The sequence below is a fragment of the Lepisosteus oculatus genome, chromosome 8 (assembly GCF_040954835.1).
Source record: "Lepisosteus oculatus isolate fLepOcu1 chromosome 8, fLepOcu1.hap2, whole genome shotgun sequence".
Lineage (NCBI taxonomy): Eukaryota > Metazoa > Chordata > Actinopteri > Semionotiformes > Lepisosteidae > Lepisosteus > Lepisosteus oculatus.
The window spans coordinates 34,677,717-34,966,074 of NC_090703.1; the positions used below are offsets into that span (position 1 = coordinate 34,677,717).

Sequence of the window (288,358 nt, forward strand, 5' to 3'; positions counted from 1 at the left end):
CAGAGAATTCCCAGGCCAATTTACAGTTCATGAGGAATAATGACTTCCTAGAATTAATAATGTTTTAGAATGTTTACTGAGTATTTATGAATAGTGAGATTTAGCTGATGTCAAACACCGTAGCCATATCACAAGGAAATTAATAGTCAGAGTGAGAAGTTAACCAAGAAGAAACTGCAAAGGTGGAGATGGACTGTAAAAGGGATAGATGAGACAAAAAGCAGAAAAAAGGGATTTGCATATATACAGCCTTCCAGAAATGAGGTTGGGAAAGATGATTTAGATTAATAAATGTCTGAATGGTCTGAGACCTGAAGCTCAGTGGGCTGGGATTTTAACAGTGTCTGAGTATTATGAGCAGAAAATGCATTATGAGTCGAGTAGCTACTTTATATGGAGGAGATGGACAACTGAGTTGAGGGTAGGAAGCCTGATGGACCTGATGTTGAGGAGGTGGAATCGGGAGCAGCAGGGACAGAAAGGGAAGAGACCAAGGCCAAAGACACCAAAGGTGCTACACTAGGGCTGTGGGGTGGGGTTAGAGTTTGAAAGATAGAAATTAAATTAGAGAAAGAAGGTCATAGGAAGTTTGATGACTGTGACAAAGTTAGGATGCATCGAGACAGAAGCGGCCTCAGGAGCAGGAGGGTCTGAAAGTGTGAAAATCCGAAATGAAGACACAACAGGTGTTTTTCTGGCTATGTTGGATGCCAAGGATAGAGGCAGAAGAGCAGAAGAGGTAGAAATTAAAGTGAGTAACATGGAGGAAAGGGAGTGCTTGGGGTCTTTTGAGGACTGGTCTGCTTGAAAGGGGATTGAGAAAAATAAAAAGCATGAAATTAAGAGAGAGCAGGCAAGAGAGCAGGCAAATGAACAGATTCTAAAAACCGTGAGATTCTAAGGAAGAAAAGAGGTCGTTCGCAATAGAAACAATATAGGATAGAAGACCCAGGATGTGGTTACACAGACAGCCTAAGGGTCCTTTCAGCAGATGGAAATCAAATGTCTGTTGTGAAACTGCAGCAGAGAAACAGGTAAGAATTTCTTTTTTAACTCTTTTATTAAGTCTTTGTTTTGAGCATGGATCACATGCAGACAAATCACACATGAGACCAAATACAAAAAAGAGCTGTTTCTGTATGATAAATACATAGCATTTGAAAAATAACATCCAGAGTGATCATGATTTATAACAACTAGAATGAAACCGGCTGGATACCATCATCTTTCCTGAACTTCAGTTAAGAACTTGCATGTTATGATCAATATTATAGAGATATGATTAAATCACACAATTATTTTAAAGCAAATTAAGCCACACAATTAGCTTTAACACCAATGGTTCACTTGCAGTTATATAATCAAGCATAGAAACAAACAAATTCCTAGATGTCAGCTTTAATGAATGTGGCAGGCAGTCAAGTAGGAGTGGAACACACATTCTTCTACCCTGTTGCTTTTATATATCTTGGCCACAATTATTATCATTAATTCAGTCAGTCATCAATGCTGTTGATTGAACATTGGAATAATGATTAGGTTCCAAACAGAAAAAATATATTTTTCTACTGTGGAGTATGATTTGCTTAAGGAGAAAAAAACAAGCATCTCTAACAAACTTTAGTTCAATAACGAAAGAACTCAATAAGACACAGCTTACTTCTGTCTGTGAGTATTTTCCCATTATTTGACCCTTGCCCCAATATCCACCACTTTTTGACATGTAATGTTCCAAATCGTAGTTGCAAGCAATAAAAATCCATATGTCAACAGGCAGTTCCAGCTCCTGACAGCTCCACAATGCAAGCTGCAAAAAATAGAATGACAGTTCCACTTCACAGCTGAAAGTAATTGTCATTTCTATGCAGTTTTCAGAGAGAGGAGGACATTTGGACACATAAATATTTATTTTCCATTTATTATGTAACATTTTAATATATTTTCCACATATGGCAGCTTGAGAAATGACAGAGCCATAAAGTTATTAATCTTTCTAAATATTTTCCAACAACATTTTTTTAGGATGGTATGTTTGTCACTGCACTGAAATTGATAGTTTCTCCTTTCAATGGAGCCCCCACTTTATTAGTTGAAAAATTAAATATTAAATACATACTGTAGTACAAATAGTTAAATTTTACCAAAACATTTTGCTTTTCCTTACTTTGAGACCACATAAAATTGCTATGTTAAAATGGATAAAGATGATGGCTGGAATCTGTTATTATGCAGTATAGCATAGAAATGAGAAAATAAGGAACTATGTTAAACTCCTGTGTTTGTTATAAAACTAATTTTACTAGCTGTATTTTGCTACAGGATAAAGTTAAGCAGACAGTGGGTACACAAATAACTACTCACAAAACTTTCTGATTTATTAGTGTAGCATGATAACTTTTAATATTGTGAAAATGTTAAAATATTGCTGAGTTAAAATAGGTAATCAGAATGACTGAATCTGAAATCATGTTGTTTATTATAAGAAATAATATGAATAAGAGAGACTTAATCATGTTAAACCCATGTATTTTTTATAAAACTAATTTTGTCAGCTGTATTTTGCTATAAAACTGAGTGGACAGTGGGTAAACAAATAGTTCATCAATAAAAATATATTCTGATATATTGGTGCAGAATGGTTACTTTTATTTTAAAAGTTTTTTTTTTACCACACGTTTAGACAGAATTTTGACCTAAGCAGTCACAAAAAGATCCTCAGAATCAAAAAAACATTACTTTTCACTCTCCTGTACAATTTAAAAAACATAAGGAGAAATGGTGTCAACCCACAAAAGCATGCTTCAGGAATCTTTACACAGGTCAAATGATTTTGGTCTAATTGAAGCCAATTAACTTTCATTTCAATTGGATGAGAAAGGCAAAGGTATTCAACACTAGTGAAACAGAAAATATATAGCTATAACATCACTATTAATCCAAATGTGCTGTTTTCAAAGTGTTTTGGGAAGTGTAGACAAAGACAATATCTTGGTTTTATGCTTCATGATATAAATTGTATCCAGCATTAATACTGGGTTACCTGCTAAAAGCGCAGAGCATAATAATTCCATGTATTGATAGTCTGAGAAAACAGTGCTGTTGTTTTGCAGTATCCTTTCGGCTTTTTATTGGTTACAAATTTATTTGCCATCCAAATATAAAACAAATTCAAGTATCGAGGGTTTCTGCCTGCATTAATTGAAGAAGGCATATTTTGTAGATGAAGATAGAGTTTGTAGATGTAAAAATTCATTTTTTTTGCATTCTTCTTAAAAGTTCCATTTTGTATTTATCTGTCCCATTAAAATGGGACATTGGAAATAATATTTGCTATAATGTTTACCTGTGGAAACTGTAATGTAATTTCTAAACATTCATAAATAAAAGAAACACTTTTCTTATGCTGAAAAGTCATCATTTGTGTTAATTATGAGGTGAGAATGAACCTTTATTGTGTTTCCATTTTGAGGTGAAATCCTATTGCAAAAAGAAAGATTAAAAGGTCTTGAAAAAGTAAAACATTAAAACAACCACAAGCATCATGCAAGACTGCAAGACTGCACATGAGCAAGCCTGCAAAAATCTAACCTTACTTTCTTTTCTGTTAGCTAAAACTGGCAGACATTGCGTTGAGCTGGACGCTTCTTTAAAGCCACTTTAAAATCAATCACTTTGCCTTAACATCAAAGAAGCTTGGTTCTGACAAAAAAATCTATTCAGCACAGGCCCCAGTATAAGTTTCTTTAAACTGCAATGAACAAAGTAAAAAATTAAGGGTCCTTACAGGGAAAGCCACTAAATATTTAATTGACCTTCTGCTTGTGAAGGCTGTTCTCGCTACACAGCATGTTTTTGTGACATTACTTGCGCAATTTGTATGCAAGCCACAGCATACAGGCAGTAGCTCTTCTGCTTAGTCAGCTTCTACCAACATGTCACCTGTAATGACATGTCACAATTATCAATGCCGGGTGGGCGGTATGTACAGAAATGATTTTCATTTCTAGATGTGAAAAAATAAGGAGATTTCAGTCTCAGCCAGGATAATAGAATTTGAATCAATTAAGCTAGGGGAAGACTTTTGTTTTAGGGGGAAGGGGAAAATTATGACAATTCCAAAGCAAGGATCTGAACTTTACTTGTATTGGAAGGCAATGTTTAATTAAAATCTCTCCATGAAATACGAAGTGAAGAAATTAAATGCAGTAAATAAATCAATACCAACTTTTCAAGCCCTACTAAAGTTACAGTAAGTCTAAAGATAAACACACATGTGAAACTGGTTTTTAAAAAATAATTACTGAAATGAAATGAACCAATGAAGTGCTCAACCTCAAGACTGTGGTTATGCTTGCTGATTTGAGTGTTGTTGTTAAAATTGCAAAAATCAAAAAAAGAGAAAATAGAGACTTTGATGTTACGTTCTAACTTGTGTTAGAATTTGAAGTGTGTAGTAGACATATTGTAATCTTACTCTATTTCCATCTGCACATTTCTCAATTAAGACCGTTGATGTCTAATGTGTTTCTAAGATATTGATATATGGCTTTATTTAATTAAGACTAGGCTACTGCAACACCTTACTTACTTGGGTATCTTCTGTTGTATTAAATAAGGTTATTATGTCTAGACTAGCTCATGGGCTAGCTAAATGTCTTCTTTATTAGCATGCAAAGTAACTCAACTGCTGTCTTTTTCCAAAACTCCCTTAAGAACATTTTCAATAATGTTCATGATTTATAATTGAGTTTTATTGAAAGCCCTGGTTTCAATATCTCAATCTACTGATTTTTCTCCCATCACTCTTATTACTTCTATTAAAAATTATATCTCTGGTATAGTATAGTAAGTTTTTTTAAATGTGTTCATACAGTAAATTGTTTTATGATTATTACTAAGCTGCCAGGGTAAGATGTTCAAAACACATGCAAGATAGTGTTTTATTACAGAGAAATACAGTACATTATAAATTCAGATAAAATATATATTAAACATGAAAAGCTTATCAGATTAATCTTGTTTAATAATATTAAAAGCCAATACACTGTAGGTTCTCCATATGTATATATTTCTTTTACCATGTTTGGAAGATGTACTAGAAGAAGCTTGTTTTCAAGAAAGCCACACATTGTGTAAAACTAATGCTGACTCTGTGGGGAAAGGGATTACCAAAATATCCTGTTTAAGTGCACAGTGTAACATTTCTCATCCAAAAAACTTTCAAACTTGCTGGCCTGTGCAAGATTTAAACACACCGCCAACTCTTGACAAAATGTGCTCTAAGAGTCGAATTTCCTTCAAAACAATTTTTATGAGACCATTCAAATTGGAAATGACTTTTTGAAGTAACTGTTGTTTTAATCTTTCCTTCACATGACATTGCTGTGCCTTTCATTGGCAATCATACTGGTTATTAATCACAACAACTACACTAAAGACAATAGTTTCATATTTGTATGAAGTAAAATTGTTTTAAAAATATTAATGAAGTCTTATGAAAATTCATTTATTTTCCTAAATATATTGTTTTCAAATGAAGGATATTGTCATAGCAGGTTTTTACAAGCAGAGGTCATTCAAACTGAATGTTTCCATAAACACTTAACTGTTTGAAAATTGTAGATATGTAAATTTGTCTTTAAAAAGATCTGTAATCATTATACTCTTTAAGTGTTTTGTAGTATAATTATAAAAAACTGTATGTTTATATTTTCTTTAGAACTTCCTTACGTCTTCCTCTTTTGGCTTATCAACATAGTCAGCTCATACGGATAGCTGGTTCATTACACAAAAAAAAACAAAAATGCTTTTGAACTGAATTGAGATTGTTAACCATTTATCAGTGTAAATCTAAAGTGGAGGACTGTGAGTGTAAAGTTATATTCAGGGTTCTGTAAACATTAACATAGTTTCTTGATACAATGCATTATTGTTTCTTTAAATTGCTACATGTTCAGGTGCATGTTCAGGTATTTGAAATTCAATTTAACCTTGTCCTCTTTTGAGAGGATGTTTCATCCAGTAACCAGAACAGACATTTCTTCGCTTCTTTATTTTATTTTTGCTTTGAGAAAACTAACAATGAGATTTTAAAATTGAATTTTACCACAGAAAATTATCAAAGAAAGATGTATTAATATTTAATAGTTAAAAAGAGGCTGATAAATGCCACTAAAAGGCAAGGCACTCATAATGGAATACAAAACAAATATCAAATAAGAACTATTTATTTTTCTTTTAAATATAATGTTTCAATTTAGAATTTGATTTTTTAAGAACTTTAATTTTACTCTCAGTTGTCAAATGTAATTGTCTCATTAATGTAAGTTCATGCTCCTTAGGTATTGCAATTGGTGGTTTCTTTCTATCTATCAAATATTTGGGTTTCACCATCTAACTTGTTAATGAAGAGATATCTCTCAAATTCAGGGTTGAGTTTCCCGAAAGCATCGTAGCGCTAAGAACATCGTAAACTCCCTCTTAAGATCGATCGTTAATTTACGAGCGTTTCCCAAAACCTATCGTAACTAAAGTAGAACATTAAATCCTTCGTAATCTACGTGCTCCCCGACCCACTTGTTAATCACTAAGTGCTTCATAAACTGGCTACCTCTTGCGCCAACCTTAGCGACAGAGATCGCCAGACAGAGCACATTCAATTCATGTCATGGGAATTCTCTGGAAATAAAGAATACTAAGATTTTATATTAAGGATTTTGATATTTTGTTGTACTATGTAAGAGGAAATTTGAAAAAAGAACATTTATTTATACAGTAATGAATTTATTAGTCATCTTGGGTAAATTTCATATTCATAAGTCAAATTTTTTAATAATACTCCCTCTTTTAGTACTTTTGGGGTGGGGTTTCAATTGTATTTAAATTCCATAAAGAACGTGAAACATGTAACATGTACAATGTAGCGCCACGCAGGGCGGGCTGAGAACAGGACCTGGGGACTACTGGACTGTATATAGTGGGACGGAGGCTGAGATACAGTCTCTTCCCTTCGTGTGTGTGTGTGTTAGTGTAGGTGCAGCACTGTAACCCCTGTCCCTGTGTGTGTACCTTTCCTGATTCGAGTTAATAAATGTGTTGTTCAACCCCATTCCCTGAGTCCCACACCTGCTCCATTCCGTATCGAAACCCGCGGTCAATACGATACAAGTTCGAATGCCGTTTTATGTTCTGTCGTGATTGTTGACGGTAAAGCCTAGACCTACTTGTTTTTAAATGTCCTGTATTTGTTGAGTGACACATGCCAAGCTTAGTATTTAATTTTTCCATTGAGTTCCAATACACCCAATATCTATAAATAACAACAGTTTTTTTCTCATGAAATAATGTGATTCTTAACGATGGCAGCACACCAAAAATATTGCTTTAAATCAAAGACGCCATGCAGTATGCATACACTGTCCACACAGTTAAACTTACAGCATGTCAGTCATTTATTTTCTTTTCTCTTAGAAACAATAAGGGTCCCATTTTGTACCTGTCTATACACTTTCGCTTAAATGGTTGTAAAATTATGAAGTCATGTTTGCTTCATATTCCTTTTCACAACTTTTTTTCATCCCACTGAAGGACCAAAACCGACACCATATAATGAAAGTATTGTCAATCGATTGTTTTTCAATCTACTTGTGATGCTTTTTGCTAAGCGACTTCAAGGGAGGGGTTAACAAAGAAGTACTTTATACTCGCTCGTTAAATGACTGATTAAGAGGAGTTTTGGGAAACGCACGAAAAAGTAGCTCGTACGTTATGTACGTACATCGTAAAGTTGCTTGTTAGTCTCTAAGATTAATCGTTTTCGAGAAACTCACCCCAGATCTGGATTTTAACATTGTAGGATGGATTTTAGACTTTTTGACCAACAGAGACTGAGGTTAATTGAGCGGTGCTGTTCCATCTGGTCACTCGGGACTGTGTGCTAACCCCCACCCTGTACATTCTCTTCCAAGATGTAGACATTGATCATGATGCTATACTGTGGGTTCTGTACCCATTATACAACACTCTATCATATTTATCATATCTATCACATTTATGAGGCTTTATTTTAAAGCTCTTAGCTCTGTCGTGATGATTTCACAATTTACACAATTTACAATTTACATAATTGTAAGAATGAACTAACTGTTTACTAATTAACCTACATTTAAATTATCTTATCTCTATTTTTCTTCCCTCAGACTATGGGTTTAATATGCTGGAGAAGAGTATTTATTAGTTTTGTTTTTACCTGTAGTGACCATAAAAAAAGAGAAGGCAGCAGCTGGAGGATGCTTTAAAAACATTATATGATGTTTTGTAAATATAATAATAATTACTTAAGGCAGTGCACGTAATCCTTTGTAAAGCAACCAACTCCATGCACCAAAGTAATTAGTTTAAAAGAACAAATTGCACAAACAATTAAAACAAAACTAACAAACATAAGATTAAAAAAACTCAAGGACACACATATAACCATTAACAGGCAGGCAGACAATGCAGGGAAGGAAAATAATAAATGAGCAACTCAGAAGACTACTTCAGACTTAATTAACTCACCAGGGTATCCACAGCATTTCCTTTGCATGGTAAAAATTAAAATCTAAGAGAAACATGACAGCCATCCAGAGAATTGTGCCTAGTGTGGTCAATTTTATGTGATATACATTATGTTATATATACTAGGGAAAGACATCTTTCAGTGGCAATGTTCATCTATCACTTCAAAGTGCTCACTTCAAGGATTGTCACTTCAAAACCTTCAAAATGTACAAATGTTTGAAGAAAGCCATGTATGTGAAGGTAGTTTAAGGCATGCAGTGAGCTCTGCCTGGTAGAAAAAACTGAGGGATATTATTTACAGGAGTTGTGACCAAGTTGATGAACACATGTTGACTCCAAAGTGGGTGAGTATAAATTAGAAAATAACTGATACTACGAGGGCACAAGTCTGTCAGTGGCTGTAAGGTGTTTAATCAATGTCATCCAACTTCAGTTTACTAGAATGCAATCATAGATTGCCTTTTATAGATTACAGGAAGATTACATTAAAGGGTTTCACACCTAAATGTCTCAAGCGGCACTAATGATAACAAGACAGATGGTAAAGTCAGGACAACCGGAGCTGTGACAGACTGCGTGTAAGGAATAGAAAATGGTGACAGCTTTGTATAAACATATAATAGGGGGACACATCTTTTGTTTGCAAAACTCTAAACTGAACGGGCTTTCAATATACTGTGCAATAATACTGCTAATAATTGTATATAGTTATCCAGATTGCTTTCTTAACTAGCCATGTGCTCCGTAAAGGCATTGTCAGTAGTAATAGCTGTGATGGTGGTGTTATCACAATACTAGTTTAACATTTTGATCAAGACAATAAAACAGTTTTAAATAAAATTTATTCCATGTCCCTAACTGCATGTGTGCTCAAGGGGAATCATTTATTAAGGATCAAAATCAATCTAAATGGTCTGAATTTAACGGGTATAATCTTATGAAGTGTACAGCGTGGCTAGCCAAAGACATCTTATTTTTACAGTATATCTTTTGTCATGTCACATTAATACTATGATAGAAATTTCATTCAATCAATAGATTATTCAGCTGTGAAAGGAAAGATTGCTTCTATTTCCTAGCAAGGTTGATTTGCATTTCCAAGGGAGTGCTTTATCCAGAGTATGTAATGTACACTGCAAAGGTCAATTACAGTACCTTACCAAATGTAATTGCATTATAACACTCTGGGCACATTGCACAGTGACATAATTGATAAGCCAAGTGTTATTCTGCACTGGGCTTTTATTCCTGAAGGTAGGCTTTCCAGACAGTTCCTGCTGCTTCTGCAATATTGATGTGCAGCTGACCATCCACCTAAAGGCTTCGTGTTTGAAAAGCCTTAAACCTTTCTTGTCACTGCCAAGTACTATTAGGAATCGGCATGCCTCAAAGTTGCATCACTTCACCCTTCCTATCAATCAAAATGATAAGGTGGCTGGGGTATTCAGTCTCTTTTGTCGGTAATGGCGTTTATTCCTGAAAGATGGAACTTCATCATTAGCTATCCCCTGTAGCAGCTTGTGTACCTTTGTCAAGCTGTCATGAAAAAAAAATGGAACAGTGACCGACACCTTACAGTTGTTAAACAACTGCTGTTGTGGCAGTGGTAATTAGGTAGCAGTGCAGACAAAAGTTGGTTGGTGTAAACCCAACTGAGAAACAAAAGGGCTCATTACTGTGACTTATGAAAGACCTTACAAACCATGTTCTTGTCAAGCTTTGAAATGTGAACTACCAAACCTACCGTAACTTAACAAATTGAGTTTCTTTGTTTTAGTCACTTTTGTGTTGGTAGATGCAAGAATTGTAACATTATCAGTGTTAAAAGCCACAAATTAAAAAGAACAGCTGCCTTTTTTCTATTCTAATTGCTGTGCATACTACTTATTAACTACAATTTTTTCCCTCATTTTTCAATGTAAGCATGAAATATATACTGATGGAAAAAAGAAGCACAACATTTCTGGAATGAAAATACTATAGCTATAACTAATGTACTTTCACAAAAAGTTGTCAATTTGTTTTAAGCCCTCTGACCAGCAATACAGCTTGTGCAGTGAGGCATTGCAACTTGCCAATCACACGAAAGCTCTTTAGGTGCACTTTTGCCCAAAAAGGTCCAAGTGGAACAATGTCTGATCAGGTCACCTTTAAAAAGGACTTAATTCAAAGCTTAGGTTAATGCAAGAAAAGGCCACACTTAGTTTTCTGTGCATTCCATAATACCTCGAATGTCACCAGAACCAAGGGAATGTCCTGCAGCATGGCATGCTGCAGGACCTCATTTGTGATGTACTTCATATCACTGTACTTTAATCACCTTTGGCATTAGATTAATTGGAACCTTTTGGTTACTCATTCTGTATGTATTCTATATGTAACTTAAATATCGCAATGTTACAATTTATTCTGCACAATATGTCCATATATTGCTTTAAAATAATCAGAAAGATTTTAACAATTTTCTGACCTGCAGAATGGCTGCTACAGAATAATGTCTATTCAAAGCCTGATTAAGAAAGAAAGCCCCTTTAGGCTTATAATTAAAGATTTTATTGGATCAGAATGTTAGGATTGTCTAACATTGCTTAACTGGGAAATTAAATGTCATGAGAAAATCACAGACAAACTTTAATATATTATTATTATTATTATTATTATTATTAGTAGTAGTAGTAGTAGTAGTAGTATTAGTATTAGTATTAGTATTATTATTATTATATACAGTATATAGCAGTGTGGTACTGTATCTAATTTATCATTTTTGTTCTGGAACTATAGTAAGTTGTTTGGAAGACTGCTTTTAGGGATGTCCATTCAGGAAACATTGGATCTGATTTTCCTTCTTAGCATGTTGTGGGCAACTTTCCCACCTAAATAGTTTACTATTGAATAGGCAATATGCCCACAGCTAGCCCAAAGGGAAATCAATAATTCAATTTTACCTGCTAAAAAGGCCAAAACTCCATTTAATAAAGTTTAGCTCTTTTGTGGGCCAGGGAATCCATGTAATGGAATATAATTTGAGATAATGATTCAGTAATGGTATAATAGAAATTGACAATCCAAAATAGTTTAATTAACCAAAACCACATCATTGGGTTAAAACTTACTAATTATTGCTGGTCAATACTGTGGTTCAACAAGAGAACAGCACATTTAATTTAATCTCAAAAAACATGTTCTGGATTATGTTGCAGAAATAAACCCTAGCATAGTCACTATTAATGACTCCTTAGAACAATTTCTGACTTGGTACAGACATTTCTGACTACATATCTAAAAGCAAATAGCCACCAGATATGAAGTCACAAGATCCACTTAGTCCTTGACCTAAATAAATAAGATGTATAAATGTTTTTTTTTATTCTGCAATGCCAAAGTCAAAATATGGATAGCAATGATATTTAAAAGGCATAAACAGAACTGAGGTATTTAAGTGAATCTTGTCTCCCCGAAGAGAAAGCAATAAAGTATATTAGATATCATCAGAATGCAGGTTTACTCCCTATCAGTGAGACCAGGCATTTCTGACAGAAAATTTGACTATTAAGCACTGAGCTGAGCCCACACATACTGTATATCTTCTTAGCCTCAAAATGACAACAGCATAGGATGGACAGAGTTATGCAAAAGTTTGTCAGGAACTTCATTTCTTTCAGATAAGAGAGCTCCATGAAGTATAGAAAGTCTGAATAAATATACTTAGTCAGTCAACTACATAAATACATTTTTGGATTAATCTATCACCTAAGACAGTTCTACACTGCAGAAGCATTTATTTAAGAAAAAGATGCACTAAGTTGCATGAGTATTACATCAGTGGAACACACTGAGAAGTAACTGTGCTACAATTTGCATAATTTGCAGCACTGTTTACTTTATAATCGTAATTTGTTATTTAGTCATATTCAGGTCAAGTTGTTGTTTTGTAACATCACCTGAAAGTCTACATGTCACTGAAAGAATAATTAATATTTTAGTGTAAGAGATCTATTACAGTCTCCTTTGAGCTTTGAGACAAGAATTTTACAGTTCAAGTATCTTCTAATATCTTTTGTTGCTTTCTGATTTGACAACTGCTCTTAGGATTAATCCTGAAATGTATTCATTTTTCAGTGGTAAAAAATGAATAAAAAGAATGTTTTTTTTTAATGATGAAAAGGGAAATTAAGGGTGAATTCAGGACATTGAGTAACAGCTTTATTCACTAATAATCTCATTTAAGACTAACTTCACCAAGTAGCGTTAACTATTTGTTCAGTTCTATAGCCTGAAATATTTAGCATATGAAATTTCAAATGGATCTCATAACCATGATACACAGGCTACACCTTTGATGAAATATTTCCAACAAACTTGTCTCCTGCAGCAAACGTTAATGTTTAAACATCACACCGGACACTAATAATGAATGCTGCCATTTCAGCAAAATTCTCATTTGATTCAGAACAGAGACTATACACACCAAAGTACTAAAAGCATACCTTTTTTAGTTAAATGGCTTCACGATTAGTCTTATAATCATGAGCAAAAAATAATTTGATAATTGAATGATTCTAATGTTGCAATGGACTGGCATCCCATCCATGGCGTGTCCTTGCAACTGTTGCTTTCCATGATCGGCTTTGGCTTCCCTGCAACTTCAAATTGGATAAAGCAGTTAGAAAATTGATGGATGGATTATTCTAATGCATTATTATTCACCACAAAATACCTTCTTAAGAGGTATCTCTTTGATACAAATGCACTAATTTACATGAATTGCATTACTGTCTGCAAAGGATAGGTGCCCCATTCATGGTGGGAGTCATGGGCTTTCTAGTCCACTTAAAGCTACAGGAACCAGCAGGGGCTCTGACCTGAATAGCCACTGTGGCTCTGGTATGGACTTAGGTGTCCATAGACATAGGAGACATGGAGCTTAGTGTGACTGCCTCCTAGTTAAATTAACTACTGTATGTCATTCGAGACTTGTTTGCCCTTCATGGTGAAATGTTCACCTAGTGTTTGCATGAGTTTTGCTTGGGTATTCCTGTGTTCTGCTTAAGAAATCCAGAGTAGTTTTCATTGGCTACACTTCATCAGAAAGAGAAAGGGAGCAACAATATACCCAGAATCATGCAAGGATTTTATCACCAGCAGCCAGTTTTGAGGAATGGATCTGAGAGCTAGAGTACAGAACAATGGTAGGAATTAATAATACCATTTGCAAAAATAAATTATCATATTAACTTGATGTATGACATATAGGATGAATGTTCAGAGGCTGAATCCTATCTCTTTCTAGATATGTTTACATTATCTATTTCTAAACACCTAGACAAGTCACTAGAAAATAAATTAATTTCAGATCTTCTATCGAGCAGGCTAACAGAAGGGTCTATAATAATAAACTAATAATAAAAACTTTATTTTTTTTATATAGCACCTTAAAAAATGACCTCTCAAAGTGCTCTACAGAACAACAACAACATGAAGAAAGAAAAAAAACACCCGATGCTTTTCAAGAACAACAATGCAACACTTGTTTTGTTTTAGGAGCAAAAATAGAACCTTGTTTAAATAAATGCTCAATGGAAAGTTCACATACTGTGCTTGAAAAACTAACTTTTACAAGACTTCTAGTTATAAATTGAGTATGTTCTATCTAAGTCACATAGGAGTTTTGAGTTTAAACCCCTCCCCTGAGGAGGGAGAACAATTGAGCAATAGGTACCTACATTGTAAACAAATGTTACAAAATACAGAGTATTTTTCTTTACTGGTGTTCATATTAAGAAAGTAAACTACAGCATCTATACACACAGTACGTTGGTCTATAATACACAAAATTGCAAGACCAATTCAAAGTACATAGAGTATATGGGCTTCAATATAATTAACTCTTGTGCATATTTTTGTCATTATGACTCACACAAATGTCATTAATTACATAAGCAACATATGCATTTTGTTTCTTTATGCAGGATATATTTGTGGAATGTTAATCAACTGTTAAGTAAACAATACTTCTGTAGACGTTCAAGGGCATTCAAATGGACAATTCCAAATGGATGGTATTGTCAACATTTAAACCACCTCAATGTTTGATGACTTGGAATACATGTGCCAGTCCTCCAGGCCCAGGATTGCCAACCCTTGAACTGAAGTTGACAGTGTGTGAAGCAATATTTTTTTAATCAAATATTGCTAACAGAGTAGAATTAAAAAAACAAACAAACATAGAAGTGAAGTGAAAATTGCTCAATGCATTTGCATCACTTGGAATATTGTATTCAGTGTTGGTCTCTAAGCCACAAGATATTGTTGCTTTAGAACAGCTACCAATGAGAAAAATCAAATTAATTACCAATCTGTAATAAGAGAATATCATGCTCAGTCAGACTAAGGGAACTTAATCCAGACACTCAAAATCCTAAACCTAAAAGTCATTGACCAAGTCAACTCAGGTGACTTCTTCAAAATCAGCAGCAATACAAGCACCTGGGAATTTAATGTAGGATCATTATGAAAGACTAAGGAGAACCATATCCCCAGTAATGTCATTGACTCTGGTCCATTACATCAAAAGAGAAAGAAAGAACTCTTAGATCATTAAATATTTTGTAAATTAAGATATCCTATGGGCTGAATGGGCTGCTCTCATTTGTAACTTTATTTATGGTCTCTTGAAAATGTTACAATGTCACTCACAAAAATTCAAATTCTCATATCCACAGCAAGACACTGATGCAACGTAGCAAATGTTTTCAGATGCCAGATAGGAACTGCTCTTTCACGGACAATTTATAGCACCCAATCTGCTTATTCTATATTGATCCAGTCCTTTACCAAGAGAGTTTGAAAGCTCTAGAGAGTCTCCATCATTATTTACTGTGGAACTATACACTATGGATAATAAGTCTGGATTTGAAAACATGTTTAGACCTTTTGACCCAGTATAGAGTATCCCCTCTGACTGCCAGCATGAAGTCTTAAAATAATACCTTAATTCAGTGTCCTCTTTTCTAGACAAAATGCTTCAATGAACTATCATTACCTCTGCTATTACAGTTTATCTAACATATGAAACGTTTTCTCAGCTGTCACAGTCACTTAATGAAGTCTGACACCTTTTGCTATTAAATACTTTGATTCCAGCATCTTATTGGAAATCACAAATACCCTTGAAGCATACAATTCTTGGATTTTTAAACTGTGACTTTAAATTTCATCCCCATGTTCAGTAAAGTTAGTCTCGTTATCATATTTTTAAATAATAATGCTCACAGATAAAGCATCACCTGTAGATATTACAAGATATTAAGATAATTTCAAAGGGTCTTACTAAGTAATGTTTTGTTTCTCATGTTTAAATGACTTTAAATGACTTTTTGTTGTTTTTTAAAAAAACATTATTTGACACAAAACATAGTACTCCAAAAAGATCACCCTAATGCCAATTTTATTACTTGTTATTGGTATTTTTCTGAATCATTTTAACCTCTCTGGTACTTAGATACATTTTGTTCTTCCAGTTGTAATGAATTGTAAAGATCAAATATTCAGCTATTATTTCCAACTGAAACTTTACAATTTATCACATCACCATGAGATACTGAGAGTGCAACCTATACTCTCCTGGGGTTTAGATTTTTAAATTCTAAGAAATTGTTCCCTAAATTTACAGACACTGTATTAAAAATGTACATATTGAAGAAACTACAGACTGCACACCACTAATACCTGCTTTCACGAGGAATGACGGTAGACGAAAGCTTGGGAGAAATTAGGATCGTTTATTGAGATGTGAAGATTTGGCGTAACCCGCTTGGCTGAGGGCCAACCTCCATGCCGTTGGACGGGAAGGATAGGACCCCCATGCAACCAATTGGGTAGCTGCAAAAATGGAGAGGGGGTGGAGGAGGAATGCAGAAAAAGAACGAGGAAGAGGAGAGGGTGACGTTTGATATATACGGTTGCTTCGTCAGGATTAGTGAGAATTGCAGCAGCTGTGTCGAATGTGCTCGGCTTCTTTCATTCCTCCCGAACTTTCATCAAAAACTCAATTTATATGCATTCACATTACAATCTACAAAATGTGTATATTTATGTACGTATAGAATGTTTTTTCCTAGGCCAGTCCCCATTTGACTTTTATTAGGCAAGATACAGTACATCTTTAGCAAAACAATTATGAATTGAATTTTAATAATGAAAATGAACATGACACAGCTCTTATCTTTGCTATTATTCTAAAGAAATTAAACTTAGTAATGACGCACTTCATTGAGTGTCTGGACGACAGATCAATGTTCAATATAAACCAAAAAATACATGTAATTTTCTGCAAGACACAAAATGTAAAAAAAAATTAAACAAGCAAAATAAATTCAAGTTCAATAATTATATTAGGATCTTTGCTCTATATTAGTGTTCAGGGAAAATGTGAGTTGTTTTCACACGTACAATAATTTTTACTTGATATGCAGTCATGTAGTAGTTTTAATGTCATGGTATTTTCAGAAAAATTCTCCAACTGGTAAACCAAATATTTTTCATTTTGTTCTCTTTGACATATCACATACTCATGGTACATAGCATTACAAAAGATTTAAGCTTTACATAAAATCATAAATGTTTTAAAAAACTGCAAAATAATTCAATTTTAGTATTTAACTCTGTAACATACTTTTCAACAACTAACTTTTATTTATTTCTTTCATACTGTCACATATAGTTTGGAGACTTAGCATTCTAAATTAGCATCAGATGACATTAGATGAAAATGCTTTCATAACAGAGTGATGTATCACATTTGTCAAGAGTCTACTTTTCCTTTTGTTCACAATATTGTAGATTGACGATAGATTGGCTAAATGAATAGTATCACAATTGTATGAAGGTGGATCACAGTGCCAAATCTGGATATCTAGCACTGGGGGTATTTAGCTCTAATCTGAAACAAGGAAATAATGAGAAAAACAATAATTGTCAGCCTCCAAGCAATTTATGACTCAATATATTCAAAGTGGAAATATTGTGATAATTAGAATTGTGCTTGAAAAACTACTACAGTGACACCTGGATTGAATGAGACAGCTGCAATTAGTGCTCAATTAAGCTGGGACGCTGTAACAGACAAAGTTGCCAAAAACACACAAAAAGTGGAGAGTGGGAAAATGTAGGAAAACATAGAACAGCACTGAAAGAAATGCGTGCTGTACAAAGTTGTAAGAGATTAAAGTACTTCACAGGACAGCAGCAGTTCCATACAATAAACGTCTTTGCAATACAAAAACTCTACATGTGAGGGAAGTGAATTCAGTGTTAAAACTGCAGAGTGGGGAAACAAGAGACTGGAGTTTGGATTAAATCAAGATTTTCACTGTGAACAGAAATTCAAACCTCTCACTTGATTGTGGTGTTTTTGCTTACTGCACGTTTCCTTACAAAATCATATCTTTTAAAATGTTCTTTCATTTAAAGCGCTTTACAAGGAGTAGTAAGATTAACAGATATAAAAAATATTATATCAAGCTAATAATTCTTAAAGGCTCAGAAATAAAAAAAACATGCATATCGTCAAAACATTAAACATTTCTGAGCAATATTAAAATTCTAAACCATGGGAAAAAAATAGTTTAACATTGGAGAGATTGCACCAGATTTTTCAAAAGAGTTTGCAAAACAGCAGTCCTTAAAATAGTGCAGTACGTTAGACAATTCTCTTTTGATGGAAAACATTCCTTGTTACAGTTCCCCAAAGGAAAAAGAATGTCTATCAACATGCTTATGTCTATCAACCCTGACAAATTAGATCAATAGCCATGTTAAATATGGTTTTCAGCTGTGAAGCATCCGAAGGGAGTCTGTTTTTAATCTTGATTGATACCAGTATAACATTAAAAACTGAAAGGACAATGGAGTATATTAGGTATTAGGGTGACATAAACAAACTAACAGCAAAATATTTTTTTACTGCAGCAGAAGCATTCATGTCAAAAAGAATGAAGGAACAAGAATTGCTAATGCTGTGCTCAGTAAACTAATCCTGTCAGTTGATACATTTTCAAGAAAGAATGATAAAATGTGTTTACTTAGTTCCATGCATTTCTAGAGATATATGCATGAGCTATGACTGCGGGAGTTAAAATAGAACTCCAAGCACAGGATGACATCTTGTCAGCTAAGTATGAATGGAAAATTGCGTGACACTAAAGAACTCCCACAATTTTCATGCACAGTGTTAGCAATCATTTTCTAAAGAATTCAGTTGGATGCTAGCACCTAAAATAAAGTTTTAAAATTTTAACACAGATTTACCTTAAAGTACCTTAAATTTACCTACATATTTAAACATCAGATGAAGACAAACTTTGGTTTACTTTTTTTTACAATTTCATGATTAATTACATGGATGTATTTAATTTCATGATCTTCTGGTAAAAGTATCACTGCCTATTTGTGACCTGCCAGTTTTGCCTGCTTAATTGTTTGGTCAACCTTTTCCACTGCCTCCAATTGCATCTTGCTCCAGTTACGGACAAAGGGCAGACAGGACAATTAAGGAATGGGTTTGTGATCCACAGCTGTCCTTTATGATGGGAAGCACAATGAATTTTAATGGGTTAAATGGCATTCATATCACTACCCTTTAAATTGTAAAGTTCCTTTACAAACAGTCTACTTAATATCTACAAAGGTTAACTGTACTTAGGCAATACTATCATCAGCCCTATATATGTTCATGGTTTGCTTTGGGTATATGGGTGTAGACTTCACTTATTAACTTTAACCTGCTTATACTGCTATAGAACAAACAAATTGATTCTCTAGCCTTTTTGTATAAATGTGTGTGAAGGAAGGGCAGCAAAGTGGTGCAGCAGTTATCATTGCTCCCTTGCAGCGCTGGGACCCTGGATTTAATTCCAGACCTGGGGTGCTAGCAGCATGGGATTTGTAATTTCTCACCTTGTTCATGTGGGTTTCCTCCAGGTGCTCTAGTTTCCTCCCAAAGACCAAAAACATACTGGTAGATGAATTGGCTTCTGGGAGTGAGTGTGTGCATGTTTGTGCTTATGTCTGTCAGCCATGCAATGGACTGGCGTTTCACCCAGGGTGGACCTTCATTGCACCCATTGCTTGCTGATTTGGAAGAAGTGATTAGAAAATGGATGGATGCATGTTTGAAGGATCAGCACTAATTTACATGGAATCCTTGTCTGTAATCCGGAATAACATCAGAAACATTCAAATAGAAAGTTTTTTCTTTTGGCAAGCCTGTCACACATTTTGTATTTTCATTTATTCACCCATAGAATTTGTCAGCCTGTTCTCAGATCATATACAGTACTGATCATATCAAGGGAAACAAATGAGACGCTAAACAATGGTTCTGACTGTTTGGAAGATTTTCTGGACTTGTACTAACTGAACCACCTTTAGTTACACCTTAATTCAATTTGATAAGAAACTTCTCTCTCTTTTCTACCTGACCAGATATGTGGTGCATAATGGCTGTCGCATCACCTAAGTGAAGGGTGCACTTCAGTGGTGCATGAAGTTTGTCCATTTCTATATGGAAAGCTCTCTGTGAGTCTTTGTGATAAAAAGCACAATATAAATGTGAGGAACTGTTATTCCTTAAATAATGCTCTGTTGATACATTATATTACAAAAATTACATATTAAGGCTGTAAATCTGGTTGATTTGCACTCAATTTTTTAAAAGTTAAGCAATCCTATTCAAGCTATTTATGAAATGCAGGTGAAACATGACTATGCAGACAACATACAATCACACATTGTTTCAAAAGTGTTTCGCACCCAAGATTTTTTTTTCATTTTCCATCTGTTCTCTTTACATTTCATGTGTTAATCCTAATTACTTATCATTCGAATGAGTGCCCCTTTTACTATAACATTTATTATTCATAATAAGTAAAAATTGTATTCTGCTTTTCAATTCACAAATTGACAAAATGGTTCTTGAAGGATACTGTTTACTATCACAGGTGTAAAACATGAGTTAATGTTCTGTTTTTTTAAGATATTTAGTGATTCTATTTTTTATTGATGCTTAAATAAACCTGCAGTTCTGATAATGGAATATAATTGAAGTTATATATTAAAGCAGTTTAATATATAAGTACCTCTTCCCTTCATCTACCAAGGTAAAAAATGTCAAGACTTTGAATAAAAGCCAATAATCCAGTTCCAGCTGAAAAAGATTCTTAACAAGAGCATGTGCACAATAACAAAGAACCACTTTTGAACAGATTATCTTTTTTAATGTCACCAATCTGCAAAATTACAGTAATATAGCACTATATAGGGAAAAATTGAGTAGACAGAATAATCAATTAAGTGAATAAACATCAGTCAAATATGACTGAGTAAATGATTTTACATGGCACAGTGCAGTAAATATCGCTGAAGGCTTAATAAGATTAAATTAACTTTACAACTGTCATAGAATTTTATAAATGTGAATCAATAAATAGTTTTTAAATGTCTTTTACAGTTAACATTTGAATATAATCTTAATTTTAAAGTTAGAATTCCAATCTTGATAATGAGAAACACTGTACCTTTTTTACATAAATAACCATTACGTTATCAAGTCCATTACCATAATTACTAAGCTATGATAGTTAACTGAGAAGATGAAGAACAACTAACATCTAGGGAAGATATGAAGTGTAGGAAAAGAGGCCAAGCATTAAAGTGCCCTCAGCACCCTGGGATTCTAAGTTGTCTAGATTGCTGTTCATGCAAGAAACATCATCAATGATGGCATGGGAAGAGCTAAAGTTTATCTAGTTATATGTTGACAAGAGTCAAATAAAACGCATCCAACAACTGGGGCATAAAATTGCTACTGGTTCCATAATCGAAAACTACTTGAGGCAAAGTCTGTCAAAGATTTATTTCTTCCTCTGGCATCCGAAAGAGTTTGCTAAATTTCATCTTTCTTCAAGATCAGTCTTTTTTTACATTTACTGAGTCTGTCATGCTTACATTTGTCTTCCTGAGACATTGCTTAAAGAATGAGAAAATTCTTGGTCTCAGCCCATTTCTCAATTTTTGATTTTCGATAGGAATTTAATTAGAAATACATATTGCACCCCTACATTCTAACACTGCATGCAAAGCATACAGTATTAGATTCATAGTAAGCACATCATCATACAAAAACAGACATCATAATATCCCGAAGCTTACCTAGTAATATCACAACACATGCTTTGACCAAAAATAACACAAATTTCTCTATTGGTATTTAGGTGTACATGCATTGACCCTTTCAATTAACCTAATAGACAGTGTTAATGTAGGTTTTCTAACCACAGTATTAGATCCAGGAATATATGTGAATTTCTAACCATTTTAACATTGTACAATTTCTGCCATTTTGCATTATATCTAATCTCATCCATCCACCCATTCTCTGACCACTTCTTCCAATTCAGGGTCTAAAGGAAGCCGGAGCCTGTCCTGGCACGCAAGATGTGCACAGCAGGATACACCCTGGATAGAATGCCAGTCCATTACAAGGCACACACAGACACGCACACAAACACATACATACTTACAGCAGGACCAGTTTTTCCAGAAGTCCGTTAACCTACTGTACCTGTATGTCTGGATTGTGGAAGGAAACTGAAGCACCTGGAGGAAACCCATGCAAACATAGGATGAACATATAAAATTCACACAGATAATACCCCAGGTTCATTAGGGCCCCAGCACCCTCCACCTACCCCAAACTAGTCCTATATACTATATAGTAAATGTATCTACACTACTGAGCAAAACCCATAGACATCTTAGACACAATCAGAAGATGCAATGTACATACAGCATCTTATGAGCCTCAACAAACTCCAAAGCTACCCTAGTGTTTTTTACTGTTATAACAACATTGACAGTTATTAATACAGCTTATTAATTACAGTTTACAATTAACCCAGTAATGCTCACTGACACTGTGCTCTACTTCATGTATACAAAAGACAGTACACGTGGTACATGGGTTTTAGCCTACTCTTTAAACATTGAATGGAACACATGATGACTTGACTGTATATATACAGTATAATATAATAGCCAAGATTGTTCACAAATTAACTATTGTGTTTAAACGCAATAATTTCCTCTTATAAACAAGATACCTTTCTCATATAAAAGGACTAATTTTCTTGTATAAACGAGATACTATCTCGTATAAACGAGTTAATTTTTTTCCCTGTGGTGCTAATAAGCTTCAGTACTGCACAGTCAAAAACTTTGATAAAAAAAATTCTTGTTAACGCTAAAAAAATGAGACAATTTCAAAGCATTTGCAGAAACCTTTCCTTGTTTCACTTTAGCAAGAGGTCAGCCTTGATGCAAACTGTAAACTGATGCTTTCTATGACACCTCATTAAACAGTTTTTCAATTGACCTAGCAGTAGCTTGCTACTGACCTGCTTCAGTCACAACGTGCTAAAAATCCAAAGGATGTTAATGCCGCAACACACACTGTGACAAAATTCTTTCTGATCCGTTAAATTGTGTTGATGCGAAAAAAGAACACACTGTATGCAGCAGATTTTATGAGTAATGCAAGATGATTATGTAGATCATTAAGGTTTAGGTGAAGATAAATGTCAGGTATTTTGAACAAAGCTACCCCAGGTCATTATTTCTACTTTGTCATCTGCAACCTGAAGAGCATTAATACATTCAATGGCTAGACTAAGGTTTTTATATATTCTGTGTCAGAAGTGTATTTATGTTTTACAGCACAGCCAGCAGGTATATACTGACAAGATTAAACAATGTTTATCAAGATTAAAGATGATAATATGTAACCTTATACTGTTAATCTATTAATTTGATATCATTTGGTGACTTAAAACAAAACCCATAGCGCTTCTGTTCAATGTGCAGACCCAAATCTATACCAAGCAACCTATGTTCATTGTTATGTTACTCTATATTTACATTCTACATTCCATTTCATATATTCCAGTTCCACACAGAAAAGAAAGTCTGAACATACCATGTCATTCATAGAGTGAAAACGATTTTGTATGTTGGTTGCTTTCTAGGCTAGTCTAGGCTGTCAGTACAATTATTGTTTGACAGTGTTATTATAATGGAAACAATAAAGTGTCAGAGGGAGCACTCGAATATGAGCCACTCATATGATGATAAATAAGGCGGGGAGGGTGTATAGTTAGGCTGGCTTCTGCAGGGAAGAAGCAGGTGGTGAAATAGGAAAAAACATGAAATATCATCATACAGAAATATCTCTCTTCATAAGGGGCATCTTGCAGCCCCGGAGAACAAAGTTGACTGCCTGTACCTCCTTGTGCTACTGTATAGGAAGCTCATAGGAGAAAACAATAAACCTTAAACACTGCCTCTGATTAAATGTATTGCAACCCTAAAAAGCTAAAGTAAAAACAATTTTGTTTAGATCTTGGATAAGTAGGTTGTTTCTTCATTATAATAAAGAAATAATGATTTAGAAGATGCATTTTTCCAAATACTATTAGGAATGTTAAAGCGTACATTTTATGTCATGAACTGCTTCCAAAGCGACCACTCTATCATGACTTCAGAAAGGCTGAATACAAAATAATGAGAAAGAAAATAAATAATTCTTAATTTAATTATTTCTTAGTCACATGAACATTTAATTAAATTTATGTAACAAAATATGTTACACTTTATGATGCTTTAAAAAAATCTAATCCAATATTTTATATTTGGCATATTATTTAATAACAAATTTGATTTTTCATTAAACATAACATTCTTATGTTAAACAGTTTTTGTGTTTTAGAAATTCGTTACATGGTTAAATTCAGTATAAAATGTACAGTAGCTAGAAAGCTACAATGTTCCAGGAGATACATTTTGAAAAGTGGAAGTCTGAACTACAAATACAGTTCTATAAATGACAAGGATAAAAATAAATTCCCAAATTCTCAATACATGTCTGAAGAAAAGGAAAGCAAAATTCCATAGCTGCTCTCACAGAAGGTCAGTAGTCGAAGATGAGAAAGGTTCAGAGATTCAACATTTCAGAAGTTTCATTTTGAGTATTTATTTTATAATCCCTCCTCTGTAGCTGCCAACACTGACATTTACTGTAGCCTTTTGTCACCTCTACAGATGGTGAATTCACTAAACAAAATTAGTCAGCTGTGTGCACTATAGTGTGTCCTTGCTCTTACTCTTAGTGATATTCTTTCTTTTTTCTGTTATTGTGTTTCATCAAGATTCTGCACAACTTTTATAATCAAATACTGCATTACAAATGGAGCTAAATCATGATGTTTAAAAAAATATTTATTACCTATAAGAAGTAAATACTCAGTTCACTACAATATTCTTCCATTGTAGTGGAAACTTTGAGAGAACAGTGTTGTACATAACGCATATTTAGATGACAAAATTGTAGATATCTGTAAAGCTGTGAAAGAATTATATAATGCTAGATATTTAATTTAACTCACTATGAACGTACTTTTGTAAGATATCTTCAAATGATATCTAAATTGTCCCATTCTACTTCTCTTAAAGTCTGTCTCATTCTTTCAAAGGCTGATTTCTGGAAATTGTAAACTTTTGTTTTAGACTCAGTTTCAAAATATACAGTACTTCAATGCATAGCTTACTATAATCACAGGTCCTTAGTAGTTCTCTCGCTGCACTATGTCTTCTTTGTTTGAAAAGACAAGATCTCTGCTAACATTTCCCGTTTTAGATATTCTAACAAACAGGATAACTAATCATTTACCACGTCTATCATTTCATTGTCTGCTACTGACATAACTATTGGTTTTTCACACTCTATGAAGGAAAAGTTGAAGTCTCCCATAAAAACTTCTTCTTTCAGCACATAAAATCTTAACTTCATTATGCAGTGTTGAATTATAATAAACATCTGCAACTGGAGATCTATAAAATACTCCTAACACTGTAAAATTTGATTTTTTATGAAAAGAGTATAACTCTTATTATATAGTTATATATTCTGTGAGACTTGATTTGTCTAGTTTTTTGTTTTAGAGCTTAAATTCTCATTATGTTTATTACTCTTGTTCTCCCTTATTTGTATTCCTGGCTCACTTGTGTTTTAATGTGAACTTTTGTGTATAAGGTTACTTTAGGTTGTTGGGTACACTTTACACACTTAGTTGATTTTGTATTAGTAACACTAGTTTAGTACGGGTGAGTGCCATTTGTCTTGTATGGTTTTGGGTAGTCAGGGGAGGATAGTTAGACTATTGAAGACGCCAAAGACCGTGTGTTTCAGGTTTTCTTTTGCAGTCAGGTTAGCTTTCCATCACGTTCCTAGCCAGCTCCATTTTGTTTGTTATTTTCTTTTCTTTGGCACCACTCTAGTTCCTTACCCTTGTTATCACGCTTCCTAGTCCCTCACCAAAACCCACCTGCTTCCAAAAGAATTATCCTAAATGTTACACCCTTTTACCCCTAGACACTTGGGGCCGTAACAATACATAACACCTCTCCTCTACTGTCTTTCCTAGCTCTCCAGAACAGTGAGTATATGCTATTATTTCATTCATTTCCATCGTTTTGTTTGACATTTTTATGTCATGTTATGTCATTCCATAACATCATAATTGCCTGCTAATGCAGTAGCTTCTACATCCTGTAATTTGTTTCTAATACACCTAGCATTTAAGTATGAGAATTTGTTCTCCCTTTGTCTCCTTTTAACCATTTAACCTCCTTTTTGATTTCCTTTGGGTTCTCCCACCTGCTAGTTTAAGCAGTACAAGCTGCATATCTATGATTCTGTCCCATTTCTCTTATAAACTGACAAAGACTTGCATGTCATCTCAGTTTATATAACAAATTTTCAATAGGGTTAATGTCTAGAGATTATGGCACCACAGCATTCTCAGCTTTCAAGATCTCATCTCACAAATACAATAAGCCACTGTTACAGCATGTAAGAGCAGCATGTCATGACATTATCATACCAGAATTTTTACCAAAACTATAACACTTAGGCATCAAGATCGATCTTGGGCTATAATTAATGGAATTTGGCTATATGGTCTTGTCAGGTTGAATATCTCAGAAAGCATCAGTAACTATGACACATACATTACAGTATACATATATAGCCTCGTCTTCAAAGTGAGGCTGCCAATCTTCCTCATCCAGGCAAGCTACCCTAAACATATGCTGCATTTTTCATCTCTATTGCATTTATTAGGATCTAACCAAACTACTAAAATGGAATTATAACAAGGTTCCATCCTATCCTATTTTCTAACCGTTCACTGCTGATGAGGGTTGCAGTGGTAACAAGCAAAGCAGAGCAGACCAAGCTTGCCTTTTCCCAGCAACAATCTCCAGCTCCTCCCAAGGAACTCCAAGGTGTTACCAGGCTAACAAGCTAGAGGTGTTATACCAGATATAATTAGTCTGTCTTGTCCTGAGTCTTCCCCATGCCTGGAACACAACCAGCGAGATGTGCCCAATTCTCAACAGATGCCCTAGTCACCTCACCTGGTTCCTCTCAATCCAGAGGAGCAGCGACTATACTCCATGCTCCTTCTAGATTTCCAAGACCCTCTACCTGTTGCAGAGAGTAAGCCCAGCAAACCTACAGAGATACCTCTTTTCCAGATCTTATACCCACAATCTCATTCTTTCGGTCACTATCCAAAGTTCATGACCATGGATTCATAGATTGACTGGTGAACCGAGAGCTTCATCTGAAAATTGATGATCCCCTCTAGCCTCACTCATGAACAAGACCCTGAGTACTTAAACTCCAGCACTTGGAACAGCTGTTCCCCCCTTGCCTGCAGAGAGCAAAACACAGGAATGAAGGTAGATCCTAGTCTCACACACATCTACTCTCCTGCACATATAAATCTCACATCAGGAGCTACCCACAGCACATTTCTCTTATACCCCTCCCACCACCCTACCTAGACCTCTACTGCAACTTCCTGGCTCAATCTTGGCTATACAGAGGAATTGGTCTAGGTAACCTCATTCTTAACGTGTTTCCCTGAACCTGGCAAGCAACACCAAACATACTCTGCATATTTAGTTTTTTATTGCATTTATTAGGATCTAACCAAACTCCTGAGATTAATTAAGGGGCACAAAATTACCTTACCCAGCCGCACAATTAGTTAAATGGCCTCTCTCTGTGTACAATAATAGTGCCTCACTTGATTTCAGAATAAATACACCTGTCTTTATAAAATCCTTCAGTCTGGTAGTGTATTTCAAGCAAAGATTCAACTATGAAAACCAAAGAAAGTTTCAAAGCAACTAAGACATAAAGTTGTAGCATGGCACAGATCAGAGAAGGGTAGTCACAGAATTCAATGACTGAAATGAGAGAAAATATCCTTAAGTCAAAGTTGGCCAGCAGAGTGAAAAAAAAGCTGTTACTAAAAAAAATCTAAAACCTCAAAATGTCAATTTTGTAGCGGCAATCCTTGTTAATAAGACAGAATTAAGTGTTCTGAGCTATCCTAAAGGAGGCCCCATCTCACCCTCTATCTCTGTGGTGCAGCCACAGAGAAAGAATTCATGCAGGCTGATTTAAGATGTTTTCTTTAGATAAGGAACAAGCTCCCAGACGGGGATGCTATTAACTAAGCCTGACTATCATGATCAATCGTCATCCATTGGCGCCTATCAGTCTAGGGAGTGCCGAATGGACATCTGGACTGCATTCCTAAGTGTCAAGAGTAAGTGACTTACATCTCACCTTGACCAACCAATCAGGGACTGGCAGGGTGTGGTAATACCACGTGGGTCTCCAATGCCCGCCAAACTCTCAACCAATCAGCACACATCTGGGCCTTGATCAAAAAGGGAGCGCAAGCTCAGATCGGGGCTCTCCTTGGCCATTTTCGTGCATCCTCAGAGACAATCACGTGACAACTGCTGTTGTCTGCGAAAGGACTTGGACTTTGTTCTAAGCGCGAGGCCGAGGATCCTGTACGTACTCAGAATTCTACCAGCCGCTTGATCAATGGCAGCCTACAGTTGGACCCTTGTCGACAACCTGAATAGCTTATTCAGAAGCAGCACTGGACCGGGAACGAACCAGCTTCTTCCCAGGCAAAAGAGTGACTTGTGAGGACTCGCGGTCACACTCTGTGCATAGAGACTTTCTATTAGCCAACCGGACTGCTGGTAGATCCCCTCGGAGCAACGACTGCCCTGCGCGCCACAGTCAGATTCCTCCGCCCGTCCTACTCCGAGCTGCACCTCGACTGGTTGGCCGTAAGCCAGAGGACGCCGGGACAACGCCCATTGGACAACCGCTGGAACAGAGGCTGCAACAGAGCCTGTCAGCTGGTTTGGTGTTTGTGCCGGGAAATTCCAAATCCATACACAGTGGATAAGTAAACCCCATGTTCTACATTGCGTCTCGAGAATTCAATTGTACCTCAACCCAAGTTGTTATCAATTTAATTCATGAGTAATGTATTTACTTCTGAGTTTAGAGTAACAGTGGGTAATAACACTGATTAGCGATTTGGTAACCGAACGATATATATTGACATATATTCTCTGTTGTGTATCTCTTTGTGTTTGCATCTCTTCGAGATTATATACCTTGTGTATTGATAACCCTCACAGTAAGGTCTGCCGCTCGTATCCAGGCAGACTAGTATATGTTTGGAGCACAGTTTATATTAATAAATGTATCTCGTGTATTGAAATCGTGTGTGTGCGTTGTTAGTTGTTCTGACGATTGATTTTCTAAAAGCCCCAATGAACAACCTCGTGATTACTGCTACAATTAATAATTGTCTCAGTAAATCCATCAAACCACTACAATTGCAACAGACAGAAAGTTAAAGTGATATTGTAAACGTGGCAACATTTGTTTTGTGGTCAGACAAGTGACTGCAAAATGTTACATCTAGTGCAAACAACAAAGAGCATCATGGAGTCAACACCATCCTTAATGTCAAGGATAATGGTGGCAGTTTTATGCTGTGGGGCTGCTTCTCATCAGCAAAGACTGCTATATGGAGCAAAGTACAGTATTAGAGTAACACCTGCTTCAGTTTGCTCAAGACCTAAAACTGGACTTAACAAAAGTTTACCTTTCAGTAGAAAAATGACCCAAAGCTTCACTGAAGTAGCTAATGAATAAGAAAGTAAATGTCCTTTGGTGTCTGTTAGACTTGAATCATATTGAGATTCTGTGGAAATACTTATAAATACTGTTGTTCATAAGTAATTCTTAAGCACTCTGAAAGAGTTTGAATAAATAAAATAAAATCAATAGGAAAAACTGAACTAATATGGTGTGCAAAGTTGGGAGACGTACTCAAAGGGTTGTGACTGTAATTGCAGCAAAATGAGTTTTCATTAGTTTTTACTTGAGTTCACAGGTCTGAATACTTAGGCAATCAACATATTTCATTTTTTCGTCTTTAGTTTTAGCATTTACTGTAACTTATTTTGCCCCTAGAAGTCTTTGATTTGAGCATTCAGGTTTTGCGTAAAATATTAAGTTAAAAAAATGTTTATGCATAATTTTATAATTTGACAAAATAAGACAACATAGGAATTCGTCTGATTACTTTTCCAAGGCATTATAAGTCTACTATGATTTATATATTTAGTACAGTGGTTCTCAAACTGTGGTACGCGTACCAGCAGTGGTACCCTGGAACTTTGTTGTGTGCGCTGAAAAATCAGGACGGGTTTTCATAGTTTCTATTTTAATACATGTCGAATACACAGCCCACATACTACGATACAGCATGTACTAATACTTGAGTGGACACAGAGAAACAACGTAATTCTATACCACTCTATAGGAGTGTATGCTATGAATGTAAGTGACCAATTGTATTTAAAAAAACTTATCTCCAGCAAATAGAGAAGTAGGAGAATGTGCATGATTTTGGAACAATGCTAATGTTGTAAACACAGGAATGCGTAGAAATGCATGCTAGGAACGCTGGTAATCTTGTGAGCACAGAAAACTGTGATAGATAACAGAAAAATATTTAAGAACTGTTCTAGGTTAATTTGAGAAAAATACCCCGAACGTCTCTGTGTTTCGCTCCTATGCACATGAAATAAAAACATATTTTAACTTCTGAGACGGACTCCTCAAACGGTAACGGGGAAAAATACAAGCTTGCGGATTGCTAAAAGGTAAGCCCCACACTATTTTTGAAGAACCTTATTTACCGTTGGCAAAAGAGCTGACACGTATTATGTGTGGAGAAAAAGCTGCTAAACAGCTCGACCTGCTGCCCCCTCTGAAAGACACAGTCACTCATAGAATTAGTGAAATGGCGGATGACATCAAAAGTATGCTGGTAGAGCGCATTAAGATGAGCAGATGCTTTTCACTGCAATTAGATGAGTCTGTAGTCGATTTGGCCATTTCGCTCGTTTACGTTAGATACGAGTTTGAGGGTATGTCCCATGAGGACTTTCTGTTCCCTAAACCTCTACCAACAGAAACTACAGGACAGCACATATTTCAGCTTCTGAATGAATTTATCGAAGAGAATGGCATTGACTGGATAAAATGCGTCGGAGTTTGTACAGACTGTGCTAGAGCGATGACAAGCCAACACAGCGGTGTAGTTGCACGAATTAGAGAGGTTGCTGCAGAAATTAACGTATGCATTGTAACATCCACCGCGAGACCTTTGCCGTCAAGAAAATGCCTGAAAATTTAAAGACTCTGTTAGACTGTTGTGAATTGTATCAAGGCTCAAAAAATGAATTCACATCTGCTTTGCTCGACTAAACAGGCTCACCCCTCTCACTGAAATGGTGCTTTTTTATTGTTTATTTTTATTTGTTGTTGTTCCTGTTTTTTTTTCTGTTAAGGGCTTTGAGAAGCCACCTTTAAAGGCGCTATATCAAATAAAGTTTATTATAATACTTATTATACATGTATGTGAGCGTGTGCACATGCGCGCTCATGTTGTTCATTAATTTCTGGGGTTCCTATGAGAAGATGACTTGTAGGTGGTACTTGGATGCTTTGGTTTGATCAAGGGTTGTACTTGGTCCAAAAAGTTTGAGAACCACTGATTTAGTACACTAAAGTCCAATAAATACAAAGACAGCAAAACAAAAACAGCAACCATCTGTATATCAGTCCTAAGAACTAAAAAAATAATTTCAGGATTTCAAGCTGTATCTAGTATCTCTTTATTATTAAAGCATTTTAATTTATTAATTATCTTAAACATGTCAAACATAACCAAAACTATATAAAAGCAATCAGAGTAGCATGACTTACATATACAGTATATTTTGATTTTGTGTTCTAAGTGTCATGGCTTCTTAACAGAGTTAATTAATGAATTGTATAAGCTTTCCACAAACATTGTATTTAACTCATCATGTCCCTTCAAGTTTATGAAACTTAATTAAGTCTACACTACATGTGAATTCAATACTTCCAATAAGCACTTTACATGGCATAATAATGATGAATGGATTCAGTTTAGGGGAACTGCTGTGTCTGCATGAGTATTTCAGTAAATGTAATGCATGAGGTTTACCTTATCCTGATACAGAGAAGAGTCTAATTACAGTATTAATTATACTAATTATACAGTATGCCACAATGTGGAAACGGAAGGTAATTTAACTATTCACAGACTTAACAGCTGACAGTAAAAAAATGTAAGACATAAAAGACATAGTATACAACACAACCAAAAAAATAGAGATTACCCACAACAATTGGCCACCTCCAATGGCAATAACAACTGCACAATACTGCAACTGACTTGTTCAGTTGTCTTTGGGACAACAAGAGCTCTATGTGATATATAAGTAGTACTGCAGCAGGGCTTATTGATAAGCCAAGTAATTAGGGGTTGTTATGGATCTCCAATGAGCCCAGTCTCTGTGATTTCAGTCACAGAATGGCCTAGTGGTCTTTGCATGTGGGAAAGTATGGAAGATGAGTTTATATTCTGGACAAATCACCAACCATGTTTTTCCCAGTTAAAAAGCGGTGCAAATCACTTATAACAGTTCTGTTGAACAAACTTGGCTGACTAACAACAGAACGATATGACCAGCTCAACTGTTGTCTAAACTATGGGACTTAAAATATTTAGTGAAATGCCAAGTCCCAAGTCAGATCAAGACAGAATTCTGCCTAAGGCCCAGCCTGCAGCCAGGACCATGTGAGCAGCTAGCTGCCACCATTTACCCACTTGATCACCAGAGCAATATAGTTTGAGTTTCTTTCACACACTTAAATATTAATATTCAGCAGTAGTCTCTCCCTTTTTGTGTGACTCACCTTGACCAAGCTGTCACCACCTTGTGCACAGGCTTTTGTGAGCTCACTCCTAACCCAGACATCTCCCTGGACAGAACTGACTGCCAGAACAAGGTTACAGCAGGATCCATGTCTCTCTCTGCCTGATACCTCAAGCTGACTCAAGAATGTCTTTCTGCGCTGTGGGTGTCACGAAGTCACTGCTGAGGATGAATATAATACAGTTTTCAACGTTATTAATCTTGAGAATTCAAAGGAACAAGTAATAGGTTTATTCCATGCTGAAAAAAAGAAGAAAGAGAACACAACGTTTCGGCCGTGGAGCCTTCTTCAGGTGTGAGAGAGACAGGGCAGTAGGCAAAGGTAAAGTAGCGGGAGAACAAAGGTTGGGAGAGAGGAGGAGTGAGAGGCGGGAGCAGGGGACAGAAAGAGAGGCCAATCAAGAGGTGTGAAGTCAGAATGGGTGCAGAGAGGTGTGAAATGAAACTTCCAATGAATGGAGAAAATTTAAAAGAACAGTAATCTGTCGTTAAGGGAAGGGAGAATGTGTGATCCTAACTGCAGAATAATTTTAGTTTCGGTGGTCTTTCTGATGTATGAGTTCGGAAAACCGTCTTTGAGAACACAGACGGAGAGATTAGTGTGGTCGTGGCCGTGAGAGGTGAAATGAGAAACAATGGGCTTGGAGAGATCTTTAATCTTCACAGCCCTGACGTGTTCTCTGAAGCGGTCTCCGAGTCTCCTTCCTGTTTCTCCAATGTAGATGGCTGGGCATTTACTGCAAGAGATACAGTAAATAAGGTTGCTGGAGGTACAAGATGCTGTCTGGGTGATCCGGAATTGTCCTGAGGGGCCTTGAATGAGTGTGGTGGTGGCTGTGTACTTGCAGGTGATTGTGACATTGAGAATTCAATGTCACAATTGTAGTCCCTCCCCCTTAAGGGTGCTCTGGCTCTTTCACTTTGGACTTGATTTTGTGCACCTGTCCCCTGTTTCAGCCTCCTCCCATCCCACCTTAAAAGCCAGACGCCCACTCAGTTCAGGGCTCTGCATTGATTCCCGTATCGTGCAAGCCCGGGACTTGGATGTGCCTGGCTCCGTAATGGTTTTATTTTCCATTCCTGTTCCCGCCGGTTCCGATCCGGTTCATGTTTTTATCCTGTCTAGTAACAGATGGACCACCAGGCTTTGGACTTTGCCCATTTTGGATTCCCCGTTTGGACTACTTCTGGATTGTTTGCCCCGGACTCACCCCCCGGACACATGCGCACTTTGGACACGCCCCCCGTTTTCATTCCCGACTCCTGCATGCCTTTTTCCCCTGCATTTTCCTCACTCCATCCCAGATCATGCCGTCTGCATGGGGCCCTAAAAGAACTCCTCTGTTACATTCAACTGTTATCCTAACACATGTTGATATCAATTTAATTAATCTAAGTACTAGTATTTACTTATGGTTAACTGAATCTTGATTACATTCGCGAGTTAGTGTAACCCATGGTATACTAAAAACATAATTCTTGTTTTTACGTAACTTTCTTAATATCTGCTATAAATTGATAATCCTCACTTAACGAACAGCTGTTTGTATCGAGACAGGCTCTCACATATTTACCCTGAATGCTAAACGTATTCATGTGTTATGAATTCTTGTGAGGACTCCTTATTGTTCTGTTGATTGATTCCTAATAGTCAAGGTAAATGTACACAATTTACTGTTACAACTAAATATTATGCCAGTAAATGTATACAATCCCCTACAGTTGCGACATTCCAGCCAAAACATCCTAAATGCACTAGGGTAGGGTGGAGATCTTTCAACTGCAAACTGGGTTTCACTGTTGCTTTATGCAATGCATTTGACTAACTTTCTCCACCCATCCTATACCTCTGGTCAAGTTACATATTTTATCTGTTTTCTTATCTACAGTATTTTATTTCTTATAAAATGTAGTCCACTATCATTTTACTATCCTCTGGAAACATGAATTGTACCATATGAAGGTCCATTCCCACTGCTTTGAACATGACAGGTCATTTATTTTTATCTATTATTTTATTAGTGCACATATATGTTGTAACACTCAAAACATTGTACAGTAAGATGTCCAGTGAGATACTATAAAGAGATAGTGATTTTGGTGAGTTTTATGCTGCAGCTATACAGCATTTATTAGAGAAAGAAGCATGGATGGCATTTAGCATGCTGCAGATCATATGTAGTCATGTCACTGCCAGACATTTCAGTGTGTCACAGTCTATCTGATTTACCTAGTAGTGGGAATACCCTTGTCTATCACCAGGACTGACTAGCAAAACCCTGAGAAACTGGTCCTTGAAATTCTGCAAATTGTACCAATACCTCTAGCAGTATACAGGAGTACATGTCTCCACCATGACAGTGAAAAAGCATCAGTGTAGTGGTCAGATTGTGTCTCAGTGATCTTAGATGGAGTATAAAACAGCTACTACTAATAATAATAATTGCTTACACTTATATAAAACTTTTCTGGACACTCCACTCAAAATGCTTTACAGGTAATGAGGATCCCCTCCACCACCACCAATGTGCAGCATCCACCTGGATGATGTGACGCCAGCCATAGTGTGCCAGAATGCTAACCACACATCAGCTATTATTGGGGAGGAGAACAGAGTAATAAAGCCACTTCATTGATGGGGATTATTAGGAGGCCATGATTTGCAAGGGCTAATGGGAAATGTAGCCAGGATGCCAGGGTTACACCCCTACTCTTTCTGAGAAACGCCATGGAAATTTTAATGACCACAGAGAGTCAGGACCTTGGTTGTACGTCTCAACCGAAGAACGTCACATTTTGTACAGTAAAGTGTCCCCGTCACTATACTGGGGCTTTAGGACCCACATGGGCCGCAGGGTGAGCACCCCCTGCTGGCCCCACTAACACCTCTTCCAGCAGCTAACACTACGAAAGAGCAACCAACTGCTTTGGAAAACTTCCAGAGATGTCACACCCAGACCTTACCATGAGTATTGGCAGTATTGTATTTCTGCAAGAGGAATGGAACCATAATCCCCATCAGGTGATGACTCAACAGAAGCATGAGACATTGCTGTCAGAGAGGAGTCAACACCATACTGATTCAGAATGATTTGGATGTGTCTACTTATTCAGAATGAAATATAGCCTTGAATTTTAACTCCATGGTAAACTAAAAGCATTGTCCTTATTTTTATGTATCTCTTCCAGTCACAGATAGGCTGCCATTCCCTCAGCTATGCAAGCATCCCTAAATTCTTTTTACATTTCAACTGTTTTGTCACATTCGGTATCACCTAACAAAACTATTGGATTTTATGTTAAATATCTATGGTATCATATATTTTAATTAATCATGTTTTGTGTCTTTTTGTCCTCACAAAAGTTTTCAAACAACTGTAACATATAGGCTGGCATGCTTTCTTTGTTATGAAATATACAGTAGCAAAGTACAGAACAAAGATGTATTGCATGAAATGTTAACATTTTGTTTTATATTCCACTTGTATTTTATGTACTAACTGGGACTTCAAATGGCAAATTGAAAAGTTTCAAATTATGCATGGAAAGTTTCTGCTCTTAAAAAGGAGATTTATTTTTTAGCGATGAAAATAGAAGGCACAGTAGGCTAGAATGCATTTTGCCCTTGATCTTCTGTCTTACAAACAAATGTTATATAAATGTTGTGAACAAAACTTTTCTCAGTACAATGAACACTGAATGTTCTCAAAGGAAATTCTACCATATCCTTTTTTTTTCTTTTTTCTTTGTCAGAGACCTTTATTGTTCTTTCCTAGAAGACCCTGTTTTTTCAGGAGCTCAGGATGTGCCAAGTAAAACTGCTTCCACTGCCTGGACATCAGTCAGTAAAGCGCTGCTGGCAAAATCTTGCAGTAATCAGTTCAAAGAGTTTTTCTGAAATCGCTACTAATGCTTTTCACTTCTTTTTATATCTTCATATAAACACCAGAGTTAATGTATCTTATAGCTACAGGATTTACTCATGTTGCATAAACACACAATCAAATTATCTATAAATAAATTCAAGATCTTACTTTAAATTTCCATAAACCCAGGAACATTGGTCTTGTATTTAAGACTAATCTTTCACGAAATTACCACTTTCTCATTATTCATCACTTTAGTTTGTCCATTTAAGATAGTTTTATTTAAATATATTTTGAAAAAATATTCAGATTAATCTTTGCAAAGCTACTTGATTCTTTCTTCAGCAAAAATATTATTATTGATATATTGCATTGCGTTTCTCCACTTGATTTTGTACTGCCTTACCCTAATGTTGAAAAAAATAAAATTCTGGGCCTGTTTTAAATGTAAATTTTGATATATTTTTTCTTAACAATTGAGCATTTTTTTTCCTTTCTTTAGTGTACCCTCCCCATGACATCCAAAGCGTTGTGCTTTTATGATTTCACTGTGTTCCGGATAATTAATTCAACTCATAACATGAACATGATAACACAAACCCTCATGCAGTGCAGCACAGCCTGTGAAAGATTATAACATATACTGGGCAAGAGCATTAGTAAAAGCTGAATGACATTAGCTGTAAAATGTATTCATACACTACATGATCTGCAAGTTCAACAATAAAGGAATCCACAATAAAGGAATAAAGGAATACAATATAGAGGATACAATCTTCCTTCTTTTTTCCTTTGTATCAAAAACAAGATAATGTGGTAGCTGGAAGTTGTTAAGAAATTATTTTTTTAGAGCCATTTAAACTAACCCACCATTTTCCCCTTCAACAGCTTCCTAGCAGCTTCAAAATACAAAATAACATATTACAGTCAAACAGATCTGGATTTTGTAAAATGGAAAAAAAATTAAATGAAGAGCTTCTGTTAAGTTTTGATTAAGATTAGACTTTTGTTCCACATATTCACAGCAGTACACTAATGTAATAATGAGATATGTCATGTTTGTTTAAATCCAACGCATTTTTGCAAGGCATTTAAAACCAAAATTAAGCATATCTTCCCCATAAAATTAACTATTAATTAAAAAATGAAGACCTTCTAAGTACAGGAGCACAGACTAATGAATTTACTAATTCTACTATTAATTTACTGTTTTAAAAGGGTATCTCTCTGAATCCAAATCATTCTCATGTTGTGTCTCTAAACAGCAGAAACAAAATTTTAATGTTTTCTTGTTTATGTGCCCAACAGGTGCGAGGCTAAAAATCACTTTTATTTGGCAATATTGCTGTGTTGATTAACCTGTACTCAACAGAAAACTGCATTATTCTCTTTCTTATAGCAGCTCTTATAGAAATCTCACAAGGCAACATTGTGATTCACAATAAACATGGGGAAGTCAATGCAATTTCAAAAGACAAACATGAAGATTTCTTTATATCTAAATTTAGACTTTGATTATAAATTTATGTTTCTTTATTATCTCAATATTGATTAAATGTTGAGAGTGTTACCTGCAAAATTTTCAAAAGGTTTTTTTTTTTCCACTAGAGGTAAAGTGTGAATTTTGTGATATTCTTTATCCACTTAATTTTTATAGAGCTATTTGCATAAACACAATAATTCTTACCAAACATTCTTTGCTTCTTTAGGCACCAGCAGTAACTAAGACAGCAGGGTGTTTGCTATTTTTATTCAACCAGTTTGAAATTGCATAAAAAGCCAATAAAATAGAGGTCTGCAACTGGCATTAAGTGAATTCAAAACATTTCTGAGAGAAAGCACTCTCTAGAGCTTGGGCTTTCATACTTTTCTGGTTAGGAGACTATTTTTCAAGAGGTCATGCTCAATAATAATTATGCAAAAACACTCAGCTGAAACATTTGATCATTTTAAATAAAGGTATTTCAAAGCCAAACTTAAATTAAAACCAACCATAAATATTGTCACAGAAAATACATTTTGTATGAGTGTACTGTAGGCATACTAATACTATTACTCTTCATACTATTAGACTGTTTCTGGGGACCAGATCCCCAGTTTCAAACCACTCCCCTAGAGATCTGTGATAATCTCCATTATACATATAAATCCTATTCATACTATAGTTTCAAACAAGTCTTTCACAAGTGATGTAAAGGAAATTAGCATGTGATGATATACAGTAGCATGTGATGCTGGAAATAGAGCTTTTCAGATTGTGTTACTCTCAGCAAGACGTTTATTCAAGGGTGAAGTACTTGTCATACGTGTCTTGAAGATCTAATAGAAGGGGATTGTAAAATAATCATCCATTACAATCAAAGTATCTCATAAGCCATTCTGAATTCTGTTTTAAGATTGAAGGAATGCCACAGTGATTTAAAATGTATAATATAATTGCAAGAAGAATGGGAATGCACTAATTCATTTCTGGACACCATTAACATTTAAAATATATATTTTGTAGTAAATGCCAAGTGACACTAAAGTTCATTTTTTGAAAATACAAAATAACAATTAACAACATGCAGATTCAAAATGTTTTATATAAGAGTGAAGAAAAATAAGTGAGCCTTAATGAAATTGCTCACAGCAGGCACTCCCTTGTAAATTCCCTTGTTTATTTAAAAGGATTCCATATGCATAAAACACAACATCTATAACAATACAGAAAAGTAAAATGATGTCAAGGTCACGCAATAATAAGCCATTCTTCAAAATATGTCTGATTGTGAGTTACCATCAAATATGCCCATAAAGAGATGTCATTTTTGAAATAAAGAACATGTAAAATTGAAGTAAAATCCAGAACTGTCTGGCTCAAACGTGTTCAAAAATAATGTCGGCAGACACTGGATTAGAACAATGTAAAGGCATACCAAAAAAGAGATGAGATAAAAAAGACCATCTTTCACAAAAAACCTAGAGCATTCCCTGTAATCAAGTTTGACATTTGCATAGTAGTTACAGTATGTTTGGCACTGAACATTTTTTTAATTGCCTTATACTATATCAGTCTTACAAAGCTTTTTTTCATCCACAGGATATTAACTTAACTTGCATTATGCATGCAGTTGAGAAATATATAACATATTGAAGCAAAAGCTAAGCATGTCTGCAGGAAGATCCTACTATCCTATTATTCTATCCTATAAATGATGTTTTATCTTTATTCTACACAACACGTTTTTAAGTAACGCCCCTTTAACACCCTTTCAATATGTGTTATATCTGTACAATCCACACCACAAGCCTTTAACATTCACCTACTGGATTTTGCTTTCACAAATAAGTAATCCAAACTGCTTTGAAGATGTATTTTCCAAAACCACAATACAAACCAGTTAAATATTTTTTCTATTTTTTCAATGGGTGTATGCATTCAGATTTATGAATGTAGACCAAGAGGAAATAAATCCCACTGAGCTGCAAATACAACTTTAAACTGAAAATGACTAAAGATTTCTGTAATATCTAAATGAATCCTTAAGTGAATTGAAGCACACCATAAATTTAGTTAATACTGTCCTCAAACAGAAGCAGAACTTGACTCTTACCTGGCTAGTTGTTATAACAGGACGTTCTCATACAGTGGTTTGCATTCCTTACTGTGAATGATTTGTGTGAACAAAACTATGATGATAAACATGTGTTTTTGTGATGTTAATTACAGATTATTTTAGAGGACTCTAACCTGTTTCCTTTTCCCCATTGCCCTTGGTCTGCTGACAAATATTTCCATGGTCCCTTAAAAAAATACTTTCCTCTCTGAAAGGAAATTCCTGATAAGTGCTTTCCGTTGTACTCCCTTTAACATTTACATTACACAGCTAGGACCCCAGAGATCACTTCCTGTGTTTCCACCTTTTAAAAAAAAAACATTATGAAAAGACACAGCCAGCTTCCTTCTCTTATACTCTGCATTATCAACACCTCAAATAAGATTCAGTAAAAAGCCTTTAAATATTCAAAGGTCTTTTAGCTGACACCTAAACATGGGAAGCCAAGAACAGCGAAGAATTTTAAAAAATGATATTTTTGAAAATATCAAATCTTTTCAAAAAATATAAAAAACATATTTTTTACTATTTTATCATTTATGTGATGCCTACGTCATTCTAATAAAAGCTAACCATCACGGCTCCAGATTGTATGATAGATAAACTAAGCCTCAGTGGATTACCCTGTAGCACATACTGAGGAGTGACTGAAGTTAAAAATTGATCTCACGTCAGGGCTCAAGTCCCTTTCCAGTCTGCAGGCTAAACCAGGGAGTAAGAAACAAAGAGAAGAAACATCATTAAACATCACAATTCTCTGCTTTTGGTTGTGCCACAGGTTCATGTCAAAGACCATCTGTAGACTTTAACAGTTTTTGCCAGCCTGCCGTGTCAAAATACATTAGTGATGCCACCACTGTTCAATTGAAGGGTGTTTGTAATTGCATGTGTGTTGCCTTTCCACCCCCTTGGACCATCAGCTGCAAATTAAAGCCATGAAGTTAGGCAATTCTTTTTCTCACACCACCATGTACATAGACTATAAGCTTGTAGACATGAGTCTTGCAGAAAAACACCAACAAATTGATATAAAACTACCAATCTTTCTGTGCCATTTTGAGAATGCAAATAATTTATTTCTCTCCATCTTTGCTAATTCATGAGCATCAAGATATTAATTTCTTTCATGTCACAAATAGCATGCTAACATTTTAGCCCTTAGGTTCATTATTTCAATTATAGACTTGGCATTTGGAAGTGCAAATCTGGAGGTGCAGTGGATAACACTTGATGATTTCCTTATATTATTTTACTTGTATTTCTATTTATTCGATTAATGTACTTCTAAAGAAATTTGAAACAATTTGAAACAAACAGCTCTAACTACTACCCCTACTGATATTTAAATTGGAAAAAAAACACATTTTCCTCACTATGTGCTCTACAATTGATATCTTTTAAGACAGATACAATTCTTTTACCACTACTGAGGCACTTTGCTGACACTGTGTTATGCTATCACAATAGTTGCTGAACAATAATTCTGTTATACAGACTTTGATTTGGTTTTCATATAGCAAAATAGAAGATGACTTGCTCAGCTGAATATACTAAGAACATAAGAAAAGTTGGAAATGAGGGGAAAGTATTCACTAGTATACAGTAGGTGATGTAGTCCTTGTAGCAAATTGAACTGAGGGACTCAGTCAAGTGCCTGTTGAAAGAAGCTAGAGTTGAGTTTGAGTTCTTACAATATTGGTAGATATTAAATCTTTTCTTTGAATGCACATCCTGTTTAAAGGAACAGGAACCACATACTGCTGTTCTTAAAAGTTATTCCTACAGGAACTAAATTGTAACTGACCACAGGAAATGTTAGACAGGAACAAAAGGAAATGAGGGGGTTGTGCAAGTCAAGCAGCAACACCTTTTTTTCTTATGTGATAGGTGAATTTTATGGAGGTCATGTTTGCTTTAAGACCTTTAGCCTACATGAATTGTAAAATAAATAAAAAGTATTAAATACACTACATTGCCAGGAACATCCTGTGCCCCTCAATGGTCTGCTTTTATTGTTGTTTTATCACTTTGGTTTGCAGAGAAAGACACATAAAAAATGCATTACAAAGTGCTGTTTGAGCAAGTGAAAGACACTGACAGACATCATGTTACGTTTTTTTTTTCAAAGCTTTGTGTGATTCAGACCGCTTAAGTATGTGTTTTGGCATTGTATTTTTCTCATTTGTTACACACTTCTATCATTTAGGTGATTTTTTTCCATTTTTCTGCACATATTTCCATTCACTGTACACCACCATTAGACCAGTTCGGTTAAAGAAAGTTATGGTTAAAGAAAAGTAAATTATCCAGATATTTAGCACCTTAAGAAAAGGTGCATACTTGTGGATACACTTTTGTGTAGGACCTTGACATGCCTCTCCATGCCCTGATTAAGATCTCCTGCACATTGTCCTACAATTGCAAAATGGCAGTTTTACAAATAGATTTAGAATTCACATTTTTGCACTGATAAATTGTTGCATTACTACATGTATTTGATAATGTTTGGAAGCAATTTATGCTGTATTGATCGGTTTCTTTTTGTGAACAACTTGAAATTATTTTGTACATAAATCAAATACAGATAAAAGCAACATTTCCTTCCGCTTTCCTCATCAGTGGTACCTACATCATATATCCAAGCTTCCTAACAAAAATGTCAGAAGTAAAATCCTACAGAACTGGTATACTGTATATACAGTGTAATAAAGCAATTATAACTTACACTGTTCCTCATCTGATGAACCTTTCAACTGTTTTTGACAAATTACATGTCTTTTGCCTAAGACATAAACAAACTTATAGAGTATTTCAATTCAGTTTATTTTTTATATAGCATCTTTCACAAGAAGGTTGCCCCAAGGAGCTTAAATTCAGTTTATTTTTATATAGCATCTTTCACAACAAGGTTGCCCCAAGGCACTTAAATTCAGTTCAGTTTATTTTTATATAAGCTATCCATGGATTTGTTTTAAAAACCCCTTCCTGTTCTGTGGGCATTGAATGTGCTTGGTTCTGTTATTGCTAGTCTCCTAAGTGCCATGGTGTTAATTTTATTTCTATGCAGCATTCAAAAACCTTGTTCATTAAAATCCAGTTTTAAGTTATTGATTTATTGGGCTTTATTTAATTTGCAGTCTCTTACAAATATTTTGATTCTCAATGATCAAATATCTGACAAACATTATGATTGTTTCTGTAACAACTGGAGCATGACATTACCTTATATGGAATTAGGTAATTCTTCTATGGCTGTTTGGTGAAGTTTTAGGTCTGGGTAGTGCTTTTAAACTTTTTTTATCACAAATACTTTGAACCGATCTTACTATGTATTCCTAATTTGAACTTCATTCATTTTAAACAGTTCCTGATTGCTAACGTTTTTGACATTGTTACATATTTGCATTAAACTTTATTTTTTATTTTTTATCATTTTTGTGGATTCCATAACTGTTCATTTGCTGCTGTTTTTTAATATTTTGGATTGTTTTGAACTTTCAACATGTACAATATATGCTCCTGCTCATAGATATCATCACATATTAGATCATATTAACACTTAAGACCTCTAGGGACCTCTATTTCTGATCAAATGGCAGTGTTTTTAAATAACTCCCTTACTCCCTCCCTTTAAACTCCCTTAACTTTGTCTAACAGAAACCATCTAATGAATTTGGCTATTTAAAATCAGAATTCACAGAAACATGTTCAGCTGTGGTTCCCCTTGCCTTTTCTTTTCAAAATTCAAACACTAAACTCTGGATGATGTGGATGAGTTTTATAATTATACTCTGAAGGATAATTTGGCTTGTTTTTCCCCTGAAAATAATCACTTTGAGTCATTGTCACGATCATAAGCCCCTCCTCTTAAGGACACTGCAGCTCTTTCTCGTTTGTCTTGATTTTTTGCACCTGCCTCCTGTTCCAGCCCCTCCCTACAAAAGCCAGACGCTCCCACCATTCCAGGCTCAGCTTTGGAAGATGAACGACCGGAAGCCCACCTACCGGTGAGTCCAGGAGTGACCCGACGGCATAGGCTTCGCAATGGCGTCCTGACCATCTGGGTCTGGGGCTTGGAGTGCCTGGCCCCGTTACTCCTTTTTTATTCCCCGACCGTTCGCTGGATCCAGCTCCGCCTTTTAACTTCTGTCATGTCTCTGTCTTGGATGAATTACCTGGCTCTGGACTCTTGCCTACTCTGGATTTCCCTAGACTCCCTTTGGACTTGTTTGCCCCCTGTTCTTCTTCCAGCCCTGATCCTAGTCTTCATTTCCCGTGTTTGTTTCACTCCCCTCCGGATTCTGCCGTCTGCACAGGGTCCTGAAAACCACATCGCGACAGTCATGCTCTCAATCTTCTACTTTAAATAAAGTATACATCTATGCACAATGAAAGCAAAAGGGTGGCCTGAGAGTCTGTGAAGGAAAACAGGTCTTACAGTCCACATCAAACCATTTAACCAACATCACTCAACCTTTGGGTCTGCCTTGAGGTCAGCTAGATGATCATTTATTTTGGCCTTACAGAAGGAAGCCATGGTCATTCCATATAGCTTTTTAAAAGAATTCATTGCCTGTTGGAGCCAGGGTTACCTTCTCACTTCCCATTTCAATTAGACTGTGCAATAGCTTTTAATAAATTAGAGTCTATTAGTCTATTACAAAGGTTGTCTTCTTCCACTGATGCTGGCCTCAATATTTATCCAACTGTTTATATTGGATTTGTTTTGTGGATTTTACTTCTTCAGCTCTGATTAAATTAGAAACCAAAACAAATTAATCAAATGTATTTCCTCAATAGTTTGATTAATGCACGTCCAAGAATTTTAGATGTTCCCACATCATTTAAAATGCCTGCTATTATTCTTTTATTGAAAAAATGAAATCGAGTTCCATAGGTCCTACATAATTATAATCCAATTTCTATATATTTTTTTGGCAAAATTATTCGAACAAATGGTAACATGCTCTACTTTTATTTAATGTATAATCAGCTGTTTAGCTTTTAGTCTGGTTTTAAATATGATTTGTGCTTAGACCTTTTATTAAGTATCTTAATATTACCCTTGAGCTAAATACAGCTAAGTACAATTGTAATTTATATATATTAGTCTGTTGATTGATGGAAGTCAGTTCAGTTACACACTTACAACTGAAGTTACAAACTTAGGTATTAGGCTTGTTCTGCATTGGTTCAAAGGTGAAGCTGTGTCAGCATGTGAGCTACAAAAGTACAAGTAAAGGTCAATTCCACACTGGAAAGTTAAATGAAAGAAGAATAAATACTTAATTGGAAATGAGTGGAAGAATGAAGGGGAGGCATATTGTCTGTTGAAGCTCATTTTAAACATTGTATAACTCCAATCATTTCAACATTTAGAAACTGGCTGATTTTAATGTGCTGCTGAAATTCTATAGTCTTTTAACTTTCTAAGGCTTTGATATGTATTCTGTTTAATTGCATTTGATTTCTTTTAAATGGAAATAACTGAAATGTATCACTATTATCATTAATATTCAATAGTATACAAGTAAAGCCTATAATCAATATATACAAAAGTCAGGATCTAAAGATGCCAGGAAAAGAAAGAGGAGGAATATTTATTAGGTCCCAAATAGCCCCTTGGTCTTGGCTGGTGTAGGTTTTATTGTACACAAAGAAGCATGTTTTTGAGCTGTTCTCTAAATTAGTGGGCAGTGAACAGGTTTTTCTTATTTCTCTATCTAGGTATTTTCTTTACCCTGCCTGCTCAGTAGGATTCATATCATGGCTCTGTGAAACCGAAAACAATTCATCTATTTTTTCCTCTTCCATATTTTTGTTGCTTCTGTTGAATGACAAGCAGCACTATCTTCCTGCAGTGTATAGAATGCTTTGATAAAAGAGTTGCAGGAAGTGGTTTTGTAGAAATAGAAATGCTGCTAGTGGCATGTAAATAAATGTCAAAGAAAACAAGATACACTTTTCCACCATACCAAATGACAACCCACACCTTGACCTGAGCATCTGCAAACACTGACCTACAGTATCTGCAAACCAGGATGTTTGGAATATGGCTCTTGTCTTTCTGCACACCCATTCATATACATCTTCTGGAACTAAACTTATTTAATGTGAAGATCTGAGCCGCTGGAAAAATTGTTGCCTTACATGTTCTGTAGTCAACAAAAGCTTTCTTATACAGTACCTACTTGTCTTTGGTATCCAAGCCTATGTAAGATATGAGTAACTGTATCTTCAGTTTTGTCTACTATTTCCAGAAAATCTGAAACACTCTGACAGAGATCTTTTCAAACTTGTCTTAGTAGTGCCTTTTTTTCATGTGCTGTGATGTGTGACAGGTGTCCAAAGATATGCTTTGCAGCTGCAATGTCATTGTCATGAAACTGGGAATGATGTTGTGCACACATCTATTAGACAGGTCAGGAGCTCATGCAATGACTCTCTCACTCTGACCACATTGAAAACAATCTACTACATAGCCTCTGGTAAAAGGTGAAATAACTAAGGCACCAATTGTGTATGCCATTCTAATCTCAGATACGTAAGATGTTTCTGCAACTCATGGGCTCCATCTATTGCCTTTACACGCAAAGCAGTAAAGGTAATGGGTATTTTGTTTACTTTCATGGGTGCTTACTTTATTCTCCAAGCCACTATAAATAAAAATATTGATCTGTGATTAAATTTAATGAATTAATAATTCTGTGGAGCATTTTAAATGTGTGAAGGAATTACACCTCTTCTTTGACATCTGCCTCAGTGCCATGTCCTTCTCTCAGTCTACCCTGTCACGAGAATGCTTTCACAAGCACATCAACAAAAATTAACCTAATTAAAAGTGCAATATTTATTCAATTTATAAACAATAAAGATGACACGGGAAATGGGAAGGGTGTTTTCAGAATTGTTTGCAAGCAAGCAAATTACAGGTTCCTGTTTTAAAAAGTAACTTCATAGCATTTACATAGGTTAGTAGTTTTCCAAAGAAACCACAAATTTATTAGTCTTCCATCAAACAAATCGATGTTCCCACTAGAATAAACTTCTATTGGATTTAATTGATTTACAGCAGCAGGGAATTCCATGAAGCATGTATTTTTGGTGTAAACCCTGGATAATCTCACAGTTGAGCAATGTTTGATGCCCTCAGTGGACGTTCTCTAATCCAGTAAGAAATCAGAAAAAATCTTAAGGGATCTTTTTTTCTGCAGAGATATTGCCTTATCAAATCTTTTTTCATGCCTGCAATTTCAATTATTCAATACTAGTCTGGTGGCTTTTCTGTACAAGCTGTAATGTTTAATTAATTGTGTATGTAAATTAAACATTTGAAAGCTTTCCGAACTGAACAGGAAAACTGCATAAGATTAAGAAGAATTTTCATTTGTTGGATTATTTTAAAGAATTTTCTAATGTAAATACTGGTCACACTGATAACATATCTGGAGATGCATTAGTTTGCATCTCATACTATTAAAATAAATGGCTTTATGTTTGTACACTTGCATTTCTATCACCATATATGACTATGCAACATAATTGTGTAATATTATAGAAATATTATTTTGTAAATAGATGACAAGACCTACCACAGATAACACTACAGTAACAAAGTTCATATTAGATTTAAAACTATAAAACCTACATGCAGTGGCCTGGTTTCTTTAAATGAACATTGTTAACAATTGTTTTTGTTTTTGTCTTTAATCAATGTACTATTTTGCGGGCCTGAAGGCATGCAAGAGAATGAATCACCAGTTCCAAAGGATATACTGTAAATTGAAACAAAAAAATTGGCCAGCTTAAATGCAATATACTGTGAGAAACATTTTCAAAACAAGGAGTGACAGGGAAGGAACTCCAAGGCTAACAACATGTTCTTGATTCATATGGCTGCAACATGAATGCCTGTTCTTTGACAAACTGGGAAATGACTCATACAAAAGCCCTTATTAAACATCCGCTTTCATTAAGAATAAGGATTGTATTTATTTACTTTTGTTTTCCATAATAACAATGATGATTTCGAAGCAGAAAAGAGCAACTTAATCACAAAATACACAGGGGTCTACTTCAAAATAGAAGCACCTAAAAAAGCACTTCTTCACATGTATTGATATTTTGACATTTTTTTACAATTTGGTGTTCGGATATATGTAAAACACGGAGTCAAGAGAATGAAAGGCAAATCCCTTCAGAATGTGGTTGGAATTAATAAAAGGAACTATAAAACCTATACAACTGTGAGGTTACTTGAAACTTTGCACAAACACACTGTAATATATGAATTTTTCTTTTAAAGTATTTTTATTATTTATTTTTTTCACTTTTTTTTGAGAAATGTAGTAATATGGGGTTTGTTTGGCTTCCTAAGTAGAACAGAACATACTGTTTGATTAACAAATGATCTAATTTGTATTGTATTGTAGTAGTGAAACAGAAAAGAAAAAGAACAGAAAGTGAAAATCAGGTTTCTGATCCTGTTACAGTAGTAAGACACATACTGTAGGAGAGAGTAGTTGCTGAGATGTGTCTTTGTAAAGAAGAAGGATTTTGATTAGCGCTACTGCCTTACAGATGCAGGATCCTGGGTTTGATTCCTGTCTTGGCTATTTGCTTATTTTCAGGTTGAATGTTTTTTATGTGTTCTTATTGGTTTTTGCTGAATACTCCTAACTTCTCCCACAGACCAGATATCAAGGCTAGATTGTTGATTCTGAATTGTCTCATTCGTCTTGGCCCTGTGATGGACTGATGTCACTTTCAGAGTGACATCATTTGCTCACTCTCTTTTCTCCTTTGCAGCTGTGTTTCCAAGATAGGCTTAGGTTGGCACAATGCTCACCAGGATAAGTGGCTTACTGATAATGGATGGATGGATAAAATCATTTTGCTAGGTTTGTACTGCCCATTGAGCTGCTTCATTGTTTGCTTATGAATGTACAATTTCTTTGAAATGAAAACCGACTTACATTGTTCTATTACACATTTATACTAGTAACTGTGACAGAATGTTAATAATTATATTGGGAACTACCCATTCTAATTGCATTATTATAGTGCCAAGTGTTTTAATGCAGAAGGTAGAGAATTAGTAAATAACAAAGACTGTGTTTATCTCAATACTCAGCAATTCACAAGCATCAGAGCTTTTGGAAAAGGACGTTTTCTCAATTAACAGTACACATGCATTGCATACATGGGGTTTCAACAGATTAAAAGGGAAATTACATTAATTTCAAAATCTGAAAATCAATTTTTTACATCGTTCAAATATCAAAAATGCTTTTATTAACGCACTTTGGGGAAGAAAAACATTCACTTACTCCTGAAGATGTCATTACCTTATTACTGAACTATTTAAAGGCATATAAAGGTTAGCATGTTTAGTGACATGCAAGCCGAGGTGAAGGCTCTTTACATAAAATTAATTTGTTCAAAGAATCCAGCATACTGGGTTGGCAAGCACATAAAGCTGATTTGGTAAACAACACTTACTCTTCTTAGTTGTAAAATTCCCATTGAAAGTCCATGTTACTTGCTAGTATGCTTCTCCACTTATATGACATTAATGTCTTTAGTATTTTCTTAATGCTTTTATGATGCTCTCTTCAGGTATCTAAGCAATGGAGGAAGAAGATTGTAACCAAATCAGTCCCTCTGGAAAACAAATTGTTCCAAACTATTCAACTGAATGTATGTACAGGTTCCTATCAACATACTTCTTTGGTTCATTAAATTTTTGTTGTTCTGCACAGTGGACAAAGAACTTGGATAGCAGACATTGAACAGTGTCATTCAATTATGTATCACATTCTTCTATTATTCTAGTATTATTCTATTATTAATACATATTCCTGCGTGGATACGACTGGTAGTGTACTGAGCCATTATACTGTACCTCCCTTTCATAAGAACATAACAATATAATAAAGGTAACAAACAAAGGGAGACCATGCAGCCTATTTATTTTATTGGGTAGTTAGTAGCTACATAATTGATTCAAGGATCTCATCGAGCTATTTCTTGAATGAAGCCAATGTATCAGCTCCCATAACATACTGTAGTTGGATTGCTTTTTGCTTACTCCCACAACCCTTTGGGTAAAGAAATGCCTGCTGTTTTTGGTTTTAAATGATTTTCCACCTGTCTCCTCTGGTTAGTGTTAAATTATCAACTCTAAATAAATCAACGGGTTTGCCGTATGTCCATGGATTTGACTACTTGTACTCTACTCTGCTCAAGACTAAAAAGTTTGTGAATGTAATAAAAGTCTTTCTGAATTTCTTTTGCTTTTTCTACGGTGTTGGCTAATCTTCAAAATTTGGTAATCTTCAACTCGACTAGTTTACTAACTATTCTGAAATTTTTATAGTCAATTTGACTACCATGTTGTTCAGCACTTATATTTGTTCTCATTTGTTCTCATTTGTTCAGCAGTGACCAGAGCTCAAGAGTACAAAACCAGTTCCTCACCCAGGATTAAATTCCACAACCTTCCAGTAACAGGTCTCAAGCCCTAGCCACACTAATAATAATACAATATACCTTACTTTATTAGCGCCTTCTCAAAGCAAAGGTGGCTTCTCAAAGCACTTATAGAATGACAACAACAATAAATAAAAAATACACAAGATAAAACACATATATAATACACAGAGAAGACTGGATGGTGGTACTTAGTATAGTAGGAGCAGAGGGGTAAAGAATGGAACCAGTTAAGTAAAGGCTCTTCTAAAGAAGAATGTTTTGAGTCTGGATTTGAAGGAGTTTATAGAACGTGACTCTCTGATATCCTTGGGGAGAGAGTTCCAGAGCTTGGGGGCATAACAGGAGAAGGCCCTGTCAACCATAGAATGTAGACGGGCTTGGGGGACAGTTAGGAGACCAGAATTAGAAGAGCAAAGGTTGTGAGGAGGGGAGTAGGGTGATAATAGTTCAGACAGGTACTGAGGTGCCAAGCCATACAGAGCCTTATAGGTGAGCATGAAGATTTTAAAGTCCAAACGAATTTGACAGGAAGCCTGTGCAAGGACTTCAGGATAGGAGTAATGTGTCACTTGCACTAATAATAATAATACTAATAATAATTGCTTACACTTATATAGCGCTTTTCTGGACACTCCACTCAAAGCACTTTACAGGTAATGGGGTCTCCCCTCCACCACCACCAATGTGCAGCATCCACCTGGATCCGCCAGAACACTCACCACACATCAGCTATCAGTGGGGAGGAGAGCAGAGTAATGTAGCCAATTCATAGAGGGGGATTATTAGGAGGCCATGATTGGTAAGGGCCAATTGGAAATTTGGCCAGGACACCGGGGTTACACCCCTACTCTTTTCGAGAAGCGCCCTGGGATTTTTAATGACCACAGAAAGTCAGGACCTCGGTTTTATGTCTCATCCAAAGGACGGCGCCTGTTTACAGTATAGTGTCCCCATCACTATACTGGGGCATTAGGACCCACATGGACCACAGGGTAAGCGCCCCCTGCTGGCCCCACTAACACCTCTTCCAGCAGCAACCTTAGTTTTTTTTTCCCAGGAGGTCTCCCATCCAGGTACTGACCAGGCTCAGACCTGCTTAGCTTCAGTGGGTTGCCAGTTGTGAGTTGCAGGGTGATATGGCTGCTGGCTATTCATAGAGGGGGATTATTAGGAGGCCTGGTCTGCCAAATTTTTGATATATTGCAGTTTGTTCAATGTAGATTTAGATACCCCAGCAAGTAGAGCATTACAGTAGTCACTTCGGGAGAACACAAATGTGTTGATCAGCTATTCAGCCACAGTTAATTATAACATAGGGTATAGTCTAGTGATATTTCTGAGGTGAAAAAAAGATGTTTTGACAATATGCTGCACATGTGGGTCGAATATTAAGCCAGAATCGAATATCACCCCAAGGTTTTCCAATTTAGACTGAAGCTCAAGTACAGAGCCATCTACAGATAGGGTTACAGATTGGCTTTACACAGTTGATGGGGGGTGCCAATAAGCATGACTTCAGTCTTGTCACGGTTAAGATGAAGGAAATTTTTAGTCATTTAAGTTTTTATGTCAGGATGCAATTAGAATAGAGATAGCCATATCAGTGGCAGGTTTGGTATGAATGTATATTTGAGTATCACCAGCATAGAAATGATAGTTGAGGCCATGTGATCTTAAAATTCAAGTGGAAACATGTAAATGCTGAAGAGCAAGGGGCCCAGTATTGAGCCCTGAGGAACACCAGACTTAACAAGACCAATTTCAGTCCTATACCCATTAAGAGAGACAAAGTGACAATGATCAGTGAGATAAGACTTGAACCATTTGAGAGCAGTGTCAGAAACTCCAAACATTTCCTAAGAAATGTCATGGTCAACAGTGTCAAAAGCAGCACTGAGATCAAAGAGGATGAGTATAGAAAGAGAACCAGAATCAGAAACTATTAGAAGATCGTTATTTACTTTGACCAGGGCAGTTTCTGTGCTGTGAAGTTAATAGAAGCCAGACTGGAGGGGTTCAAAAAGGTTATTTGCCATGAGGTGGTTATGTAACTGAAATGTGACAGCACGTTCTAGAATTTTTGCAAGAAAGGGTAAGTTGGAGATGGGTCGAAAATTATTTAGATTGTCCAGAGCCATGTTAGGCTTTTTTGGCACGGGGGCTTTTTATGCCCCCAGCAGTTTTGAGGACCACTGGTACAACGCCAGTGCTCAAGGATTCATTTGTAACATTGATGACAATGGGACAGAGAGAAGAGAAGCAGGACTGAAATAAAGTGGTGAGAATGGGATTTAAACAGATGTGGTGGGTTTCATGTGTGTAACTAGCTTATTGAGGGATGCTAAGTCAAGAAGAGAGAAGTTGGAGAGAAGGGAACAATGTTGATCAAGTTAGTATAATTGTTTTACATGGAAGCATCTTCCTCATGAATCTTTTTGAACTTGTACAGGATTACCCCTTTGAATATTATAAAACAATTTAATAGAGCACAGTTTGATACTCAATACAGTTGTTTGTTAGGGCAACAAACTTTATAAGTGTTTAGAGTAGGGTGCTGCATCAGCATGCCAGATGCAAAGAAACAAATATAAGTTAATTCCTCACTTAAGAGTAAAAAGAAAGGGAAAATAAACAATGTTTCAGCTCTGGAGCCTTATTCAGGTGTGAGGCTCAAATACTAAAGTGTTGCATTTTTCTTCATTTTTTTTTATTTAGAAACACCTTATATGTGTTTGTGTACAAACATGAATCTACTAAATAATATAACTGCATAATTCCTATGAAGTTGAATTAATTTAGGTTGTAGCTATACTTTTTAAAGACTGATATATAGGCAGAGAAATTTAAAAATATCTTCATGGTCTTTCACACAAGACTATCTCACTCAAGGACATAGTTTTGAAATTCTAGGTTAGGCTCTTGTAGCGTTAAGAAACCTTTGTCTGGAATACAGTACAAAACACAGGCTGTGATGAGCAGACATTTAAAGGGGAACTGATATTGTCTGGCAATCTGGAACATGAGAAAAAGTAATTACTAAAAAATCTTCACGCTATAACATTGATTTTCCACATTCTGCACAGTTGGGCTTGATTGCCAATAAAAGAAGAGACAGAATCACGGGCAGGTTTGTCAATAGATGTGCCAGTTCTTCATGAAGAGCTGAACTGAGGTCCCAGAGGGAACAGCCTTTGGCAAAAAAAAACGATGATGTTACACATTTCAAACATTTAACACTCACTCTGTGCTCCACTTCGCTGCCGCCTGCAGCCAAGGTCACTGTCATAATGTTTTTGCTTAGAAAATAACTAGAATGTCACCAATATGAAGTCACTTTTTAAATCCCATTTTTTCACACTACTGTTTTATAAAACTTTCACTTTAAATACAGGCTCATTCTCTGATTTAAATGAATCATTTGCCGTTTATTTCCATGTGATTTTAAACCTTATTTAATTTTGCTGGTACCCATCACTTTTTTACATATCATTACATAGTAAGAGACTTTTACTTCTCTGTTGTGTTATTACAACCATGCATTTGGTGATCAAAAATTGAGTTCTTTATATCAAGCAACCTAAAATTGACTTTAAGAATCCTGACAGTTGGAGTCAATCTATGTATAACCTGATAGAAAAGCCATTTCTATATGTGTGTATTTCCACTCAATTGTGCTGGCATCTTATTAATGAATTAAACATGACAACAGAAACTAAAAAAAAAGAAACCAGCAAAGATATTTTAGAATTTAAGTCAGTTCTATTACTGATGTAATTACATTAATATTAAGCCAATATTGCTTCTATATTACCCTACTATACATACTGTACATACCTATTTATACAGATTTGCTGTGCTAATCATATTTGAATTTCTTTCTGTCAGATTTTCTTTTACTACTTCATGGAATCTGATTTAATGTCTGTTCAACAACAGAAAGCATTTCTTACAATTACTGTCATTTTCTTACAATCATAGAAGTATATGTTAATTTCCCTCTGAAAACTAGGAAGAAGAAAAATACTTTCAGTGTTTTCACTTTCAATAACATTTTTACTGAAAAATGCTATACAGCCAAAAGTTTGTTTTCCCTTCTTTTATTTTAATTTCTCATCATGAAATTAATCTCTACGTGTTCCTTTGCAGCTCAGGAATACAGATCCCCATTCATACAGTACGTATTTACCTAAAAAGTAAATACGTACTGTTAAGGTATTTATGTTAAGGACAATGTATGTTTTAATACAAATATTGTTAAAAATATTTCATTTTGTTAACAATTTGGGGGAAGTCTGTCCTTTAAACCTAAGAAATCTTATTTATGCCAACTGACAGGACTTTATATTTTAAAAATAGAAAAAGTTCACAGGAGTTGCATCAACTGACAAGGAGAATTGTCATAAGTTATTATATTTATACAGCACACTTTTCTTGTTTTAATCCCTTTTTGCTTCATTTCTGTTTAATGTGTTTCTTGTGGTCAATTAATAGGTTCTTTGAAGGCTGAAAAGGCTACTTTTAAATGGCGCTACATTTTTAGATATTGGTTTTTGTGGTAATAAAAAACACATCCCACAATATTATGGGAGTTATAAAATGAGTTTTGATAGCCAAAAAATACATTCTAGGAACTTGTTAGTTTCACAGGAGCTATTAAGAGAGTTGTTTTATAAATATAATAGATGCATCTTCTAAGCAGTAAAAACATTGTTATGGTTATTAGAAGTGGCAATTGGGGAGTCTTAAGAATCTAAAGACAATGGTCAACAAGTGGCTGGTGTTAACATTTGCAGTCTTCCAGAGCTTCAAAGAAAGGAACTGAAATGTTTGCCAAGTTGTAGGGGGTCTGAGACAAAGACATCAAAGGAATCGTCTGGTTTACCTTGGTTAATTAAGCTCTGGGTAAATTATTCCAAGTCATCGACAGTCCAGGAACACAGGATGGAAAGACAGACAGTGAGAGTAAAGAGAAAGGAGTGCCAGGCAAGAACCGAACCGTAAAGACCAGGTTTTAGTTAATTATTTGAATGTTATTTAGAGAACTTTGTAGTGCTTTTCTAAATGAATGAATGTAACTTAACTAAAGAAAGAAATTACACAAAACTACTTAAAAAAATAATTTCTGATAGAGTACTAAATGAATAAATAAGGATCGTATGCATTATATAAGGTAGGTTAAATTCCATGTATTAAACATGAAAGTCAGGGTATATTTGGAAGATTTCCTTCATACTTTCTAGGCCTTGTTCATGTCTGCCACCTAGTGTTACACTTGCGAATAAACTTTAAAATTATTTTCTGCTGTAGGATTTTTGGTATATAGTCAGTACAATTCAAGCTTTATTATCCCCTAGGGAAAATTTGAATTGCAGTGGTGTCCAAAATATAGGAGGCTGCATTTTTCAAAAAATCAATGATTAGGTCCATTGTTTTCAAAGCATTAAACTACAAAGAGAACTCATTGAACCACTGAGTAAAATCATTTAAATTACGCCCATGATGATTTTCGGGGTCCTTTTTATAAGCTAATTAAGGTTGAGTCATCAGCAAATTTCAAAAGATGTCAGTCTGTGTTTGCTCTTAGAGTCATTAGTGTATATAATGTACAATAAGGGAGACAAGACACAGTCCTGTGGCGATTCAAGTGCAACATAAATCAGATTTTCCCACTGTGACCTGGTGAGACCTATTTATTAAGAAATCTAGAACCCATCTATTTGAGTTACCATTTAGTTTGACCTTTGAGAGTTTCCACACTAATTGGATTGTATTAAATCAGAAGAAACATCAACAAATAAGATTCAAACTGTAGCGCCCACGTGGGGCGCTGTAGCCTTGCGCACACAAGGCAGGCTGGGAACGTTGACTGAGGAGCGGGACTACGAGGGCCGGAGAGCCCTCTTCCCTCTTGTGTCTGTATAGGTGTAGTGCAGTACTGTAACTCCCCTGTCCCTATGTGTGTAACCCCCCTCAGCGTCTTTAATAAATGTCCTGCCAACCCACGCAAGAGCTCTGGCCTGTTTTTTTCCATTATCGAAACCCTGGGAATGTTACAATACTTTGCTTGGCTAAGATGTGATAATTTAACAATATGAGTATTGTATCGTCTCTTTTCTCATTATACAAACTTCAGTATCAGTAAGGTCCTATGAATCCTTTGTAAACTATTGCTTCACTGTTCAATCCAACTTTTCATTGGGTGAGATGTGAGAGCTACTGGCCTTTAGTTGTTAAGTCCACTTGGCCTGGTAGTTTTCCCCACAGAAAGGGGATGCTGTAAGTAAATGTAAGAAAACCTGAAAAACAAACAAAAACTTTTGCAAGATTGAAGATCATTTCCACACACATCATCTGGGCTCACACTCTTCCTTAAATGAATCCTCCTTAACTGCATACACATCTCTGTTGTGTTAATTTTAATAAATTCCTTGAAACAATAATAAATTAATTGAAACTGTTATAGGTTATGAAACATTTAAGTCATTTGCCAGCTATTGGCCATTCATGCCATTTATCATTCGTCAAGTATTTGCCTTTCCATTCTGAGAAATATTGGCCTAGGATTTAAACCCCTGCTATGTCAACTGAGTGTCACTGTTACCTATAGTGTAATCTCTTTCTTTCTTCTCTGTAATAATCTTTAGCTTTCCTGATAGTCCTTTTTAACTCTTTCTGCACTACCCTCACGATCTCTGTGTCCACTTGAGAAAAAGCAAGTTTTAATAAGGAATTTGAGTTTGAGACTCCTGAAGTCAGTTGCAATGAACTGAAAGTGCAGTAACTGGGGATGATCCCGATGTTGGATAGATAAGACTTTATTGATCCCGTAGGGAAATTGATGTGTTACAGCAGTCCAGCCCAAGACAAGCAAAAACAGACATCAGAATAGACAAAATAAATATAAAATAAATAAATACATAGATGTGTGCAAAAAATGCTGATCATAGTCACTGTAAAAACAATAAAATATGTGCAAAATGTGCATAGGTTTATACAGATTGATTGTCCAAAAAGTACAATGGAGCAACATGCTGTTCATAGACGAGTAAATGAAGGGCTAACAGTCCTAGCCTAGGGCAGCGTTATACACCCTGACAGCCGCTGGGAGGAAAGACCTGCGGAAACGTTCCCTTGAACACCGTAGCTGGAGCAGTCTGTTGCTAAAAGTGCTCCACTGCCTAATAACAGTCCCATGAAGCGGATGAGAGGCGTTGTTCATGATGGCTGTGAGCTTGGTCAGCATTCTCCTCTCAGCCACCACCTCCAGGGGGTCAAGGTTCAGCCCCAACACAGAGCCAGCCTTCTTGATAAGTTTATTGAGCCTATTTGGATCTCTTGTCATGATGCTGCTGCCCCAGCATACAACAGCATAGAACATGGCTGCTGCCATTACTGATTCATAAAAAATGTGTAGCAGTGTTCCACACACACCAAAGGACCTGAGCCTCCTAAGAAAATAGAGTCGGCTCTGACCTTTCTTGTACAGGGCATCAGTGTAACCAGACCACTCCAGCTTATCATCCAGGTGTACCCCTTAGTACTTGTAGGACTGCACCCCCTCTATGTCCTCACCCTGGATGGAAACAGGGTTCAGCGGAGACTTATTCCTTCAGAAGTCCAAGACCATTTCTTTGGTCTTTGCATGCAGCTCTGTAATAAACTAATATGCTAGGTAAATACTTATTGCAATTATCTTAACTGCTGAAATTACTTCTCAGACCTATACTAAAAACTTTCGCAATTGCAACAGACCCAGAGCAACAGCTGCTCTCCTTTAGGATACTTACTGTATGTACAGGACTAAGTACAAATCTTGCTATAGACATAGCACTTTAGTACCATACTAAGAAGAGTGCTGGATCGCAAAAGTACAGTATATAATAGCAGTGAATAACTGAAATAATTTCATTATAGTGTACTGTTTTTAAACATTCATTGGTAGAATATTTATTGTATATATTATATATACTGTATATATCCCACCACAATACAATGTCTCATGTATTAATCAAGGAAGAAGGTGTCTTCTGTATTACAGATCCTAAAACACATAGAGCATATAGCATCCAATAATTAGTTTTAAGATCTTAGATTATGAGCTATTTTGTGTGAAGGAATCAAACTGAAATTCAGTTTCAGTAAGTAAACAAAATGTGTTCAGTCACATCTAGACGTCACTTGAGTATATTACACAGTATATTATTTAGGACTCCACGTGGTGGTATTTAGGGAAAAGCAACAATATGAATGGTACAATGAATAAATGTGTTGTATTAAGAAAACCATCTTATCTGAGTCTTTCCAGAAGTGATTATTTTTTACTGTTCTCCAGAACACACACCCCTTCTCTATCCTGTGGTCCAGTAATAATGGTGTTAAATGTGCTGGAGATGGAACAGGTGGCTGATCCCATTCAATACAAACATTATGGAGGGCTACACATGACACAGTTTTGCTGCTGGCTCTTACTGGACTGGTACCCAGACCAAGTGAAAGACAAGAAAAAAATATTTTAAAATTCCAAAAACTCTCTCAATGTGGGTTCTTGTTCTTTAATGACTTATTAAAAATATTTAATTCTCACGAGCGTTCATACTATATACACATGACAAAGTAATACATATTAATTTTGACCTACTGCTCTGAAAAAATGTTCTGATTCAGAGATCCCTTCAGTTTCTGTTAGGTAGAACAACAACAATGCTTAATTCTTTCAGTTGGTCTCCAACTTAGTTTCTGGTTTTTTTTTCATTGCAGTTGAGCACACAGCTGGGAGTGATCCAGAAAACGTACCATATTAGCTAGAACTCAACTTAGTATACAGCTGTGTACGAGAAAAAACAGCTGTACATCTGCGTATGCATTGTAATTGACTTTTGGTTTCCCAGGATTGTTTTGGGGAAAAAAAACTGAAAGTGTATGGTAAGAATAATTAACATTACACAAAAGAAATGTAATCAGACATAACATCAACAAGGTTTTGAAAATGCTCAATTGTGTTTTGAAACACACCCTGTTAAAACACCCCTGCAGCTTTTCAGTACTTTCTTTGTCACAGAACTTTACTGTTTTCATCTCCGATTTGTTTTCTAGAACAGAGGCTGATAAATTGACCTGAGCAGCACTGTACTGTGATCAGAGTTCACCAGTGGAGGTCTTTCCAAGAGCTGAGTCTGAGATTCTCGACATGGGTAATAAACCTATGACATCCAACTTTACAAAAGATTTTGGGCAAAAAACCCCACAGACACTTTTTGAAATGTCCATCACTTTTCCTTTTTATATGCTTGATTCAGGATTTTACAAGTTATTTCATCCAAACAGATTCTCATTCTGCTTCTAGTCTTTACGTTTTTGTTTTTTTAACAAACATCTAGTAAGTCTTAACACCTGAGTCGTGAGGAAGAGGTGGATGCTGCACATTGGTGGTGGTGGAGGGGAGACCCCATTACCTGTAAAGCGCTTTGAGTGGAGTGTCCAGAAAAGCACTATATAAGTGTAAGCAATTATTATTATTATTATTATTATTATTATTATTATTATTATTATTATTATTATTATTATTATATGCAGACCTTTGGTACGGTAATGATTCAAGGTACTGTGCCAGGGACCTGGGGTTTGGTAGCACACTCTCAAGCTGCTTCTCTGAATCTCCTGTGCCCATGTCTGGCTCTTCTGTCTCCACCATTTATGTCATGGAGAGCCCCAGTCTAGCTCGTCTTATTGATCACCTGGTTAGGCTGTCAATACCTGTTTGGTATTTGTTACGTCCCAGTGTGTGTTCTGTGTGTGTTTTTTCTGTTATGTCCACACTGTTGACCCTTGATTGTTTTCCCTTCCCCATTGGCCCACCATTACACCACACTTTCAGTATGACGTCATCATCAATTAGTTCTCAGCAAATTAGAACACATCTTATTCAGTATATAACCTGGAGGTTTTCAGCAAGGAGAGGCCTTTTGTTTGACTTTGGTCCTGTTCGGTTTTGGTTATCGCTTCGCTTCGCTCCTGGTTATTGCTTCGACTTCTTTTGTTGGTTTGTTTTGCTTTGTGTGTGTGTATTTTCGTATAGCTTCGGCTTTGTTGTTTTGTTGGATTTACGTTAGTTTCTTTGCACTTTCGTTTGTTTGTGTGTTCATCCTTGTTTTGTCATTACCTTGCCCCAGTGTTACATGTTCAACTTTTGTGTTCTTTTTGTACCCTGCTCCTATTTATTACTCTTGTTTTCCCTTATTTGTCTTCCTGGTTCACTTGTGTTTTTGTGTGAACTTTTGTATATAAGGTTAGTTTAGGTTGTTGGGTACACTTACACACTTAGTTGATTTTGTATTAGTACACTAGTTTAGTACAGGTGAGTGCCGTTTGTCTTGTATGGTTTTGGGTAGTCAGTGCAGATTAGCTAGGGTGTTGAAGACGTGTGTTTCGGGGTTTCTTTTGTTGTCAGATTAGCTTTCCCTCACTGTCCTAGCCAGCTCCATTTTGTTTGTTATTTTCTTTCCTTTGGCACCACTCTAGTTCCTTACCCTTGTTATCATACTTCGTAGTCCCTCACCAAACCCCCCCCTGCTTCCAAAAGAATTATCCTAAATGTTACACCCCTTTTCCCCTAGACACTTGGGGTCGTAACATTATTGGGGGCTCGTCCGGGATCTCAAATTCCCGTCCTAAGGATTTTTTTTTGTGTTGCAGAATTTTGGTGTTGGTGCAGGATTTTGATTTGTGGATTGTGTTTTGGCAAGGTACTGTAATTATGGCTACTTTTGATTTGCGAAAGTTTGTGGAGGAACCTTCCTTTGAGCAGCTGGATAAGTGTAGGAAGGATGAATTGCTGATCACTTCCGGATTCAGGTTTCGATCTAAGCTCTTAAAAGGGACATCAAGAAAGCTGTGGTGGATAGGTTGGTGGCGTTAGAGGTCATTGCATCAGCGAGCAAGGACGCCGGTTCTCCTGGGGCTGGTGCTAAACCTGCTATGATGGTGGAAGAACAGGACGAGGTGCAGGGGGTGGCTGAAGACTTAGCGGAGGCTGAGGTCAAGGCCACCTTGCCTCCCTTGAACCGTTCTCTCCGGTCTCCACCGGGTCAAAAAGCGTTACTCGCCTGAAAGTTCGTTTGGCCCGCTTGCACATGGAGGCGCAGGAAAAAGCCCAAGTACGCCAGGCAGAATTTGACTTGCTCCTTGCAATTCGTAAGATGGAAATCGAGGCGGAGAAAGAGGTTAAGCTCCGACAGCTTGAGCTAGAAGCACAAAAGAATCCTCCTGCTGTGCAGCCGACCCAGTCCGAGGCCTCTAGTGTGTCTCCTTTGCAAGATCCACTCTCTACCACCTTTGATGTAAGTAAGCACATTGCTTTAGTTCCTCTGTTTAGGGAGACGGAAGTTGATTCATACTTTGGTGCATTCGAGCGAATTGCCACATCACTCCATTGGCCTAAGGTGTCACGATATTAGTTCCCCCTCCTTAAGGGTGCTCCAGCCCTTTTACTTAAGACTTTATTCTCTGCACCTGTTCCCTATTCCCAGCCCACCTTAAAAGCCAGGCGCTGACGCTCATCCGGGCTCTGCATCTGATTTCCATATCGTGCGAGTCCGGGACCTGGAAGCGCCTGGTCCCGTTAAGGTTTTAACCCTTGTTCCTGTTCCTTGTCTGCCGGTTCCGACCCGGCCTTCGTGGTTTTTAATTCCCTTGTTTTGATGGATCTCCTGGTTTTGGAATTACTCATGTGTTTTTGGATACTCTAAGGATTACTCTTTGGGATTGTTCGCCTCGGCCACGCCTCCCCCGTGCACCAGCGCACCTTGGACACGCCCCCCTGTCTAATGCCCCGTATTCCTGCATGACGTTTCCCCAGTGTTTCCCCACTCCGTCGGACTGTGTCGTCCGCATAGGGTCCGGAAAGAACTGTTCGTTACATAAGGAGGTTTGGTCACTGCTTTTGCAGTGTAGATTAGTGGGCAAAGCTCAGGAAGTTTGTTCTACACTTTCTTTAGAAGAAAGTTTGAATTACAATACTGTGAAACCTGCTATCTTACGGGCTTATGAATTAGTTCCTGAGGCTTATAGACAATGCTTCCGAAATCATCGTAAAGTGTCAGACCAGACATTTGTTGAATTTGCTAGAGAGAAGGGCACTCTCTTTGATAAATGGGTTGTAGCCAGTAAAGTGAGTGACTTTAACTCATTGCGTGAGTTAATGCTCTTAGAGGAATTTAAGAACTGTTTGCCTGAACGCATTGTTGTGTATTTGAATGAGCAAAAAGTAACTACTTTAGCGCAAGCCGCTGTTTTGGCAGCTGAGTTCGTGCTCACGCACAAGAACGTTTTCACATCTGCACATGTGGAGAAGACTTTGTCTACTCCAAGTTCCCAGTCTCAGTCTCCCCCAGTAAAAAGTAGTTCCTCACGTCCTAAAGAGGAGTTTGAATGTTTTTATTGTCACAAGAGAGGTCATATAATTGCAGATTGTTTGGCCCTAAAACATAAGCAGCAGCAACAGAGTGCTGGGTTTGTTAAGACTGTTTCCCGTTCTGCTATTCCTTTGTCTAGTGAAAACAGTCTCCCTGACCCTAGTTATGAACCATTTATTATGGAAGGATTCGTTTCGCTAACAGGTAAACCAGAAGACCAGAAAACAATTCAAATATTAAGAGATACTGGAGCAGCCCAGTCATTTATTGTTGTGGATGCACTGCCCTTGTCTGATAAGTCTTTCTGTGATTCAAGTGTATTAGTTCAAGGCATCGAAATGGGTTTTATGAAAGTGCCTTTACACTGTGTACATCTACAATGTGGTTTAGTTACTGGATTTGTTAGAGTTGGGGTACGTCCTTCGCTACCCGTTAAAGGGGTAAGCTTTATACTGGGAAATGACCTGGCTGGGGGTAGAGTATAGCATATTGTTTGATTGGTTTTGTCTTCATTGTCCAAACATTAGACGTTTGTTTTTATGGGTGGGGGTGTTACGTCCCAGTGTGTGTTCTGTGTGTGTTTTTTCTGTTATGTCCACACTGTTGACCCTTGATTGTTCTCCCTTCCCCATTGGCCCACCATTACACCACACTTTCAGTATGACGTCATCATCAATTAGCTCTCAGCCAATCAGAACACCTCTTATTCAGTATATAACTTGGAGGTTTTCAGCAAGGAGAGGCCTTTCGTTTGACTTCGGTCCCATTTGGTTTTGGTTATCGCTTCGCTTCGTTTCTTGTTATTGCTTCGGCTTCGTTTGTTGGTTTGTTTTGCTTTGTGTGTGTTTGTATTTTCGTATAGCGTCGGCTTTGTTGTTTTGTTGGTTTCTTTGTTTGTTTCTTTGTACTTTCGTTTGTTTGTGTATTCATCCTTGTTTTGTCATTACCTTGTCCCAGTGTTACATGTTCAACTTTTGTGTTCTTTTTGTACCCTGCTCCTATTTATTACTCTTGTTTTCCCTTATTTGTCTTCCTGGTTCACTTGTGTTTTTGTGTGAACTTTTGTATATAAGGTTAGTTTAGGTTGTTGGGTACACTTACACACTTAGTTGATTTTGTATTAGTACACTAGTTTAGTACAGGTGAGTGCCGTTTGTCTTGTATGGTTTTGGGTAGTCAGTGCAGGTTAGCTAGGGTGTTGAAGACGTGTGTTTCGGGGTTTCTTTTGTAGTCAGATTAGCTTTCCCTCACTGTCCTAGCCAGCTCCATTTTGTTTGTTATTTTCTTTCCTTTGGCACCACTCTAGTTCCTTACCCTTGTTATCATACTTCGTAGTCCCTCACCAAAACCCCCCCTGCTTCCAAAAGAATTATCCTAAATGTTACACCCCTTTTCCCCTAGACACTTGGGGTCGTAACAGTATTGATAAATCAAGCATATTATCTTTTCAATTAAGAGACCTCTTACACTTGAGGGCTGAATAATATCCAGCTTTTAGCCCAAAATGATCTTGGAATTACTTAATTAATTTATCACCTGTCTAATATAATATAATTAATATCCCCTGTCTAATTGATCACAATGGTAATTTGGTGCTGTATTACTGCAAAACCTACAATAATCATTATCATTATTATTATTAAATATTAATAATAGTAATATCGCTTTTATTTCTAAGTGCCTTTCCAAACACAAAGCTGCTGTACTGTACATCATGAATAAGGAAATAAACAAGAAAGGTAGAATTAGAGTAAATGAAAAAAAACATACAGGTTTTTACAGATTAACTGTAGGCAGTCAGACGTAGACTTGGTACAAAGGTAGGTTTTAAGTTTAGAGTTGAAGAGAGTTACAGAAGTTGTCTCTCATAAAATCAGAGTAAGGTCATTCCACAACACTGTCTGTGATTTAGTGCTAGGGAGAGTGAGTAGGGGTCCAGGGGGGAGTTCAGAGATTTTTGATGGAGGCAGATTGTTTAGAGCAGGGGTGCCCAATCTTTTTTAATGTAAGATCTACTTTTTCATTTGCCAGTCCAGCGCGATCTACCAGTGTGAATTTGAAGATCTGATATAGGAAAAACAGAGACTATGGGCACATCAGTACAATAACGATAACGATGTTCCCCATTTTAGAAAAAAGAATATCCTACTTTAGAGTGAGCACTGGTACTGAGAAGCTTACTTGAGAACATTTGTAATTTTTTTAATGTGTTGACACTGCTGATCATGTCGATTACATTTTTATTTTGTGTCTGCAACTCGTCATTCAGCTAATTCAGCAGTTCAGTGAGGAATGCTAAATCCAGAAGCCACTGGTCAGCCTCTAATTGGGCATATTCACCATGTTTAGACGACTTGGGAACCTCTTTGATTTCAGGCAACAGCTGTCTGAACCTAAGTTTAAATGTTAGTTTTTGAAATCTCCAAACAGCAAGTCAGCAGCCTCAACAAACACTTTTTTTTATTACTTCTTGATCCCTGAATTAGTTTTTGTGTGTAGGCAGGACGTGGCTCACACAGAAGGATGCGATGATTGCCGCTTTCCCTCTTGTATTAGACCTCAAGATGAAAAGTCGGTGAAAAACGACTGCTGCTAGTTGAGATTTTAAATTTTCCACTTTTCTTTTCCGTAACTCACTATTAGTGGGAAAAGCGATCGATCGACTGGCAAGCACTCTGGGATCGACTGGTTGATCGCGATCAACTGGTTGGGCACCCCTGGTTTAGAGCCTTGAAAGATAATAACAAGATCTTATATTGAATTTGTAACTTTACAGCCAACCAGTGTAGAGACTTAAATGTAAGAGTAATATGCTGTCAGGGTCTGGTGTGAGGAAGTAGTGTAGCTGCAGAGTTTTTAACATATTGTGAAAAAGAAAGTTAAGGAGCTGGAGAAATCAAGCCTTGATGTTATGAATGCATGGATCAGGCCCTCAGCATATTTCTAAGGTGAAAGAAAGATTCAAATGTATTAATGAATTTTTTCATATGTGACTCAAAAGACAGGAGAGGACCAAGTGTGATTCCCAGATTCCTGACTATGGTTGACGTCTGAATGTGGAAGTCATTCACCATTATTGTGAATCCCTTGAGTTTTTCCATCTGGGATTTGCTGCCCACAAGTAAAATTTCTGTTTTGTCCCTATTTAGCTTAAGGGAATTTGATGTCGATCAGAGTTTGATGTCTTGCAAACAAGAGATAAGTGATGGAGGGGGGAGACCAGAGGGGGAAGACATTTTAACATAAATCTGAGTATCATCTGTGTGGGAGTGAAACTGAAGACCATGTTTGTGTATAATTTGGTTGAGAGGTAGCATATAAATAATAAAAAGCAAAGGGCCCAAGACTGAACCCTGAGGCACACTATGATTGACTGGGGCCATGGGGTATTTATGAGATCCAAGGGAGACAGGGAGACAAAATGCTGCCTGACAGTCATATAAGAGCAAAACCAGATAAAAACAGTACCGCTGGTAGAAAAGAATGTCTGCAAGCGACTGAGCAACAATGAACGATTCACTGTATCAAAAAGGATAAAAGGATACTTAAAGCCCCCTAGTTAGAGGCAATAAGTAAATAATTCACAACCCTGACACAATCACACCTAAAACCTTTGGTAGAAATGGTAAATTAGAGATTGTTCTGCAGTTCATCATTATCAGAGTCCATGCCAGGTTTCTTCAGTATAGGGGAGATAGACGTAGTCTTCAAGGTAGCAGGGGCCACACCTAGGGAAAGGGAAATGTTGATGATGTTGACAATTAACATGAATTAGGCAGATGTCTGGGAAGCAAGCTTTCAATAAAGAGGTAGGGTTGGGATCTAGGCAGCAGGAAGTTTTTTTACAGGTGGTAATTTTTGTAAGTTGAAGGAGTTAACTAAGGTACCCTGACCAAGGTCAGGGAAGGCAGAGAGTTGTCAGGGGGTTTATTGAAGTGAATCATTAGCCTTGTCTACTACTTTATTATGTTAAACAAATTTTGATAAGCAAATATTTGAGTGACATTATGCTCTTTTCTGAACTATGGTGAGGAAGAATTTAAATTTCCCATGATAACCAATTCTTTCTTTTCACAAATGTTCCTGGTTTTATAAAACTGTAATATAAATATTATCTATAGTTAATATACTTTTAACACCATGCCTTTTGAATCTTGTTTCATAAGGCTGGCCCATATATTTCATGTTAACCTTTATTTATGTTATTTTTCTTTTTTTATTTTACACCTCCACCTCTTTCATCATTCTTATTTCTCTGGAACATTGTGTATCTGCTAAAATCGGATTTGTCACCATCACTCTCTGTAAGCCATGTTTCTCTGATTCCATTTACTTCATAATCATTTGTTAATACAATAGTTTCTCTTTCTTGCATTTCCTTCATAATGTTTCTGGCACTACGGTTAAGCATTGAATTAATTAGCCTGGAGTCTCTGAAACACCTTGTCTGTAAAATTGTAAATACAGTGTGTGTTGCATGCTTATGTTGTGTGTAGTGTAGGGCGTGTCACTATCATTGGTATTAAATATTTGTTTAACCACGTGTACCTGAATTATTAATCTTTTAAGCTGTGCCAGAGGACAAAGAATTCATGTGCATCTAACCTTACAAACACCTTGGGTATATTCTTGGAGAAATCCTTACAGGTTGGGGGCATTATTTACTTTATAAATGACTAATCTGTCAGTTCCAGATCTTATCCATATCTGCAACCCCTCATTTTTTTTAAATATTACTTTATTAACCCTTTACAATTTCTTGCATTAGGAATTATCTTCTCACTTACCCCACCTTGCTCTCCATGAGACACACAGATAGGGAGAGCGCCTGGGGTCAGAACACAGGGTCTGCCATTGTACAGCACCCCTGGAGCAGTTGGGGTTAAGGCCCAATGGAGTAGGATTCCTCTGCCAGCTGCGGGATTTGAACCGGCAACCTTCTGGCCACAGGCACAGATCCTTAGCCACTGCTCTGCCCCAGCAATTTATAACAATAGTAAATGCACTGTAGTGGTGCATGCAAATATATGAGATCCATAGAGATATGAACTATAGTTAGGAACTAACCATATAGATGGAAACTATAGCACAGGCGATCCACCTGAGGATCATGTTACTTAAACTGGTAGCAAACTCTAACAGCTGGAAAACTCAGCTAAACGCACAATGGAAGCTAGACATAGCACCTCCCGCGGTTGAAAGAAACGAACCAGCACCTGCTCGAACCGATCTAAAATATATATTTTTTAACCCGAGTCCTCCCGACCCTCGGGTAAATCCGCACCTGCCCGCGGGTGTGACTCAACCCGCGCATCACTAATGGTGACAGTCCTGCTCTGTTATGGGCTTGTGATGTAATGTGATAAGCTTGGGCTGCACAGTGATATCTCAAGATAATATTGTTATACGAACACCACACAAACACAACATCTAGGCAAACAGTTCCCAGAATACATTCTTAACTCCTGGTTCTCCGTGTCCTACTTCTGTGTGCATGAATGCACATGTCCATTACTATATACCCATCCATCCATTCATTTTCTAGCTGTTTCTTCCAATTCAGGGTCAATGGGGAGCAAGAGCTAGATAGGGTATACCCTAGACGGAGCACGGCCCAGCTCAGGGCAGACAGAATCAAATACACATTCACACCTAGGGCCAATTATTTCAGGAGGCAATTAATTTACTAGTATGTTTTTGGACTGTGGGAGAAAACTGCAGCACCAGGAGGAAACCCGCATGAAAAAGGGGAGAACATACAGACTCCAGGCAGATAGCAGCCCGGGTCTGGAATTAAATCCAGGGCTCCGGCACTGCAAACCAACAATGCTAACCTCTGCATCACCGTGCCGTCTCCGCCCCAATACTATACATAATAGAATTAAACTATTAAAGTTTAGTGATTTATCAGGAGGTGTGTAAACAACTAAGGCAAACAGTTCTCCGTAGCCATAGACGCAGCGAGTAATAGAAATACAGAATCTTAAACACAAATATGTGTGTGTGATGAGCAATAATGCAAGTTTTGATTGAAGGTTAGTAATAACGGGAAATTAAAAACCTCGTTTCCACGCATTTAAATAAGGTTAAAAAAACTACATCACCCACAATCAGTTACTGTTTAAAGGCCAATCACACTGTTCACTGCTATTAAAGGCCGTTGATTGGGCTAAGAGTCCTCAATAGATTGTGTTGCCTCCTGTGATTGGTCTGTTGGTGATAACTGGTTAATGTTTGTTTCCCTCATGTTTTTTTACAGAAGTAAAATGGTTGAAGAAGAAGCGTTAACTTCTACGAGTATTTTGCAAGAAATTTATACATCTCCGCTCAATCTGAGCCTCTTATGTTTGTGCCTATTTCTTCTGTACAAAATCTTTCGTGGAGACAAACCTCCGGATATGGGCGAAGTCGAGAAGCCATTGCCCAAGCTAAAGAAGAGAGATTTCACTTTGGAAGACCTAAAAGAATACGATGGAGTGACAAACCCACGAATTCTCATGGCTGTAAACGGGAAAGTGTTTGATGTGACCAGAGGAAAGAAATTCTATGGTCCAGGTAAGACTAAGCAAAGAAAGTGGTTTAAGTGCATGACTTTAAATGTCTGTTGGAATATTTGTTTTCGCTGTGCAGTTTACTGTAGCCACAATTGCACGACTCATTGGTTTTGATCTAGATTCATATTCATTAAAAGATTCATAATATCATAATTCGGCCTTTGAGCATCATCTTATTATGACTGTACAATTTTGGATTACTTGGCATTGAATTTGAAGAGGAGCAAATCGTATCAATGGAACCAGAGGATTTAGCTTAATAAAGGCATAAAAACTTCTGCAGAAATTCTTATCTATACCTGTAGGCGAGTGTAAAAGAAGTGATGACTAAGGTTAGTTTAAAGATTAGCAGTTAATTTTGATAGAAAACGGAGATCACGTAGCATTAAAAAGTACGGTTTGCTGCTGTGAAATGATCAAATTTCACAATAGCTACCTTTTACCCAGTTAAAGGGTAACTACCCACACGCCTCTGTGCTATCTGTCCCTGCGTTGCATGCAACAAGGTCTGGAGAAAAAAAACTGTAGGAATTCCTCAGTCTGCTGCTTGCTTGCCAATTATTTTGTTTTCCCTCGGGTGTTAAACTGTACAAAGATAATTCTACACCTGCGCCTTGTATAACTGAAGTGTGACGAATGACGGATTAGATGGTTACGTTGTGCTAGTTAAGGCCCTGACCTACTTTGACAGTTTGCTCATTTTCATGAGGGATGAAGTTCGAGCAGTAATGATTTTAAATGGTAACTATTCCGAATAGTGGCTGTTTGAGGATTTTTAACAATGTAGTTGCCCCTGAAGACATTCTGGTTTTAATGGCGGGTGGTACCACACCTAATGTTCTGTTTGCTTCCCCATAGTTATCTTCATGTCATATCAATTTAAAAATTAAAGCCCATCCTAAATATGCCTGTTTCATGAAAGCCCAAATTTTACTCTTCCATATGTGAAATTCTGGAGGTTTCTCTAATACAACATGCTCATTTTTTTAAAAAGATTATAATAGATTATAATAGATTAAGATTATAGTATTTAAGTATAAACTCATCATACATCTGATTGGCACTAATAAGCAGTTGCTTACTTGCATGTTCTTTTTTTACAGCTTTATGTTTTGATTTATTTGATTCTAGTTGTATTTCCTAGCAGAGAACTGCTAAATGACTAGTATGTGGGAATGGGGTTATCATTCTGACTTTTTACCCAAGTAGTAAAATAAAAACCTATTATTTATTTGCTTACAGATGGTCCCTATGGGGTTTTTGCTGGTAGGGATGCCTCCCGAGGCCTTGCCACATTCTGCTTGGAAAAAGAGGCCTTAAAGGACACCCATGATGACTTGTCTGACCTCAATGCTATGCAGCAGGAAAGCCTGGGGGAATGGGAAACGCAGTTCACTCGTGAGTACAAGATTCAGGGGTTTGGCTTCTTGGCACAGGTTAAGTCTGTTTGATGTGCATAGTATACCCCATTTTGCATAATTATGTACTAGTTAATGGTAACCTCTAATTTAGTTATTATACCCTCAATGAAAGGTTGAGGGTAAAACATTCCATGCTATTCCATCCTTTTGAGTCTGGTGGCGATAAACTCTCTACACTGTGTTAAGTGTAATTTCACCCTGAGTTTAAACTTCCCATCAAGGTCCAAGGCAGTCTGCTCAGGACAGCTTTAGAAGGTTTCATACAGTAGCTAAGGCCTACAAAGGGGGGTTAGTTTTGTTTTTATCTGCCACTGTTTCACAAGTCCCAGTGCATGAGAGTCATGGTTTTCTTATTGTTTGAATTTTTACAGAGAAGTATGATTATGTAGGAAGACTCCTGAAGCCTGGAGAGGAGCCAATGGAGTACACCGATGACGATGAAGGCAAGGAGGCCAGGGAGAAAAAGAAGGACTAGACCTGGCTTCCTGTAACCAACACGAACAGCAAGAAATGTCAAAGCCTTAATTCTTGGTTAAGTGAGATGCAAGTATAGCACATTGCATTCTAATTGATTCATACTTTATCAAGTATTATATTTTCTTCTTTAATTTCTCCTGAGAAGCTGTCATGTTTGTCATACTTGCAAATCAGCTTCTGCGTAGCATGTAGTGACATAATGTTGTATAAGATTTCCATTCAAAGACGGTTATAATTTTAATTACATTATGTAATGTAATCTTACATGCTGTATGTTAGTGAGAATAAAGGCCAAGTACACTGCAGATAGCTCCACAATCATATTTACATGCTGTAATCAATATACACACTTATCTTGTGAGTTTTCTCCATGTTTAAGACAGCAACTGAATTTGGACCCCCCATTGTATACTAGCAGATAGGTTTGTGGGGTAACATCATTAATACTTTGTAACTTTTTATTCTTTTTTTAAGAGTAAAGTACATTGCATATTTGGTGTCGATCAAGAGCACATCCAAAGCCAGTAGGAATAATATTTTGCTTGTAGTGCACTGTCATGTTCTGTACCACCATTACAGTAGAGAGAGCCACGGGGGTGGGAGTCCAACAAGAAAGCAGGTGAGAAAGACTTGAGTAGTGTCCATGTGACTGGTTAGGATGAAAGCCGACGTCGTTACTTGTGCCACAGTCCACAGAGAACCTTCCGCAGTTGTTTCATTGCAGCTCTAATACACATAGATTACTCTGACTGAGGAACTGAATTTCTAACCAGACTCAATAGCTGCTGGGAACAGTATGTGAACTATTATTTCATCATTGCCCTTTATAACTGAACCGTTCATGTATATGAACTTTATCAAGAGCAGAAGTTGAACTTGCAGAAGCTTTTAGACTGGACTGTGAGGTCTATTGATGATTACACAGGGTTTTGAAAGTTCAATCGCCAGTTCGTCATGTTGAACATATTTAGCTTACCACAATAAATATGGATTATGTCTGCAAAGTTATAATTCCATTTGTATAATGTCATTACATTCCAGTTGGTAAGTTCACACTACATTTTTGTTTTGTGACATCTCTGACTTAAGATCAAATCAGCAGATGAAAAGTCTTTTTCATTTCTGTCAGTGCTGCCTCTGGTAAATTGTATCTACAGAAAGTGATAAAAACACAGGGCATTTGGAGTTCTTCAGGGTGAGAACCCTGAACAAATGGGATGGTTCAGTCATGTGCTTAAGCCTTGGATGTAGGGCTGGGTAATATGATCTGCAGGTTACTTTAAATTATTCTGGAGTGTATTCTCATACTTCTGTGCATTAAACCAATTGAAAGACTGATGCTCTCCTTATTCTTCCGTGGAGTGATTTGCTAATTGCTCTTCTGTACTGGTTGCAGCTGCAATTTTTCAGATAAGAGAGAAGATCTTTATAGTATTATTCAGCGCTTCTGTTAAAACTCCTGGAGAGGGTACATTTAAATCTTTACAGTTGCTGTGTTCCTTTTTCATTAACATATTTAGAAATTCTGTAGAAGTATTATTTTTACTCACTAAAATTCAAACTCTGGGTTTTGTGACTGGTCTGCAATTACAATGTGCAATTTCAAAGATGAAACTATTGTAAGACATTGTTTTAGAATATGAAGTAATAAATATACTTTTAATGAGGACAAGACAAAGCAATACCAATAGCCACTATTGATTTAGTGATATAAAGGGGAATGCATAGCAGAAAGTCCAAGATCTAGGTTATTTTAGGAACAAAGTACAAAGTAGAGGAGATGGTAAACTTTATAGGTGTTCTTCAATCACATTCACTGTTTCCATTGTTCTTGGGTCTGACCAAAATACAGAATGGAGAAATTAAGACGGGGGATATACAATAGTTAAAATAACAGAAAGGCTATATTACTTATTGTCATTCACTTTTTAAAATTAGGCAAAACTAGTTTTAATATGCAATGGATAAATGGTCATACTTGCTTTTATTCTTGGTGTTAGGTGCTTAAAGGTTTGGTAGAGGTTTAAGTTCTTATTCTTTTGTCACCGCTCCTACCTAAGTCATTCTTTGTTGATGTGAAGAATTTTGCATTCATTTGGCTCATACATAGATTAGGTTCAAGACGTACAGCTCTTGGTTTTAACAAAATATTGTGCTCCAAATGGTAATCTCCCACTAATGCTCTTTCCCCAATCTAGCACCAACACAGCATTAGGAATATTACAGGCAAATTAATTATCCTTCTTTCTATGAGAATTTCTAGGCTTTCCACAAGCATGATCACATTAAATTTAACTCTGCTGTACTCCAGAGGTGCCTCACAAACTGCATTTAAAGAAAAGGTGACAACCATTTTCATTGTGCATTCATGTATAGTAAAATGGGTTTGTTAAACACATTGGCTGTACAGAATGGTGCCCCGAGGTTCCAAAATGTGAAGATGGAATTAAACTGAATTTTATTCAATGAATATTTTTGCATTTTTAAAAAATTACAAGTCTACAACATGTTTAAAGGGCAAAGTTAGAACACATATTCCTAAAACCTTGATCAACATTTCTGGTTTGCAGTTGATATTGGGTATTTTTAGTTATAGAGTTAGTATATTCAAAACTTTCATTAACTTAAATTCATGCATTAAGAATTGCATTTTGTTTTTGATTCTGTTTGTATCTTAACTTGGAAATAAATGTACCTTAATAAATCTCTTTTCAGTTTTATCTATGCTGTTTTGTTTTCTGTCTGCAATTTCCCAGACTGGTGGCGCAATGGTCAGAGTTGCTGACTCATAGCACTGGAGCCACAGGTTCAATCCAGACCTGGGGCAGTGGCTACAGTACATTTGCATGGATTTTCACCAGGTGCTCTGGTTTCCTTTCAGTCAAAAGACATGCTGGTGGGTTAAATGGCTTCTTGTAAAATTACCCCTGGTATGAATGTGTATGTTTGTGTCTATGCGTGCCCTGTGATGGTCTGGTGTCCCATTCAGCGTGTATCCTGCCTTGTGCCCACTGCTTTCAGGATAGGCTTTAGCTCCCCTGTGACCCTGTATTGGATAAAATGGTTAGGAGATGAATGAAGTATTTAATGTTACCAGCATTTCCATGGAACAGTAAGATCTTATTGGTACCCCCCATCAACTTCGTAAAGCCAGTCCTGTAACCCTATCTGTAGATGGCTCTGTACTTGAGCTTCAATCAAAATTGAAAAACCTTGGGGTTATATTCGATTCTGGTTTAACATTTGACCCACATGTACAGCATACTGTCAAAACATCTTTTTTTCACCTTAGAAATATCGCAAGACTACGCCCTATGCTATCATTAACTGTGGCTGAAAAGCTGATCAACATATTTGTGTTCTCTCAAATTGACTACTGCAATGCTCTACTCCCTGGGGTATCTAAATCTACTCTGAACAAACTGCAGTAAGTCCAAAATTCAGCAGCCAGAATCCTGACCAGGTCTAGTGCAAGTGTTCACATTACTCCTATCCTGGAGTCCTTGCACTGGCTTCCGGTCAAATTCCACGTAGACTTAAAAATCCTCATGCTCACCTATAAGGCTTTACATGGCTTGGCACCTCAATAGCTGTCTGAACTTTTATCGCCCTACTCCCCACCTTGCAACCTCCGATCTACAATTTCTGTCCTCCTTACTGTCCCCCAAGCCCGTCTACATTGTATGGGCGACAGGGCCTTCTCCTGCTATGCCCCCAAGCTCTGGAACTCTTTGCCCAAGGATATCCGAGAGTCACCTTCTCTAAACTCCTTCAAATCCAGACTCAAAACCTTCTTCTTCAGAAAAGCCTTTACTTAACTGGTTCCATTCTTCACCCCTCTGCTCTTCTTAGTACCACTTCCACGGTCTCCTTTATTGTTATTGTTGTAATTGTAATTGTGTCTTATCTTGTGAAATCTTAGTTATTGTTGCAGTCTTCTTTTTTATTGTTATTGTCATCCTGTAAAGCGCTGTGAGAAGCCACCTGTAAAGGCGCTATATAAAATAGTTTATTATTATTATATCTTCATGTTTTGCATTCAGAACCGCTGTTTTTATTCTTAAATGTAAACAGAAAAGTCAATACTAAATAACACAGTAGTTTTTATGATATATACGATGGTCATATAGGTCGAGTATATCATTCATTTATAAAGACCTGAAACATACATTTTGGTAAATATTGTATGGTAATTGGTTGAGAATGGGGAGCTTTAATTCTTAAGAGATCCAGCCTCCTGGGTATTTTTGCAAATTGGCTTCTGAACTACTTAAATGATCAAGTCACCTGCTTAAGTAGTCAAATTGAAATTAGCTTCAACTATACAAACACAATATAATGAATTTATGAGGAAAATCAAAAAGATGAAAGGTTTCGTGAGATTAACCTAAATATTATGTTAAACATAATGTGCAACAACAGAAATGTGGATTTAGACATGAGAGATGTCCAAAGCAAATATGTCAATTTATCAAATATTGTTCAAATCAGCCAAGTTCTTAATAATTGAACAACTTGGGTATCTTGGACTGCAGTGAACTGCTTTTATTTTCAAACTCTTAGCATTAAAGAAAGAGCAATATCTATAATATATAGTGTAAGAGCTAGACATTAGCAGAATGAAATGTGGTAGGCATAATTTTTTTATCGCTGGTATTGCCGACAGTAGTCTGATCCACAGCCTTGGTGACCAGTATTATTTTGAAAGCATTTGTGTATTTCAGAAAGACAGTCTTAATTGCACTTTACCCCTGCATCCATGCATGTTATTACAATTTACCAGTCAGTGGTGTGAAACACTGTATCCATTTAATTTGTTAGCACATTTAGATTTTACTAGATACATTCTTATTTAACCCAAAAGGTACCTGAATTTATAAACCAGCCTGTATTTAAAAGAAGTATGCATTTGGCAAGAATTCAATAAAATAATACCAATGATTTCCCTGTAAAATATATATTTAATTATAGAAATTGAAAACAAAATGAGCAATAGGTACCAAGAGCTTGAAAAACACCAGAAAGAATTAACTTAGTTTTCAAGTCAGACAAAAACATTGAAAATATATTTATGAACTTTTTGCATCAAAGTGGCAGTTATCCAAACTCATTAGGACATCAAGATTCAAAACTGTTTCTATTTTCTTTTTTCTTCTTCTTTGGAACAATATCTAAATTCTGATTAATGTCAGCATATCTGCCACCAGCATACCAGCTAGATGGCTTTGCTCCAGGATTGTCAGTCTCATTTGCAAATCCCCTGCTGCTATCAAATGTTTTATGAGGTTTAACATAGTAATAATTCCAGCCTCCAAACTCATTACCATAATTGTATCTGTTACCAAAGCCATTCCAAGGTTTAGGGTAAGAAATGGTCTTTGCTTTCATGTGTTGTTTGTCCCACAAAGAATATCTATGCTCACTAGTTCCTTGCTTTTGTTTATGATGTAGCTGGTCCCACTCGGAAAGTCTGCCTTTCTTCCGTTTTTCTAATTCCTCCACACGTTTCTCACCTTTGGAATTTTTGTGCTTGTTCTTCTTCTTCTTTTTCCGTTTCTTGTTCGCTTGAGATGTTTCTGCATCACTGCCACTGACACACCCTTTGGATTTTTTTCTCTTTTTTTTGGTCTTCTTTCGTCCTGCTTTGGCTACACCAGGAGCATCACCTTCCTTAGACAAAGGGCACACCTCTCTTTCATCTTCACATATTTTTTCCTTCGCCTGTCCGTCTTCAGGGATACTTACTTTGCTAACTTCCTCTTCATATCCTTTAGATAAACTGTCAGTTTTTTCTATATTGATCTGAGTCTTCCTCTGGCCTTCAAGATGGGCCTTCTCAGGGACTACCTCTAAAAGTTTTGATTCTCCAAAGATTTGGACTTGTGCATCAGTGGAGAAAGTTCTCTGATGGAAGGAAGTAAGTGACGTAGGCTTCCTTTTCTTTGCAAATTCTCTGTGGCTAACTGAATCATAATCTTTCACAGTGAAATTCTGCAGTGGAGACAGGTCTTCCAGGGTATGTACATATTCAGGATCTTCTGTGGCACAATGCATGCTGGACTCATTCCAGCACACCTCAAACTCTCTGCCATAGCCCTGCGATGGGCTCCTCTGGATCCCAGTCATTCTCCGGCTTGGTTCTCTCTCCTTAATGGTGATTTTCCACTTGTATCTGTCCTCATCACTGCGATTGATTTTTCTTGCATTCTGACTGATGCTGACCTCAGTACAGAATCCACCATCCATGTTCATCAAGCTAATCTGGTAGCCTTTCCCATTGTCAGAAACCACTCTCTGCCAACTGGATGCTGGTGAGGACTGAGGGCTCTGGCACAACCTGGCATAAGTTGGGTGAGAATAATGGTTCAGTAAAAAATTCATGAACTCCTCTGACTCGTAAATCTTTTCTTTTTTCTTGTGTCTTGTAGAAAAATACTCTTTGCTTGAAGCAATTCTTCTAAATGGAGATGAAGAGTTTTGTGTTCTCTGACTGGAAGTTGTTTGCGAGTGTTGGCTTAAGTCCCTGTTTGAGTGGCTCTGACATATTGTTACCTGCAGTGGTCCATAGTTAAAGCATTGACTTGGGTGCTCATGGGATAAAATGGCATGACTTGAAGATAAGTCATCCGTAATAGAATCTGGAATTGTTGTATCTGGAGGACACACCACAGGCTCTGTCAGACTTGTAATAGGTTTGTTCATAATAGAATTTATACCCCATACCCTTTTTGAGGCAACAATTTCTTCAGTGATTTCATCTGGAGAATCCGGATCATCACAAGAAGATTTCTCAGTCTTCAGACTTTTTTTCTCTGTCTTTTGTTTTGTAAGGTCCTATTTATAAACAATAAAGAAGATAAGGTTAAAAGTAATGCAATATGTCTTTTTTTTAATTTATGCAGTGCCATTCCACTACTACCAACATAAGTCACCCTTATTACCTGTGGGACTTAGGTAACCTAGGTGATTTGATTACAGATACTACCAGAGTCTGAGGTTCAGTCCCTGGTTGGTCCCAATGAAAAAGGTAATTGGGCAACATACCTCATTTTCTTCACATTCAAACACTGAGTCAGAATCCTTTCTGCTCTACAACCTAAACTGTTTATAGGGCTGCTCATGAGTACACTCTTATTTGATCTGAAACCACACAATATTATATTCACATAGTAACATTTTCCTTATACAAACTGTTCTGTTTCACTTCCTTCCTTTGAAATCATTACGAGATCTAAGTCTAATAAAACCATTAACCTAACTGAAGCCCAGTGGCACACACAATATCCCATAAGATCATCTTTTTTAAGTCTGTGGAGATACTCTTCAATCAAACACACTGTGTACCTGAACTTTCTGAAGCAAACTGGTGAGGAGTCGAATGGATTGCAGCCTCCGCTGAGCCAGAACCAACTTCCTCTCCTCCCAAACCTCTTCTTCCATCCAATCATCATCTTCCTCCATATCCTGGACTACATCTCTTGTGGCGAACAGTCTCTTTTCTGAAGCCTCCCTCTGCCTCTCGGCTCGTCTCCTCAGCTTCTCTTGGCGCTTCTTCTCCCGTTGACTCTCCTTCCTTATTCTTTTTACAAAAAAACATCTTTATAAATGTAGTGTTAACATATTCACCCAAAAAGCAAGTGATGTTTGTGTGCATGGGTAAGAGGAGGTTTGTGTAGGAGGATGGAGGTTTAAACACATATGTGTCCAAATCTACCCAACATCCCCACTTTACATTTGCTCTTCAAAGCAATCAGCCACTTTGCTCTTCAGTAGATAATAGTAGATAGTAGAGAAGTTTATTGCCATATGTACGTTGGAATTCTTATTTGTGCAGCAAATGACACAGCACAACAGACAACACTACACAATTTGGACATTACAAACATAATAAATAAAAATAAATGTTGTGAAGAACGATAAATATATAGTAGTTAAAACAAAACTGGTAGACCACAGAAAAATGCATATTAAAGATGTGCAGTTAGTCTGAGGCATTGAGGTTAGCTGTTGAGAATGTGAACTGCAGTTGGATAGAAGCTGTTCTTAAGTCTAGTGGTCCATGATTTAATAGAGCGGTACCGCTTGCTAAAAAACAGGGGGAGAACAGTTTGTGACCGGGATAGCTGGGATCCTGAATGATGGATTGGGCGTTATTGCGACAGCGGATGGTGTGAATCTCACTGATTCATGGTAAACCCCATCCTAAAATCCTCTGTGCCGCAGCCACAACCCTTTGTAGTGCATCTTTGTCTTGGGGATATCTATATGTGTTTTTGTGCTCTCTTCTTACGAGTCTTTCCCTGTTGTACCATTTGTGAGTGGCTGTCCACACATCCCCCTCCCTAGATGACCGTACTATACCTGTCAGCCTCCTCTTCCTCCCTCTCACGCCGCTTCTCTCGCTGTCTCTGCTCTTCCAGCTCCTCCAGCTGCCTCCTCTCATGCTGCCGCCTGGCCACTGCTGCCTCACTCAGGTGATTTGTCATATCAAAGGTCACCTGCACGCACACACAAGTCACTGCACTATTCTCCAAAAGGGCCCCAAATCTTTATATACTGTTTTTAGTTCTCTTGTGATTAATTTTCATAATACATTGCTTTACAAAATATAAAGTAACTTCTACAGACTCAGTTATGTTGTATGTTAACCATGTTACATTACACTTTATCTGGGAATTCACTTTTCTAAGATATAACTTGACTCTTCAAATTAAAGGGGAACTGCAGTCATAAGTTCTCAGACCGGTTATTAAATCTCACTAACAAAATAAATTCACTGATGATAGAAAAAAATTACAATTTTGAATAAAGATCAAAATTGTGAACTTTGTGAAAGTACTGTATAAAGCTATTGTTGTTGCAAACTCCTGGCCTTGCCACGTTGTGACCCCTTCCTGCTCACTAGTCACCGTAATGACTAATGTAATGTACAGTACGAGTGAATAAATACAGGTTGTACAGCAGACATTTTACCTCTGCATGCACAGTTAACTAAGTAGTATTTGTCAGCAAGACCCTTCTCAAAGTTTACAGCAATATTTCTATTGAATTAAAATACAGTGGTGTGAAAAAGTGTTTGCCCCCTTCCTGATTTCTTATTTTTTTGCATGTTTGTCACACTGAAATGTGTCAGATCATCAAACAAATTGAAATATTAGACAAAGATAACACAAGTTAACAAAAAATGCAGTTTTTAAATGAAGGTTTTTATTATTAAGGGGAAAAAAATCAAAACCTACATGGCCCTGTGTGAAAAAGTGATTGCCCCCCCTGTTAAAACATAAATCAACTGTGGTTTATCACATCTTTGGAAAGCTGAGTTCAATTTCTCTAGCCACACCCAGCCCTGATTACTGCCACACCTGTTCTCAATCAAGAAATCACTTAAATAGGACCTGCCTGACAAATTGAAGTAGACCAAAAGATCCTCAAAAGCTAGACGTCATACTGCGATTTGAAGAAATTCAGGAACAAATGAGAAACAGAGTAATTGAGATTTATCAGTCTGGAAAAGGTTGTAAAGCCATTTCTAAAGCTTTGGGACTCCAGCGAACCACAGTGAGAGCCATTATCCACAAATGGTGAAAACATGGAACAGTGGGGAACCTTTCCAGGAGTGGCCAGCCGACCAAAATTACCCCAAGAGTGCAGCGACAACTCATCCAAGAGGTCACAAAAAAAACCACAACAACATCCAAAAAACTGCAGGCTTCACTTGCCTCAGTTAAGGTCTGTGTTCATGACTCCACCATAAGAAAGAGACTGGGAAAAAATGGCCTGCATGGCAGAGTTCCAAGACGGAACAAAAACCACTGCTGAGCAAAAAGAACATAAAGGCTCATCTCAGTTTTGCCAGAACACAGCTTGATGATCCCCAAGACTTTTGGGAAAATACTCTGTGAACTGACAAGACAAAAGTTGAACTTTTTGGAAGGTGTGTGTCCCATTACATCTGGTGTAAAAGTAACACAGCATTTCAGAAAAGGAACATCATACAAACAGTAAAATATGGTGGTGGTAGTGTGATGGTCTGGGGCTGTTTTGCTGCTTCAGGACCTGGAAGACTTGCTGTGGTAAATGGAACCATGAATTCTGCTGTCTACCAAAAAATCCTGAAGGAGAATATCCAGCCATCTGTTCGTGACCTCAAGCTGAAGCGCACTTGGGTTCTGCAGCAGGACAATGATCCAAAACACACCAGCAAGTCCACCTCTGAATGGCTTAAGAAAAACAAAATGAAGACTTTGGAGTGGCCTAGTCAAAGTCCTGACCTGAATCCGATTGAGATGTTGTGGCATGACCTTAAAAAAGCGGTTAAGGCTCGAAAACCCTCCAATGTGGCTGAATTACAACAATTCTGCAAAGATAAGTGGGCCAAAATTCCTCCACAGCGCTGTAAAAGACTCATTGCCAGTTATCGCAAATGCTTGATTGCAGTTGTTGCTGCTAAGGGTGGCCCAACCAGTTATTAGGTTTAGGGGGCAATCACTTTTTCACACAGGGCCATGTAGGTTTGGATTTTTTTCCACCTTAATAATAAAAACCTTAATTTAAAAACTGCATTTTGTGTTTACTTGTGTTATCTTTGTCTAATATTTCAATTTGTTTGATGATCTGAAACATTTCAGTGTGACAAACATGCAAAAAAATAAGAAATCAGGAAGGGGGCAAACACTTTTTCACACCACTGTAGATGTATTCACAAACCTGCTTGTTTACAATGTCAGCACACGTTATTGGATGTTTTGTTGCCTTATCCTGAATTGCAGAATATGGCACTGCACATACCTGGAAATCTTGTCTATTTTGTGATACAAATTGGAGGTTTTACGTGTTACTGTGTACATTTTACTTTCATTATGGTTATCAATGGTGATTCTTTTTAACCCTGAAATATAAAAATAGCATTTTAGTTCCCCTTTAAAAACAAACTAGAAATACAAAACAGAAAATGCTAACTAGAAGAGGCAACTTATAAAAAAAGAGAGGTATTTAAGTTTACATGTCTTTTACATTTTCTACACAATGTACTGCTTTGGTCACCACTTTACAGAAAAGATATTGCTGCTCTGAATCCACCTAGAATAGAATCCCCATTAAAAAGTGTCAATATTGTGCTTTCGACATTAAAACTCCTTAACTTCCTTTAAAAAAATCCCACTTTTGTTGCATCTTTAAATAGCTTGCCTCTGTACTAGCAGTCAAAGTCAATTGACAATTGATAACAGTGTCGAGACATATTTTCATTTACCGTTTCAATATTAGTTCCATTAACAGTTGCAGGATTATACTACAGAATTAGAACATTTCTTTCTAAAATAAAAAAATCACTTATTTCTTTTGTTTGTGTTTAAAAACAGTCAAGTATCCTAAAACTCATTCTAAAATGATAGGATTTTCACATTCTAAAACATTATCCAATGCATCTTAGAAAAACAATTAACCTACATTCCAAGTATAGGATTGTAACACAGGTTGCAGCTGAGATACAAAACCTTTCAGCCTTACCTTAATGGTACATGCTAGAGCCTTTCCATCCCCTTCTTTCAGCATCAGCTTCATGCCTCTAAAGGACTCCATTGCCTTTAGAAAGTCCTCGTACTCCTGGAACTGGAGGTAGGCGTCGAAGGTCTGCAGTCCGGTGAAGCTGAAGGCAGTGGAGACCCTACCTCCGGTCTCCTCCCGGTAAAAATCCAGAGCAGGGATATCCATGTTTCGGATTGGACCGAAGCACCCAAATACTTCCCTCACAATCTTTTCCATGGGCTTCTGGCTGCGGGAATCTGGGGAGCTGAACCACTTGCAAGGGAGACCCTCTAAGTGAACCGTGTCTGGTCTACCCTCTCTGTCCTGGAAATAGGACTCCCAGTCCTGACGGGTGGGAAAATCTGGACAGGACTCCACAGCAAGGATCTTCAGGGCTCTGCTACAGCCTTGCACTTCCAGGGTCTGGCCATTCAGTTTCAGACACAGTACTTGCACCAGAGCCCTGGTCTCCAGCTCAGCTTCAAAGCGCACAAACTCCTGAGTACTCTTGGACACGCGGATGGAGATGAACTGGTGTGGGTGAGCCATCTGCTTCAGCCTGGCCATCACCTCCCAGTTTGACACGGCCTTGATAGGCTCCCTCTGGTCAGGCCAGAACACAGTGATGGCCAGCTTGGCTATGGGTTTCAGGTACAGGCCGCGGTGAGAGCAAAGCTCTACCGCCTCTGACGAGTCATGGACGATAGTTGTTGCCATGTTTATATTACTGACCTATTTAAAAAAATATGTGGAGGGTCAAGAAGTTTTAAAGTAAATTAAAGAATTTTTAAGTCAGCAACGAGTAGCTTATTCCCCTAAACAAACATGTTATTGCAAAACAGGCTCAGAAAAACAATACGTCGCGAAACAACGTTTCGCTATCTAATCCTGTAATAAATCATCTGGCCCCTACCAACAGTTTCGCGATATTATAGCGATATACTGTAGTATCAGGAAAGTAAGTATTCACGGAGGAAGCGCACTGATTAATTAGGCAAAAAAACAGGTATGTTCTCTAAGCTTTCTAGTTTTAAAGAACTTTGGGTCAGTAACACGTAGCTTTTTTAAGGTCTGCTCGACAGTTGTGAAACGTAAAGTTCCCCCACAATGGAAACTGATTTCGCCAAAGTGAAACTAAACCGCCCACAGCTGTCATTAAAACTCAAATAAAACACATCCGTTTTTAATAACAGATGGTTGAAGTGATGCATATTATGATATTATCTTAATATGTAGTAAACCGTAACCGCGGACAAATACAAAACCAAATGCAAGCGCGGCCGAAAATCCTTTTAATATTTTGCATTTTTTTTTGCAAAATGTGCATCTTTGCCAACTTTTCGAGCAATACAAGGATGTAAAAAGCCTACATACCTCTTAAGTACGTTTGTAGATGTACGTTCTTCTTAAATAAATTCCCACCCCTCGCTCGTTTTCCAACAGGATATATCATTTCTGTGCATCGTAGCTGTTTGCACACTACCGGGTTTAGGGTTACTTCTGCACATGCGCGAAACTGGTTGGTGTCGGGATACTGAGACAGTAGTACAGGTGCAAATATTTTCAAATAACAGGAATGCATTTCTTTAGAAAAACATGTATTTAAAATATCTGTGTACATTTGATTTCAGTTCCCCTTGCTCTGTCGGTAACATTGTGTGAATTACACTGGTGTAGGACAGCATTTGTTTAATTATGGATGTAAAATAGATTACTTAACATTCCAAGAGTTTTATAAAACATTTTGTTTCGTACAGTATAATGAAAACACGGGATACACATGTAATGCCTTCTTTGAACAAATAAACTTTTCGCTTAAATATAGATGATACAAAAAATTATATTAGCTGCCATAATTAACAAATGATGCGAGCTAAACACACACCCTTATTAATCAACCTATGAATTGCTGTTTATTGTTTCAAATACGTAGGGTAATAGATGAGTATTTACAGTAAACATTGCAGAGAATACCAACTGCATTTTTAAGAAGGGTAGTCGGCGTATATTTTTTTGTCAGAAAGCTGAAAAGGGTTTAGAGTCGAAACGTTTTAGAAAGGTTCTATAGAATGTTGGTAGAAAGCAAACCTCCTTACTTTTGGTATCACGGTATGGTATGGTAGCCTGAGCATTAAGAGTAAGGGGAAATTGTCTGGAATTGTTAATACTGTTAGTGAAATAATTGGTCAATCACAGAAACAGTTTAAAGTTCTGTATTATTGCAGCTCAAAGGAAATTTCAGTTTATCGTTGATGTCGCCCCCACCCTCTTCGTTCCTATTTTCAACTGCTACCTTTTTTACAATGCCTATGGCCAACAACAATGTGTACAAGAAATCTTTTCCCCCCGTATGCAATCGATGTATTAAACACAGCTAAGAGTTTCTTGTATGAAGATATCGGATTAATGTAGTAATCGTGTAATATGGGCATAGCGGCATGTATGTGTATATTGTTGCATGGCATGACTGTTGCAAGCTATTGTTCTTAACGCGTATTTATTTTTGTGTCGATGTTTTTCATGGTAATGCCAAAGACACATTTCCACTCTTTCGGATGGACTCTAAAATTGTATGAAGAAAAGGCATTCATTATGCACTTTAATCTAAGTGTTGTCTTTTTGCATTTTCCGCTCATGAAAAGAAACGTAATTTTTACTTAAGAGTAAAAAGTAAATGTCAGAAGTGGGATTCGAACCCACGCCTCCATTCGGAGACCAGAATCCCCAATCGGGAAGGAACTAATCCTTGAGTCTGGCGCCTTAGACCACTCGGCCATCCTGACACTGTTCGTCTTCTCTACAATTTATAAGATATATCTACATTGTTCGTGTTTATTTTTGGTATTTATGCCTAAGATTTCACATTGGATTCATCAACTTGTTTTATTATTTTCTCTATGTTGTTAGATTTATCATTAAATCTTTATTTAATGAAAAATAAAGACATTTTTACAGAATCGTTCATTTTATAACTTAATTGCAATTATTTTTCTTAAACACGCGTAAATTTTAAATGTCTTTTATATGTAAAATTACTTTTTATTTATGTACCTTGCTTTGCGTCCTTCTGCAGTAGTGTGAAGCTAGCGACATTAAGCGGCGCTAAATTGGCTGCACCTTTCAAAATAAAAGTCTCCTAAAACCTGCCTCAGGAAAAAATCCTGGAGAAGGTAAAGTCACATTTACAGTATAGCTCAACAATTTTTACATCCTCAAAACTGGGTGGAATGTGATAAAGAGACCCACAGATTGTAGGAAATTGCCATTCTTCATTCATTTTTTGCTTTCTTGCAATCTTTTTGGTGTTTTTATATCACTTCCTCTTTGTAAATCGACACGGTGATGTGTACTGCTAGACAAGAAAAAGTCTAATTCCTGATAAAACAAAAATTTGTGCCCAGTCTTTCTGGGGAAATGCCTGCATTCGTGGTCATGTTGTATACGGAAATTGATTTAGTTTTTTTTTATTATGAAGCGCTATATACTGAACCATTAAATACCTGTGTATACATTTAATTGATTTGTCTAAATGGTGGCCGATACTTGAAACCAAATCCATGATCCCAATATTAACTACATTTTTGGATACTTTGTACATTTCTCCGTGTTTGCTTTTTTCATTTCTAGAACTACACACATCCAGTGTGAAGAATTTACATACACAGGAATCAGTATTTTCTCAAACTTCCACCAGTTTTTTGGGGGTTTAGGAAGATGTAGTAACAAATCACATTCTGGAAAGATATAATTTCTTAAACACTGACTAGCAAAAACAGAGTGCAGTACTAAAATCCTTTGGTTCTCCATTTTCTTCTACATCAATGCCAGGTAGGCATCAATGATTCTGTCACTGAGCCAAATGTCTGGACCCTTAAGCATATATATCACCCAAACTTATCCCAGCTATAGGCTGTGCAATTGTAACTGCTCCTTCTAAATCCCTATATTTTTCCACATCACTACAGTCTCGACTACGTGAGTGTTTTTGCACAGAAGTGTTACAATCATGCAGATTTTCAAATGAAATTAAATCATATGTAGTGACAACTGTCTGACAAGTCAGTCTTTCATTTTCATTGTAAAGCTGTAGATCATGTTATGATTTTCATCGGAGAACCAAATGCCATTCCCATTTCTCCTAAACAGTAAAAGAAAAGGGACGTTTTTCAAATGCAGTAGCATACCTGAAATTTTGTATGTTTGCTTATTGTCAATGGAGGAGATGGTGAGACGGAGGGGATTGTAACCTATGATAATCAAAGTGGTAGGTAAATGGTTAATGTTTGGGCGGTTTTCAAAACTAGACGTTTTGCATGTAAAACAGTGTAATAATTTTATTTTATATTGGAAAGATATTCTTAGTGATTCCTTGATGCTAGGTGTTCAACTGTTAGGTTAGTGTAGATATGTTTTAGTATTTGGTTTGTGAAATCGGAATTCCCTGAAAGCTGAATTTATTCAAGGTCTGAACAGAGAGATAGTGATGTTCCAAAATTTTGGATGAAAATTGTTTTGCAAGAAATTCTCTCATGGTAGTCTCTATGTCAATTTTACCTGGTTCAACATCCACAAGTATTTTGGAAATCTGAATAGCTTTAGATTCCATAAGGGCCTTGAAAGTCTTGTGTATTGTTGCAGATAATGCTGTCTGTTTCTTTTTCACTGATTGCAAGCTATTCAAAGACTCTTTCAGTGCCTCTTAACTCCACAGTAGAGTTGATATGTAATTGTTCAGTGGCTCCAGGTGTTTCTTGAGTATTGGCATTCTGAACTGTGAGTACATGGTTTGACCAACAGATGTCTCTGTCTGATGCCTCCTTTTTTTCTAGGAAAAAAACACAATATTTGTTTAGTCTATGGTATTTGTTGGCTTTGTTATGATGTGTTGGTCATTAGCTTTAATTGTACATTTCTGTCAAATGCACAAAAGTACCGCCCAGTAATGTCCACCTCTGCTTATAGACTTTCCTTCATGACATATAGTGGATTTGATTGTATATTGCACTTTACCAACACCTTCCAATTCCAATTGCAGTTTGCTACCAGTGGAAATCTGAGTGCATATCATACCTGTGAAATGTGCTCTGGGAATCTGAATCACAATAGTTTCTAGACAAGAGCTAAATTGTTGCCTCCTGACCACTGTTTAAGACACTGTTTGAATCTTAGACCACTATCTAAGACTTATGTATGAGGGTTGATAAACTAATCAGAAACTCACCTATTTGTGCAACCAAAAAACAACTGACTTCACGTGTTTCGGTATGCAAGAAACCACAGTTCTGGCAAATGTCTACATGCAAAGTAATAAAGTTACTGTTTAATTGTCTGCAAACAAACCAGGACATAAGGGGAATTATTAAATCAGATGGGTCATTTTCTTTCTTGAAAACTAGAGAAGGTATCACTTTGCATATCTCATTTAACACCAGTTCTATCTGGGCTATTGAAAAGTAGCTGCCAGGATTATTGATGGCAGTTTTAACCTAATTTAATAAACAGCCAGGCATCATGTTAAGACCATCAAAATAGAATTCCAGATTTATTTTGGTCTGTATTGCATTTATATTAATGACACACTGCATGACAGAATTAAACCGGCAGTTGTTTATGATGTTCCCAAATCTAAATGTTTTATTGACCCAATCAAGATTGCCAATTTGACCCATTTTTGAGAATTTAAGTGGCATGTTGTGATCATTTGTTTGACCATCGATTTTGCATATATCATTTAGACTTAAAATTATTGAGTGTCCTGATGAGGGTTTTACTTACTTATTCTAGACAGATTCTGTCTTATCTTATCACAAAATTCCCTTTCATGTGCTTTTTAAAGAGTTCCTACATTTTCCACATTCATTTATTCTATTTTTGTCATTATTAAGAAACAGTTGTTTAGTATTTTTTAAATTCACCTCAGAAATTGATACAGTCCTGTCAATATACTTTCCGTCCATTCTTTGGTAGCTGTGACACTCGACTTTTGAGATTAGAAATAGACTGTGCGAGAAGCATGTTATTGTATCTACTACCCAAGATAATGAGGTGTCATAAATATGAGCAGACAGGCCTTCCTCTGTGTATTGTAATTGTGTTTTATCTTGTGTATTCTTTTTATTTATAGCTGTTGTCATTCTGTAAAGTGCTTTGAGAAGCCACCATTAAAGGCGCTATATAAAATAAAGTTTATTATTATTATTCTAATCCCCTGGAATTAACTATGACAATGAAGATATACAGTACATGTCGACATTGTATCTTTGACACTTTCCACTATACTGCTTTTTACAGAGTTCACAAGCTTGCCTCATTCCACTTTTACAGGCCCTGATTATGATAAACCTTAAGTCATGGTACTGTGCAGTCCTATTGACAATTTTCCAACACCTTTTGAGATAGCTCTCGATAGTGTCCCCATTAAAAATATTTAATGAGGTTTGGAGCAACACTAATGAGCGATCACTATTAATTTGAAAAGGCAGTGTATTATGCCTGAAAATTCTCCTTTCTTGGTCTCCAATGGCTGTTAAACATTGCTTGACAGCACTTTGAGTGTGTTCCTTGCTTATCATAAAAACTGTGGACACAGCCGTATGTGGTGGGACAGGACTGCATATAATCACCTCAAAGTAAAAAAACATTCTTCCTGAAGTACCTTCCCTTGCGATGCTGCACTAAGGCCAGCCACCGTTCCTGAGAATGTGAAAAGTGTGATTTTGTTTGTATTGTAGTTCTGAAAACCTTCACATCAGCTTTTCTTTTGATAAAATACTCTGCAAAGTTTGCTGGGTTATTATAGCTGGTTTTGGAAACATATTTGCATGCATGCATCTTGTTTTAATACTTATGGCATCCAAGGTTTTCACTGGCCTGCTGTGACTGAACCTTCCATTTTCTTGTTTTACATGTGACCCTGATCCTTCCAGATTCTCACTCCGAGATTCCCCTATATCAAAGTCACCTTCCAGAATGAAGGCTATACTCTGACCCTGGAAATGGAATTATTGTGATATTTCAGTTTGTCTTTGAAAATACAAACATGCAAACAAACACACTTCTTCAGATAAAAGTACGTAAGACAGATAGTGATGTATTTTGGAGACCGCCTATATATTGTTATTATGGTATAGTATTTCAGATTGAAAATTTCACTTATGGATGTGAACTGCCTGTACAGGTCATCGGCATCCTCCCTCTTCAGGGCCTTACGAACCACTGACCAAGCAGAGGTAGCTGGTTTGGGTGGTGGCATAGTGGTTGTCCTTGTCACAACCACCTGAAGGGTAACCACTTCATGCTCTTCTTTTGGTGCTGGAGTCACCACAGGCATACATCCAGGACCACATAGCTGCATGTATGATGCGCACCAGAGTAGCTGGGCAAAGATAGGCATGCCGTAGTTGTCACTGAGGTGCACACCATCCCTACACCACAGGTTAGAGATCTTCTGTGGGAAGTATTCGGCTGTAGACAAATACCTCACCCCACGATGCTCAGCTGTTCGGTGGTATTCTTTCTGCAGCATCTTGCTATGAAAAATCTACCATCAGGCGTGGGGGGAAATCAATGACAACCACCTGTTTCAAAAAACATTGAAAATTGTTCATACAGATCCACCCTATTAAGGCATTGTCACCAAACTTCACGATTTGTTTTTAAAAAGTATGATTGTTGGGGCTCACCAGTAGCCATTTAGTTATAATGCTTTGAACAAGCCTGCAAAAGTCCCTTCTGGACTGTTCGATTGTGCAGCTCTTGTTAAGGTTGTTTCCTGGAGCCACAAGACAGACCAGATCCGGGGTTCGACGTATGCAAACTCCCAGGACTTCCTAGCACTAGTACCTAGAGTGCAGCTGTAGCCAAAAGACAGGCATACTTGTGGCATGGGGACATGCCCATCTACAAGGCTCCGCAGATGAGAATCCCCTACAACAAGCACAAACTAAAAAAACACCCATAAGTAGTCATCTAAGTTTATAGAAAACCTTTACCAATAATAACCATTTTAGAGGGATTTGGAGTGTTTACCTTTGTGCCTTCTGTATCATCAGGAAGACTGTCTTGTGGTATCGACCAGTCCTTTCGGAGGAAGGCCATCAGCTGGCTAGGCTACGATATCCAGTGCCATAACAGTACTCTGCCATAACCTGTTCAACTTCAAATGCAAGTGGACATGACACAAAGAAACCTTATGACATATTCTGACATTTTCTGGGCATTTGTGAGCAAAACAGTGTCCTTTCAACCTGGACTAGGCTTTGGAGAAGGCATATGTCTAAAAAAGGCTACAAAGAGTTTTGCAAGGAGATAAAATCTTTCGGGCATAACAGATTGAAATGCAGGTTATATAATCAGAGAAAAATAACATCTAAAAAAAATGTATTGCACAATATGAACAACAAATTGAGTCAACATGCTCACAGAAACAAGTCTAGAATGAACAATACTAAAATAAAAAGAACTTACAGTTGTCGTGGAGCTCTACGCTAAGTGGATAGCAAGCACAACCCAATCTATTACTCCAATCCGGTCAACGTATTGGAGATCAAAGTGCAAACTCCAACCGAACCCCGTTAATACAAAGGTGGTTAGTCCAGAGAGGGAAAATAACGTAGAAATCCAAAAAGAAAAAATATACTAGCCTTGTGGTCAGTGTCTTCTCTGAGTGACTGACTCCCTTTTAAAAGGCACCTTTACCTCTCAATTCAATTAGACCAGTAGGTGACATTCACCATTGATGGTGTCAGACATTGTTTTCCTATTTGATTGTTAACTGGTATTTGGTCAATAGCTGTGATTTAGACAATCCTGGATCAAATCTAAAGCTCCACACCCAATCAGAGGCACAGCCCCCTTCCTGGGAAAAACACTTCACAGTTGAAGGTCTATTCATTCATTTGTCTGTCTCAGTACATTATAACAAATTGAATTAGGCAGAATACTCCCTGTGAAGATGTGAGTCCTACCTTAACATCCATAATTGTTCTACAGCCAGCCAGGTGAAAATAGGGCAAAGGACACCCTAATTTGAAAACCTGCATGATTAGAGTGTCAATGTGCAAAAACACCACGGTATTCGAGAATGAAATGAATTGAACACTTTGGATAAGTTTAAATGTCATAAACATACTAAAGGGTCCAGACGTTTGACTCAATGACAGAATTGTTGGTGCCTACTTGTGTTTGATGCAGAACCAAATACATTTTCTAATTCACCCTATCTTTGCTATTTAATGTTTTCCAAATTAAATCCTGGTCAAATTTCCCATTGGCTCTTACCAATCATGGCCTCTAATAATCCCCATCTCTGAATTTGCTTCATTACTCTGTTCTCCTCCCCACTGATAGCTGATGTGTGGTGAGTGTTCTGGTGCACTATGGCTTCCGTCGCATCATCCGGGTGGATGCTGCACATTGGTGGTGGTGGAGGGGAGTCCCCATTACCTGTAAAGCACTTTGAGTGGAGTGTCCATAAAAGTGCTATATAAGTGTAAGCAATTATTATTATAATAATTATTATTATTATTATTATTATTATTACTTGTCTTACAAAAACAAGGTGATTTTCTATTAGCTGTGGATCTGTGCAATAGATTTCATCCACCTTTGGAGAGCTACAATTTTTCCCCATTCAATTCTGCACTGCAGTTTTTTTAGAGGTGATCTACACAGACCAACAATATTAATAAAGATTTGAGACTGAAGGAAGAAGGGTGATTTGCTATTGGCTGGGTGTCTTAACATTGTATGTTTCACCACTTTTGATGGTGCAAAAAATATGTTTTTGTCCTTGGTTATAGTTTAAAAATCACTTGTATTAAAATGTAATAAAGGATTTGACTTAATTACAAGTATGTGATACAGCTCCTTTAAAAGCTTGCATCTCAAAACCTTTTTCATTCAACAGAAAAAAACATTTCTAAGGAATAAAATAGGAATTACATTATTTTTACATGTGTATAAATGGAAGAAACGTGTTGCAAAATAAATAAAAACTTATAATAATTTTAGATCCGTCAAACTTGGTGATAAGTTTTAAAAAAGTACCCTAAAAAATTCGACAGAATGTTTAAGGAATTACAAGTAACCACGAAAAAATAACAAAGCAGGTTCTCATACAGTACAGTGGTAGCTGGATGACTTTTATTTTGATTGAAATTCGGCTATTTATAGACACTTCCGGATCAATCGCGCCGCTTAATGTTGCTTGCTAGCTACACTCTACTGCCTGCGTCACGATTTTTAAACTGATCAAAAACTCATATTCCCATAATGCCTTTTAAATATTTATTTTTGTATTTTGAAAAAAATAAACACGTTAATATCATTATATACATTCATATTTTAGATTTTATATCTATACTCATAATAAAAATCTAAATGTCATATATTTTCCACACTGTTTTTTTTAATTCTTCCGGCGAAAGCTGCCATTTTGTTTTTTTTGCTCTTTCAAGGGTATTTTGCACTGTAAAGAACCTGTCAGGAAGAATCGGAAGCAAGCATGTTTCGTTTTGCAAAGACAGCACTGAACCTTTCTGGTGAGAATAAATGTTTGACATGCGATTTCTTTAAACTTTAGTTTTAAATTAATTGGGTTGGAGTTGTTATTCGCCCTTTAAGGCAGTACCCTCAAGTCTTGTGTGGTGTCGGCGCCGGTAGCCACATCTTCCGAGTTTCGTTTTAGCTCCAGTATAATTGATCCGGTTTATTGTTTTAAACAGCTACAGACTTAAGTATTTCTCTTGATCGTTTGGTTGAAAGTTAAATATGGGCTAGAGTAATTAAAATGTTTCGAAAACTGTTTTAAGAACAGTTAGTCTCCTGTTAAAATGTAATCTCACTTTAAAACAAATTGCTTTGAAAATTAATCTCTCATAATACAGTCCTGTTTTAACGAGGCTTGTGTGTTTTAGTTCTTTTATTTAAGTTATTTGAAAGGTATTCGACTGGTTTGTACTGAAGTGGAAAATACCACCTGTGTAAAAAAGTAGTTAAATAAATGCTGCCCTCTATTTTAAATGTGTATTTATTATAAAATCTTTAAAGCTCGCTTGGGAATCAAGGTTAGACTAATTGGCAAGTAGCCACAGCTAAATCCACTACTTCTTTGTGTGCCCTGTGCCACCTTGGATTATATTTAAATAATTGGCTTGGCGTCATGAAGTGGAGCGCTTCGTAAGAAAAGGGTCTCAAAACCAGTTATTATAGTTTCTTCTTTTTTATACAGCTAAAACATCTTCATTGGCTGCCAAACCATAGGTTCATATACCATACGTCCAAGAACTGTAGTACACATTCTGTATACATTTTTCTAATCCAACTGTAACTTCAAAATATTTCCAAATGCTAATATTATGCAGAACAATTATTTGTCGTGTAGATTGTATTTAAAGTGATGTCCTGCACAGAAACCAGTGATTTTTGTAATATTCACTTATTCAGATCAGACTCTCTAGTCCATCCATTTATAGTAAGACCTTAGGATTGTTAAAGCTCCAGTTCCTGTTGGCCTTAGACTTGAGATTTTGTCATACATATCAAGCAGCTAACTATTGAAACCTTCCTGCACCATCTTGTATAGTGTTAAGAAGGAATTATTTACTATTAAACGGATAACCTACACAACATTATACATGACCTTGTAAGCAATGCTATCAGTCTGCACTTTGTTGATTTATTAAATGCAAACTTTGAGTGCTATTTTCTTGTTACCGATTGTAGTTTTTTTTCCAAACTTGTCATTGTTCCTCTGAGCGAGTTACAGTACTTTTTATTTGCAAACATGGCACAAGAGACATTAATTAGGCTACTTCCTTCAAATGTATGCTTAGTATAAAAAATGTTTTGTTAAGCTTTAATATTCACACAAGGTAGCTTGTTCACCCCTGAACAGTTCAGACTTTTCATTGTATTGTACCAATTACTTTGGTTTTTTTTTCTCTGAACGTTCCAGCACAAGGTGCCCGCCAGGCAGCGTGGAGACAGTGCCATCACAAAGCTGGTCCTGACTTCCATGACAAATATGGGAACATCCTGCTGGTCTCTGGAACACTGTTCTGTGTTGCAGTTTGGTCCTATGTAAGTTTTCAATGCAGTTATTCCACTCGCAACATTTCATGGCCTTCCTTGAAAGAAAAGATCTAGTCGCTACACAAATAAAGTACTTATTTCTGCTATGAGTACATGGGAGGTGACATTGAGTTGAGATATGTTTACACCGCTGTGAAGAAAATGGCTTGGCTACTACGAGGACTGTTTTCTGAGCTACATAATTGAACTATATTTCAATTATCATTAAAGAACTATATTTGTAATGGTGCATATTAGTATCACATCATAAAATGTGAAATATTTTGGCTTTGTCTGTAGCACTGGTAATAAGTAACTCAAACAATTTGACTCTAAAATGTGTAATACCTTTTTTCAACAGTATTAAATAAGGTTGGGCAGTATAACCGGTATGGATGGTAGAAATATGTGCCACGATATGGATTTGGCTATACTGTTTATACTGGTAGAGAATGGATTTTGATGTTTACATTGATTGCGTCTACAGCATTGTCGCAAAACGGGGTTTGGAACTTTTTACTATTGACCCATAATAGTTCAAAATTCTGCCGTACTTTAGCTCCAATTATATAATTAAAAACAAATGTTCATCTTGCTGATATTTGGAAATCCAGTAGGTTCAGAAGTCCGGTTTATGACACATCTGAGGTCATTGCGGCCAATTAAAACGCTCGGGTGTCCTCTTGCCTTTCCCATGAAAACAAGCGCGGGTGTTCGTTGTGCAAACACATGGAGAAAGGCAGCGTTAGCGAGATAAATTGTTGAAAAGAAAGGTTCTTCATCGGTTGTTTGGAAATAGTTCGGATTTAAAAAGATGGCCTACCAGCAGAAAATGGTGAACTGCAAACTATGTTGGGTGATGGTTTAAGCCAGAGGCGGTAATTACAAGGAAGCTCTTCTATCGCCTAAAGACAAAACATTTATGTGAGTACGAGGATGGGCAGTTCTAGTGTTGGTGTGAAAAGAAAAGCCACAATGCAGACATTGCTGCCTGAGTTATTTACTAGTCGTTGTTCCTATGACAGGAAAAGCCAGTGGTGGAAGGAGATAACACATTCCATAACTGTACCTGTGTGGAATGACATGGTGCCCATAGAGAAAATTATATATCGCGATGTATATCGTTACCGTCTAAAATAAAAATTATAACGTGATATAAATTTTAGGCCATATCGCCCAGCCCTAGTATTAAAGTATTGGAACTTTACATAAGGTTTAGCATAGTTATTTGCACAAAATTAATGGTATCTGAACCATTCTAATTGTTCATGCCCTTAATGTTTTTTCCAGTTTTCTATTATGATACTTTATCCAAGACTCACAGTTACAGATGTGTTATTATAAAAGTGCAGGCCAGCCTAATTTTGTACAAAGCACAGTGCTCACTAGAGTGGTTTAGCATGAATGTTCACGCAACAATAGCAAACATAACCTGTTGACTACAGCAAAGATAAAGCAGTGCCTGAACAGAGTGAATGTAATAGAACATTCGCTTGTGATGTTGTGCTTCTACAGAAGTACCGCAGTGCTAATGATAATGATTTGTAAGTTGCAAGGCCAGACTGAACGGTCTGCAGGAATGAACTGAGCACTCATGATCATTGGGATAAATATGTAGTGAGGATTTCTGTTTTAGCTGCCTGAATATTTCTGAATGTCCTAATTAAGCAAAACAATTGGGACAGAAAACATTTACGCCAACAACTTTACTTGAAATGTTCCACTTCACTTATTTAACTTTTGCTCTTACAGGTAGCAACGCAGACTGGTATTACCTGGAATTTGTCACCAGTTGGTAAAGTTACTCCCAAGGAATGGAGAGAAGAGTGAAGAATGCATTGGTTTTCACATTGAATTATTAAAGCAACATGTGATATGAAACCTGTACAAACTGTTCCATGTATGCAGCACAGTTGCTGGCTGGATACAGTCCACAATAACAGTCTTCTTCTGCTTTAAATGTTTGCTGCACTTGTAGCAATGTCATAACTGTTGTAATAAATTCAGTTTAACCCTCAAAAACACAATGTGTGCTTTGTGATCTTGTATATTATGGCAAAAGATACCACAGGCAGGTTGTGAATATCTACTGTAGAAGGTCCTCAGAACAGAAATGTATAACTAAAATCTCACGTCTTTTTAAGTACTGTACTAGAACATTGTTTATATTATAGACTTCCTTTAATAAGACTTAAAGGGGGAATGCATAAACATTTTGTTTATCTTAAATGTTAGTTACCTCTTCTTTCCTCTTTTTCTTATTAGTGTAATTACCATATTAGAGTAATTGGATGGTAAGAGTTTTTTTTATACATGGCTTTGCACCTCAGTACCTGTCTGATCTATTATTGTCCTACACCCCATCTCGCAACCTTCGTTCCTCTAATTCTGGTCTCCTAACTGTCCCCCAAGCCCGTCTACACTCTGGGTGACAGGGCCATCTCCTGTTACGCCCCTAAGATCTGGAACTCTCTCCCCAAGGATATCGGGGAGTCACCTTCTCTAAACTCCTTCAGATCCAGACTCAAAACCTTCTTTAGAAGAGCCTTACATAACTGGTTCCATTCTTTACCCCTCTGTATTTAGTACCACCATCTACTGTCTCCTCTGCATATTCTCATTGTGTTCATCTTGAGTATTTTTTATTATTTTTAATTGTTGCTATTGTCATTCTGTAAAGCGTTTTGAAAAGTCACCTTTAAAGGTGCTATATAAAATAATGTTTATAGATATTATCTAAAAAGTTAGGATTATTTATGTTGGTGTCGGGACATGAACATACTGTGGATTTGAAAATTTTTTTTTGTACAAATTCAGTAAAATATTTAGTTTTCATTCCTAAATGTGATGCTTAGGACCTAACTTCAATAATTTTGTTCCCTACAGAACCAAGCTGAAATCATAACGTAAAATATGGCAGGTTCTCAAAGTACTGTGTTTATGTACTGATTTTCTGTCATGTCCTTCTCTCTGGTAGACTAAAATCCCAAATCGGAACAAATATGGGTAAAAATTTGATGTGCTTTTCTGTGCTCCAAAATGGAATTGCCGAAAACATAAAATAACTGCAGTCAATACAAAATGTATATAGGTGAATAGCAAAGATATGTTTTTTTGCAAAGGAATAAGTGATAGGTTTATTCCATGCTGAAAACAGAAGAGAGAAAACGCAACGTTTCGGCTGTGAAGACTTCTTCCGGTGCGAGAAAGACAGGGCAGACAGGAAAGATTAAATAGCAGACTGCGCATGCTGATGCAGCTACCCACCTGATATATATATATATTACCACTAGATGGGAGCACTGACATGAGGAAGCTTAAGTAGTCTTAAACAAAAGTGGCCAGCCTGGTCCTGCAGAGTAATGATATAGCAGGTTTATGGGCCACACGTAAATCCGTAAATCCGTTTTCTAACCGCGTTATCCAATACATGGTCACTGGGAAGCCAGAGCCTATTCAGGCAAGAAACAGGCACAATGCAGGATAAACCCTGGACTGGATTCTCGTTAATTGTAGGGCAAACAGACATAAACACACATACTCACAAATTTCCCAACCTACCAGCATGCCTTTGTACTGTGGGAGGACATACACACTCTATGCGGTTAGCACCCCAGGACCAGAATTGAACTTGGGGCCACAGCGGTGTGAAGCTACAATGTTTACCACTGCATCATCATATCACTCTGTCTTAATACAATACAGAGTCATTATTCTTGCTATATTTTTGCATAACTTAATTCATTCACTCTCATAATGATTTTGGGAAAGAGTGTTCGTAAACTATTTTTCTGCATTTGGTATTCAAAGTATAAAAAGTTGTAGGCAATGCAGCCTGTTGAGGTTCTATAAAAGGAGAAATACATCTATTTTGTGAGGAATTTTCCTTTATTTTCTGTGGGCACATGCCTATCATACAGTAAATGAGATATGCAATTTATTTGAAGACAAAATTGGTTAAAAGTTGCTTTAATTGCCGTGAATTAAAATGCTGCAAAAATCGACGAGAAACATCCACCAATACCAATTCACTTCCCTCCTCTTCTGGGCGTTTCCTGTCACATATCGGAAATGACGTTAAAAATGAAAATCTTCAGTGAGACGCTTGGTGGAAATGCAATTGCGGAGAGCAAGGGGGCATTGCTGTAGTGCGTTATGGTTTTATGGATTATTTCTTTCAACAAATAATTGCCAAAGTGGCATAAGCCCAAAAGATTCAGTGTAATAAACACCGTCGGAGACTTGGAGTTGATTGTCAGGCGGTGAGATGCTCACACTCCTGTGGGACAGGTAGTGGATCACCGGGTTAGCGCACTATCTCGCTGTCACGAAAAAGCAGTACAAGTTATTTTTTATTCTCTTTATGCTGGTAAATGATAGAAACTGCCTGTGCGAGAGATGGCTTCGATAGAAAGGAGAGTCAAAAGGCATTTGTGTTGAATTATAACTTTGGAGGTGAAACACTTGGAGTCGGGGGAATCGTACTTTGGGGTAAGTTTCTCTTTGAAATGTGCCACCTAATGTACTAATTAAATCTGGAGTCGCGTGTACGAAAGACAGTTCAGCAAGACTGGGGTGTTGTGTGATACTGTACAGTGTTTTGTGTCAAGGTAAAATGCAGTTTGATTGTGAATGTAAAATTAATATAAATTATCCAGGTTTTTCTGTTTAGATTTCTTTGGTTTCTTTAAATGACATTTACTTTGTGAATACGTGAAGACGATGTTAAAATCATGTAATTATTTACATATTCAGTTATTATACAGTATTATACACGTTAGATATTATTGCAAGAGTTTACTAATTATATTTTCTGTAAATTGCTTTAGATTTTTTTTTTGCTGTGTAATAGATCCAAACTCGTCCTTAATGAAAATGACCCTACTTAGCACGTGGAGTGCGTCAACAGGCTTCATTTTTTAAGTTATTAGGTGTTGCCCAGGATAATTATTTAAGTATTTGCATTTTTTCCTAAATACTTATAACGTCAGCCTTCTACTGTGTCATAGTGCGTGCAGTAGTTTTAAATCTGAATGTACATAGTATAAAATCATGTGAATATTTATGCGTGGCAAATTAAAATATTTTTCATTTTTGTAGGTATATTTTGAATTGAATAATTAGGCAGCTAACTTGGGTTTTTATGTAAAAATGTATATGTATGTTATGAATTTTAATATATTAATTCGCTTGTCAGGAACAGACGGATCTATTACGAATGAGTAGTCGTTGGCAGGCTATACTGTATTTTGTTTTTTACACTAAGGAGTTGCTTCTTAGCTACTGAAAGTTTTGTTTCCAGACAAACAGATAATCTTAAGTGTCCTTTCCTATAACATGAGATTTTTCTTATTTTTGTAATATTTTCATCACAGTGATGATAGGTGTTTAAAGAGGCTAATGGAGATTAAACATTTTATGTTGTCTGCTTTTAAAGAAAAGCCATTTGATTTAATCTTATCTCTTAGCATTTATGTGAAATTGCAAGAGTTACTGTAACTTCCCTATTCGAATATATAAAGGTTATAGACGAGGGGAGATTATTTAGCCCATTTTTGATTGTTAGCAAATTTCCCAAGGATCTCATCCAACCATTTGTTAAAGAAGCCAGGGTATTGGCATCAACAGCATGACTAGGTAGCTTGTTCCATACTCCTACAACCCTTTGGGTAAAGAAATGCTTTAAATTCTCAATTTTAAATGCCTATCCACTTAGTTTCCACGTATGCCCTCTGGTTCATCTTTTACTGTTTCTTCTGAGAAGTCTGCTGAGTTGACCTTGTCAGTGCCTAGAGGATTTTGAAATCTTTTTGCTGTGTATATTTTTCTTGTTTGGTTTAGCACAAAAGAGGATAGTTCACATTGAAGAAGTCTGAGTGCTGGCAACTCAGTCTTCATTGTGAAATACAGTAAGATTTATTTTCTGGAAAAAGGATATTTAGGGACTGCAAGAAATGTCTGCTTTTTGTTTTTATTGGATTGTGTAATCAGAAATGTGACTTGTAAGTCATCTTAAAGAAGTATTATTATTTTCCTGTTGCAATACTTGAACTTTTTCATTGTTTGATATTATAATAGATGTTTTATGTGGTTATTTTTGCATTTTATTTACAGAGGACATGGTCTGTTGCTTAGCCAGTATCTAGAAGGAGGATTTAAAAGCCTGACTGGAACACTTTGTAGAAGTAAAAAAATAGATAATGCCCAATAGCATTCCATGGTGTTACATATTCTCTTTGCTTATAGTGTCTCCAAAAAGTACTTTGTTTTGCTATAAATTTCCCTTTCAAGGATTCCATTACATTGTTTTTTTTCTTTTTATGTTTTACAGCTGGTCGAGAGTAATTGTATTAAATAAGAATAATTACTCCAAGTGGTTGAGTAATTATTACTCAATTATGAATAGTTATGAATTATGAACTAATTTTCTAATTATGAACTAATTATGAATAGTTACTAAAAGATAGCATCATTATCAAGCCACTACATCACCATCTTCACTGTCCTAATTAAGTAACCAATTAATCCAGTTAAGTCATTCAGAGCTATCCCGGACCAGTGTTGCTGACCTTTCTTGTAGCATGATCTTCGGCCTGGTAGGTACATGGTTAGCAGACCTCTAAGGAAACCCAGTTTGCTGGTAGGCGTATAGGTGTACCTGCTGTACCTATATAGGGTCGCTGGGGATAAAGAATTGGATAAAGATATTTAAAAAAAATGGATGATGACCAGGTTTGCAATGCCATAGGAAGTACCATCCTTCAGATAAGGCATCATACCGAGGTCCTGAGTCCACTTCATCCTCAGTTTACAGACAAGTAATGTTCCACAGCCCTGTCCGTAACTGGACCCATTCTTAAGTCAAAACAATTTAACTGAAAGTGATTTCCACTTTTATTTAAATGGTTACCACACTTTTTTTAGAACTTGATATGTCTTTGTAACACTTTTCCTTTTCTCTTCTTTAAGGGCTATTAACACTCAAAATCATAAAATCACAGAGCCAACATAAACAGAACCAAATTAAACTGAGTGAGCTATTCACCCTACCCAGTACAGTTCTGCCATGTGATATTCTTGTTATTTTGCTGCGCTGTTCATATGTACACAGTATTCATATCTTGATTGTTCTTATATCAAAGACAAAGTATACTTGGTCATGAAAGAGCTTTGGCACTGTTCATAAGAATAGGGATTTTAACACCAGTGTCCTGGCTAAATGCTGCTCTGTGCTTTCACAGGCTGGCCTATCAATTAATTCATTTAATTGGTGAAGCAGTTTCTCTCTTCTTTGCACAATCCATGGTATAATAGCTCTTTTGGCATTTAATGGCTGCCACACATCACCCAGGTTGATGTTGCATGTCATAATTATTTTTATAGCTACTTTCATGAATCATCTCAGGGTCCTTTACAATACTTTCCTGTAAGCCTTACAGTGAACACAATACTTTACATTAAAAGCCATTTCAGATAAGTTCTCACCAGTATCTAAAATACTTTCAGATCCTTTGGAATGAAAAGCAGTATACGAATGCAAGGACTTACTTATTTTTATCATTTTGAACTATTTCTGTTATCTTATTTTCCCATACAGGGCTTAAGATTGTTGTTCAACTGAACCTTTGAATTCATAACCAATCAACTGCATGACATGTATTTTGTAGATAGATTCTTTGCATTTCTGACAGGTTTTCCAGTTATTATACAATGTAACATGATAGAAAACATCTCGTACTTAAGTTCCCATCTAAATTACATATTCTCTAACATTACACACTAGCAATGTCTTTTACAAAATGTCATAAAGTCATAATTTGTATATTAAGCAGCAAGTGGGAATGGACTCATGTCTTATGCTTTTCTTATGAAGCTTAGTGGATGTCTGACCAGTAATTTTACAAATAATAAGCATGTTATAATGCCATGAAATTCACAAATGTCTCAGATGAGAAGGAACGACATCTCCCATGATTCTCTTTTGCCCTCTGTCACTACAGCCAGGATGGATGGTCATGTGATATAAAAAAAGAGAACCAACATAAAGCCCTTTGGTCATTCATGGGTGGGAGAGTCCCACCACGTTGGCTGATTGCGAAAGCGAAGAGGAAAAAGGTTAGAAAAACATTAAGAAACTAAGAGATAAGACAAAAGAGGGACCTTTATTTTGTGTAAACACACAATCTGTGCGTAAATAAAGGCTTCTTTGTGTTGAAACTCCTTCTTTCATACTGGAGAACAGGTGAAAAGATCTCACCTATTTTAACCATTCTCTGACACTGACACAATATTTGTACTACCTATATGGGATAATTACACAAGCATGATCTACTGTTGTAATATTTCCACTGGTATATTCTGCATAAAATAATAAGAAAGGTTACAAACAAAAAGAAGCCACCTGGCCCATCTAACTTGTTTTGTTGCGTGATTGCCCTTAATCGTCTGGTGAAACAGGTTGGATTCATTTTAGGGAATTAAATTCAACTGTCCATGTACCTCATTGAATATCTAATCCATGAACTTTCCTTGAGAATTGTGCTGCCTTTTAAGTTACCTCTGTTTCTCTTATTGAGGAAAAGGGAAACATTTGCAGGGCCACTTTAAGATGTTGCTACTTCGATTTACTGAGAAAAATAATTCACCCACCGCTCCTTGTAAGTCTGAAGGCAGATTGTCCTTTCTAAGAGCTACTTGTTACACTGGTCCTAGTTTCTTATTCTTCAGGACTTGAAATTGACAGGCAACTTCTTGGAATTCCAAGAGAACATTTCAGAAACATCTTTGAGTCCCAAGTGGCACAACAGTGCAGTGGTTAGCATTGCTGCCTTGCAGCACTGGGGCCCTGGGTTTAATTTCAGACCTGGGGGGCTGTCTACATACAGGTTATATGTTCACCCAGTTTTTGTGTGTGTTTTTTCTGGGTGTTCTAGTTTCCTCCCACAATTCAAAATCATACCGGTAGGTTAATTTACTTCTGGGAAAGTTGGCATGGGTGTGATTGTGTCTTTTTGTGCCTGCTTGTTTGTGCCATGAGCCTGCTGCTTGCCCCATGACCCTGAATTGGACAAAACTGAAAATTAATGAATGGCTTGGAGTTCCTCTTGTGACTTCAGGAGGAATTGCAGCTCTCCTTTGCAGCCACCTTGTGGCATATTTCCCCCCCCAGCTTGAACAACAAGGTGGAGTGATCACCTCTGAGAGGCAGTGGACACGGGAAAGATCGCATTGGCATTCCCATGGGAGATTCCCGAATAATACCTGGATTAAAAATGATTGTTCACTTTATATCTTTTTCTATTTCATTGTGGAGCACTTTTCTCCCCACTTGACTTCTTCCACATTAGAGGTGTGTGGTTATTTCAATTGGAGTTAATTCTTATTTATTCTTGGACCAGAAGGTAGAATCTTAAGGTTTCTATTTTTCCCCATTTAATTGCCAGGCATACCATCTCCACCACTTACATTCTCTGGGGAATGAATTCCTACTGAGCTAGAGAACCAGATGTTCTTGCCTTATCTCATCTGTGACAAACTACATTCAGTCCTCTTTTGTATGCAAAAACTAGCACTCATTACATTTGGGCTCCACTAGAAAAGGTTATCAATAGAGAAGATCAAATCCTTTACTGTGGACTCTGCCTCAGATTCCATCAAATTGGGTACCGAAATGGCAATAATGCCCAACAAGCCCTAGAGAGGCGTGGACTTGGTTCAATCCTGTATGTCCTGGACCTTCTTAGTCTGCAGTTGGACCAGACTGTACCCAGTTACACAGGGTCTGTCTTTACTGAGAAGCACCATGTCATCAAGACACTGTATGCATTAGCCTATGTCAAATGGGGCCACAGCAGCTAGCATATTATCCTCAGATAGATTGCTGGATTGCCATGAAAGACAGCTGGTAAGACTTACTGGTACAGCTGTTTTAATCTTAGTTTTTGCTGGAGAGGCATTTACCATTTACCCTTTTGTGAGATCCAGATTGGTGAGATAGTCTTCTCTCACTCTTCTTTCTTCTGATGTTTTCCAGGAGCTTGTCTGTTATGGGCATAGGCTTGGCATTAATGGTACAGTGTGGTCATGTTCACTCCATATTGCAGCATTTAATTCCTACCAGAATGACATCCTACCATGTCTTCCAGGATGACAGCTTTCTCCTGCAAAAATGATGCCATATTTCTCCAGCAGAATTCTAGATGCCGATAGATTGTATGCCTGACACATAGAAGTCATATTAACTACACGTGCTGGCCCAACACCCTATTACATGGCTTTATGTTGGTGCTTTCTTTTCTTTGTCCACTTACTGTTTATTTTTATGCCTTCTTTTATGCCTGTCTGGTTGGTAGATTTTATAGATTTTACAGCTACACTTTGGAGTTGAATGGAGAGGCTTCGCTCGGTCACTGGAATAAAACTGTAGAATCTGAGACTGCAGATGATAGCATTTTGCCTTTGCTGAGTCGTCTTCAAGTGTTACCAAATGGGTGAGGTTTGATTATTTGTTTCTGGCAGTAGTTCACGTAATCAAGGAGATTCCTATCAGTCAGGTCTTGGTCTTCCCATATTTTTTAGGTGATGTCAAGAATACTTTCTGAGCATTCTCCCATATTATATTTCAAAGAGGGGGAAATCTATAGAGGCCTACTGTACCTAACAAATGCTAAACAGAAGCAGGTTCTTAGTCTTTTGTTTAATTTTGTACCGTTTACTATAACATCTGTTTAAGCATGTGGTTGAATCCTTCTATGAGACCATCAGTTTGGGCATGATAGACTGAGGATTTGAGGAAGACAATCCATGGGACATCTGATACCTCCTTCATTAGAAGAGACATACTAGACTTACATACCAGGGAATTCCCCTGGTGAAAACACAGGTCCATTGGCCAGCATTATAGTGTTCCAGACTGCTCACTGAATAGTGACTGCTTCCAGAATGCTGATAGTGGCAGGCATCTTCCAAAATCCCGAGAATGTATTGATGTGGTTTTCAGAAGTGGGCTTGCAGTGTACATCTCAATCTGCCAAAAAGATACTTCAATAATCAGAGCGGCTTTAGGTGAGCTCATAGTTTGTGTTTTGAGAAGGTTAGTTAACAAGTCAGTAACGTTTAACCTCTTCATATGCCTTGGGCCTATAGAATTGCTGTAACACCTTTTCCTGTGTCCTTTTGATGCATAGGTTATGCCCAAGTAAATGAGAATGCACTAGAAGCATTGTGTAGCATGCAGAATATTTCTCAGACTGGAGCTATATTAATGAAATTAATGAAATTTAAAATAATTGAAATCATCTAAATTAATAAAATCATCTGGTTGTAATGGTTGAGAAATAGCTCCAACCAAAAAAGCATGATATTTCTTGGTTCATACACATAATTTGACTCTTTGCCAAAAATAAATTGGTTATAATTAGAAGCTTTGTAATTGTCTAAATCATAATTTTTATTATGGGGAACAATGCTTGCCCAATACTGGGGATCCCAAGATAGCCATTCAGCTTTTTTCCAAAAAGTTTTTTATAGTCTCCACATTATCTTTGGAAATCATTTTCACAATTGTTCCGCAGAATCCCAGCAAAGGCCTTGCATGGTTCAAGTTTGTTTTTTGAGGTGTCCAATATTTTGAATTCACATTGACACCAAAATATCCTAACCTGGCGCACTTTGTATGCGCGTTCTCACTCAAGTCTGCAAAGGCTTAGGGTGTCTCATGTCTAAATTTGTGTTTCACAGGGGTGCTTATCACAGACTTTGCTGAAGGGAATTACCCCCACTTCTTTGCAGAATGTTAAAGTTTCATGTTCTAGCCTATTAAAGGGGAGAGAATTGCTATGGAGGGTAAAATAAAGTTTTAAAACTTATTTTATGTAAAAACAAAATTTAATTAAACTATTTTAGATTCATACTTTATGTATTCTAGGTATGAAGTTTTTGACATTAAGCTCTTATTTTGTCACTCCATTTCTACTAATGAATATTCGTTTACCTGCAATGTATTTTGTATATGGAGTATTTAATAGTACAAAACTTTGAGGTATTCTCAAGTTTACCCCATTTCATTTGCTTTAAATAAAGTAAATGAACATGTTATGTTCCTCTTACTGTCATTTGTGTACTGAGATGAAATGTATTTAGTAGTACAAAGCTTTGAATAAAGAGAGAGCGATATTGCTTAGTTTCCTTAGTTTACTTCACCCGTTTTGCGTTGATCCTGCTAAACATGAATGAACACTCTACTTATGTGTAGGGATAGACGAGATGACATTCAATTTCATCAAAGTGTGAATGGAGAATGAAAAAAATGTTTTTTTAAATTATCAGCCCACATGCTCTTAGGCACTGGAAAGGTGCATCAGCAATCGACAGCAGTTTCACCCCGAGCCATGTAACCAGGGAATGCTGTCATGCAAGGGTGTCTCATTACCCTTTTTATCATGATGCACCCTCTAATACTCTCACACTGTAAGTCCGCAATTGCACTACGTCACAGAAGTGTGGACTTGGAGGAAGGGCCTAGATTTAGGGATGAAGCCTGACCATTCTGGTACCCTATTGGATGTATGATCTGTTTAATTCTCCTGAGGAAAAAAATAGTATTTAAACTTCATGCTATTTCTTTTAAATGTCACTGCTGTCTGTTTTTCATGTTGAGGAAAAAGAAAATTGTTTCACTGTGAAAAAGAATTCACCCACCACACTTTATGAATCAAAGTGTAGACTAACTCTCCTTCCTCAGACCTGTTTTACTGGTGCTTTTTATGACCCCTATGTTTATTGTTTGGAAGTCAACTGTTTCCTAGTCCTGCAAGGGTTTTTTTAAGGAGACTGATATTATGGTTAACGCTTTTGGGGAGGACATTGAGGCTGTTGGACGTTAGGCTTCTTTCACAACTGCCTCATCACAGTGGCTAGCAGTGTAATTGATCCAAAGATCTCTGTCATCCATCTTAGAAGAAAACCAGGGTACCATGGTAAAACCAGACTACCTGAGTAGCTAAGTGAAAAATTGTCTGTATTAGTTCTTTTTAATTAATAGATGCCTTCCATTGTTTAGTTTTGGGAGTTTACTAGACAGGTCTAACACAAGCCACAGTCATATGTCTTCAGAACCTTTGAAAGAAAATGTTTATGGAGAGTTTATATAGTGAAAAACCATATGGCAAACGCTATAGCTGGCCAGGCTTGCTGATAGTTAGCCTATAAATAGATCTGCTTGCATTCCAAATTTTAATATGTTAGTTACAGCTGAAGCAGTAAGTATTAGTTAAAGGTCACGTGATAAAGGAAATGTATCTGAATTAAAGGTGTATCTGAACAGGTAAACTATAGGAAAAATTACCTTGGGAACAGGGCAGTATTCTAGAGTGATTCCACAGCCGAGTAAAACGTAGTTGCTATACAGTAATGTAAAACTAAGCCTGGTACCATTACACATAATCTTATCCACAATAGACAGTTAGTTTCTATGGTTATCAGATTTCATAGTGTACTTAATTCTGACAGGCTCTCATGATGAAGTTGAAATTAATATGGACTTTGGGGAAACATCTAATAACGTTTCTAAACTTAGGGGAACTGTAATCATTTTCATTGTTCTGTAGTAGATAAAACATCTCCCTTCAATATGAATTCCTCTTAGGATTTCCAGTAATTTTAAACAGTGCTCCATTGTTCTGTGAGGAACCCTAGAGCACATCTTTCACTAACCAGTGATTTCTTAATTGATTAAAATAAACTCAATTATAGCACGTAGTCCACCATGTGGAATATAGCAGACATGAACTGTGATCCACAAACTAAAGTAATTGGTTTAAGAGGGAAATCTTTTGGATCTTTGATCCAGTTTTTTTGTATGATTGAGAATGATTGTTTAGCCTGACAGTATATTATTTTTAAGCCTAATGAAAGCATTTAGCTTCAAATCAATTACTGTAGATAACTACGTCTGAAATCTGATTTTATTAGTTTTTCTTAAAATAAGTTGATATTCTGTTATTTTTTGTTCTTGTAGTCAGTTTTCAGAACTACATGATTAATTATTTGAATCAGAGTGATAAGTTACTATAGAAAAATAGAAAGCTATGTCCCAGCAGTACTTACTGTACATACAGTAAGTTGGCATTAAGCATAGCTGTGGTGAATTAGAATGATGGTATTTATGTGCAAGTAAAGGAATTTGTGCAACAAATGTATGGTACAGGTCTTTAGGCATTCAATACCATTGTAGATAATGAAAACAGGATTTGCCTCTCTTAAAGAAATGCAGTGGTTATTGGTTTATTTTGTTACTTGGAAGAGTAATCAATTGCATAATTTTCATCTTTTTAAGATGAGGGAATTGCCCTTTTTCTGTTCCAGTTACACTGGAAGTTGCGAGATTTTTGTAGGGGTGTGCCTTTTTGGAAAATTTCCTTTAATTATTTTTGTTTTCCTTCCTTCGAGTGACCACTTAAGGATATTGAGTGATCAGTCCATTTCTGCATCTGCAGGTCTTTTTAATTCAGTGAAGGAACTGAATTTACTTTTAGTAGAAATACAGTAACTTTGTCATTACATTGTATAGGAGAATAGAATACAAAATGTCCTTTGTTTTGATAGAGCTGCTTGCTCTGTAGGCAATAGAACGATACATTGGCAATGATTTAACAGAACATGATTTCCTGCACCTAGCCTGGTTTACATAACTGCATTATTGGACATAATTTTGAATATTCATACTGACATGGATTGTAGTGCTTGGGCTGAAAAACTGGAAGGCTTAACTTCTGTGTGGTACATGAAGATTCTCATAGGAATTTTACCTCTCTGTACAAACCTTCAGTGAGGGTCAGAGAGATTGTCTGTTTGTCTCATGATTAATGCTGTTAAACAAAAGCTCTTTTAGAATCGGTATTCTTTTTAGTGCAGCTATTTCTATATTAAGTAAACATTTGATTGTACGATGTAAAAATTTACTGACTAGGATTGTTTTTGCTATGTAAATTCTGACCTGTTTGAGGAATAACTAAACTTGAGGCAAAGTACGTAGAGAGTTCCAGTAGACATCACAAAAGTGATTCTAGTACCATAAAAATTACTGTTTTACCCTCCTTTGCATACTTGGTGTAGGGTTATGCTAATTTTGTATTTATTAGTTTATTCATGCTATCAATTGTGGATATTGTTTTTTATGGGAGGCTTTCAGGGTGCTAGTGACAAATTTAGGTTGTTTTTTTTACATTGCAGTATGTTTCCTTCACAGTGTTTATAGCATTGCAAAACCATTCTTGATGATACACAGTGATAGGTTTTAAAAAAAAAATACTTTCTGTCTTTGATTATGCTAATTTCCTTTTCTGCAGAACTGTGAGGATGTCATTGAAGGGTGCTGTGAACTCCATCAGGGTTGGTGTGGAGGGAATGACATGCAACTCCTGCGTGCAGAGCATTGAACAGAAGATTGGGAGTCTGCAGGGTGTGCACAATATACAGGTAACTGCTACTGTGTTGTTGGCACAAGCAAGGATATGGACTAAAATTGTAAGCGTTGTGGGTTTTTGGATTCAGATCACGATGCACAACATTTTGCCTGAAGTGAGTTATGTCAGTATTTTTTTTAACTGTTGTAAAATTAATTTTGAACAATTAATGACATTTGACAATTAATATGACAATTAATTCATAAACAATGACAGTGCTGGATTTGACATACTTCTACAGGAGCAAGAACTTATCGGATAATTTCCTTTTAAGAAAGCCTCTTTCAAACGTAATCTGAAAATACACTTAAGTTTGTTTTTTAATTATGATTTCTTCCTCTCTTGCATGATCATTTTAGACAAGTTACAGATCACAAGTTGCTAAAGTTTTAACATATTTTTGATTCTGATAGAACCAGTCTGTAGTTGCCATTGTGGTGGATCACTGATGAATCCTTTACCTCTGACCCCTGCCATTGAACCATTTGGGTGATGACTCACAGACATCACCTCCAGGCTACTGGAAAGTCACAAGGGTCTTTGTTTCCTGGGAATGACTAATCCGAATCCTGTCCCTGTCTGTGTTGAGCTAATTGTTTGCCACCACTCACCTCTTGGTGAATCCTAATCAGAGATGCTATTAACACAACCCAGGCTTGAACCTGATAGTTCTGTGATCTGGACCACAAAGCTCAGTCTGATTTTCATCTAGGGGCCTTAACTTGTTGAGCCTACCAGTTGCCCTACTTGATGTTTGGGTTGATTTTTTTTACATATTACTAGTATTTTTATTCAATTTCTTATTTTTTGAAGTTCTTACTTTAGTATTCATTTTAAAACTGCAAATCATAATAGTAAAAATGCTACAAAACATTTTGAATTATATTCTAGGCCATCATGCCCTCCAAATGTATTTATAGGAACAATAAAGAACGAATCAAATAAATATTTACATATTAGATCATCAGTGAACATTTTACAGATCAACAGGATAACATTTTATTATTTAGAATATTATTTTTAGAATTTTTAATGTCTTTGTTCCCTGCAATGCAATTTATCATAAACAACTCAAGACCAGGAAGCGCTAAGGTCATTCCTCCTCTAGTGTATTATGAGGCTCTCCACTTCAGATGAGAAAAAGTTCCTCCATGTAGAATTCTTGTAAACGCTGCATTTTTTAAATCTGCCTGGCATTAACCATTATAGTGCTGTAACTACTGAATGATTTCTATGTATTATGTTCTTTTATACCTCAGAATACAGGAAACCAGTATAGCCCCAGTATAGATTTGTAAACCTACCCTTCAACTCCCAAAGAGTATAATATACTGTAACTATAGATTTGTTTTTTTTATAATTTAAAGAAGTACATAGAGTGTGAATAAATGTGACCCTATTTTGTGGAATTCAATTGTTTCTGACAAATGTAACTTTGCTATATGTAAGGCTGTTATGATTACAGTATAACATTAGAATTTAATAAGTGAGATACATAATCCAATTTGTGATTTGCTCTGCTATTCATTCTTATTTCATTGGAGGTATGAATAGATCTGGAGGGCTCTGTAAATGTTTCTTAGCAGATTGGCTATTACTCTAATTTCAATTATTTGTCTTAACTTTGATATGCCTATTACTACAAATATCAGAAACACAATACTGTACATACTTGATTGATAAATTTACTGTAAAAGACTGTTATCTCCTATCTCATCCTTAATAATCTTAAAATGTGTAGAAAGCCTTAATGTTTAAATAAGCTGAAAACCTGTGTGTATGTTTAAGTCTGATTGTAAGCTTTGCTGTTTTTGTAGAGGGTAATTTTGATGTATAATTGACTTTAATGGTCACAGAGATATTGTCGAGTTTTGATGTTCCTTTTTAGCTTTTGCAAAGAGATTAGATAGAATTCACTTGCAGACCTGCAAGGCACTCTCCGAATTTGTAGTGGATATGCATATTGCTTTTCACTTGCCTGCGGGAGTTTATGAAAGAGGAGATAATGCAATAATCTGTACTAAATGGAAGACTGCCCTTTGCAAACTTGAAACCAAAAGGCTGATTGGTGGCTAATAGTCTAGAGAGATTTATTACATGTGATTTGTTTCCTAGAGAGGCCTTGGAGACCTGTTTTCTCGTGAGCCTGAGGGGGGAAACTCATCCATTTTCATGAGTAAACCTGATTACCCAGACAATAGTAAAACAACAAAAAGCAAAAGGAAGCCATTCAAACACGTGTACACAAAAGAATAAAGGCAATGTTTCAGAACAAGACATTGTTAGTTGTTCTTTCTGGGGTATTGAAGTTCATGGTGAGATGCTGCCTTAAGACCAAGTCTTTTTTAGGGTCTGTTGTAGTGTTTTTTGTCAAAATTTCTACAAAATAAAACAAGCATACATTTTTGCTGTAAGTCTGGGGAATATCTGAAGACTGACATGGTTCTTCTCTGAGAAAGAGCTTGTTTTCCATAAGTACTGTTTTTTTATGGAAAATTTGTTGAAAGCCCTGGTTCCACTATGTCAAGCTGCTGCCTAGTAACATAATTAGTGTATTTTAAAACATGTTTTGTTACTTTTTGATGATAATCTGTACAGAAGCGAACCAGAAACCTACATCAATAACACCAGGAGTGTTTTGCTTCGGGATGTTTATTAAAAAAAGACCTGACATCCCATAAGTATCCTTATACTCTTTCAGAGTTTCCAATCTGTTGCCTTCTTCTGAAAATTACAGTGGGTCAACACTACACCTTCTGGAAGGGTTACGGTCATGTTAAGAGGTGGAATGTACAAGAGAAAAAAAGTTTCCCATATTGAACATCTAAGCTTGTGCTAGATAATTAAAAACATGGCTTTAGTGTGGTGTACACAAAGTGCTGTCTTAGTTGATTAGCAGCTTACTGTCAAGTAGAAACAACAACACTTGATTTGTTATACTTATTTAAAGTATTGAGGATGCTATAATGTAGAAACATTCATTACTACATTCATGTTCTAATGTTGTAGTATTTTTTAATAATTTAATTAACTAGTTCATACATTTTCTGGGGAACACTTTTCAGGATTCAATATTAACATTAGCAAATTTAGTTTTAAATTGGTGGCTGTTATTGTAAAAAAAATAATACTTTTGCTGGCGTGTGTGGACAGACTCCTACATTTATCCTTAAGAAGATTTATTGCACATTGACAACTATATAGAATTTGTAACAAAGATGGTTAAAAATTGAATAAAGTCTAAAGCTTATTTTTCTAGGTTTCTGGTATCATCCTTGATTTCTTGTTCAAAATTCTAGATAATTATCGGCACAACCTACTTATAGCAACGTTACTCCTCCCACTATCATTTTTTTTCTAAAAGCAAAAACTGTTCGATATAAGCTTTTATAAGAGTCATTGTTCTAGACTCTTTTTGCAAAGAGTACTGTGTGTCCTTTGCTATCTGTTGTCTTGATGATACAGTACAGAAAATATCATTTTGATATTAATTCACAAGATGGAGAATGGGGGAAAAATCAAATCACAGGACTCCAATCTGAAACCAGCATAACAAACCCGAGGGTTGTTTTACTAAAGATTTGTAAGTTGAAACATTATCTTCTTAAAGTCTGTAAAATATCACTGCATTGACATCCTAAGGACATCAGTAGAAGAAACAGAAAACCTCAGCCTTTAAAGAGGACAGAATTTTTTTTTTTAAGTTTCACACTGGCAGTTTATGTAAATTCAAATCACAAAGCAGTTCATGATAAAATAGTGGAAGTATCATGTGCAGCAAATATCAATGCAAATCGTTTCGTCAGCACTCGAGATCTCTTTAATCTTTCTCTCTTAAAATATTGCTCACCATGTTCTACAGTTCCCTTTTTGCTTTTTGCATTTCTCACACTTTTTCTTTCCCCTTTGACACCATTCTTAGCTGTGGGATCAGGTGATAATGTGCTGCTAAGTCACAAGATCCAACAGATAGGCTTTGATGAAAGTTGAAACTTTAGCTTGACTATAGTGCCATCTTCTGACAGCCACCTCACTTGTGCTCTTTTTTATGAGATCATAAAAAGTAGCAGAAATGGAAGAGTGTTTAAAACGGGGGAGAAGATATTCCTAATACAACAGCATTGTGGCTTACGTGATGTCCAGTATTCTAATTTTTGGTGGTAATATAGCAAAGGTATACCCCCCTTTTAAAATGCTAAATCATTCCCTCTTCACTAAATTACAATTAAGAAGAAATGCTTAGTTAACCATAAGTATTGCAGATATCATGGTTGTGATTCTTGTGAACTGCACACACCTCTGTTCTGTCAGAAAAAATATTGTTAGGAAATGTCACTCAAGAGTAGGCAAAAATAATTGTACAACCACATCAAAATATCATTTGGGAAGCTGCTTGAATGAAAGGAGATTGGTGTCAGCTGTAAGCTTTGATTAAGAGACTGATGAGACAAAACATTCAGCAACTGTGATGTGAAAGGAAAAGAAACTTGCCTTGTGTTCTAATTATTTTTAGTATTTTTACACTGGAAAATGAAAGCAGCCAAAAACGCATTTAAACTTTTAAAGGGATTTCACAGGACAATATGTGAACTCTGAAAACATGATCACTGCAGTCAGTGTGATTATTCTAGTAACAGTTGAGAGGAGAACATTCAGCCCATCAAGCCAGTTTTGTTGTTAGTAACTAATTGATCCAAAAATCTCATCCAGTCATTTCCTGAAAGTATCAGCTTTTGCAACATGGTTGAGTTGTTTGCAACACAGGTCTCCTGTTCTCAATTTCATTACTCAGATTCATTAAGAATTTACAGAATTTAGTTCATGGAGTTTTTAAATGCTAGGATAGTTGAAAACATATTTCAGGGACAAAAACATTTTAACATTAAATATGTATTTAATGTTAAAATAAATAAACAAATTTATTATTTGTTGAAGCTACAGTTTTTTTTAACATTTCATTTTCGGTAATCTAAATAGCTACGTTGTGAAGCCCATGTCATCATTCTGTTCTCTCTACAGGTTGTTAGGAAAAATGTGAAAGCATGAAAAGACGTATAAAAAATAAATCCCTTACATTGTGAAGTTAAAATATTCATATGTATAAAGATACATGAACAAAAGTTCAGAAAAAGGTCATTTTTCAGTTAGCTGTTGTTTTACAGGTGTCTTTGGAGCTCAAGGAGGCCACTGTGATATTTGACCCCGGCCTGCAGAGTCCAGATTCTCTGAGAGAGGCCATAGATGACATGGGGTTTGAGGGCAGCATCTCAGAAAAGGACACGGCCATCTCCACGGAAACCAAGTTTCTCTCCCTTCCAGGGTTGCCACCTGAGGTTCTAAAGCAGGCCCAGAAGAAACTGTCGCAGTTAAAAGGTGTTCTTGAAGCCCGGGAAACTCCAGGGCAGAAGGGATTCTCTGTGACACTAATCCCGGCGCTTGTAAATTCAGGTCAGATTGATGAGGTAATTCAGAAACTGACTTTGGACAGAACACCTGAGCCTCTGGAAGAGCCCATGAAAAGCCAGGCTTGCGATGTTATGGTGAAACTGCGGATTGATGGCATGGTTTGTGTGTCATGCACAACCACCATTGAGGGGAAGATTGGAAAACTCAATGGGATACAGAAAATTAAAGGTGATTTTTTTTCATTCTTAATTTACAATTAAACACTTTAGTGATTATAAATGTTTTAAAATAGACATTATAGTATATGTTATGCTTTTTGTTTGAGGACACTTCAGAAAATTTAAAAACTAAAAAATTGTCGAATTTGGTTTGTTATTGTTGTGCAGTATGTCATTGCGCTTATTGTTGAGAAAATTTTCAATTTGAAGTGTCAGCTCCAAACACTAATTCAACTTCAGCTTCTTTGTCCTGAAATGCGACTCATTTTCCTTTGATATACGAAATGCGGTACTAAAAATAGTTAGGCAAGCAACCAGTTCTTTTTGCATTTAAGTACTAAACAAGAGATTGAATATAAGATTCCTACTAGTTTCCCATAAGGTTTTTATTTAGGTTTGTTTCCTAAAGAGCATGTGATTGTTTTTGATTATGATTGTCATGCAATTTCCTCAAGAAACAGTTTTGCTTGCCGTGCTTTACATATTTTCAGCATATCATGTTCAAATTATTTATATCATCATTATTAAATTTGGATATGGGGATTGAAGGTAAGCTGAGGAATCATTACAAAATCAGTCGTTTCTTTAGACAGTTAAAAAATAATGAGAACTACATCCTAGTTTTGTTAAAAGTGTAGCCTGAAGCAAAAACTTTCAGTTCAGTAGTTCATAGAAATATTTTGTGCAAAACTGTTCCATTGACTGCTGTGGTTGCTAAGAAGCAAAAAAACAAGTCATTTTTGTTTTTCTTCTTAGTTTCCTTGGATTCTCAGGAAGCAGCTGTGCTTTATCAACCCCACCTCATCACGGTAGATGAAATCGTGAACCAGATAGGCTTGGCTGGTTTCAAAGCCTTTGTCAGGAGCAAGCCCCGTCCACTTAAGCTGTCGCTCAGTGAAGTGGAGCGTCTTGTCAGCACTCCTTCCTCGGACCATGCACCCTTCGAATCCAAAGCAGAGAGCGCAATGGTCCTGTTCGGTGTCCGCGGGATGCACTGCAATTCTTGTGTCATCAACATCCAGAGCAACATAGCCAAACTTCCAGGAGTGCTGAGCGTGGAGGTGTGTTTGGAAAAGGAGAGTGCTTTAATTCACTATAACCCTGGACTCATCTCTGTGAATCAGCTCAGAAGTGCCATCGAGTCCCTCCCACCAGGAAACTTTAAGGTGGAAACTGACTGTGATGGCTCCCCTGCATCCACATCCCTGCCCCAGGCCACTACCCCTAACAGCAAGCCCCTCATGCCAGTGTGTGTGATCCACATTGAGGGGATGACCTGTGGCTCTTGCGTGCAGTCCATCGAAGCCATGCTGTCTCAGCGAGAGGGAGTGAAGTCTGCGCAGGTGTCACTGGCCAACCACAGTGGGACATTTGAATATGACCCTCTGCTGACAAACCCAGAGGAGTTAAGGAAAGCCGTAGAGGATATGGGCTTTGATGCTTTTCTCCCTGGTAAAGACTTTTCTTTGACTTTTTGTGCAGTGGGATAGAATGAAAAAATATGACTAGTAACAGTGAGGATTAAAGGATTACTACTTGCAGGATGGAGTGTCTAGGAATGAATAGATCTAACTCTGCTTTGAAGTTGAACTGAAAGCTATATATAGTTCTAGATTATGTTAGTGTTCATGATAAAATTTTAAATTACCATTACCTTAGATGTTTTAAAACTCTAGGAAATGTTAAGTAGGTGTAATCAGTTCAAATGATTGGAATGTATGGTGGACAGACTTCATGTAATACCTATATTATTGCAAAACTATCTCTTTTTCTGCTGTTGAAATTCAGAATCCTTAAGGGTTAAAATCCAGAAGCCTCTGTTTGAAGTTTATGTAATGTGTTTCTGTATTTTTGATTAAAACCATGCTTAACCCTTTGAACTTTAGAGACAAATTCATTAGTGGAGCCCTTTGAACCGATAACCCCCAGCAGAGCATTGCTCAGAGACGGGGATGAGGAGAAGGACTCCAGGGCCACACAAGGCGCCAAAGGAGGGTCACAAACTCCAATGAAGTGCTTCATCCAGATCGGCGGAATGACTTGTGCCTCCTGCGTAGCCAACATTGAGAGGAATCTAAAAAATGAGCACGGTAAGGCCAGGATTCGCAGTTTCCCACTAGTTAGGTACCTGTTTTCATAGTTAGTCGATGTCAATTTAACGTTCTTGGAAAACATCTTGTAACACGAGTTTAGAATACAAAACTCTAATAATGTTATTTGTTACATGTATTACCAGTCTTTGACATGGAATATTTGGTTGGTTTGCAGAAATGATGGATGAAATGCACTTATTACTTTTGTGAAGTATAATACACTAGTGGAAGCAAATAAAACAGTTAAAAATAAATATAGGAATTGTAATTTTGCAGGCTGAGGTAGGTGACAATGGAGACGCTTCTAAGAATCTAGACCAATTGGGTAGCTCCCCAAATACTCCTCTAAATAATTCACCTAAATAATTGAGTTCTGGGTAAATGATTACGAGTGCCAAAAGTGTAGGATAAAAGACAGAACAGAGATAGAAGGGAGGAGAACTTTAACATGTTTAAATACCAGATAGGAAATAAGTATTTGAATCTTGCTAAGAGAGCATGCTATTCTGTGTTTTTTAAGGAAGCTCTGATTTCCTGAGTGAAGAATCTCTCAGTTAAAAACAGCCTCTCCTGATTATCGGTTGCATTTTAGAATAGGGAGACAGATTCCTCTTCATTTTATGGCATCTGGGTCTACAGATAGAGAGATTTAACCACAGGTTGTTTGATTATTAGTTTAGAAGGCAGCTTATTTCTTCTTTAGGGCTTTGTAGGCATTATGAGTTTGAATACCTGGTAGCAATGTGGGTTTTTTCTTTGTGGTCCCTGGGGCACTTTGTTTTTTAAAGTTGTAAATAGTGTAACTTGTGTGTTGTATTTTTTGTTATATTTAGTTTAGTTTGTAAATTACCTGAATTCTTAGTCTTTTCACAAAAGCTGTGCCAGAGAACAAATAATTCACATGCCTCTAACTACACCAACTGCTCAGATATATTCTGGGCAACATATTTATAAGCTGAGGGTTATGATAATTTATTTTACCTATTGATTGATCTGCACAGTCATTTCCTGATTTTCTCCATTTTTGTGACCCCTCATTTGTAACAATATATACTTCGGAAAACTGAAGCTCTGGTTTTAAAATTTACATAATGGCAAATCTCTTGAGTTCTTGTTGTTAAAAAGTGTTATTGGATGTGAAAGAAATTGTGGTCTTTTAGCTAGTCTGAACAATGTTTTTTTTTTACAGCTAGTAGTAACTACTTTCTCTGCTTTGTTTTTTCAAAAGGAATTTATTCTGTTCTGGTGGCGTTAATGGCTGGAAAAGCGGAAGTGCGGTTTAATCCTGAAGTCATCGACCCTCCAGAGATTGCCGAGCTAATCAAAGATATGGGCTTCACAGCATCTGTTATCGAGAACTATGATGAATCAGATGGCAGCGTGGAGCTTGTTGTGAGAGTCTTTTATTCATCTAATTTATAATGTTTGGCCTTTCTTGACTTTATTTGATTTACTTTAATTCGGTCTTTTTAACAGATTAAAGGAATGACCTGTGCCTCCTGTGTCCACAAAATAGAATCCACTTTAATGAAAACCAAAGGAATAGATTATGCCTCAGTTGCACTTGCAACAAACAAAGCACACGTGAAATATGACCCAGAAGTGACTGGACCACGTGACATTATTAAGTTAATAGGGGTGAGTGCTTCTCCTGTCCTTTCTTGGTTTGCTAATGCTGTCATGATCCCCTTGACTAGCACAGTATGATTTGCTTTACATGTTTTAGACATTTCAGGCAGTTGTGGCTTCTTGCAGATCATGCATTGTAGCGCAGAATTTTGTGAACATCCAATTATGTTATTACAGAGTAAAATGTTGCAAAGTAAAATATGAACCTTTTGTAATATTATGTAAGACATTTGGATATAGATGTTCTATTTTCAATTTACAGGATTTGGGATTTGAGGCTTCATTAGTGAGGAAAGATCAATCAGCAAGTCATCTAGACCACAGTCAAGAAATAAGACAGTAAGTTAGATGAATCCACGGTAAAGCTCATCTGTTATTTTTAAGTTGTCTTGCTTTGGTATTTAACTCTATTATTGTTGTTTTATACATGTCTTTAATTTTCTTTAAGATTATTCAAAAGCAGTAAAATTGGGTGTGGTTTATCACTATTGTTGCCTTACTCTATTTAAATAATCAAGAATTTTGATCAAACAGGATAGGTGTTTTTTTGTAGAGTGAGATGTTGAATATAATCAGAAATGCCCCCTATTGATTCATTATTATTGACTATAGACTTTCATGTACTAGATGTTAAACCGATGGATGTTTGATTCCTGAGTCACTATGTTTGGAATGTTACTGTGTGATTTGATATGATTTGATATGGTTTTTATTTGTCTTAGATGGAGGAGGTCCTTCTTCATAAGCCTAATATTCTGTGTTCCTGTGATGGGGATGATGATCTATATGATAATCATGGACCATCAGGTCCTTAGTGACAGTCACCACAATGTCAGTGACATTGAGAAGTACCACTCCACTATGTTTCTGGAGAAGCAGGTCCTGCCTGGTCTCTCAATCATGAATTTAATCTCTTTCCTCTTCTGTGTTCCTGTACAGGTAAGAGAATCAGTCTTAAAGAACTGGAATTAATTGTTAAAACATCCATCACAGACAAAATGCAGGTGGGCAAGCTTTCACCATTAAAGGTCCTAAACCGTGGAATGCAATGCCATCATTTGTACGGGATTGTCCCATTGTTGCCATTATTAAGTAAGACTGAAAACATCTCCTTACAACTTGGCTTTTTAAATTGTTGCATTTTTCATATTTATATACATGTTTTCAGAATGGATTTTTTTTATCCTTTACAATTTTTTATGATATGTTTTTGTACTCTGTATGTTCTGCTGTGTGGCAACCAATATGCTTTACATCTGTGCTCATTAAAAAGCATCATAATCTGAAAAACACTCCTTAAAACATTTAATGATTATTGTATGCCAAAACATTTCTGCCAAACCTGAAATTGGTAGGTACACATTTGAATGTTAAAGGGGAACTGCAATGGTATTTTTATATTATGGGGTTAGAAAGAATCAAGATTGATGAGTGCATTCCAAACTACAATAAAAGGTAAATTTGAGGTTTTACAACTTGCTGTGTACATTTAAATCACAGAATAGACTAACCAGGTATTCGCAGCATCATCGTTTCAGAGCGAGGCAACAACATTTCTGGTGGGAAATGTAATAGGTGGCCTTATTACATTGTAAAGAAGCAGGCGTGTGAATACATCTATTTTAATCCAATTGAAATATTGCTTTTCAACTTTGAGATGCTTTTGACAACAAATACTACTTACTTGTTAACTCTGCATGAAGATCACTTTGGAACGTTTCTATGGTGAGATGTCTGCTCCACAACCTGTACTTATTTGGTCGTACATCACATTACATTAGTCATTACAGTGATTAGTGAGCAAGAAGGGTTGCATCACGTCACAAAACTCAAATGCAACAACATGGCAGCTTACAGAGTTCATTTTTTTGTAATTTGTATTTATAAATTGAATTCGAAATTTGTAATTTTTTTCTTTAACATCAATTAATTTATTTTGTTACTGAGATTTCATAACCAGTCCAAGAAATTAGGACTGCAGTTCCCCTTTAAATCAGTGCCTTTAGTACACCTTTAAAAGAGTGCAGTTTTCCTTTCAAAGTATGGGGAAAGGCAGAAAGACATTTGATAAGCCCCTTCTGTAACCACTTAAACACCTACAATGTTTGCTTACTGGGCTGAAGAACAAACATGCTTTCTTAGCAAAGAAGTGTAAAAATGTATAAGTTTCCTATGGTGTATTGTAAATATTTTCTTCATTTAGGTCTTTCCTTTCGTGTGTAGTTCCATTTTATGCAAATATATCTGCTTTGTTTTATATTTTTAATTGAACATTTTACAGTAGCCAGTCTAGTATACGATAAGATTTTTTTTTAAAAAAACAAGATTTTAAAATGTTTGAAGCAAACTTTACATGGCTTATCACCTATGCTAAAAAGATGCTTATGTTATTTTTAAAGTTATTATATCAACAAGGACTTGTAACATTACTTCAGAAAATACATTTTTAAAGCAGTTTGTTTGCATATGCAGTTTGTTTTCTTAGTCGAAAATTATTATATGAAATGTTCTTCTATTTTTCTACAGTTTGTGGGAGGCAGATATTTCTACATTCAAGCATATAAAGCAGTAAAGCACAAGACAGCCAACATGGACGTGCTGATCGTCCTCGCTACCTCCATTGCCTTTGCATACTCCCTGGTGATACTCCTTGTTGCCATGATTGAAAAGGCCAAAGTGAACCCCATAACCTTTTTTGACACTCCTCCAATGCTTTTTGTATTCATTTCACTGGGGAGGTGGATGGAGCAAATAGCAAAGGTATTACTGTTTGTTTTTATTGAGAAGTATGAGTTGGGCCAACAGAGGTCCACTTGTCTGCTACATTGTCTACCAACAGAAAGCTAGCAGTTCAGAATTATAGGTGTTAAACTCTTCTACAGGTTGCATTAAAAGAAACACCTGTTATTCCAGTTGACAGACTATAATACTTCTTTGTGATGGTGTACAGAGAGAAGTTTTTCAAATACTCTCACTTGGAGCTAATCAACTGTGATGAATAACACAGAATTTGAACTAAATTAAATATCAACTGTGGCCTATGCTTTAATTGCAAACAAAGGAACCATTACAAGACACATAGCTCATTAAGTTAGGAGTTAATTTATATTTTTAATTTTAGAACTTGGGTTACTAACAAGAATAGGCCATTTAGTTTGCTAGTAGTTTAAGAATATATTACCTCTCTTAAAATGGTTGATTTACATTTTGACTTAACACAAACCTCTTACCAGATGAGCTTTGTGGAATTAGAGAACTAAGAAATAAGAACTGAAAACATGGGAGTGTGGCTGCAGCAGAATAGATATAACCTCTTTTCTCTGCTTTCATTTTTTCAGAGTAAAACTTCAGAGGCCTTATCAAAGTTGATGTCCCTGCAGGCTACAGAAGCTACTGTTGTCACGTTGAATGAAGACATGTCTGTGTTGAGGTATCATTCTTTATATTGTCATTGGAAGATTAATATTTTGAATTTCACAGTTCAGTCTGTGTGCAATAAACAAAGAAAATATTGCAATGTAACAAAATCTGATAAGTACTTGGCATTGTAACTGGGTATTAAACACATACATACTAAAAACTTTGCTCCCTTTATGCGGTGGTGTACACGCTTAAATAGACATCAACTGTTAGGATTAGTTAATAATTAATGAATAGTTTAACAATTTTAGCAGTAATCTTGAGTCCATCTTGTGGGAGTAATCATGTGCAAATCTTGAGCATCACTTATTTAGAGTTCTGATCATCAAGGCCAAGTTCAAATGTATTTTGTTAGTCATAGTATAATATGCAAATTAGAATATAGTTGAAAGTACTACTGTATAGCATTATGGTGTTCACATCAAAAGGCAAAAGAAGCTATTAAGTCAATAATGGAACAATTATTGTGGCACCGAATTATAAGAAAAAAATCACTAGTGACTTGAATTCTCTTTTGTAAAACCAACCCTTGAAGTTGGAATGCATTACTTGTGCTAACAATTATTTTTTATATCACAATGTTGCACACAGTGTCAATATTTTCTGATACATGTAGGCGACAAGTTTCTAATCAGTGATTCTCTTAAACAGTTCCAAATTACTGAGCCCCTTTAATAATTTTTTATGCCAGGACCTTGTTCTTAACTAGAATTCGCTCATTGGATATGACCCTTGTTTGTTGTCTGGTTTGTGTCCTGTCGTCAGTGAGGAACAGATTGATGTTGAGCTGGTGCATCGTGGGGACATTGTCAAAGTGGTTCCTGGGGGCAAATTCCCAGTGGATGGACGGGTTATTGAAGGCCATTCCATGGCAGACGAGTCTCTTATTACAGGTATGGATTATAGGATTATAGGATGACCTTTTGGTTATGGTTTGCTGCAGTGTTTGAATGCATGCAAATTTTAACAATGCATGTTTAAATTGTACTGATTTTAAATGTTAAAATTATAGTGATGTGAAGAGCTAATAGCTGTTTTCAATTTCTAATACATGCTTAATTCATGTTTCTAATACATGTCTTATGGCATGCTACAACCAGATGCACTCATCAGCCATTATATTGCCTCAAAGTTATTAATTGTATGAATAATCTAGGATATTTTATAAAAGGCTAAATGTCTAAAAACGTTGCTTTTAAAGACATTAAGAAAAATAATACTGTATAGTGATCCTTTAGATTTTCATAAAAAGATATACATGTTTTATTGTGGCTAAATTGCAAGATTTGCATTTCTTCATTTTATTATAATTGTGGAAATATAATACAAGTTTTGTTTTCAGCTTTTGTATTGCTGTGATCAGTGTTAAGTGTTCTGTAGCTGTTGTTAATAATCTTGTTTTTTTCTTATTAGTGACTGTCCAGCATTAGATTCACTTATTTTTGAAGTTTTTGTATTGTTTTATGTTTGTTTTCCTTTGTGTTGATGATCTGCTGCCTTTTTTCATTACCAGGGGAAGCCATGCCTGTGACAAAGAAACCAGGCAGCTCTGTAATTGCTGGCTCCATCAACCAGAATGGCTCCCTGCTCATCCAGGCCACACACGTGGGAGCAGACACTACCCTGTCCCAGATTGTCAAGCTTGTGGAGGAAGCACAGACCTCCAAGGTTCTCTTTGTTTTTTGTTGAGTGTTTTTTTTAACTCAAGCAACAACTCCTATGTCCAACTTCCTGTCTAAAGTTAGAGCAGGAATTGACAAGAAAACAAATCATTATTGGAAACACTATGAGTGCCCAAGTAGAAATAATTTGCTTAGCAGATGCCCTTATCAAGGGAAATTTACAATTCACATGACATTAAGTAATGTGACGTACTTTCTTGGTGGGTATCCTTTTATATGCGTTTCTGTGTAAAAATACTCAAAGTCAGATGAAGACACGGTACTCTTTTTTTACAGTGGGTAGAAAAAGAAATCAAAACCAAATACAAGTTCTCTCTAAGCTTCTTCCTCACTCCCACTCTATAAGCACAGGCGAGCAGCTAAGCCGATTAGCAGTGTTTCTCTCAGACCAAGATCTCTTCAAAATGTACTCAAAAAAAACATCAAGCTTCATGGGATCATCAATTAATAACTTGCTCACTCCCTTGTTCTGCTGGTGCACTGCTAAACGGAGACTTTTTGTACTGATAACTGGTCTTCGCAAGCTATAAAATAGAATAATACACAAAGGTAGTAATATAATGACAACATTTTTACTGAAAAATTAAACAAACTCTAATTCTACTATCAGAAAAGATTTTTTTTTAAATATGAAGTAAAAACACAGTGAGAGGCAATAAAATGCAGTTGATCTATAAGGAAATTGTCTCAAGTCACTTTTTTCACCAGTTTGAACCAAAATAAAGGATTAGGGAATGTTTAGATGTGTAGTAAAAAGGTTTTCCTCATGCTTGTTTTTGAATTGGTGACAACTGTGCAACTAACGCAACAGTGCAAAAATGGTGTAGAATGTAATTCAAGCCAAAGATGTCAAGATATATGTGCATTGTGCATCCCTGTCGATCGGTGAATTTGTCATGAGTTCTATCATCCTTCTGCAAGATGCCGTGACTGACAAATGTTTAAGTTGGTATTTGATTTGGTAAATGCTGGAATGATTCAAAAGTTTTAACATATCATTTTAATGTCCATCAAGCAACAATATATTCACTCTAAACTGTTGATGACTAGTAGTATTATTAATATAAGAGCATTTGTACAAAACTATAAACACTATCATTTTGGTAGAGGAGGAGTGATGGTGCGAATGTTGTTAATGTTGAGATGCAATCAGAATTATTGGGTAGTCTCATTACTCAGTTCAATATGGACAGCATCATGCAACCAATCTTCCATTCAGCACTGTAAACAGCTTATTTTTTCAGTACTACCTTCAAGCACATTACAGGTATTTTATCTGCACAAGAAACTTTTTTTAAAGTAAGGGGTCGAATAAATAATACTGATGTAGTGTGACGATTTGATCTTTCTCTTGCACAGGCACCTATTCAGCAGTATGCAGACAAAATCAGTGGATATTTTGTTCCCTTCATCGTTGCGGTGTCGGTCCTAACCTTGTTTGCCTGGATTGTGATTGGATTTGTAAAGTTTGAGCTGGTAGAAAAATATTTTCCAGTAAGTGAAATTTATTTTTTTTCTGAATTCTATATTCCTATATATATGCTATGTGTATGCTATATATATATATGCTATACTCCTCTATATATTTTTATTTAGAGCCATTGTTGTTCATTTAAAATTATTAACCAAACGTCACTATTTCCTGTGTTTTTGTTATATAACAAAAGTAGTTTCTAACCCAGTTAAAATGTAGCATTACAAAAACAGAAAATTATATACAATTGCTATGTACTAAAAAAAGATCTAGTGTAACTTGCCTTAGCTCATAAAAACCATAAATATCTTGTGACATAATGAAAAGTATTTGCTTAAAGGCAGGCAATATAATAATTGTTAGACCGTTTTCTCAGTAAATCATACGACTCTGGTAAATCAAGCTGGAGATTTCTTTTGTGCAATAAACAAAGGAGGACAGACTAAGTTAACAGGTTAACCTCGTCTCTCACTCACTTTCCTAAGGACAGCAACAGGCTTTTATTCTTGAAGATGAGCAACATTTTCATACAAAAACATAGATTTATGATTGGTCAGTAGCAGTTTCTTACCATGTAAGAAAGGTCAGAAAGTTACAGTTACAGTGGGTATAGAAAGTCACCACCCCCTTTCAAAATATGTCCGTTTTGTTGTATGACTCTCTGAAATTAAATACGGATTAGTTTTTTTCCATTTTTATCTATACACAGTAACCCACAAGTGAAAATAAAATTCTGAAACATCCTGAAAATGTATGAATATTACAACAGTAAAATACGTTATTTGGATAAGTGAACACCCCCCTTACAATTACATTTGTAGACTTGCTCAGGTATAACCAATCACATTACAGATCACACAACAAACTAATTAGCTCCCACCTGTGATCAATTGTGGTGGTTGTGATTAGTTCACAATAAAAGCAGCTGTTTCTAGAGGATTCCACTGCTTGGAAATGCATTTCAAAACAATGAATCCAGTGTGGGCGGAAAGGTGCTTTCAAAAGAACTTCAAAATAAGTTGTGGAAAGGCACAAGATTTCAAAGGCTTTAAGTATACCATGGAGCACAGTCAAGACCATCATTACGAAGTGGAAGACGTATAGCACCACCCAGATCTTGCCTAGATCAGGCTGTCCCTCCAAACTGTATGACCAAGCAAGAAGGAGACTGATCAGAAAGGCTACTAAGAGGCCTATGGCAACTTTGAATGCGTTACAGGCCTTGATGGAAAAGACTGGTCATTGTGTGCATGTGACAATATCACAAGTGCATCACAAATCTGGCCTTTATGGGAGGATGGCAAGAAAAAAGCAACTCCTTAAAAAAAGCCACATCAAGTCTCGTTTATGTTTTGCTAAAAAGCACCTTAAAGATTCTGTGGCCAAGTGACAAAAGCTGTTGTGGTCAGTTAATACCAAGATCGAACTTTTTGGCCTGAATGCAAAACGGTACGGCTGGCAAAAACCCAATATATCCTACCAACCAAAGAACACCATTCCTACAGTAAAGCATGGTGGTGGCAGCATCCTGTTGTGGGGTTTCTCTTCAGCTGGAACTGGGACACTTGTCAGGATAGAAGAGAAGATGGATGGTGCAAAATACAGGCAAATTCTTGAAGAAAACCTGCAGCCCTCAGCCAGTAAGTTGAAAATGGGAAGATGGCTCACCTTATAACATGACAATGACCCAAAGCAACTGTACAATGGCTGAAGGACAGGAAGGTGAATGTCCTTGAGTGGCCTAGTCAGAGCCCCAACCTAAATCCAACCAAAAATCTTTGGAATGAGATGAAGAGGGCAGTCCATCAACAGTCACCACACAGTTTGCCTGAACTTGAGACAGCTCTGTAAGGAAGAAATATATGGGCAAATATTCCTCCCTCTAGGTATCCAAACAGATTCAAGGCTGTAATTCAAGCAAAAGGTGTTTCCACCAAGTATTAACTCAGGGGAGTGTTCTCTTATCCAAACCAGTTATTCTATTTTTTATTTTTATTTTGCTTTCTTTTTTCACTTGGATGTTGCAAGGTACAATTTGTAAATAAAGCTGGAAAAAATCTGATTTTATTTGTCTTCTTTTTGGGCTTTAGTGCAAAAAAAGGCGAACATTTTGAAAGGGGGAGGTGACTTTTTATACTGTAGGTCATCCTTGGACAAATAACAAAGACTCTAATTAGCTAAGACTCTATTCCCTTTCATGTCACCAATCATAGCAGTAGCATATAGCAGTAGTTCTCAAACTTTATGGACCAAGTACCACCCCTGATCAAACCAAAGCATCCAAGTACCACCTACAAGTCATCTTCTCATAGGAACCCCAGAAGATCTCAATGACTAACATGAGCGTGCGTGTGCGCACACACTCACATACACATATAATAAATATTATTGTAAAACTTTATTTGATATAGCGCCTTTAAAGGTGGCTTCTCAAAGCACGTTACAGAATGACAAAAGGAACAACAACAACAATTAAAAATAATAAAAAAGCCCCATTTCATTGAGAGGGGTGAGCCTGTTTAGTCGAGCAAAGCAGATGTGAATTCATTGGTCGAGCCTTGATACAATTCACAACAGAGTCTAACGGATTTTAAATCGTCAGGCATTTTTTTGATGACCAAGGCCTTGCGGTGGATGCTGCAGTTCATATCTGGAGCAATCTCTCTAATTCTTGCAACTACACCGCTGTTTCAGCTTGTCATCTCTCTAGCACCATCTGTACAAACTCCGATGCATTTTATCCAGTCGATGCCATTCTATTCGATAAATTCTTTCAGAAGCTGAAATATGTGCTCTCCTGTAGTTCCTGTTGGTAGCGGCATACAGAACAGAAAGTCCTCATGGGACATGCCCTCAAACTCGTATCGAACGTAAACGCACAAATTGGCCAAATCAACGATATTTATAGACTCATCTAATTGCAGTGAAAAGCATTTGCTCATCTTAACGCACTCTATCAGCGTACTTTTACATCATCCGCCACATCAATAATTCTATGAGTGACTGTGCCTTTCGGAGGGGGCAGCAGGTTGAGCTGTTCAGCAGCTTTTTCTCCACACATAATATGTGTCAGCTCTTTGGCAACAGTAAAGTTCTTCATAAGTAGTGTGGGGCTTACCTACTTTAGCAATCCGCAAGCTTGCATTTGTCCCCATTTTCATTTCAGGAGTTTGTCTCAGAAGTTAAAAGAAGTTTTTATTTCATGCGCATGGGAGCGAAACACAGTGAGGCTTGGTGTATTTTTCTCAAATTAACCTAGAACAGTTCTTAAATATTTTTCTGTTATCTATCATGCTTTCCTGTACTCACAAGATTGCCAGCGTTCATAATACGCATTTCTATGCTTTCCTGTGCTTACAACATTGGCATTGGTCCAAAATCACACACATTCTCCTACCTCCCTATTTGCTGGAGATAACTTTTTTTTTAAATACAATTGGTCACTAACGTTCATAGCACACATTCCTATACAATGGTATAGAATTACATTGTAGCTCTTGTGTCCACTCAAGTAGTAGCGCGCGCTGTATCATCGTACGTAGGCTGCGTATTTGAAACAAACTAATTTTATTAAAATAGAAAATATGAACACAACAAAGTTTCGGGGTCATATGGCGTACCGTCTGGCGGCCCTCCGCGTACCACAACTGGTAACACGTACCACAGTTTGAGAACCACTGACATATAGGATATCTGCGTTACACTTCCACTCAAGAGACCTTGAAGAAACCTGGTCAGCTAGGAGTGTACAAAACTGTAAAACCGTTCTTGAGGACCTCATTCTTAACATCTAATAGGCATGGGTTCTGTCATATTGAATATTTTTAATATTTCTAAAAGATATTTAACTTTGTACAAATATCACCCTGCAACTCACAACTGGCAACCCACTGAAGCTCAGCAGGTGTGAGCCTGGTCAGTACCTGGATGGGAGACCTCCTGGGAAAAACTAAGGTTGCTGCTGGAAGAGGTGTTAGCGGGGCCAGCAGGGGGTGCTCACCCTGCGGTCTATGTGGGTCCTAATGCCCCAGTATAGTGACAGGGACACTATACTGTAAAACAGGCGCCGTCCTTTGGATGAGACGTAAAACCGAGGTCCTGACTCTCTGTGGTCATTAAAAATCCCAGGGCGTTTCTCGAAAAGAGTAGGGGTGTAACCCCGGCGTCCTGGCCAAATTTCCCATTGGCCCTTCCCAATCATAGCCTCCTAATAATACCCCTCTATGAATTGGCTACATTACTCTGCTCTCCTCCCCACTGATAGCTGATGTGTGGTGAGCGTTCTGGCGCACTATGGCTGCCGTCGCATCATCCAGGTGGATGCTGCACATCGGTGGTGGTGGAGGGGATCCCCATTACCTGTGAAGCGCTTTGAGTGGAGTGTCCAGAAAAGAGCTATATAAATGTAAGCTATTATTATTATTATTTATACTTTAAAGCAGCAAGGCCAGTTGTTGGAATCGCAAGCAAAACTTTCAAAAGAAATTAAAGACCAAGGAAAATTATTTCACAGGCTTGTCTTCTGAAGATATCCAGCAAGCAAAAAGGCAAATCATCTGGAAATGGTTATTCAGACATTTTTGGTAATTGTCATCTTTTTTTCTAATATGATAGATATTCATATTTCAGCTAAAATCTCACTCTAAGATTATCCATTTAAGAAGTCTGCACTTACATCTGTATTCTTACAACTCAACTGTTTTAGCTACAAGCCATTCTCATTGTTGAATGTTGAATTAAATACAGTGCCCTCCAGAATTATTGGCGCCCTTGGTAAAGATGAGCAAAAAAGGCTATGAAAAATGTCTTTGTTGTTTATCAGCTTGATCTTACACTGAAAGTATGAGAGAAATCTAACCTTTCAGTGAGGTAAAATTATTCAAAGAAAAAATAAATCCTTATAAAAAACATTTTTCTCAAAAACACGTGTGACACGTTAAAATTATTGGCATCCCTAGAAATTCCTATTAAAATCTAGTTGACATTCTCATTCATATTTTACCTTTTTTAAGCACACCTGAGTCTTTAGGAACTCTTAAGTGGCCATCCATGACTTCCTGTTTCACTTGGGTATAAGTATGAGATGGCACAAGCCAAACACCTTTAGTCATCCATCAACATGGGGAAGATCAGAGAATACAGAAATGAAATGAGACAAAAGGTTGTTGACCTTCATAAATCAGGCAATGGCTATAAAATAAAATAGCTTAATACCTGAAAATACGCATCTCCATTATTAGAGCAATAATTAAGAAGTTTCAAACAAATCCTGGGGTCACCAAGTCTCCAAAACTACAGTTAGACGCCACCTCCATGCCAACAAACTATTTGGAAGGTTTGCCAGAAGAAAGCCTCTACTGTCGTCAAACCACAAACGTAAGCACCTGCAGTTCGCTAAACATCACTGGAACTTTGATTGGAACCGGGTTCTATGGTCAGATGAGACAAAAATAGAGCTTTCTGGCAACAAACACCAGAGGTAGGTTTGGTATCAAATGAATCAGGGTCATGCAGAAAAGAACCTCGTCCCCACTGTGAAAAATGGTGGTGGATCTGCGATGTTGTGGGGCTGTTTTTGTTCCAAAGGCCTTGGGAATCTTTTTAGGGTACATGGCATCATGCACTCAAATACCAGGAGATTTTAGATCAAAATCTGGCTGCCTCTGTTGTGCTTGGATCTTCCGACAGGACAATGATTTAAAGAATACCTCCAAATCCACACAGAAATTGTTCACTGACCACAGAATCAAGCTTTTGCAGTGGCCATCCCAGTCCCCTGACCCATTGAAAACCTGTGGGGTGAGCTAAAGAGGAGAGTCCACAAGCGAGGACCAAGGACTCTGAATGATGTGGAGAGATTTTGTATGGAGGAATGTTCTCAGATCCCTTTATATGTGTTCTCCCACCTCATCCAGCATTATAAGAGAAGACTCAGTGCAGTCATTTTGGCGAAAGGAGGGTGCACAAAGTACTAAATGCAGGGATGCCAATAATTGTGACACGTGTTTTTGAGAAAAATGTTTTATTTTTTAAGAATTTTTTAAAAATCATTTTACCTTACTGAAAGGTTAGATTTCTCTCATATTTTCAGTGTAAGATCAAGCTGATAAACAACAAAGACATTTCTTCATAGCCTTTTTTGCTCATCTTTACCAGGGGTGCCAATGATTCTGGAGGGCACTGTATATGTAAAGCCTTAACTTTGTGATTTGAATCTGCACTAGCTCAATTCATTGTGTTCAAAAAGATGTTCCTAAAAGCAGACATTTTGCAAGATGCAAATTTAAACTTAATATAAACTAAAAGCTTTAGTACTTCCAAAGTATAGTATTTCTAGAAACAAAAAGATTTTTAAGATCAATATATATCTTAGATAAATTATACAGTGCTCTATCAGCCTCTGTAACAACTGTCATAATATGACAACCTTTTAGTCTACACAGTGTAGTGGTGTTAGGATTTTAATTTACTGTAACAATTAAAAATTGGAAGACTAAATAATGAGTGTACTTTGATGACTGTTGGGAATCAGTCAAACAGTAATTTACTGTCTCCCACAGTTTTTAAATAAACAGTATACAATTTATTTATAAAACACCCTAACATGCATGACAAAACAACAAATGCAATAAAATATATTTTCTGAAACAATCTGCTGTTACGGAAGGTTGATTGTTCGCTCAGGGATTACAGAAATTTAGAGTTAACTTCAGATGTTAAAATACATTCACTGTGACATGTTATAGCCTACCATGTAGGTTTTATCATTCTCGTACACAAGTAGATGTACATTTACTGTCATGAACTAAACAAGACTCTTGAGTTTTATACCCAATAAATATCCATTGGTCAAACTTTCTCGATGAGTTCAAACTTACCACATCTCTCATTCAGGATTCAACTTATATTGCCCGGGGAAGGCGGCACACCTGTGCCTTGTATGGAGTGCATTGTCTTCTGGGCGTTTTACATCACAGATCTCCGATTCTCCCATCTTAGTGTGGTCCAAAAGATCTTTGAACTCTAGGACACCCTTTTCTATAGTACCATCCCTCACAATAGGTTCAATGTTATAATGCCTTTAGAAGCTATCAAATGCTAGAATTATAGTAATAGGCATCAAGACTGTATTAATGTTCCACAAAATGGGATAACATCCTGTTTTATCTCATACATCCTTATACACAGCATCCTTGTGGTCCATAAAAACATAACTAGCTTTGAAAAAAATCGCTGGATAGAAAATTAATTCGGCCAGATCTGTAAACCGATTCCTGAAATGGCTTCAATTTTGGAAAGTTTATATTTATATTTCACATATTTGCAGTATACTCTCTCCGAATACTGCTCCAGCGTTGTGATGTTCCCAGCATCCCAGTGTGTATGCCTCACTTGTACTTCACACTGTTTTCACCATGAAAAAAAAAGATATTGAATCTAACACTGCTTTACCTCTTTCAAACAGGGACGTTGGATGTTGGTTGACTTTGTTAAAGAAATAAATGTCACAAGCACCAAATTTTTATGTTATTTGTTCGCTCAGGCTCCCTTTATATACACTAGGAACCACATGAAAATCTGATATAAGTAGCAGATAATCTGAAAAAGGGTGAATACTTTCCATGTTTAATCGTGTTAGAACATTAATGTTTTTTGTTCAATCCCACCTTTTTTGTGTTTCAGGTCAGCATAACTACTGGGACAAATTAACTTAAAGTAAAATAACCTAGTCTAAAGTTTGTGTGTGGTCATACAAACCTTACACCTACTGTAGCAATGATTGCTTCAAGTCATCACATGACATCAACTGACATTTGGCATGTTCTTTTCAGATGTTTTGACCAGCCTTAACTGAGCCACTTTGTTGTTGCTTAGTGTATTTTATGACTTCAATTTCTTCTTCAACAGCTAAAATGCTTGCTCAAATTCAGTTCTAAAGTGTCTTCTTCCTGATGAACTTCTTTGTTAAGTGTTGTGTATGTGTTGAGTCATTGTCTACCTGTTAGGTGAATTGCCACCAAATGCATTTGGAGGCATTGGTTTTGACATGGGCAAGCATTTCTGTACACTTCAAAATTCATGCCCAAGCCATGTTGCTACCTCCACCACGCTTCATGGATGAGGTGGTATACTGAGGATCATTAGTTATTCCTCTCTTTCTCTTTATTGCCTTTCCTTCTCTTTAATAAAGGTTTATCTTCATCTCCTCTGTCAATACAACTTGGTTCCAGAACTGTTGTGGCTCATTTGCACTTCCATGCAAATTATAGCCTGGCCTTTGTTTTGAGTGCTGATGAGAGGTTTACAGTATAGCCTTTGTAATTCTCCTATTGACATCTTCAGTGCACATTGAATTGAGATACTTTCACACCTGCACTCTGGTGATTGTCTGTAATCTCTTTCTTATGGATGTTATTTTAGGTGTTTTGTTCACAGCTCTAATGATGTTTCTGTCAACAACTACTGTCATTTTCCTTGGATAACCTGGTCTTTTTACTTTTGCCAATTACTTACTCTTCCAGTAGTTTCATTTTCAAGACATTCAAGACATTCCGTTACCAATTTTGCTAAGTTAAGTGGATTTCTTTTGCTGTCAGCTCAGTCTTCATTTTGGTTGGTCTTCTAACTTGAGATGCAGGCCCTAAATATATACTCAAAAGACTAGAACCAAGGCTGTACGTTCACAACTCTTTTACGTTTCCACAAGTAGTGTTACATGGAACACATGAGCAATTAGAAAGGTCTGTCAGCCAATTGTCATTTATGTTCACCTGAAATGGAAAGATCAAACACAACAAATTACATTATTCTAACATGGTTAAACATGTATGCAAAATTATACCCAGAAACAAAAGTTAAATTCTATGTTTTTGCCTTATATTAAATGTTTGATCCATAATATAAATTTAATTTGCACACAGCAACAATGACAGATTTTAATTCAATGTCCCAATACTTATGGTTTTTACTGTATTTACTCTTTCCAATAATCTGAAAATGCAACTTAGACAGATACTGTGCAAGTTACATTACATGGGAAGTAATATTTATAATACTATTTTATAAAATAATAGTATTTTATGGGCTTATCCGGAAATCAGAATCTTCCAGAATTACAAAAAAAGGCAGAAAAGGCAGTTGATAACTACATGCTTGTATTCTGTCATGTACCAACTCAGCAGTTCTGGCCCACGGTATTCAATCCATTATCTAGTATTCTTTTCCACAAAAGCCCTGTCTCCCCATCCCTTTGTTTAATTTGTGACTTTTTGGCTCTGGATCCACCATTCAAATGTGCATGGTTGCTGCTGTTCTCCCTCACTGTAGCAAAGAAATTGAAGTTAATGAACTGGAAAAATGAGACAAATTTGGCACTAACTAGCTATATCTTTAGACAGAACATGCATGCATCCTTTGAAAGATTCACAGTTTTCTTACCACACCTTTACGTAAATTAAGATCTATGTGAGGGAAAAAAAAGTACTGAACATTTCATACGTGTGGGGGTGCAAATTAAAAAGAACTTTGAGATAAAGTCGTGTAAAGGCACAGTTGTGTATAAAAACATTTCAAAGACTCCAAAGATCTCTTTGTGCATGACGAAGGTGATCCTTTAGGAAGTGGAAGAAACCTAGACACTGCCTAGGCCATGCTACCCATTCAAGCTTGCAATTGGCCATGGAAGAAACTGGTTAGAGATACAACAGTGAGGTCAAGTGCCATTTTAAAAGAGTTACAGAGTTCAGTGGTTGAGATAGGAGAAGATGTGCAACATTTCTCTCTTTTGTTTACATTGGCTTTTGCTGTAGATTTTCTTATTCTCCGAAGACTTCACTTTGATTGAATTCAGATTTTGAATAAAATATTATTTAAAGCCTGAAAATTATGTGTGCATAATTTTAAAATTCACAGATTGGGACTGAATGCATTTTCCAGGCAATGCATGTGGTAACAGAGTAGTTAATAGAAAATAGAATAGTTTGTGAATAAATCAATCTTTTTCTGAACACTGTAAAAGTATGTTTTTTAGCTAAATGTATGCAACACGGTATGTCTGCACAGTATGGGTTTTGTCTTGGCTGCTGTGCTGTTTGTGGCTGTGATGATGATGATGATTTTTGACCAACCTAGATAAAGTACTTGATGGCTTCACTTTTTCAGTAACTTTACCTGTTACTGTTGTTTGCCCAGGGATACAACAAGAGCATCTCACAGTCAGAGGTGGTGATCAGGTTCGCCTTCCAGGCCTCCATCACCGTGCTATGCATCGCCTGCCCTTGCTCCCTGGGCTTAGCAACGCCAACTGCTGTGATGGTTGGCACTGGTGTTGGGGCACAGAATGGAATCCTCATCAAGGGTGGGGGACCCCTCGAAATGGCACATAAGGTATGTAGCGATGAAGTCATCCTTAAATCAATGGGGAAGGATGTGTAGGTTAAAGTATCTGTTGTGATAGAATTAGCCAAGAGTCTAATGACAGAACCCAAAATTCTAATGGCCTCAAGAAGGATAATAAACACTAAGGAAAACAGGATGGAGAGAGAAGCGAAGAGTTACAATAATAATAGTTGAGTTAGAGATGTTTGTATTTGTATGGTACTTTTCATCCTGAAGGATCACAAAGTGCATCACATATATAGTATGAACTCCATTTAATCTATCACTTAATTATAGCTCTGTATGACACATGGCAGGAATCCTGTGTCAACAACCATTCTATATAGTAGGTCATGGAAAAGAAGTAAAAAAAACTTAATTCCTTTGGTGTCAATGTTATCCTGCTGTTATGGGATCTTTAGTGACCATGTAGTCAAGACTTCAGTTTAAGGTCTCAACCAAAGGAGAGCATCTCCGACAGCACAGTATCCCCTGTCACCATACTGGGGTATCAGTTTAGAAATTCGTCTCCAAAGGGATGTTCACCATGTTGTAGCAGCAACATGGCTTTCCTAGCAGTAGTTATCAGGACCAGCCTGGTTAAACTTCTGATTTGTTAGCATATGCAAACGTCACATTTTTCATGGGTAAGGGTTAAGCTCTGAAGCTGTCGGGTCAGAGTGCACTACTAGTGAGATCTTGATGTTGCTTCACTTGGGTTAGCAACCTGCCATGCATGAACACACTTATACATAACAGAAGTTATCGATGTCTGTGATACAGGATACACATGCAGAAGTGAAATTTTTGTTTCTAAAACTAGTGGCGAGAAAAAAAAACGTAAAAGAAGGTGTCTCTTCTTATCTGAAAAAAATACAGCTATTGCTTACGAATGCTGCCAGTCTGTCGGTAAATTACCCATTAACCTCATTGTCTGTCTTCAACACAGATCAACACCGTGGTGTTCGATAAAACTGGCACTCTCACATATGGCACTCCGAAGGTGGTTCAAGCCAAGATTCTGGTGGAGGGGAACCGGATGCCCTGTTCCAAGCTGCTGGCCATTGTGGGGACTGCTGAAAACCACAGTGAGCATCCGCTGGGAGCAGCCATCACTCAGTACTGCAAACAGGTGCGGTGCATACATACGCTTAATTTCACTGACTAAAGTTGTATTTGTCTCAAGAACCTTCTTGGCTTTTCCTGCTCATTTATTTTGCATTCTGTTAATACGGAAGTAACATAAATCAAGGCTTCTTCCAGCAGACAGTAGAGAAAGGTATCAAATGATATCACTCTGTGCCTTTAGTATTTTAAAATATTTTCAAGTGCTAAGTTACCTGACATTATTAATAGAGCAGATTCGGAGACAAAAAATAGTCCATTTAACGCTTGTGACAGTTTCTTGAAAACTGCTGGTCAAGGCTGTATTTGTTTTATATAATTGTGTTTTATAATTCCCAGCCTTGTGGTTGAGTGGCTCCAACTTATAAGACCTTCCTGGCCTTCATCTGAAACTAAAATGGTTTTGTCATTACAACACAAAAAAAAAAAGACTTTGCAAGGAAACAGGATTAACTTCAAAATAATAACCCACGAATTATTAGAAACTGTTAGCTGTTACAAATACGAACATGTTTTCAGTTGGTGTACAGTTTTTTAATGTTGTTTTATCTCTGAATGAAGGAGTTGGGGACAGAGTCTCTGGGAACTTGCACAGACTTCCAAACTGTGCCTGGCTGTGGAATCCGATGCCAGGTCAGTAATACGGAGAAGCTGCTGAACCGCTTGGATAGCGGTGAGGAAGAGAAGAATTGCCAGAATGCACCTCTGGTGCAGATTGATGGCAGGAGCAGCACTGTCAAGCACCCTCTCAATCTGGACTCTGAGCCTTCATGTAAGTGGATACTGCACTGAGAAAACATTAAACAGTTGTATTTTTCTAACAGTTTGTATGAGACCCAAGCCAAATTTTATTAGCTCTTAATTGAATCTCAAAGTGAACTTTAAATTTCACTAAATTGAATCTTGTCTGTTGAGGACATAAGTCATAATGCAAAAAACAGTGAAACAGAGAATGTCATGTTCAAGCAAAAAGGCAGGTATTTATACATCATCCTCCTTAATGTAGCCATGGGACAGTCCAAGCCCTACACAGTCCTGATCGGAAACAGAGAGTGGATGAGGAGGAATGGTCTCCAAGTCAGAAGAGAGGTTGATGAAACCATGATTGAACACGAATGTAAAGGGCGCACTGCTGTCCTCGTGGCAGTTGATGGTAAGTCCCGGCTGTGTTTCAAATCAATGCTTTGACGTCTGTTAGAGAAAACCTTTAGCCAAGGGGTTTAACTAGTTTTCCTGTGCAGGCTTGCTTTGTGCAATGATAGTCATCGCAGACACTGTGAAGCCTGAAGCAGAGCTGGCCATCTGCTCTTTGATGTCAATGGGTCTGGAAGTGGTTTTGATGACTGGGGACAACAGTAAAACTGCAAAGGCCATAGCAGCTCAGGTAGGTCATTTCACTATTTTGATTTTTTGTTTTACTAATTTTATAGGTGCCGCTAATGTTTCATTTATGTTCATATTCCCAAATACCTCGTCTGCCATTGTGCGGTAAAAATCACTAGAAATCAAGAATAAAGGTCACAAACCAAAATGACAGTAGCATTGTGTGCACAAATGTGCACAAAAGACTAAACCAAAAGCTTGATTTAATTAGATTTTTTTAAATGTATTATAATGACTTTAAATTCAACTTGTAAAGAATCAGAAGGAAATATTGTCTTCCTTGTTGCAATTGAAGGCAGAGCATGGTTCCAAGCATGGCAGATTTTAAGTGGTCTCATCTTGTTACAGGTGGGCATCAGGAGGGTGTTTGCAGAGGTGCTCCCCTCTCACAAGGTGGCGAAGGTGGAACAACTGCAGAAGATGGGCAAGCGAGTGGCCATGGTTGGGGATGGAGTGAATGACTCCCCTGCTCTGGCCATGGCAGATGTGGGCATTGCCATCGGCACGGGCACCGATGTGGCCATTGAAGCAGCAGACGTTGTACTAATTAGGGTAAGGAAGTGAGGGCGAAGGGGACCGATACTCTGTAATACTCCTCACTGTTAAGTGTTTATGAGACTTGATTAGCACATTAGTTTCTTCTTTGTCCTAAATATATTCCCAGTTTGTTGTATCAAAACCTGTTATGAGTGCATTGTCTTTTGTGTGGAATGTTTCTGCCATGTGGAGATCTACACAGAGTTTATCTTGGACTAAGTGCATTTTTAAATTAAAACAACTGCATACTGTAAGGTCTTGACATTTGTAAGGCTCCAATACAGCGAATAGTTGCAAATAGCCAGATTCGCAAAAAATCTAATTCTACCCTACACCATTGCATAATGTACTAAAGTATATGGCATGGATGGTAAACAAACATGATAATTAAAGTATTAATGCATTGAATTAAGTTAATTGTAATAACATTGATCAAGTAAAAGAAGAAATAGTAATCCCAAACTTACTAACGGGCTAAAATAAACATGAATCTCTCCTCTGAATCCAGCCTGCACTTTCTCCTCTGCCTCTGTGATTATCATGCCAAACAACAATTCTCAACAACAATGCTCTTCCATACCAGACCCCATCGTCCAGAACGAATCAATAATAAGCAAATTAGTGAATGTTAAAGTCACAGATATTGAGATGCTACTGTATTGGGAGAGTTTTACATTCAAAATTTAAAATTCAAGAAAACCATTTGCAGTCTCTTTCCCCTTTTTTATTTTCCACAGATAATGAAAATGCATCTTTTTTTTTTTTTAAATGTAATATTAAGGTAGTAACCTTCTGCCTTCTCAGTACTATTTACCCTTTTACATCCACAGAATGATCTTCTGGATGTGGTTGGAAGTATTGATTTATCTAAGAAAACCGTCAAAAGGATTCGGATCAATTTTGTTTTTGCCTTAATTTATAATCTTGTTGGAATTCCCATTGCTGCTGGTATGTATGCATGTATGTGGAATGTCTTTTGAGTGATGCTGCTGTTCTTTTATTTTTATTTTTTTATTAATTAGTATTATAAAATGATATCAGGATACTTGCAGGGATCATTTATATTGGTCGTCATTTACATTATTTTGTACATAGATTTCCCTTGCAAGAATAGAGTTAAAGATCAGCTACTGGGAGCAGTAGTTCATATATTTGTATCAATATTTTTCTTTTCATGAACATTTTCTTTGTAACAACAATATATAGAATCATTTACATGTAACTCCAATAAATAAACCATCACATCACAAAAATCAAAACTATACAGTATATTATTCTCTATCGCAATTCTCAGTTCTGCAAGAAATGGCATTTATCCACCGACAGGCATATTTTACACACAGTAAGGATATCTGCTTAAACAGCACTTTATCATCAATATTATCAGTACCTCAACAAAATGTTTACAGTTAATTTGTTCATGGCATGCAAGGATGCAAGGATCATTAAGAAGCCCACTTTTTTAATTAAAAAATCTACTGTATCCTAGCCCACCTTCCAAAGCGTGTATGTAATATCTCGGAGTAATATCATGGAGTATCTCCACAGGTGTGTTCCTCCCCATTGGACTAGTTCTTCAACCCTGGATGGGCTCAGCTGCTATGGCTGCTTCATCTGTGTCTGTGGTGCTGTCTTCACTCTTACTCAGATGGTGAGTATTACCTGCTAGTAGTGCTTCAGTTCTATCATGGACGACTGGTCTGGTCTTTACCGAGGCCATTAAAGTATTAGCAGCTAAATGAGGTAAGCTTGGGAAATATCCAGGTAGTGGAATTAATAGTAATTGTGTGAGATGAGGGCCTGTAAAGTATTATAAGCACTTGAATTTTATTCACATTATTGAAAACACCTAGAGAAACTCGCTGTTCATTTATTTAATATGTATCCATGATTTTGTTAGCAGAAGAAGGGCACTTAATTTAAACATTCACTTTAGTGTGTCCAAGCAATACCTAAGTCTTTGTATATTACAAAAGGACTTTCTGTGCAAATCACACAAGCATATTTGAAGAATTAAGAAATCTTGTGCTTCAGTATACCACAATACATGAAAATAATCTCTGAGGTAATGCATGCCATTTAAGTTATTCACTGTGTAAACTATTATCACTATTTTTACGTATTATAGAGTGGACAGGATGGTAGCATAAACAATAACAATATTAGGGTAATCAAAACTTTAAAAAATGTCAAAACAATTAAATTCTAAACTGAAGGCTGGGTATTTTTAGTACGGTTTTAATTGCACTTGTAAGCACAGCTGATTAAAAAAAGTTTTTTATGTCTTGCTTTATCAAGTTACACCAAGCCAACAGCCGAGAAGCTGGAGTCACGGCTTCGAGGCAGAATGCAACACAGCCCCTCTGACATCAGCGTCCACATTGGCATCGATGAGTGGCGGCACAATTCTCCCAAGCTCAGCCTCTTTGATCGCATCGTGAACTACAGCCGAGCCTCCATCAGCTCCCTGAGGTCAGACAAGCGCTCCCTCAACAGCATGGCCATGCACGAGCCCGACAAACACTCTCTGCTGGTGGCTGATGGCCGCTGCGATGAAGAGACTGCGTGACAGCGCCAGGGGGACTCTGGTGCCCCAGAGCTCCACTTCTCCACATCCTGCACATCTTGCTTCAGGGAATCGGACATCCAAGCAAGGGGCGCAGACAGTCATTCCATGGCTTTCACTCCATATTGGGAATAGTGCTTTGATTATTTTTCAGAGGCACTTCAGTGTCAGGTGTTTTATGTTATATTGCTGTGTACAAATTTGAATTTTTAAGCATAATTTTTATATTTTTTTCTAAACTTATGTTGAGTGATTATTAGCCTTAAAGTACTGCTGTACTACATCAAAATATAAATGCACCCAGTATGTCCTTCGTGAAAAAGCACATGCTGGGTTCATATACAGGCAGCAGGTGCACGTATGGAGAGAGCACAGACACAGGCTTAGATGGAAAAAGTGAACACCCGCTTAGTGGCAATTTCTAACAATGATTTTAAGATTTTATAAAATAAAATATTACAGGATGCCTTTTTAATTACTTGATTAAGGAAAAAAATGTGAAAACCCCAATAACTAAGATCTAAAAAATGGTGTTACAAAGTTCAGTAATATTAAATATCATATTCAGTTTATCTCGTACAAAATATTGTTAAATATAAAAAAAAACACATTTTAACATGTTTGGTTTGTAATGTGCACCACGTCACTGGCCTTGCAGACTTGGAATTTATTTTCAAATGTAAAGTGAATGTGTTCACCTTGGTGATCCTCATGTAGTAATACTCCATGGCCATATAGCCACCATACAGTTAAGTAGTATACTTCTTAGTGCAGGGGTTGTACAGGTCACATAAGAGTAGCATTTACAGTGTCTGAGTGTTACACTTGTAACTTACTGTACTTTGTGCCTACTGTTTTCTTGCTTTTCACAAGCACCAAAAAAATTAAAATGCCTATTCTGTAACTATTGCAATTATAGTCATTCCAAAGTTGCAGACATCAATCAAAGTGTATATAATCGTTTTGTAGGTAGATTCAATGATAAATTATTCTATAAGTCCCTTTGTAATCTATAATTATTCTATAAGTCCCTTTGTAATATTTTTTTCTTATATTATGATTTATAAATGCCAAAACGTCATCTACAAATAGCTATTTATTCATCTGAATTACTAGTTATAATGAAATTGTTAAAAAAAAGTTTCTATATGCACTGCTTAGTTATTGAAGGACATTGCAAATAAACATTGCATTTGAAAACAAGTAACAAGTAGTTTGCTTGTGTTGTCTGAAATACCACTGTTTGTGATTAATAAGTAAAATTTTGACTATCATTATGCGTTGCTGACATTTTATGTTTACTTCATTAAAAAGTTATTGTACAGGTTGTTCCTTAAAAATACAATCTAAGGAAAAAAATATTTTTTTCTATGAAATGATGTGATTCTTGCACTGTGTAGCATTGCTAGAACACCACAAACACTGGACTTCACATGGAGAAGGAGAGGAAAAATGTTCTAACAGCAACCATGAATAAACATTTATACCAAGATAAGTCTTCTGTAGTCAACTATTCCAACTCATGTTAGAATAAAAAATAAAAGGTGATTCTAAATTTATTAGAAAAAGAACAAGGAGAACTCCAGCCCTCATCAAGAGTTGCATTGTCCTCAGGATTTCCATCCACCAGTGATGTTCACTCCTTATATTTACATAAGTCAAATCATAAGGTTGCCTTTCAATTGCAAACTGCTACGATTGTCCTCTGTTCCCCCATGATACAGAAGGCTTCTATACCAAAGACCTGTCAATCTAGGACCCACTATCAGCTGCAACACAAAGCATACAATGAAAAACTGAGCCATTTATTCTTGTGTAGAGGTTTAATGGCATGACAGGTGAATTATAGCGTGCTCATAGCAGGTACAATTAACATAACATTGACACAGTACAAACATTATTTGAAATTTCCATAATTCACATAAAACATTGAGTCAGACTCAAGTCTGTTCCCCAAGGCTGTGACAGAAGATCACAAACAAGGCTGCGTCTTTATTTTAGTTTCATCCCCCAGCAGGATTGGAAGATGTTCTGACTCCTGCAGGTGTGGGAATTCAAGGTTTAGATTAATTTTAGGAAAGAGTGTGAAAGAGTGTGTAGGGGAAATAGTTTAGTTATGTTTGAGTAAACAATGTGTTCTTCAATTTTTGTTAGATGTTATCTGCCCACACTACATTTAAAGGCTTTGATCTGGGGGAAGGAAACAAGACAGACCGGAGAAATGTATGGTTGTCTGCCCTGACAAAAGCACTCTCTAGTATCTAGCTGCAGTTGTTATTTTGCTCATATACTGTGGGATCAGTAAAACTTGCCTGGCTTTTATGCCCGTATAAGGAGCAGGCTTTCTCTCTGTTATAGTTTCCTATGCTGACAATTAATATAATTGTAATAAATTGTAGTGGTGAGGTCCGTGTGCCAGTTTTGTCTTGGTTCTGTTTGGTCTCACTCTGTTCACCTTCCAGTCCTGTTCAGTTCAGTTTCCCTCCTGCCAGTCCATTTCACTCAGTATTATATTTCAATCAGTGTGGACTATGTTGTAATACATTTGGGTTATGCATATTTGAATAAAGGGAGGTTACAATCTCTTCACATTTGAAAAAAATCAGGTCCAAAGTTATAAAAGCTAACTATGCAGCTCTCTAATCAGGGAACACTGAGCAGCACACAGCACTTTTTTATACTTCTCATAATGAGAGACTACGTTCAGCCTGATGGATACCACAAATAGGAAGTCAGTATTTCAGCAATTATAAGACACCAGTCCCTTACTTAGGATCTAGCCTCAGCCTTTAATGCTAAAATTACCTGAACAGGAAGTGGACATGATGATCCATCCATGCATTGTTTCAGCTTTATCTGATATAGGGTTGTGGGCAGACGGAATCCATCACAGCAAGCAATGGGCAAGACTTGATACAGCCTGGATGGGACACCAGTCCATCGCAGTGCACACAGAGACAGACATGCACACACTCACCCCAGAGCCAATTTTCCCAGGAGCTACTTAACCTACTAGTATGTCTTTGGACTGCAGGAGGAAGCCAGAACACCTGGAGAAACTCTAGTACAATACAGGGAGAACATTCAAACTGCACATGGATAGTACCCCAGGAACTGAACCCAGAACCCCAGCTCCAGGGTTCTAAATGTGGCAACCGAAGTTCTCTTCCCAGAAGCTAATTAACCTTTTACAGTATGTTTATGTGCTGTGGAAGGAAACCCATACAACATAAGGAGAACATACAAACTCTATGCAGATAGCACCCCAGGTCCAGAATTGAACCTAGGGCCCCAGTGTTGTGAGGCATGATTAGCTGTCCTGCCTGAACTTGAATCGCAATGATTAATTATATAGTTAAAGCATCAAATGTTACTTTCTTTACTGAGGTAAAGAATTGCATAAATACTTATTTATGTATGTTTTTAGAAAAAGCTTTTGAATTTTATACATTGATCAAATATTTGATTAATTAAATAATCAGTGTGTTGGAAGCTGGACTCTCTTGTGCATTTATTCGCTCCCTCAGAGTTCAGAGTCAGCAATCCGTAACATGACAGGATTTTACGATGTTACATGCAAAGAGAGTTCATTAATGACCCACTTGTATCTCCAGGACCACAAGTCACAACACCTTGCAAAGATTGATACAGAGGTCCAGGTCTGATGGTCTCAGCAGCAATATCTGGTTCGGTGGTTCTCCCTCTTGGTGTTGGTAGATCACTGTGTCTTCTGGGTTTTGCTACAGCAGAGTTATTAATCACAGGCTAATTAAATAATTAAATTCTGTTATACTGTGTTTAAGATTTGTAAAGGTGATGAACGCTTTAATTATTAATTTCAAAGTTACATTGTTAGCATTACATTGTTAGCATTGTTAGCAGAAATATGTTCAGTTGGGCTTAAACATAGTTAGCATTGCTGCCTCACAATGCTGGGGCCCTGGACCTGGTTTATATGTTTATTCCAATTAGCCCTGGCTGTGAGTGTGTGCATGTTCTTTCTGTGTGCCTGCTCTGCAATGGACTGGTGATCTGTCCAGGGCGTACGCTGCCTTGCTCCTGTTGCTTGCAGAGCCCTGAATTGGAAGAAGTATGACGGGATGTAAACAAGCAAGAAAAACACTCACTCACTGTGGGGGTATCTGATATATTGTTAGTCTCACCTTTGGCTGTTCATCATTAACTGGCCATATACACTGATGGAAAAAAGAAACACAACACCCCCTCCTCCACACTCTAGCCCTCCCATCTGCCAGGAACAGGCAGAAGAGTAACCATCTGTGAAGAGGACCCGATGCCACTGCTGATGAGTCCATCGCAGCCTCTGTCTGGCCCAAGCCAGTTGGGTGCAACGCCTAGGAGGTGTGAGCAGAGGGCTTCTGACAGGTCGCCTTGCTGTAAGGCCAGCAGCATGGATCTTTACTGTCCTGTCACTGATGCGGGCATTGTATCTGCCGGCAGTTTCAGCAGCAGTAGGGGTGGCAGATGTGAAACGATCTCTCAGATGGACCAGTCTGATGTGTCGATCCTGCTCTGGTGTGGTCTGGCGACCGGATCTTGGACAGTCATCTGTCCTGCTGGTCTGCTGAAACCTTCTCTGCAGTTGGGACACAGTGGAGTGATTTACTCCATAGTGTTTGGCAATGCTGGCACATGACATGCCCGCAGCATGCCAATGGCCTTCTACCTTGCTTCTGGTGACATTCGAGGCACAAAAATCTGACTAAACTCTATGCCTTTGAATTAAGTCCTTTTTAAAAGTGACCTGATCAGGAATTGTTCCACCTGGACCTCATTGAGTAAAAGTGCACCTAACAAGCTTTTGTGTGATTGGCAAGCTGCAATACCTCACTCCACAAGCTGTATTGCTGGTCAGAGGGCTTAAAACAAATTGACAATTCTTTATGAAAGTACATAAGCTATAACTATAGTATTCTCATTCCAGAAAATGTTGCATTTCTTTTTTCCATCAGTATATAAAAAGCTTTTTAGTCAAAAATAATTAGGAAGCTGAGGAGAAACTGTATAATGTCCTGTATGTTGAAGTTGCTGGAAATTATGTACTTTAACTAGAGTCTTTGTATACCAAGGCTAACGTTCAGAAAAAAGTCTAAATGAGCCAGCAGATCAGCACCAGCTGGCATCACTTATTAAGGTCCCAGTTAGAATGAAAAAAGCAGACACCAGAGTCCATCTTGAACAGGAGTGAGAAACCTGGTTTGAGGTGGTTATGAGGTGGTTCAGAACACTATTTGTAGTGATTGATGGTAAACATACTGCAAAAAAATACAAGAATTATGTTCTTGGTTCTCACTTTCTCTAATGAAAGTATGCCATTATTGACATAACAACATCCCAGAAGGACAATACATGTCCTCATACTGCTTGTATAACAACAGCTTTCTTGTGAAATAAGAATGTGACAGTTATTTTATGGATGTCCAACTCACCAGACATTCCTGTTGAACATCTGTGCTATGTGTTTGGGTGTAACACCTAGGGTTCAGAGACCAACAGGCTCTCGGAGAAAGGCTCCCGTCTGTGAGGGGAAAGGGTATGTGATGGAGGAAGCAGAGGCTTAGTGAAAGGCTCTGGAGAAGAGAGGAGGCGTTAGTGGTATCCTGAATTGTAGTGAGTTTAGAGACACAGTCTTTAACATCAGCAGCCACCTGGCAGTCTCAAGTGCTTAAAGCTTCAAAAGTTAGAAAGAGACAACAAAGACTTGCAAGAATTTGGTATGGGAAGATTTAGTAAAGAAAGATGGATCCACAGAGAATTTAACATCAGTTTCTGTAGTGTATTATATTCCTGGATTAGTTTGAATTCTATGTAGCCTTTATAGCATAGTATATTAGTGTTTATAGTTGGAAACTGGGTGTCAGGGGGTAAGGTGCACCAGTAAATCTGGGAAGAGACAGGGAACAGGTATCTTTCAGTGCAGGGAACACTGGTCATGGAAGGTTGAGCCCAACTGAGTGTGTCCGGGTGTCCCAGAGTAGTTGTATCATCCCATCCTGCACCAGCTTTAACTGGTTTCTGCTGGAAGCCAGTTTGTCTAAAACCAGCTGGAGCTTGTATCAGCCATGGCTGCCCATCTTACATCAAATGCAGCTGGTTTTGCTACAGTATATTATATGAAAATAAATCACCGAAAGTGCTAAAACAGACCATATACAACCATTCATTGTGCATGATTGCATGGTCTTACTCATTGGATGATGCTGTCAGTTGGTCATTGCAAACTAACTGCATTTCAATGTGAAGCACATGGGTTTATTTGAGCCTGCAATAAAAGGAACAAATCAGAAAAACTTAAATACCTAATATACAATGAGTGAATCAAATAAGATCATTTTAATTTTTTAACACAAATGTTAACAATGGTAGATGTAAGTACTGTACAGTATGAATAGATACAATTGTATGCCAGCAGCCATATCGCTCTGCAACTCACAACTGGCAACCCACTGAAGCTAAGCAGGTGTGAGCCTGGTCAGTACCTGGATGGAAGACCTCCTGGGAAAAACTAAGGTTGCTGCTGGAAGAGGTGTTAGCGGGGCCAGCAGGGGGCGCTCACCCTGCTGTCTATGTGGCTCCTAATGGGGATAAACAGGTGCCGTCATTTGGAGACGTAAAACCAAGGTCCTGACTCTCTGTGGTCATTAAAAATCCCAGGGCTTTTCTTGAAAAGAGTAGGGGTTTAAAATTTCCCACTGGCCTTTGCCAATCATGGCTTCCTAATAATCCCAATCTATGAATTGGCTTCATTACTCTGCTCTCCTCCCCACTGATAGCTGATGTGTGGTAAGCGTTCTGGCACACAAAGGCTGCCATCGCATTGCCTATAAAGCTCTTTGTGTGGAGTGTCCAGCAAAGCACTATATACAGTAAGTGTAAGCAATTATTATTATTATTATTATTATTATTATTATTATTATTATGCACAGGTTTGGGCATCCCTGGCCAAATTACATGTTTTGATGATTTTCTAAGTGAGAAGAAGTTAACACAAACTTAAACTTGACATATTGCTGCAAATTCTAATGCACAGTTACTATTTATTTGCTGAATTTAACAGATTCTCAGTGACTCTCAGTGGTCATTAAAGATCCCAGGTCATTTCTGGATAACAGCAGGGAGTAATCCCAGTGTCCAGGCCACATTTCCCCCTTCGGCCCTTACCGTGATCTCCACATTGTCCCCATGTGCTTGCACTTGCCCTGCGATGGACTGGCTCCCCATCCAGGGTGTATCCTTCCTTGTACTCGTTGCTTGCCGGGTAGACTCCAGCTTCCCACCACACTATATGGTATAAAGCAGTTTGGTAAATGACATGAATGTTATCCCTCCCTTGATAAATATTAAAAACATATCTAGCGATTACTTGATAACATGTTATTTATGTTATGTTATTACGTTACTGTTATTGCTATTGTGTAACTGTCTATTGTCTTATCTTCTGTCTTATTTATATACTGCACCTGAGTGACTAATGAGAAACACTTTTCATTATACTATGCACCTGTGTATGTTTAATGACAATAAAGTTGAATTGAATTGAATTGAATAAATAAATTAATATATGTAATGCAGGGGTCTCAAACACGCGGCCCGCAACGACTCACTTGGACTAACAAAAAATTTGGTCGTTTTGGTCAATTGATACATTTTTTGTTCTATAGATTCATTTTCTGTTTCAATTATCGCCAATGGAAATATTACTTTTTTATGTATTTTTCTATGCCTCTGTTATTTTTATTTCCGGTGACGTCACCATTTGTTACGTAAACAACAGTTCTAGTTAGTACATGCTAGTTAGTTGGGATACTAAAATATTTTACTGTTTAACGGTAGGCGGGATATTTTTTCTTTTATTAACTATCAATAATGTCACCATCATCATTGAGAAAAAGTATGATTGCAGAAGAAAAACGAATTTTCCAAGATAAGTGGAAAAATATTTTTTTTTTCACGGAGATGTAGGATAAAATCCAGTGTCTCATTTGTCTGTAACCTATTTTGGTGCTAAAGGAGTATAATGTGCGCAGACATTACGACACAATGCATCGAGAACAATATTAAGCGTTAACTGGCAAAATACAAGATGAAAAATTTCAGCAACTCAAAGCAGCTCTTGCAGAACAACAAAACTTTTTCACAAATATTAACAAATCAAGCGAAGATTCCATAAGAGCAAGCTTCGTCATCAGTGAAATGGTAGCAAAATCATCCTGACTGTTCACAGAAGGCCAATTCATAAAAGATTGCTTTATAACAGCAAGCAAAATTTTTTGCCCCAATAGAAAGTAAGTGTTTGAAGGCATAAATTTGGCTGCAAATACAGTTGCCAGCAGGATTACTGAATCAGGCAATAATGTACACAAGGAGAATTTTCAATTGTACTTAACGAGAGTACAGGTGTAACATATACTGCTTACTGTGCGGTATTCATTCAAGGGGTTGACAGAAATCTGAATGTGTCCGAAGAATTGTTAGATGTACTATCTCTGAAAGGCATTATACTGTATGTTTCAAGAACTGAAAGTATGCATCAAAAACTCAGGATAACCTTGTGTCAGTGGTAACGGTGCACCTGCAATGTCTTCTGAAAATGTTGGTATTGTGGGATTACTGAAAGCAAAACTAAACAATCTTGGTGTGTCAGGCACATTCACTGCTATACATTGTATTTTGCACCAGGAAGTGCTGTGTGGTAAAAGTCTAAAAATGAAAGAAGTTATAGACGTTGTTGTTAAGACGGTTAATTTTATATATTCAAGGAGTCTCAATCACAGGCAGTTTAGTTCTTTTCTATCCAGCACAGATAGCAAATATGGAGAGTTGCTGTACCAAAGTTAGATGGCTGAGTCAGGGAAATGTGCTTAAGAGGTTTTTTGCTCTAAGAGAGGAGATAGCATTGTTCATGTCAATGAAAAACAAAGATGTTCCTCGTCTTGCTGATCCAACTTTTATATCTCATTTGGCTTTTCTGACAGATATCACAGAGCACCTGAATGCACTAAGCTTGAAGCTCCAGGGTACAAAGCAGGTGATTACACAGATGTATAACAGTGTCAAGTCATTCAAATGTAAGCTTTTTTTGTGGGCAAAACAGCATACAGATGGCAACTTGGCTCATTTTTCATCCCTGCAGTCAATGAAGATCAACAAATCAGTTTTATGGTCAAGACTCACCAACTAACATTTGCGATTAATATTGCGATTGGCTACTTCACGTTATATCAGGCCTAGTGTTGACATTCTGGTCTCTGCAAAACACTGTCAAGGAAGCAGCCAGAATGAAGAACTTCAGAAATAACCTCACATTATGTTGAAGTTAACTAACATGTTTCAAATAAAAATTTCAGTTTTATTTAATTTTTTTACTCGCAGTGGCGGGTTTTTTTGTTTTTCATGGACAAAACACTCAGCACCGTTTGGACATTCCATTTGGATGATTCGCTGTTCGCAAAGGGACTGCACCGTGAGTTTACTAGATTGCTTTGGCATTTTATGTATTCAGTAGGATGAGCTTCATTATCCAGCGGATTATTTTTATAACTTTAGGATATATATTTTTTCACAATATTACCTTGAAATGAAATGTTCTGCAATTCGTTACTTGTTCATCCCTTTCAGGATTGGTAAAACACAAATTCCCAAAATTCTTCCAGCCAGATTGGCAGGTGCTGCATTAAGTTATTGGGACAGTCTCCCAGATACAGTGAAATGTGACTATGATAACATTTGCAAGGACATGCAATCAGTTTTTGGACAAAAACAGGAACTCAGGACATTTCAAACACATCTGAATGCAAGACCGCATCAGCCTAAGGAACCTTTGGAGGTGTATGCAGCAGAGTTGCTTCTCTTTGTTTTGCAAGCTTTCCCGGATTATGGGCAAACTGCCATTACAGGAGAAATCCTGAGGCGTTTCATTGCTGGACTTGACCTTGAGTCACAAGCAAAATTGTATGAGTTTGGTCACCACTCTTTTTGTTTTAGAGTCACCACTCTTGACGGTAGTTGTCCAGTATGAGATAGCGCATTCCACATTCCATAGCATCTTCCCAGCTACAGTGCCAATGACTACTCCACCGCCAGCTCTCTCCACCCCAGTGCATAGTTTGTCTAACACCAGTGATGACAAGCTAGCAGCCCAGCAAGATAAACTTACACTTCAAGTGGACAGATTGCAGTCAGCTGTAACGTCACTGACTCACACCCAGGCATGTACCTATTTTCATTCCCCAGAGTTCCAGTCTTCATCTGCACCACGTAGGAGACCACAGTCCCCAGAGGGGCCCTGGGATAGCCACAGCAGTTCTTGCTGTGACTGTCGACATCAGATTCTAATGCTCATCAGTTCTCCTTCACGCAGCTGCATCAGTCATAGATGACCTTTTCACAGCCCCAGTACTGGTGCCAGGTCATACCAGCAACACCATGGCTAAGATGAGCCTATATGCTTGGACCAGCATGTGTCAGGCCATGCAGAGCGCAGCCCTCGTCAGCAGGGGTGGTGTGACAGCTATGAAAAGGACTCTGCATTGTCTCAGCAGAGGTACAGGGAATGTTCAGATGACCCAACCAGCTCAAATTCCGGATGTGAGAGACACAGCTACAGAGGCACTTCTTTTATTATTGTCACAGACCATTGTCCCTTATTGGGCTTGAAGAAATTGCCTATTGAGCGTGACCCGACAGGACAGAGAACATGCTGACCTTTAGAGCTTGATGTGTATGATTAGGTCATCAAACACCGAGATGTTAAGAGGCATGGAAATGCTGATGCTCTGTCAAGACATCCACCTGACACCATCACTAGTAGGGCCTGTAGTGAACAAACTGTAGTGAAATCTCCAAACCAAAGTTCACCGAACCAGCTACATATCCTGTTGTAAATGTCAACTCGGTTCTTGACTTGTCACATGCACTGTCATTTGACTTGCTCCAGTATCAAAAGGATGATGTTACACTGCGCACAGTATGAGCGTGGTTTGTTCAAGGAAAGAGACCTCCGGTTTGGGCAATGTTTGAGTTTGAGGCAGATTTAGTAAAAGAACAATGCTTTATGTTAGCTGTGACAAAGACCAGAACTTCCTCCTACCATCCAGGAGGTAATGGGTTAATCAAAAGATTTAACCGGTTCCTAAAGGACCAGCTGGCCAAATGTCTATATCAAACACATGAAGCATGGGAAACGTTGCTGAGAATTGTAGCTTGCCTACAATACAAGTGTACATGCTAGCACTGGGTATATACCATTCTATCTGGTGCATGGTTGTGAGGCTTTGTTGCCAGTTCATTTACTATTTTCTCCTAAGGCTGAACGATCATCTGCATCCCCAGGAACACCAGCCGAATATGCTGCATCTGCTTGTCGTAAACTCCAGCACGCTTATCAGTCAAGCCAGGATCATTGTAAAGCTGCACATCTACAACAAAAGGCCCAGTATGACAAAAAAGTAAAGTACTGTACTAACCTTACCACGTGGAAGACTTAGTTTGGTTGAACAATCCAGCTCATTCTTGGTGTAAACAAGGGCCATACTGTATCATACAGTCAATACATCCTGCTGATGGAGATGGGGTTCTGTATGTCATTAGACAGAAAGACTCCCCTAATGGACATACCCAAGTTGTTCATCACAATCATCTAAAAGCTTATTTGACACCTGCTTATCCACAGACAGGATGTCTCTCTCCAACTGCACCTGCCGAGCTTCAGCAGACTCAAAGGGTGCTACTATAGGACAACCCAGATGTGCAGGTACCTAGTGCTACCCCTGACTTGCCTTCCATCATTTTCTCTGGTGTGAAGCAGCGCCACCTTCCTGCCGGACATACAATTAATGAACAGTCCATTGCACAACGCGTCCAACAGTCTGACCTTCCAAGGGAATCAGATGACAGTGCAGCTCAGGTAGCATCTCAAATGGACAGTACCTCCTGCTCCCTTGATAACCATGAGCAGTCATCACGACAGCCAGGTCGCAGGCTTGTTAAGTTGCCTGCCCGTTTTAGGGATTATGTTGGGGCAAAAAATTGTGAAAAAAAATGTACACAAAGTGTTTCAGTGGTTTCATAAGATAAGATCACTTTATTAGCCCTATACAATTTCTTGCCTTAGGAATTTGTCTTTTCGCATACCCCAGCTTGCTCTCCATGAGACACACAGACAGATAGAGAGAAGCTGGGAGTCAGAGCGCAGGGTCAGAGATGTGAGACTATCTATTGGTATATTTAAACAAAATGACTGAATGACATTCGGGGTTCATTTGAGTTGATACTTTGCTTGTATCACATAAACATGTTCAACTAAACATTTTAAATGAAAACTCAAAAGTACATGATTTACCGATTTTTTATTAGAACTGGGCATATGTCAAAGTTGCAGATTGTCAACACGTTACTGATCTTGTGCTGATATGTCAAACATACATAAACATTTCTTTAGAGAGAGAGATGGAGAAAGAAAGAAATGGAGGCAAAGCAAACAGGAATAGAATCAGCAAGTTAATTCATTCTGCTGTAATGTAAGTGGAATTGTCACTACAACTCATTTAATTGATTATGTGTTATTGATGTAAACAATAATAAATACATTTTAAATGTATTTGTTAACATTTATTTCTGCTCAATAGTAGTTTCAAATAACTGAAGTAATTATTTACATTTACTTAGGACAACATTAGGACAACATCATTTTACCAAACCTTGGTGTATGTTCAGCTCTTATGTGGCTACATAACTCAGTAATAGTATCAGGCGATTGCATCTAATGCATCTAATGAAGCACATAACATTAAGATATCAAAGATATGATTAATTTTTACTTGCCATCAATTTCAGTTTTTCAGCCTCATAAAGAATATGCAGCCAGAAATCCATCTCAGCTATCAGCTTGCTTAGAAATTGACCAGCTGATTTCCAGCCTGTCAGCCTGGTTGGAAAATGACCAGCTTGACCAGTTGATTCCAAACAGCAGCTAGCATTCATCTTGGGTTCCAGCTTGACCATCTATATAACCAGCTAGACCAGCAAAAAAAAAAACAAACAGCTTTGACCACCTCAAAATCCAAGCTGGTCAAAAGCTGGATTTTCCTTTAGGGAACTTGTATTGCTTCAAGTGGTGTCCACACACACCACTACTACTCAATTTCATTGTAAACCCCTGTTGATCATGCCTGTTAATATCAAATGTTGCTAATTATCATGAAAATATCTGTCGTGGCTGTTCAATAAAATTACATTGCACTTGCAAATAAAAATTGTCACTTTCCTCATAACTTTGAAATTGCAGTTGAAAAAACATCGATTTGGCTATTTTTGTCCATTTTTTCTTTTTTTCATTGTTGAGTGGTGTCCTTGAAACAGGAGACAGAGAAGCTTGCACTCCCTTGTTTTTCCGTGAGAGGGTGCTGTTTCCTGCGTCACGTCTTTCTTTGTTAGGCCATGGGAAACGTGCGTTCTTGCCTGCACGCAGTGGCTCAACCACAATGCATCACTGTGCAATTTGAGTGACAGCCGCCTTAGCCAATGCACGTCGAAATGCTCCTCTACCAAACCAATGGGTTTTAGCTTATATTCATTTCTTAACAATAATTTTCTGGCTTGTCGTGTTTTTCTTACTAGCTTCACCAATTTGAACAACGCTAGTATTAGGGTCGCCTCACATCTCCCAATCTCATTAGAGCTCATTTTATATTAATTAGTACTACTGGTAAAAATAAAAAGCAAAGCATCGAAATTGTATACAGTACATCAAGCAATGGTAATGTGACATCTTTTCATACCTTTATGATAGTTTAATCCCGAAATGTATCTAATGCGCGTCAGGTTCTTTTCTTTTTAAACAATAATGCATTATATATTAAAGCTTGTGAATTTTACATGAGCATTTTCTCCAAATGGAGCACAGCTATGCAATGCTAAGATAATTCATACAATATTAAAATTAAGGCAAGGAATCGTAACAGAATCAGTACTAAAAAAATGGCAAATTATTAATTTTATTTTTTAGAAGTGCGCATATTTCTTTATATCCTAATCCTTACTTTTAGTACAGAACACAAACATACAGTATATACTACTACTTTTCATGATGTGTGTAAATTCGTTTATCTATTTAAACCCGGAATTGTGTTCGTTATTCAGTGATCTCTGTCATATGGGTAAGAATGAATAAAGGTCATGCATTATATATTTGTCACCTATTTCATCTGCTGTTACGGTATGTTGTAACTCATACAGTTTTGACAGCTGTCCCTATAATCCTACTAGTTTCCCTATCACTTGTTACAAAACACGACATAATCTCAACAAACTCTTTCCATGCCTGATGAGGCCTACAGCTCGCAATAAGGAAACTGATCAGCACAGGTATTGTATTTAATTAAAAATTTGCTAAACGACTATTTACCCCTCCAGCCGTCACGTTTTCGGAACATGTTGAGTAAAGCATCACAAGATGCAGCATGCTTCATATTAAACGGTTAAGTTTTTTTTCTCGCCACAAGCCTCCGTGCTGAACGTGAAATGACAAGTTTTGCGTCACAGGCTGCAGACGCAATTTTTCCTTCTTTCGTTTTAGGGGGACGGCTTAACATAATTGACACCTCCTGCGGCCACTAGCTGAGTGAAATCTCACTCTGCTGACGACTTTGCAGGTACTGCACAGACAGAGGGGCGTGGACAGACCAGCCCCCAGGGTCTGCTTCTTTGCGGCTCTAAGGTCGAGCACATTCGGGAACGACTCAGTACTCCAGAGTGGAAGCGTTTTTGTGAGAGCTGAAGCAAGTGTCTGACCTCATCAAAATGTCTCTTTCTACCAAACTCACCTTGGACAAAGTAGATGTGAAGGGGAAAAGGGTGATTATGAGGTGAGAAACTCTAAAGTTTATACATGGCGTCAGTTTAATAGAAAGTACCATTCATTGCGGGGGCTGGGTTATAAACGTGACTGCCAACATGAAACCGTTGCTAATTATTTTAATTCCACATCTGGGTTATGTATTCCGTTGCCTAAATGTTTTAATTACTGAATACCGTTAGCTCGCCTTCAGATACACGCTGGTCGTTTTTGACAATTAATTTGGATACCCAAGATGCAGGAAGTAATGGCTTTCTGAAGTTCAACTGATCACGTTTCTATTCAAATGTATGTTAGTATCTAGGTATTCAAAGGTAGCAGTTGTTGCATATGAAATCTTAATGACATTGTTATGTCGTTTGTGTTATGGATTACAGTGTACGTGAGCAATGCAGTCTGGTAGATTAGAGTATTAACTACAAGTACAATAGATGCCCAAAGCTTTCTCTGTTAACGGAGCTGAGTGATGTTCGCAGTGGAGTTACTCATAATGAATTTGGATTGGCTAACGATTCCTGAACACCACGAGCTTTAGCTATGCTTTACAGTCCTACTTCATTTAAGCTGTTATAGTCTTTCAGTGAAGTAAACCGTCTTTAAGTATCAGGCTAAGGACAAAAGCTACGTTATCGGATAGCTACAGCAGGTTTTACGTTTGAGTAATTGTTGTAATAGTGGTTTGCTTTCCAACATAACGTGGCATGCTTAATTTCCTCCGCAATCTATGTACGTGAGTCATCGTCACATTGCTTGAATTGAAATTTAAAAACTCACAACTACCGCTTTAAAAATTAGCTGCTATAAAAATAGTTTCTTACCAGATACTCATGCTTTGTGGATTGTGTGGAATTCAGTGATTTAGAAATGTTCTTAATAAGATCAGAAAACACTAGAAAAAGCAGGACCTGGAAAAATAACCACTTGAACAAACCATAAATAAACAAGTTCTTGAACCTCTGTATCTGAAAATAAACACTGGTGCTGTGGGAGGCTTAGAAAAATGAAGGACAGGGATGGCTGTAACAGACATTTTTGTTTGCCCTTTTCCTGAATTAGATGCTCAGCTGAGGCCTGTATGGATTGATCTAGTCATGGACTGCCTTACGCTATGACACTGTGAAGTCAGGCCTTGTCTGAATGATGGGAAATCACCCTGCACATGTGCAGCTCATTAATAATGTTGAATTTTAGCTTTCACCTTTTGTTTTCAGTCCCCCAACTCTTTTCATCTCCTTTTCTAACCTCATACTAGTCTTTCCTGTCTGTTCAATAGTTAACATAAGTATCGATTCAGATGTGGAGTGGTGCATGTTCAGACAACTGTCTGAATGCTGCTGCTTACAGTGCAGTTTTTTTCTGTCAGAGGGAATTCTGAATGGCTGCCAGGAGAGGGACATCTGTGGCGTTACGTAAGAAGGGCAAGCGTGTGTATACAGTACGTGCTGCTGTGCGACACTAGGTATTCTGACAGACTCTGAACTGCAGCCTGACATAGGCCTAGTTCCCTACATTGTACCTTTTCTGGAATCTTCTCTGAGGCTAACCTATTTCCTAAGCAGGTCAGTTAATCAATAGCAACGTGCAAGCACACAAAAATAGGAGGGCCCTATTGGATTCTGTTGGTTTGCTCCTGAACAGCTGAAGGAAAAACATGTTTTTATTCTCAATATGTAAGGGACTGTACTTATATCATTCATGTTTTTCATGCCATTTTTGGCCAAACATTTGCCCCCACTTGTCTGTCTTATCTTCTAATGTGTAGTATTTGTTGGCATCAAAGGCAACAATTTGGATACTGGCTGGTCATTTTCTTTTAACATTTTGTTTCCACACTAGGCCATTCATCTCTAGACCTATGACCCATATGTTTTGTATTTGACAGTTTTTTTAAGCTGAATCCACTCAAAAGTTGTATTTGTGTGCTGTATTTTTCATTTGACTAAGATTTCTCTTACACGCCTAATGAAAATGATTGGTTAGTGAATGTAAAGGAAATCAAAAGCCCTAGAGTGAGGAGAAGCAATGAGGTTTTCCTGTTGTCTAATTTCCTTTTTCTTTTCACTGCCAGTGTCTTGGAGTGTGAGTAATGTAGCTTGTTATAATTACCAAAAACCGTTACTGTGACCCCTGAAATACTTCTGATACTTAACTGACATGAGTCGCTTTCCCTCTTTACATAGGGTTTATTCAGAAAATTAGAAATTAAAGTGGTCTGAAAATAATGTCAGAAATAGAGCTATTAACAAATCTTGATATTTCCACAGACAATTTTCAAATATAAGCAATGTGTGCTTTTGGACATTTTTCATTAGATTAATTAGGCCAATGGATTTGAGAGCTACAATATATAAGTGTAACAAGTTAACTCACTCACTCATTGAAACAAATGTTACTTAAAGTTTTTCCTCTTTTTTTTTAAAGGGTTGACTTCAATGTGCCCATGAAGAACAATCAAATCACGAACAACCAAAGGTAAAACATTCTGAGAGCCTTGATATGTAAAATTAATTCTATTCTGAACACTTTTGTGTAGACCTCTTCCCTGTTGTAGATAAATCTTAGTGAAGATTTGTAATTGTAAGGATTTAGCTTGCTGTTTAAACTTAAAATTTAAGACGTTAACATTATGAAACCATCTGGAGTATTGATTGTTTTTGTATAATAAGTCAATTGAGAACAAAGTGTTGTTGTTTTTTTTACAGCAAGGTAAAACCTGAGTGATGTACTTTGCCCAGGGTTACAGCAGTCATATCCTATTTGAGATTTAAACCCAATTTAAATTCTCTGATCTGGATTCCAGAGTCTAACCATTCTTAACATTGCTCCCTGCTGCTGTTTCAAGCCTGGGCTGTCAGGAAGCCTGAATGAAAATACCGTTCTAGTTGTAAAGGAAATGGTGTATATTTGGTAATGCCTGCTTAGTCATCCAGGAGATAGAAGTCATCTTACAAAATGGCCACATAATTCAGTATTCAGTTATCTTATTTCCAACTTCATGTTTTGCTAGGAATTCAATATGTCATTTAGAGTTTGTAGTGAATGTGTTCTACTATAAATATCCAGAAATGGGTAAAGGTAATTGGATATTTTAAGCTGATGGCTGTGGTTATATAATGCCTGGTTACTGTTCTGTCTTGTAAATTATGCAACGAGGATCCATGTAGGCCTACAATTTTACAATTTATTTTTTGCTAGGGTGAGTGTATAAACACAGAAAATGTACTTCATTATCTTTGAACAATCAAATAGAGTGCTACCTGTTATAATGTGAGACCTGGGGTCACATTTTGTGTTTCACATTCTAAGAAGTATTGGTATTTTGGATCTTTAAATTATTTCATATGCCCGTAGATCAGATTAATATCCTGAAGCTCAACAAGGTCAGCGTACTGTTATGCACTTAACAGCAGGTGACACTACTGAGATTTGGCTGTGTGACACTGTATCATGAATGTTCCAGTTAAATTGTATTTGCAAAACTGCAAGTTGGGGAAAAGGGAGCTTTGCTTTGATAAAACGTATTCTACATTGTAACAGATCACCTTTAAATTACATTTAAGTGGTCTTGCTGGGTAGATATTCTAAATTTAGAATATATTTTAAATTCATTATGAATAATTCAAGTCATTGATTAAATGTTTTTTTTCTGATGGTATAGCTTCATGAAATGCATAAAGAGAGCAAGACTTTGTTTAAGGTTCTGTTGGTAGTTGTTTTTTTAAATTCCCCCTTCCTCAACATCTTATACCATTTATGTTTATGTATACCATTTATTTGGAACACCTTTTGCTCCAAACATGCAAGTAGGCCAAAGACCACAACTTCCATTCTAAATAGTTCTTAAAAATAATTGCTACTAAGAAAACGAATTTGAGTGAACTAAGACAGAGTGGCACATTGTTTGGCTGCTGTGTTGTCTGTTCACAGATAAATCTAGTATTTCATCTGTGGAGGCCTTTTCCAGTTTCCTGTCCTCTTGCTCAGGAGTCTTTGAATCCTTGTGAAGGGAAGAAGCAGAAAGATCAATGTAATCATGCTACAAGGAATTTAATAGGTGGATTAATTGAATGAAAATATTGTTTTTTTTAATTCATTTTCTAATTAAGCTTTACTTGTTCCTTTGGAACTTGCACACCGACGCAGTCCTCCACCCAACCTATTTACCTGTCTCTGTTTCATAGGATTAAGGCTGCAGTCCCCTCTATCAAGCACTGCCTAGATAATGGAGCTAAGTCAGTGGTGCTCATGAGTCACTTGGGTCGCCCTGATGGGATTCCCATGCCTGACAAGTATTCCCTGGAACCCGTGGCTGCTGAACTGAAGACACTTCTAGGGGGGTAAGGCCATCATAGATGAGGACACACTACGTAAAATATTTTGCCCTTGAGTCATTAATGCCTATGGAGATTTACCAGCTTTTAAAGTTATTTACAGTTTACAATTGCCCTGCCGCACGACTGACCAAGTATTAAAAAATGTCCATCTGTATTTCAGTAAATAATGGTATCATAATAACATGTATCTTGTGTCTGGATAGGCTGGCTGCAAGAAAGGCAGGCAGGCTGTGTTATAAAAAGCACAGAATCACTTTTATCAACCACTACATGGAAAAAGCATATGTAGAAATGCTGGAGCTAGGAATTTAAATAAAAACATGTTCATAAGAAGACCGTTATCTTTACTGTAGTATCTCTTTACCCGTTTTTGGAAACCTGCTTCTGGACGGCTGTCATGTGTATGGTGTGTGTACAGGGAAGTGGTGTTCATGAAGGACTGTGTGGGGGCAGAAGTGGAAAAGGTCTGTGCTGATCCTGCTCCGGGGACCATCATCCTGCTGGAGAACCTGCGCTTCCATGTGGAGGAGGAGGGCAAGGGCAAGGATGCAGCAGGAAACAAGGTGAGGTGTCTTTCACAGAATAAGCTGTGTCTAAGGGAGGAGGAAGAGCAGCATTCGCATATGTAATTCATCTGGTGAGCTGAAAGGTTTCAATATTTTCATTGACAAATAAAGAAATGTCTTTATTCATGTATAATTCTGATGCTCCTGTTCAGGAGATATTGAAGCCTTTAATAAACCATTAAGATTCTATGGAAAATGTTAGTAATATATGGCTTATAGAACATGCGTACATGTTTTGTAAACGCTCAACCATAATTGTTGTTTTGGTTTCCAGAAAGAAGACTTGTCTTCCTAAGACAAATATTTGGAAGTAATTTGCAGACATTCTGCTTTTCCAGTTTAACAGTATAGTCTTTTAACAATTTAAACCTTTCCTTGGAAAGATTTAGTTATAATAGTTTAATAATAAAGTTTTAGTAGTTTGACTCACCCACCTACAAATTATTTGTTTAATTTAGATGAAACCACATTTAACAGATGTCGTTTAGTAAGGTAGAAGCCAGAAAATGGGTCTAAATGCTAGTCTCTGCCTGCTATTCTAGGCAGCATTGGTCTCTGCTCTTAACCACAGTACGAACCTTGTGACATTTGCACGAAGGTCACTGGGTCAGACGATCTGGATGGTGTTGCTTTTCTTGTCCTCTGAGCCCCAAGTGGAATGCAGCACTTGAGTACTGGAGATACAGTGAGGGCAGCTGCAGTCAAGTGTACAGTACCCTGACCTTTCTGAGTGTTTAAAGTAGGTCCATATGCATTTCAGGAAGGGTGCAGCAGTGCCATTCAAGTCCTTTCTCAGGGCTGCCTTTTAGATTGGCAAATGACTCCTGATCATGACCTTTTCTTCCTAGTGAATGCACAGTGATCATCATTTACAGTCTGTTTCTCAAGAGCAAATGCAATCTCAATCTGAGGACCTACAGTGCCTTGCAAAAGTATTCGGCCCCCTTGAACTTTTCAACCTTTTGCCACATTTCAGGCTTCAAACATAAAGATATAAATTTTTTATTTTCTGTGAAGAATCACCAACAAGTGGGACACAATTGTGAAGTGGAACGAAATTTATTGGATTTTTGAAACTTTTTTAACTAATAAAAAAATGAAAAGTGGGGCGTGCAAAATTATTCGGCCCCTTTACTTTCAGTGCAGCAAACTCACTCCAGAAGTTCAGCGAGGATCTCTGAATGATCCAATGTTGTCCTAAATGACTGATGGTGATAAATAGAATCCACCTGTGTGTAATCAAGTCTCTGTATAAATGCACCTGCTCTGTGATAGTCTCAAGGTTCTGTTGAAAGCGCAGAGAGCATCATGAAGACCAAGGAACACACCAGGCAGGTCCGTAATACTGTTGTGGAGAAGTTTAAAGCCGGATTTGGATACAAAAAGATTTCCCAAGCTTCAAACATCCCAAGGAGCACTGTGCAAGCGATCATCTTGAAATGGAAGGAGTATCAGACCACTGCAAATCTACCAAGACCTGGCCGTCCCTCTAAACTTTCAGCTCAGACAAGGAGAAGACTGATCAGAGATGCAGCCAAGAGGCCCATGATCACTCTGGATGAACTGCAGAGAACTACAGCTGAGGTGGGAGAGTCTGTCCATAGGACAACAATCAGTCTTACACTGCACAAATCTGGCCTTTATGGAAGAGTGGCAAAAAGAAAGCCATTTCTCAAAGATATCCATAAAAAGTCTCGTCTAAAGTTTGCCACAAGCCACCTGGGAGACACCCCAAACATGTGGAAGAAGGTGCTCTGGTCAGATGAAACCAAAATCGAACTTTTTGGCCACAATGCAAAACGATATGTTTGGCGTAAAAGCAACACAGCTCATCACCCTCAACACACCATCCCCACTGTCAAACATGGTGGTGGCAGCATCATGGTTTGGGCCTGCTTTTCTTCAGCAGGGACAGGGAAGATGGTTAAAATTGAGGGGAAGATGGATGCAGCCAAATACAGGACCATTCTGGATGAAAACCTGTTGGAGTCTGCAAAAGACCTGAAACTGGGACGGAGATTTATCTTCCAACAAGACAATGATCCCAAACATACAGCAAAATCTACAAAGGAATGGTTCACAAATAAACGTATCCAGGTGTTTGAATGGCCAAGTCAAAGTCCAGACCTGAATCCAATCGAGAATCTGTGGAAAGAGCTGAAAACTGCTGTTCACAAACGCTCTCCATCCAACCTCACTGAGCTCGAGCTGTTTTGCAAGGAAGAATGGGCAAGAATTTCAGTCTCTCGATGTGCAAAACTAATAGAGACATACCCCAAGCGACTTGCAGCTGTAATCGCAGCAAAAGGTGGCTCTACAAAGTATTAACGCAAGGGGGCCGAATAATTTTGCACGCCCCACTTTTCATTTTTTTATTAGTTAAAAAAGTTTCAAAAATCCAATAGATTTCGTTCCACTTCACAATTGTGTCCCACTTGTTGGTGATTCTTCACATAAAATAAAAAATTTATATCTTTATGTTTGAAGCCTGAAATGTGGCAAAAGGTTGAAAAGTTCAAGGGGGCCGAATACTTTCGCAAGGCACTGTATTTCCTGCCATACGTTTCTGGGGTATTCTTTCCCTAGTTTGTAAGTAGTAATTGCAGTAAAATTACAAAGATCTGCAAAATTGGCAATTTATAAAAACTAAAAGGAAGATGTTGGGTGAGATCAGGAGTTGGCAACCTTTTAGAAGCTGTGTGCCAAAGTTTTTTTATTTCTGTTTTTGATTCTGTGTACCACTCATACTTTTTAACATCAGTAATACTATTTGCATTTTAGCAGCTTCACTAAAAAAGATGCAGATCTTACTGTTTAGTGTGTTTCTTGTCCTTGTTAAGTTCCCAAATCTTAGTTGTCATTAAACTATCATTTGATACATTAAACAGCACACAAGCCACAGATACAGTTGATAACCAGCTCCAGGAGCAAAGAGCAGGTTATGATGGAGACCTTGTTATTTCTCTAGGTCGCCTCAAATGTGCACCACAAATCCCTCAACTTTGAAGTCTATAAGTCTGAGCATTGTAATTCAGTGAGCTGTATTTTGTCAAAATTGTCTGATTTGATTAAAAAAGCAAAGATCAAGCCAAAACCATATAAATCCTGAAATCTACCAAAACAAAATTCAAATGCAAGTTCTTAAATGTACATTTCAATCTCTGCAGCACAAATGAAATAATGTTTCTTTGAGATGTTGAAAATAACGGACAGTCAAGAATGATGGTGACCCAAGAAAAAATGGCAGGTTTCACAATAACGTAACAGTTTAGTCTGCACCCTACAGACAGAGCTTGAGTTCAGTTCCACTGTGATGTCCATTAGAAACATGTGTGACAGATTTATCATTCAGTTAGGGATAGTTTTGACCTTTTGCGACAGGATCTATCCTCAAAGCATGCCAAAACCTTTCCAGGCCGAGCTAATGAACACTGCTGTGAAGTGGACAGTGCTGCGTGTACCCACTGTCCACTTCCTCAAACTGAGCTTGACACTTTGTACATTGAGCATCAAGAAGATTTACTGTCTTCACCACTGTAGTCATCACATTATTAAGCTCACAATTAGAAATCCTGACACAAAGATTTTCTTGATGGATAACATTGTGAAAATGTCCTTGTCACACATCAAGAGCAACATTAAACATCACTGCCCTTTTCTATTGTCTGCCATTTCATGTATTTCTCTCTTGCCATCCTGGCAGACAAGTCCCTTAGTCTGGAGATGGTTGTATCTTTATTGGATAAATCTAATCCTAATTAAACATCCAAGCAAATGAGTAAACCCTCTTTATAAATTCCTGTCTGTAAAATAGCTTTCCATGTTTTGCAATGCATGGTAAGATTTTGTAACTTCCTTCTGAGGCTTGAATCTTACTGGCAAAAAAGTTGGTAAAGACAGCTTTGTTTTCTGTACTTTGCTGTGGCCGTTTGCCCTTAAAGTGTTTCCTGTGCTTTGTCTGAAAATGTTGTTTGACACTTAATGTGTGGCAAACAATGTATTTGTTGCTCCAAAAGTGTTAAAAGTGAGCAATAGAAGTTTAATTTCATAGGTGGTGTCATTTTGTCCCTCGATTTAGGTGTGCCACCTTAATGCGTGTTTTACATCATTTTTTAAATATAGAGAGCTTTCCTGTGAATCTGCTGAAACTTGTTAAAACACCAATTGAATCATTTTTCTTTCTGAGTCAGACTTTTCACTGGTTAAGTCATTTTAGAGATTGAGAGTGCAGTCAGGCATAGACTACTTGACTGTTCTAAGCCTTTTCTTCAACTTTGAATGTGGGTTGATTGAGGAAAAAGGTGAGAAAGGAGTGTCATTATTCCTGCATGCTAGTAGTCTGTTCTGATGACAAGAGAGAACTCTGCTGGAAGAATGATGATAATTTTTTTCTTTTCTCCTTGCAGACCAAAGCATCTCCAGAGCAGGTGGAGGTTTTCAGAGCATCCCTGTCTAAACTAGGCGATGTATACATCAATGATGCATTTGGAACTGCACACAGAGCTCACAGGTATGACTTTTAACAGCAACATAAAAACATAATAGGAAGAGACCACTTACGTGTGCTTATAAGTAGTCTTATTGGTATATTTTAATTTTCTGTTTTGTAGCCCTTTTTTCAGTTCTTATTTCTTTTTTGTGAGTAAATATAAAAAGTGAGCACTTCTATTCATATGGGGAAACATATTTGTGCTGGTAGGTTTTGGCTTCCAGTGTTAATTAGGGTTTCATGATGACAGCAGGTTCTATTAGTATGTTTGAAAGCAAAATCAGATGAAAAGTACCAGTCATGGGGATTTGTTGATGTAAATATTGTTACAAATGGGGGAGGTGTATGGAAAATTAAGAAAATCGGGAATCAGCCAAGCAGATAAATTAAAAGCTAAAATAAATTATCTGAACCCCTAACATAAATATTTCTGCCAAGAATATACCTGAGTAGTTTGTATAATTAGAGGCAGGTGAATTCTTTGTTCTCTGGCACAGCCTTGTGAAAAGAGTAATAATCCAGGCACGTGATAAAACTAATAAATATTTGTGACAGTCACACACACTACATACAACATAAATGTACAACACACAAGTTACTGTATTTACAATTTTATAAACAAGGTGTTTCGGAGTCCTGTGTCGTAGTTCACCCAGAACACCCCAAGCTGCTACTCAAGTATGCGACTCTTAAATAATGCCTAAGAGGGCAAATAAGAGAAGCCGCCTTCTAAATGTAATGCAATACTGCCTCTGGAAAGGTTAAAGCCACAAAATAAAATGGGAGCCTATCTCCCTATTCTAAAAATGCACCCCAAGCAGGAAAGGCTTATTTAACTGGTTTGTTCTTTACTCAGGAAATTCAAGCTCCCTCTAGTAAGGTTAAACTACTTAGCTAAAGTTTTGGTTCTCCTGTTCTCCTCTCTCTCATGATCTCTCCTTCTTTTTCTTTTTTTTCTCTTCTTCTGATTTTATATGGTGTATTTCTGGAATTTTGATTGAAACATAATCATTTACCCAGAACTTAATTTCCTAAGGTAAACCAAGGTAAAGGTCAATATTACTTTGATCACAAACGCTGAACCCCCTACATCTCGGTAAACATCCCCTCATCTTCAAAGCTGTAAATATTTACACTGCCAGGTGTTACACACTTTATCTAGATTTCTAAACACCTCCATTGTCATGTACCTCTCCCTGTAACCAAATAATTTCTTTTTGAACACTGGTATATACAGTGCACCAGTGAACATTTTTGTGTTATATAAATTTCTGTGGCTTAAGGGAATGGTACTTCACTGTAGGCTGATGGAATTTTTTTGTCTTGAACAGCAAAGACTACAAAGGGACCTGACTCAAGCATTGGCATTGACAAAGTCAACCCAGCCTTCTTTAGAATGAATAGAGAAACACAACCCCAAAGGACTCAAGTAACAGCTACCCATGGGAAGGTTGTGGGCATATAGAACAAACTACCCAGCCATGTGCTCAAGCTGATACCTTTTTCAAGAAACACAGCCGGATAGAGATCCGTGGTTCAATTAACTACTTACGCTGATCTAAACAGAACAAATGGTCTCTTCTCATTTTTAACTGTTCTTAAATGAGAAAATAGTTGAACGATAGGTGAAGGGAAATTCTATCAAGATTGACCTCTGTTGGGACTGTCATTAATAGGTAAGAATACTATTTAACATTATGGTAGTACTGTTCTTGTCACCTCATCTGTATTTTAATTCTCTCAGCTCCATGGTAGGTGTGCAGTTACCCCAGAGAGCTGCTGGATTCCTCATGAAGAAGGAACTGGACTACTTCGCCAAGGCACTTGAGAACCCAGAGAGACCTTTCCTTGCTATTCTGGGAGGGTATGTCCAAAGAATCAAAAGGAGACTTCAGGGCTTATCAGGGCCTTCCAGGGAACTTTTTCCAACTGAAAATGTTATAATATGCCTAGTTAACTCTTGTGTGGTTGTGTACAAGATCTTGCATACCCTTTGCAAACTGCAATTATAACATTTGTGGCTACGTGCAACCAGATTCACAATGTAATAGATATAAAAAAAAATTCCTAAATGTTTTTTTAAAGAACAAACGTTTGCCCTGCTAGTTGAGTAAATTCAGCTATGATCCTAAAGGGTTAAAGTTCTCTGGGGAGAACGGTTGCATTGATCCAATTAAATAAAATGTAATCATCTTTTTAATCGTTCTTCTTTGCTCTTAACCTGTTGACTTGGTGGACTTGAAACTTTTACTGATAGGCAATGGCTTGTCTATAGGTGTAAAAATTATTTTGTAGACGGATTCTAATTAACTGCTTTGTGAATTTTTTTATGGACTTCTGATCATTGCAATGTCATAAGAGAAAGCCAGAATTCTGGCACTTTGCAGTGTTACTATACTCCTTTATAACTAATACCATAAGTAAATCATGGGTATTTCTGTTTTGACATGAACTACAGAGTTCCAATGGTCGTTAAGATAAGATCACTTTATTGGCCATATGCAATTTCTTGCATTAGGAATTTCTTTTCACATACCCCAGCTTGCTCTCCATGAGACAGATGGGGAGAGAAAAGCTTGGTGTCAGAGCGTAGGGTCAGCCATTTATACTGTGCCCCTGGAGCAGCTTGGGTTAAGGGCCTTGCATAGGGGACTAAACGAGTAGGATTCCTCTGCCGCCCACGGGATTTGAACCAGCAACCTTCCAGCCACAGGCACAGATTCTTAGCCACAGTGCCACCACTCCGCCTGCAGTTATCATAGTAATCAATCTATGATCAGAGCTCATTATTTCAGTTTACTCTTGGATTCATTGATGCATCACATAGAACACTGCTTTCTGAGACACTCAAGAAATTTTGTATTTAAAAATGCTTTATTTACAATATAAAATTCTCTGACAAATTCTTTTCACATCACATACAGGGTTGAATGGCTATATCCTACCAATTTTTCTGTATTGTGTAATATTGAACTGTTTATCTTCTACCACAGTTCTGAAATGCTTAATGTAGCAGAAAGGCTTGCTGTCAGTGGATGGTATTTCAGGCTTAGCTGAGCTGAAAAGTTGAAACTGGTGGCTAATCAAAGGGAGGATATTCCTCATATTGTGTAACTGCCACATTCAATCAGTGATTTTGTGTCCAGCTTATCTAGAGTATCATTATTAATACAGAGACTAGGTAATATGTATAGGCATGGTAAAATTTTTCATTTAAGCCAGATAGTACTGGATGAAGTATATTTAGTATTGAACAAAAGATAAACATCTCATAGAAGTTTGTATTGTATTCCAACGTGAAATTAACTATTAATTTAAACTGATGATCTTCAGACGTTTCTATGTGTTTTCAGCTTTTGAAGACTTATTTTCTAAATTGTTTACTAGTTCTGGGTGGAGAGGTGGCTCTGTGGCTAAGGATTTGCGCCTGTGGCTTGAAGGTTGCCGGTTCAAATTCTGTAGCCGGCAGAGGAATCCTACTCCATTGGGCCCCTGAGCAAGGCCCTTAACCACAACTGCTCCAGGGGCACCATATAAATGGCTGACCCTGTGCTCTAACCCCAAGCTTCTCTCCCTGTGTGTCTCATGGAGAGCAAGCTGGGATATGCAAAAAGACAAATTCCTAATGCAAGAAATTGTATATGGCTAATAAAGTGATCTTATCTTAGTATCCACATGACAGTTATTCTTCTTGTAAGAAAGCAGTCTGCTGGGTGGGTAAGTCCTTTTTATCTTTATCTTTTTAGGGCTAAAGTTAAGGATAAGATTCAGCTGATTAACAACATGCTGGATAAGGTCAATGAGATGATTATTGGGGGTGGCATGGCTTTCACATTCCTGAAAGTCCTCAACAACATGGAGGTAAGATTAAGCAAAGGCGACACTGTCAAATTTAGTTGCAGACTTTGTTGGTGTGTTTGGAGGCAGAGGGCAATCTAAAACTGTTCAGATTTACTAGGGTCCTGGAATCAATGAATGAAGAACTATTGTAAAATTCAAAGGATTGTTTTGCTTTTGGTACTTACAGGGCAGGGTATACCATGGACTGGATGCCAGTACATCGCAGGGCACACGCAGACACAGATATGCACACATTCGCACCAGGGCCAATTTCCACAGAAGCCAGTTAACGTTCCAGTTTGTTTTTGAACTGTGGGAAGAAACTGGAAGTTGTGGGTAAATTTCTCTGTAATGTGTATAATACCTAAATCCAAAATGACAATTATGTGAATTTTGTTTCAGATTGGTACCTCCCTCTATGATGACGAGGGAGCAAAGATCGTCAAGGACTTGATGGCCAAAGCGGAGAAGAATGGAGTGACCATCACGCTGCCTATTGACTTTGTCACTGCTGATAAGTTTGATGAGAAAGCTGCCACTGGGACAGCCACTGTGGAAGGTGGAATCCCTGCTGGTTGGATGGTTAGAAAGCTTCTTAGACAATTGCTGTTCTATGAATCGCGCATCTCCTTTAGAACATCCAGATTTATTTGAAGAACTTTTGTAAGGGAAATGCTGAAACTTTTCAGATGTTAAATTCTCCTGGATGAGTTTCAGATCCTGAAGTAAAGGCTATGAACATAGTGTTGCTTTGATTTTCTGTTCTGAAAATTGGCCATTTTTTCCCCAAAAACAAGTAGAATATTAGCTTGTTGCAAAACTTGGCATCCCAGTGCTTTAAAACAATTACAGCAGTCTTGTTTGTTTCTGTAGACTTCATATGCAGTGATATTCCAAATTAAGGTTTTGGAGTTCCTTGCATAATGCGGTTGGATAGCTTTGTCACTGCTACAGAATCGGGTGCAATTGAAACATCTTCACATTTAAGATATATAAATGTAGGTTAACGGTAAACTGAGGATCTGTAAAACATTAAAGCATATTTACAAACACTATGGTTTTATTTGCTTGGAGGGGGCCCTTACACAGGGTAACATTAATTTTTAGTATTGTAACCACAAGAAACAGACATGCAGGTACAGATTGTTTATACTTAACCCAGTCTCATCACTATTATCAATGAATGCTTTATAGAACTTATGTAAAGCTTCAGCAGCATGTTGTAAATTTCTGATTAATGTTGTATGTATTGAACTTCTTACCTGGATTGAATCTTTTTTCCCCACAAATAAGTTGTTTTATGTCCCCTGAAATCACTTTTTCCTAAACACTTAGCTACTAGATTTATTTATTTAGGTTCTCGAATGAGTGTTTTTTTTTTCAAATTAAGTTTGAAGGTTACTTAAATCTCCTGCTTTATTGTAAAGTGTTCCAAGTCTTTAGAAAAATATGTTTTAACCAAGAGAAAACAGTAGCTCTCTGCAAGTTAGATCTCATTATGTAACTTTTTTCTACTTTAATGTCTGATGTATTAAGGGCTTCTACCTCTCAAGTTCTGTTTTCCAAGCTCTTATCCATTTTATCTTTGTACTTCAGGGCCTGGACTGTGGCCCAGAGAGCTCAAAGAAGTTTGCAGAAGCCGTGGGGAGAGCCAAGCAGATCGTGTGGAACGGACCTGTAGGAGTGTTCGAGTGGGACAAATTTGCCAGTGGAACCAAGAACCTCATGGATAAAGTGGTAGAGGCCACTCAGAAGGGCTGCATCACCATTATCGGTAAGTAAAGGCCATCTTCAGCCTTTCTTTCCCAGATATATTTTCCATATTGTTTTCTAAAGAAAACTGCTTTCAAAACTGTGGTGGCTTCTCACAATTCCCAGAAAACCTGGAAAATCACATTTTATTTCCTGGCTAGTAAGTGATGAACAATGATAACAAATTGTTTATTAACTGGATACAGTAACCCCCCTCCAATTCAGTTTCTCTATAAAGCACAAAATAAATGTAACCAAAAAGTGCTGTATGAAGTATATGCTATAACATCGGTTAATCCTTGAAATATATTCCACTAGGCTGCATGCCTGTGTCAAAATCCTGCATTTTTCTCAGGAATCCTGTGGTATTCCTGGGCATCTTTGTGCTGCTGCCAGCTTCCTGGTCCATACTCTGTTTCTCCTATGCTTTACAGTGTTTCGCTGTGCACTTTCCTTTGTTTCAATTTGTAGTATATTGTTCCTGCGTTGTGTCCGCAAGTTATCAGCCTGTGGTGATGCTGAAAGCATAAAAGTAGGAAAGTGCTAATCTTGGCTGAGAAAATAAAGATTCTGGATTGGCTACAAGCTTGCACATAGGCACCTTCACTTGGTCGTGAGTTGGGGTTAATGAATCTACCATGTTAAAAGAAGAGGATTGAGGAGGTTTTACAGGTCCAGGCTGTATAGATTCAAGAAAAAAATAAATGCAAAATGTAGAAGCTCTAGCATTCTGTTATTTGAAAGTATTTACATCTTATCGGGAAGTTTCCAGTATCAATTGTTTGCTTATTTATTTGCAAACAAGATCTATATTAAATTGGCAAATGTTTGGAATTTCAGTGAATCTAAGTGGGTATGGATTCCACATGTGGTGAAAAATAGCTCTTTAATTAACTGAAGATATTGGAATAATCAACATAAATACCTAAATATAGACTGTTGAGGGTTATGTGGTTCAATTAACCACCCCCTAACATTCCTGACTTCAAAAGGAGATTTAGCTTTTGAAACAGGATTTGGACATTTGGCACTACCAGAGACAACTGGAAACGTCCATTTTGCCTCAAAAGTGAATCTAAGTAAAATGTTTTGTAATTGCAAACCAATTCAACCACTAGATGGGGCTAAGGGGTACCTATAGCTTAGAATTTAACCTCCATAGGAAATATTGCTAAATACTGAATAGTTCATCTAGTGTTTTGGCAGGTATGTGACCAGTTAATTCACATCTAAAATCTGACCTCTTTTGTGTTTAAATGGATGTCTCAGAGGCGTGAAGTCGAAAAGACTCCTAAAAGGTGTTTTTTCCGTCTTTTAAACTTGATTTTAGTGATCAATGGTATTTTAAGAATTTACAGAACTAAAAACATTAAAACTGTCCACAGGAGTGGTGGCACATTGACCTTAAATGTTTTAAAGCTGCCTGAATTGTGCTGGGATTTGATTGGACCTTTTGTGAATTGTCATGCTGGTGTGGGGGCTATAATGGACAGCTCACGTTGCTGTGTTCCTATCCAAGGTGGGGGTGATACGGCCACCTGCTGTGCAAAGTGGGACACCGAGGACAAGGTCAGCCACGTCAGCACTGGGGGCGGAGCCAGCTTAGAGCTGCTAGAAGGTATGAAAACCTGAGGCGCTGAGAACTCTGGGAGCTGAATTCTGAGCAATAGTCCAATGACTGCATAACATCAGATAGTATAGGCTCCTCCAGTATCCAGTTCACAATGATCAGTATTCCACTTTCACCTGGAGGAAACCCATGCAGACACAGGGAGAACATAAAAACTTCATACAGATAGCACCCCAGGAATTGAACCCAGGGGGGAAGTGGCAGTGATGACCACTGTGCCACCATGCTACCTTATGATTTTATTTTTAGCAAAAACAAGTTTCTTTATACTTTTGACATTGGACCAATAAAACAGGAATATCCTATTTTATAAATGGACATCTCATACAGCTTGCAGAATATTTCCAAAAGTACTTTGTCATTGTCTTGAAAAAAGTCCTTATTTCACAGAAGTACATTATTTCTTCGCTTTATTTTTTCAACAAGAGATGTGTCTTTGAGGGATAAGATAACTGATGTTCTGTACAATAATTTTAAATTGTTTTTCTCTTTTTTTTTTAATTATAATAGGTAAAGTCCTGCCTGGTGTGGATGCTCTGAGCAATGTCTAAAGGCCCAGGGGAGAGGAAGATCCTAGCCATGAGTTTCAGTGCACAGCCCTAGGGAACCTCTTACCATGAAACGCTTATCTAGTACTGCAGTAGCACAAATGATGAATTCCTCCCTCTGTACTGCGCAAGGGTTACAGAAAAGCTTTTAACTTAACTTGAAAGACACCTGAAAATGTGCTAAGACCCACTCTAGAGCACTTAACTGAGGAGGGGGGAGCTTTGCTGTTCACTCTCAAGCTGCTTTTTAAAAATAAAAAGTCTGAAAGCAACGCAGAACCCCTCTTTGCACTTTGCCTCATTTCTCAAAAGGGAGATGTTCACCTGAGGCAGCTGCTGGTTTGGAATTGGTCATTTGTGATCATGTTTATGTGTATATGTGTGCCTCACTTGTTAGCGTCTTGGAGAAGAGAAAAAATCCAAACGTTTGTGTAACTCTAGAATTTATATTTTGTATCTTTTTGCCTCTATCAACGGTTCAGTCTGTACTAAACGCCACCCCATGAGCATCTGTCTTGTTCTTTGGCCACAGCTTGTAGTTCTTTGGTTGATAAGATGTCTGGACAAAGTATGCAGATGAAATAAAAAGGATCAGTGTAAAAAGTCACTTGTTTTCTTTCATCATTGTTGGTGGAGATAATCCTAGAATTCACTATTTCTCCTTGCCTGCTTCCAAATGTGATTGATTGGGATTATGTTGTTTTTAATGAAAACTTTAACCTAAAAAAAATAAAAAGACCAGAAAACTAGGAATTGGATCCACTGGTAAGTAAAGATGCCTGCTGAGAAGTTCCAACCCTACAGTACAGAAGCCACCATTTCAAGTCTAGATGGTGGAAGCCATGATTCCACAGCCAATAGCACACAATTGGCCATGTGCAGCAAATTCTGTGGTTTTGTTGAGTTGGCCTGGGTAACGCATCACTCGCTTGGGACCTGCACATTTCTGTTTGTGAACCAGACAATTCCTTAAATGTTTATCTGAAGCATTCTGTAAGGTACTGCGAGACTTTGTAATGACTCAAATGAAAGTTTAGGAAAGAATGTAGTGTCCTAGGTCTACTGTTTGGCGGCAGTGGTGACCCATGTTTACAAATGAAAAATTGATGACATTCTCATGACAGTAGTGTTGCATAGTAGTGTTTTAAGGTGCATAAATTAGCACCTTAAAAATTGTGTTCTGTTGAAGCATGTTTGAAAGAAATGGTTAGAAGACCAAATGGGTTTGATTTTTTTTTTCTTCCAGTTAATCTATGTTCTGTAATCTTATTTTTCTTTGAAAAGAACGCACTGGTATTGAAGAACACAAACTAATACGTTTCATGGATACTCCACAATATTAAACTGTGTAAACTGACTGCTATAACTAGTCACTATGCGAAAAATGCTATCGTTCAGGAGTTTTGGAAGGGACAGATAAACGTGGACATCGTTGGCTGGTACATCACATGACAATGGGTATATCTTGGAACTTAGCATCTTCGTCTGGGTCATGCATACCTTATTTTATCAAGAGTGTGTATTGAATTAGCTATGTAATTAAAATTTATCAAGTTATGTCTTGAACAATGATGACATATGGGATTTCTTGGAATAACAATCCGAATGGAATAATTTATCCAAACTTGATGTTATGCTTCAAAGTGTTTAAAAATAATGTGACCTACGTTCAGATAGTATGATCAGGAAAGCTCTGTAAACCACACATTGACTACAATACCAACAATGCTCCTGACCAGCTTTGCTCTGACTCCGCCCTTTTACCTGCCCAGGTGAACGTTTCTGTGGGAAATTACATTGTCTTTTTAGAGCTGTAAAGCTAAATCTGGACATGATCTAGATGAACTAGAAGCGAGGTGAGTTTATGCAAATTATTCCATGTTCGTCGTTTGTGTCGTCTAATATACAAAAGAGTATTAGCTGGACGGATTTGCTTCTTGAAAAACAAGCGTACCTGGGTCACGGCCCGGCTCTTCGGACTCACGGACGTTGCAATCTGCAATGGAGTTTGCCGGGTACGCCTGGCAGTACTGTACGTGGCTTATGTACAAAGCCAACAAAATGGTCTCAGGTGTTTTCCTGTTTTAAACGCCCTATTTTAAAATACAGCCTTCTTTCAAAAAGCAGCATCGGGGTTTAAACACAAGAATGAATGTGATTCTTATACGTCTACTTCAATATAAAGGATTTTCTGTAAAGGCAAATGTATTACAAAACCTATGTACGCCGTGTATATCATATTGTAGTTTTCCCGTGAAATTTAAAAGTGCTTTTTTATATTGCAACATATTTTTGGAACTTACACAAAATGCTTTCTTTGTACCACTTCCTGGATAAAGTAAATGTGGCTTATTTTTTATATATTTGGATCTCTCCAACATATGGGGCATTCCAAATTTGAAATATTTTACTGGTAATGGGTAATATTCAGTCTATTAACAATTTACAACTGTTTAGGAATGCATCAACATATAGAATCGCCCGTTTCTAAACCAATTCAACGGTTAACTTGGATAAAAATCCAAGTCAAGACAATAACCTTTTAATTTAAATGGATGATTGATACAGTCATAGTATCGTTGGATCGACCATTCAAAAGCTCATGGTTATGTTGTAAACACTTGATGGAAAGAGTCAGTGAAAAAAGATGATGATGATTATTATTTTATTATTATTCCTCAGGCCACAGAAGGGGATAGGGCTGGAGACAGTCAAAGAAAACACAATGAGTGTTGTGGAAGAATGGAGTCCAGAGAATGTGGCTAACTGGATCAATCATATTGGATTCCCTGAACATGCTCTGAGCTTTTTAGGTATGATGTGCACTTTTGCCCCAGGATTACCAGAGTCCAAAATGGATTGCTTCTCATCTACATTGTCAAGGAGTGTTCAACAGTTTTTCAATTAGTGTTTAATTCTTTTATTAAAATATAAGAAATATATATTAGTGTTTTAATAACATGAACATAAATTATTTCACTTAAAAACCATCAAGAAATTTTATCATCTCCATAATTATGTATAAATTTAAAGTAGACCCCATTTATTTGAATGTCCATACATTTTCTGTACATCCATGTTTCAACTACTTATTAGAATGTGTTCTGTTTTATTACGATTTTGCCCAATCCAATAACAAATATATTTTGTCTAACTTAAGGAAGCGGTAGTTACAGTTGTATGCAGCTCGTAATTTATTAAAGGTGAGAAATCAAACTAGACTTCAAGATTTCATCTGTAATGTCAACAGATACAGGGTCGAGAAAAACATAGTGAATCAGTGTATCAAATCTCAAAGAAAAATGGTATTTTCATAGTCTTACCCTGATGGCCTTCTTAAATAAAAAACACTCTTTCCGCAAGTATCCAGTAATGATTATAGTAACATATTTCTTGTCTCTTAAAACAAAATGATGTTTGAATTGAACAATGAGTAAAATTTGATATTGGGGAAAAGTTAGTGAACCCCTAGTTTAATTAGCTTAATTAAGGTAATAATTAGAATCAGGTGTTAAAATAATTAGGTAGACCTTGGGGGCTGAGTTTGTAAGGCCCCAACCTATATAAAGATCAGAAATGGTGTGAGTTTGGCCTTCACCATGCATGTGTTTGAAATAAGTCATGCCACATGTCTAAGAATTTCTCAGAGAACCTCAGAAAAATAGCCATCGATGTTCTTCAGACCGGAAAGACTAACAAAACCAATTCTAAGTATTTGGGGCTCCACCAATTCACTCTCAGACAGTATACAAATGAAGAAAGTTAAAAACCACAGTCACTCTACCCAGGAGATGTTGTGCTACCAGTGTCTCTCCAAGAATAAACTGGAGAATCATCGAGGAAGAACCCTAGCATAACATCCAAAGAACTGCATGCCACTCTTGCCTTCACTAATGTGACTATTCATAACTATCAGACAACTTTGGTTTGAATGGTATTCATGGAAGGATAGCAAGGAGAAAAATGTTCTCCAAAAGTAACATTGCTGCCTGTTTAAAGTTTGCCAAAGAGCACATAGATTATCCACAAAGCTGCTGGATAAATGTTCTCTTGACAGGCACGGTAGATAGAACTCTTTGGCCTCAATTAGGAACATTATGTTTGGCATAAATCAAACACTGCTTTTAAAAACAGAACCTCATCCCACCTGTCAACCATGTTGGTGGGAGCTTGATGGTTTTGGGTTGCTTTGCTGCCTCAGGATCTGGATGACCAACACAACCATGAATTCTGCATTGTATCAGAAGAGTCTAGAACAGAACATCAGGCCATCAATCTGTGATCTGAAGTTGAGCCAAATGTAAGTCTTGCAGCAAGACGGTGATCCACAATTCCTCACTACAAATGTGACAGACTGATCAGCTGTTACAGGAAATGTTGAGCTCCTGTCATTGCTGCTCAAGGCTGTGCTACCAGTTCACTGAATATAAAGGTTCACATTCTTTGTCACACATGGCTATTGAATGTTGCATTGTTTGAAGATAAATGTTAATAGGATATCATGTTTTGTGTCATTTGTTTCATCAGATTATGTTCATAATTAGGACTTAGATCAAGGTGTAGTAACATCTAAGGTTTCAATATGTGAAAGAATCTGAAGGGATTCTTGGCACTGGAGCGTAGATGATGAAAACCTATTATTGAGTTAATGTTAGCCAGATATTTTTTAATTTCATATTTTAGGGTTCCTTGTCACACAGCTCAACATCCCAAACAAAGGTCTGAGACCTAAGGTACATTCATAAACAACCCAGAATTACATGTTTGGAAGCATGTCACCTCGGATAAAAAGTGTAGCAAATAATATCTTACACCATAGGCTGTCTACACTGTCGTAATTCACATTCTGTGGATTTTCAAGTCTAAGTGAAAGTCTGAAAAGGCACACTACAGCCAGAAGAATCTGGGAACTCATTCTTGAGGCATCTGTAACGGCAACCCCGTTTTCTCATTCCCAGTCAATGTGATCAAGAGTTTCATGCCGGGTTTGTGTCACTAGAGGGCACTCTTAAACGATATTTTCACTCATCCTTTAATAGCATTGAATTGTACTTAAGTCTAATTATTGAAATTTATCACTCAGATTTTATCCTGTCATTTTTGTTGCTGGCTATACTGATGTTTGTTTTTAATATTTTGTGTCTTTTTCTAGAAAATGCAGTTTCTGGGTTGGAACTTTTAGACATCAGTGACTCCATTTTAGGTGAGATAAAGTGTTCTATGATCCCCCCCAGGTTTCCTTCTCTCTGTCTGAGATGTCTTATGCTTTTAGAAGTGACTCTTTTAATAATGGGAAAAATAAAGCCACTTTTGATATCTGTCATTCTATATCAAAATCACAAGACCTTGAGATTTAGATGCAGCTACATTTTAGAAATTAAGTAGTAATCACATCCATAGAGTGTGTTTTTAAATATAAGAGGAAATATAGTGTGGAGTACTGGTTTTGAAACTTGATTTGAATTGATTAGATTTGAAACTTGGAAGGTTGTGGGTTGGGATACTGTTTTACCCTTGAGCAAGAAACTTACATTTCTCCAATAAAATGCTCTTGCAGTATAAATGAGTGTAAATGTAATTAATTATGTTAATAATACCTGGTATAATACCTGATGGAGTGCTATTTTGGCAAGAAAAATATGACCATGGTGCTGGCACTACCTATTCTTTTCCATATCACACATCTTGTTCTTATAAAAGTGAAGACATACTGTATCACTGAGTCAGATATTAACCTGTCCTTAGTCTAAGTACTTGGATATGGTATCTCCAGACACACTGAGGAATGCTTCATAGTCATTCATGGATGTCTTGAAACTAAACATAGTACTCTCCAAAAGAAATATGACATGGCTGCCTACCTGTTGATGCAAACAAGTGATTTACAACCCTTATAAAGAGGTTTGTTGGGCAGCAATTTCACTTTGTAAATAAATATTAAAATGAGTAAGTAGACCACTCATCCACCAAAGATATTTTTCACAAGTTAAATGAAAACTCTGACATAATTAAAGTGGAACAAAAATCAATGAAGGACAATTAAAATTGTTTGTTTCATTGCTTGAGTGGTTTTAAAAAAATGTGGAATTGCATCTCAAGCACTGAAGATGTGTCAGTGAAGAACACTGTTAAAAGTATCCCACAAAAGCAGTGTTTGGAAAAGCAACAGAGCAGTATTATGTCATCTAAATAAAACCTAATGCAAAGACCAAGTAATTACCTCAGTAATTAAGGAATGTGGATATGTATAGATGTACAAGTTCCCATACAATTGGGTTGGGCACATTTTAATCTCTACTCTGACTCATTACATTTTGCAGTCCTTTTCTATAGCAAGGCTGATGCACCAACTGGCCCTTTAAATGCTATTATAGGATTTAATGAAAGGCTGACTTGAAGAAGTGAGAGAATGAATACCTTTGCAATAAAGAATAGCTTTGTGGAAGAACAGTGAGTCAGAGAGAAGAATGCTGCCTCATGGTTTGACTGTTTATAAGAAAATATACTGTAGAACAATTCTAGATCATTTATACAAGCTTTAAAAAAGAGAACCTGAGTTCAAAGATGTATTGCAAATAATTGATGGATCTGGAGTACACTACACTACTACTACCTTACTTAAGCCTAAACACTTGAGCGAAAAAGCATTGATTCCTTTAGAACTGTGTGCTCTTGCACTAATTGTCCTCTTCCTTACACTTCTGCACTCATAGGAACAATAACCTAGATTGGGAGTATGTCTAATTTTTGGAACCGAAAAAAGGATTTCTCAAATGTTTATACGGGACTTGCTTTAAGCTAAACTTCTCACTGGGCTTCACCAGGAGGAATGCAAGAAACTGGAAGACTGCCTGTTGCACTATTGTTATACAGTCCCGACTTGGAAAATTAACAATCTTGATTTCAGAAACTTGGCTCACAATTACAAGTCACGCTTTTACTCTAACTCCTATAAAGTTGGTAGCTAGAGTTTTAATGGCGACAAATCCTGTTAGAAACTTATACATAGCAGACTTTTATTAATGTAGCACAGTAAGCTTACAGTAGAAAAGAAAGAAAATATTTATATTCATGTCCTTCACGTTCTTATAATTTCTTAAAGCTCAAAAACGCAGGAAATTGTCTTGCAGTGAAAACTTACAGATACAGATTTATTTGTGAAATTACTTTATGCGTGCTTCAGCTATAATTTTGAATCAAGAACGAATTTCTTGTTTAAGTTTAAGATGATCCGTGGATTTCTTCAAATAAAGCCTTCAAGTATCCAGTACACTACCAGTGCCACTTTGAACTCTGGAGTTCTTCATAAAGTGAGGGAAAGAACGATTTATACGAAAGGGGCAGGAGTTATGTGAAAGGAATTAAATATCTGATCGCCAGCTTGGTCTAGAGACTGCAGTGTGGCTTTAAGGCTCATCTGCGAACTTCGGTACAAAAGGCTTTTGTCATTTTTATTTATCGCCTGACTGACGTTTGCAGAAACCAACAGAATCTCCCATGCATCTGGCTAGCCTCCAATCGCAGCATTAGAAGGAGGGATTTCCCATCTCAAAACTTTTGGATTTCTTTAGGATAGGAAACGAGGGGGTTTGGGTAGGGGGGAGGTTGTGCCTTCCACCCTATAGCAGTGATGATTTGCCAGAGTTTAGATTTTTACAATATTTAGTTTAAGTTTCTACAAGGGGATTTTTTTTTCCATGCATTCCTTTCATAACATAGAAATAGATTTCTAAACGTAATGCAATTAGAAGGTGGAGTGAGAAATGAAAAATGCGGGGTGCTTTTTATGAGAGGAAAAAGTGATACGACATTCCGATGGGTAAAGAGTTCTGTAGCGACTTTTCCTTGGATCAGCCATATTTCAAAATTTTAAGGACCATAACCAGAGGATTATTAAGAGAAGATGTCCGATGCACTTAATTAAAGAGCTGGGAATGTATCATTTGCCATCATTCGGATACATTGGCGGAGCAGAAATATAATTCAAAATAAGTTTAATAAGGTAAACATATATTTTTAAAAAACGTACGCCGCTTTTAACAACTGTTAAACTGCATGCCTTAGAACATTGAAAAGCTGAACTTTAGATTTGCCTTGTAGTTTACGGCGTAAAGTGATAAAAGTTGTAGGTGACTCTGTGACAGCGTTGTTAGGCATGGTTAATACGTAAAACCCAACAAAAGTACATCTCCCAACATCTCTACGAATACATTTTGTACGCCGTGATGCTCCCGCGTCTGCTATTGAGGCATATTTTGGCATCTTTGACCAATACGTGGCTACATATTAAGTTGAGGATATATACACAGTTAAACGCATTCTTGCACAAAATAAAACAATTCTGTGCTTATTTTAATCGCGTTTGTAGGCGGAGCTCCTGAGCTTCATTATTGAATTAATAGATAAGTAATGCATTCCCCTGAAGCGCCGAAGTAGAACATAAATGAATTAAGTCATATTTGTTCAGTGCAAGCAAGACATACAAGAGAGACAAGATTCCTGACTTTTCAACTGTACACCACAGCAATGCTTGTGAATTCAGTTTCTCAAAATGGGTTTCTGAATAAAGGCTTCCTCACATTTTGTTCTTTGTTCACATTTTTGTTCTTAGTTTCATATTTTACCTGTAACTGAACCAAATACGACCAATGGGTATTTGAATTGCATTTTAACAGAATGCAACTAAGACTAGTAATGTATTTGGCAACGTTGTCTTGATCTGCACTTTTTTTTTCTATTTATTCTGTCCAGCAAACATATACATGAGAGTTTAGTCTTATTAGCAATTTAACATGCCTAAAGTAAAATCACAGGTTTTGGGTGACGTTGACGGCCTAAAAATGGAATATAATAACTCGCCACGTGATGTCAAAACTGAAAAATATTTATCAGTTTATTATAAAATACTTTGTGACTGCGTCATGAGAACAGCTAATGTTTGTACAGTACGTTTGGTGCAACCATCACGCTTTCTGCTGGGATAATGCATCTTTCTGTTTTACCTAATGTAATGCTTAACTGACAAAGGTTAATAAAGTTGGGTTTTCTCATTTTTGCCGCAAGCGAATTCGATTAACAGATATCCGGAGCTTGGAGCTCAGTGATTAGTTAAATGATTAACTACTGTCATATGTTAGTACCATGCTGTACGCTTAATAGAGCCTATTTATCAGACCTTACTGATTCAGGTATAGTTGTGTTAGGAGAGAGATGCGTTTCAGCAGTGTCGTTTTTCCAACCTTGTATCTGGTGGTATGTTGGTTGATCAATGAAAGCTTAATTCATAGATATATTCGGCAGCTCTGGATCTTTTGCATATTAACAGTTTTTTTAGTGATGTCAAAAGTAAGAGGAAATTTCAACCTTAGTTTGTTAAAATATTTGACGTGTAAGCACGTTGTTGTAAGTAGTTTGACTACTAAGATAAATCGCCTGTAAATGCATTTGTGAGAAAAAAGTTTTTGCTTTGTCCTGCACCTTCTCACAAAATAAGTCATTGAACGTATATTATGTAATATCTGTTGAACATTTTATAAATATTTTACATTTAATCATTTCATTTTTAAAACAGAAATTAGGTTAAGCTTATTAGAAACGTTTTATGGAAAGTACTGTCCTTTTAATATCGTGGCTAACTGGGTGGAAATATGTTATCTGATAAAATGGTGTAACTGGACTACTTTATTCATGTAACGGAAAACATACTTTATGTCTATTATTGCTGATACTGTTGCTGTGCGATTTACTTGGTAAAATGATCAATCGAAACAAAGTCAGAAAAAAACATTTACGTTAGGATTGTGAAACATGAACGGTTTTTAGATAATACTTGAATCCGCAGTAATTTGAATAGCCTTTTGAATGGAATCCAAATTTCTAGGATTTTGTTGTAATTAAGTGGTGGCTTTATTACAGTTTGGCTTAATCGAGCTGACTTTGCAGATTTCTATTTTAATTCTGTTATCTCCATTAGATACAGAAACCATGCACTACTTTGAGTGATGAAACACTGCACATACACTAAAGCATCTGTATTGAAGTCAGAAATCTAAATGGTTTTAGCAAACAGATTCCCCATTGATAAACAAAATAAAACAAAAAAAAGAATAGATGTTTAAGGGGGGATTAATTTCTTCACTCTCTGGAATGAATTGTAAACATTCTTGGATGGGAATCTTGCAAAATGTGACACAGATATGGAAGTTGAAATATTTGTTTCACGTAAACATTAATTGTAGGAAATTGTCTAGATTTTATTTGGATTTGGAAAACACATTTTGAGAACAGTGCTGCAAGCTTTATGCATTAGAAGCGTTTCTTCTCTGTCTCATGGCTTTTGTATGTTTTTTTTCTCTGTAGGATCTACCTAGTAGAAAATCCAATGCCTTTGTTCAGCTGTAGTTGTAGTTGGTGACCGCCAGGAAACTGTCCAGCAGCAGTGACTCAGTCAGAAAGAATGTCTCTTGACTGTTGAACTCTCTCTCCTGCTTTGTTGCCTTTTGCCTGGTCGCTGAGTCAGCCTTGAAAGTGTTAAGATAATAGGAGTTTTTCAGTGAGTTCTGCTTCATTACCAAGGGTTATAGATTTATAAAACATCTTCTGTCATGGAGCTTTTCTTTCAGTTCTTCTGCAGTATAGTCTGCATATAATAAAATGAAGAACATTGTAACTGATAGAGCTATTAAATTGTCTTCCAGAAAAACTCAGGTTTTTAAAAGGAAAAAAAGATCTGTGTAACAAAACGTACAGTAGATTAATTGCACGAGACCCTCAGTAATGTTAAGCTTTTTATGCTCTGCTGAAATTACAGAGCTCCCCAAATCCCAGTAAACTATCTACTGTGTGTTTTACAAACTACAAATAATAAATTTTGTAACTGCAGCTCAAGGGAGACTATTAAGGCCATTTTATAGTAAAGTGATCCATTTCAGGCTCTGGCAATGAGAGAACTCCTATATAAAGACTGGAATGGCAAAAGAGAAGAGTCTGTTTCTTTTTCTAACTCCCACATCTCAATGTGCAGATTGTTCAAAATAAGAGAATCTAGTATTTGTCCAGAGCATGTAACAATTGAAATCTGAATTGGATCAAACGACTAGGCAACTGGAATGGTGTTTGGTTTTCTGCAACTGTAATATGCATAAATACCAGATTCTGAACCACATAGTTATCAGTTAGCTGAATTTAAACTTCTTGGCTCAGTGTGATTCCTGGAGGATGTTATGGCAGATGTTACACACATTGCTGCAGAACATACTTGAAGTATCCTGCAGTTCACAAAGCATATGTAGCAGGGTTCATGTGATCCACTTATATTAGCTGCAGCTATTATAAAACAAGTAGGCTCATACAGTAAATGTCTTGGATTAACACCCTTGTGCCCCTGTGAGAGTTCAGTCACTTTATGACTGGAATGCTGCACCACACAACAGACAGGATTTTATAGGTTGGGCCATTGTTTTAAGGGCCTGAAATGTGAGTATAAGATCTTGGAGTTAATCCAAAAGTAGGCAATTAGGGAAACAGTGTAAAAATGTCTGAGGACAATGAAACAAACATTTAGGAGGAGAGGCTTTTAGTTTCCATGTCTTGGAAGCAGATCATCCTACTACCTTCTATTTAGGGATGATCAGTTACTGGGTGTAGCAATCCTGACCTGAATAGCACTTGAAACTTAAACTTAAAAGCTCAAAATGTCCTTTGCTAAGATACAGTATTTAATGGTGAAAATCCTCCAGTATCTCTAAGTTTATACTTTGTTTAATTTCTCCTAATTTTTTAACATTCTAATATTTTGTTTTATACATCTCTTTAAATATTTCTTTACATAATTTTTATTTCCATTTATTTATAACATTATAAAAGCATTCTTAAAATTATTGTTAAGTTATCATAGCTACAGCAGTGTTATTCCTCACAAGCCTTTGCTCAAGGAAACTTACTTTCATAGCAATTTTACAGAACTGTTCAAGGATTATAAAATTTAAATTATTGAATGTAGCATAATGCAATTAATGTTATATCTGTGCAAGGTTAAAGGAGATTGGAAAGCAATTAAAATGCATTACTGTATGTCTAAATGACATGAATATAGTATAAATTATTTGGAGTTTTGTAGAGTGAATGTGGTGAAGAATCACTGTAGCAGTGATCTCAGGAATTGCATACTGAGCACATGGATTTTGGGGAGGTTCTGCAAAGTTGTCAGATGTGGTGTAGTGCTCTTGTGCCTAATTTGGGAGCAGAGTGACTTGGCACAAGTGAATGGAGAGTTGGAAGAAAGCTCCATTAGGAAGCCAGTTATAGATGATTGGGGAAGATGAGAGGGGGTTTAAGGACATACAGGGTGTAACAGCCCTCATTCGGAGTGCATGTTGAGCCCTGTGGCCCAAATGCAAGTTCAAGCCTGGGTTGTATCAGTAGCAGATGCAGGCTGTTTTCCCCATGAGGTAGCATGCAAGTGGCAAAGAGCTGTCCAGGCATTGTCGGCATTACTCGGCCTAGGTTCTCTCAGTTCTCGGTGAAACAGCGATACAGGCGCTACCTGGGTTCCTGCTGCCTTGCAGTGACATCAGTTGAGGATGCACTGTGCTCCCAATCAGTGTTAAGCTTCCTGTAAAGCACTGTAAAGCTTGCAGTGTGAGAAGTGATGAATGGTTACGTGGAGGAGCCAGTCTGCCAATACTCGTGCTTTTCACACATTGCAGGATTCGTAGCTCAGAGCTGAGACACAAAAAAGATAACTCCAAATTGGCTGGGTATCAAAGACAAAAATCAATATAAATATAAAAATATATTACAATAATATAAAATTGAACTAGAATCCATCTATGAAAGCGAGGTTTTTAAAGTAAGTGCTTGTACTGGAAGTGTATGTATGAAGGAAAGAAATATAGTAAATTCAGAGTCATATGCAGGTGTATGAGTTAAGAGAAGCTTTGGTATTTCCGTTAAAACAAAAACAAAAGAGCTTTCCCTGTCCTCTCTCTCCAGACCAGCTGCCTCAAAACAATTTGCAAGGCGTTTTCTGAGCAGTGTGTTAATTTCATTGCATCATAAATCTATATTGGAAAGCTGGAAGGAAGCGTGTCAGTGCCCCATGAAATGAAATATTAAAGAGGAATGACATTTTCTAAAAAAAAAAAATCAGTCCACAAAATGAATGACAGAGATGGAGTGCTATTGCATTTTAGAAGCACATGCTTTCCATTAAGAGGTGGGGGCTATGTTTCAGAATTGTTTGGACTGTATCATTGAGTTAGAAAACCACATAATAGAGGGTCATGATGTAGAAAGATGCTTGGAGAGTCTATGGAAGGCTTAAGAATGCTGATGGCAAGTGAGAGGAGTTGCCAGGCGCCACTTCATCCCAGGATCATAGAGAAGCTTCTTAAAGGGGTACTAACATCATCAAATCTGTCTACTCTGTTTTAATGTTTCTATAAGTAAGTGACAGTTGTTTTGTTGAGTATCTGATTGTTTTTTTCATAATTTAAATCTGCCTTGACAAGAAAGTGCTCTTAAGCTTTTCTGGACCATGCCACTTCTTTCTTAGGTAGAAGCTTAAAACTCTAGCCCTCTAGCCACAGGGTCTTGTTTGGGTTTGGGTTCAATTGAAAATCTATGTTACTATGTTACTTAACTGATCTAATTACGTCCTCAGCTGGAAATATTTTAAGCATTTTTCCCCAAGATGCTCTTCACATCATGATTTTAAAATTGCATTCAAGGGATATTTAAAGGGGGTAAATTTGTCCATTTAATGAAATAATTTAACCAATTTATTAACCGAGAGCCACACTGGAAGTACATTCCTAGAGGGAATATATATCAGACCATTTCTATGAAGATGAGGAATACAGTTTAGAGAACTGTTATGCTTTCTTTTATTAAAAACTGTTTACTGTGGACTCATTGTAGCATATTACTTTAATTAGAAGTTCAAGTAGGTAGCTAGTAGGTAGGTGTCAGAAGAAGCCTGAAGAAGGCTCCAAAGCCAAAACATTGTGCCTCTTTTCCTTTCAGCATGGAATAAACCTTTACCTATTCTTATTATTTTAGTTAGTTTTTTATTGATGGCTTAGCAGTGTATGATGTTTTCTCCGAGATGAAAACTAGAACCGTGTCTGTTCCTCATTTTTATCCATTCAGCGATTTCTTAGTTTGGCATAGTTCATGGATACTTTGGCCTCTTTGTTCAAAATTCAGTGCTCCATAGTGCCCTTAGACTAACTCTTAACATATTTATTGGAATGAAACCTATCGTGTGATGAATCACTTTGAATTCCAGAAAACAAAGAACTTTAAAGGCAGTCACAGTGTTTCTTGGCATAATCCTGCCGATTGGGTGCAGAACAAAATGAATGTAATGGACACCGTAGGAGGCTAATGTTTACTCAGTACAGTGAGAATGGCAGCCTTTCCAGATTGGAATGTTGCATTTCCTGCTACAGTTCCTGCCATGTGTTTCTCACTTCTCACTTTCTTATTCTGCCCCCTCCTCTCTTTCTCTTTTGTCTGTTTCTCCTCAGAGACCACCAATCCCCCCCCCCACTCACACACACACACCCTCTGTTTTTCTCATCTTTGTTCTTAACAGTATGGTCATTGTTATCTTGTCCTGTAGTTAGTTTAAGAAAAAACTAACATGAACAGAGCTTTCTGGAAAGGTTCCATTATTTATGTGTTACATAAAGGAATATCGCATGTCTGTAGAAGATCTTCATGTGGATGTGTGTAAGTGCTGAGAGTGTGTAGCTCAAAGGTTCTTTGAGGTCACCTCCTCCTTTCAGAGTTCTGCCCCATTTCTGTGTGTCAGACGCTCCTCCTCTGGGATGGTGACATGTGAGAGTGTGGAATGTTTGTGGTTAGATTTCCGGTTGTTGCTCAGGGCAAGGTGTAGCATAATTTACAGTAAGGAGCAGAGGAGCAGGTGGGACAGAGAGTGGAAAACCCTACAGCCAGATCTGTCCAGAAACTGAAAACAGAATCCTGTAGACCAGAGGACAAAGCATAGGAGAGAGGCATTCAAAAACACTTTTCATTCTAGGATTATTTAATAAAAAGAATCCTTAAAACATTATCCTGCAGCATCGTTAACCAGTTCTTGGGAACTTAGGTATTCTGCATGGCATAAAGGGAGGCCAGTTTCCTTACTTTTCTAAAAAAACTAAACTTGTTTCTAAACTTGTTTAGTTATTTTTATAGGAAATATACTCATATCCTTATGAAACAGAAAAAGATAATTGGACACAGTCAGTGAGAAGATCAAATTGAAATGTTAAAAGGATATCCCAAAATAACCATGAAATTATATTGTAGTACCATAGGACTATATATATACAGTACATTATGCAAAACATTAACATCATATAACTTGGTTACTTTTTATGATTTAAAAAAAATTGAACAGTGGTCTTTCATTTTTTTAAAAATAATTTCACTGTGTCGATGTAAACACCCCTAGACCTGACTGGGAGGTATGAAAAGCACAAGGTTTTTAAATTTAGTAATCCATTTTTAAATTGTACATCCTGTTCCCTTAATATGCTGCGATCATTGTCAAACTTTCCAGAGAAGAACAAAATGCTGAAATAAATCTTAAAATGTATAGGGTTGGACAAGCAGTTTTTCGAGCTCCTGTAAGCAAAACAATTTATTTTATTGACCTATCTTTGGAAATTAGTGTGTTTTCTGGGGCTTTGTGGTTAAACAAGTGTTGAATTCCACGGAGTAGTACAGACTTCTGGATTCGAATAGCTACCTGACAATTAACATGAGTCCCCATAAAACAATACTTTTCTGTATGTGTTGTGTACATTTTGTGGAATTCCGAGTATAAACACATTGAATACAAGGGGCCCAAAACCAAGAACATGTATAGTGAATGTTTAGATAAAAACTAACTTTGAGCTTAGTTTAAAATATTGAGTATCATCAAAAAATGCAGTTATTGAATTCTAAAGCAAAGAGTGTTGAAGAACCTTATATGCTAAAAGAAGTCTGTTTTCTTCCCATCATTTGCTTTTCAGTTCCAAAGTGGTATGCTGGCGTGAAGGTTAGTCAATGAAAGGATTCATTTGTTTAAAGGCGGTATTACTGTGTAGGATATGGTGGTACTAGGAAAAGCAGAGGGGTGAAGAATGGAACCAGTTAAGTAAAGACTCTTCTAAAGTAGAAGGTTTTGAGTCTGGATTTGAAGGAGTTTAGAGAAGGTGACTCTCTGATATCGTTGGGCAGAGAGTTCCAGAGCTTGGGGGCATAACAGGAGAAGGCCCTGTCACCCATACAATGTAGACGGGCTTGGGGGACAGTAAGGAGACCAGAATTAGAAGAGCGAAGGTTGCGAGGTGGGGAGTAAGGCGATAATAGTTCAGGCAGGTACTGGGGTGCCAAGCCATGCAGAGCCTTATAGCTTCAGCATTTGTGCTGTATTTTAATATTAGTTTTTGCAATCTTAAAATCAAAACCAGTGTTAAAATCTTAACCTGCCTTGGTCTGAGCTTTTAGACAAGAGGACCTACAGTACATGCAGCAACCGAATTAGACTGTGTTTTGTCAGAATTCTCTCTTGCAAACCATTTTTGTTTTCCTCTTGTAAACAACCTTTGAGTTTTGAAATTGTTTTGTAGACCTGGCTTTGTAATCAGTTACGATATTGCTCTGGTATGAGGGTGTGAAGGGAATCTGGCGGTTCTCCAGTACACCTGTCCGAAAGCCACACCTGAAGGAAAATGCTGTATCTCAGAATTCTCAGATTCTCATTCTAGTCCAGAGCCTTAAAAACAACGCACGTCTGCAGTAGTCTTCGGTGCTCACAGAAGAAAGTAATACGTAAGTGTGAATCTATTTATCCAGTGTTCTAGGAAAAGCACTTTCTCTAATAAGGCACTGTTTTTCAGTTCTGGCGTTTTTTTCTATGCTTCTCAGCAGAGGTTCTGTGTGTTGGAGAGCTTCCTCAGCAAGAAAATATTTTTCTGGTTTACAAATGTCACTGGCATTTTCACACTGTTAGATTATTACGTACATTTATTGAAGAAGAAGAACTTCAGATATTGTTTGCTTGATTTTTTAGTAGTGTTTGCTTTTTTCTGTTGAGATTGGCTAAGATTAGATGACTACATTGACTAAAGACTAAACTGAAACTTTGTTTTAACTAAACTTAACATGTAGCAGTGTTTAACCTAGACGTTTTTGAGTCAATTATTAGAGTAATAGTGAATATAAATTAATCACTCATGTAGTAAAATGTGTTACTTAAATAGTACCAATGTAATTAAAATTATATTATAATGGTAGCATTTTTTTCAAAACTACTTGAATATAATTCATGGACAAATAGATCATGTTTGAGACTTTTGCTGTGTTTTTCTGTGATTTGCCTTTGTTTCTGTTTTTTTCAAATATTTTAAATCTTTCTCCTTGTTAGGGTAAGTGTTGGGTAAAGTGTACTCTTACAGTACAAATGTGCATTCCTTTATTTTCAGAGCCTATTCTACATGACAGTTATTTGCAGTTTGTGTCATTTCTTTACAATATACCCTTTACATGTGATCTTTTGAAATGTGTTTTTGTATAGTATAAAGGCAAGTCTGATGTTTCCGTTTTTATTTTTGTACCTCTAATTGCTTTAATTGGATGTTTACGGCAGTTTGTTTCATTAGCATGCAAATGAAGCTGCTGTGAATTTTGATCTAGTAAGTAATTTTTCCTTGTTTTGCTTGTGTATATACTAGTACTGTAACTAAGACTTGTCTTTGCCATACAGAGGTCAGGGCAATCATACGCATGGTATAGAATATAAATGATTGTTGTAAACTTTCAGAATGAAACCTTGAAAACCTTTTGGTAACAAACTTGTGTGAAGCTTGGCATGTGGATTTGCAGAATACCATAGTTAAGTCTGCAGATTAATTTCTCAGACCATCCTTGCTATGGAATAAACAGTCTGCTGCAGTCAGGAAACTTAATGCTGAAGTTTGCCAATTAAAAAAGGAAACCCATCTGGAAGGCATTTTGGGGGATTTTTCATTCTTGTTGTGGTACTGATTTCATTTCATTACTCATACTCTTGACTATGCAAGTGCACATTTTCATTAAGAACATGCTTTATTGTTTAAATAAACTGTTTAGATGATACAGGAATTCATCCCTCCATGGCAACAAAAATTAAGACTTCTCTCATAAGGATAAGTGTCTAGTTTCCTTTGTTTTTGTTTTTTTAGCATTTGTCCACAGGATTTGCCGAGTCATAGATCTTAATGAATTTCCCTAAAGTTCTGTCCATTTTGTGCTGTATTTGTTACACAGCTTCCTGTGTGTTTTTGGCAGTGGAATGGGAAGACAGGATTTTCATGTAGATTTTCTAGATTTAAAATCCTGAGTAAGATGTCATTAATTCAGGATGAAGAGCACATTTTAAGAGTACTTAAAGGGTACCACAACAAAAACAAGTACTTTTCAAAAGTCTTTATGGACCAAGAGAATTCTTCTGTCGAATGAATTTGCAGCTGCCATTGAAGCTCCCACATTTTCTGACTGAATTTAATCATGTCACGACATCTTTTTTTAATTTGATTTTTAACTGCTTTTGTCCAGTTCTGTTTTTAAAACCAATTTCATTTTCCTTTGTGACAGTTCCACTAATTCTTAATAATTTAATCTATACTTAATGACTTAAGAGAAACTTAATCTGTGCTTATGATTTTTGCTAAAAGATGTTCAAAGAATTTATATTTTCTCAAACTATGATGGTTTTTTTTCTTTTTGTATAATTGACAGCTGTGGACATTAAAGGTACTGAATGCATCATATCAGTATCTTTAAAGTGTAGCATTTTTCCCAGTCCGGGAATACAGATGCCAGTGGCTTTTATGGCCATTGAGGAAACATGTATGATTTCTCCCTGGTCAGGAAGCAACTTACTGGAAGTCCCCCTTCTTCCTCTGGTTCGTCCTCCTCCCCTCTACCAACATTCACTCCACTTCAACCTTGTGTTGTCCCTGGACCCCACCCCCATTGTTCTAGCTTGTGTGTCTGCCTTCCTGTTTCAGAGTGGCTGGGTGTGAGGGACATAGCAGATCGGCTGTACATTCTTGAGTGTTTAGAGGAGCTTCTGGAGCTACAGGAGACCCAGGACCTTCCAGAACTCCAGAATGAGCCAGTTGCTGTGACCCACGAACCATCAGAGCACAGCAAGACAGGTAGGTAATGACCTGAGAAGCCAGGGTAGGTTTGACATGGAGGGAGAGGAGTTAAATAAAAACAGAATGAATCACAGGGCAGAAAGAATATATTAAGGAGACCAGGACAGTCAACTGAGAGGACTAATTACAGCATGTACTGTATGGGTTTGGATTAATGACTGGGTTCTAGAGCTTTGAAATGGGATGAACTAGGAAGTGCCTAGGAGTATATCTTAATGCAAAGAATAAAATTGTTTCTAAATTCAGAAGGACACAGTCTATTAGCTTTGTGTCTTAAGAAGAACATGCAGTTAGAAAAGTGTTTAATTCAGTGGCCTAAATAAGTGCAGCGTTTTTAAAACAAATGGAACATTGTTGTAGCGAGAGACAAGTAGAAAACAGAAAGGAAAGGCTCAGCTGACCTGGTGTAATAAAATTAATAGATGACCAATGTCTAATTTTCTGTCAGTCTGCATACAGGAAGTCGGAGTTAAATGTTGGTCATTCTAGTAAATTTGACCCCCCCCTCAAAGTGTCGCCAGACATAATGTGTTAAAACATTTCCTGCCATTGCAACCTTTAGTCCAGTGTTTCTTTCTGTTTTTGTCCATGGCTATTATAATTGAGGTTGGAGAGAGGAAGCCAGTTAAGTGTGTGGCTAAAAAAGTGGAAGAAAGTTGAAAAAAACATGTGCACAACATATGTAGGATTTCCTGACATTGATTTTGAAAGTGTGCATGAAGCATGTGGGATTTCATGACATTGATTTTGAAAGTGTGCATGATGCATGCAGGACTTCATGATTTTGATTTTGAAAATGTGCATGAAACGTTAAATGTTCTGTCATTGATTTTGAAAGTGTGCATGATGCATGTGGGATTTCATGATATTGATTTTGAAGCTGCGCGTGACGCATGGGGGAGATCATGATATTGATTTATATGGGAGATCTTGACATTGATTTTCAAATGTGCGACTGATGTGTGATGAAATTGTTACATTGATTTTCAAAACTGTGGCTCTGGGAGGTAATACATTTTGAAAGTATAGTAATGTATTTGGGAGATCATGACATTGATTTTGAAAGTGTAATTAAAGCATGTTGGTGATTGTTATATTGATCTTGAAAATGTAGCTGAAGCTGATTTGTGAGGGAAATCATAACATTGATTATTTTTCTTCTTTTGTTTTTGTTTGAGCCTTGAGCAACTACAGATGCCAAAACCTGACTTGTGTCCTAAATATATTTATTTACCACAGATGTTTCGGAAAAAAGCATCATCCTCCTTGAGAATGAGAAGAATTTCTGAAAGCAATAGATGTAATAATTTCACCTTCATTATTAATAGATGCTGTATTAACAATTAGATTGCTAACAATGAACATTCAGGGTCATTAACAGAAACCACTCTGTACTGTTGCCATTAAAGTTATGATACAGTGGTGATGAACTAATGCGCATTGACTTCATTTTTTTACTTTATTTATGTTCTAGCAAATGGTATGCTCTTTTGTAGTGTTTAAATGACAACAGTATCTTATGTTTATCACCTCAAATATAATTAAAAAACAACTCTTTGAAGTCCATTAGTGACCACTATAATCCTGTTTCAACATTTGAATTTTATTTCTAACAGTTCTTTGTGTGGTTTCTTCATAATGACTTTGCATGTTTTACAGTGAGTGCTAACCATTTGCTTTTAATCTCTGGCATTTTTATTGTGCCTTTTTAATCATGGCAGATGTTGAAATTTCTCATTTTTCTGACAGTTTACAAAATTGGAAATTAGGAGTGCAAAGGTTACTCTGTTTCTCCTTTGTGAAATGGATTCTGTTTGGTAGTAAAATACTGTTGTTTCTTCTAAAACAGCATTAAAAGGGGTGGATGGTTTAATTGCAGTGAACTGTGGACTTGCAAGAACTAAAAGAAACCAGCTTCTATGAATCTAGACGTTTTTACAATGCACTGTCTTTAATTTCTCTAAGTTATTTTTTTTTGCTGTGTATGACAATACCGTTTTTCTTCTCTTGCTGAAAGGGTTCTCATTAGACTCAGGGGCAACCTTTAACACACTGAATGTGAAAGTACAGCTGGAAAAGGATTAAAAGACCGTGTCTTTTGCCAATGTTTTGTATTTTTTATATATCCGATAATTATATTATTTATTATTAATATATACAAGTATTAAATAAACATTTTTCAAAACCTCATCTAAACCTTATGATTTGAGAAAGTGATCGCATTAGGTGAATGGCTATCATTCAGTGTGTTAAACATTTTCTGGGTTAGGTGGCTGTTTTAACTTTTCCAGGTTCAGAGGATTATGGTGGCTGCGTTTTTACAGCATTTTCCATTCATGTTGTGTGTTGTTTTTTCCCAATGAATATATGCTGTTAATGGATACCTACAAAAAGATAAAATCAGTACTAACACCCAATACTTGTCTCTGCATTTTACCCCATTGGTTGAGTCTTCCTTTCCCCTGTTTGTGTTTGGAAGCTTAATGGTTGGTATTTGCATCAGTTGTGATAAATGATGCATGAATGTCTCACACACAGGGAACATTGAACGTGGCAGAAGTTCTTCATTCCACGAAGTCCGCGGCCTGCGGGAGATTGACATGAGGGCCGCGGAGGATGGATCCAGCAGCAGCAGTAGTGGCAGCAACACTGTCTTACAGCGCCTCCTACAGGAGCAGCTCCGCTATGGCAATCCCGGGGAGAGTAGAAACTACCTTGCTCTGCAGCAGCAACAGCAGCAGCAACAGCAGGGCCCAGTGAGTGGAGTGTCCTACGGGACAGCTGGTAACCAAGGCGAAGACCACTCCATGGTCCCTCACATCGCCCGGCAGGAGCCTCAGGGCCAGGAGCTGCAGGCCGACAGTGGAATGGAGAAGCAGCTGGCCTCGTCGGGGAGAGGTGGAGGTGGAGGCGGAGGAGGACAGGGGCCCAGCGCTGAGGAGCTGCCCACCTATGAGGAAGCCAAAGTTCAGTCTCAGTATTTCAGAGGTCAGCAGCAGATACCACCCACAGTGGGAGCGGCCTTTTACGTGACTGGGGTGACCAATCAGAAGGTGCGGACTGAGGGGCGGCCAACAGTGCAGCGAGTCAGCGGTGGCAAGGTGCACCAAGACGAGGGCCTGAAGGACCTGAAGCAGGGCCACGTGCGCTCCCTCAGTGAGCGCCTTATGCAGCTGTCCCTGGCAACCAGTGGAGTCAAAGCCCATGCTCCTGTGACGAGTGCCCCCCTCTCCCCACAGCCTCCTCCTGGGCCCCCAGGGGACTTCTACAAACCAAACATCCAGCACAGGGGCCCACCACCAGACTACCCCTTCAAGAACATGGTTTCCCCCCCCAAGATGCAGGAGCCAGGTCACTACTTCCCTGACCACCGGACAAGCCAGCAAGGCAGGGCTGATGTGCCCCATGTCCGGTATCAGCCTCCACCTGACTATGGAGCTGTCAGGTAAGGCTCAGCACACATTTCACCATTGTAGGCAGCATTCAGATCACCCTTTACCTTTTAACCTCTTGCTAAAAACTGTTAAGACATCATTTTCTTAGGACAGACCTCATTACTAGCTTATTACACTTCACATTGAAATGCTGTTGTCTTTTATTTGCGTCACATGCAACATGTTCCTACTTGATAGTTTTTTTTAAGCAGGTTAGTTGCTTACTTAATAATAGATTTGATTATTGGGCTGAAATTTAGCTATCTTCATATTTATCGAACACAGTGTAGATAAAAAAGCTCTTGCTTGGAGTTCCAAATGGAACAGGCTCTGGTTGTCCGCTTCTTGTTTTCCTGTTTTAGTTTACATGGACAATATACAAGACTTCAGATAAACAGTTGCTTTTAAAGGTTATGCCTTTAAAAATGTTCCTTAATATGTGTTTAAGAGTGTTTACACTGAGTGACCAGTTTATTAGGTACAGTACATCTGCCCTTCCTATGTAATTGACCTCTCAATCAGTGAGACTGCTCCATATGTGCAGACAGTGCTATTTAAAGCAAGTAGGCATGCACCTACGGATTGTGTGTGTACAATTTTTGGGAGAATGCACAAGACAAAAGATTAATGTGAACACAGCTTGATAAGGGGGACCAGATGTGCGAGAATGAGTATATTAGCAACTCTGCTGGGATTTTCACGCACGACAGTGTCATGGGTGTACTGGAAATGGGCTACCACCCAAATAATATCTAGCTAGCAGCAATCCTCTAGTCGGAAGAAAAACCATTGATGAAAGGGGCCGACAAAGGCTGACACGACTTGTACAGAGCTACAGACAGGCTACAGTCAGTCAAAACACAACTGAGGACAACAGTGGGGACAACAGAGGCATATCAGAACGCGGAACGCATAACTCGTCACATTGAGTCACGGATGAGGTATGGCAGACAACGGCCCAACTGAGTTCCACTCCTCTCTGCGAAAAACAAGATGGTGTGGTTGCAGTGAGCTAAGGAACACAAACACTGGACACTGGAGGATTGGAAAAATATCACATCACCTGGTCTCATGAATCCACGTTCCTGCTGTTTAACGCTGATGTGAGGACCAGGATATGGAAAAACTACCCACCCACACAACATCCCATCCACAACATCCTTGCCAATCAAGTGCATCCCTTCTTGGCATCAGTATACCCATCCACGAATGGGCTGTTTGAGGAGGATGATGCTCCATGCCAAAGGGCTAGGAAAGTCCTGAAATGGTTCCAGGAACATGACAGTGAATTCAGCTTAATGCATGTGGCCTCCCCAGTCACCAGATCTCAATCAAATCAATTTGTGGGATGAGTTGGAACAAGCTATTCAGAGTACAGATCCACCACCAACTAATTTGCAACAACTTTGAGACACATTGGAGTCAATATGGCCCAGCATCCCTGTGACACCTTGTTGAGTCCATGCTTCGATGAATTAGGCTGTTCTGAGGGCAAATGGGGGACCAACTTGCTGTTAGGTAGATGTACAGTACCTAATAAAGTGCCCACTCGGTGTAAATAAGTAGTGTCTATGCTTTTAATTTTGGGTGAAATGGCATGTTTTACATTTTAAGGTTTAAAACCTTTTGAGCTAAGAAGAACATTTTACTAATCCCTGGCCCTTTTTTGAACTCATGCATCTTTTCATATTTTTAATTAAAGTAAGATGCACATCTTAATTGCAGGAATACATTTGTGAGGTGCTTTGTCAAAAGAGAGATGCTTTGTCATCCCTTGCCTTTTCCACATTCTACTGTCATCATACTTTCTGGGCAAAGAATAGGCAAAACCATACATATAAGAAGAAAAGGGCACTGCATTTCCTAAAAAACATGAAAAAAGTTGGCCCAAAATCAGGAAGACGCTGAGTCTTGAAGACCCTAAGAGCCCTAAGACTCTTCCAGAAAAAAAATCAATTTTGTGAATGGAGGACTTTTTCCATAGTCTTAAATAAATGGAAAACCATAAATAAATCTACAGGATATCTAGAAAATAATTTAGGTGTATAGTACAATAGGCTGCACTTTTATCAATGTGAGTAGTAAAACCTCTTAATAGACACACATTAATCAGGTGATAGACTTTTAGTGGTGACGTTTATGATAGTACCAAGAAAAAAATCTAGAAATCTAATGGAACAGTTGTAAAAGATTATCCTTGCCAGAGAATTAAACTGTGCTGAACTTTCCGTTCTTTCATTACAGACAAACCCAGGAGAACTCTGGTCATTCTCAGAGACCTGTCCACCACCACAGCCCCACATCTTCCATGACCTCTGTGGGCTCCATCTCTCTGGCCCAGTCCTCCACCCACAGTAGCATGATGGGGTCTCCTTACCCCCCCTCTCAGCACCTTCACTCAGGGGAGCCTTTCCCACTTGGCCCTCGAAGCCCCCATGGACCCGGTTCCCACCAGGGGGACCCCTTCAGCCTGGCCTCGCTCCCTCCTCATACTCTGCGCGGGCCGCCTTACCATGTAGGAGACCCCTACATGTCATCTCCAAGGTCCCAGCAGCACCTCCATCATAGCCACTCCTTTCAAGGGGACCCCTACGCCATGGTTTCCCGGGCTCAGCAGATGGTGGAAATGCTCTCGGATGAAAATCGAATGCTGAAGCAGGAGCTGGAAATGTGCTGTGAAAAAGTGGCCAAACTGCAGAAGGTAGGATTTCTGGATAGGTCTGTGGGAATTTTTTTATTTTAAATGACTGGTCTAAATGTGATTTTTTATTGCTGTTGTACATAGGCAGTTTTTCTCAGAAACTCTACACTAGTACTCTGTTATTTGTGGAATAAGTGAAACTTTCAGTGCTAGAATTGCATGTGGTCACACACTACAAAAACTGCTGCAATTATTTGCCACATTTGCCTAAAACTGAAGTAAACTGCAGACAATACAGTAAATGCTAACATATAAAGGCAGAATCAGAATTTGCATCTGCTTACACATGGTGCACTTGCGAGTTTTCCCATATGTGGTGGGTCGTAGTTAGTACACCATTGAATTAATCTCTGCCTTCATTGGTTCCTATAATACAGCAGGTCGTTGCCAGACTGCCTTAGATCCCAAGTCCAACCAATTAAGTAACCACAGAAACTCAGTCTTCACTGTGGTCTTGTCATGTACAGCACAGTAGATTAATTTTAAAAGTGTTTAATTTTTTTTCCCACCCCAGCTGGAGACAGAGATCCAGCGTGTATCGGAGGCCTATGAGAATCTGGCCAAATCCTCCTCCAAGAGAGAGGCTCTGGAGAAGACCATGAGGAACAAACTGGAACTGGAGATTCGCCGATTACACGACTTCAACAGAGACTTAAGAGGTGAGGTATGGCCAGTTAGGCATGGCTGGATCAGTTTAAATGGAAATTCAAAGGATGAGTGAGAATGGCGAAAGGGTAATTTCTAAAGAATTAATCAAACAAAAGCCAGATTTCTTGAAGACACTGATGATTACACAAAATTTCTGAATTTAAATAAAAGAGTTATAGTGAGTGTTCTAAGTTACACTGTCATATATGTCATTGTCTGCAGGTCTATTTGAAGAGGCTACGCATTAATTCCTAGACAGTGAAGGGACAATTAAAAAATTAAAAAAATGTGTCAATGCTTCTTAGTATGCTAGCATGCTAGTATGCTTAGTATGTGTCAATGTTTCTGTTCGAAAATTGAAGATTGTTTGTGGAAAAAAAACATAATTCTAAATGATCTACTTTTTTCTCTTGATGGTTGTTGTAAGTAAAGCCAATAATACTGTATAACTCACCACAGTAGACTGAAAAATTCCAAGATTATGAAAACTGAACATTACATTGATATTTGCTTTAATTTTTTAAAAGGATATACAGTACTTTGCACTGTTCAAAGAACAAAGGCTTCGTCAGATTTGCATCTGGATGGTTTTGGTTCATTATTATAGTGAGAGGCATGAAAAATGCTACAAGTATTGAAACTAGTGGCATTTGTTGTGCTTTTAATGCCTTTCATTATGTTTTTCATTAGTTTATAAAACACTCTTATTCATGCAGTACATAGTTAACATGCTGTTCACAGAAATATTGTTTAACATTTGCCCCAAGTTTACTGTGAGCATTCATTCAGTATTGTTGCAAACTGAAATATTGGTATATTTCAGAATAATAGGTTGTTTGTTTAGAGTATTTTTATCCAGTTGATGAATTCTGAATTGAATTGATGGAGTTTGTTAAAGTCTTTTTAAAATCTTTATATAGGTGAGGTATGACTAAATCTTCTCCCAGATTTAAGCTTTCCTCCTTTAATGCACCAATTCTAAAAGTTATTACCAACAGTTTTCTAAAAAAAATATATCTTGATATTTGGAATTTTTTATAATACAATTTAGTTTCTGTGGAAATCCAGAAGTAAAGCTATTCAGTTCATAATCCCAGTCTTTTTTTACTTTTAAGGTATTTAAATACTATTTAGTGATTAAAGGATTTACAGATAGAACATTTATAAAGTTCATTTTACATTTATGTTTTTTATATAAACTACTTACATTAAGCCAGAATAGACGGGAGGTCACATATACAGTCAGCAAAGACGGAACAACCAATAATCCATACAAAACATTACTTCATCCTCTTCAACAGAACAAAATCAGGTCTCAACCCAGTCTTTTTTAATGTCAGCATTTAGTGTATGTGCAAATGAGGATTGTAGGGGATTACAAATTTTTGCTGTTATGATTGAAATTTTTAAATACATGGGCGAGCAGTGGCTCTGGCTAAGGATCTGCGCCTGTGGCTGGAAGGTTGCCGGTTCAAATCCTGTGGCTGGCAGAGTAATCCTACTCCGTTGGGCCCCTGAACAAGGCGCTTAACCCCAGCTGCTCCAGGGGCGCTGTACAATGGCTGACCCTGCACTCTGACCCAAAGCTTCTCTCCCTGTCTGTGTGTCTCATGGAGAGAAAGCTGGGGTATGTGACGAATTCCTAATGCAGGAAATTGTATGTGGCTAATAAAGTGACCTTAATAGTATGATTTTAATGTTGGTTTGGACGAAAAAGGTTGTTTTTAGTAATAAATTGCTTTCATTCACTATAGAGCGCATGGAATCTGCCAACAAACAGCTGTCTGCAAAAGAGTATGAGGGATCAGAAGACAACCGTAAGACCATCTCCCAGCTGCTTGCTCAGAGTGAGTAAATGTTTTATTACAACAGACCAGTGGATATATCTGTCTGCATCATGAAAGTTACTAGAACATACAAAACAAACAGGTGTAATGCACAATTTTTGTATTTAATCTTACTGTAAATATTTTGTGGCTTGGGCTTTGTACAGTATGTCTGCAAAACCTTTTTTGGCTTAGATTTTTGTGCTTTCAAAATGTGTGCTTACCCTTTTTGTCATTTCAAAAGAGTTAATCCAGATGATTTGGTTAACAGAATTGTTGCTAACTGAATAATTAAAACTGAAAAGCAACCATATACCTACATATTCAGAAATATCATGTCGTGAGACTTACCCTGGAGCTCTTTTTGGCGTCTGTCACCTGATTAATGTAAATTTTAAAATCAGCATCTGTTTACATTTTTATCAAACATTTCGTCATTAAGATACATAAAAAGGTTTACAGCAATTTTCATGGAATACTGAGTTCTTCATCAAAACGTTTTGACTGACTCTGCAAATCAGTTGCAGGAACTCTGTTTTCTGGCTTTCAGATAGCTGTGCACTTTTTCTTTTCCGACAAATGCATATATATAGTTAGTACTGAAGTAGATTTAAATTTATGGACGAACACTCTTTTGTATCTTAATTGGTAAGTTGACTCCATTTGGCTTTGCAGACAAGGAGACCTTGAGGGAGAAGGAAAAGCTAGAGATCGAACTGAATGCCCTGCGCTCCACCAATGAAGACCAGCGAAGGCACATTGAAATCCGGGACCAGGCTCTGAACAATGCGCAGGCCAAGGTGGTGAAGCTGGAGGAGGAAGTGAGTCTATCAGCTTATACAAAATATGAGTATAAAGAAGATAGTTTAACTGATGCACATTTTACAATATGACACAAAGTAAACAAAGTAGCCAGAATCTCTCATATTGGTTATCTCCTTATGCATTTATAAGCATTTATATTTAATTAAAATGGCTTTTATAGGCTGATACCAGAAAAAAGTAAAGGTTTGCTTATGAAGTATTACGAATGAGTAAACATTCTAGAATGCATTTTGGAAGGATACAGTAATAATTTTGCCATTCGACTCAGCTGACATGGTGTACAAAATGTTCTAATATTGTTCAGAAGTTTGGATAGCATACTTGTACAGTATGTATAGCATGTGCTTTCCCCTCGAGGTCAGACTGTTTTAAGATGAGGGAACAGCCAAAACGCAGGATGAATGTCCACAACAGACATTTAAAAAAAAATCTAAAATGCATGTTTATGTATTTCTCAGATATTTTTAATAAATAAATGAACAGTTTTTGCAAACCAATATGAAAAAGCCTCATCAGTGAAGCAGTTTTGCCAGACACTACAGGATGCCACAGTTCTGCAATTGCTGATCTTAATACATCTTAATGCAGCTTTCACATGAGCTCAAAGAATTCCGTTGCAACCACAGAAAATCAGAAAGTGCCTGCTCACAAAGAAAAACATTATTTTGCTTCCAGCAGAAACGCAAGATCAAATTGGATTTAATAATTATTGTTGGTACTCCAAATGTTAGCATTTCAATCATGTGTATTACATGGGGAAATATTTTTGTGTGGATTGAAATTACGGAAAGTATAAAATACTGTTATTAACTTTGGTTAAGTTTGTGAAGACTTGACTTTTTAGAACAACAGCGATAGTTACACAAGTTGCATTGTAATGGTGTTATTGTGGCAAGCCTGCTTAAGAAAGGGCTGTTGTAACTGCCATCTTAGGGCCCTATACAGCTTCTAATCTCTGTAGATAGCCACACTGAGTGTTTATTACTTAATTATTAGGTAATGGGTCAAGGAATGAGAACCATGTTCTCATGTGTGTAATTCCGCTTTTGTTTGGTATGTAAAGGGCTGCTTGGAGCTAGTGGTGGTTTGAAAACTATTGTTATTGTAAAAACCTGAAATCTTACGATAAACCCTTCTGGACTTTACTTCTTCTGACCATAGTAAGTTTTGTGTGTACATAATCTTAGGAAACATGCTGTTAAAGAGTATAGTATGCCACAAATTGGTGCCAAAATCCAGGAGCACGCTATTGTTGAAAAATAGAGTTGATGCCCCATATTTTTGTTTCAATTAAAAAAAAAACCCAACGTGATGGTAAAGCTCTGGTTCTGGCAATGTATGGAGATGATGTGATAAGGACTGACCCCTCTCCAAAACCTTGTGAAGCTTCTGGGAGGAAAAGGAAGCCATGAGGATAATGGGACCCAGCTCTCTGGCATAGACAGTGAGGCAGTATTGCAGGAAGGACTGGCACTGCCTCTGGTGATTGACTGGGCTTGTTCAGTGTGGGAGGAGTGCTCCGAAAGTGACATAGTGTGGCTGTTGTATAGTGTTGTTGGGTCTGGGCATGATTGTTAATAATGTTTCTTTATTAGCCCTATACAATTTCTTGCATTAGGAATTCGTCTTTTCGCATACCCCAGCTTTTCTCCAAGGAGACACAGACACACAGACAGGGAGAGAAGCTTGGGGTCAGAATGCAGGGTCTGCCATTGTACGGCGCCCCTGGAGCAGTTGGGGTTAAGGGCCTTGCTCAGGGGCCCAACGGAGTAGGATTCCTCTGTGTCCATGACACAAGGGCTCATGGTTCCAAATCTTAACATGTGCCCCATCTGCCAGAACCAAGTCAGTGTGATTGAACAGAACCTGGACACCAGGGTTCAGAGCCAGCAGCAGGTACTCTTGTAGATCTTTACAGTGGGTGAATGCATCTACAGTATGTGGTTTTACCTGCAGATGGACACTAAATAAATAGGGAGCCAGGAAGTTACAAAACTAGAAAACCTGTCACGCGTGTATCAAATTAACCTGTAAACTGAGTGAGAAGTGTAGAGCCCTACAGGCTGGTGAACAGGAAGAACCTGCATTAACACCCAACATTACTCAACATTAACACATGTAAGACCCTGATCAGCAGGCTGCAGACCAGACAGGCTGAAAGTGTATGCACATTTCATAGTCAACTAAAAGAGGTGAACTATGAGCTGAAAAGGTCCCAGAGCTACAGCTACAGCCGCAGCCTTCAAGCAGAGCTGAAGAATCTGTGTGACAAAACTCTGGTGAGCCTAGAAAGATTAGTCAGGCCCTGCAGGCTAACAAACAGCAAAGAAAAATCTGGGAATCTAAAATGGCTCCCTTTGAGACACAGAGCAGCCAGCGGCAGCCCAGCTAGCCTGAAAGCACACGCACACTTGAGGAGAAACTGAAGGAGGTGAGTGATGACCTAGAAAATTCTAAGAACAGCAGCCACAGTCTCTAGCAGCAGGGGATAGCCACTCTTGCTGAGCTCCAACACTGGCTAACAAGTGCAGAGATGCGAGAGAAGAAAAGGAGGCATAGGTGAAAAACAATTCACAGTAACAGCCCAGCCAGGCCCTTTCTGACAATAAATGCTTGGAAGATGTGATAATATCTACATAAGCCCTGCTAGAAACTAGAGGGAGGAAATGGGAATCTACATGAAAAATCCCCCACAAAATTGAACAAATTAAAGATCTCTCACAGGAACATTTAAACACTAACAAAGTCCTGGCAGCTGCAGAAAAGCAGTACACTCCTTCCTCATTATCATTTTGACAACAATGAAATTAAACTTATGTGCTGATCCTCATAAAAGTGTAGCTGAATCCTCTATGTCCATATTCTGCATTCCCCTTGAGATGGGTCATGCAAAGTTCTAGAAAGCAAGTGAATTGAATGTAGATGAAAACAAGTAGATAATTGTCCCCTTTATGTCCACTAAAACTATGGACTGTAGCAGTTTGTACAACTTGGATATTCTGTCTTAATTTCCCGTTTTTCTTAGACTTTTTGTTGTGGACACTATTGAAAACTTAACTTTCCATTCTTTTTGAAAAAAGTATAAAAATTAGTTTAAGGTTTTGCATAAGTTTTCTTATAACAGTGTGATGACCGGGTTTGAACCTGGAGAAGCTGAGAAATAATGTTGATACTCCAGCCAAAAGCAGCTTTTTTTGAAGACTGCCTCTGTGTACTTGGGACTGCTCCTGTTTTTGATTAAACCCTTCTTTTGAAATCATTGAGATGGTTCCCTGACAATCGCATGTCAATGTAACAGAAGTAACTAAATTGAACAAGCACACATCAGAACCAGGAGTAGCAACGTTTACTCTTAAAAAAATAAAGAAAGATGAAAAATACTGCTAAATATATCTTCATTTTATATTTTACTTTGTCAAGAACTAGTTAGTACTTTTGGCAAACAAATACAGGATCAGATATCCTGTGCAGACCACAGGCCATGTAATTCACCTGTCTGTATTTCCTTCTGTTGCATTTTAATACTTTAAACCATTTGTTCAGAAACTCTGTTCCTGGAAGAACATGTCTGTTCTGTTTGTTTTTTTTTCTACACCTGCATTCTTAATCAGAATCTAATTTATTTCAGTTTTCTATTTGTGGGTTATTTGTAAATTTTAAAAAGTCAAGTGGGATTGTAATTGATATTGACCCTGTTTCTCAGATTAGAAGCTGTTCTCATTCAGGTGTATTGCTTGACATGTAACCAATTGGATCTTTGCAGGAGGAAAAACACTGTCAGTGTCTTATAAAGTATCATTCACATCTATTTCTGTTCATCATCAATTGAAAACTATAGTAAGAGCTGATCAGGTAAGATGGATTGTTAGAAATGGTACCCTTGAATTAGGGTCTTTCTGACACTTAGGACCTACCAAAGAAACTAAACAAGTCTGAACAAGCAATCAGTTTAAATCAATCGTCATTTAGCATTGCAGAGTTAGAGCTCAGCTGGAGTGAAATCAATAGACAATGTTCTTCTAGGAACAGGATTGGGAATCCCCGCTTTTTATAATATATGCTGTCTGGCTTTAATGTTACCTACAAGTAAATGAGCAATGATAGCAACTATAGCAGGCAACGGGCAAGCAAAAATCTATTCAATTGTCCTGGGTAAAAAAAGTTGAATTACACATGTTGGGTGGCAACAATACTTTTACAGTGCTGGGGCCTGGGTTTAATTCTGGACCTGGGGTGCACCCCATATTTATATGTTTTTTTTTTCCTGTGTTCGTGTGGGTTTCTTACATGCGCTCCAGTTTCTTTCCACACTTCAAAGACGTATTGATAGGTCAATTGGCTTCTGGGAAAATTGGGCCTGATGTAAGTGTGTGCTTGTTTGTGTCTGTGTGTGCCCTGAGATGGACTGGCACCCCATCCAGGGTGAATCTTTCCTTGAGCCCGTTGCTTGCAGAAATAGGCTCAGGCTCCGCCATGACCCTGTATTGGATAAAGCAGTTAGAAAATGGAGGGTTGGGTGGAATACTCCATGTTTTAAAGCCCATTGACAATTTGCTCTTAAGCAATATTTTGCCTACAGTTATTGTCAATATGCACCAGAACCTGTGTATTTCTGTGGTGTTTAACCTGGGCCTGCTGTTTCCCAGCTGAAGAAGAAGCAGGTGTATGTGGAGAAGGTGGAACGCATGCAGCAGGCCTTGGCTCAGCTGCAGGCTGCCTGCGAGAAGAGGGAGCAGCTAGAACATCGCCTTCGGACCCGGCTAGAAAGGGAACTGGAGTCACTGCGCATGCAACAGGTGGGGGACCATCCATGAGCCAAACCTCAGCCAAGGCCAGAACTGGCATTAGAGCAGGGAGGGTTAGAAGAAGACTCATTGGAAATATGTCTGCCTTTCCTTTCAAAGAAAAGCCTGAGGGAAGCCCCTGTTCTAGAATGCATCCCCTCTCCATGACTTTTTCAGGCCCCAAGGAATACATATTGATGCCACTTGTGCTACAAATAGTGAAATAGTGCTTTGAGGCTGTACATTTATATATGTTTTGTCTCATGAAATGTCTTTTAAATAGGTATCAAAATGGGTACTTCAGTTGAGAATTACTTGTTTTTTCTACATTCCTTTGTCAAGTTGTTTTCCTCATTTCAAATTCAGTTCGGCTATTATTTTTCATCGCACCATTTCAGTAAGGCATGTTTTACATGATTCACCAGGGACACTCTAAATGTGGGTGAGAGTTCAAAGTCGATTAAACAGCAATATCCTGTTTACATTTGTTGATCCTGGGATCTGCTCTTTAAGGAGGAATTTGACAGCTAGAGGTTACATTAGGATGGTGTCTTGAATATGTCAGAATGTGCTTGTTTCAAGTTAAATGCCACTTTTTGTATTTGTTTTACCCCATATTAATACCTAAAAAGCCAAGATAAAACACTGGAGCAAAATCACAGGCAATGTGTTTTTTGTTGAACTTGCCCATGAAATGCAAATATATATAAAGTGAATTATAAGTGGATAATAAATAGAAAGAATACACATGCAGCTTAAACTAATGTTCAAATTCAATTTCACAATTGTGATTCTCTAGGATATTTCTTCTGATTTTCATTTAATCTAAATTATTGAGCCTAATCAAGCCCTTTAATTGATCTACTTGCTTGAAGAGACTTTTGTGGAAGTAGTGGCAACTTTTAACATGGTAATTTAATTAATCATGAATTCTGTACCAAGATGTGGCTTTTTGGGCAGTCCTATTATTGTTTTAGTGACCAGGTGTCTGTTGAGCAATTGAGCCTTTTTATAGTTAACAGTGCTTGATTTACTTCATTTTACTGCAAACTGTTTTGTGGTTGCTTTCCAATATTGTTTAGAGAATTAAAGGAAAACAACAATCCTACACTTCTGTTTCAAGTCTGAAATTGAGGACAAAACAAATCTTAATTAAAGGTTTTTTAAGCCTCACTAAGAGCCGGAGCCTAACTAGTATGAAAACCTGGAGAAACCCTGTTCTCTAATGCAACTTAAAAATTAAATACATTTAATATATAACAGGAGAAGAAGGAGGCAGGGCACAAAGAATTAATAACAAGTAGTATGTTATCAGACAAGGGTGTGGTAGAGGTTAGGGCTCTGGACTCCTGTTAGGAAGCCCATGGGTTCAAATCCAAAGTGCAGACACTGCTTCTGAATTCTTGAGTAAGGCCTTATACCCAGATAGATAAATGCAGCAAACTCAGCTATATACTGTAAATGGGTACAAAAATGTATGCACTTTGTTATATGTTGTATGAATATATAAGATAAAGGTCATTGTGATAAAAGTGTCAACCAAATAAATTGATATTAATATTTGGTTCTGTTGTGTGAAAGGCGAAGATGTAACCTTCCTTGTCTGCATCTTTTGTAGCGGCAAGGAAGCTCTCAGAACAGTAACACTTCGGAATACAATGCCACAGCACTGATGGAGCACCTGCGGGAGAAGGAAGAGAGGATTTTGGCCCTGGAGGCCGACATGACCAAGTGGGAGCAGAAGTATCTAGAGGAGAGCGTCATGAGGCAGTTTGCTCTGGACGCTGCTGCCTCAGCTGCCACTCAGAGGTAATAATAATAATTAATAATTGCTTACACTTAAATAGCGCTTTTCTGGACACTCCACTCAAAGCGCTTTACAGGTAATGGGGACTCCCCTCTACCACCACCAGTGTGCAGCATCCACCTGGATGATGTGACAGCAGCCATAGTGCACAAGAACGCTCACCACACATCAGCTATCAGTGGGGAGGAGAGCAGAGTAATGAAGCCAATTCATAGATATTGATATAGGTAGGTGGAGTATAGCCACTTCGAAGAGTTCTCTAGTAGATGTCAAGCAGTGCATGGCTGTGGTAAAATGTGGGTTTCAGAGAATTCAGTATTGACAGTGCATTACAGTATAAAATTAGGTTTGATGTCTTATCATCTTTGGTTTTCATTTAAAAGGCCTAAATACTGTGTTTTGCCTCATCTCCCTTCACGTACTGTGCGGAATTTTCAGGATGGAAGGGGTGTTAATCATGAAAAAGGTCAAAGGTCACACACTTTACACATTGAAATAGCCACTGAATAATTCCATAGTATTCTGTCACTAATATCAAACAAATGTTTAATAAAAGTTCTCACATCAGGTGAGATTATTATTTTATCGCTATGGTTTATTTTAAGATTTTAAGGCTTGAATAGAGGGCAAATAAACTGGACCATAGCTTGCTGGTTAAAAAGCCAATTTGCTTTGAGCTGAAAGCAATCAGAAGATGATTAGACACACCAGAACCAAATGCAAAAATTATAAGAGTAATTGACTTTTAATTAATAGCATTGGTTCAGACAAAGGCTTAAAGGAAAGCTATTTATATCATTTATATTCTGCACACTTCTGCTGGAGAATAATGTGAACCTTAACCATTTTTTGTTCTACGGTAGAACTTCCAGTTTGTCCTTATAAGTACCACACTGTACTGCCAGAGGTTGACACTGTATAATAAAAAAAAGTTTTCCCTGTTTACAGTGGAGAAAAAAAGAGTATAAAAAAAGTTCCTTTATGTAAAAGAGCAAAATATTTATTTCTCAGAAGTAAGCTGATTTGTTATACATGTTGCACTACATATTTTACTAATGAATGTGTTAAAAACATAAAAATATTGCAAAAGCAAAACCTTGCAAAAATACAAAAATATTTACTTACTAAATAACTGCTTGAATCCAGAAAAAAAATCAAGTTTTTCTGCACTTACAAGAGGGAGGTAAAACTTAGACTAACTTGCTGTGAATTTGGCTGATCTGGTAGGCAAAAAAGCTGTAATTCAGTTAATTCTATCCATTCACAGATTTAGAAGAGGTTTACACATTGCTATGGTTACAGCCTGGCTGTATAACTGGTTCTTTTGTCTATGCCTATCAATCAAGTGAAAAATAAACACTGCTTATCTCTCCTTTTATGAGCGTGCCTCCTATAAGTTAGAAAGCTTATTTTTACAGCTTAAAACAGAATAGTCCTCTATTACTGCCTGTAGCTCAATAATAATAGAACTAATGGAGTTTTTATTCTTCTTTTTATAATTTGATCATTTTATTTTAGAAGATAATCATGACAATATGTGGCTTTACAAAATGTCTTGCAGAATGTTTTGTCTTTGTCCTATTATTTACAGATTTGTATCCAAAATTAGTATGAATATAGAAGAAGCACTGGAAAAAATTGGTCCTTTTTATGCCCTAGGCTTTGGAAAATTGACTTTTAAAGACTAAAAATGATAAACGTGTTGTTTTTTTGTGCTTTTATTTTGGGTATTTCTTTCTAGTGTATGAACTGAATAATAATAAGGAAAAATAAGTTTCAGATCTGAAGCAAAAGGAGTAGCTTCAGTTTAAGCCCTGAACCAGGCCTCTACTGTCTATACTTACACCGTTATTACAAATGTTTAAGGGCACGTCATTCCAGATGGAAATTGAGGTTTATGGCCCATGGGGGTAATAAAACATCACAGTGGTCAGCTGTTTGTTTGAGAATAGTGTCTGTTACAGTATGACCTCTTTTTTTAGCAATGTATACTGCAAAACCAAGCAAAAAATTTAGATTAAACAGTTCACTATATTTGTCAGATGGGCGAGTTGCAACATGTATATTAGCTGTTGTTTTTACATTTATATCCACAGACACCTGTTTAAATGACATTATTTTCAATATGCAACCCTAATGGACCTAGGTTGTTTTGGAGAAAACGCTTGGAGAAAGCTGACATTTAAAGGATCTAAATACAGGTTACATTACAAATTACCTTGTAATGTCAGCTTTATGTTTGTGATCATGTAAAAGTGACATTACAAGGTAATTTGTACTGTAGCATTGTTGCACTGTTTAACAATTGCTGAGTTTAACATAGTACCTGTATGAATCCTCATCTTAAGGGCTTTCTTTCTTCTTGTTCTATTGCAAAGCTTATTCTTAGATAAGCTCACAATCAAACTTGTTTATTCAAGATGATTTATTTTTTTTGCTAAACAGTTTGCATCTCTTCCTTTTTTTCAGCAGTATAGCCATATTTCTTCTTTTATTATTTCTTGGGTTTGTGAATTTTGTTTTCAGAGAATGGTATCATTTCAGTTAGTACTGCTTTTCTGTCTTGTCTCCATAATCTGTTTTTTAATATTGTTTTTACAGCAAGTTGCCAGATTTTTAGTAGTTACATTTGAAATCTTTATAATATGGTGCTTCAAATGAGGCCATTTAACTGTGATATATTAGCTTTATATAATTTTTCAAACTTGTTTTGATCATGATTTCTATAAATAATTTGTGCACCATGTTTTGAAGCACTTTTAAATACTAAAATAAGTGTATACAGTTGGGTTTTGATTAAAACTATGCTTTAAACTGATTAGATGCACGGCAGATAAAGCAGAACATTGCATTGCACACAATGCATGGCGCTCCCCTTTTAAAAAAAAGTATTTTTAGTGGGACTGCACTGCTTTGTAAAACCACTAGGTGGTGAAGTGAATGCTTAAAGTGGCATTTGAAGCATTTGGGCTGTCTTATTTTGAATCTAGGTCAATGCTGAGCCCCTTGAGACAATCTTTATCTAGTTATAGAATTTAAGTGTATACTGTTTAAAATGCATTCATGTATTACAGTAAGTTAAATATTAAATTAATTAAGAAAGTAGGGCTATTTTACAAAAACAAAACTACTCAGTTGGATATATAAAAAATAATTTATTATTATACTGTAGCTTGTTGTGGACGCAGTTTGCTTCTTTCAGGTTTGTATTGGCATTGAGACAATCTATATTTTGTCTTGAACAGAAGACTGTGTTTACTACTTCTGTTCAGCCCTCCTCTCAAGGAAATTATAAAACGTAACAGTTTCAACACATACTGTGAAATCCGATCTAAACTTAAGGCCTTCTTCTTTGACTGTTATACACAATGTTCTTGACACTTATTAAACTCCAAGATCCTGACTGATTTGTCTCATTTAGCTGAAACTGAAAACAGAAAACAATCTGTAGTTAATCATTTTGGAATTAAATTTATTATAAAACCACTGCCATTGACACAGTAGCAGGAGTGAAATATATTTTTATTGTTATTATTTTCAGCTACAAAATTTCCCTTTAGTTGTAAAATTCCTATTAATATTCCATATTAAGTGGATTTAAACATGCACAATAGAGAAACAGATTAAATGAAGCAATTGTTTCACTAACATCTAACGCACCAAGTGCCACCTATTGATCAACTTTGGCCAGTGAATTACATAATGCAATACGCCGCATTTTGAGAGGCAATATTTGTTATTTGTTATTAATTTGCCAGGATACATTGTGTAGGAGTGGGACTGATTTCCCTTTTCTGATAAGTGTGGGTTTTTTTAGGGACACCAATTCTGGGATCAGCCACTCCCCCTCCTGCAGTTACGACACCTCTGTGGAGGCCCGGATCCAGAAGGAAGAGGAAGAGATTCTTATGGCAAACCGGAGATGCCTGGATATGGAAAGCAGGTCAGCTGAACAGCAATTCAAAACAATGGAACAGGTTTTAGTTCCAAAATTTCGCCAACAATGTATTTTCGCTGAGGCTTAATACACGTATTATTATTCACTGTAATGTCTTGATTTTCCAATGTTTTTGCTTCCTGGAATAATTGCTTACACTTATATAGCGCTTTTCTGGACACTCCACTCAAAGCACTTTACAGGTAATGGGGACTCCCCTCCACCACCACCAACATGCAGCATCTACCTGGAGTGCGCCATAGTGTGCCAGAACACTCACCACACATCAGCTATCAATGGGGGAGGAGAGCAGAGAAATGAAGCCAGTTCATAGATGGGGATCATTAGGAGGCCATGATTGGTAAGGGCCAATGGGAAATTTGGTCAGGACGCCAGCATTACACCCCTGCTCTTTTTGAGAAACACGGGCCCCTACTCTTTTTGAGATTTGTATTGACCACAGAGAGTCAGGACCTCAGTTTTACGTCTCATCCGAAGGACGGCGCCTATTTACAGTGTAGCGGCGAGGCTTATTAATAAGAAAGAATTAAGTGTTTCTGAGCTTTCCCAAATTAGGCCTCATTTCTCTGTTCATCTCTGTGGTGCAGCCTAAGAGAAACCATGCAGGCTGATTTAGGGTTCCTTTGGGTTCCAGCTCCCAAATGGGGATGCACTTAGCTAAGCCTGGCTATCATGATCAATGGTCATCCATTGGCACCTATCTGTCTAGGGAGTGCCAGTTGGACATCTGGACTGCATTACTAAGTGTCAGGACTTAGTGACTCATATCTCACCTTGATCAACCAATCAGGGACTGGTAGGGCCGAGTAACCCACGTGGGACTCTGATGCCCATGGAACTTTCAGCCAATCAACGAGCTGAAGTTCCTCCAGGTAAAAACAGGCAACACAGAGATTCAGATTCAACAAGATTCAGTAAGATTCTGGAGAGGATTCTGTGAACTGTTCTAAAGGGAATTCAAAGGAGAATTCCATGGCAGGACGGCCCAGGAGCAGAAGGCTCCCAAGGGCAGGACATTCTCGCAGCGTGCCTCCTGACCATCCTGAGACTCAGCCCGGACAACCACGGAACGGCCAGTGTGTCCGAGTGCCAGAACTTTCCTTTGTTCTAAGAGTCTAGAGCGGAGGTTGCCAGAGAATAACCAGAGGATCCACCCGAGGTTAGCACCAGCAGCAGGCCTCGTAAACAGGTCGGAACTGTGGACAGCTGAATCACTATTCAGAACTAGCTCTTCACCAGGAACGAACCGGTCCTCTTCCTGACTTGCTGGGACCCACAGTCATCTTTTCTCCTGTCCACAAACTTTGCTAGTTAAAGCCAACACTAACTAGCCGGTCAGTGAGCATCAGCAGCGCACCATCGCAAGCCGCACAGCACAGCCTGGCACCGAGCCAGAGAGCGCGGATTGGACAGCAACAGCCTGCAGCTGTTTCTTTGTGCCCGCAGGAGATCTAAATCCCCAAAGATTGGATGAGTATTCAACTTCAATGCATTACAGCTCGAGAATTCAATTGTTATCCCAACCAGTTGATATCAATTTAATTCCTAAGAGTTATGTACTTGTTTCGAGTATCTAATGTAGAAGTTATAACCAAGTTCACTTTACGAAACGGTCTTAATGAATGATATACTGAACGTATGTCCTCTTGATATATGTAACTCTTTGTAACTGACCGAATATACCTTTTGTATTCTGATAACCCTCTCGATAAGATGTGAAGTCACTGCCTTCTAGTTGAGAGAACCCTGACCACTACTCCACTGTTCAACTGTTTAAGTAAAATTGAAAACATATTGTGCTGCAGTCAAACTTAGACATGGGAAAATAAGAAAGGCAAGGATGCTGTTTAATCCATTTTACTCACTTTGTCACTAATAACTAACAGATCTCATCCAGGTGGTCAAAGCATGACTGAGCATTTATCCTTTGTGTCCAAAAGTGATTTACAACTTTCCATTCATGTCTGTGGTATACTGTAAAAGAGGTGGACATTTTGTTTCAAGTTTCAAAAACAGAGGTGAATCTAGGGTGAGGAATTAACTTTATTTTTATGTCAGTCATTCTTTCCGAACATAGGAATCTGGAACATACTGCTCCACCAAGCAGATGAATTATGTAGCAGGAGATAAATGTTAAAGATTAGTTAAATGGCCTCACCTAGTTTTTAACTCTATTGTCTATTTATGTTCATGAAAAACAATAAATCTATTTTCTCCCAGAGAGAATATGCATTAGTCCTGACACCCTTCTACTGTTTCTTTTATAAGGATCAAGAACCTCCATGCCCAGATCATTGAGAAAGATGCCATGATAAAAGTTCTTCAACAACGGTCACGGAAGGAGCCCAACAAATCGGAGACAGCCTCTGCTATGAGACCATCCAAATCGCTGATGTCCATCGCCAACACCGGAGGCCCTGGTTTGCTTTCCCACTCTCTAACTCTCAGCAGCAGCCCCATTACTGAGGAGAAGAAGGATGACAGGAGCTGGAAAGGGAGTCTAGGTAAGAAACCCCGTCCTTCACATTTTCCTTAGTGACAATCGTGAGTTAGCGACAGTCCTTTCACCTCAAGTGTAATAGAGTGTAAAAATCAAACCTGTACATAGAAACTGTACTGACAGTAATTCCACTGGATCTACTGACCTGTAGGTCAGCCTTTAATGTTTTATACTTATTAGTACCATTATAATTATTTTAACAGACTTCAGCTTGATTGTAGCTTTAAATTAGATGTCCTTTTTGAGAGAGATTTCTCTAGCCAATAAACCTTGAAAACCCCCATCCAATGTGAGTATGCTGTAAAGACATAAGACTCAGTTAAATGCTTCTGTTTTTTAAATTTAACTGGAAATACGGAGTGTTTGGAACCATAAGAGCATAATCTTCACCCATGCATCTTAAAGTGGGAAGAAGAATTAATAGAATATAGTGAGGTTAGAGACTGTAAATTAGACTAAAAGTATTTCACTTCTAGTTAACCAAATACAGTAAGGGAGTCCTATTATAAGTCCCTATTCCTAAATAATTAAATTTTATAGCTAAATTAGGAGCATAAATGTCCATAGGGAATAATGTAATTAGCTTTAGATACATTTACAACATAAAGTTTAGATAAGGGTGTATACATTTAATTTACCCATAAAAATAATAAAAAAATAAATTGCATCACCAACAAGTTTCGAATTGTGGTCTCATCAAAACCAACAAAGTTTTTTGCTGCTTCAAGTTACATTTTTTTCTACACATTGTTCATGCATTTAATATTAGCCATCACATCTTAATCTGTTGGATCAGTCATGTACTGCATGGTGGTAAGAATTCAACTTTAATATTGGGGAATAGTGGTACTTATATAAGTCGCGTGTAACAGCATTGTCTACAAGAAGAATACATTTTAATGTTAGATTTTGTTCTTCACTATTTTTCAATTCTGGAAGAAAATAATCCACAAACTACCTACATTGTTAGCATTTGGTGCTGTGGGAAATGACGCCAAGTACTGAGATGTTTTATGTTGTGTTCCTTAATTCATCACCCTCAGTGTGATGTGATGTATAGTGGGGCAGTTTATACTATTAACAATTATAATACTGTAATTTTATGAGCATTTAAATGAATATGCCTTCTGTCTAATGCTCAAACACTGTGACTTTGTCTTATGTAACTGTGCAGGTTACATGTAGATTTTATTGCTGTGCACAAAGAAGGCTTCACATGTGAAGTAAAAGCATTATGTTCTTAGCATAATGTTTAGGCTGGTGCTTTTTGTTTGTTATTACTTCAGTAATGTGTTTAACTACCAAATGTATTATAGTTAAAAATCATCAGTGCATTTAAAGAAGTAGTTAACTTATCAAAGACTTTGAGAATTGTATTTACTTTTTTTAAGCAAGATAATCCAGCATTAAAAAAATTTGTTTGCAAAATTTAGTTTAACTGGTATTCATTTTATGTTCAAGTGAGAGTTGATATTTTCTTCAAGTGTTTAATTTTAATATAAAATTCAAATATTCGTTGATGCCATTAAAAAAACGAGCTACATGAGGTAAAAGAATCCACATATAGTAGCTTTCAGATGGCTTCTTTTCCTGGTTCAGGTGTGCTGCTCGGACCAGAGTTCCGGACTGAATCCTTGCGGAATGAATCCATCTCCTCCTCACCCTCTCCTGTGCTCCCCTCTACCCCCATGATGTCTGGGCACTCCAAGACAGGCAGTCGAGACAGTAGCACCCAGACAGACAAAGGCAATGAGAGCAGCAAACCCACAACCCCTGCTCTGCCCACAACCCCCGCTCTGCCAGCAGTCCAGCCCAGATTGACAAGCCCAAGCCCAGTCTACATTCCAGACAGGATAGCAGGTACAGTATATAACAGATTAAAAGGATAGGAAACTCCATTTAACAGTTTTATCATGACAAAAGTATATTTCCGAATACACATTGTCAGGACTACTGATTTAGTAACACTTGATTCAACATTACTGAAATACATGTTACTAGAAGCCTTCTGAAATTCACATTTATACTTCAAGGGCTCTTAGAAACTTAAACCATGCAGAGCCATTCAAAATAGGCTTTTGTGTTCCTCAAATCGGAAAATTGCTGACATTAAAAATTCTCTTTGCAGAGATGCCAGTGTTCCACAGCAGCACTTTGGAGAGAAGAGCCCCAGTCCAGTCTCCCACACAGGATGTGGACAGTGAGATGGTGGAAATTCTCATTTAAACATGGAATTGGCTATATTCAAGACCTTAATTCTCAACTTGGCCAAGGAGGACTTCTTACATTACAAAAGCTAATGTTTGTACAGTAAACAGATGAATAGTTCAAAACAGGTGAAGGATTTTCTTGATGGGTTATGTCAGAATGAGGATAAGCTTGAATGCACTACTTATAAGCATTGTTTTCATTAAGAATCCGTGTATAGTGAGTTAACAAACATTAGATATGCATTAGTATACTGTATTGTACAGTATTGTTTCGGGTATTTATTACCCCCATTGGACCAAATTTGTCTGCTACCTTTTTTCATCTTTTGCACTACTTTGTATGTATTAACATGTATTTTCTCCAAACATTAGTAGCTTTAGTAGCATTCTATTTATAAGCAGGTTTTATTTACAATTATTTCACAAGGCACTTGGGTAGCAAACATGACTTTTATAGATAAAATACTTTTGTAGGAAAAATATTAAACCTGTAAATACTGTACAATGATACCGTAGGGCAGGTCTAGTGCCTTGAGTCATTTTTTCATACATACCATATTGATATTGACAAATTAATACTGTCTTTAAGTGAATAGAATTGAAATATAGTCAACACAAGAAACTGCCTGCTCTGGACCATACAGTAAATGATCAATCAGTATGTGTGCTTTTATCGGATAATTGGAAGATTTCTGTGATTGTGGTGTTTGTTTAGAGATCCCACTGGTTTGGGATCAATCTTGGTGTTTCATAAATAGAATATAGCAAGGGTTATTTGGGAAGGAGGGGAGTTGCATAACTTGAGCATAAAAACATATTGATCTAATGAATGTGGTAAACAGACTTTTAAACTTCTAAAGCATTCCATAAAAATGTGTGACGATTTCAAGATAAAAGGATTTTCTTAAGATAAATCAGTTAAGTCTTTACAGTTTGCAGCCCAAATTACTATATTTTAATATTATCAATATCTATTAACTGTTTCTAAGGCCACATTTTCTAAGTAATAAGCAAAAGACTTGTGGTCTGGTTAGAAATGTGTAAAAGTAGGAGAATGTTAACTCCTCTCACATTCTAGGGGACAAAAAGCATTTCAAATGCAAGTGTGTCACTGCCATGATTTTGTAATGGATAGAACAGTATTAAGAATTCAAACAATTTCAGAATTACAGACTTTTAAAATAATATGTAATCTATCCCACGCTCAAACACTGTGATGACTTTGTCTTCTGCAACTTTGCATGTTAAAATAGTTTTTGTTCTAATGCACAAAGAAGACTTCAGATATGAAGTAAAAGTGTTATGTTTTTATCATAATATTTAGGCTGATGCTTCCTGTCTGTTATGACTGTAATGTGTTACAACTACCAAATGTGTTAGTCTATGGTCAAATACTTCCTATGCCTCTGAAAAGCTACCACATATTTAAGTCCAGTATTAAAATCTTATTCTAGTTTGCTATAAACAGAATCTAGAGCAGAGTGTCGACTGACTGTTCTGCGTTGTTTAAAACATGGCATATATCCAGTCCTTCTTATGAAAGTGGTACTTGTACTTCCATTTTTTTATGCTCAAGAGAAGTACCATATGAAAATGCATTAGCATTCTTCTCTTAGAATGTGAAAAGAGAAATGTTGCTTGAGTTCAAGTAGAATCTTGTTTTTGAGTGTTTTAGAGGCTGTTTTTTTCATCAAAATATAACCTCATGTGACAGTTGATACAATATATGAATTACGTTACACACATTTCAGTCTGAGACACTTCTAGTGGCTTTAGAGTAAGTCCACCTCTTACAAATCCCCTGTGATTGTCTTTTCTTTTTGGGTAGCTAAAACATGTACTTCCTCTATACTTCATTTTGTGTCTGAAGAATTTTAACTGTTCTTTCATTTTAAAAAATACAGTGTACTGTAAATAGCATACTTAGCAGGAATGTATTGTCCTGTAAGTAAATGGAGGTGTGCTATTTTCTTATAGTGGTCATTTCTCTTGTAGATATTATACATTATTTGATATACTTTTTTAACAGTGTTTAATGTCTGATTAACAATGTACAGTTCATTGTTCATCACACAAAAGTGAATTGCATATGATGAACAAGATAATAGAAATCTGAGATAAGGCCACCCTTACGGACTCTGCTTCAATAGTGGTTTAAGCAGAAGTGTTTTTGCAGATCTTTTACTGCAATAAAATGATCATTGAACACACATTGCCAATTTCAAGCCTAAGCAGTTGAGGTTTCATATAAGGCTTTCAAGGATAGAACTAGAGGTGAGAAAAAAATGGTTTTCAGTTTATTTACAATATGTCAAATTGGGTTTTACTTTTTAAGATCCCTGTTTGTGATGGTTTTATATTCACCTTATGTTTAAGAGACATTAGATTGAACACTGTTGATAAAGAAAATAGATGGAGATTTTGTGATCAAATCAATCTAAATAGTAATTATGGCTATAAATTGAAATGTGGTGCTCTAGAGATTTGCGTGTTTAAACAAACTATATGAATATAGTTACAGACTCAGAAGAGTAGCTCAACACTATAAACATAAATCTTCATTCATCTTAAAGATTGATCCCTCTTTGTCAGAAAGCTCCAACACCTATTATCAGAACTGGAAACTGTGAAGCACGTGAAGTGTTATTCAACAGGCAGCAGACCTTGTAAGATACAATTTAATTTTTAATTGGTTAATTTAGTTCCACAAAAATGGAAAGGCCTTAAAGGGTGGTTAAGTAAAGCACAGTAAGAACTCAAGAGAGTATTTGAAACTGAAACTTTTGTGTATAATGTATTTCACTGCCCCAGAGTAGGAACAAGGGCTGCAGTGCATCTTGTTTCCTGTATTTCATTCTGTAATCTTTGTATATACAAATGAACCAGGTAAGAATCAGAAAAATGTTTTTCCAGAGCTTTAAACAAAATATCCTGTCTTTGAAGTTATAGAAAAAAATGTTCCCATTATTACTGCTATTTAACATTTAAATGTAAACATTTAAAAGCATTTGATCAGACCAGCAGAGGTTTTGTTTGGTCTCTCATTATTGTATTTAGCTAACACGGAGAAATAAAAGGTTTTATTTCCCATTTTAAGCATTGTTAATTTTGGTGAAAAAAAACGTAGTTTTGCATTTTCCAAAGTGAACAACAATAATGCTGCTTTGTACAATATTAGTCATAATGTAATCTGTTCCTTTTATTGTATTAGTATTCTCAGTAGTCAGACCTTATTTCATGTTGCAAAACTCATCTCAAGCAGATTTCTTAAAATGGTTGGATTTTTGTATTTTTTATATTTTTACAGACTGTTTTAAACCTGAATTTCTGTGTTTGTGTCACATTAAATTATGTTCTTTTTAATTGTTAAAAAATAGCATGGAGTTCTCAATTGTTTTTTTTTTACTATTTGGTATCTTTTCACAATACTGATAAAGCTAAACACATATTAAATGGAAAATGGATTTCATACATTTGTTCCTGAATTTTTCTTTTCTCTGCAACATCATGTGGTTTTATTTGAATCTCCGTTATTGGCAAATTATGACGTTTTATACTTGGGAAACCTCTTGTTGCATATTTATATGTACACTGAGTGTCAAAACAAACATCACTTTTAACTGCAACAGGTTCACAAAGCAAATGACCATTTGTTGTATAAGGTGCACTGACCTTATGATTTTGTTGAACATACATGCCATCCGTTATGCTAATTGCCATGGACCATCATCCATGGTGTATGGTAAACTGTGAAAGTCACAGACTAGTACCATGTAAGGGTACCTTTGGAAAATATAATGTAGCAGTTTACAGATGCCGTCTTGTGGAATTCTGTCCAATTCCCATTGAGCCTAGAGAAGCAAGTCTCTGTCCACTGTCTCTGAGCTTTAGGAGTTGCACATCATCAGTGAGGTCTCAATGGCAATTATCCTCAGAATAAATGTAATGCTCTAATCTCAGCCTTCAATATCTGAGCAGCACGAAGGTGTGTGTTGAAATGTTGAAAAATAGAGCTCAATGTTCTGGCAGGTCCTCCTGAGGTGTTGCTCTAACATCCTGTACTGATAGATCAAAGGCAGTGTTCTCTTGATAAAATGGGTATATTGGATCCTGTGCTTTTCTTGATTTTCATCAGACATGAGATTTTACAGGTCACAAAACTTTAGCACCTGTGTACCATCAACATTCTAACTTATATTGTGATTTACTGCTTTTTTAACAGTCACTCAGTTATATCACATCAGTTATAAAAATGATTCCAACCACTTAATAATAATAATAATAATAATAATTGCTTAAACTTACATTGTGCTTTTCTGGACACTCCACTCAAAGCACTTTACAGGTAATGGGAACTCCACTCCACCACCACCAATGTGCAGCATTCACCTGATAAGACTCAAGGCTTATCGGTATCTGGACTTAAGCAGTATCCAAATTGCATATATTCTTCTAAAACATACAATCATAAATTGAAACATTTCTTTTGCTGATCAGTATTTTAGCACAGACTTACTGATACTAGAAGGACTTATGATAAACTCACAGGGCCTGATGGTATCTCTACCATTTGTAGATTTCTTAAAGGAATCCAGATGTTATTAATAGACAGCTACTCAAACCAGGGCTAATACCCTGAGACTGGAAAAAGAGCAACAAAACAAATATGACACTTGGAGAATAGCCAACACATACTGTATTTAGAAAAGCTAAGTTGTTGACATGCTGGAGTTCTTTGAGCAAATATTAGCAATAATGGATAGAAGTGGAACATAAGATGCATATTGTGAGAATACACATTCTCAAAAAAGATTAAGGATTCTTATTTGCGTATCATGACATGTACAGTACAGTTAGTGTAAATTAAGACATTTGGATTGAGCACCATTTAATGGACATAAAACAGTATAAGAGACAAATACTTAAATTGAAGTGAGAATAGAGTAACACAGGGTTCATTAGTAGGATAGCTGTTAGTCCTAATTTGTATTAATGATATACATTCAAATATGATTTGTAAATTGACAAGGCTGATAGTTACATATAAATATCAAAAACTATAAAACCACTTTTTCTAAGTGCTTCATCCAATTAAGGGTCACTGGGGACCTAGAGCCTATTTTAGCAAGCAATGGCACAGTACACCCTGGATGGGATACCCATCTATCGTAGGGCACACACAGACAAACACACACACACTCGCACCAGGGCCAATTTTCATAGGAGCCAATTAAACTACAAGTATGTCTTTGGACTGTGGGAAGAAACCCGAGCACCCAGAGATAACCTTCATGAACCTAAGAAGAACATACTTGAACTTGAACTTTATTGCTATATGTAACCAGTACACGTAATGGTTCAATGGAATTCTTACTTATAGAAAGTCTTTCGATTGTTAAAACAAGTGTAAAAACACAAAGTGCAGACAGTGCATCAAGACAATATACAAACAAACAGTAGACAATGTACAAGTAAATACTTTGAATCTACACAATGCAGACATTTAAACAATGATTGGAGATGTGCAATAAATAAGAAATCATAATGAGGTAGATGGTGTAGAAGTGGTCCGAGGGGCATGGCTAAATGTGTCCGCCAATCGCACTGCTTGTGGATAGAAGCTATTGAAGAATCTATTGGTAAGTGTCCGTATGCTCTTGTATCTCTTGCCTGAGGGCATCGGAGAGAAGAGCTCATGCCCGGGGTGGTAACTGTCCTCTGTGATGGCCAGAATTCTACCACGGCAGAGGTCCTCATAGAGCTGTTTAATCTCGGTGAGATCACAGCCAATGATCTTCTGGGCCACATTCACCATTCTCTGCAATGTCTTTCTCTCTCAAGAAGAGGTGTTGCCGTACTACACAGTGATCACGTTGGTGAAGATGATCTCGATGGTACAGCACCAACAGAAGTTCATCAGCACATCCCCCATCATTTGAGGCACCTCAAGAAATAAAGGTCCATGCAGATAGCACCCCAGGTCTGGAAGTGAACCCAGGGTCCCAGCGCTACAAGGCACTACTATGCCACCCACCAACTATAAATAAAATGGGGAAATGCTGAACTGTCCAGGTAAAGAGTTCACTAATGAGTACTCTTTCATGTCCTTCTATATGCCAGGTCATTTTGTAGAACAAAAATTAAAACAGTGAGGATTTTCTTGCTGATATTGCAGTGGTTGTGTAAGCACAATATATGTGTGATATTTTCCTCAAGTCTTTAGGCCCCGTTTTGCTCCCACTCTACAATTGGTTGGACCTTTAAGACAGGTGATGTGTCAGGAGTACATTACTACCACCAGTGGATTACACACAGCCACTGAGCTTTCTGTTCCATTAAGAGTTTACCTGGGCCTGGGAAAAGAAATCTGGAGCTGATGGTCCAGCCATTTATACTGAATGTTTTTCCTTTTGAGTGGGATGTAACTTGTATAAAAGAAGCAGAAAATACAGAATGGCTAGCAGCACGTGTCAAAAAGACCAGCTCTGTAGATAAGAGGTTTGGCCTTTCATAGTTCTCTCTCAAACTGAATAAGCAAGAATATCATGACATGAGTAAATGTTGCACTATACAAGCCAAAGTTGCAGCAGTTTGGGCCTACTATTGGAGAACTGAGGCCTAAAAGAACAATATGGTGGTACAGTGGTTAGTATTGCTGCCTCACAGTGTTGGGGCTCTGGATTCTTTAGAATAATCTTTAGACCCAGATTATTATGCGACAGACTATCAAGATGATCAATTTGTGAACATGTGAGCAAGTAATGTGTTCAGAAATTTTCTGATACAACATTTTTTCTAATTAAACTAACCACGTAAAAAAAAACCCTCAGAAATAACTTAAAGTCAGCTCTTACCATTGTTAAGAACCACGGCCAAATGTAGAAAATGGCAAGACATATAATTGCTGATAAGTCAGTGTAACCAGTGCGGGATTTCCTATTAGGGCCTACGGAATTTTTAGGGCCGAAGGAGGGAAACACTAGTACTAACGAAAAATGAACTGAAACAACATGCGTTGCAACAATTGTGATCATACGCTATCTAGCAGCTTTTCTAGAAACCAGAAGTATCGAACTGATGGTCGCCTAACCCGTTCCACAATCATGTGGTTTAGCATTATAATAGTTTAAAGTGTATCATGTCAATCGACATAATTCAGTTGTCGTTACCCCTCTTTTTGCACATTTCGGCCTGAAAGTGCCTAGGGCTTACGAACACCAAAATCCGGCCCTGAGTGTGACTGTGTTTAAAATCTAAATAGGTGGCAATAGGAGGGAAGAAAAGTTACAAACAGGAGGAGGGTATTTGGACCATTTATCTCACATGGTTGCAATAGGTAATTCATGTGAGGATCACATTAAGCAATTTTCTTAAATGAAGCTAGAGTACCAGCTTCAACAATATTGTCTGGGTTTCTTGTTTCAGATTCCCTCTGTGTAAACAGTGCCTCCTGTTATCAGTTTGAAATGCACTTCCCCATACTTATAGCTATATATATAGTTATGGGTCCTAGTTTGTTTTTCACTTTTGATTCGGAAGAAGTCCATTAAGCTGAATTTGTTAATGCCTTTGATGATTTTGAATACTTGAATTAAAAACCTTACTGTACTGTCTTACTGTAAATAGCTAAAGAGACTCAGCTCATTTAACCTGTCATTGTTGAATATTCTATTAAGCCTGGGAATGTATGTGGTTGCTTCTTGTCTGGATTAATTTCAGAACAGTAGCATATTCCTAGTAACATGATGACCAAAATTTGTGGAGAGTCAGAGAAACAGATTTAATTTTAACCCTGTGAATCTGTAAAATACAAAAATGAAACACATTCATTTTGATGGAAATAAGGAAGGTACAATGTACTTAATTGATATAAATACTCATTGAACAGTTTTTTGAGTTTCATCTAAAGAGCACCCCTCTAAAGATTTTCAGAATGGGAATAGAGGAAAAAGGAGCAAGTTATTTTCTTTTAGCATCCTATATAATAAATATAGTGTATAAGGTTTTGGGTCAGTATGTCAATAAAAACAACATTTAATGATTGGTAGCTTAGTGCTCTGTTTCATTTTCCACAAGCTCTACCAGGACCGAGTGACCGAGTAACCGAGCGGGATAGATGGATGCAGTGACTACCAATCACATACATATGGTTAAGAATATCAGAATGTGCCCAAGAGGATTGTTAACTAGTTAATAGAAGAGAGCAAGGGATCTGGATTTGTACATTAGTGGCCTCTGCTGGCTGTACCTTTGGGATTACACCATACCTGGGCTTCTGCTGTGCCCTGCTTTCTGTACTTGGGACAATCTGCAATAGAATTGCAGAATACAATGTATTTTTAAATGTGTTGTGCAGTTGATTTTATAATCATAATTAATTTTATTACTTTATTAGTTTTTTAAATATGAGGGCCATAAGCATGAAATAATTCCTGCAATACAAGGAAGTTATTTTATTTTTTATTTGTATAATAATAATATAATGTTTTTTTATTAGCCCTATACAATTTCTTGCATTAGGAATTTGTCTTTTCACATACCCCAGCTTTTCTCCATGGAGGCACAGACACACAGACAGGCAAAGAAGCTTGGGGTCAGAGCACAGGGTCAGCCATTGTACGGTGCCCCTGGAGCAGTTAGGGTTAAGGGCCTTGCTCAGGGGCCCAACGGAGTAGAATTCCTCTGCCAGCTGCGGGATTTGAATCAGCAACTTTCCAGTTACAGGTGCAGATCCTTAGCCACAGAGCCACTGCTCCGCCCTAGTAAGGATATTTCTTTTTTTGTTAGGTATTACATTGTTAGGTATTACACCTTTAGTTTGATATGCTATTATATCTGTTTAAAACAGGTTATTCAGTCATCCTGATTTCTAATAAGACTCAGAACACAGAATTTCAGGTTCCAGAAAAAGAAGTAGAAAAGCTGATTCAAAAATTTCTCATTGGTAAGGGCAAATGTTTTTCATCTTAAAATGCTTATTTTTAACATTATGCAGCATTTATTCTAAATGACCACAACTGAGCCTCTTCCAAATGATTACATATTGTGTAAACCAGTGATAGGGAAGTGTCACTTGAAAAATTGATATGTTTGGTATGCCAAAGGTAACAAGTTTAACTTAATCAAGCACAAATGCTGTAATATGTATTATTTTAAAGTAAATCTGTCTGTGGCCATAGAGTATTATCTTTCTCAGATGCTCAAATTTATATATCTACAATTTATATACAATTAATTTTAATGAGAATAGTTATACTATATTAACTTTTATTAACATTTCTAGAATATGTGTATTTGTAGAAATAAAGCTAAGAATAAGGGAGATTGGACACAAAACTTGTGTATAGTCTATTACACCCAGAACATTGGAGAAACAGAAATAACAAAGAAAATTATTTTCAATGCTTATGGATAAAGCGTATAGACTTAAAATATAGGGGAATATAGAGGAAATTGTGCATTTGTCAAAATAAAGTATTAAGCACAATTCGTAATGCATGAGAAAAGGCATACTGGGAGATGCCAACAGCTTCTGCGATAGTCCCCTTAAAAAAAACAGGAGGCAAGAGCACCTAGGATACCAGCAGCCATATCACTCTGCAACTCACAGCTAGCAGCCTATTGAAGCTAAGCAGGTGTAAGCCTGGTCAGTACCTGGATAGGAGACCTCCTCAGAAAAACTAAGGTTGCTGCTTGAAGAGGTGCTTATGGGGCCAGTAGGGGGTGCTCACCCTGTGGTCTATGTGAGTCCTAATTCCCCAGTATAGTGATGGGGACACTATACTGTAAACAGGTGCTGTCCTTTGGGTGAGACTTAAATGCCACACATTGATGGTGGTGGAGGGCAGTCCCCGTTATCTGTAAAGTGCTTTGAGTGGAGTATCCAGAAAAGCGCTATATAAGCGTTAGCAATTATTATTATAAAAGTTTGAGTACCACAGGAATGGCTGCCCTAGGTGATAGGCTACAGGTAACCTTTCGGATAATACAATATCTGGTTTTAATTTGGTCTTCACGTGGGTGGCATGGGGTAGTAAGTGTACAAAATGCCCTTTCTTTTCACATCGATTGTACTATCCACTTACTGTAGCTGAAGACAGTCTCTGCAATTACAATGGCCGTGGTTAGGCAACAGATTTTTAAAGATTTGTTGATTGTGATTGTTAAAGATGTGCTTTCTAGATTTTAACAAACTGGCACAGTTTGAAGTGTCACAAACATGGCTTTAGTATATTTAATTTTAACATTGGAGAAATCACATTTACAGAAACTCCACCCCATTCCTTAAAGTAATGAGTAAGGAAAATAACGACCCAGGTTCTCGCCATGACAAGCGAGAATAATTTTTGAACAGGTAGAGGTCGGAGCCACGAGTTGACCCACCTACTTTGCAGGATGCTGGCTTTGACTTGATTTGCCCCAACCCACCTTATAATCTCAACTAAAAATGGAAAAATATGCCAGCAGTCATGTCACCCTGCAGCTCACCCATTGAAGGTACCCAGGTGTGAGCTTGGTCAGTACCTGGATGGGAGACCACCTGGGAAAAACTGAGGCAGCTGCTGGAAGTGGTGTTAGTGGGGCCAGCAGAGGGCGCCCACCCTGCGGTCTGTGTTCAGTCTTTCTTGAGAGGGAAAATAAATGTAGAAGAGGTAGAATTGATGGAGTCAGAACTAGCATACAAAAGCACAGAAAGTCCACTTAGAATTTGGAAAAAGGTTGTGTTGGCACGATAAAGAGTGTGTTACCATTTAATTTTTTTTATGTTAAGGGTTACAGGTAAAATAACAACATTTAGTTCTATATTAAAGGACTACTTTTAGGGACATCAGTGTAACAATACTTCTTAGATGAAATGTTTGAATTCATAGTGAGTGTTTCTTTAATGATGCTTTTATATTCCAACAGCAAGCCCCCTTTTAACTTTGGGCAATGAGACTTTAGCTTTTGATTTCTATGAACTGAACAGCACACACAAAAAACAAACCAGTTCCTTTGCCACTGGTAAGGAGAAACCCAAATTCAATTTTTGCATACCAGTCAATAAATATATCACTATAAATAATTGCATAACTCCATGTACCTTAATATGAAAGGAATAAAATTGAATAAAACGACTGTTGGAATGTTAAATACAGAGAAGTGGTATTTCTGTTTCATTTCGTTTAGAAGGCCCTGATTTTCTAGATGAAAAAACACACTGGAAAATGTTTCTGGCCAAAGGTTTCTAATACATCCTTAAATGTTTCAGACAGTTGTTTTTTTATAGATTCTAATTTCAAATTAGTTTTCATGCTAAGCTTTAGATCACCTTTTTTCTATACAGCGAAAAATGTTAAGCTGTTATTCAACAACTTGATATATCAAAAGAAGACCTTGAGCTGAATGTTGCAGCTGGTTTCTTGTATAATTTAAGGACTTTTTTGTATCAAGTTTATTTTTAGAAAAAAAAAACATACAGTACACTGCAGTTGATGACCTTGTTTTTGTTTTCTTGGAAAGAAGATAAAGAGATGCAATTTAGAAAATGTATAACTGAACTGAATTATGACTTCTCAGGGGAGGAACCTCCTTCAGAACAGACAAATGTACAACATCCATCTTTAAAGTCTGGGCTCTCAGAAATGGTCAGGGAAAAGGAAAGCTGCAGTCAGAAATTGACTGGTAGGATAAAAAATCTCTCTAGATCTGTGTGCTCTTTCATATCTGTGTGTCTATCTGTGTCTTGCTAATGTATTCAAGAAAGCAAAGCAAATTCTATGAATTATGGTAGCCTATAAATGAAAATGTTATGACCAATTCACAACATTAGAAAGAACTAGAACTGTTCATAAACTGATTTTTTGTTCCATTTCACTTATGTTTAGTCAAGATGTATACAAAAGTATAAAAGTTGAAAAAGAATGGCGTCCCATTTTAATTAATAATAATAATAATAATTGCTTACACTTACATATCACTTTTCTGAACACTCCACTCAAAGCACTTTACAGGTAATAGGGACTCCCCTCCACCACCACCAATGTGCAGCATCCACCTGGATGATGTGACGGCAGCCATAGTGCGCCAGAACACTGACCCCACATCAACCATCAGTGGGGAGGAGATCGGAGTAATGAAGTCAATTCATAGATGGGGATTAATTAGGAGGCCATGATTGGTGTGGTCCAATGGGAAATTTGGCCAGGATGTTGGGGTTACATCCTACTCTTTTCGAAAAACACCCTGGGATTTTTTAATGACCACAGAGAGTCAGGACCTCGGTTTTATGTCTCATCTGAAGGACAGCACTTGTTTATAGTATAGTGTCCCCGTCACTATACTGGGGCATTAGGACTCACATAGACCACAGGGTGAGTGCCCCCTGTTAGCCACCCTAACACCTCTTCCAGCAGCAACCTTAGTTTTTCCCAGAAGGTCTCCCATCCAGGTACTGGCCGGGCTCACACCTGCTTAACTTCAGTGGGTTGCAGAGTGATATGGCTGCTGGAATTTTGTGGAAGTACAAATAATATATTATTAGGTCTTGACTTTTGTGAATTATCATTTGCAAATTTGTTTATTTGTGATTACGTTTGGGTGATAGTGTCTTGTATGGAAGAAAAGTAACGTGTAAGGAAACCAAGCTGGAGTTTGTTAACTGCAACTTTCAAATTAGTGGCCCAAATACTAAGACTGAGATGAATCAAGCTAGTGAGTGAGCGTCCTGCTACCTACAGTACCGAAGTACCCACTATGCAGCATCTGCATCTCAACATGGTCTTGTTTTTATATTATAACAAAGACTGTGGTTCTGTGTCCATGGCACAGGGAATGACAGGTAGGATCAGGATCATTGACAGTTTTTTTGCCCCTTTCATTCCAGTGGGACGTGATAATCACGGAAGCAGAAAGAAAGTGCAGCCACTTCAGATGCACCAATCAGAGAGCCTCTTATTCAGTATATAACATGGAGGCTTTCAGAAGGAAGAGGCCCTTTCGTTTGACTTCGGTCCAGCTTGGCTTTGTTGGTTTCTTGTTTTGCTTTGTGTATGTGTGTTTTCATATAGCTTGGGCTTTGTTGTTTTGTTGGATTCTGTTAGTCTCTTTGTACTTTCATTTGTTTGTGTTATCCTTATTTTGCCATAACCTTGCCCAAACCTGTTATTGTATCAACCTCTGTGTTCTTTTGTAACCTGTTACTTGTCTACTCTCATTTTAATTTGTAGTTCACTTGTGTATTTGTGTGAACTTTTGTGTAGTTTAGGTCGTTGGGTACATTTTGCGCACACGTAGTTGATTCTTGTATTAGTCACACTAGGTTAGTACAGGTGAGTGCCATTTGTCTTGTATGGTTTTGGGTAGTCAGTGAAGGTTAGCTAGGGTGTTGAAGACGCCGAAGACCGTGTGTTTCGGGTTTTCTTTTGTAGTCAGGTTAGCTTTCCCTCACTTTTGTTAGTCAACTTCATTTTTTTTGTTATTTTCTTTCTTTGGCACCACTCTAGTTCCTTACCCCCGTATGTTATTGTGTCCTTTTTTGAACCAGTCACTTAATCAACTTAAAATCATCACTTTTGCACCGACCCTTGTTGTCACGCTTCCTAGTCCCTCACCAGAATCCACGTGCTTCCAAAAATTATGCTAAATGTTACACCCCTTTACCCCTAGACACTTGGGGTCGTAACACTATCTTTGATCACTGTGAAATACAATGGTTTTGTTTGATTAAAATCCATTTAAATTGTGGATGTACATTAGAAAGTACATTTACTTTGCACCAAAACTGTGAAATGCAAAATATAGCCAAAGATATGGAGCAGGCCAGAGGTCAGATACAGCTCTTACTGATCATTGCACTACATTATACTTTATATATTATGTATAAAGTGCATTATGCACAATACTGTAATATTACAATATTAGAAATAAAGTTGGTGTTTTGCCACACAAACACCCCATTGCTTTATGGACAGACAAAAACACCTCAATCTTTCCTCCAAAACAGATCTAGAATACTGAGCCAAACATAACAAAATTTGACATACAGTACTCCAGGCTACAGGATTTAACCAATCTGCCCTTTAAGCAAAAGCTTTTTCTAAATCAGCCACATGGGAGCGCTCTGCTACACTGGATTTCTTCACATGATTTTGAGTGCAAAGTGTTGCTGAAATGTGAACAGGATGTGTCATATACTCTGAGGTATTATGAAGTGCATTAAAGTTCCCATTGCAATTATAATTGGTGAAAAATACCTTAGAAGAAAGGGGAAGAAAACACGAGAATGGTTTCAGGAATTCTTAGAAAAAAAATGTTTTGGGAACTTCCTTAAACTCTCCTGCCATGTGGAATTTCAATTGTGTGATTTCATCTTTCATATTCCTACATACTGTACATGTTTTATTTCTCCCAGAGCATATTTCTTCTTATACTTTTTCTTATACATTTGTTCTAGAACTGCAGATGGGGAAAAGTGACTACAGTTTAAAGCAAAAGATTTGGTCAGATCAGTCTCAAGTGACTCCAGTGGATCAGTGACTTCCTTGTCACAGTGGAGTTTCTTCTAATCTTCATCCTGGTAATGAACATCTTCTACTACATCATCTACAGGCTTCATACCAAGAAGACCCCTCCTGGGTAAACAGAACATTGCACAAAGCCATTAATAGTGACTGTAGTGAATGTTAGGTTTGGTTATCTATGTTGTAAGGTAGGATGATTCTATGGTGTAATGAAATAAGTTGTCTTTTCCTGTCATACTCTTTTTTAATCTTGAAATGATTATTGAGCATATAGACAGACCACACACATTATATCTCTGAAATTGCATATAATTATTATTTAAAAAAATACTTTTAACCCAGCAACTCTTTAAAGGACATTTATTTAAATGACATTTTATTTTATTTATTTTTTAATTTCGGTCATGTATCATTACTCTGGCTGAAATCCTTTGGTTAAAAAAGTTAAATATTTTTTACTGGCCAAAATCTTAAGAACCTTCAGTAGTTAAATGGATAGACTCTGTTATCAACAATATGTGGGAGCAGGAAAATACCATCCAATACCTTTCCTGACCAGAACAATCCCCAGATTTCAATCTTGTTGAAACTCCTGGCAGAAGCAGTGAATCATATAGCTCAGTACCATTACAAGTTTAGCTGAAGACAGTCTAACTAAAAGAAAGGGAAGAGTTTGGGCTGCAATATATCAGAACCTTGTGAACAGATGCCTGTTCAAGCTGTTCTTGTAGCTCTCAGAGGCCCAACATGCTAGTCACTGGGGGTTCCTTTTATTTGATCAGTGAATGTGCCTTTATGTTTATATATGTATACATTCATATACTGTATATATATTTATGCTTGTGATATAATCGGTTTTCTTTTCTTTTTTTCTTTTTGTGTGCATATTTTGGTCATCTCAGATTAGCACTCTTACTTATGTTACTACTGTACATCAATGGACTAAGGTTATATAATTTCCCTCCACTTGTTTTTAGGTAAAAAAATTGCTCACTTGGCAAAATAATCTTATTTTTTTCACATCTGTCTTGTACCTCATTGAATTTGCTAATTGATTTTTACTGTTTTCTCCCTTCTCTTTACATAACTAATGCATTTGCTATTTGCATTTTTTTCCTTTTTAATAGATTATCAGAAATCGTTATAATTAAAAATGGTTCCAATGACAAAGCACAAATGAGATGTACAGTAGAAGGTAACGGAGGGCAGAGGGATTATAAGCTTGTGGGGAAGCTGATGGAGCATCTGCTACCTGTCAAATTACTTAGCTCCGTTCTAATAGAGGAGGTGCCCAGAGTCTGTGAGAACAACTATCAGGAGGAGGAGCCTCGGCCTCTCCCATCCTCTCCCATGGCTTTCCCTTCTTTTGTCCTTGATTAAACCTACCACACAAAATCAGCTGAGCTGCAGCCTCCAAGATCCAGACTGTAAAAGTCCAAGTGCTATAGTTCTAAAACCTAAATATGACACTAGCTCCAAAATTACTCTCTCATCAGCAACCAAAGCTCCTGTGACTAAAAGCTCCTGTTCTGAATACAGTTTCAAGACCCCCTCAAGCATCAGAAACACAAGCAAATAGGTGTTTTATTCTGGTTTTCAAAAGCAGACAGAATACCGGCGTTTGCACCCTTGCTGCTGCAAGACTGACAGGGAAGACAGGGGCTGTGAGAATTTGTCATGTTAGAAGGTCAGAGAGGCAGTGGTTGCTTCACCCATAAGCACTGACAACAACGACAACAAAAGAGTCATCAACAGCAAGTGGTGAAAATGTCACTCCGAAGTACATTCTGACTCCCAGTAACTTTGAGAACAGTTGATACTCAGTTGATACTTTCTCCTTCAGTGGAGAAGACCCCTGAAGAGCTACATCCTCAACCCTCAATTAAAAGTATTGTATGAGAGAATACATTTAATATAACTGCGACAAACTATAAACAATAAAATACAAATCTAAAAAACAGTGAGCCTTAATGTATGGTGTAGTTTGATTCCAATACTGTCATAAAAGCAGCCGTACATAAACTGTGTGTGGATTTGAAAAGTTGCAGCTTGGAATGCAAAATGAGATGCAGTTTGAGATTTTCCTCTGACTTAATCACATTTAAATAATGCACTTCCTCTACCGTGATAGGAGCTCAGTTCACATTAACATCTTAATAACTGTTTTCCTTTTTTTAAATAAATTATATATTTTTTTCCATTTAGGATTTTTTTGTTCTGTACAATATTTCCTCCTTTTGGCCTCCTCTCATCAGTAGGTAGGCATGCCTGGGCCTGGTTGGTACTGTAAGACACCCAAAGATAACAGGATGCTGCTGTAGATAGTGTTGGTAGTCCAGTATGGGGTGTTATTTCCTCTGGACCACATTTCCATTCCAGTGCCTCAATATAGTGAAAAAGCACAATGTGTTCTTGGAACTGCAGTCCATTGGATGAGACATGACACCAAGCCCCTGAGTACATGGTCATTTAAGATCACAAGATACTTTTTGAAAGAGTAGGGAATGTTAATCGCAGTGGCCTGGTTAAATTCCTCTCTGAGCTTTTACAGTCTATATAACCGAAATCACTGCTTAATTAAATTGGTGAATCAATTTTCCAGTTCTTCTTCTGCTTATGTTACCCAGGTGAGTGCAGAACTTCAGAGTTGGATGAAAAAAGTCCCATCCTATGTGCAAAGAAAGAAAGAAAAGCCCTCTATATAGTTTATGTACAGACTTTTATAAAGTGAGGGTGGTATGTCTTTTAGTGAAGAATTGGACTTAACTGTCTTTTATGTAAAGTGACTATGCATGACTGATTTGTTTAAGAGAATACAAATGTTTGCAAATGAGAGATTCATTTTAGTAGGTAAAAGGATCTCAAATTAGTAGGTCTAGCCATTTCTTGAAAGGAATTTACTCTGATTCAACAACATAGTTGCGTAGCCTTTTCCAGACTCCCACCACCCTCTACAAAAAGAATGTCTCCTATTCTTAGATGTAAATACTCTGCTTTATGTTTTTGTTTTGTTTTCATAGAAGTAAATTTGTTTGACCTGGTAAGCACCAATATATACTGTAACATTTATGTTTTAAAATAACTAGTTGTAATCTGGGCTTTATTAATCTTTAGTAAGCATTATTTTTTAATATTGTTTAACATCTGGGAAGTCCTTGTTAATGTAAAAATGCACTACCATTTGAAAAATGTTTGAAATTAAGTTAAAACACTTACATACTAACTTTTCAAAAAAGGAAATTCTCACATACTAGGCAATAAAAAACAGTCATCTATCTAAATGAAAAGTACAGTATAACTGTGGAATGTCGCATAACTTTCTTCACCGAAGAGTATATGCATATGGTTCACCAACAATCTAACACCCCATGCAAAAACAAAATACTATTTTGCAAGTGTATACGTTTCAAAGCATAACATGTTACACAATGGTTAATCAGAATCTGTTCTATATGTAGCAGGGAGACCCAGAAAAAAAAATTCAGTTACACAACAGCAGGAGAAGAAGAAAGGTATCTGCTTTGTAGGAAAGTCAAGTGATGGATTATAGCTTATCGTTTATTTGTGTGTGTGGAGGAGTCGATGTTTCATAGCTCCTTTATAAACAAATCTGCTATCCACGTTTACTATTTTTAAACAAATTTGAAACAAAAGACACAACTGCATATTTTCGCAATCATACTAAACCATTTCGCTTTGACTGTGGTACCAACGGAATAAATTCGTGAGTTGACTTGCCTATCCTTGTTTTTTCTTACGCGCATGACCGACGTTCAAACAGTGTGATATATAAATGTGGGTACCAGCTGCATACAGATTACTGGGACGTCTGTTGCTTCCACACTTCTATGCTGTCTGCTGTGCCATGCAGTCCCTAGTTTCTCCTGTCACCAAAGCCATTTTTATCGCTCTGTTTCTCTTCGCTATCTTACTAATACTCTATGTCATCCTCTGGTATATTTGCAGAGACGTCGATAATGATTATATTTAACATTAGCAAGGTCTGGGACCGAGGAGTAGTGCATAGACAAGTGATAAAGGTAAGGATATCGCTTTTGAAAATGTATTTAATTCATCTTCATAACTATGTGTAATATATAATTTGTCATTTTATTAGGAACATAAAAACATGTACGCGTCATCAATGCATTAATGAACTGACATGCAGTAGTACGGTTACTTGTTGAATGAAGACGTTATAAGATGTAGTTAATGTCTCTCTTTGTTTAACTGTGCCTTTGCATTGTTATTCAAATATTTTAAAAGGTTATAGAACAATGCGACGAAAGTTCAGTAATAGTATTAAAATTTTCAGTTGGCATCATATTCACGTGAAATAAAACATCGGGCGTAAAAGATGCAAGGTTCTTTTATTGTTTTATTGTTTAACTGATAAAAAAACTAATACAGGTTTTGAGAAGGTCAGATAAGGACATTTTTTTCTTTCTTGACAATGACTTCTTAAGGCACGCTGAATGTTTCAGTTGTTTGAATCATCGCATCACTTTGGAATATATAATGAGCATGTTTTATGTTGAAAAGATGTTCTTGTTTTTTATTTACAAATACGTGGATTTGTGTTTATACCAGGAATCCCGTATACAAATCTTAAAAAGGATTGATTTATTGTTTTCAAATACATCTTGGATGCATTTGTATTAATCACACAGTACAAAAGTAGTAACACATAGTACAGTAAAATTAAGGTTTGAGTGTAGATCGATAATTATTATATTTCATATAGAACCTATCACAAGTGTTTGGCTAGAATGTCTAGGAAGCTAAAACTGTGTATTCACAGAAACAGAAAAATCAAATATTTAGGTTCAGGGAAAAAGATTTTAATATTGAATAAGAAGGAAGAGGCACATCTCATTTAAGGTTGGACTGTGTATTGTATGTTTATGTATTGCAAAACTGTTGGCAAAAGTGATTCAGACTAAAGCTGCGCTTTTACAGGGAAACATATGCACTTGTTAAGTGAAAACACTGCACTACAATGGTGAGGTTTACCAGTGTGAAGCTGCTGTTGTCTGTGAAAACCCCACCGATGGTTTTGCAGTGAGCTGGCCTGTATATCAATTGCCATAGTGATAAAATCATAAAGGACTGCACAGTGGCTGGGTGTTAGTGCAGCTGCCTCATGGCTTTTGGGTTCTGCATTTCATTCTGGAAGGGGGGCACCTTCCGTGTGGAACGTACCTGTTCTCTCTGTATTCTCTTGAGTTTTCTCCGGCTTCTCTGGGATCCCTCTGAGCATCTGTGACCTTCTAAGTAGATTAACTGGTGTTTCGAAATCATGCATGGGTGTGTCCTGTGACAGACTGGGTTCTAGTCCAGGTTGTAGTCCTGTCTTACACCTACAGTATATTGTCAGGATTGTCTCTGTGTTACTATAATCCTTACCAGGAATAAGCAGCTTCCTGATAATGGAGGCTTAATGATCTAATATCTGTTTTTAGTTCATATGCTTTCACTGTAAATGATAACCACATCCTTGCTAAATTTAAACCAGAGCACAGAAAAAAAAAAAGCTAATCTTTTAGGTATTTTAAACATTCTTCTGCTTAAGTACCAGACATTAACCATATCTTATTGGTACATATTTTCTTCGACTTTATGTCTTTATATAAAGTATCATCAAAAGGTTCAAAGCTTACTGTCACACCCTCTGCAGCCAGAGGGCACTCCTACTCTGTCCTGTCCCTAGTTTCCTGTGCTGTGTCTCTCTCTGGGGCTATATATTTCTGGGTCACTTATTCTCCTGCGCTCAGCATTGACGTTCAGATGTCCTAAGACCCGCCTAGCAGCCAAGTCGCCCCACGTCCGCTCCCTGAGGGCATTGGTTTCTATACGACTCCTGAACTGCTGAGCCCGGGCTAATCCCCCGTACCGCCGCTATGCATATGGGTCTTTTTCTGCTCTCCTGCCTCTCCACTGTTTGTCCCTTCCGACATCCGTGACACTTACTAGACTGTTCTTAGAATCTTTAACAATGTACAAAGTTCATTTAATATTCTGGCACTGGCCAGGCACAAAGATAAGTACAGAGAATGTCACAACACAGGGCTGAAAGCCTCTTATTGAACTCTATCATTTAATCTCATCTGCTTTGTGGAAAACTCTTTGTTAATATTCAGCCAACTTTAGGTTATTCATACAGAGGAATAAAGTGAAAATATTAATAAAAGTCTCAGAAATGCACCCTTCATAAGTCATTTTCTATAGACATATAATTTCTAAAATGAACAGCAACAATGGATATTTATAAAAGAGGGAAATTTAAACAGAGGTGATGGAGTCCAGAAAAAATATGTTTATTTGATTGGACAGGGCTTTTAATTAAAGTAATTTACACAAATACAGAATTAATCAACTAAAACTTAAAAAAAATATTATACTTAAGAAAATAATTCTAATTTAAAACAAATTTTCAGATAGCACCATAGCTTACCATACCATAACAACCACTAACATTTTGTATACTATAACGTACTAAATTATTAGAATTTGCAAAGAAAATTGTTCAATCTAAATCATTACCAAAATAATGCGACAAGTGAAGAAATAAGAATAAGCTTGATCAGTACAACAGAAAAATCTAAATATTAGAATTACAATAGGTGAGGATGGGATCTAGAGGGAGATGAGAATGAACATGAAATCCATGCTTTTGTGAGAGAATATGCCTGTTATGCACATTATTTAACATCCTAAAGATCTATCATTGTATATAGACAACTGCTAACATTTAATTATTCAATGCTAATAATTAATTGTAACTAATCAGCACCAGAAACCTGTTTTTATCACTGTATTATGATGTTAACACAGTGTTTTGTTTTCCTACCATATTCAGTGAATCAGAAAGGCATATCGATCAAATGCCCTGTCTAATATAAAGGCCTGGGTGGATAGCCATGTGTGGCTGTGATAGGATTGGACAGATCTTGAGGTAGCCTTGGAATAACAAGAGCCATAACCAGCTAAATTTCCATTTTCAGGTCATAGAACAATTTGTTGTTGTCATGGATAATCTGCTGTAAAATTTTATAAATTATAGAAGGTTAATAGAAACTGTTTCTTTGAGAAGCCTGATATATAATAATTATAATAATTGCTTACACTTATATAGCGCTTTTCTGGACACTCCACTCAAAGAGCTTTACAGGTAATGGGGACTCCCCTCCACCACCACCAGTGTGCAGCATCAACTTGGATGATGCGACGGCAGCAATAGTGCGCCAGGACACTCACCACACATCAGCTTTCAGTGGGGAGGAGATCGGAGTAATGAAGCCAGTTCATAGATGGGGATTATTAGAGGCCATGATTGGTAAGGGCCAATGGGAAATTTGGCCAGGACGCTGGGGTTACATCCCTACTCTTTTCCAGAAACGCCCTGGAATTTTTAATGACCACAGAGAGTCAGGACCTCGGTTTTACGTCTCATCCGAAGGATGGCGCCTGTTTACAGTAAAGTGTCACGGTCACTATACCGGGACATTTGGAGCCACATGGACTGCAGGGTGAGCACCCCCTGCTGGCCCCACTAACACCTCTTCCTCTTTGTACTTTGATATACATATTTTGATATAAATAGTATAAATATTATATAAATCTAAATCAAAGTACAAGCTTACATATTTTTAAAATCTTGTTATTTATGTTTTAATATTCTTAAGTGCTTCCTGAGCTGTCTTTATGCCATAAGAATGTCTAGACCATATTAGCTATACTCTAATTTTGAGTGTGATTTAAGCTAATCACACATTATTTATATACTATGAATAGGATTTGATTAATCTTGTTAACTGCAGTTCAAAGTGTTTGTTGAGCCATTCTCATTTAACAATTTGTCCAACAAAATTAGCCCAAAGTTTCTTAAAACTGTAGTCAGGAGATTAAGAGCAATCAAAAATTTCACCATAGCATTTCCACGAATGTCTGCCAAACAGCCATGCATTACAAGAAAATGGGAAATATTCAAGGTACTGTCATGTAATATCTCTAATGGCTATTTTAGTGTCTTGTGGCAGCATACTTTGACAAACCATTCATCCTTTTTATGTATTTTCCTTAGTATTTTTTTTACAGTACTGTAAATCAATTGCATTTTACTATCGGTGAAATCATGAGGAACATAAGGATTTCTATGTATACTTTATCTTAAAACATAAATAAACTAAGTTTAAGAAAGGTTTAAGAAACCTTTATTTTAATGTTTATATCATCAAGGTTGATTTTAATAGTGCTTCACGCATGAAAATTAAAAGTTGACTAAAATTTATTTTCTTACAAACCAAACTGTAGAAGCACCTACTACTCTTGTATTGGTTATAGTTTTCTACTTTAATTTCTTTCCCAAGCATATTGCAGTTTGGAAGACTTGGCAGTTGCTTCTTAGCTTCTTTGCTCGATAAAACAGGATAGAGTCATCAGAATGTGAGCCAGAATTTTTGCTTGTGAAGAAAATTGCCCTATTTTTTTCCAAAGGGAATTTAAATGTCTCTAAATAGCACAGGTATGTGCAATAGCCCTTTTAATTAAGGTTTTAATTAGTTAGCATCTAATCTTAAAAAAGTCTGACATGTTTTACATATTTATTTGACAAAAGATGAAAGCAAACATACTCTAGCTCCTAAGCAGAGCACATCTTACCCATATTACTTTAGAAATCACAGAAGATTCATAAAATCTGTAGGAACTCTACCTGCCCTGGGCTTGGTGTATTATTATCCTAGTATTGATGCTGAAATTCCTATTCAGGTTATAAAAGACTGAAATTTGTGTTTAAAAAACACCAGTGTGAATTCTGCTAGGATTTGGTAGGTAATTGAAACATTTGTTGTACTCTTTGGACTACAAGTTATAAACCAATACTTCAGTCTGGTAAAAGGAAAATCTGTGAATAGTTGTCATTCAAGATCTTATGTCCCTGTTTGTAAGAATAGGTGTGCTAATCTCATTGTCCTGGTTAAAGTCTTCTTTCGGTTTGATTTTACCTACATTTTCCACTAAATGAAATGCTAAGGTAATTTCTCACTTCCTCACTTCATGTGCTGTGTGGTGTGTTGATTATGTAGAGTGGTTGAACTTCATCACTCAGGTGGGTGAGATACTTAAGTGGTGGATATTTACCTGAAAGAACATTTTTAAAGCTTTAACATCTCAGAGTAACACAGTTAAGTACTGTGAACTACTACTGTATAACAAACGCGTAGCCCTGCCTTACAAATATAACAAATCATACACAAATACATATATTGTATTGTATATCTGTTAGCTTGGTCTTGTGCATCATGGTCACATAAAAGGATTGTATTATACCAATAGTAAGGTCTTTCTGTGGGAAAATATAATGTTTAATTTAACTGCGAGCTCTTGTTATTCTTCTCTATTAATTCTTAATCAATAGTTAGACACCTCAAGTAAATTGTTCAAAGAACACTGAAAGCCTGCATTTATTATCATTTGTGTGAAATTGTTTAAAAAATATTTAACTGAAATAAATACTTCTCTGTTGATTGTAGATGAAGACCCTACACCAACGAATGTTTCCACAACTGATAAAAATCTCAGAAGAAGATTGCATTAGACAGCCTTTGGGACCAAAATTGATTTTTTCGTCTGACGCAAAGGAATGAAATTAAATTTGCTCAAGAACTGTGGACATATTCACTGACAGTGAGGTAACGGCTTAATTAAATTATGTGTGTTACATAACAGACTGGCAAGGCTACAGGCTGTCTTTCCCAAGGACAACCACTGGAGCTCCAATAATTTTTGTGCACCTTGATTTTGTTTATGGGCAATTATTTGTAGTGGACAGTTTGGAAAAGTCTAAATTTATTTCTTATAACCGTGGATTCATTACATATATTGTGATTGTACTGTATGTTTGTGAAAAAATACAGAATTGTTATTAGTTCACTCTCTGAAGGAGCGTTAATTGTGTGTTGTACTATTAATCTGAGAATCCTCTCCAAAGCACAGTTTATTGTTCTGCTTTGATACTCTATGTTTTCAGTGAAGTAATTTCTTTTTTTCAATCAGTGCGATGCAGTGTTTTTTGGACTTTAAATTCTCTGCTGCTTTTTACTCAATTTTTTACTCCATTAAAAAATGATACTGGACATAAAACCATGAATACATGCATTCTTTCTTCCACAAGTCTACGTGAAAGACTAAATATATTGTAAAAACAGGCTTTGACTAAAAACACAAACATAACATCTGTCTGCCACAATTTTTCACAGTTTAACACTAAAGATGACAGATTTTACAGTTCTAGTTTCCTCAGAGTAGTGGACCCAGTGGTATTCCTTTATAGTTCAACTCTTTGAATTACTATTATTGTTAATCTAGTTTTGATTTGTATGATTTAGCACAGATAGGCCTATCTCATCTGAAGAGATAATAGTAAGTCAATAAGTGAGACAGAGACCTTGACTTTCCAGAATCATATACTATTCAATGATTACTGTATCATTAAATGTTTTGAGGTCTGTTCAAAGTCTGTTCAGTGGCCTCTTTCACCCTTACCTATTTACCATTAACATTTAGAAGTGGAATGTCTTGGACTTTTTTTTAATCAGGTTTGTGTCAGGAAACCAACTGGTAGAATAGGAGGATCCTAATGCGTAAGCGTGAATCCTGCAGAATGCAGAGTAGCACAGGGACAATCCAAAAGACGAAATCTAGGGACTAGGTCGATTAGGGAGGCAATGAGTCCAGTAATGAGAGAACTCCAAATGGCAGGAGTAAAGATTTGGTACCAGGAGATCAGTCAAAAGGCACACGCACACGCACACGTACACGACTTCTACTGCAGGCTTCTCAATAGTGAGCATGGGTTGGTGTGTGAGGGAACTTGAAATACTGAAAGGAAAGGGATGTAGTTTGATAATTGGTTCGGTAGTGAGAATTTGTGTGAATCTAGTACATGTGGGAATGTGATGGGTTCAATTAGGAATGAGATTGTGAAACAGTGAGTTTGGGAATGCAACACTGTTTGCGAGGGAGAGTGTGGGGCATGACAGTTTGGCCCTGAAGAGCTCAGTTAAACTGAAACCAAAGACAGAGCAGCTAACACAAAGGCATATGCTTTCTATGTGTTGTAAAGGGCACTGTGCAAGTCATTTTTGCAAGTCATTTTGGTTTTTCAGGTGCTCTTTCTGACTCATTTTGGGAAACATTAAATAATTTAAATAATTTAATCTTGCTTAGGTATATATACACCTCCCTTGCACTTAATTTTGTTTTCAGAAAAATGTGGGTTAAGTAAATCATTAAATAAAACTATCAATTGGTAAGGTTTGCACCATTTTTTCTGGGTCCAAATTACAAAATTAATTCCTATTTTTCTGTCATTTTCTGTTTAATACTGACCTACAGAAGGTGAGTACAGTTTTAACCTATTTAATTTTATCTGGGCAACACCATACATAATGTTGATGAGTGCACTTTTGGGTCATTTTCCAACACAAAAAGACACAACCAAACATTTCTGCTTATAAATTCCACTTCAGCTGTCCAAAAGCTGTAAAACGTTCTGACTTTCCTGTTCTCAGTTCTTTAAATGGGTGTCATGTAATCAGGGCCAGCATCGTCGTGCCAAGTAAGACTTAATGAATTTCTTTTAAAATAAAACTAGATTTTCCCAAATGCTGTTCCTCCTAACCAAGTTTCCTCTAGGGATGCTTGTACTTTTTTACTACAAATTGGCAATAACATAAATAGGAATTTGACATAATTTTCAGTTCTGGAACTGAATGTTATAAATAGGCATTTTGTGGGAATGCACAGTCAAACAGGTTGGAAGACAAGGAGGGCTTTTCAGCTTACAATACAGCCCAGCAGTGTGTCTAATTTACTTTGAACTGCTATGAATACTCAGCACCTACAGTGCATGACTACAGCTGATGAGTGAAATGGTTTTATACTGATGTTTTGGATTTGCTTTTAAGGGCTGAGAAAAAACAGGAATTTAAATGAAATTACTACTATCATTATGACTCGAATGGAACTATTTTACTGAAGAACTTCAAGTCTTGAACCTATAATACTGATGTATTGCAAAAAACAAAATATTTTTTTAACATAAACATTGTGATATTCACAAATGTATATTATATAACAGGGCAATATAACTCCTGAAGGGCCTGTCCGTCTGCAGGCTTTCATTTCAATTCAACTCTTAATGACCTAAATTGACCTTAACTGACAATTTGCCAATGTATTCTAGCTATTAAGGTACAGCTTTCCTGGTGTGCTGTCTGCATGGAGTTTGTTTTTCCTGTCTCCTTGTGGGTTTCCTCTGGGTGCTCAAAGACATAATGATAGGTAATTTGGCTTATGGTAACAATTGGCCTAGCTGTGAGTTTGTACACGTCTGTGTTAGTGTCAGTGGCTCGCTTGAGATCAATTGGCGTCTCATCCAGGGTGTACCCTACCTTGTGCCTGTTGCTTGCTTGGTTAGGACCCTGCTCTCCTGCAACTCTGAATTAAATGAAACAGTTAAAAAATGGATGGATAGATGTCAATACATTGTAAAGCACATGATGTATATTTTTTCAATTCTGATATTTTCAATTATATAGTTATGAAGTGTCTTTAAGAATCTAAATACAATGGGTGAACCTGGCTAGTGTCATATTTCTACTGTATCTTGAAAGCAAGGAGATGTTTGCCAAGATGTAGGGGTGTAAGATTGAGTAATTTAAGCAACTGTGATGTTTACCATGGTTTCTTTTAGCTAATTAAGTTCTGGGTAAAACATTAAGTGTCTATCAACCATCCAGGAACACAGCATAAAACAGGCAGGTAGAAAAAAAGACAAAAGAAGAGGAAGAGGCAGATGAGGACAGAAGAGGAAAGGCAGAAGGTGAAAGCTCCTTGTCCAGATCATCCAAAAAGACCAGATTGGAGTTAAGTACTTGTTAAGAGGGCTTGCTATTCTGTTGTTAGGAACTCTGATTTATTGTGTAAAGGGTCCCTTGGTTAAAAACCTCTCTGGGTTTGTGAGTGCATTTCTAGAATAGGGAGATTTAAATTATACCTTTTTAATTCATTTGCAGCATCTGTAGGTCATATTCTGTTTAGTTTAGAAGGCAGCCTTTTATCTTTTTTTGGCCTTTGTAGGCATTATTTAAGAATACTTGGTAGCAGTCTGTTTTTTTTTTCTGGGTGAATGACAGGATGTAGACCTCTTGAACACCTTGTGCATAAATTTGCTAATTGTGTAGCTTTTATGTTGAATGTTTATATTGTTTAGTGTGTTATTGTCATTATGAATAAATGTTTTTTTTAACCCAGTGTACCAGCATTATTACTTTTTTTTTACCAAAGCTCTGCTAAAGAACAAAGAACTCATGTGCTTCCAAGCACTTGGGTATATTATTGGTAAAGAATAAAAATCATAACCAGGTTGGGCATTATAATTATTTATTTTTCAGTTCAGTCAAAAGGATATTTTGTGACCCATTATTTGTAACTATGTACAGTATATTTCCTTTGGGATTATGAGATAATGGTAGACGCAAAATAGAATTAGACTATATTTCCTACAAACCCAAATTAAAAAGATCATGATCAAGAGCATCAAACACTATATTAGACCAGATACTTTTTGTTTCTACTGATAAACTAAAGATAAGATGTAGAACATGTAGAACATCAAAGTGAAAGACAACATTTTTTAATGACAATAAGTTAATTAATTTAAAACAGAGAAAGTGTTTATTTTATCTATATACCTGCAACTATATCAGATGAAAATGTATACAATACCCCTTACAAAAATTATTTGACATTTAAATGTAAATGGTATGTAACCTGTAATGTAGCTTCTTATAATAATAATTGCTTACACTTATGTAGTGCTTTTCTGGACACTCCACTCAAAGTGCTTTACAGGTAATGGGGACTCCCCCTCACCACCACCACTGTGCAGCCCCACCTGGATGATGTGACGGCAGTCATAGTGCGCCAGAACGCTCACCACACATCAGCTATCAGTGGGGGCGGAGAGCAGAGTCATGAAGCCAATTCATAGATGGGGATTATTAGGAGGCCATGATTGGTAAGGGCCAATGGGAAATTTGGCCAGGAAGCCGGGGTTATACCCCTACTCTTCTCTAGAATCACCCTGGGATTATTCTTAAAGTTATCTTACTAATGCTTGCAATACAATACAGATATCACATAGATTGAAGAGAAACATTATTTAATTCAGATTGTCAAAAATTGTCTATTTTTGTTGGTTCTTAATCATGAATTGAAAATGGTCAAACAGAAAAGGTATTAGATCACCACAGGCAATTGAAAAGTTTCAGTATGTCCGTGTCCATCTAATATGATCCTTGTGTGGGCATCAAACAAAGTATAAATCTGGAGTAAACAGTAATGGTAACATAGTTGTTAAAGTAGAGGCACATTATTTTTCAAAGTAATATGTTACAGTAAGTAATTAGTTTTCCTCAAATAACATGTACATTTAAGTGATTATTTTTAATTTTTTTTAAAGCACTTTTCATATAGAAAAAAAAAACTTCATCCACTCCTAAATGCAGTACTTTCTTTTGGGTGTTGTGCGGTAGTCATTATGCACCAAATCTAATGGCCAAATAGTTAGGACATCAGTTTAACAACTCATCAAAGGACAGCATCTCCAACGGCAGAGATTCTGGGTCACCATACTGGGCAACTGGGTTAGAAATTTGAAGCTGCCTGATAATTCACCTGTATTGCTTAGCTTCTGTGATCTGCTTACAAGGTGTAGTACACCACTTTCAAGTAAATTCCTCTCTACTTTATAAAGGAAAAATTGATTAACAGTGAAACACAAACCAGAGGACACAAGTGTAAACCATGAGGTGCATTTAATAATAGTAAGGAATAGTAATAGTATATTAAGAATAATAAGGACTTCTTTACTCAAAAGGGTAAGTTGCAAGTAAATCAGTAATAACACAGAACCCTGTATGTCTTAGTAAAGGCTAATGTTTATGAAAGCAAAGTATTGTAATTATAAAATACCCTCAAAGAAATGTTTATGCTCTTATATTGACCCCAGATAGAAACATTTTTTTTTCTGATCACCACTGATATAATATTTTGTGCTTCAGTATCAGTGATATAATTAATGCATTTATTTATAAATTGCTTTAAACCAGACTCATAGAATATGCTATTTCTGATTCATCATTGTAATATTTATTCTGTTAGAAATGTGCAAGCCCTTTTCTTACAAGACCAAAACTAATGGACTCAAACATCAAAAGCATTTTACAAAAATGGCGGTATTATCCTAAGGCAAGGATGTATTTTTATTCTTAAATCTTCCTCCCTTCATTAGACAGTTAGGAAGCAACTCCGACAGAAACAAGATGTAGCACCTCACATCCAAATGGCAAAACTTTGATTTAGTATGGAAATCTGAAGTAACTGTTAACACATCATTCTGTCATCAACTATCACATTTATAATCACTTACTATATGGAAATGTTCTTAAGACTTCTTTCAGGAGTCAGAAAAGCATAATTTATTAATACCTCAGGCATATACATTTTTCAAGGCATTTTTTCTTTTTCAGTTTTGAAAGGCCACAACTGTTAGGGGAATCAATTTAATTCACTCTTACATTGTCATTCTTCTAAATTATATTTTTTTAAGGAAAGTCTCACCTAACAAAAACAAAATGTACAGAAGTGACAGTTATTACTTGTTACTCTCAATTTACAATTCTGCACATTCTTTATAGAAACTCTTCTCAAAAGTTTTTGAGAACAGATTACATACAAATAAAATTAACAGTGAAATAAAAATGATTTCTTAAATATTTCGATTTTAAATTATTCTTTATGTAGTTTTCAATACATGAAGAATAATTTTATTTCAAAACAGGGCTCCTCTTACACTATGAACAGTTCTAACACTAAATCAAATCTGTAAAATGTTTCAATAATACAAATAAGGTCACTGTTGATCTATAAAGATAAAAACAAAAAAATGACACATGCTAAGACTAGATAATAAGTCCAGTTTCAACTTAGATGTAGAAAATGAAATCTGAAATTAGTATATCAGTATCATATGATGTTTTATATCATGGTTAATCCCAAAGCAGTGAGCAATAAAGTGCACACAGAACTAATATTGAAGTGAAACTATGTCTGTTGATACCATACCACTTGTTATGCACCAATGTCATAACTAAATCGAAGGATAAACTGCCAAACAACAACATAGGTACATTGGTTTTCATACAGTTATAGTTGGATATACCATTTGGTATATAAAAGAGCTGTCCCTGCCCAAATACAGGAGAAATAGTGTTTAATCCTGCAAAGTCATTGGGGAAGAACAGGTGAAAATCATATACTGTGGCTATAATGTGTTCATAAGAATTTAGATATTCAAGCTTTCTATTTTCTACCTATGTAAAGAATGATAAAGTGGAAAGAGAACTTGAAAAGTTTTTTATTTCTCGTCATGGCATGATAAGTCAGAAGATTACTGTGTACATATGCACATATTTTGAGACTCTGTGAATGAGAGGAAGACAGAGAGCCAGCCTGATTTCTGTGTGACTGAATAACATTTATTATTACCAGACTTAGGCTGACTTCTCAAGTAAATTCAGGACTTCCTTACCACTTGCAATGTAGAAATCTCTGCTTATCATTATACTTCTCATTGCAGTTACTTAACTAAAGTAAAGTTTAGCTAAGAAATCAAATGATGTGTTTCATAGTTCTTAATCAGTGGTTAATTGAAAGTACTTGTAAAAACCTGCCAGACTCTGGGACTTGAGTACTGGAGTTGCCAGTACCCTGGAGTAAAGTGATGTCTCTTATCCAGATCTAGGGAACAGATTAAAAGTACAAAGAAAGGTTAAAGGTGAAAGATTGAAAATGAGAACATTTGACTTGTCTTGCAAAATCTGGAAAGAGAGCTAGATACAGTACTGTATTAGTGTTAATGATTATACAGGGTGGGAGAGGCAGACCTTTTATCATTAACCCATGTATTATTTACATTTTTAAGATACACTATTGTTAAAGGGGTTGCTGAGTGAAAAGTATATTTAATCTATATCAATCTACTGACATAAATGTTGGCTTCCAAATTATAACCCAGTACTTAATAACAGAGACTTTTTGTATCACACTATTTTCACAAAGTAAAGTTTAGATTTCTGCTCACATTCATGGGTACAATTATTTTGTCTTAAATGAAACTGAAAGCTGATCAGCTATGGGAGAGTAATGTGGAACAAATCTCATAAGCAGGTGGTGTTTCCTGACAGGACATTCTTTCAACAAGAGCTGCAGATATTGTATGATAATATTGTTAGGCTGGGCCCAAGGATGGAAAAAGGGTACAGCGAATAGTCACCTTCAGAGCCTTTTTAGCAGTGAAAATAATGGAGTTTATTTGGTGGTGATAATATAATAAATGGAGAATAGGCAGAGTGATAGCAAAATAGGTAGATGCACAGATGAGGCAGGCAGGAAAATAGCAGGCTGGAGAGATGCGCAGGAAGGGCAGACAGATCTGAGATGAGGTCAAGAAGAGTAGATTGGTGATTAGTGGCACCTGGTGCCTGGGAACTGGAACTGGAGGCTGAAAACCATGATCGGTTCTTGGAAAAAAACTGGAATAGAAAACATACACCAGTGTTAGAGACTCAATGTCTGAACCCTGAGAAATGGTCCCTCAGGGCTTAAATAGTGTGTGAGGTTCCCTAATGAGGATGATAAGCCTGGCCTGATCTTGTTAAGGATGGTCCTGATGAGCTCTTTCCACGTGTGGAATGCACCATGGAATTGGATGAAGAAATTGCAGGAGTATCGGGCTTGTCAGGGCATCACAAATGCATGATATGATAAATGATATAAATGTATAATGACAGTTTGCTATTATTCTGTTTCCATTAAACTTTTATTGCTCCATTTCTAATATCTACTTTATGCACACACTGCAGTGAACACATGTGCAAATCTCTTATTAAGTGTCAGTTTTGCAAAGAATGAAATCTTAATGTACACACTATTTTTCACTTCTGAGGCACCTTCTAAGCCCATTTGGTACCACTAAACCTCACTATTAAGCACTTTAATTACAGTATCTATTTTTTGTTAATTACAAAAGAACTTTTTTATGTGTACAGTATAAGAACTGTTTGTATGTTATCCCTGCTATTGTGTGGGTTTCTTCTGGGTGCTATGTTTTTTTCCCAGAGTCCAAAGACACACTGGTAGGTTTATTGGCTTCTGGGAAAAAGTAGGCTAGGTGTGTGTCTGTGTTTGTGTCTGCCGTCCCATCCAGGGTGTACGCTGCCTTGCTTCTGTTGTTGGCAGAATAGGGCCTGGCTCCCCTGTAACACCATACTGGATAAAGCAATTAGATAATGGATTGATGGACATACAGTAAGTGTAAAAAAAAATATACAGCGCTTTCAAGGTAGGCCAATGTATCCAAGCAACTATGACTGAGAAAACATGAGTGCCCTGTGTCTCTGTGGCTGATGAAAGTTCTTAAAAAGAATGTGAAACACTTGGCAGGAGACAAAGAAGCCCTAAAGACAAGTTTACTAATGTATTTGTATGTTGCTTAGACATTGATGATGAGGTCATTTAAGGAGAGACTTTATTCTTGATTTAAAACCTAGTACAACTGTCTTCAAATAGCAGTATTATTATAGAATCACAGATAAAATTATTGTCTGGCTCCACCTGAAACAATATTATTAAGTAATTCCTTTAGTTTGTAGGTTTTGTTCATGAAACTAGAATTATTTATCAATGACAGATTTGGTAAAAGTTGTTTAACTTTGACCTATATTGGTGAGTAGTAGTAAGTTTTCCATGTGAACTAGTTCAAACAGGGGTTTGCAGCGTTTATGTCTCCATAGGTACACTATGTAAGACATCTGAATTTTACTGACACCTATTCATAACGCCAAACTCAGAGTTAGACCATCTTCTTAGTATCCTAAATCTTGCACACCTCATATAAGGATCATACATACATATATACAGTATATATGTATTTGAAGAAGTTTTTATGTGTCATTGTGCTTCTGAACTGAAAATTTGAGTACACATTTACGATTTGCAGATAGAGCTCCTGGCCAAGATTGACTGTTTACCATGCCTGATATATTATGGAAGCCTAGTTTCAATCATTTTGTTTTAATTAACATAGTAATGGTTTCCATTGAGGGCTAATGCATTTTGTGTGGGTGGGAATGAATGTACAAAGAATTGGATTTCACAGTTGTGCTTGGCACACTAATGACTGGCTATAATTCTGATAAATGACCTGAATCTGTAGCAGCCAGTAAAAGTAGATTAAACTGTTAGATTACTGTCAGTGTCTATCCAAGTTCCTGCAGCCTTATGAATGAAGCTGTATTTTTCTTCGTGGTGACTGCCTTTCTGAATGTCATTTATTCCCCTGCCTCCCCAGAACTAAAGAATAAAATTAATTTTATTCTTACAGTTACTGTTGGGAAATGAATGGGTTCCTTGTAGTTGCTTTACTCTTTTTTTCCAAGATGTTTGAAGGTGTTTGCTCTTCTTTTTGTCCATCAGAGAGGAATACATAACTAAATTAAAAAAACTGAAGTTCTAAACTTTTCATTACATGGACCTTTGCTGTACTTACCTATTCCTAGAAGCACATCACATTTAAATGAGTAATCCTGACACAGTGTATTTAACACTATGGTAAACCAGTGACTGCATAACACCACTTATAAAATTGAGTTAGTACAAATACAATATACTCATTGTATACAAGTCAAGGTGTTGACTGGTATTTACGTTGAAGATGCAGGAATACTGATGGCAAAATCAACATTCTTCTGGCGGTGGAACTAGATTAAATATGGTTTGGCAGATTTAACAGAAAACTGTTATGGTCAGATTAGAATAATTTCAAAAGCCACATTGATCTAAAATTTATCCTACTTAAGCATCTAATGCATTTGTGTGTCTTAGAGCAAGCTAGGGTATGAGAAAAGATAAATTCCAAGTGCAAGAAATTGTATATTGCTAATAAAGTGATCTTATCTTATATCTTGGTCCAATTTTCTATTACCTTTCCAGGACTAATATTAATACTGTAGATTGTAGCCCTGTTGTCATAAGCCAATAGTTAATCCTAACAGGTGTGTATTTAATAGTACAAAATGTAGTCTTTATCATGTATTTGAAAATTCTGTTCAATGTGAAGTAAAGATTACTTAATGACAGGCTTGCTTTTTTCTCAAGCTAAGCTGATTTAGCAAAAGTAATTAAACAACAAAGTTATTGTGATAGAAGAACACATTAGTGAAGGGTAACTAACTGCATGCTCTAACACTGACTGATGCCAAACACTCATGCACAGGACAATATTTAATCAATCCATCCATCTTGTAATCAGTATATGCAATATTGGGTTAAGGTGGAGCTGGAGCCTGACCTAACAAAAGACGGAAGCAAGGGAGGATCGGACCCCTTGACAATATTTGATGTACAATAAAGTTTGCCAAGAATGATTGTTGGGCAATAATGAAGCTTAATTGCTGGTTCCTGTACACACCCACTATACTTTCTTGCTGCTATTCTGTTGTTCCTAACTTGTATGAATAGAAGGAACATTTGTGTCGAGTTTTTACTTGGAAATTTATGCATGCAAGGACTTTAAAAGCCAGAGCACCACACAATGATGTGCGTAGAAATCAGTAGTTCTCTGTGTTCAATGTTTTCACTGATGTGAGGTTTGACCTCATTTGGGATTTCATTGCTATCCCGGATAGGGGCAGATGGAGGTGGGCATTTGGAGTTTGAAATGGTGTTCATATTCTTGCAAAATTGAAAAAAAAAAGTAATGCCAGCATTTTTCTCAAAGTCTTTCTTCTTCTTCTATTGATCAGATACCTCTCAAGGAACAGTAAACTGAGTTAAAAAGATCAATTTTGAAAATTCATCTCTGTCCCAAGGACTCTGTCTTAAAGTTAGGAGTGCATCACAGCCAATTGGGTATAAAAGAATAAATTATATATTGCCTGGGGGAAATTATTTTAATAAAAAGGTTTTGTTTCAGGGGGTTAAACTGCCTCCTCTGATTTCCAGCACATCCTACACTTCAAGTCTAATTATAATCTATATTTTTGTGGTCTAGAACCATAAAAAGTGTATATTTCCTTACCATTTTGTTAACAGATGTACAGTGTGGGTTCATTGTATATTTACAATGCCCTTTAATGATGATTTACAATTGATATTGACAATTGACAATTATATTTATATGTAATTAATGACTCTCTTGTATGTTTTCCTTCACAATAACAATATAACAATATCAGTTCCACAACTGGGGTGCTATCTGCATGGGTGTAGTACAGTACGTTCTCCCTATGTTGATGTTTTTTTTTTTCAGGTGCTCCGATTTCCTCCCACAGTCTGTAGACATACTGGTAGGTTAATTGGCGTCTGGGAAAATTGGCCCTGGTGTAATTGTGTGTCTTTGTTTGTCTGTGCGTGCCCTGTAATGGGCAGACATCCTGTCCATTGCGTATCTTACCTTGTGCTCATTGTTTCCTGGGATGTTCTCTGGCTCCCTTCTGACCCTGGATAAAGCAGTTAGAAAATGGAAAAAATATAACAATATTCCATATATCATATATGTAACATTAGATAAATGACATAGCTCCATAATGACTGGCAAAGCTGGCACATGACATGCCTGCCTGCAGCATGCCAATGGCGCTCTCCATTGCTTCTGATGACATTCGAGGCATTATGGAATGCATAGAAAACTGACTAAGTTGCCTTTTTCTTGCAGTAACCTAAGCTTTGACATAAGGCCTTTTTAAAAGTGACCTGATCAGACATTGTTCCACCTGGATCTCATTGGGTAAAAGTGCACCTAACGAGCTTTTCTGTGATTGGCAAGTTGCAATGCCTCACTGCACAAGCTTTATTGCTCGTCAGAGGGCTTAAAACAAATTGACAACTTTTTGTGGAAGTATATAAGCTATAACTATAGTATTCTCATTCCAGAAAATGTTGTGTTTCTTTTTTCCATCAGTGTATATCAAAAACACATTTGATAAGATGCTGTTTCAATGATGGAAATCTAATTTCATTCTATTTGTTAAAGACCTTTTTTCATACAAAGTGACTTATATACAAACAAATGTGGCTTCTGCCACAGCAGTTTGTCAATCCCTGGCATGTCTTTTTTAAAACTAATGTACTGTAGGTAAATAAAAGATTTGTTGTCCTTTTGCATTTCATACTTATTTTTTTGGTGCCTTTTGTGTACCAAGGTTGGGCACCTGTAGTTCTTGAGGGTCACAGTAAATCTTATACTCAATAAGTCCAAATAAAAAGAGGTATTTTGGCTTCTTAGCTAAAGCCTTAGTTCAATGTAGATCTTAAGATAAATATCAAGAAAAGCAGAAAATACTCAGATCTTCAAGGATCGGAGTTGCTCACCCCCCATTATCACATTTAAAAGAAATTGTGGACAATCACTCTGCAATTCAAATAAAAAATTAGGAATAACTTTGGTTTTACTCTTCTCAGAAGCCTAACCCGTTAGCCTTCCATGACACTCCAATCCTACAATCCAAAAAACTATGAAGTCTGAAAAATCAGTGATTTAATGTCTTCAGGGTACTTCAATCATCAGATTATGCAAATTAGCTGCTCCACTGTGTCCCAACTGCAGAGATGGTTTCAGCAGATTGACAGGACAGACCAAACCAGAGCAGGATTGACACATTCGACTGGTCCATCTGAGAGATCGTTTCAGATCTGCCACCTGTACTGCTGCTGAGACTGCCGGCAGACACAATGCCTGCATCAGTGACAGGACAGTGAGGCTCTATTCTGCTGGCCTTAGAGCAAGGCAACCTGTCAGAGGCCCTCTGTTCACACCTCCTAGATGTCAGACCTGACTGGCTTGGGCCAGACAGAGGCTGCGATGGACTCGTCAGCAATGGCATCAGGTCCTCTTCACGGATGAGTCACTCTTAAGCCTGTTCCACCCAGATGGGAGGGCCAGAGTGTGGAGGAGATATTGTTTCTTTTTTCCATCAGTATATTATTAACAATGAAAAGATGCAATTTTCTGGTGTAGTTTTCACTTATGGTTTTGCTTACCATGCTTATGAAATATTCAAGGAAAGAAAAAATGTGAAAAATTATGTTCTTAAGAAGTTATCAGGCATGTCCATAGTGGTGGGGGCAGCCAGATCCTAAATCCAGCAAGCAACAGCATACATAGACACAAACATGCACACACTCACACCAGAGCCAGTTTCCCAGAAAATACTTAAGATACCAGCTTGTGTGTGTAATTTGGGATGAAACTGGAGCACCCAAGGGAAACTATCAATAATACAAAAAGAACATACAAACTCCACGCAAATAACACACTCAGGGCTGCAGTGCTGTGAGGCATATTAAGAATGTGAAATTGAAAAATGAAGTGATTGTAGCCGTTCTGAAAAGGCTTGAATATAATACTTCACCTATGGCATATACTATGCTATGCTGATGTTCTTCATGTGCCAGAGGACGCACAAAATGGTACCAAATAGTATAATAGGAAATGGAGCAAAAGATACAAATTGTAGCAACAAGGGACAATGTTTTTTAAAGGTGAGTTTCTTCAGTTTTGGGTAAAAATTCTATTCTAATACAGTCCTCTAAACAGTACTTTCTTCACTTCTCTCTGAACAATTCAGGTTTATCTGGGTCATCCATGCTTTTTTGTTGTAAAGTGCAGTCATGAAATCTTTAACAACACTGAAAAAAATGAGCACACGGGCATCATTTTCTAAAAAGAACCGTCAGATATATGATGCTGCCTACACACCAGACTATAAAACAATGCAATGCAGGAAGTTTTTAAATAAATCAGTTTCTTGGGATTTTCTAGGTAACAGAAGTACTCCTCACTACATGTAATGCAAGAATTTGATTTTATTTTTTGAACCTGAAGACCTTTTTCCTCTGTGAAAGTCATCTTCCTCAGGGAGTTTTTCGTGTTTTCTACCTGCTCTTTCTTTGTAATCAATTCTGTGTAAAGACAATTCACCTCAATTTGACATTGCTACTTGGAGCTTTAATGTTCAAGCCATGCTTTCAATAAAAATGTTCATAGCATAGCATATTTTTCTAAAAGCAAAAGGGAAAAGAAACAAACTAAATTTCACAAGGTTATATAGTGGACAAGTTACTAGTTTGACAGTCACACCATGGATGCAGTCATGCTTTGCATTGATAATTATAAGGCCAAAATTCCTCAAGACTCCGTTAAGGAACACTGGCAGGTAATAAATGACCTGTGAAAATGTGTTTGTTTTTACAAAGCATGATATTTAAGTTCTAAACCATACGTTTTTAAAGAGGTGGATAAAACTTTGAAGCTATGAATTGTTCTACAAATCCCATTCCACCCACAATAAGTGGCAAGTCATAAGAGGAAAAATAATATGTCCTTAATTTGTCAGTACTTTGGAAAGAAGCATAGTGTCATGTCCTTATGGAAGCCCCATTAATACTTACTCTTAACAAGACAATTAAAACTTCATCAGTGCTTTCCTTTGTAGACAGAAAGCCATTTTGTACTGAGGCTGACTTAAAAATATACCCTTAAATATTGTTTTATCTTTCTCATGAAAAAATATCATCTGCTGTGTCTCTGTAGAACATGTATCGGATATGCAGATGGTTAACATGTAATAACAGAACAAGAACTACTTTATGGAGACAAGATTTGATTTTTTTTTTGAAAAAAGATTTGAAACATTTTTAAAGATTTGAAGACTTAGACATATCAATTGTCAAGATCATGAAATAAATTAGGCCTATTAATACTGATTTTTTCAACTTTGATTAGAGTACTAATATTTTAAATGTTAAATGTATGTTTTCCTTATCATTATGAAATTTAATAAGAATTAGCCAGTTTTTTACTTGGTGAAAAGTAATAAATGTTCATTTCAGGCTTTGTGCAATTCTAATTTAAATCTCCTAAAATTGTTTTAATATCAATGAAATTATATTAATATTTAAAAATATATCAAAACGTTTCACAAATTAAAAAAAAGAAAATACTGTACTTATCTCTTTTTCCATCTAAACAAAAAGTGCTAACATCTTACAAACAGGTCCATATAACAGGTGTACAGCTCTCGTGGTTCATTGTGATTGTAGATATCCCTCTACCATGGAAAAACTTGATAAAATAAAAGAACAAGGTCACATACTGTAGAAGCCTTATTAAAGCAATATCAGACAAAAATAGTTTAACTGGCAACACATTCTGTGTCACTGTAGTGCTCACGGTACAGTAATAACTGTTCACAGTTTAATAGTTACTTTTCTCACAATAATTGCCATAATCTTCCTTAATCACAGCAGGTATGCCATCATTTTGTGTGAAAATGCGAAACATCTGAATGCAGTAAGCAAATGCACAGCTATTAAAAACATACCACCCTGCAATTTTAGAGTGGGAGATTAGAGTGATGTTTTCAGCCCAGTGCCTTCTTTTTAAATCTGAAGTAGAATAAAACCAAGATAACTCAATGTTTTCATTTTGAGTAAAACGACCTATGCATATTGTGTTTTTTTTTAAAAATAATATTACATAGAAGTAAATCAGAGTAATTAATGAACCTTGTTGAAGCCACATAAACAGAAGGGAATTTACCCTTTATATACAGATGAGAAGATTCCTCTTCAGAGAGGCTTTGGTTCAACACTGGAGGATCTGCAAGCTAGTAAGTAGGTGTCTAGGTATCTCAGCCAGGCCCTCTTTGTGCTCGGGTTAATTTTTAATGCTGTGAGGAGAGACTGGTATCAGGATGACCTTGCCAAGTCCAGGTATTGATTTTTCACTTCATGGAAAAGGGACAGCCACTTCTTTTCTCTGCCTGACAAGAAGGACCCCTGAGACGGAGCTGGAGAGTGTGTTTGTGAATTTCCAGTCCTAAAAATGGTGATGTATTCTATTTTATTTGTTTAGCTGTGTTGTTGCTTTTTTTCGGTGCGGGGATAAAATGGAAATCATATCGAGACTAAAGCATCAGAACAAAACTGTATAATCTTTAAAGTGAAAAAATAGAACAGTCTAGAAGGTAATAAGTCTGTTAATATGAAAATAAAAATAAAAATCATTTTCAGGCATTTAGTACTGCCTAACTGGTTTCATATAAACATCATTCAACTGTAGTACATATTACTTTCTATAACTACCAATGTATCCATACATAAATAATGGTAAACAAATGTATAGCTTTAGTGCAACAAACCATTTTCTAGACAATTAATAACAAAATACTTTTTACTCAGTACTATTTGGTATTAGGTATTACTCTGCCTATGGTTATGTAAGTCATCTATTAGTATGTTTCATGGTTAGAACACGTGTTACACTGTTTTCTATATCTGTAATGCTATTATGTATATTAATGTCACAAAACCCTGGGGTTTTACATTGTATAACTATTCTGTTTGTGAGTTGTCTGTGGCCTGAACTCTTAACCATATTTGCAGTACTTGGTGAAGTGCTATGGCTTATACTGCAGAACTTCAGGAGGTCTCTGGTGCCTGCTGTCAGTAACTGGAATCTGTCCCTGTAGCTGTCCGGATTGCAGGGGCGATCCTGTTACTACCCGCTGGCCACCGACTGGGCACCATACCTCTCACTTAGGGACAAGGAAAGACAGAAGCGCAGACTCTGGCATCCACCATTCTGGGAAATGAGAAGGTCATTTGTAGCCTTCTTAAAATAGATCTGCCAGCAATTTTCCCATAAACATGCCATTGGAACCATTCTTATTTTAAATGGCATATCCCATAATGTTTTCCAACTACTGTAGCTGGATCAGATGGACCATTGATTTGTAATGAGTACATGTCTAGCCTCTGCCATTTCCAGTGGCAAAATATAGTCTGGTTAATTGTTTTTCCAAAACAGAGTTTCAGTGCTACATTTTCAAACAGTCAGCTCAGAATTAATAATCCTGACAGGTGCAGCATTGATCTTCGAAGAAGGATGAGATTTTAAAAACATTATTATTTTCCGTTGCTTGTTGCCGAGTGAGGTTTTGTATTTCACCGGATTAGCAGGGGAGCCAAAGCCGATCTCGACAAGCAGTGGGCTCAAGGCAGGATACACTCTGGATGGGACGTCAATCCATTGCAGAGCACAGGCAGACACAGACACAGACACATACATGTACACACTCACACCAGGGCCAGTTTCCCATATGCCAATCAACTGGACTATGGGAGAAACCTACTGTAGAGCACTCAGAAGAAACCCGTGTGAACAATGGGCGAACAACACAGCAATGCTAACCACTATGTCTCCATTCAACCCATGTACATTTCATAATTGTCCAATTTAATCAATTTCTTGTTCAAGCTTTGCCTACTCAAGGTTTACTCTACAGTGTCCTGGAGGTTTTATCATTTTTTAGGACATCTACAGTAAGTAGGATTATTTTTTGCAATCTTTGGTTATTTCTTCTTACCACAGAATCTAAATACAATTGACCTTATAAAGCTACACTTCTGAAATAATCTCTAACGTGACAACTCTACAAAATCACCGTGCTGACAAATATATCACATATATATATTAATCATTGCAAATAAACTGGAGTTACAGCCCTTGAACAGTTTCGAGTTCTTGAATTCTTGTTATTCCTCAACCTATCCACTAGAGGGCACAAGGCAACTATGTTTAGTAAAACCCCAAGTGGAAGTGGGTTTTCAAGTTGAGCACTGATGCTACTTCTCGATGTACTGATTTCTGTCCGAAAGCTCCTTGTTAGTGTTAGTTTTAATGGAGTACAAAACGTGAAAATATATTATGTATAATAATAATCAATGTATTCCACACACAAATATCCGAAATATTATTTTTTGGGGGTTGGGATCGTTTGGGGTGTCCATAGAGTACGTGTAGGAATAAATACATTTACATTCAGGTTTCAATAAGAAAAAATGATTTTTGTATAATAGATCTTATTACCATTAACTTTACATACTTCATATTTAGTGTCCTTCTATAATAATTATACAAAAATATTCAATGTAGCTTTAAAATCTAAATGTATCGCCAAAAGAAAATACATTTTGTCAATAAAAGAAATGTAGACAAATGAAACATATTAAATAGTATAAATGCCTAAATGCAGAATTCTGTGTCTGTGACACTTCACCCAATGCTTTATTATTTCTTTGGAACTACTGAGCATGTCTAAAACAAGAGTCTTCCATAACCAAGAGTTCTGGAAGAAACAGCAGTTGGAAAGTGTGAATTGGGTGTTTGTCTCTGTAAAAACTCCAGCACTAATTGCCAAAATTGCTACAGGTTCTCGTGTTTCAGCTATGTTTAAGCTCCCCGTGGCACAGCTAGTGGAACTAAAAGGAAATCCATGAAAAGTTTTTTTTGTACTTATTAATAGTCCCACGTTCATATTGCTAAGCCTCGCAGTACTGAGGCCCGCGGTTTAATTCCAAAACTGGAGTACTATCTGCATGGTGTGATGCTCTCCCCGTGATTATGTGAGTTTCCTCCAAGTGCTCCAGGTGTCTTCTCCCACAGTCCAAAGTCATACTGGTAAGGTGAATTGTTTTCTGGGAAAAATGGCCCTGGTATGAGTATGTGTTTTTCTGCTTGTCTGTCCTGTGATGGACTGGTATCCTGTCCAAGATCTGGCATCCTTGGTTCTCCCACAGCATTGAATTGGAAGAAGGGGTTAGAAAATGGATTGATTAAAGATTCCGTGGTCTGGCTGGTCAATTACATGTTACCATCTCTCATGATGTTTCTGACTGTAAGTCTCTGATTAGCTGGTAATTTCAGGAGTCTTACCATGTCCTCTATATTGGGTAAAATTAAAGGTTGATATTTATAATTTGAATTGTTAACATTTCCTCTCATTTAAGACATTCCTTATTAAAAGGGTTTATGTTTCATTTTAAATTATTAGCCTTAATTTCACTTTAGAAAAGCCACAGTCCAGCAGGATTTAGAGGTCACTCTTAAATCATCCATTTTCAAAAGTTTGGAACCATTTTATTTTGAGCACAATAAGCAGGCATTTTCTTCACTTAAGTTAAGACAATGTGAAATGAAAATACCAGCAGTTGGCAGGTCTAAAGGATCACAGTTGTGCATTCCTAACTCACATACGAAATTGATCAAAACTGTGTGTTTATGTTCCAAGCCCTTACGAATTGATGATTTAAGGATGACCTATCTGGATTGCTGAATTGTATTTCCCCAGGATTAAGCCTGGCCATCCTTGTCAATTGGACAACACAAACTAACCCAAAACATACAGTACTTACTGTTCTTCAGTCTGCAGCCTAACAAATTACCACACAAATGACTTTCAGGTCATCAATGAAAAATATATTTAAAAAAAGGTACTGACGATCGATTTTTATTTTTGTTGTATGAGCTGCTGTGTCTTCTGATTTTCCTTCTATCTGGGACTCGTAATGACTAAATACGAATACATTTGTCATTTAATTGGACTATGTTGCCACTTTATCCAGGTCTTTACGCATTAAGGATTGTTGAAAAACCTGGCTGACTGCAAAAAGATGTGAATATCACTGAATTACTGAATCTGTCTAGCAACCTTTTCTTTTGTTAACTGTTTGTTGTTTGAAAATATTGTTCCTGGCTTGTAGTGTTTTTTTATTCTTGGCAGAAAGCAACAGATATTTGTCCTTGTTGTCTTGAGCTGAAAGAACATTCCTGCTGAGACAGAATGCCTGAACACTTGGAAGGTCAGTCTTTAAATAGCAACATATTGACTGAAGCTGTTTGTGAATGTTCTATTGTGTTTGTCTAACACCTTCACCTCTCTTATAAAAAAAGAAATGCTATAATTGTGTCAGGTCAGTTTTAGAAGCAGTACTAAGGTGTGGTGCTTGCATCTTGTCTCAAGTGTCATTTTGCAACAAGCTCAAAATAGCCAAATGTGCCCACAAGTTGGTTTGATAAAAATACAACTGACAACATGAATAAAGAAACAAATAGTTTCCATTTTCAGTCCTATGAATGGCCTGTAAATTAATTCTAAATATTAGAAATGTGTTAAATGTCACTCTCACATGGAAACAGGAGCTTCAACTACAACAAAGTCTCTATGGACCAGAGCTTGCTGCTATTCTTTAAAAATATTCAGATCCTTGCATAGTCCTCATGTTTTGTTGCTTTAATGTTTGCAGTTATGATACTTTGCAGTAGCAATTTATATATGTTATATACACAAACAGCTAAACACATTCAAAGCACAAAAAAGAAAATAATTATTATGACAGAAAAGTGGAAAACTCATGATTTTCAAAAAATGTTACCTTAATGACCTACACAATTAGTTGAGTGCCCACTGTCAGTGTGCAATAATACAAATTCATATAATATCAAAACAAATACACTTATTTATTGGAAGATTTAACTATAAAGAGCAATGGGCTTTCAAAACATCTCAGTTTGTATAAAGGCACGTACTGTATCAGGAGGAGAGTATAAAAACATTTCAAGAGCCCTTAATATGTCTTTGAGCATAGAAAAATTGATCATTAAGAAGTGGAAAATACTCAGACACTGTCTAGATAGGCTGTCCCTTCTAACTGTGCTGCTGTGCAATGAGGAAAGTGGCTAAGTACTGTATGTCACTGTGAGGCCAATGACAACTTTGAAAGAGGTACAAAGTTTAAGTAGCTGAGTTCATGTGTCAGAAATATCCTTCTCTCTTCACAAATGGAATTCCTGTGGAACTGAAAGAAAATCTCAATTCCCCAAATTTGTGGCAAAGTTCTGTGGTCAGGCAAGACAAACCGGGATGTTTCTTTGTTTGTTTGTAATACAGAGCTATACATCTGATGCAAAACTATCATAGTGCATCACTGTCAACATCATCCTTGTTGTCAAACATATTGTGGACAGCATTATGATACACTCTTGCTGCTCAACAGTAGTGACTGTGACGCTTGTCAAGACTGATGTGAACACACTGTTAAAACAAAATAAATGACAAATCTTAGAGCTAAACTGCTTAAGACTTAAAATTGAGACAAAAATTTGCCTTCGACCGGGACAAAGTTGTCACGCCCTCTACTCACCGCATTCTCACATGGAAACGCACCCGCACTAATTACACGTTACCTACCACGGAACTCTACCTCGACTTCGCCTACTGTCTGGCCCCACGGATTTGGAAACCCACTCGTTTGTTCTCCTCCTTCTGACCTCTGGATTTGCATACTCGACTTGGACCCCAGCCTTGCCCTTCTCTGGTTTGGATACCTTCTCTCTTGCCTTTTCCCTCACAGACCTCGGATCCTTCCTCGGACTCCGCCTCTCGTTTTACTCCTTAGGTACCGCATTGGGACCATCCTCCCGTTACCTTTACGAGTCTGCCTTGACAAAAGTGTCACGGCTTCCACTAATCAGACACAAGCCCCTGCTTCTTCCCACGTCCCTAATCCTGCACCACACCTTCTGACTACCCACTACTTAAGGGCTCCTCATCTGCACCTCCTCGCTCAGTATTAAGTTCGTTCTTATAGAGCTCCCCTTCTTTATAAGCTCCTCAACTGAAAGAACTATCGTCTTGTGAAAACCCAGGTTCTAGACCTATGCATCCTCCTGACCATGACTTTTGACATCGCGACTTGGCTAAGTCCACCCAGCATCCGATCTTCATATAATTTCCTTGCTTAACATCTTTAGCTAAGCACCACATAGGGTGCAATCCCCTTGATGAACTTTTCGGCATGTTACACAAAAACGTAGGGGCTAAGGCTACACTGCAATGACTTAAGAATAAGAAGGTGAATGTCCTTCAGTAGCACAGTCAAAGTCCGGACTTGAATCTTATTGGGCATCTGTGGAAGGACTTTAAAACTGCTGTCCATAAGTGATCCCCATCATGCAAAGTGAGAGAAACAAATCAAAATGTGAATCAATCCAGTGTCCAATTTGGTGGGGACTTATGCAAAAAGATATGTGGATAATTGCTTCCACCAAATATTGAGTTAATGTGTCTGAATAATCATGCAATCAATAGACAGTAATTCAGTTTTTCTCTTTAGTTTTTGCTAAAATTAAATAAAACTTTACCCTTAGAAATTTTCAATTTGAGTTTTCAGGTTTTTGAATAAAGTATAAAATATATAAGATAAGGTCACTTTATGGGCAGTATATAATTTCAGCTGCTTCAATGTCAGCCACTGAGCCATTAGAATAACTAGTTTCTGAATCAATTTATAGTATATGATAAAGATGTCATGTGACATCTTGAGTAAGGTTTTTAAGATTTAAAGATCACTTTATTGGCCATATACAATTTCTTGTATTGGGAATTTGTCTTTTGCATACCCCAACTTGCTCTCCATTAGACACACAGCCACACAGACGGGGAGAGAGAAGCTTGGGGTCAGAGCGCAGGGTCAGCCATTTATACGGCGCCCCTGGAGCAGTTGAGGTTAAGGGCCTTGCTCAGGGGCCCAACGGAATAGGATTCCTCTGCTGGCTGTGGGATATGAACTGGCAATCTTCAAGCCACAGGTGCAGATCCTTACCCAAAGAGCCACCACACTGCCCCATTAAAAAATATATTTGCATCATTTTGTAATTTCACAGATTGGTATAGCATGGAAAGCATCTGAATAGTTTTGCAACATGCTGTATTTTCCCTGTATAATCAATAGAATTATTCAGTGAGAAGTGAAACATCTTGATTTGCAATACTGGGACACATGACCGTGTATTGAATAAGATGTTATCATCTCAGTCGTAATCTCTGCCAAAAAATATGGCAGCTATAAAAAACTCAAATAAACCTTCTTTGATAAAATTCAGAAGTTTGGTTAAACCCTAACTACAAAAGAGAAGAGACGTGATTTGAATACTCTCCTGTATTGGGGAAACTCATTTATCTGACGAGAACAACACTCTGTAAGTGAAAACCCCCTTTTAAACAAAATGAAGAGGCTTCTGCAAGGGTGAAGAAGAAGGTGGAGGGAGAGATGTGAAAACAAAAGCACACAATCAAAAGTGTGATATTTCTATGAAGGTAGGTGAGATTAAAGTTCTGGAGAAAGTCAAACGTTTATTTTAAGGTTCATTTCTTTAGTTCAGTCTAATCTTAAGGAGGAGAAGCAGTGATTAGAATACTAGGCTTTATTGGGGTAGCTGATCTGGCTGAGAAGAACAACGACTCATCCATAAGCACAGGATTGTTGGAATTCCCAGAAGGACTGATACTATAGGTTCTTCATACTGTATCTCTGAGTTAGAACACTTATGAAAACTAAAGATTTAATATGAATGAGGGCATGGTTAGCAGTTGGAATGTATGAAATAATCAATAAGATTGAAGTAATGATTGAGTGGAAGGTTTGAAGTGTGCTGCTCTGGAGAAGTGATCCAGGAAGGAGACATTAAAATATGACTTCTGAATAGGTATAGAAAGGAGGGGGTCCTGAGTTTCTGTAAAAACGGGAGCCCAACAGTAGTAACTAAATTGGAAGGGAGAGAGAATCAGGCAGAGATTGTAGACTGCATGGACATAACAGGGAAGGGGGGCCATATGGGCATAGATGAGGAGACTTGCGCTCAAGTTCTGAGAAGGAATGACATTATCATAAAGCCAGAAAAGATGAGCAAATGTGAAGGTGACTCAGGTAAGCTGTTTGTTTTCTATGAGTGGTGGAGAGGTTGAGAGCTAAGAGGAACTTCTTCAAGCTGGCATGATGAAAGACGAGTTTGTACTCCTTCAGGGACCTTTGCAGATGATGGTGGAGGAGAAGATTCAAGGGAGAAGGAGAGGGAACAGGGGGCCAACTCTGCACCATCTTGAATTTGAGAATGGGAAAGAATTGGAGAGGCATCTGAGAATGGGAGAGGTGGGCCTTTCGATTTGTGGGGAGACAGAGGGGCTAGGATTGTGAAAGCAGAACCCAGATGTGTTGCAGAATGAGTTGGAAATGCCTAATGTATTAGAAGAGAACCTTAGGAAATACTAAACCTAACCTCGTTCAGACAATTAAGTCAGTGTGAGACAAGCAGGTATTTATTTCACTAAGGAAGAAGTTCAGCAGTGTACCTTTATTAAAGAGTATCAGCATAGAAGACAGAGAAGTATATTGGATAGGATAAGCACTCAAGATGAATAAAGCTCCAGAACTCGATAGTATCTTATCAAATGAACTCACAGAAACAAAAGATTATTAACAGGCCATTGATACAACTCTTCCAACAGTCACTTAAGACAGGAATAGAATATATAAACAAGATAATTACTATATGTATTTTAACTATACAGGTATTTATCTTTTTACACTGTATGTAATCATGCTTCTCTCACTGACAATATCAAATGCTTCTGAGTGTGTGGCAAGTCACTGCAGTTGATTTTGCGTGGCAAGCTGAGAAAACCAATCCTAGCAACACTTAGTGAATTCTGATTATATTCAGTGACATATCACACAATCAAACTTGACTAATTATTATTATTATTAAACTGCTTAATCCCCCTTTTAATCCTAAACATTTCACTGTTTATTATTATTCTTACTGTGTTCTTCTTTGTTGGCAGCTCAACAAGGCCCAAACACTAAGAACATTCAAGGTCTAGGTTTGGTTCTTCCCATTTAAATGGGAATATTTTAACTATGAATGTGTAGTTATATGAGAGGAAGGAACTCATTTTGCATAATTTGGAAGTTCATTGAAACTGAAGTTTTAGTACCTTTAAAAGGCAAAGTTTTTAGTGCCTTCCTAATGGCAAACTGAGTCATACTGACTACAGGATACCAGACTCCTGTGACTCAGAAGTTTGTCATTAGTTTTTCCGGAGGTGCAGATAGTTGTGTGAAAAATAACTTAGGTCACTGATGTATGAAAAGTGCTTCTTTCCAGATTAAGACGGCAAAATACTGAATTACTCTCACTGTCATTCACTGTCGTAGTATTGTGAGCCTTTTCTGCATCGTACATAAGGTTATTACATTGCCTTTCATCACTATGCTCATTTTATTTATTTAAAAGAGAAAAAAAGATCAACCTACTACACTTTGTTTCTGAAGACTTTCCAATTTCATACCCACAAGTGTGACTTCAGAGCCATTTTACCAAAAAGAAGTAACCGCAGTCAAAATATTACAATATTGCAAGGCCAGAAAAATTTCAATTCATCTAGACCTCAAAACTGTATTGGTCAATCCCAATAAAAGCAGAGGGTAACAGAGCACATGACACATGTCTTGTATAGTACTATTAAGCAGCAAAACAAATCAGCTCATGTACTGTAAAGGAAAGTTTCAATATGGATGTGACACACCGACCTTTCAATAGATGGCTCGTGAGGCCTGAGCATATGGAAAATCACAATGGAGAGCAAAAAAAAAAAAATAGCGTGCAAAGGGATTTTTTTTCTTCTTTAGACTACAAACCTTATTCCAACCCAATGGCAGTGACCACCGTGAGTCCCTTTGCATACCAAAACAGTTGGAATTAACCCAATGTGAAAATGTGTTTCTCAGCCCTTCACCAGTTAATCAAACAACAGACCTCATGTGAACCCATATACAAACAATAGAGGTCCTAATGCCTACTAGTGGAAGGTCATCTGAAACTACTATCCTCATAATTGCTGGCCTGTCACAATGGATGAAAGCATATTTTTATGAGTACATCTAGAAAAGTGGGTTATATTAGAAATTATGTTCTACATTTCTGCTGTGTAACTCTAATCTTTTATCATTGACTTTCAAGTATGGAGTGCCTTTATAAATCTCTCAGGCCAACTATGGCCTCTTTGTTTTTCGGTTCCAGGCTCATATTTCTCAATCTGCAGCAGCTGGTGTATAGAAAACAGCTGAATCTGTTGAAATGGAAAAAGAAACATTCCTTACTTGGTTTTTGTGAAGATCATGCGTCTCATTAAACTACCATGATAAACCTTACTTTGAACCTTCGGGTTTTGCAAAGAAATTGTTTTTTTTTTGCTTTTATGAATTATTTATACTTTAAGTACCCAACAGCCACTTCACATAATAATGTAAATTTCTCCCACTTACTGAAAACAATAATCTTTCCCTTATGTTTAACCTGCAGATCCTCAGGACATCTTTATGAATCTTTGTAAATGAAATGCTTTATGAACAGGCCTATTTTAATATTAAAATATTCCCATGCTACTCACAGAACTACATTGCTACAGTATAAGGAAGTATTTTTGAAAAAATGCTTAAAAGTATTCCATGCTATAAGTTAATGTTTAATACTACTGCTACAGACTACAGACCTGTGCACTGAAAAAATTGTGAGTAAACATCTACAGTACATGGAGCATACTGTATGATTGAAAGTTTACCCTTAAAGAGTACTTTAGACTCCTGTATAAAATGTACGTTTCATTGTCTAGTCCTAATCCCACAATGCAACTGTTTTGAAAAACAGTCAATATCCTCATAGTTGTAAACAAAATTAAATCCTAAAGCCAAGTATCATGTTAAAAATTAAATTTTCTTTGAAATCTGTGACAAGGAAATTTATGATTGTTTCTTTTTATTGAATTTATTACTTTCATATATGCCAACTAGAATGATAGCTAAAATTGTTTACATTTTGACTTGACAGATTCTTATGGGATCCTCTCCAGGACACATTATTTTATTCCACTTATACTGTGAATGTGTCAAAATCCTCACATCTCTTGTGAACTGTTTTTATTCTGGGAGTTCAGGCACTGGCACAAGCATTAATTTGTACAGCCTACTTTCTCACCATCTTTCATCCTATTCCTGCAGATAAAATCATACTAGTTATTTTACCACCCATTATCTGACAAAAAAATAAGTCTTATTCATTACAATTACAAATCAGAGGAATACAGATTAAATCTCCCTTTTATTAGATATCTGAACATAATCAATATGAAAGTCAGCAATGAGAACTGGAACTCAAGAAGGAGATTAAATATTTTTTTCCAATACAACCTTGTTAAAAAATAAATAAAGAATGTTTCATTAGCAGACACATTTTTGCATTTTCTTCATTTACTGCAAGAGTATAAGCTCCTTATTGGGCTCTGTGCTGTATTAACAGAATAATAACTGGTTGTTGTTTTTATTCTATAAGAATATACAATGTATCCTTATCGGTAACGATTATAGGGTATTGAGAATTTGAACAAATGATTGTGAGTGCACCATGGCAGCAGAAAAATATCAGAGGAACTGGAAATTTTAAATGGACTGAATTAAATATGATACACCTCCTATTTGTTTCTTACCATTATTTGTTCAATTATTGTAGAATAATGAATAATTTAAGATGACATTTTGCAAAGGTAAGAATAAATTACACACAAAGAAGTTTTCCCTGAATGTCAAGTTAATTTCTCGTTGTTCTTCACTATTAAGGGAAAGATGGATTTCATTAGTACCATACCGCTCAAGCTCTAAAGGGAACATTTTGAAGCCAGAAAGGATTTCAAAATTGGGTTACAAGGGAAATGAGGTGAAACTAAAATAAGATTACTGATGTAGTACCAATTAAGAGGATAGCCAGTGAAGGGTATGATATATTTAGATTTCAAGAATGAGTTTAACATGTAAGATTTATCTTGTTGATAATTAATAGATGCACAGAAAATAGAGAGTAATGATGTGATAGGGTTAATCAAAAAGTTACCTTTGGAAACTATTATCGATAAATATACAGAATGTAAATCTAAATAAATCTGTGTTAGAAATACACAATGATAAAACCTCACTTAGACCTTTGTGCACAACTTTGGTCCTCTTATCTCCTCTTAAGATAATAAGAAAATCGTCCTTGAAAAGTTCTAAGAAGAAGCTTAAAAGAATGTCCTAAACAGATATGTAAGTTGGAGAAGGTGAATCTTTGGTTTGAGCAGAGCATGGTGTGACAATGGGACGAAATGATTTGACTTACATAAGTGTTCTGATTCCTTAAAGGCTTTGACAAAATCAATATAATGGACCAAAGGGTCAACTAAAAGAGGACCAGGGAAACTAAAAGGAATTTCTGTTATACATTCATGACTCATAACAGGACACATGTCTTTACACAAAGGTTTATTGGTTTCTGGAATATGTTACCGATCCATATTGTTGATATTTATACCTTGGCATTCTTCAAGGGATGACTGGAGCAGATCATTGAAGCAATTAGCAATTGGCAGCTAAATAAGTAAGATAGGAATAATAGCTTTGTAACGATTCTTATGTCCTTGTTCTTCTTACTTAACAACTTATGTCTTTTGCTCTACTATTTATAGTATATAAACAATGTGGACATACTTAAACATTGCATCTTTAAATTAGGTATTAAAAAAAACGCTACTTAGTGTTTCTGGTGACATGCATATTGTTATTTCTGGTCTCTTTGTCATTGATGAGCATTTTACTTCACAATTTCTACTAATGTGTGACTACTCTCATCTTGATCTTGAATCCCTTCCACTTTGTCTTGTGTGAAATGTTGTATTGTACAGTATTGTGTGGAATACGGTTCAAAAACACTTAAAAATAAATATCATACGCTACTTGCATATTGACTTGAATCATTTAAACATATTCTTCTGCCATTTTAAATACATTAATATGGAACTCATGCTTTGCGCATTGAGGGAGCACCATCATCTTTTATTTTTCACTGTCAATATAACCCATTTTAGTATAGTTCCACACGCATCAACCTTATTCTTCTGCTCTGGAAATCTTATACAAATTCTGTCCAGGGAAGGGATGTCCAGAAAAGCAAAACAAATTAAAAAATGCCAGATTGTTTAGGTCAGATAAGTATATCTAAATAGAGGAGATGAAGGAAATTACGTCAATATACACTTCCTTGAAACACATTGTGCATTTTGTAGTAGCAAAAAAAAACACACAAAAATTAAAATCCTAAAACAACAACAACAACAAAAGGAAAAGCAGAGGGTTTACTGGAAATATCTTCTCCATGTTTCCTTCTGCGATGGTCTCCAATAGTTTTAGCTTCTCCATACACCTGTTCAAGAAACCTCATCTCTTCTACAAGCACCTCAGCAGTCCAGTGTAATAATAGTTCTGTTAACTGTCTAATAATAGCCAGAGTTGATTAGTAAAGAGCTTCCTCGTACATGTCAGTCCGGAGGCAGAATAGGATTCCTGCCCCCAGCATGAAGATGGTAGAGCCCCAGCCCAGGCCATAACCCCAGTTGAATTCATGGTACGTCTGCAGCACGGTGCCATCGATAAATTTGATTGGATACAGAACCAGTGCACAGGCCTGCAGGACCACTATGAAAGAAAAAAAGAATAATGATCAGTACAAATGCTCTGTCATACTCAAAGAGCAGATATTTGTCAGTCCCCAGCAAAAATAGATGATTATTTCAGGAAAAGACAGAAAAATACACTGATGGCTTCAAAAGTGAACCAGTTTTTTTTTTAATGAAACCGTTCTTTGAAATTGCAAATACAACAGATCCATGTTTTCTAAGGCATTAACAGACTGCTGGAAAGTGCAGTCTCAAGAGGGTAAGCTAGAAAGGCATCATCATCATGTACTGTACTTCCCATGGGTTCTTACTGCACTTCGCATGTTACTGAAGACATCAACAGCTTTCAACCTGATACTTGTTTATTTAGCTTTAAATGCAGAAAATATCATGGAATTTCTGTACCAAACCAAAATGAGCATTTATCGGTAGGTAGAATGAAATACTTATATCTCAGAAGTGTATCAAAAACTTTCAAGCATTCATAACCATTATATTATCTTTACACAAAATGCTATGTGGGCAGTTGCTTGTAAGAACCCTGTCCACTTATTATTTTTAATTTGAAATTATTATAATTTGTATAAGCAGAACTTTCCCAAGTTCTAGTTCCCAAGTTGTATATTTCCACATAGACAAACAAATACTAGACTTATACTTCTTAATTTAATAAAATATAGTGTCTACAATAAGTGTATTCTAAGTGTTTACAGGAGCCTGTTTAAATAAGAATCATGCAATATATTAAGATAAGATAACTTCATTAACCATATACAATTTGTTACATTAGGAATTTGTCTTTTCCCATACCCAAGCTTCTCTCTCCCCGTCTATTTCATGGAGAGCATAGGGTCAACTTTTTATACAGCACCCCTGGAGCAGCTGGGGTTAAGGGCCTTGCTCAGGGGCCCAACAGTGTAGAATTCCTCTGCCAGACAGGGGATGTGAACTAGCAACATTCCAGCCACAGGCACAGATCCTTAGCCACAGTGCCACCACTCAGGATATACTGTAATATAATATTAGGAGTTTCAATAAAATAAGTTTGATTGAATGACTAGGAAGGGTCATTAAAAATGTTCACATTCTCTTATTTCAGGGAAGGTCAGCTTTGTCTTCATAGTTGTAAGAAAAATGTATTGCAGAGATCATGGGGCGTTTTGTGTCTCCCTTAATAGCATGTCTACCCCCTGCTTAGCAAGAATGTGGTTAATGCAATTCAATTGTCATAAATGTATCATGTAGGAACAAAACGTGAATTCGGAAATGTTGATTCAAACTGGAGTAATTGTTCAAATGTCTAAATGAAACCTAAATGTCACTTTTAATGTATCCTTTGGTTTCAGACATACTCTAACAAGTTCACTTTATTTAACTTACTCCCATATTGAAAATATTCACACTGACTACACTGACATTGTTCCACTTAATCTACATTTATACGGAAATTCAATATGATATGCTTCACATCCTATTATTAACATTTTCACCAATAAACAAATACAAAGAATACTTTTTTTAAATTTACAACATATTTTATATTTTTCAGAATCTTTTGTATAAGAAGGGTTGTTTGAAATAAGCATGAAAATAATCCATGTTTATGTAATAGTTCCGTTTTGAAAGGATCTGTACTTGTAACATATAGGTAGGGTAAAACTAACATGTCTTGAGACAGTCTAAAACTACTCTACATGAGTACTATACTTGTACAGGAGGGAACCACACACACTGGATTCCAAAATCATAGCTATACTCTTGTGAAGCCTTACAGAAGTGCATGGCATGCACCTAAGAAAAACAAAGTCATGGACCCAAAGAAAAATGTATTAACATAATTCCAAAAAAGAGTGTGATGCTTTCATTTAACCACAAAGCAACAAAATATCCACTATTTATACAAAAGTAGATATATAAACCCTATGGATATTTTCATTCATATTTAGTAGTCATTTTACTGTTATCAGATAAAATCATCTCAGAAGTTATTTAGCTAAACACAAGGTAGTCTTTCTTATCTTTCACATTTAATCTATAATATTAAGATCAGGTAACTAACAAGTTCAAAGTTTTTTTAATAAATAAAATATATATAGTCAAAACTGTTTTCGGTCCATATGATGTAAAAAAAAATCATTTTAGCCACAGCTCACTTTTCTTCAGGCATTGCATGTTACTGTACACCAATTTTCTACAGTATTTAAAAAAGTACACATCTATATGTAACATTGTAAGATTTTGGAATGTTTAAAAGTTACAGGATTGAACATTCTTCATACAGAAACATCATGGCATGATGACTAGATTTTCTATTTTGCTCTCTGAGCATCTGATACAAATGTGAGCAATATCTCTGCCCTTTGTTCATAAGAATATACTCAGACCTCTATGTTGACCTCTCAAACCCAGACTTTACCATGTAGATTGATCTCTTCAAACCTTAAAAATAAAAAGCAATTCTAGTATTGTGGCTGGGTACAGGCTGTTGTAAGTGTTGTTGGTGAAAGAATAGGTAATGCTCTTCCAGTTTAGTGACAGGGGTCACTGTACTATAGAAGTTCCCCTAGTACTTTTCAAAAGAGTATGGATGTTAACCCCTTTGTCACAGCTAAATTCCACTCTGGGTACAATCAGGCCTCCTTAATTAAAATGGTGGGATTCTTATGGTATAGAAATTTTACACTTCTCCACCTGTTTTGCTTTGTGGCAGCTGGTACATTGTTACATCCCAGTGTGTGGTCCATGCATTGCTATGTTCCACACTTCCTGACTTTGATTGTTCTCCCTCCCCCGTTGGTCCATCATTACACCATTGTTTCCATATTACATCGTCATCAATCAACTCTCAACCAATCAGAACTCAGCGTATACAGTATATAACTTGGAGGTTTTCAGAACAAGGGGGCCTATCACTTGACTTCAGTTCTGCTTCGCTCAGTTTCCTTTTCTCTTTCATTTTGCTTTGCTTCGGCTTCGCTTCTCCATTTTCATTTGTTTCATGTGTGTATGTTTTCATATAGCTTCAGCTTTTCTTGGTTTATGTTCGTCTCCTTGTACTTTTGTTTGTATTTTCCTTTATTTCGCTATTACCTTGCCCAAACTTGTTATGTTATATGTTCAACCTCTGTACATTCGTTTTCCCTTATTTGTATTTGTAGTTCAGTTGTATATTTGTGTGAACTTTTGTGTATAGGGTTAGTTAAGGTTGTCAGGTACATTGTGCACACGTACAGTAGTTGGTCTTTGTATTAGTAACACTAGTTAGGATGGGTGAGTGCCTTTTGTCCTGTATGGTTTTTGGGTAGTTAGTGAAGCTAAGCTAGGGCGTTAGAAGGCACTGAAGACCGAGTGTTTCAGGTTTTGTTTTGGTAGTTAGGTCAGCTTTCCCTCACTTTCCTAGCCAGCTCCATTTTGTTTGATATTTTCTTTTCTTTGGCACCGCTCTAGTTCCCTTTCCCTGTGTGTTATAGTGTCCTGTATACCTACCAGTCACTTTATTCACTTAATAATAAATCACTTTTGCACCAAAACGTGTTGTCATGCTTCCCAAGTCCCAAGTCCCAGAAACCCACCTGCATCCAAATCATCCTAAATGTTACACCCCTTTACCCCTAGACACTTGGGGTCGTAACATACATAATGGCTGTCACTCTTCAACCACATGGGTATTGCTTTTCAGTGGTGGCTGAAAAGGTTCCTATATGTAAAGCAGTTTGAGAATGAAAATCTCCATATATAGTTTTATTCTTCATTATTTGCACTCTCTGTTCAACTGTATAGGCCAACATCTTGAACACAACTTACAGGTTCCACACCTCTTAGAGCAGATAGATGAATATACCATAGAAAAAAGTGTCAATCCCTTTCCTGAATATCCTGTATTTCTATTAAAGTGCTTCTGGATTATTTCAGGCTGCCCAACAGGAACCTTCTATTTGCTTTGGAATGCTATTTGTCTGCCATGAAGTGTGCTTGGAAGTTAGCACTTCTGCAGTTTATATACCACCCACTTCCTTCCTGGTGCCCAGGGAAAGGAAATATGTAGGTGTGAGTGCTTCTGTAAGGGCAGTAAGGCTTGTTAAACCAGAGCAAGCAGAAAGCAAAATCACACCTCTCCATAAGGACTATGCACAACTGCAACAATTTCAGAACCTTTTTTTCCTCATCATAGATAACTGACGTGTGTGTTTGACATGTTTGAATTCCTTTTAAATTGTGGAAGTGGTACATCTAATATCCCAGTAGCAGTATTACATTCCTACAATAATGTGGTCAAGTACCACTTAGTCTGTCTAAAATGTATTGGAAAAAGGAATGGAAATTTAGATGAGTTACCTTCAACTATTTCATTAAGCTCAGAAACAACGTTGCAGATGCAGATAAAATTCAAACTTGTTCAGTATTTTGGAGCTGGCACCTCTTCATCATCCTCACCTTTTGTTATGTATGGTCCTTTTTCTAAAGAATCTTATTTCAGAGGTTTTTTTTTCTCTTGTAGCTTTCCTCTTTGAACTTTTCAGTGAAAGGCAAAAGCAAACAACAATACAGATACAGTTGGAACAAAGCAGAGAAAATTGTGTTTTTGAATGGAATATATTCAATTGTTCGTCAGCAATGTATAGCTTCCAGAGTTCCTTTATTTGCCTGAGAGACAGATAAAAGACTGTTCCATCAAGATCCACTCCTCTTTTTCTTATTATAGCAATACCTTTTTTTCCTATTTCTTTATAAAATTTTAAGAACAATTAAGTTACATAAAGGCTGCTTTTTATAAAGAGGGAAGTATAATGCCTCATGCAAATAAAAAGACTCTCTTGCATTAATATCTGGTTAACTCAAAAGTTTTGTTTTCTCCCCAGACATTTTGAAGGAAAGATGGGACAGGACAAACCTGAAGTGAAGAGGAAGATGGCGACTGTGCGGTAGTGTTTCCTCTGGTCTCCATTGCACAGAGAGATGAGGGCTATCAGAAAAGCCACCAGTGTAACAGCCGCCCCAGCCAACAGCAACACCAGTGTGGCAACCTGCCAGTCTAAAAAAGAGCAAAGGACAAAATCCGCAAATGCCTTTAAATAAACTCATGATTTCTCACTGTCAATACCCTCTATTTAAATAGCCATTACTATTGAATTTATACTGCTGAGATGATGACATCAACAAGCTCCCTCCTTTGAAAATAAATTCAGCAGTGGAGATTGTCCTCAGATGGAAGAAACTTGAATAGGCCAGCAGCAATGTATCTTATTTTACTATTTATTTGAGATCAGATGTGAATTAATACAAAGACTTAGATTATTGTAACTGAAAGAAGTTGACATTTCTTTGCATTGCTTCACACATTAGATTCCAATGCCAATATGAACTATGGTTTCTTGTTAGCATGTAGTGTAAACTTTTCTACAACATTTCCAGAGCACACCCTTAGCATGTTTACACTGCAAATGCCTGGATCCTAAATCTAGTTCACCCAAGATGGAATACAAACTCCATCTTCTCTAGCTTTTGAGCAGACTTAATTAGAATTCTGAAATTTGTTTGCTACAAAGTGTTGACCAGAATCTCACCTTTTAGTTTTTGATTATTTGTACTATTATACTATTCTAAACACAGTTAAAGAACCTCTTGAAGTTAGCTTTTGTCCTCCATTACTATTACTTTATTTGTCTAGTACTATTATCCAAAGTAACATGGCTTGTTTTTGAAACCCTCCACATCAATTTACCATAAGTGGAAGGTGGCTACTACTAAAAATGATTTACATAAGGCAACTCTGACCCTATATACCTCATTTGGTTTCCCCCTGTAGTATATCAAACCAAATGACAGACCTCATTCAGCTACAATCTGATAGGTGGACTGTTTAACTCTACTTCTTTATATTTCTCTGTTCCATATGCCACTTCCACAACCCTAAACTACTCCTTCAGCCTTCTTTCCAAGTGTCACACCTTCCAGTATTCAAGAATACGACCCCCATCTGGCTCAAAAGCTTCCAGTGGTTGGTGAAGCATAGCCCTTGCCCTCTTTCTCTCATTCATTCACCAGCTCTTTCACTGCCTGATTTACTGAAAAGAAAAGATGAACTTCCTTCATAGTTAATTAACCTCAGTTCCCACCAACCCAGCCCACCAGCTCCATTGTCAGACACAGCTGACTGGCTCCTAGGCATTAACCCTTTCGGTTTGTAGCCCAAACCACATGAAACTTGAGGAGTGAACATGACTTCTCCAGAAGGATGCTTTTCCAAGGAGTGTGTCTGACTTTTTAAATTACCAGATGAAACAAAATCCATTTATGAAAAGTATTCTACATTTAACCACCAGCATAAGACGGCAACCTCTAAAGTCCTGGGAACGTAACCCTAGGCTGTTCTGCCATAACAACACACTTGCAGAAACTTACATATGTATTTGTAAAGTAATGTGACTATAAATCTCTGTCAATTTACCCTGCAGAAGAAAGGATCAAACCAGTCAAATAGGACAGATGGTAGTTTTGACATAAGAACATAACAAAGTTTACAAATGAAAGGAAAGCGTTTGGAATAACTAGCTCTTTTGGTAGTAGCTAATTGATCCAAGGATCTAATTCTGTCATTTCTTGAAAAAAAACAAAACAAGTATTGGCTTCAACAACAGGGCTGAAAACCTCTTCCATATTTCCACAGCTGGTTGGATAAAGAAGTGTCTTCTTTTCTCAATTATAAATACACTTCCACATAGAGGTAACTGCCAAAATAAAGGAAACACTTTATTAAAGTTTACTTTAGTAAATGAGGGACACAAAGTATATTGAAACCTGTGCTTCCACACAGGTGTGCTTCCTGAGTTCGGCAATTATCATCCCATCATGAATAGGGTAATTTATAAAAATCTCGGGCAAGCCTAGTCGCCCATTCTTTTGTCCACCATGGCTAGAAGAAGAAATCTTCTAGAGAGCTGATTGTTGCTTGATTGTTGGGCATGTTTGGCAGGAGCTTCAGTGATGAAGACTGCTCAACTTGTTGATGTTTCATGAGGAACAGTGGCTAATGTGATGTTGACATAGAGTTCTGAGGGAAAGTCATTATCAGCTAGGGGCAACTGCGGACAAAAGTGCCTACTCCTTGACCGTGATGTCCGTGCATTGGTTTGAGATGCAGGGCAAAACAGACAAACAGCTCTGAATCAGTTCACTGCAAATCTCTATCCAAAGCAAGAACAGGCAGTTTCATCAAGGACTGTCTGTCAAGAATGTCACAGATAGGAATGCTATGGTTGGTTTGCAGTGCATAAACTTCTGCAAGTAACATGGTACACATAATACAGGCCTTAATCTACTGAGCACTGGAAAAATGTCATATGTTCAGATGAGTCATCCCTGTTCTCAACAACTGGACGAATTAATGTGTGGCACACAGGAATTGAAGCCTACAGGCTTGAGTGCTTGTTTCCCCATATTGAAGGGTTCTGGGGGCTCTGTTATGGTGTGGGGAGCATTTTCCTGGCATAACATAGGTCCACTCAACCCCTTAGAGGGCAAGGTAAATGCCAATAAATACACAACCATTCTGAGTGATCATGTTCAACCTATGGTGAATTATTTCTATCCTAATGGTAGTGGAAACTTTCTGGATGGCAATGCCCCCATCCACAGAGTGCAAGTGGCCACTGAATTGTTTGCTGGCACCATATCAATGTAAACCATATGCAAGACTGTCCCTGTCACCAGATCTCAAACCAATTGAACAATGATGGGAGATCGTGGGGTGGCACCTGAGATAGCATTTTCCACCACCATAAAGAAAACACAAAATGTTGGTATTTTTTGTGGAAGAGTGGTATCACATCCCTCCAGTAGAGGTGGAATATGCACATTGAAGCTGTTCTTATGGCTCATGATTGTCCAATACCCTATTAAGATACTTTATGTTGGCATTTCCTTTATTTTGGCAGTTACCTATAGTTTCTAGTTGTGCCCTCTAGTTTGTGTTTCACTATTAATTTAAAAGAAAGCTGCTGGGTTAACATTGTCTGTGCCTTTGAGGATTTTGAGTACTTGTAAGCTTTACATTTTGTTTTACCATTACATTTACCTTCAGGATAATCCATTATAATTCCATTTCAATTGTGCGTGCCAAAGAGAGCTTTTACACAAACGCCATAACTATGTTTTACAGTGTATTAAAACAGTAATATTGTATCTTCTAAACATATATATATATAACAATGCACCTATGCACATGAATTCATAATTTCATCTTGTAGTCTATGTACAAAAGCATTTCTTTGATCTTAAAATCTGTCTATGTTATTGGCTGACTTTCCATTATGTTATCAGTTCTGGCATTTCCCAAATGAGGGTAAAGTTAAGTATAGAACAAAAAATAATGCTGGTGAGAAGGACTTGGACTTTGGTTCTGTTAGTACAGTTAGAAATATGACAAACCATTTATGTATAGCTAAATTGACCTGGTCATGTTGCTAGATCGTTATGCCACAGATTTACAAAATTAAAGAGTTACAAGAAAACATGGCTGCCGTCTTTATCAGCTAGAGCATTAAGCATGCATCTGTGGACTAAAAAGGAAGAAGCAGAAGTTAATTCCACACTTAAAAATGAAACAGAAAATAAAATACAGGACATTTTGACTGTTGTGCAATCCAAGGCCCCGCCACCAATAGGCTGTGTACAGAAATTAAGTAATTATTATTATTATTATTATTATTATTATTACCATCAATATTTTACTCCCTTAAAGGTTGGGATAACTACTGTACTTAACCTGTTACCACTCCAGGTTTTGTGCACATCTAGAGTATAACTACCACAATTAATTACATTCAAATTTGTATAATTAGATGCCACACTACTCTTTATAATGTACCTTCTGTTATTTAATATTAGAATAGATTACAAAACATGTAATAATCATTATTACTTTGATAATAGCAGAGACAGAATTCTACAGCTGAAAAAGTGCAATTAGAGGAATGCACATGTGCTCAACAGAACAGGTCATTGTTCTGAGATGGAATGGCAGAAGGCATCTGACCAGGATTAATGTTCCAAAGTTAATGTAGTCAGAGATCCAGAAATCCATCTGTTACTTATCTGTTTCACTTTGCTTGCATGCTTGTTATGCTGGAGAGTGGGCATTTGGCTAATTTTATCCCCGGCTGGGTGGGTGCACTAAAATACTTCCCACACAGTCTCCTGAGTAAGGTAACTAATACCAAACAGAATTCACGAGGGAGGCAGTTTCACTTTCAAGAAAATAATTTGAACCTACTGAAGGTGGTTGTTTGTACTGATTTGATCTCTGTAGAAACATACATTGGAGAAACTGTCAAATCTATAAAATGTATTTCACACACACAGGAGGGTTTCAGTATATAAATGTAATGTATTATGTTAAAAGTAGGGTCTATTTCTATATTGAAATATCCTCTAGTTGTTCAACATGGCTAATTCTACTTGTCTAAAATAGTGTTTAGTCAGACTCAGGCGAAACCCAACCTCTTAAAGATACAATGTAAGATGTCAATATTATTCTAGTTTATTTCAGTGACAATGTGAAAGCATTAATTCACTTAACAATCAATACAATATCCTTTTATTAATTGTGTTTATAAAACTCTGCTTTTATTAATCAAGACCCTGCATTAATGGATATACATTCTGCACATACTGTAGTGCTGTACTGTCCTTAAGTGATGCTTGAATGCTTTTCATTTGGCAAAGGGCAGCCATGCTGGACCTAAGACTTTCATTCACACAACAGGGTGGCTAAATAACCTGCTGAATGGAAAGAATCCCTGCTATTCAAATCGTAAGCAAGGAGTGGGGTTATATTACTCTCAGTCAAGTCACACCCACATTTACATTGCGGGTAAGGGTTCAATTGAGCATCCAGCTGGCATGTCACACTAGCTTAATTGCCCATCAGCACAGCCTCCTTTTAAAATACATATCAATCACACCAGATACTGAAGGAATGAACCTAAATGAAACGCTGCAAATGTAGCAAACAGCAGGGAATCTGCCATTCCAGGCAACAAATGGCTTTCTCTGTGCTCTGGCCAAAACAATAACAAAAAGCTGTAAAAAATCGCTGAGTTACATCTGTCAACCAGGCTGGCCAGTAGAAATTCTGGAAGGCAAATGCTGCACACACGTTACCCCTGGAACAGCCTGCTCTGTTTTAGAAACAATTTGATGCGCTGTGCTTCAAATGACTATACAGCTTCCTTAGTTTTGATGAGGCTCGCTACTTGCGCTGCAGTGGTGCACTCAACAGGGAAAAAACAAATGTTAACAAGTGTAGATCAGATACTTCTCCATGTTTTTCTTCCTTTTCTTTTCTCCAGTCGACACCATTTTATATCGTGTAACATAAATGACCCCAAACCTTATTCAGAATTCACGTTTTCCAAGTTTATTATCTTTATTTGTTGTTTTTAATCAGGCAGGTACACACATGAAAGGCTTTCACCTTGCGGTAACAGCACATATATTTAAGGGACAGTAGACGCCTTTCCCTAAATCCTGAACGTACAGTAGCACTCCAAAAAGTGCAAGGTTTCCTGAAATGCGTTCATTTCAATTCTCTTCAAGTTCAGGAAAACGTAGCAATACGCAACTATCTTCGCACTGAAACCCAATTATTTGCAATTAAGGGGTATTAATTATGTAGAGACAAAAAATGACATTAGCAACATAATATCCATCATTCTTACAATGTTTTGATTTTGATAGGTTTTGATAGAATATACAGCTATAGAATATTAACAAGAAGAAATGTTACGAATTCTTAAAGAAACGATAGAGGCTAAAAACATCAATTGACTGTCAGTTAATGTCAGTAATTATATTTTTTCTCCGTTTTCAAATGGTTGTATTAAGAACGTTTTGCAACCTACCAGTTCTGAGAGTTGAAATACATTGCCAGGCTGACGCTTCTTTCTTGCAGGACTCCCATAGCGACAGAGAGTACTGTTCGGCTGTGACCCATGCTGGGCTGAGCAGTGCCACTACGTCCAGGCAGAGAGCAAGAAACACACATAGCAGAGCAATCAGTTTGAATGGGCGAAACACGTAAACCTCATTCATGGACATCTTCTCATATTAAACAGAAAAATGCGATGAAAAGTTGGGATCACCACCTTCCAAGACGGAAAACAAAGAGAGAAACACTCCACGAGGAATCCTGCGTCCTCGCAGCACTGAAAGTTGGGCAGTAACACGCTCGCCCACAGATGCTCCACTGCCTTTCAGAGAGTTGGGGGGGAAACAGCTGAACGGTTCCCGCACTGGTTCCTATGCGCCGCCACCTGGCGAGCCGTCAACATAGGCTCTGGAAGGAGAGATTCGCGACAGTCAAATTGCATTCTCTCCGGCTGTCTCTGAAATTAGTTTTAAATACCACACAGTAAATCACGTCAAAGGCTTCGGGCTAATTCGGCATAATTATTATGCAGTGAGTTATTATTAAACTTGGCTGGGAAAGACAGATCTCAAACTTCCTACATATTTACTCTATAATGTACTTTAAAACAACGACATCTCAAACAATTTGAATGTCCCGTGAAGCCGATGTTGCATAAAGCAACTTAAAGCTAAATTTGTGAGTCTAATATCATATGGCTTCTAGAATTTTAAACCATTAAAATACCTAATTACATTTCCTGGTACAAGCAAGTATTCTTAAATTACAGTAAATTAGGGCATTATATGCTGAATTAATGTATTTTAATCACGTTTTAAATGACTCCCATTATTTACTTAGTGATTGTTACATATTGTAGTGCTCTTGGGTTCACGTGGGTATGAGCCCTCACCACTGCCGCCTCAGGTCGGCCCCCCACTGCTGGGGACTCGAACCCTGGCCTCCAGTGTCACTCAAGAGGGACCCTGCCAACTGAGTTAAAGGGAAATCTCCCATTCACAGGGAGGGGCAATGACGTCACTGCACTGGTAAGCCAGCTTGCACAACCTGCAATGTCGGCCTTATGCATTACACTCTCCTCTGCTTAATTCGCCATCCACGGCGAAGGGCTATCCCATCCCACTGCTAACACCAATGTAACGCTCGCGGGTATACGCCCTCGCCCCTGCTGCCTCAGGTCGGCCCCCCTACCGTATGGGACTCGAACTCAGGCCTCCGGCGTAACTCAACAGCAACCCAGCCAGTTGAGCTAAAAGGAAATCTCCCGTCAGCCTGACGGCTGTGGTCCCTGCTATTCACAGGGAAGGGTGGTGACGTCACTGCACTGGTAAGCCGGCTCGAACAACCTGCAATGTTTGCCGTATATGTTACAATATACTGTACCTGTACAGAAAAACAAATTTAAAGCTCTAGGCTATGCTTTTGGTTGTTAAACTTTGCTGTTGAACAATCAAATGGCCTTAATAATGATAATAATAATTATAGCTTAAACTTATATAGCGTTTTCTGGATATAATACAGTAATACCACATTACTGTATTAAAAACATCTAGAGATAGGTGCTGCATGGGATACTTGAAACAGTACTTGTACTATATAAAATACTGTATGAACAAATCCCTCAAAAGCATAATGAAGTTCTCTAAAATAAAGCTAAAACCAAATGTTTAAATAAAGATCGGAATCTACAAGTCATCAATCTTTGATATACATCTCCTATTTGCTTCCTTTTTAATATTTAGTATTAGTAATTAGTGAGGATTCATTTACATTTAAAAAATAAAAATACTCAATCTCCTTCCCCTTTTGTCCCAGCTTCCTTTAAATACGTTTCTTTCAGCTCATCTCTGAATCTTTGTTATTTTCCGTAGGTAGGCACTTTTAATCCAGACACTGGCATGTAGGCAGAAGAGCAAACATTTGCTCTGCATACAGAATCTTTAGAAATGGGAAATCAGAACACATGTCATTCAAGTAAGAGAGAAATATTAAAACCCAGTCCAAAGAAACATATATAGGCTATATGAAGATCTTGAATAAAATGAAGCGTTCTGCGCCACCACCCAACACCCCCCCCCCCCCGCCGGTGGACCGGATCGTCACCCTTTGACACTTCCCAGCAGCAGTTTCCCTTTTGTTCAAGAAATTGAACCCTCAAGCATTCTCTCTCTTTCCCCTTGTGGCATGTTAGGGGTTACCTTGCAACTGTGAGCTCTTCTTCCACCTGCCAGCGGCTAGCGTGCTCTTTGTACCAAAAAAGGGCAATAAATTCCTCCTCTTGCCCGCATTCTGTCTGTTCATTCTCTCCCCCTCTTCCCTCCGAGCTGAGCGAGTTACAACATTGTTGTCAGGAGCGGGACTAATCGAACCCAAGCAGCCAATTTACTCGGACAGAATGATGGGGACAAGCCTAGACAAGACACCGCAGACCAGGAGGAAAGGTGACTCACTGCCTACGCTGTCACTGGGCTTGGACAGCGGAGCTACAGACATGGACTGACAGAGAAGCAGGGCTGTGCTGCGGAAAGAAGCAGAGAGCAGGGTACGAACAATAGGGTGGCTAGAGAATGTAGGTCCGGACAGTGGCCGGGCAACACTTCCACCGGTAGGCCGGTTTACGAAAGAAGCACCGTGGGAAGCATTTAGGCGGAGGTTCGAGCTGATAGCTGCTGGTCCGAATGGGAAAAGGCCGTGCAGCTGGTGGTATTGGCGGCCTTTGACTGGTGATTCGGCAGCCTGGAGCCAACTCTAGTCCTCGAGGAGCAGCTAGAGTGCCGTGTGCAAATGTCCAGAAGAGAGGCTTGGGGCTTTTGCAGCTGATATACACCACTTAGTGTGCACGGCCAATCCTAGTTTTCCAGAACCAGCTCAGGAAAAGCTCATCACTCGCTGCTTTATCCACGGCCTTACCCCTGATTGCTTACAGCACCAGGTCCAGCTGGCAGGGTCTAGGACTCTGGACGCAGCCCTGAGAAAGGCCCAAGAGGTAGAGGAGGTGCTCAGAGAGCGAGCTACTTCACCAACTATGGGAGGCTGGCAATGAAGCGTGTGCGCGACACAGTCAAGGCTGCAAGCTGAAGCCACTGAACCCACTGTGGGGCAGGGTGAGGTTGTGACCCAGCAGCAGGGAAACTGCAGACAGACAGGGATCAGCTTCAGGAGTTAGAACAACTGCGATCCGGCCAGTGTGAGAAAGGAGCACCAGGAGTCTGATGCCAGAACAAGTTGAGGCACTTTGGGATCTTTTACAGTGGTACCAGCATGCCTTTGTAGTGTCACCCCAGGACCTGAGTCGGATCAGCCTCACCCGCCACCACATCAACACCGCAGATGTTCTCCCAATTCAACAGAAACCATGATGCCTATCTGAGGAAAGGCAGCAGGCAGCTTAAAGGGCCGTCACGGAGATGATGGAAGGGGACATCGTTGAGCCATCGGACAGTCCATGGAGGTCACCGGTGGTGATGGTCTGGAAGAAGGACAGAGGATGGCGCTTCTGTGTGGATTACCAGGAGCTGAACGCAGTCATCGCAAAGGACTCCTACCCAGTGCGGAGGATCGATGAGTGTCTGGACCTCTTGGCTGGCTCCTCGGGGTTCTCGTCCCTTGCCCTCAGAAGTGGCTACTGGCAGGTAGAGCTAACTGCAAAGTCCTGTCCGAAGACCACCTTTTCAATGGGCAGTTCCGAGTTATGCCCTTTGGCTTCTTGGAGAAGGTACTGGAACGCATTCCACCAAGTCAATGCCTCATGTACCTAGACGACCTGATGGTGCATGGTGACACCTTTGAGAGTGCGCTGCTTGCCCGGTCGGGTCCTCGAGAGCGTGGCCGAAGCCGGGCTGAAGCTGCACCTGGAGAAGTGCCATCTGATTCAGAAGGAAGTCACATTCCTGGGCCACTGAGTAAGTGGGCAGGGAATAGCCACAGTGGAGGACAAAGTGGATGCAGTGTGGGACTGGCCAATACCCCAATCTTTGAGGCAGCTGCGGACATTTCTGGGGCTCACTTCCTACTACCACCGTTTCATACCAGGATTCGCCACCATCACTGCTCCCTTGCACAAACTCACCCTGAAAGGAGTCAGCTTTGAATGGACTACCGCCAGGCAGGAGACTTTTGACACTCTGAAGGACGCCCTGTGTAACGCCCCCATGTTGGCTGTGCTGGATCCTTGTCAGCAGTTCATCCTCGACACGGATGCCAGTGACGAAGGGCTGGGAGTTGTGCTGCCTCAACCTTTGGGGGAAGGTGAGAGAGTAGTGGTGTACTACAGCCGGGCGCTGACGTTGGCGGAGCGCACCTATTGTGTGACTGGCCATTGTGGATGCAGTGGAACACTTCTGCCATTACATCTGCAGTCTTCCATTCATTTTGTGTACTGACCACACTGCTCTCCAATGGCTCCTTTCCTTCAAGGAACCTGAAGGACAGCTAGCTCGCTGGATTGCTAAACTGCATGCATACCAGTTCACAGCACAACATCGGCCAGTAGAGATGCCCGTTCGAGGAGACCATGCAGGGAGGAGTGAGTACAGGAGCGTCAGAGTTCCATAGCCGCAGAGCCTTACTTAAGATAGACACTATGGACTGGGAAAAGAGCCAAGAGGTTGATCCAGAGCTCCGGAAAGTACGGCAGTGGGTGCAGACAGGGAGACAACCGACCTGGGAGTAAATGGCGGGTCAACTGCCCTCCATTAAGGCCCTATGGGTGGTGCCAGGAGCACTCAGAACCGAGATCCTGAAGGCCATTCTCTTCCTCTCTTCCCTCCTGGCTGACTGAGCCGCCACAAAAGCATCCAATTAATACTCCAGTTCTGCTAAATAATAATCATAACTGCCAGTGCATTCGTTATCAATTAACCTTTCCGTTAAGTTTAAAAAATGATAAGCATAGTATTAGTTCTTTCATAGTGATTCAAGTCAGGTGTGGCAGTTTAAACCCTTACTGCATCTCAGAATCTGCCTTAGAAGTGTC

The 288,358-nt window shown here is 37.3% G+C and overlaps 6 protein-coding genes, 1 long non-coding RNA gene, 2 other non-coding genes and 1 pseudogene across 12 annotated transcripts; 6 read left to right on the forward strand and 4 right to left on the reverse strand.

The window, feature by feature from the left end:
* Window positions 1-69,463: 69,463 nt before the first annotated feature.
* On the forward strand, window positions 69,464-74,424 carry pgrmc1 (progesterone receptor membrane component 1). The gene is made up of 3 exons (XM_006632631.3): window positions 69,464-69,807; window positions 71,049-71,204; window positions 71,599-74,424. The coding sequence occupies exons 1-3, from the start codon at window positions 69,483-69,485 to the stop codon at window positions 71,700-71,702; spliced, it is 585 nt and encodes a 194-aa protein (XP_006632694.2). The 5' UTR covers window positions 69,464-69,482; the 3' UTR covers window positions 71,703-74,424.
* A 2,192-nt stretch (window positions 74,425-76,616) lies between these two features.
* On the reverse strand, window positions 76,617-86,153 carry LOC102682235 (A-kinase anchor protein 17B-like). Its single transcript, XM_015351137.2, has 5 exons — window positions 84,605-86,153; window positions 83,213-83,962; window positions 80,066-80,202; window positions 79,049-79,283; window positions 76,617-78,538 (listed from the first exon to the last, which is right to left on the reverse strand). The coding sequence occupies exons 2-5, from the start codon at window positions 83,945-83,947 to the stop codon at window positions 76,823-76,825; spliced, it is 2,823 nt and encodes a 940-aa protein (XP_015206623.2). The 5' UTR covers window positions 83,948-83,962; window positions 84,605-86,153; the 3' UTR covers window positions 76,617-76,822.
* On the reverse strand, window positions 85,906-86,013 carry trnal-caa (transfer RNA leucine (anticodon CAA)). The gene is made up of 2 exons: window positions 85,976-86,013; window positions 85,906-85,951 (listed from the first exon to the last, which is right to left on the reverse strand). It is a non-coding gene; the product is annotated as a tRNA-Leu (tRNA).
* A 1,136-nt stretch (window positions 86,154-87,289) lies between the features above and the next one.
* On the reverse strand, window positions 87,290-105,480 carry LOC107077828 (uncharacterized; annotated as a pseudogene).
* On the forward strand, window positions 99,394-143,950 carry atp7a (ATPase copper transporting alpha). Its single transcript, XM_006632628.3, has 23 exons — window positions 99,394-99,793; window positions 110,650-110,779; window positions 115,929-116,400; window positions 117,147-117,842; window positions 118,277-118,480; window positions 119,712-119,875; window positions 119,960-120,121; window positions 120,375-120,451; window positions 120,835-121,051; window positions 122,639-122,872; window positions 123,451-123,542; window positions 124,298-124,425; window positions 125,046-125,200; window positions 126,574-126,708; window positions 136,880-137,074; window positions 138,015-138,197; window positions 138,752-138,962; window positions 139,197-139,343; window positions 139,432-139,574; window positions 139,922-140,125; window positions 140,941-141,058; window positions 141,659-141,761; window positions 142,409-143,950. Exons 2-23 carry the CDS (start codon window positions 110,660-110,662, stop codon window positions 142,677-142,679), a joined length of 4,431 nt encoding a protein of 1,476 aa, XP_006632691.2. The 5' UTR covers window positions 99,394-99,793; window positions 110,650-110,659; the 3' UTR covers window positions 142,680-143,950.
* Window positions 143,951-157,363: 13,413 nt separating this feature from the next.
* Window positions 157,364-175,317, forward strand: pgk1 (phosphoglycerate kinase 1). The gene is made up of 11 exons (XM_006632627.3): window positions 157,364-157,561; window positions 159,973-160,023; window positions 161,733-161,888; window positions 162,304-162,448; window positions 166,858-166,961; window positions 168,685-168,804; window positions 170,687-170,801; window positions 171,183-171,362; window positions 172,377-172,554; window positions 174,052-174,150; window positions 174,673-175,317. The coding sequence occupies exons 1-11, from the start codon at window positions 157,497-157,499 to the stop codon at window positions 174,711-174,713; spliced, it is 1,254 nt and encodes a 417-aa protein (XP_006632690.1). The 5' UTR covers window positions 157,364-157,496; the 3' UTR covers window positions 174,714-175,317.
* A 1,157-nt stretch (window positions 175,318-176,474) lies between these two features.
* amot (angiomotin) lies at window positions 176,475-222,077 on the forward strand. Of its 4 annotated transcripts, XM_069193424.1 has the most exons (15): window positions 176,475-176,566; window positions 177,393-177,523; window positions 179,863-179,913; window positions 193,763-193,912; window positions 196,454-197,360; window positions 199,594-200,050; window positions 200,565-200,709; window positions 202,453-202,545; window positions 203,200-203,345; window positions 207,996-208,145; window positions 209,752-209,942; window positions 213,758-213,883; window positions 216,167-216,402; window positions 217,998-218,258; window positions 218,527-222,077. In XM_069193424.1, exons 2-15 carry the CDS (start codon window positions 177,436-177,438, stop codon window positions 218,622-218,624), a joined length of 3,099 nt encoding a protein of 1,032 aa, XP_069049525.1. In that variant the 5' UTR covers window positions 176,475-176,566; window positions 177,393-177,435; the 3' UTR covers window positions 218,625-222,077. The 4 variants fall into 4 exon arrangements, with proteins under 4 accessions (XP_069049525.1, XP_006632689.2, XP_015206618.1 ...); XM_006632626.3 differs by lacking the exons at window positions 176,475-176,566; window positions 177,393-177,523; window positions 179,863-179,913 and adding exons at window positions 182,296-182,712; window positions 195,155-195,215; XM_015351132.2 differs by lacking the exons at window positions 176,475-176,566; window positions 177,393-177,523; window positions 179,863-179,913 and adding exons at window positions 191,300-191,543; window positions 195,155-195,215.
* A 6,810-nt stretch (window positions 222,078-228,887) lies between these two features.
* LOC138241106 (U12 minor spliceosomal RNA) lies at window positions 228,888-229,029 on the forward strand. The gene has a single exon (XR_011190300.1). It is a non-coding gene; the product is annotated as a U12 minor spliceosomal RNA (small nuclear RNA).
* Window positions 229,030-236,861: 7,832 nt separating this feature from the next.
* On the forward strand, window positions 236,862-242,801 carry LOC107077827 (uncharacterized). Its single transcript, XR_001478812.2, has 2 exons — window positions 236,862-237,149; window positions 242,643-242,801. It is a non-coding gene; the product is annotated as an uncharacterized lncRNA (long non-coding RNA).
* A 28,448-nt stretch (window positions 242,802-271,249) lies between these two features.
* LOC102692613 (transmembrane protein 47-like) lies at window positions 271,250-283,732 on the reverse strand. The gene is made up of 3 exons (XM_006632625.3): window positions 283,358-283,732; window positions 277,348-277,488; window positions 271,250-272,475 (listed from the first exon to the last, which is right to left on the reverse strand). The coding sequence occupies exons 1-3, from the start codon at window positions 283,551-283,553 to the stop codon at window positions 272,294-272,296; spliced, it is 519 nt and encodes a 172-aa protein (XP_006632688.1). The 5' UTR covers window positions 283,554-283,732; the 3' UTR covers window positions 271,250-272,293.
* Between the last annotated feature and the right edge of the window lie 4,626 nt (window positions 283,733-288,358).

What these genes read in the sequence shown, in the direction of transcription:
- atp7a (XM_006632628.3), top strand. Translation starts at nt 110,660, where the DNA reads ATGTCATTGAAGGGTGCTGTGAACTCCATCAGGGTTGGTGTGGAGGGA. An exon ending in ATGGCAGCGTGGAGCTTGTT is followed by an intron (nt 119,876 to 119,959) that starts GTGAGAGTCTTT and finishes TCTTTTTAACAG; the next exon opens with ATTAAAGGAATGACCTGTGC. An exon ending in TGGTAGAAAAATATTTTCCA is followed by an intron (nt 126,709 to 136,879) that starts GTAAGTGAAATT and finishes TTGTTTGCCCAG; the next exon opens with GGATACAACAAGAGCATCTC.
- pgk1 (XM_006632627.3), top strand. Translation starts at nt 157,497, where the DNA reads ATGTCTCTTTCTACCAAACTCACCTTGGACAAAGTAGATGTGAAGGGG. An exon ending in CAAATCACGAACAACCAAAG is followed by an intron (nt 160,024 to 161,732) that starts GTAAAACATTCT and finishes TCTGTTTCATAG; the next exon opens with GATTAAGGCTGCAGTCCCCT. An exon ending in GGGCTGCATCACCATTATCG is followed by an intron (nt 172,555 to 174,051) that starts GTAAGTAAAGGC and finishes TTCCTATCCAAG; the next exon opens with GTGGGGGTGATACGGCCACC.
- LOC102692613 (XM_006632625.3), bottom strand. Translation starts at nt 283,553, where the DNA reads ATGTCCATGAATGAGGTTTACGTGTTTCGCCCATTCAAACTGATTGCT. An exon ending in TATTTCAACTCTCAGAACTG is followed by an intron (nt 277,489 to 283,357) that starts GTAGGTTGCAAA and finishes GCTCTTTTTTAG; the next exon opens with ACTGGCAGGTTGCCACACTG. An exon ending in CATCTTCCTCTTCACTTCAG is followed by an intron (nt 272,476 to 277,347) that starts GTTTGTCCTGTC and finishes TTTCTTTCATAG; the next exon opens with TGGTCCTGCAGGCCTGTGCA.
- amot (XM_069193424.1), top strand. Translation starts at nt 177,436, where the DNA reads ATGAGTGTTGTGGAAGAATGGAGTCCAGAGAATGTGGCTAACTGGATC. An exon ending in CATCAGTGACTCCATTTTAG is followed by an intron (nt 179,914 to 193,762) that starts GTGAGATAAAGT and finishes TTCCTGTTTCAG; the next exon opens with AGTGGCTGGGTGTGAGGGAC. An exon ending in CCTGACTATGGAGCTGTCAG is followed by an intron (nt 197,361 to 199,593) that starts GTAAGGCTCAGC and finishes CTTTCATTACAG; the next exon opens with ACAAACCCAGGAGAACTCTG.
- pgrmc1 (XM_006632631.3), top strand. Translation starts at nt 69,483, where the DNA reads ATGTTTGTTTCCCTCATGTTTTTTTACAGAAGTAAAATGGTTGAAGAA. An exon ending in AAAGAAATTCTATGGTCCAG is followed by an intron (nt 69,808 to 71,048) that starts GTAAGACTAAGC and finishes ATTTGCTTACAG; the next exon opens with ATGGTCCCTATGGGGTTTTT. An exon ending in ATGGGAAACGCAGTTCACTC is followed by an intron (nt 71,205 to 71,598) that starts GTGAGTACAAGA and finishes GAATTTTTACAG; the next exon opens with AGAAGTATGATTATGTAGGA.
- LOC102682235 (XM_015351137.2), bottom strand. Translation starts at nt 83,947, where the DNA reads ATGGCAACAACTATCGTCCATGACTCGTCAGAGGCGGTAGAGCTTTGC. An exon ending in CTCTAGCATGTACCATTAAG is followed by an intron (nt 80,203 to 83,212) that starts GTAAGGCTGAAA and finishes GTGTGCGTGCAG; the next exon opens with GTGACCTTTGATATGACAAA. An exon ending in GAGGAAGAGGAGGCTGACAG is followed by an intron (nt 79,284 to 80,065) that starts GTATAGTACGGT and finishes TTTTGTAAAAAG; the next exon opens with AATAAGGAAGGAGAGTCAAC.